The sequence below is a fragment of the Pantherophis guttatus genome, chromosome 3 (assembly GCF_059756535.1).
Source record: "Pantherophis guttatus breed Tessera chromosome 3, ASM5975653v1, whole genome shotgun sequence".
In the NCBI taxonomy this organism is placed as follows: domain Eukaryota; kingdom Metazoa; phylum Chordata; class Lepidosauria; order Squamata; family Colubridae; genus Pantherophis; species Pantherophis guttatus.
Genome location: NC_142065.1, coordinates 50,252,655 through 50,504,226, shown reverse-complemented (window position 1 = coordinate 50,504,226; position 251,572 = coordinate 50,252,655). Strand labels below are relative to the sequence as shown.

At 38.9% G+C, this 251,572-nt stretch overlaps 6 protein-coding genes and 2 long non-coding RNA genes across 17 annotated transcripts; 3 read left to right on the top strand and 5 right to left on the bottom strand.

The window, feature by feature from the left end:
* Positions 1–11,643: 11,643 nt before the first annotated feature.
* HMGA1 (high mobility group AT-hook 1) lies at positions 11,644–45,586 on the top strand. Its single transcript, XM_034414636.3, has 5 exons — positions 11,644–12,273; positions 25,162–25,270; positions 32,971–33,054; positions 38,864–38,917; positions 44,228–45,586. The coding sequence occupies exons 2-5, from the start codon at positions 25,169–25,171 to the stop codon at positions 44,282–44,284; spliced, it is 297 nt and encodes a 98-aa protein (XP_034270527.1). The 5' UTR covers positions 11,644–12,273; positions 25,162–25,168; the 3' UTR covers positions 44,285–45,586.
* Positions 45,587–48,072: 2,486 nt separating this feature from the next.
* SMIM29 (small integral membrane protein 29) lies at positions 48,073–62,853 on the bottom strand. 5 transcript variants are annotated; one of them, XM_034414633.3, is made up of 6 exons: positions 62,561–62,853; positions 62,073–62,163; positions 55,564–55,736; positions 54,024–54,049; positions 52,716–52,821; positions 48,073–50,224 (listed from the first exon to the last, which is right to left on the bottom strand). In XM_034414633.3, the coding sequence occupies exons 3-6, from the start codon at positions 55,672–55,674 to the stop codon at positions 50,162–50,164; spliced, it is 306 nt and encodes a 101-aa protein (XP_034270524.1). In that variant the 5' UTR covers positions 55,675–55,736; positions 62,073–62,163; positions 62,561–62,853; the 3' UTR covers positions 48,073–50,161. The 5 variants fall into 5 exon arrangements, with proteins under 5 accessions (XP_034270524.1, XP_034270525.1, XP_087745670.1 ...); XM_034414634.3 differs by having other exon boundaries at positions 62,014–62,163; positions 62,561–62,830; XM_087889544.1 differs by having other exon boundaries at positions 55,624–55,736; positions 62,561–62,830.
* A 1,780-nt stretch (positions 62,854–64,633) lies between these two features.
* LOC148114576 (uncharacterized) lies at positions 64,634–73,303 on the top strand. The gene is made up of 2 exons (XR_015733053.1): positions 64,634–64,718; positions 71,899–73,303. It is a non-coding gene; the product is annotated as an uncharacterized LOC148114576 (long non-coding RNA).
* A 6,590-nt stretch (positions 73,304–79,893) lies between these two features.
* Positions 79,894–115,953, bottom strand: NUDT3 (nudix hydrolase 3). Its single transcript, XM_034414629.3, has 5 exons — positions 115,178–115,953; positions 88,833–88,943; positions 86,102–86,146; positions 85,688–85,772; positions 79,894–84,641 (listed from the first exon to the last, which is right to left on the bottom strand). Exons 1-5 carry the CDS (start codon positions 115,274–115,276, stop codon positions 84,469–84,471), a joined length of 513 nt encoding a protein of 170 aa, XP_034270520.1. The 5' UTR covers positions 115,277–115,953; the 3' UTR covers positions 79,894–84,468.
* Positions 115,954–125,368: 9,415 nt separating this feature from the next.
* On the bottom strand, positions 125,369–132,239 carry RPS10 (ribosomal protein S10). The gene is made up of 6 exons (XM_034414630.3): positions 132,157–132,239; positions 131,101–131,250; positions 129,660–129,831; positions 127,019–127,096; positions 126,584–126,639; positions 125,369–125,513 (listed from the first exon to the last, which is right to left on the bottom strand). The coding sequence occupies exons 2-6, from the start codon at positions 131,248–131,250 to the stop codon at positions 125,472–125,474; spliced, it is 498 nt and encodes a 165-aa protein (XP_034270521.1). The 5' UTR covers positions 132,157–132,239; the 3' UTR covers positions 125,369–125,471.
* A 6,601-nt stretch (positions 132,240–138,840) lies between these two features.
* PACSIN1 (protein kinase C and casein kinase substrate in neurons 1) lies at positions 138,841–214,581 on the top strand. 5 transcript variants are annotated; one of them, XM_034414625.3, is made up of 10 exons: positions 138,841–139,024; positions 190,501–190,631; positions 192,293–192,449; positions 194,325–194,560; positions 197,272–197,427; positions 198,196–198,371; positions 203,140–203,260; positions 203,645–203,769; positions 204,252–204,445; positions 205,242–214,581. In XM_034414625.3, the coding sequence occupies exons 2-10, from the start codon at positions 190,569–190,571 to the stop codon at positions 205,349–205,351; spliced, it is 1,338 nt and encodes a 445-aa protein (XP_034270516.1). In that variant the 5' UTR covers positions 138,841–139,024; positions 190,501–190,568; the 3' UTR covers positions 205,352–214,581. The 5 variants fall into 5 exon arrangements, with proteins under 5 accessions (XP_034270516.1, XP_060545820.1, XP_034270518.1 ...); XM_060689837.2 differs by lacking the exon at positions 138,841–139,024 and adding an exon at positions 157,725–157,953; XM_034414627.3 differs by lacking the exon at positions 138,841–139,024 and adding an exon at positions 158,152–158,413.
* LOC148114575 (uncharacterized) lies at positions 150,554–157,910 on the bottom strand. The gene is made up of 3 exons (XR_015733484.1): positions 157,792–157,910; positions 150,768–150,838; positions 150,554–150,661 (listed from the first exon to the last, which is right to left on the bottom strand). It is a non-coding gene; the product is annotated as an uncharacterized LOC148114575 (long non-coding RNA).
* A 3,732-nt stretch (positions 214,582–218,313) lies between the features above and the next one.
* Positions 218,314–245,578, bottom strand: SPDEF (SAM pointed domain containing ETS transcription factor). Of its 2 annotated transcripts, XM_034414623.3 has the most exons (6): positions 245,206–245,578; positions 226,316–226,807; positions 223,701–223,898; positions 223,212–223,259; positions 221,746–221,886; positions 218,314–220,808 (listed from the first exon to the last, which is right to left on the bottom strand). In XM_034414623.3, exons 2-6 carry the CDS (start codon positions 226,779–226,781, stop codon positions 220,630–220,632), a joined length of 1,032 nt encoding a protein of 343 aa, XP_034270514.1. In that variant the 5' UTR covers positions 226,782–226,807; positions 245,206–245,578; the 3' UTR covers positions 218,314–220,629. The 2 variants fall into 2 exon arrangements, with proteins under 2 accessions (XP_034270514.1, XP_087747179.1); XM_087891053.1 differs by lacking the exon at positions 245,206–245,578 and having other exon boundaries at positions 226,316–226,814.
* Positions 245,579–251,572: the final 5,994 nt, after the last annotated feature.

The window sequence follows — 251,572 nt, the reverse complement described above, 5'->3', positions numbered from 1 at the left end:
GGGACACCAGATCATTTTAAGCTATTATTTACAAATGAAATATTTGATATAATAAAATGATGCCAACCAAATGGTGAAGCAAGGAGGTGGGAGCAAAAGAGAAATTTTATAAAGCATTTTTCCTAATCCAGATATTCATAAGGAACTATCATATGCTTAAAATTTGCTGATTTACTACACTGGAGATGAGGCATTTGCAAGCAGGTATTATTTTGATGCATTATATTAAGCCAGGTGACAAATAAAATCAGAGGAGAATTGGATGAGTTGCATGATATCTTAGAACCAAAGGATGATCTAAATTCAAACATATTCATGAGTCTGAAACAATTAATCTACTGTTTAATAAATATCTAAAAGACCTGTTTTGTTTTTGTAAAAATGGAGTAAGAAATTCTTATCAATTGTCAAAGACTTGCATGTTAAAAAAAAGTGGCATAATGAGTAGAGCAATTAAAAAACATGCCAAAACATGAAAGCAGACAATGACAAAATCTGATAACCTATCAGTGTTAAACAATGCCTATCCCAATAACACCTTTAGAAACATGACGTTCTTTCCCAGGAGAAATTCCTACCAGGGAGCACACAGGTGTTAAATGGCAAAGCACAGCTCCTGAGTAAACAAGCATCTGTGCCAGCAGCATTTGATCTCCACAAGATCCACATGAGACTGGGGATTTATTTAGCATGTTTGTGCATGAGAGACTGGCAAGGAAACAAAAGAAATAAACATGTTTTAAGGCGTGGCTTGCTGTTTTTTTTTTTTTTAAACAAAGATTTTCTCTACAAATTACCATTGCCCTAGTAATGGAAAACAACCCAGCTAGTCAATGACATTTTATTTTTATCCCTTCTCACAATCTCCATGCCTTGCTTAAATCAATTGATTGCCTTTTGATTTATGGGAATATGAGAGAATTATTGGTACTCAGCTGTGCTTGGCAGAAGGTCTACTAAAGTGCTGAACAGCAATTTTATGTAGTTATAGGACAAATCTGCAAACCAGTAAACCCAACAGGACAAACTTATTCTAAGTCCAGCATGAATGTATGTATGGTGAATGTGCTACAATGATAAAAGCCAGATATTTTATAAAGATACAGCTATTCAAATCTTCCATGCCTTCTTACTATATAATACCATGGACATGATTGATGGGGGCTTTATGCTCCATGGCCATAAGGCTACCCACTTACTTGCTATTTATGCATCAACCAAGATTGAATTAAGTCCATGGGGAAGTAGTTATGTGAATGATTTTGAATAAATATGATATCAAAATAATACCAGAAAAATCGGAGAGTCTTTTATTAAAAAAAAAAGAAAAACATAAATTATCCTTATATATGTTTATTTTTGTATGTTGCTAGAAAAAAATCCTGAACATCAGTAACTTTTGAGCTGTATGAATTAATAAGAAAAAATAACATCATTCCCCACGAGTCATACCAAATTCATGGACCAAATAATTAGAAATTATTCTGTCTTCTGCTAAGAGGGAACTGAAAACAACTCAGTACCACTGCTATCCTGCTATACAGTTGTTAGCAGGTAAAACTTTCTCAGTTAAGAATGCAGGCTGATTATCTAGGTTTGAGACAAAGTAGAAATCACAATGAAACTGAAACAATTATTTAATGTGGGTTCTTTCTCTTGTACAGTAAGTCTATGTTTATACTTTAACGATGTACTCATGTGAGGCTGATTTGATAAATGACAAACATTTTGGTGGACCAATTTCTGTTTTGGTACATACTTTTTCAAAGTTTACTGAGATAACTAATGCAATCTATTTCACAGTATTAACATATAAAATTCCTGAAACAAAATAATGACTATAAATTAGCCTACAAGAGGTGCTATTATCATCATAAGCAATAACTTGAGAAGCAATTCTCCAATTCTGCATTTCACAAACTTTAATTCTGAAATCTCATAGAGGAAGACTAAAATGATCCATATGACCTAATGAAAGAAGATCCTTAAGATATACAGAGGCAAATTTACCTATACAGCTGTTTCATTTGGTATCTCTTATCTGTTATTCAAAGTAGAGAAACCAAACAGTTCTGGTGGCTGCATTGCAACAGTACAACAGTGCAGACAATAACACTATAATTGAGTCATCTGATTCTACTGATATTATTACTGGACAAATGCTCCCAAACCCTAATTATAAATTAAGTATCACTGTTCTCCAGGAAAAAGAAAATACAACATAGTTGCTCAAAAATACTCCTTTAGCTGTTATGGTTGTAAAAATCCTGTATTTCAGTGTGTGCAACCAGATGCATTGCACACACTGAAATACTGAGGGCTCAGGGCAGGGGCAGGGGCGGGGGGGTGGCGGTTATTATAAAGGAAGGTCTGGATCCAAGGGAGACCACTGTTCCACAGATAGCCGGATGTGAGTCCCTCTTTGTAAAGTGGGGTTGTGGAGTACAGATGGGCTTGTTGGTCACGTACCTGGCTCCCTGCCACGTGGCAACGGCCCTGCCCGAGCTGCTTAACATTATAGCCGAGGTGGCGGTGGACACCCCCAGACTTGTTATTATGGGGGATTTCAACCTGCCATCTATCGGTGAAACGTCTGAGGTGGCTCGAGAGTTCATGGCTTCCATGACGGCCATGGACCTTACTCAGTTAATTCATGACCCCACTCACACAGGGGGACACACTCTGGACTTAGTTTTTGTCTCTGGTCAGTGGTTGAGTGGCCTTGATATAGGGGATATAGCCATCGAACCCTTGTCATGGTCTGACCACTCGCTCCTTCGACGGGACTTTCTAACCGCTGCACCCCGCCGCAGGGAGGCGGAACCGACCAGATGGTTCCGCCCCAAGCGCCTGATGGACCCTGATAGGTTCCAGATGGAGCTTGGGCCATTTCCTGAGACTCTGGCTCATGACTCGGCTGAAGACCTGGTGGCCGCCTGGGATAGTGCGGCTGCCGGGGCCTTGGACCGTGTCGTGCCTTTGCGGCCTCTGACCCGGCACCGAACTCACCTAGCTCCTTGGTTCTCCGAGGAGCTTAGGAAGATGAAGCGCCGGAAAAGACGCCTGGAGAGTAGTTGGAGGACCAGCCGCTCCGAATCCGACCGAACACTGGTGAGGTCTCATATTAAGACCTACCTAGTGGCGATAAAAGCGGCGAAATCTAGCTATTTTGCCGCTCTTATCGCGTCATCAGATAATCGCCCGGCCGCCCTGTTTAGGGTGACCCGCTCCCTCCTCCATCTGGAAGTGCGGGATGACCCCTTGCAGGGCCGAGCTGAGGACTTTGTGCAGTATCTGTATGACAAAATCGCTCAGATTCGGGAAGGGCTGGCCTCTGACTGGGTATGTCCGGACGGGATGACTGAGACAGGTCTTGAGAGTGTTATCTGGGGGGAGTTCGATCCTGTGGCTCCCGAGGACATGGACAGGGTCCTGGGACAGCTGAACGCAACCACATGTTTATTGGACCCGTGCCCCTCCTGGTTGGTACTGGCTTCCCGGGAGGTGACACGAGGCTGGCTCCAGAAGATTGTTAACGCTTCTTTGAGTGAGGGGGTCCTGCCGGCCGCTTTGAAAGAAGCGGTTGTGAGGCACCTCCTCAAGAAGCCCTCTCTGGATCCGGCTGTTTTGGCTAACTATCGTCCAGTCTCCAACCTTCGCTTTGTTGCGAAGGTTGTTGCGAGTGTGGTGGCACAACAGCTTCCCCGGTACCTGGATGAAGCTGTCTATCTAGACCCGCTCCAGTCCGGCTTCCGGCCTGGGCACAGCACGGAAACGGCATTGGTCGCGTTGGTGGATGATCTCTGGAGGGCTCGTGATAGGGGTTGCTCCTCTATCCTGGTCCTGTTAGACCTCTCAGCGGCTTTTGATACCATCGACCATGGTATCATGTTGCACCGGTTGACGGGGTTGGGGGTGGGGGGCACCGTTCTGCGGTGGTTCTCCTCCTACCTCTCTGACTGGTCGCAATCTGTGTTGACAGGGGGGCAGCGGTCGACCCCGAGGCACCTTGCTTGTGGGGTGCCACAAGGGTCGGTCCTCTCACCCCTTCTGTTCAACATTTATGTAAAGCCGCTGGGTGAGATCATCCGTGGCTTCCGGGTGGAGTTCCATCAGTACGCTGATGACACCCAGCTGTACATCTCCACCCCAGGCCACCCCAACGATGCCCTTGAAGTGATGTCCCAGTGCCTGGAGGCCGTGCGGGCCTGGATGGGGAGAAACAGGCTCCGACTCAACCCCTCCAAGACCGAGTGGCTGTGGCTTCCGGCGTCCCGATATAGCCAGCTGACGCCATCGCTGGCTATTGGGGGCGAATCACTTGCCCCCACGGAGAGGGCTCGTAACTTGGGCGTCCTCCTGGATGCACGGCTGTCGTTAGAAGATCATTTGACGGCCGTGGCCAGGGGAGCTTTTTATCAGGTCCGCCTGATACGCCAGTTGCGCCCCTTTCTAGATCAGGACTCCCTACGCACAGTCACTCAGGCACTCGTCACTTCCCGCCTGGACTACTGCAACGCTCTCTACATGGGGCTCCCCCTGGGGTGCACCCGGAGGCTCCAGCTGGTCCAGAACGCGGCCACGTGGGGGATTATGGGGGCGACGAGGCGCTCCCACGTAACACCTCTCCTGCGCGAGCTGCACTGGCTCCCGGTGGTCTTCCGGGTGCGCTTCAAGGTGTTGGTGACCACCTTTAAAGCGCTCCATGGCTTAGGGCCGGGGTACTTACGAGACCGCCTTCTGCCACCAATAGCCTCCCACCGGCCAGTACGCTCGCACAGAGTGGGCCTCCTCAGGGTGCCGTCCGCCAGACAATGTCGGCTGACGACCCCCAGGGGGAGAGCCTTCTCTGTGGCGGTGCCCACCCTCTGGAACAACCTCCCCCCAGAGATACGTACAATAACAGACCTCCGGATTTTTCGTCGGGCCCTGAAAACCCATTTATTTCAATTAGCAGGGCTGGCTTGAGTTAATTTTAAATTGATTTTAAATTGGGTTATTTTAATTTACGGCCAATAATATTTAATTATTTTAAATTGTTTTTAAATTTTGTATGTATTGTTTTTTATTCTGGCTGTTCACCACCCTGAGTCCTATTCTGGAGAAGGGCGGTATAGAAATTTAAATAATAATAATAATAATAATAATAATAATAATAATAATAATAATAATAACAACAACAACAACAACAACAACAACAACATTAGAAACATATGCTCCTCCTCTTACCATCAGGTTCTACCACTTTGTATTCACTCTGTTGTCCCAGATTTCACACATAGCATGAAAACAGTCACACAGTTCTAGATAAAAACCACTGAAGACAATACAATAGTTAAGTTCCAGTCTAGTTTTCAAGTCAGGAAGATCAGTATCAAAGAACCTTTCAATCCTGTCAAATTATAGAATTTCTTTTTAAAAAAATGCTAAGTTTGGAATTGTGAAGTTAAAATAGCCTAACATAAACATTGTTTTAGTATTTATTCTCAGTCAGATAATTAATACTGGAAGCTTCTGTTAGCCACAATTGTGTAATTGATGCTGACCATGGTTAGCAAAAGCACTTAGACTAATATACCACTCCATAAGGCTGTACAGCACCATCTGAGCAGTTAACAAATGTCATCATATTTCCCTCAACAATCTGGACCCTCATTTTACCAACCTCAGGAGAATGTAAGGTTGAGTATATCCTGAGCCCATTGGGATCAAACTCTTGGCTGTGGGTAGAGTTAGCTTGCAATACTGCATTCTAACCACTGTGCCACTATGGATCCTAGTTAACTGCAGAAATGGGCTACTAGGTGTCTGGAATAGGCCTCAATCCACAAGTAGACTCTCACTCCCAAAATGCTCTTCCAAACAGTCTTGCACAGCCCTTTTTTCTTTCTCAGGTGTTTTGCTCTCGATGTAGAGCTTGGAGACCCTGTCTCTGTATCAGAATCAAATTCTAGATTTGAATTGTCAGTATAAGTAGAGCATGGTTCTACTAAAAATTTAATACCAAGCTCCAGCATTTTGGAACAAACTTGCCAGGTCCTTTACCTAGCTTCTATTCTTTCGTCTCCTTTTCTCAAGCCCACTTTAAAACACAAATGTGACATTTCAGAACTAAGAATGAGAAGTGGTATTCAGGACTTTCTGACCAGTTCTGGAGAACCGGTACTGGAAATTTTGAGTAGTTTGAAGAACAGGTAAATACCACCTCTGACTGGCCCCGCCCCATCTATTCTCTGCCTTTGGAGTCCCAGGTGATTGGGAGGAAATGGGGATTTTGTAATAACCTTCCCCTGGAGTGGGGTGGGAATGGAGATTTTACAGTATCCTTCCCATGCCACGCCCACCAAGCCACACCCACCAAGCCATGCCACACCCACAAACCGGTAGTAAAAAAATTGAATCGCACCACTGCTAAGAATACCTAGAAACCCGTGAAGTTCCCTCTCTACATTCTCCCAAATCAGTCTCTTTATTTATAACACACACTTTGTGGTTTCCAGAACAATGAGTGAAACATTGGTCAAAATGATTTTTACTCTCTTTGATATACTTTACACAATTTGCACAGCCTGGATTAAAATAGCAATTGCTATGCAAGGCTTACTTTTTTTCATTTCGACTTCCCAATATATCCACATTGAGATTTTGTTGAAAGACAAGCATCTATTTATATATCTCCAAGGCCAATATCTATCTCTGATGCCAATAGAAGCACTTGGCAAAAGCCTGCATGCCTTCTGGCCAGTATCTTTTTCCTTCTTACCCTCTCATGCTACTTATGTCTTCTATCTTATATACAGCTATATTACACACCCTCTGGCATAACAGCTGTTGGTTTGAATCATAGTTTTATTTTACCTTGCACAGAAGGACTCTAAGAGATAATAGGATGCTACTGTATTGTTAAAGATGAACTGAGTAAGCTATTAATTGCTGTGGCTAGGTACATCTGGGCAGTTGGGATAAGCCCAACAGCAGTTGCATTGTTTCCAAAAAACTACTTATCAGTAACACTCCAGGGAACTTTAGAAGTTTTTTCTAGTCAGCGTTACATGCAAGAAAAAAACTCAAAGCTTAGTAGGTCTTTCCTTTGTTACCTAATAGTCAGGGTGGAGAAAGAAAAAACTCATGCCAGTAAAGAAAACATAAACCTATTCTATAACATTTTTTTAATGTAAGCTTTATCTCAGATATATATTAAGTCTAAAGAAAATCCTCAGCACTCTAATAATAATAACATAGTTGTTTAAAGGGAAAATAAGAAATCTGAACAGTTGCTTTTCTTATCCAAGAATCACCTATACAGGACAAAGGGAGAGCCCTACCCATCGATACAGAAGGTTCTGCCTTCAAATATGTTATCTGGCTGATGAGCTTCAGGTCTTCAACAACCCTGCTGCAGGATTGCCTCTTCCCATCTAGCCACAGGTCTCCATACTCTATGGCCATTTCTGTTTTAACTGCCAGAGAGAACAGATTCTCACTCGATAGCCAAAGTGTTTTCTCTTTTTTTAGGGGTGGTAGAAATAGCAATGAAGCATGTCCTCGATTTATGACCAGTCACTTGGCGAACGTTCAAAGTTATGACAGACCTCCCTGCAGTCATACAACCGCATTTTACACAGGAAGTAAATGCCAGTCTTCAGCAAAACCAGCCCACAGCATGATTCCATTAATGACCATGGCATTTGCTTAATGACCATCACAGAAAAGGTTGTAAAATCAGGTCAGGCACTGGTGACCCAATTTACAACTGTCACAAGTTACAACTGCAGGCTGCATTAGGATAGTAACTCAATAACTTTCTGTGTATCAGTCAGCAACATTCCAGGTTGCTCTCCCACTCCCTCTGCCATTAAGGAGTTTTGGGTGTTTTTTTCCCCAGCAGCACTCAGAAACATCGAGGCCATTTTCAAACTCAGTCTTTCTTTCACCAGCTTCTTTGACCATGCCAAACATAATTCCAGTGTGTTTAGATTTTGGAAAATAACCTTGCTCAATGACAGATGGATGGATAGGGCCCTATCAAGTAAACTTTTCTTAAAACTCCATTGGGTTAAAAGTATAAAAATATAATTTGCTTACAAAAGCCCTCCTGCGCAACACAGCGTATTGCTCTATGTACAAATTACTGGCCATATTAACTTTTCTTCAGTTGTCAACACCCCATTAAAAGAATCAAATGATACAGTACTTTCACCTTGTTGTTTTTCCATGGAAACAAGTGCCTCTGTAACTACCAGGATGCTAAAAATATTAAAGATAAAGGAGAGGCAGGGCCCTAAACTCAATCAAAAGACTAGGTGGATTCCATTAAAGCATTCCAAGTCTAGAATGGGTTATAGACCCCTTGCAGAGACTGTTTGTGAGAATTCTGTTGTTTTCAGATGCTTACTTTTTGTATTGTTTGTATTCTATTGTTTTAGATTATAAAGTCATAATGGAATGGAGGGACCTAACATTTTTATAAACAAATAAATTAATGGATATTTCGTATGTTTATGAAAGCTGTGGGCTTAAATATACTTACTTTCATGTTAGACATATTGGATTGGATGAAGATCGTTCAGGAGTGTATATCTATAGACTTGTGACTTAGAAACAGTAATTTAGTCACATTTACTCAAAAGCAAGACTATTAATATCACTCATTTTAATAAAAAAGGTGGACTTGGCATATATACTCTTTTCTCAGAATAAGTATACTGAAGGATTTGTTTTCAATTATACAGTATATTACCATCCAGCTGCATTCATTAAATCACAAGCCAGTTCAAGTTTATTCAGAATTAATTCCATTGGGTTAAATGGAATTCACTTCCTACTATGCTTGAGATTAGAATTGGTCAGGGAAATGTTCAATCTTTCTTTAAGCATGGATGGATCACCTCAAAAATGTATTTCTGAAGATGTTTTCCTACAAAAATGGGGAAGTTATTTTAATTAGCTTCAATCAGCACTTATTTTGCATTTATTGAGTTCTTTGACCCTATTTGATTCAAATCTTCTGCCTGTATGCTTTATTTTGCCAATCAATTTAGATTGTTCCTTAATCTTATTAGTACATATGAAGTCCCTGAAAGCTTTTGATGGGGCTTTGAAAGCTAATTCAAAGTGTTCAAATGGCCTGTAAATCTGAATTATGACAGAATGAGAAAATTATTAAATATATCATCATCATCCTAGTGTTACTTCCACAGGTGCAGAGTCCTCTTTTTGGATCAAAAAATGTCATCTTGCACAGCATCCAGGCAATCTCTGCATTTTGAGAGAGATGGCTGTAGATCCATTGGTTGCAACAAAAAATTGATTGGCCAGCTTGTTGCATAGGCCTGGCATTGGTTTGGTCTATATTTAGCTCAGCACTGTCCTGGCAGGTGGGCAGTATCCAGCGGCAGCACTAGGAGGAGCAAACCCAGGGGTGAAATGCTCCCGGTTCAGACCAGATTGCCCGATACCAATAGCAATGGCTGTGGGTGGTTCGGAGAACCGGTAGCAAACATCCCTGCCCCCCACTTCCACCGAAAAAATGCTTTTAAAAGTTTTTTTAAAAAAGCCTCTGATGATCGCGCAGCTCAGCTGGGATGTCAGAGGCTTTTAAAAGCATTTTTTCTACAACCTCTTTGGCCAAAGAGGTTGTAGGAAAAATGTTTTTAAAAGAAAAAAAAGCCTCTGCCGATCAGACAACTCAGCTGGGATTGTCAGAGGCTTTTAAAAGCTTTTTTTTACAACCTCTTCGGCCAAAGAGGTTGTAGAAAAAATGGTTTTAAAAGTTAAAAAAAAAAGTTGGCCACGCCCACCCAGTCACATTGCCCCCCCCACCAAGCCACACCCACAGAACCGGTAGTAATAAATTTTACATTTCACCACTGAGCAAACCTCACCACCAAAATTATGATCTGGAGTAATAAAGTTATGATCTGGAGTAATAATCATGTTAACTATCATTTAAAAACTAAAACCCCTGGCCAATGCACATTTTTGTAGTGCAACCTTCAGTGTTCAAATCTACTAGTCATTAGCATAGGGAAATGTGTACACACTTCTAATAAAACTGTTATCTTTTATTTGTAAGAAAACCGGGGGGGGGGGTCATGGTTCTTGTCATCTTTTCAGTGGATTAATAAAGTTATTGCTTTCCTTTACTCCAGATATTTTCATAAAACCTGATGGGTGTCACCTTATTTACATTTCCTTGTAAATTAACCCCATTATATTTAATGTAGATTCCAATATATAGCGTTTGAAGATTATGAAAACATGTTACGTCCTCAAGGATTCTATTTATGATGATGTAAAGGAGCAGCAAGAATATAATTCTTTCTCCCATGTATTGGCCTTCCTCAATTGATCTGCACTTGTAAAATATGAAAGTATGATAAAAAACATGGCCTTTATTTTTGTTAGAAAAATGGAATATAAAATCTTGATAAAGGAACCTCTGAGTAGCTCTACATAAAGTACATTATCTAGGAAAAGTTTCTTAATACTTCATAATAACAAAGCAGTGTGCACTTTATGCAATGAATTGGTAGGCACATTTGGACTTTTCCAAGCTTGTGGTAGAGCTCTCTCAAAATGGCTGACATCAGGGCCAGTTCATTACAAGACATTCATTCAATAGGCAGCAGCCTTATTGCTCCCCCCATACTCCCTACCAATAAATACCCTGGGTGCAGTTAGGCATCCATCATTTTATCTTCTAAGAAAGCTTATGAGGCCCAAAGTTATTCCTGGAAATAAAAGGTCAGAATGGCATTTTGCTCTGCTCTGCTGCAGGCCAATTTTTTCCTTTCTCTCCCTTTCTCTATAGGGAAACCAATCCCCCTCCCAAAAATTAGCAGCACAAGCACCAAAGGAGGCAGTCCATATAGGCACAGAATTTAATCATGCACATTTGTGTGATACATATGCAAGGAAAAGTATTCTTGCATATGTATCACACAAGGGTGATGTGCTCTTCTCTTTACAAGGATAGGTTTTAGATAATTTGCAAGTTAAAATACATTCAGAAATATGTGGCAAGCAGGAATGGTATTGTTTATACTAATACCTCATTATGCCTGAGACTGGTGGCACTAAGTGGATACTCAGGACCCTGAAATGTTAAAATCAAATACAAAAAGTATTTTTAAAGCCAGTAAACTGAAAGATATGACTCCTGGAAATCTGTAATTTTCGTCTTAGGGAGCCTGCAATGAACACACACCTCCAACCTAGAGTAGTTACTACCTCTCAATTTCTTATTTGAAAGAAAAGATGCATCAGAAATGGGGGGGGCGATTATATCTTAACCACGTTTACATCCCAAACTAAACGTGGAGTTCCCCACGTTATACATTCCCACGGTCAATTATCCCAGGCCAGATTTACAAACAAGAAACCCAGGACTTTTGACCCCCAAAATAAACCTTTACACACCAATCGCCAACACATACATTGTGTGGCAGAGTCTCGGCTAGATTTGGGCCGGCCTTAAATTATATTCCAAAAAAAATTCCTGTTAAATCAGCTTCAACCCTATTTAGGGTCATTGAGCTTCTCAAATCACGAAACGTATTCGCCCCTCACCCCTTCAAACGAAGAAACAAAGCAAGGGAGCAGTGATGTTTTTTTAAAGTTTTGCACAGCGTTCCCTCCCATGCCTTCCTCATCTTTTGAAGCGAGGGGAAAGGCAGCAGCTACGGTAGCGCTCCCGCCGTTGTTTTCCTTTTGTTCTTCGCAGTTCAGCGCAGCCGCTGCTTTTTTTTTTCCCCGAGCCCTCTAAGCAGCCTTTTAAAATCACCCTTGCTGCTTTCTTTTATATTTCCTCCACCCACAGGTGATGATGCAGACGCCGAATGGCTCCTCCTCCTTCCCCTTTACCCTCCCTCCCCCTCTTTCTCTCTTCCACTGGAAGAGCTAAGCTCCCCTTAGCCAGTCAGCCTGCCCTTATTTAATTTGGAGTGTGATTTTGCTATTTTTAGCTTCTGGATTCTCTCCAGTAAGATTTAGAGGAGGCTTTTTTTCCCTCTTACTTTTTTAATTCTGCAAATGATTTTGACCCAGCTTCCTTCCTCCTGGAACATTTTTTAAAAATTTTATATAAATAAGAGGGGGGCTGTCTGCTTATACGCTGTTTCTCTCTCTCTCTTTTTTTTTTCCACTGCAAGTCTCCCTGCCTTCTGCTTCAGATCTGCAATTGCAACCATCAGCAACCAGAAGGGGGGATTATTTTCATTTCACCACAACACACAAGGAAAAACGTATACAGATTCGCGAATAAGAGTAATTGTAAGTTGGTGATTTCAAAAAAAAAAAAGTTGCGTTAATCTTATTTTACATTTGCAGAATTTAGAACCGGATTTTGCAAAGTCATTTCAGTTTGCAAAAAAATGTATCTCTGCTCGGAATTTACAATAGGAAGCAAGTAAGGCATGCGGAATAAAATACTCTCCAGCCTTTTATTCTCAGCGTGCATGCAAGTAAGAAAAGAAGGGTTATATGTGCGGGAAGGGAGGTCTTAGCAGAGCTCATTGGATTGGGGAAGGCGGAATGGCCTTGTAATTTGTGGCTAAGTGGGTATGGTTTTTCTCAAGCACTTCGCCTTTAATGTTAAATTCTAATGCACTTGATCCGGATTTTATTCAGGGTGGAAAACTGATGGATGTTTTTCTACAGATCACGGGTCCGATGGTTAGAATTCCTTTTCTTGTCTCTTTTTTTATTTTTTATTTTATTTTTTAACGCCGGAAGAGAGTAGGTACCGGTTAGAACTGCTTTGCTTATTGCAACTTGCTCCTATCTACGAGACTCCCATAACATTGGAGCTCTGGCGGCTGGTGTTTCGGGTTTCTCTGCTTTCCCCCACCCCCCCTTCTCGAGATCCTAGATCCTTACAAATACATGCACGCTGGGGCTGTGTTCATTTTCAAATCGCGCGACACTACTTTCGTCCACTTATTAATTTTTTCAGTGGGTTTCTTCCAATAGACATGCAGATCTGGAAAAAAATTTGTGTGTGTGTGTGTGCAAATAGCAGGTGCATTGGGCTTTCTAGAAACACCCCCTTCCGCTCTTTTAAAGGGGAAGATGCCAGAGCTTTCGTTTTCTTTTAAAGGAAATTGGTATAATCTGAGCTATAGCTTTTCAGATGTTGAAATGATTGGTAAATTTAACTAGATTTTCTGTTAGAGGAATTTACTTTATTCATTTCTTTGTAAAGCCTGTGTATCGTTTTTGGCTTACATTTTTGAGCAACACTTGTGGCTGTTGTTGGGAGGGGGGGTCCCACACTACTGTCCAAAATATGTATATTTAGTTTCAGTGAGCTGCAGCTACTGATTTTGAATGTTTGTTTTTTCATTAAAGGCTCTGATTAGGCAGATTCAGATTCCAGTCTTGATGTAATGAATTGCTCAATTTGAAAATATTGGAGAACTTAAATCAAAAATATGTTCAGACATGAAAGTAATGCACCTAGCCAGCATATTATTAGTGCTTAGCTAACTGATGTTGGCAGAATTGGGGAAGTGTCTTGAAGAGGCACCTCAACCTAATTAAGGAGTGGTTGGAAGAGAGTGTGTGGGTGTTTCCTCTTTCTACTGATCAGGAGGGTTAGTTTTAGTGGAAAAGGAGAAGATGGAGTGTGTAACTTTCCCTATCAGTGTTCTCTTATATAAAGCTGGTTGCTAACTTTAAAAAAATGTCATTTACCATTTTTCCTCTTCACAAAGAGGATCATACTCTCCCTCCCCCACAAATCAAGGCCTTGTGGGACTGAACATTTGTGTCCTGAACGACAGCTCTTCAAAAGTTTCCAGTTTTGTTAACCTTCCTGTGTGGCCCTCCAGCCTTCCTTATCACTTCCTTTTGTTATGTGCACTTCAAGTGGGGCTGGCTGTTTTTAATGGCCCATCTTCTGGGGCTTCAAAAGAATTCCCCTGGAATGCTCCATTAAGGGATCTCCCAAGCCAGCTCTATTTTCAAACAGGCTCTTCAAATTTGTGATTTGGTGTTTATGTGTTTTCCTCCAGCATATTGTAAGCAAACCCAAGCCTTTGCCCAGAAGGTGCCCCAGCTCCTGGGAGGACACTGTGCTGCTTGGATTTAGACCAGCCATTTTGGATTGAGCAACCTGTTGTCTTTCAAAATTTAATTTGTTATTAATCAGATAGAAGCAAACAGTTGTGGCGCAAGCAGGGTGTGGGATGGGAACATGGAAGGAGAATTGGCAGATTTCTGAGGAGAAAAATAACCCCAGAGGATTGCTGTTTCTAAGGGTGATAGGTTGCGACTGCTGGCATTCAATTTCATTTTGAGGAATGGGTGATCTCTTTGGCCCTAATAGCTGTCTAGAATAATATGTAGTGATGGAGGGAAGCTGCATAAGCATTTTCATTTTTTTCCATCCAGATAAATATATCCATGGATTCTCAGTCTTCCTGGCAGTCACTATTTTAGGATGTAGACACAGGATGATTTACATTTTCCTGCATTCATTTAAAACGAGATTAACGTTCATTGTTGTAGCATAGTGTTGGTTTTCTTGGTTTCTTCATGTTGGAATAAGACTTTCCAAAATCTGAATCAATTGTTTGTCAATTTGGACAGTACAGGTAATCCTTGACTTACAACGGTTCATTTAGTGACCATTTGAAGTTACAGTGGCACTGAAAAAAGTGACATGGCCATTTTTCACAATTATGACCATTGCAGCATCCCCATGGTCTCATGATTTACATTCAAATGCTTGACAACTGGTTCATATTTATGACACTGTGTCCCAAGATCATGTGATCACCGTTTGCGACCTTCTGACAAGCAAAGTCAATGGGGAAACCAGATTCACTTAACAGCTGTATTACTAATTTAACAACTGCAATGATTCACTTAACAAATGTGGCAAGAAAAGTCATAAAATGTGGCAAAATTCACTTAACAAATTTTTCACTTAGCAACATAAATTTTGGGCTCAATTGTGGTCGTAAGTCAAGGGCTACCTATGCAAAGAAAGTGAGTGGGGATGATTCTTGCCCTTCACTGCTTTCTCCATCAGCAGATGCAAAAGGGCATTCAGTCATAGCAAGTACCTGCAAAGGATGTAAATTGCCTTTAAGTATAGCCTCATCAAAATTCATCATCTCCAGAAATCCTGAAATTTGTGGAAGTATATATTATTTCCATAATAATATATTAATTTATACATTATTACCATAATGTTTATTTTGGCGTTTTGTCACAAATCATTTACCATTATTTAACATAAATAATATAAATTTATGTATAATTTGTATAATTATGTATAAATCAGATGACGATGAACAGATCTAGCCTGTTCTACAAATCATGTTTAAAACAAGCCATAGCTTGATGCACTGTGTAGACAATCATTGAATTAGACAAATAAGCTAGCAAGCAGTTCATGGAAAATGGCAAATTCCTAAGAGAAATGGAAAACATCCTTGTAATAATGGTCTGTGTAAAATACAGAAGTTTGATTGGTTGTGTTTTCCATGTGATTCTAATGATAACTGTTAGAAGATACCCTTCCCAAATTGGGAATTGCTATTGTAAATCTAAGAATTATCTATTAGGTTTGCAACAATTCATGTTCATCCAGCTGACTTTCATTGATCAAAGTGCTGTGATAATAAGTTACATAGTCTCTCTCTGGTGTAAAAGTTTTAGTCCAATTTTAGATAATAACTTTATTGTCATTGTACGTGTATAGACAGTATACCCATACAATGAAATTCACTTAACACCCAAAGACCAGGTCCAACACACATAACAATCCCCAAACACACTCTCCCCACCACAAATTCCCCACCCCTAAAACCACCCAAGCATCCACACAACAGACCAAGTAATGCTGTCCAACAGCTCACTGATGGTGGCCCTTTAGTTCATTGTTGAGTGCAATTATAGCTCTGGGAGTAAAAACTATTCAGAAAACGTGTGGTTTGAATTTTAATTGTTCTGTATCTTCTGCCAGAAGGCAACAAGATTGTAAGCAGGATGGGAAGAGTCTCTGAGAATGTTATGCAACTTCATCAAACAGTGAGATTCAAAGATGTCGTCCAGGGCTGGTAGCTGGAACCCAATGATATTCTGGGCAGTTTTAATTATTCTCTCTAGAGCTTTTCTGTCCGCTGTCCGATGGATCACTGCCTAAATGAAATTCTTAGACATTAATTAGAGCTAGTTTGCTGTAGTGATTAAGGTGCTCATTTTGAAACCAGGAAACTCTGAGTTCTGGTCCAGTCTTAGCATGAAAGCCTGTTGAGTGGCTTTGGGCCAATCACTGTCCCTCAGTCCAACCAACTCACAGGGCTGTTGTTATGTGGAAAATAGAAGGAAGAAGGAGTATTATGTATATTTCCTGCCTTGAGTTACTTATAAAGTAATAAAGGCAGGATAGAAAAACTAATAAAATAAATCTTTATTTTTTAATTTATCTGAATTTAAATTTATCTGAAAATTTATTTGAAAAAATTGTCTGTTTAACAGACAATTGAGGAGGATCGAGTATGTGTATATCCAGATGTCTGTTAAATACAAATTTACATCATCTGTTTCAAATGATGAAAATGTGTATTAATCACACAGACTACTTTGAATGCTAAAGACTTATCTGTTATTTGGAGTGCTGCAAATCTGGTATGTTGCAGTGAAAGTCTAATAAAACAGGATTCATTAAATCATGGGTTCACTATGATCTGACAGGTGCAATATGAATACTATTCTTGCTGCAAGTAGTTTTTATTCAATTTATTTGATTTGATAATTATTTACATATGTATCCTTGTTATTGTTTTGGAACCTGGTATAGTTCTGATATTATATGTAGTCCTCGACTTACAACCATTCGTTTAGTGACCATTTGAAGTTATAACCACTGGAAAAAAGTGACTTAAAATTGGTTTTTACAACTATTGCAGCACCCCTGTGGTCATGTGATCAGAATTTGTGCACTTGGCATCTAGCATATATTTATGACGGTTGCACTGTCCCAGGGTCATGTGATCACTATTTACAACTTTCCCAGCCAGCTTCCAATAAGCAAAGTCAATGGGAGAAGCCAGATTTGCTTAATTATGTGATTCACTTAACAATTGCAGCGATTCTCTTAACGACTATAGCAAAATGCTTATAAAATGGGGCATAACTTACTTAACAACTACCTTGCTTAGCAACAGACCACAAGGAGATTTTGGCTCCTTGTGGTCATAAACTGTATAAAGCATTAATCCCTAAAAGTAAAAGAGCTATAGGCCAAACTATTTCTGAGTTTGAATTGTATAAGTAAAGCTGCAATGCATATACATTGCAATGTATAAAATTGCACTATAATTTTCTCAGAACAAGCATAATGTTCAATTCATGTCAATCTTCCTCAAGCTAGTGTCTTCTACAGATATTAGACTGCAATTTCTGTCACTCCTAGGCAAGCTGTCTGAAGTCACACATCTGGATGGCACCAGATGGGGAAGAAGCCTAGTTTATAATCATAACTCCAAAAAGAGGTTCACAACATAATAAAGCTATTACCTTTATCTTCTTGGGTGTTTTCACCAATGAATTGCTTTTGCATCCTTTTTATGAGATCTCACAATTCGTGTTATTTTAAATTATTTTCCTGTTTCCCTCTTCACATTTATTTTTCTGGGTGTTTGTGTGTATGTACACATTCCTATTTATTTATTTGTTTGTTTATTTATTTACAGAATTGATAAGGCTTCCCAACTCAAACAATAGGATATTCTGATGTACAGTTTTTCCTTCTACGGTCTATTTTTGGTCTGATGAAAATTTGAATTAAAACTTGGATTGATAAAAATATTGTCTCAATGTGGATTTCACATTTTCTTAATAACTTGGTGAGGATGATTGCTTTTACATCTTCAATCACTAGAGAGCTTTCCAGTATTCAGAACTCAGTACCAGCTGAAGCAGTCGGTGTAAGGTTAAATGGACTCCGGGGGGATGGTAGAGGACAGGAAGACCTTGAGGAATGTTGTCCATGGAGTTGGGATGGGTTGGACATGACTTCACGACTAACAACAACAACAACAAAGACCAGCTCGATGGAATTCACAACCTTCTGCATTTTCCTCAGTCCAGGTTTTTAGAAGGGGATCAATAAGTTGATCCGGTATTGATTATATTGTTATATCCTGAGTGGTTATTGGTACATTAATATACTTTCTAGTTTGTGAGGTGAAAGCAGTCCATACAAGATAGTTTCTGGAATTGAGATCCTAGCTTGCCTGGAGTAGCATTTCTTCCTCTTTCTTTTCTCATGAAGGGTAAGACTGGTTTTGCCCGAAGTCTTGCTGCAGCCAGGAATGCTACATGTGAGCGAGAATGGAAAAACTAGAGGTAAATTTGGGGAAATGTAACACGCTGAATAAAATACAATCTTAGTGGAATAAATTGTTCTGTTAGAATAGATGATATGAATGAGTGGGAATGAGATGACAGAGTATAGGAAAAGTGATTAGGCCATTCAGAGATTCAAGAATAATTGAAAACAATGTTGTATACTCAGTATTTGTTTAGAAAGGGATCTGCTTTGAATTACAAAGGAATACAAATCTAAAAATATGACTAGCTTGATTGTTTATAAAAAATTGAGCAAAATATACAAAGCCTTGATCTTATGAATGTTGGGCGACCATTTCTTAATAATGTCAAAGATTCATGGGGGAAATAGATACAACAGAAAAAGAAGTGAAAGAGGCCACTGAAACAGAATGACTGCTGGGATGAAACTCAAGTGATGGTATGTTAGAAAGAATATTTGAGAGGTATATATGGATAAAAGTGATATGTCAAAGACTGGAGTTGAAATGTTTTTAGTGTCCAAGAAAACACTAATGAAATGGAAATAAATGCTGTGAGAATCTTAGACTGAGAAGACTGCAGTAATAGCTGGTATCACTAAAGAAACATTAAAATACGGATGTGGTTCACATGTGTGAAGCTAGCTCCTGTGCCTGATATCTGGAAGAATGCTGTAATATTCTCCCACAGAAAAAGAAAGATAGCAAATTGAATGCTAAAACTACAAGGAAGATTAGAAGTGGGCCTAGGAACAAGTTTGACAGAATTCTGATTCAAGGAAGAGGAGAATATAGTGCAGTTCCATGCTGGACAAAGGAGGAGGCAGCCCATCTTTATTCTTCAACATATTTATTTTATTTTATTTATTTTATTTATTTATTTTCAGATTTCTATACCGCCCTTCTCCTTCTGGACTCAGGGCGGTGAACAGCCAAATATAAAACATTCATACACAAAAGTTAAAATAGATTTAAAATAATTAAATAAAAATTTGGCCCATAATTTAAAACATTATTATTGAAAAAGAAAAAGTATATATATAAAGTATAGTTTATTTGGAGAAAACCTATGATTAAGTAAATAAGTTTGAATTATGGGATATTTTGCAAGAGCGTGTTGAAAGTTGGTTTGCCAAATGCAGTGAGCATTATATAGCTGAAGTAAAATATGTGTGAAAATAAATAAAATGCCCAATCAGCATTTCAGCATTAGGTAAGTGGTAAGGATGTCTCTTTATTATTTATTATGTTTGTGGTGATGTTAAAGATATGTTGATTGTGCATGTGAATTTGTATACGTTGTATGTATGTAGACAATGCCTTGTTGGCTGAGAAACTGATTTGTATCAAGTGCTAAATTGTACAGTGCAAATGCAATAAGGCGTTTTGATCTGAAAATTAATAATTTCCAAAATAAAAGTTGCTTTTTACAGAGAAAATCGGATGCATGGTTGTAAGTTATATGGCAAAAAAAAAATAGAAAATTGATGTTGTAAATGATGTTAAAACATTTATTGAAAATGGGGCTATGGAGAAATTTTAAAACATGTAAATAGAAAGATAGGTTGCATTTGATCTATGGTGAAGAATGAATGTTTGCCAAAATAAGCAAAAATGGCTGTGAATAACAGCCTGCTTTTTTTGCCCATTTAGTTGTATGGAAGTGAGAGCTGTATATGTGAAGAGGAACATAACAATCACTTGAATGTAGTGGGAACAGGATACTTAAGTGTGTGGTTACATCAAAAAGAGATGGGGTCAAGAATGAATGAGTGATGGATGACTATTGAATTCAAAAGTGAGTGACCAATATGAAAAAAAAATACATTGGAAGTATTTTTCCATGCAGAGAGTAAATAAGGATTGAATTACAAAACAAATATACAAAGTACAAACAAATGACTTGAAAGGAAGGGGAAGACCAAGAAAGTTATGGTTGGGTGGAGCTGATGAGGTCTGAAGAACAAAAAGCAATATATGAATCAGTGTATGGGAGAGGCAGGGGTGGTTCTTCAAGGATAGGAAAGTATGTTGAGTATAGTGAATAGTGTTAGTGTAACATAATTTTAGCTATGCTTTTTTCTGTTTCATGTTAATTTAATTTCTTCAGTTTGCTTTTTCTTCTTTGGCCCAATTTTATTCTACCACAAAAGGGAATAATGTAATAGATATATATTTACCTGAAGATGTATTAATGGCTTTAGAGTGTGGTTTGTGATGGTAACTTTTTAATCTTAGGTGAGTAGATCTATTTATGTCACATATAAGGAATTTATTGGCTGCATGCATTTTTCTCAGCACCTCTTTTCAACTCCAAATTGAATGGGACCATTTTTTCACTTTTTTTCATTTTGATTGATATAAGGGGTGAAACACTTATTTTTCTTTTTTTGACCCCACTAAACCCTCAAATATGGGCTTGAAAATTCTGGCTCTGCACTTTCCAGTGGTATTACAACATTACTGAACATGCTTCATGTAGCCTCAGTGTAGCAGAAAGAGCAGGGTTGAAACCAAGATTGAAAAAGGTTGGCAACCTTTAACACTCACTGAAACCTATGGCATAGGGATCATAATTTCATAACAGTTCCTTAAAGACTACTACTCAGTCCTTAATAAGTTTATTCCAAAGTAAATCCACACTAAATTCAGTAAGTTCAACTCTACAGCAAGCATTTCTAAATATTATTTATAGGTGTCTGGCTCTTTTTAAAAAGGGTATGAGTCACTTCCAAAACTGAGTATGAGTCAAATTTTGTAAAAAAGACTAGTACTTCTCTGTGTTCAAAGTTCATAAATCTGTCTGGAGTATATATTTTTAAACAATGTTCCTAGAAATATCTACATCCTGCAGGCAGCTAATTCCAAGTCCAAAAAAAATCTCCTTTGGTCATCTCCTAGAAACTCTCATAATTTGTTTTCTTGGCTGAGTTTGTTTTATTAGAAAAAGTGATCCTTTCTCAACTCTTTGAATTTATAAGCTTTGAAGAAAAAATATTTAGATAATATTGTAGTCTAAAAAATGTGGACCTTTTAAACTCTATGCTTTTGCATTTAGAAATAAGGATAAAAAGGAGCTTTTGCTACTGGCAATATTTATAAATAATAAAGCTTTATCAAGCATTGTGAGTATCTTAAAAATGCCTAATCCTATGAACTGTATTCTTCAGATCTTTGCTTATGGGAAGCTTCAAGATGTCTATTTCTAATTGTCAATGCCACAGACTAAACTTCTAATGGTGTACATAAAAGAAGGGGAAGGCACATTTTTGGATCTCTGACCACATATGGAAATTAAGTGCAAATTGGGACAATGCTAAGAAAATGCCTGTCATGGGATGGGAAGGCTGTCATGTACAAAGGCAATCCATGTACATGGTGGGATTAGCTGGTCACCAAAACACCCATTGCCAGAAGGACAATTAGTGAAGTTGCTGCTCTCTAATCCCCATAATACACTGTCTACCACTTCAGTTTATTTTTTTATAGCAGGTAAGATACACATCCACCCCTCTTTTTTATTTTTGTATAAATATATAATCTATATGGGCCCCCAAAATATTATTGTAATTGAAGTAAGTATAAGTAAGTATAATTTTATTTCTATACCGCCCTTCTCCCGAAGGACTCAGGGCGGTGTACTATTTAAAAACAAAAGACAAACATCAATTAAAAATTTAAAATTATTAAATAAATTCGGCTCAATTTAAAACCCCAGAAATTTAAAATACCCCAATTTAAAATTATTATGTTGATAGCCCAGCCTGGCGGAACAACAGGGTCTTCAGTGCACAGCGAAATACCCGGAGGTTGGAGATCTTACATATTTCCGGGGGCAGTTCATTCCACAGGGCTGGGGCTCCCTCAGAGAAGGCCCTCCCCCTGGGTGTCGCCAGCCGACATAACTTGGCCGATGGCACCCTGAGGAGACCCTCTCTGTGGGAGCGAACTGGCCGGTGGGAGGCTATTGGTGGCAGAAGTCGGTCTCGAAGGTACCCGGGTCCTATGCCATGGAGCGCTTTAAAGGTGGTGACCTGGTGAAGAGGAAGAGGTTTTTAGAATATCCATATTTTTTCCTGTATTTTTATTTAAGGGTGTCTAAGCAAAGTTTAAAGGCAGGAAGATAGTCTGGGAGACACCAAGGAATGTGTTTGCAGTGGCATGGATGCAAACAAAATTCTAAACGCGAGGAGAAAAGTTTCTGACATCCAAAAGCATTAACACATTGATTTGTTGTTGTTGTTTTTAATATGTTATATTAGACATTCAAATGGGGGAGAGAAAGAGAGAGGTCCATTCATTCTTTGAGACAGTTACATACTACTTTCAGTTTGGGGCTGACCTCAACCGCATCTTGAGCCTTGATAAATCTTCAGATTATCATATATAAACAGCTCTGGCTCTTTTTTGTCAAAATCCTTTGTGGGTTTTCTGATAAGATGCTGTCAGTTCCTGCCAATAACTAGGAGAAAGAATCTACAAGCCAGCATTTCAGTGAACCTCTCTGTGTTTAGAATGCACAGAAAAGTTGAGGACTTCTCTTTTCTATTCAGGGGCCAACAAAGAGAATGTATGGTTGGATGATATGCTGTGGTTGCCCAAAGGCATCTAATTTTAGGGAAATGGTTTGGTCAAACATGGTCAATGTGAATCTTTTAGAACTGGGGACAAGGTGGTGCCCTGCAATTCAAGCTGATACATTGGTATTTATTGTGGGGGAGTCGCTGTCTATTGACTCACCCTGGTCACAGGGGTCACCATGGAAACAGCTCAGCAGGTAGTCTACCCTTTTATGGCCTTGTTTCTGATAGATTCTGACAGTTGTCAAGTTGCAGACAAACAGATTCAAGAAGTAAGATATTGCTGTGTATGATTGGAAAAGTAGCTAAGGGCAGAACAATACAAAATTACATGAGGTGGCACATTGACATTCTCATTTTTATCTTAAAGCAGTAGTGCTATATGAATAAGATTTAACGTCCCTCCCATATGGCATTTCATATATTCCTCTTGTAGGGCAGTGCTACCATCATTCTGGTCCCACTCAGAGACAGTATTATTGTCATAGTGATAGCACAATAGATATGAGTTTGGCCTTTAAGAGAAAAAAGTATATAGGTCCTTTTTTTCTCAACCTAATGGGCCATGCTAGAGGAGGATTTGAGATATATATATATATTTTAATTTGATTTATATGCTGCCCTTCTCCGGAGACTCAGGGCGGCTTACAATGTGCTAAGCAATAGCCTTCATCCTTTTGTATATTTATACAAAGTCAGCTTATTGCCCCCACAACTGGGTCCTCAATTTACCTATCTTAGAAAGGATGGAAGGCTGAGTCAACCGTGGGCCTGGCGAGATTCGAACCTGCAGTAATTGCAGGCAGCTGGTCTTAATAACAGGGTGCTTTAGACCACTATACTACCAAGGCTCTGAGATATATAGATCTAAGGCCATTTGATGCCTTTAAATTGGGAATGATTGGCTTAGATTTAATTTAAATGGGATATCTTAGTCAGTGTAATGCACTTTTCCTGTCGATTGCCCTTAGTAACTTCTGTAAAATTCTATTTAGATTTTGTCTTGCAGAAGACCTTACAGTTTCTAAAATATATTTACTACATTGGTTTTGGCTTTAAATAACTTTGACCTATGTTTTCTGTTTTTCAAATTCTTTGTGGAATAGCTATCTTCCTAAATTCTTATTCTTGCACAATTTAGATCTTTGGATTGGACGTGTAAGACTGGGCTGGCTGACCCTCTCCTTTATGCTTCCATCCCCAATGCCTTTTTTTCAGAAATCTATTACAATTTTTTTCTGTATTATGTGAGGAAAACATCTTCCTTATTGCTTACCATCAATATACAGTTGGTTATGAGTATATAAGGAACAAAATGCTAGGATATTAATTTCTCTTCATTGTAATTTTGTCATTGGAAGTGCTATGATAGTTATAAGGCTTAGACTCAAAATTATCTTCAGAGATAATACAAGGGCTTAAAATACAAGGGCTTACTAAACAAACAAACAAACAAAATGCCTGTGAGCACAGCCCGCTTTTCCATAGCAAAGAATGCTTTTTGCTCTGAGGCTTTATTTAAAATGAACCGTATTCTTTTTCCATTCAGAATAACCTAAGGTTATTCTTCTATCGTTCAATGATAAATTAATGAATTCATGGAATAAAACTAATAACTAATTGCAGATTTAATCGGGTATCAATTGTAAAAGAAATTATTCTAATTATTCTAATCTGTTGGTACCACAATAAATGTGAAGTGAGTCTGATTAACTTCTAAGAAGCACTGATATTCTTAGTCCAGTAAAACATGTAGCCTTTAATAAAAATCGGAAATGTTCTAGTTTCAGGCTTGGCAGGATGACAGAGTAGTGCAGCCAACTCTTCCAATAATGGTAATTCATGATATTCGTGTTAGCCTGTATGTTGTACTGCAGTGAAGCAGACAAACAGACACACACACGCGCACACACACACACACACACACACACATTTAAAACGGGGCCCTTTGGATGCCTTTGGAGTATGCTGATCTGAATAGATCCATTTTTCAAAGCAATCAGCTTTCCCTACGGAGGCAAATAGAGGGCATTTCCTCTTTGCTTGGTTAAGAGCACCTCTTGAAAGTGTAGACTGGGCTTTTCTTTTGCTTTCTGGGCAAGGAGAGGACAGAGCCTTAAACACACTTTGCATTGTTCATACCCTTTCATAAGATTTGATATTCTAATAGGATAAAATCTACTTTTAAATCTACATATGTTGCCATTTGAGAGAAAAGAATTAACACAATCATTTTATATCTGTCCTTTTAAAAGAGAGAAGATGAGTGAATCCAGTGCAAAATCAAGTCAGCCCCTGTCTGCTAAACAAGACAAGGATGTTTCAGAGAAGAGAGGACGAGGTCGGCCCAGGAAGCAACCCCAGGTTTGTACAGTGTTCAGCTTCCCTCGTGTTATATTAGGGGAAGCTTTTGCAAGATGTACTATGAATCTTGCCTCTGACTGGTTATTGTTTAAAGCGACTGAGTCATAGTAAAAGGGAAATACAAAGCAGTATTACTATGGTGCAACCAAAGCTATTGATGATACATAACGAAAGTTAAACATTAGTAGGTCATTTACTTTGCATACTTAATGAAAGCAACTCCTCTGGGAATCAGGGCATCTTGCTTTATGACGCTAGCAGTAATTGTGACAGTCTAACTCCTTTGTTTCTGGAACAAACACAGTTCTGTAGAGGAGTACTGAAGCAAATTCTGAATCTTTGCCCATTTTCATAATTCACAAGTATCAAAATATTTTCCTTCCTAAACTATCTAGAAAGTACTTCAGTAGCATCCAAAAAAGTTCAGTGAATGCAGTAGCCTGGTATACTAGGAGCAATATAGCCTTAGAGTGGCTTATTTTGATCCCAGAAAGAATGCAGTTTCCCTCTAGAGATTATTTCAGCTAAAAGTGTTGTAAATTTGGGAACTCTGTAGAATTGTCTGCAACTCTGCAATATTGTCATCTGTAATATGATCAGAGCTTCAATTGAGTCCTATTAATAAGTACCATATTTTCCAGCGTATAAGATGACTTTTTAACACATGAAAATCTTCTCAAAAGTCGGGGGTCGTCTTATACGCCGGGTGTCGTTCTCCTGTAACCAGGCAGACCAGCCCGAAAGGCTCTGACGAGCCTTAAATGGCTCTGGCGATCCAAGCTCTGATGATCCCAGCTTTGCCTGCTAATCAGGCAACTCAGCTGGGATCGCCAGAGCCATGTAAAAGGAAAAAACTTTTTTTCTTTTACATGGCTCTGGCGATCCAAGCTCTGATGATCCCAGCTGAGTTGCCTGCTAATCAGGCAATGCAGCTGGGATTGCCAGAGCCATGTAAAAGGAAAAAAGTTTTCCCCCTCCAGCTTGCTTACCTTAGCTGCTAGTCGCAAAGTTTGCCTTGCTTCGCTTGCCTCAATCTATTCCATCAGCAAGCCACTCCCTGCCTGCAATCAAGCAGGCAGGGAGTTGTGGACTTCAACTCCCAGAATTCCTCAGCCAGCAAAACAAAGGTGGCTAAGGAATTCTGGGAGTTGAAGTCTACAAGTCTTAAAGTTGCCAAGGTTGGAGACCCTGTTCTATTGGGTAAATTTTTTTCCCCTTTGGGATCTTTAAAAAAAATAGTTAATTGGGGTTTTTTTTAGTTGTTCTTTTTTAGACCTAGCCATTTAAAGTTTAGGAAGTTTTAAATTTAGCTTTCATATAAAAATAAAATAAAATAAAATAATATTTGTACAGCTTTCTGAGATTTAGTGTGTTTCTGTAGTGTTTCATTCTAACTACACAAACACACAAAATCTCACAAAGCTGTATGTGGAATTTTGTGTGTGTAAAGTGTGAAAGTTGTTTTGGGGGGCTGTGGCTGTGTGAGGTTCCTGCTTCTTGTAGGGGCCATTTTGGGTCTAGCACAGCTGCTTTTACGTTGTGGGCGAGCCAGTTGTGTTGTGTGTGTGTAAAGTGTGAAAGTTGTTTTTTTGGACTTTTTGTGGCTATGTGAGTTTCCTGCTTGTTGCAGGGGCCATTTTGGGTCTAGCACAGCTGCTTTTACATTGTGGGTGAGCCAGTTGATGTTTTTTAATTTTTATTTGGTGTGCGTTGAAAGAGAGGTAGTCTTATATGGCAAGTATAGCCCAAACCCTATATTTTAACAGGAAAAGTCGGGGGTCGTCTTATTCGCCCAGTCATCTTATACGCTGGAAAATACAGTAGAGGTTCTAAAGCAGTTAATATAGCAATTAATACAGTATATTGTGTCATTGAACACATTGAGCAAACATTATTGGGTTTCTAAAGAGTTTACATATTTTGTCTCACTACTATTGATCTTCAAAGGACTTGAATCACATTATCCTTTATAATATGATCCAACAGAAGATTTTGATAGGGAATCACTTCACAATTACTGGAACTTCACTCTCTATCCTGATCTCTTTGCTCTGAGTTTCCTCTTGAGTTTTCCTTTACAGTGAAAACTCATTTCAATGAACTAATTACGGGAAGAACATATCTGTTTTTGAAGGAAGTACATTCAGTTGGAAAGTAGGGTATCATGGACATTTATGTTATTTACATTTTGTCATTACGCAGATGTCATCATTTACATCACTTATGTAATGACATAATTTTTAAAAAACATAAATCCATCGCATTGTGGTTTATAGCAGTAGCACTTAGACTTAGGTTTAAGAAAATGAGGCTTCTCTGCCTTACAGTAGTTCTATTGTTCATATGTTTAATGTCTATAAGCAACTAAGAAACCATATTCCATACATCCTGTTGTACAAATGTGTTGGCCATGATCCTTTCTTATACTTCAAAGTATATTTGTCTTTAGTGATATAGGCTCACTAAATAAGAGAGAAAATGCAGCTGTGCATTTGCAGTAACATTCTCACTATAGTACATTTGAAAAACTGGTTTTCAGTAGGTTTTCCAATAGTACACTATTAATAGTTGAGTCAGTTAACACTTCTTTCCATGTGTATAACTTAAAAGCATATAATCTGGGTAAATATAGGCCTGGATTCTAGACATAACTATTTAACCAAGATACTGAAGTATAATTTTGATTTTGGATGACAGCTTCATGGTATATTTTCTATTTTACCAGAAGCAAATATATGTGCCATTATTTTTCATCCTTTCTATCTAAACTGGAATGATCTTTGAACCACAAGTCCACCTCCCAATGTTATGGAGCAGGGGTGTCAAAATGGTGGCCTGTGGGCCGACTGCATCACACACAGGCCACACCCAAACCAGCTCCACAAAGGGAAAAATAGTTTTGATACATCATGTGATGGTAATGTGACACCGCGAGTTTGACACCCATGTTATGAAGCATCACATGAGGCTCTCTAGTGACAGTAATGTCATTGAACAAGACTAGCTAATTTGAAGGAGCTCTTTCTAGCATTTTAGGGACTTAAGGGTAAAACTAAAACTGGGAAGCCTTTCTTGCAAACTGTTTTCATTCCCATCCTTAAACCCACCAACCCAAATAAAAATGGTTCAAACTTGAACAAGCAAAATTTGGTAATTTTTCTGCTGGTTTTTGTTACATTTGGTCAAAATGCTAAGGGGCTGCAAATGGGAGGCTGGGCTGTGGATTTATAGTCACTGATCAAAGTCTTGGGAACCCTGATCCTTTCTACGTGTATAAAATTACTCTTACTTCTACATGAAAGAGATCGAGATCAGACCAATCTAGGGTTTTTTGCTGATGTGAAGTATCAACTGACATCACCTCCTCTTCCATCTACCTGAAGTAGTACAGTGTGATAATCTTTTTGGAGAAAGGCTAATGGTGTTAGATCATTGGCTTCTACATACTACTAAAATGTTTGTGTCTGTAATCTAACTGGTTGAAACGGTGCATTATAGGGTAAAATTTCAGTCAAGAGTCAAGTTGACTAATTTGCAAAATGCTGGGACCCATTTCTCCTGAGGCAATGAAATTTGGGGAAGTTGTGGGTTCTTCAATACTGCTGCTTCAGTGTTGTCACAGTCACGGTTATGTGATCCTCATTTTCAACAAGTCTATAGGAGCACACCACGCTCCCTTGTTCCATCCTCCACCCAGCCTGGTGGAGAAGGGAAGGGAAAGGAAAGGAAAGGAAAGGAAAGGAAAAAAGGAAAGGAAAGGAAAGGAAAGGAAAGGAAAGGATGGAGAGAAGGAGAAAAGGAAGTGAAGAAGGAAGGAGGAAGGGAGGGAAGATAAAAGGAACAGGAAGGAAGGAAAAAAAGGAAGAAGAAGGGAGATAGGAACAGAAAGAAAGATAAGAGGAGGGAGAGGAAAAAGAAGGAGGGAAGAAAGGTAAAGGAACCAGCAGGAAGGGAGGAAGAGAAGAGAAGAAAAGAAATGAATGGGGGAGGAAAAGAAAGAAGGAGGGAGAAAAAGAAGCAAGGTAAGAGGAATGAACAGAAGGAAAGGAATAGGAAAGCGGGAGGGAGAGAGTAATGAAAGAATAGGGAGTAAGGAAGATTGTCAAGGTTCACTGGCAGCTTCCCATAAAGAAACCCAGTGGCGGACTTCCTGTTTGCTGCTGGCCGCCGCCAGACGTTCCTTTGGGATCGTCAGCTTCCACTGCCTGTCAGAGCCGCCTTCACAACGGAACGGCGGCTCGAAAAAACTCCGTTCCCATGAGGAAACGGAGATAGAGCCGGCAGGGGTGGGTAGAACTCTCTGCAGAGTCCCAAAAGTTTTTCTTTTACTTTTGGGAGGGAGCGGATGAGATGCCCCATATCCCCAGCCGCTGCTCCGGGCTTTGGGAGACCTCTGCTAATGCAGAGCCAGGCGTCAAAAGCAAGCCTGCGAATTTGACAGATTACTCAAAGAAAATGTGAGCTGGACCTGTAATACTGAAGCGCAAGTATTTTACTTATCTTTTAAAAATTACTTAAGAGAATAGAGGAAGAGAAAGAGGAAAAAGGTTTCTTTTTAAAATGGCGTCTGCCGCGGCTGGAGAAGAGTTTGAGAGGGAAAGTTCTTCCGTTTTTTATTATTACAATGTAGCGGAATAAATACCACTGGCTACATTTGTAGACAAAACTCCGCTCCTGTTTTTGTTTTTCTCTTTTTCCCCTGGAGGCCTGAGTGTTGCTGGCTGGAAGTCTTTTGTCTTGTTTTTTTTTTTTTCTTCTAACAAAGCCTGCTTAGGCGGAAACATGGCACTGAGGCTTGTGAAGTCAGACAAACAAATAGGTGGGGGGGATTCCCCCACTAAGAATTTAAAGGAACAAGTTTTAACTCTTCAGTCCCAGAAACCTGATTTTAATATAATAGAATTTCTCTTAGAGGAGATTGAAAGAAGGGATGAGATTGTGAATCAGCAACTTGAAAAATTTAAGCAGGAAACTAAGGAATTGGTGAAATCCAAGTTTGACTTTTTGCAGCAAAAAATTTTAAAAGTGTCAGAATTCATGATTCGGTTGGATACAAATACTAATTTACTAGAGTCAAAAATGGATGAAATTCAAGATAAATTGGACAATAGAATTCAAAAAATTGAAAATGATTTGTTAAATATTCAGGATTATAGTTCAGAAGAAAAATTTAAAATGGATGCTGACCAAAAGTCTGGTAATGTAGAAAATCTGCAACAGAGGATTCAAAAAGAGGTTCTAAAGATACAATATAATTTCACAGAATATGCAATAAGACTTAGAGGTTTGCAGGAAAATAACAGAGATGACTTAAGGAAAATATCTTCTGAATTTCTAGCTGGGATTTTAAAGATTCAACCTGAGGAAGTGTTTTGTAGGATTGACAGAGCTTATCGAATAAACTCCTGGACTGCCAAGCAAAGGCAATTGCCTAGAGATGTGGTAATCTATTTTTCAGATAAAGAAATTAGGAATAAAATTGTGCAAAATTCCTTCAATTCTAATTTGCAATTGTATGGAAGAAAGATTTGGATTTACAAGGAACTCCCACCTAAGATATTAATGGAAAGGAAGAAATTTGGCTTTCTGGTGTCTGAGTTAAAAAGGAGAAATATTCAATTCCGGTGGGACGTCCCAGTTGGTATTATATTGAGATATCAAGGAGAAAGATACCAGTTAAATACTGTTGAAAGAGCGGAAGAATTTTATCAAAATAGGTTGAAAATGAATTTAACGTCTTCAGATATAATACAGGATAAGCAGAAGGAGCTGGAACTAAAGACAGAGACTGTACCAGATAAATTGCCTTTGGATTTATCGGATACCCCAGCTGGATTATCTACAAATTTGAGAGAAGTGCCATCTGATTTTAATGTGATGACTTATCAAGGCAAGGACAAGCATGGAAACCAATTAGAGGATATACAAGGGATAAAAAAGAAATGCGAGACACAAAAAATTAGGATGGAAGTCAAACCCACAAAAAGAAAACAAAAAAAGAAATAGGTTGTACAAAAATAGAAATTTCTAACCCAAGCAACAGTGAAGCCAGTGATTTTAAAATATGAATGATTATGTGAAAACATAGAGGAGGCGACATATTGGTCAATATCATCCTGAGGATAGTGGCAGATCTCTGCATTGCCGTAATTTTGGGACATGGAAAGAGCCTCAAATTGATGGTTTTGAATTATCTACTTTGAAACTTCTTTTTGTGTTGATAAATATATTATAATTATCTTGAATTATAAGGCAAGAGAATCACATTGGGACATGCAGAAGATCGGGTTGTTACCCAATACGATGATGGAAATTAATAATCCTGATGAAACCCACAATTATTATTATATGGAATACAATTATAATGTCACTCGGGTGGTTGTTTTTACTTTTATATATATAAGAAGATGTTTACTACTGATGGGGGCAGATATGATTGGAGATCTTGAATAAACTGTTGCATCCGCAAGCTATGTCACCCTATTATGGATGTTGGTTTTAACAATCCAGTGGAAAGACTTCAAGAAGATATTATATGGACTATAAATTTAAAGTTATTGTCTTTTCTTTTTTTATTTAGATATAATGGAATATATATATATATATATTTTTAAGTAGTGTGGGCAGTGAATTAAAGATATCAAGAATTGTTGTGTATGGTAAATTTGTAAGACAGTGGGTGAATAAGCTAGCTACAGACTGATTAGTTTAAGAAAAGGGATTTTTAAGTGATACATTTAGGGGAGTGGAGGAAATGGATAGAGTGGAATAAATGTTAAATTAGATTTTATGGGGAGCCCGCTTTGAAATGTTATTAAAGTAGGACTTATCGTATAGTTTTAAAGTGGAAGGTGGTTTTGAATTGTTGCAATAATGCATAGATATAAAACACTATTATGCTAAATTAGAAGTTATTTTATAATAGTTATAGTATAATGTGTTTGTTTTTTTTTGTTTTTTTTTCTCTTCTTCTTTTCTGAAATGTATGGATAAAGGGGGATTTATAATACTTTTAGTAAGTAAAGGTCAGTATTTTGAGGAGGGAGTAAGTAATCTGTTATGAATTAGGGTTTTTTTTGTTACGAAGAAGTCACAGGGGGGGAAGGGTGGGGAGGGGGGGTTAGGGAGGGGGGAGGGGGGGGAAAAAGGGGGAAAAAATTGTATTTGAAAACCTTTTCAATAAAAAAAAAAAAAAAAAGAAACCCAGTGGCGAAGCCAGCACCAAGCCAGAAGTCGCTCCCACTCCCACTTTTTTGCCCACCTGTCATCATTCTGTTTCTGTGTTTGAGTAAGGAAATATCTATGAAATGATGATCTAATGGGTCACGGGGTCGTCTAGTTTACAGCTATAAGTGGAATGTTACAGGAAATGTGAAACACTGGCTACAGTATATAACACTTGAACAGTGTCCATTATATGATAAAATGCGTATAAGGAAAATATGTATATTGTACTACTAAACATATGTCATGGTGTTACATCTTTGAAACTTGTATTTTAATCACTATAGTCTGTATTATGAACCTCTATCAGAAATTAATGTGTCTGCATATCAAATTTTTAAATTGGCTGTATTGGTGGTATTCTTTTATTTCTTTCATTGTAGCTTCTGGGTACAGAGCAAAATGCCCTGAGAGAATGTGCAAGCATTAACTACATTTATTTCTCTGTCATTCATTGTAATACTCTTTGTTTATAGCAAGAACCCAGTGAGGCACCAATACCCAAGAGACCACGTGGTAGACCAAAGGGGAGCAAAAACAAGGCCACTTCAAAGGGAAGGGTAGGTATTCTGGCTGCTGGATAATGAATTGGAAATCCTAGTCAATCACGTAAACTCTTTCCTGTTGTTTTTATGCACATGTACCAATTGACAGTGATTGTTAAGACTGATCCGGAGATTGCTTCAACAGAAATAGCCATCCATGGAAGAATATCTGCAGTAAAGAACTGTAATAGCATGGGGGCTGCAGCCAGGTCAATGGTTGGTTAAGAGACAGCTTAGTCTCACAACAAAAATGTAGGTGTAACAAACTTCTCAGAAGTGATCCTTCCTAGTTTTTTAGGCTGTGAAGCAGGGGTGAAATGCTCCCGGTTCGGACCAGCTCACCCGATCTGGTAGCGATGGCGGCAGGTGGTTCGGAGAACCGGTAGCAAAAATCCCTGCGCCCTCCACCCCTTCCCCCCCCCCCACCACCATGCCCAGCTGAGCCGCACGATCATCAGAGGCTTTTTTTTTTTTTACTTTTAAAAGCATTTTTTCTACAACTTCTTCTGCCGAAAAAATGCTTTTAAAAGTAAAAAAAAAGCCTCTGATGATTGCACGGCTCAGCTGGGATCGTCAGAGGCTTTTCAAAAGCATTTTTTTCTGCAACCTCTTCCGGAGAAGAGATGGTTTAAAAAATGCTTTAAAAAGGCTGTGACGATCCCAGCTGTGTTGCCTGATCGGCAGAGCCTTTTCAAAGCATTTTTTTGCACTTGCCGAAAAAATGCTTTGAAAAGTTAAAAAAAAAAAAAAAAGTTGGCCACGCCCACTCAGTCACATTGCCCACCAGCACCAAGCCGCGCCCATAGAACCTGTAGTAATAAATTTTACATTTCACCCCTGCTGTGAAGGCAATGGGGGGATGTACTTTCAGACTAGCAAGATTAAAATCAGCCTTGCAAAGTAATCCAAACAGGAATAAAAGAATTGGAAGAGACCTTGGAGGTCTTCTAGTCCAACCCCTGGTTCAAATTGAAAACCCTATAGCATGTCAGACAAATGGTTGTCCAATCTCTTCTTTAAAACTTCCATCAACACATCCAAAAATATTTGGTCTGCCATTTGTAAGTTACATCAACAGAATCTTGCAAGTATGAAAGTACATTCTCCCCTGTCACCTTTACAGCCCAAAAATCTAGGGAGAATCGCTTCTGAGAATTTTGCTATACTCAAATGTTCTTCTGCTGGCTAAGATGCCTTTATCCAACTGCAGCTTTTTCCTCTCTCCCAAGGTCATTTCTACATATCATTATAAGAGATGAGTTTTGACTCTATAAAGTTATACCTTTTCTCTTATTTGTTTCTCAAATGGACTATTGTATCTTCCATTTTGTTTTGTTTTTCTTTTAAATATAACATTTTCCAATTCTTTATCTGTTTATGCATATCAGTTTGATATTTTTGAAGATTCTAGGATAAAACTGGATAGCACAAGAAGAATATAAGAATTCTAGGTCTGGTTTTTCCATCTGGTAATAAAATAGGACCTATGGGTCCTATTCTCCTAATATTGTCTAGTCTAGTCTCCTAGTATTTGGAAAAAATTTTGAAAGGTAGAATTTGTAAATATGGATGGGAAGGAGCACCCTCCTATTGATATTGAATTCTGCCTTATATATGTTTTCCTCATCAATTTTACTAGTATCCTGTGAAATATTCAGAAGTCAGATACACCATTTTCTGAAATAAGATCTGCTTTAAACCTATATGAATACATATGTTAAGAAACAACAGTATTGAGGATCTCCAAATTTCCTCATCGCTCTTGTTAACCGTTAACTGAGAATGATCCAATAGCATGAGAAATCTGCGAAAAAAGCAGTTGTCTCAATGCTACATCAATCTGGTAATCCTCACTTAACAACAATAGTTGAGGCCAGAATTTGGTTGTTGAGCAAAGTGGTTATTAAGCAAGATGCCCACATGACTACTTTGAACAACAATTGCATTACTGTTGGTGGCCATCAAACAAGACCCCTGAGTCATGGAGCAGACAGGAAAAAAGAGTTGCCTGCTGAAGTTTGAACAGTCACTGAACAAATGATTATTGAATGAGGACCTCCTGAATAACCATCAAAGATGCAGTGCTAGACCACTCTCATCCATGGAAGTTTACTGAATGACTTGTCATGCATTCTCAGTCCATCATATCTCACAGGATTGTTATTGGGGAAAAAAATAAGAAGAAGCATTATGTGTGTCCTTTGAGCTCCTGGAGGAAAAGCAAAATATAAATCTACAGCTGTCACTGAAAAAAAAAATTGGGTAGGCTTATTAAGTGTTGAACTAGAAGATAATAGAAAAAGTGATTTTTAGATTACAAGGAAGCAGATTTAATGCAGATATCACAAAAAGTTTCTTAATGGTAAGAACATAAACAGAGGGATGCCATAGTAGTGGATTCCTGCATTAAGCAAGGGCTTCACTAAGTGATCTTTATAATCTGTATAACATGTTTTATGATTGTATGAATATTGAAAAACTATTTCAAAAGTAAAGCTATGCTTGTAAATATGCATATGTTTATTTATTTGCTTATGGGGAAAGAAGAACAAATAATGGATGTCTATTGACATCCAAATCTAGGATTTTGAGTAAAAGATACTTGAATTAGCTGGACAGCTGGTGACATTTGCTTGTGAGTGTATGTGTGTGTGCAAGTCTGTCTCCGAGCAGCTGGAGTTTGTAAATCTGTAAAGAATAGAAAGGGATATGTTCCACTCACTCACACAGAAGGAAGATTATAGTTCACTGGATTGGGTAGCTTCTCTCTCTCCCATCCCTCTGAATATGGAGGCCTCTTAGCTTCCTCTGTTCTTAACTGCCAATCCTTAATGGCACATTGACTGTGCCATTCACATGCTGGTGAGGAATGAAGGCTTGATGTATCTATCAGGTGCTGCATGGCTGAAACTGAATGAAGGTTGGGAATAAAGCAAGGAAATGAATAAATGATCCCAGAGCTGATGACTTGGCAGCTGTTTACATATGCAGTATGTAATCAGAAATACTAGGCCCGAGCCATATAGGGCATGGTCTTTCTTCACCCGCTCTCTCTCCAAGTCTTTCAACTAGATACCAAAAAGAATCTTCATTGTTCCAGATGCTTTGGAGCAACAGATGCTTGATCCTGATTTGGCAGCCAAGCTGCCAAGGTTATTTCAGTGGACACCTCAGCTTAGCCCAAGCCTCTCACCATCTGTTCAAATTATAAAATGTAGTAAGAAAAGAACATGTACCAAGTTCTGGAGACATTTGCTTCTGTTTGTTATGCATCTGGCTCCCTGCAGCTATTGTGTTTTATTTTTCAAGAGTAAGAGCAAGACCTTATTAAAAAGGTGCTTCCAGTTCCTACCAATAAATGAATTACAAATGTTCTGTTCTTAGTTCTGAAGTGACCATACAGAGCCTATTCTGTAATTTGGAGAAAACATTAGATATAATCACATACAACAACAGTGTACAACAACTCAGCATCATGTGGGAATATTTTTTAGCCTTTGCTAATGGGCAACCTCCTCCTAGCAGTCAGCTCTTTAACACTTGCTGTTACTATACAGACCAAGTATGATCCTGGGGCCTTTTGAATCCAAAATAGCCATTACAGAGGTTAAGGCAAATTTACACTAACCATGCTCTGCAGTAAATACAGGTTATTGTGATGACCAAGCTTTTGCTCTTGGTCTGACAGTTTCTCCTATAGCTGCCTCTGTATAGTTAAATGGGATTGCAACGAGGTGCCATGGAAATAATGGATCTACTTCCCAAAGCACTTTTCTACTTCAGTATCCAAGTGATCCTGCTAGTTCCTCATCTGATGTTGGAAACTGTTTCAAACGAGATGTTTGGCATGTGAGATAATTTGACACTTGAATAACTTTCTGCTTTGAACTACACATCCAGAGTTTGCCTTACTGCAATTAAAGCAGAAAAATGGGACTGGGCTGTATACAGGGTAAGAATGTTTTGGGATGCTGTAACTAAAAGCAAAGACGTGGCAGATTACTAACTATCTAAAAGGCCAGTCAGATGATGGTAAGAGGGCAGATGTTGGTCCTCTTCCTGACCCCTGCCTAGCATATAAAAATGCTAGGGAAGAATTTTAGTACCGTGTTTCCCCAAAAATAAGACCCTCTCTTATATTTTTTGAACCCTGAAATAAGCTTTTTTTTTTTTTAATTTGATTTATATGCCGCCCTTCTCCAGAGACTCAAGGCGGCTTACAATGCATTAAGCAATAGCCTTCATACTTTTGTATATTTATACAAAGTCAGCTTATTGCCCCCACAAACTGGGTCCTCATTTAACCTACCTTAGAAAGGATGGAAGGCTGAGTCAACCTTGAGCCTGGTAAGATTCAAACCTGCAGTAATTTCAGGCAGCTGTGTTAATAACAGGGTGCATTAAACCACTGTACTACCAAGGCTCATAATACTAACAAGGCTTGGCCTTATTGCCATGTGCTCAAAAGCCTGATTGGGCTTATTATCAGGGGATGTCTTATTTTGGGGGAAACAGGGTAGGAAAAAGATTTGTAGAAGGTTTCATGAACACTCTGTATTTGTATTTGGTTTGAAACCTCTTGAAAATACACGACTCATATCCTGCATACTCTGAGTCATGGTACTAGAACCCAGATGGCTCCTGTTGAATGTGGCAGTGATGGTGAAGAATAACAAGGGAGGGATTAGTGGCTCTGATGCCAAAAGACAAAACCAAGGCCAACTGAAAAAGGTTTTTGCCAACCCAAGTATTCAAGTGTATGAGTCACATCCTCAGATTATAAGGTTAATTTAGAATTTTTGAGATCATCTTGGGTATTTGGGTACCCACATTTCAGGTTTTGTTTATTTAGTTTAGCAGCTGTAGAAATTAAATTATTATGTGTGTTCAGATGAAGAAAAAACATTTCACATCATAGTTAGGAACTATCTTGAGCAACACTATTCTGTTTCACTTTCATTATTGGCTGCTTTGTGTTAATGGCAAGTTGTTTCTAATATAATCAAAAGCAGAAATATTTTAAGGATTGTTTTCCAGTTTATTTGTAGCATTAGAGTGCCTTTACATAAGTAACTTTGATTTCATACATTGAATATGTTTTTTGTAATGTGCATCCAGATAATCAAGAATAACATACAGGAATGCTGATATTTTCATAACATCTATTAAGTCATTCTTTGTTCATTATAAATTGTAGTTTATTAGCTAATACAGTAAAATATGTTTGATGTTGAATTAGACGGTAGTTCTTGAGGTTTGCTAGTGTAATTTCCAAAGTTGAACATCTCACTTTGTAAGGGGAAAAACGCAAAATGGAGTGCCTGAACTCAAGCAGAAATACAGATTGCTTGCTTTGATCTACTATAGCCTTCCCCAACCAGTATCTTCCAGATATATGTTATCTATTTATTTATTTAAAGTCTTATATTGCTTAATAGCCGAAGCTCTAGTATTTATATAGTATAGTACCATATATAAAATTGTACCAAATGGTCACCGGTTCTATAATTTTGTCCTGGTATTCTCACACACCCAAATTGTGGTAATGGAGTTCATCCTACACATCTGGAAAATGCTAAGTTGAGACAGTCTATTTTAAAATGAATGGTTTCCTTTAAAATGTATTATTTTAAAAGAAATGTTGACTGCTACTGGTATTGGTTTTCAGGGACTCCTGAACAAAAGTACCCCAATATCACAACAACCATTTATTTAATAAAGGAATACAAACCAGTCTTAAAACCAATCTGAGTTTCTTGTGGATGGCAATAGCTTGTAATTTTGGTCTTCATTTAAAGATCATCTTTATGCCTTCCTTCTCCAGAAAGCTGCTGTAACAACACCTGGAAGGAAGCCTCGAGGTCGACCGAAAAAAACAGTAAGTTGATTTTGAAAAGAGGTATCTATATAAAGGGGGGAGGAAGAGGTTATTTTAGTCTCTTATCCTCTTGAATCTCAATCTGTTTGCAACCAGTGGGTTACACTGAATGGGGGAAATTATTGGATTAAGAGAGATGAATATGGTGAATGTAATTAATTTTGTCATATTCAGGTTTATGTATTGTTTATAAAGCTGTTGTTCACAAATCTGGAATTTTGCTAATGGAATTTTCTGACCCAAGCCTTTTATAAACTGTGTCTTAGCTTTTCCACTAGTAAAATGTAATATAACCATAGATTTTTTTTCACCATTACTAGGCAGAAAAGATGTAACACTTTTTGGCCTACTCTGGTAGGGCTTGCACCTGGTGATAGAGATGGTGCATGTAGGAATAGGGACCAGGTCTGAAGAACAAATCGGTGGTATCATTCCCTAACACCAACTTTTAGTACCAACATCTCAGAATATGAGTTGACAGTGTTTTTGACTCTTCTCCAATAGCCACTTTACCAAGATGTTCAACAGGAGGCAGGTTTACCATATCAGGTAAAAAATGCTATGATATAAAGACAGATAAGAGGTCTGAAACATTTTGTTGGTTTTATTCTAATTTTTGAATCTTTTTATAATAATATCCATTGAGATGCAATTCTCTTATGGATCTGATAAGTTTTTGAAACTGTCTTCTGGAAATGATTGATGCAGCATAAAGAAACTTAATGCTTCTTTATTGGAAATTTCAAGAGTATGTTGCTTATCAAAGCTAAATCTGATTGCTTAGATTTTCTGAGGTTTATTTTTTTTATCCTATCTTTTCAACATTTTATACATGTTGTGTTTCAGTTTATAATTATTCCTTCTTGCCCTGAAGTGAGTAACAGGAAGTGGCTTGTTCTGTTAACTAGCACAGATTTGGTGTTGCCACTATGGCATTCTTGCAGAGTGAGTTTCAGTCTGTTTCATCTGCCCTTGATTGCTTAAAGCAATTGTTCTTTTTAATAATCCCTGAAGAAATTCTGGTCTACATTCAAGAATTTACCCCTCAAAATAAGGTTTTCCAGTTGATTCTAATAAAATCATGTGTTCCATCTTTAGCATTACTTTTATACACCACAAGGCAAGATTGTCTGACTTTGCTATAATTGCTGATTATTTTGTCTTTTTGATAATTATTATGTTCCATTATACCTCTTCATGCAGATAGAAGTATATCTCGCTTCTTAACATTTATCTCTATACATCTTATAATAAACGTTACAACAACACAAAAGGCTAGATGTTCTTTGGAGAAACATTTGGCAAGTCCCTTTAAATCAGTGACTCACCTAGGTTGGGATTTACCTTATAGGTGGCCATTTTAAATTTCCTATAGGGGCCCAGATAAAATTCTACATTGAAATGAGGACATCGTGTTAAATTAAAATGGGGAACCCAAATATACTTTGTATCAGATTAATTATCAAATCAGTTTGTCAAATATCACAAATTCGTGCTCAGGAATAATTGTAAATCAATCATTTCCAAAAGAATGGACATTTTTGATATTCTGTTTGGGGGGGTGGGATTCACAAAATGGCTGTCAAGGAAGAGGTTTGTCCAATCACAAAGAGCACTTCATTGCATATGGCTTGTCACAAAACAGTCATTTATCACAAGACAAACTGAGACAAAAGCTTTTTATCACACTTTTAAGCCCATAGGATGTGGTCTATCAGTTTATTATTACGTTATTTCTAGGCAGGATTTCGTGTTTCCAGGCACAGGTCTGAGCTGCAGATTCCAACTATTCTGGTTTCTCTTCAGTTCAGATACAGTATTCATATTTTTCTATTTTATTTTTGGGAATGTCCAGTTAAGCTATTCATAGAAATAAACATAATAATGGAAGCTGATAATCTGCTTTATACGATGCTTGCCATATATTTTGATGGGGATTTCCCTCCTCAATTTTAACGACATGTAGGTCAGAGAAATCCACAGGTGCATTCAGAATGACATTGCCAATACTAGCCTTCCATTCTTGAGGTCTCTGTAGGAAATTTATCTGGGACCTCATGGATGAGGTGAGTTGTGGAGAAAACATAGGCAGATATCAGTGTTACTGGGTCTTGCCCAGGAATGTTGGATGTTGGCATTACATTTGTAGCCCAGCTATAAAGAGAATAGATTCCCTTTAAAATAAGCTAAACTATATCTGCAGAAGATTCCAGGCTGGGTAGAGCCCTTGAAAGGAGCATTTATTGAAGGAGTTAGTGACATAACAGATGTTTTTGTTACAATCCCATTTATTTTTACAAACAAATTGAAAATATTCAAAACAGGTTGTGCCATTAATTTAGAATGTGGCACATGCTGCTGACTCCATATTGGTCTGAATATCAGAAGTGGCTGATGGCTTTGCAGTTCACATCTGTCACCAGCTGTCAAAGTATAAGGAGCAGTCTTTGCCAGAAACAGCTAATTGCAAGCTTTCTTAATAAGCAGACAGGCAGCCTTCCAAAATGGGGAATCAGATTTGCAATGACCACTTTAAAAATCCATTTCTTTTAAATCATGACATAGACAATTTTAAAAAATTGTAATAAATTGCATATTTTGTTCTTAATTTCTTAAAACTTGGGTGTTTGGCAATAAGAAACCTTATGTTATCTGCAGCAATTACTATTGCTAAAATGTCACACTTGCTAATTATGCTTGCCTTTCTGCTAACGTTGATATTCAGCCAGAATACACATGAGTTCAAATATACAGATTATGCTGTTATTTTTCAAGCCCCTTCCTTAGAAGCAGGGTATGTGGGAAAGGACAATAATAAAGTATTCTTTGAAGATCACTGCAGCAGGGCAATTCATGAAAATTAAAATAGTAAACCAAAGAATATGGTCATTTCCTCTAACGCTGACATTGGGTTACTTCCAAGAACGGTTAACTAATTTAGGCTTTAATCTGCTCTGCCTCTATCTGTAATATCACCTGGATGTATTAAATGTCACTGAAATAATATTTCCATTTAAATTGCCAATTTTCAAATGTTTCGTGATCCATTCCACTCGTCGTCTTTTGAGCTTGTTAAATCTTTTTCCGACTTGAGTGGAACTGAAGCCTTTACTGTGTGTCTTCTTTTAGCAAAGAGAGGTTAAGTAGAGTTGATTATTTCCTTCCTTTGCTAAATGATCTCTCTTGTCCTACAACTTGCTGAACAGACTTGGCAGGCACATTCCACAGTGGTTTAAATGTGTGTTTTTATGAATGAAACGCAAGGAAGTCAAGGTTGCTGAGTCACACATGCACTCAAGCATGACTCATCTCATTCCAATAGCATTTGTTTTATTTTTAAAAGAGCAGGCCAGAGAGACCTCCAGGAAGAAATGTTTCCCCTCATATACAAACAGTTGTTTATTTAGGCCTAGAAGAGTGTGGATATTAGGAATTTACTTGCTGGGTAGGATAAACTTTTAAGGAGACCGCAGAGGGAGCTTAAACATTGGACCCATTTTTTGTTTCGTTTTTAATGCGGCTCTGTCCCTCTTGTGGCAGCTTGAATATATGACAGCTCAAAAGTCCAAGATGAATTCTGTGTTTGAAGCAGTTCCCTTTGTTAGGTGTTTGAAGGGAACATTATTTTATGCCGACCTCCTAGCCATATGCTCATTAGGTTTGTTTCATTAGTTCCATTGTGTGTTAAGCTGGTTAGGTCTTTCTTGAATAACTTTTGTCCAGTTCTAAGCCCTGCACTTAGGCAGAGACACAAAAAAGCTAGAGTAGTTTCAGAAAAGACCTATCAGAATAAAAGAGTCTGAAAACAAGCTCTATGAGGAAAGGCATACAGGTAATCCTCAACTTATCACACAATTGAGCCCAAAATTTACATTGCCAAGCAAGATAGTTGTTAAATTAGTTTTTGCTCCATTTTACCACTTTTTTTGCCACCGTTGTTAAATGAACCTGCAGTTAAGTTGTTGTTGTTGCTATATGAATCTGGCTTCTCCATTGTTTTTGTTTGTCAAAAGGTTATTACATGACCCTGGGACACTGCAAGTGTCATAAATCTATGCCAGTTGTTATGAATTTGATCATATGATCGTGGGGCTTCTGCAACAGTTGTAAGTGTGAAACAGTCATAAGTAACTTTTCACTTCGAACAGTCACTAAATGAATGGCTGTAAGTTGAGGACTACCATACTTCAGAACTCATATATCAAACACCTACTTCAGATATCCTAGTAAAATGAGAATCAGTGGGTTGAAATTAAATGAAAGGATATTCACTCTGAACATTAGGAGGAATTTCCAAAGGGAACAAATTATATGCAGTCGAACTGTTTGTCTAGAACAGTGATGTTCTCCCCCTTGCTGGAGGTTTTCAAATGTAGACTGGATGGTCACTTAAGATAGTTTAGGGAAATCCGGCACTGAATAAAGGGTTAAACTTAATGATCTTTAAGATGACTTCAGAGTCCTACATTCTGTGAAATTGAATGGTTTCAGTGTATGATCCCAATCAGTTACAAAATAAATTGCCTGTGTTCTGGAGTACAGCTTTCCTCGACTTAACAACTGGTCATTTAACAATCATTCAAAGTTATAGCAAACTCTTAAAAAGCTCATTATGACCCATCCTCAGAATTAAAATTGCATGTCCCTCCAGGCACATGATAGCATTTTGGATGCATAGCGATTTGCTCACATTTCCAATCAGTTGCAGTGTCCCATGGTCAGGTGACCACAGATGCAATATGTTTTGCCAGTTTTGAGCAAAAAAACACCCATTTGGAAGAATGGATTTGTTTAATGACCACATGATTCATTTAACAATGTGGTTCGCTTAATCACATTGTTTTATGCCACCATGCTTTAAGACTGAAGTTGAAATGGTCATCAAATTGATTCCAGTCATGTGATGCCTTGACTTACAACTGCAACAACTTACAATTGAAATTCTAGGCTCCATTGTGACCGTAAATCAAGGATTACCTGTAATAGGAATACACTTCAAAAGCAAACACTCTAGAACTTGGATGTTTCTCATTTTGTAAGTGCTTCGATGATGACATTATACAACAAATGAATGCTAACAAAGGAATAGGTTTTTGCTACGGCATACTGGTCTGCATTACAACGGGAAGAGCAAAGCCATTCCTTGAAGTTGTTCTTTTGATTTCCACCCTCTATAAGGAAGGAGGATCAGTTGCCTCTGTGCAGCAATGAGGAATGGTGTTCCTCACTCCTACTACAGTATAAGGATTAGTCTTAAAACAAGAACAATATAGCAGCAGATCTTGCCAATGCTATTTTCTTCCTGTGTAGGAGAAAGATGAAGAAGAGGTCAACATCTCCCAAGAATCTTCAGAAGAGGAACAATGAGAATAGCCAACTGATTCTACCTCACAGCTCAGTTTTCCTATTTCTTGTCAAGTTTTGGGACTGAGGAAAGAGCGAAGAATCCTCACCCTTTTCCTGACCTGATCTCTCCAACGTTCACACAGTCAAAACAGCAACACTAGGGTACAGTGTAAAACAGATCAACCATCATATTTGATGTGTAATGTTTAATGGGAGAACTTTATATTTTGTTTTCCCCTCTCATTTGACAGGGTTAAGAGTTTAGCCTACCAATTCATGTAGTTCTGTATTATATCTGTTTTTTGATCTATTTCTCCAGAACACTCCTTATCGAGAAAGGGGTTTATAAATCTTTATAGTGACCACTTACTTATTCATGTTGAAAAGAGTGGACAGCCTAGTTCTTCCTTATCAATCCTAATTTCCACTTCAGAGAGACCATAATACTCTCCAAAAGGATAACTTGGCACTGGCAGAAAGTTTGCCAAGGAGGATGATTTGAGAGCATTGGGATGATTTTATTTTTTTCTGGGAAATGAGTATAATGGGATAAAGGCCACAACATTAAAAGGATGGATACATTATTTTTTCCTACTGTAAGGTATTTGCAAGAATAATTGAGAGGAAGTTATTCTGCCCTTTTTGCCCAATTTCCAGTAGTTCAAGAATAATCTAGTGCTTTGCAATGGTCTGTGTATTCTTGTTGACAACATGCTGCCCTGCCCCAATCAGCTGCCTTAAGGCCAGAGCAGTTACAAATGCATAGGCTAAGGTGTTTGGGGTGAATCTGACCTAAATTCTCATCTTTTCCCCAATAACCAGAGATCCTTTTCTCTCCCCCCCCCCTTTTCCCCCCATTTTTCCATCTCAATCTGTCCCCAGCTGCCAGTGCACAAATGGAGCTTACAACTGAAATGTTTTTCACTTGGTGCTCAGTCATTCTGCACAGAAATTATATTGAACAAGACTTTGCCATGACCAAGGAAAGCAGGATGGCAAAATTCTCTCCCTTTGTGGTCTCTCTTTGGGTTTTTGTGATTTTTCTCCTTTGGAAATAGCACAGTTAGCAGTTGACAGTTGTTTTTGCAATATATATTGTCTGTCAAGGTTTTCCTTCTTCATTCACAACTACCTCTGGATACGTTTTGAGTTTCATTCTCTTAAAACATAGATTGCTGCTGTTTGTTGCTGCTGTACTGATTACAAAGTTTTATTTCAACAGGTTCTGTCTGGTTTTTCTCTGGAACTGACATGTTACACTATAGATAATTTCATTTCAGTTGACTTTTAAAACTATTGTGCTATTAAAAAGGGATAAAAGCTCTTATTTGTCAGACTGATGAATGATTGGGGAGAGGGAGGTTCTGTGAAAGTGGGCACTATTTTAAGAGTCAGCTATAAATACTAAGCTCTACTGTGGAAACCCCAAATGATGAATAATTTCTGAAAGTATAAATATGATTTTCTTTATGCTTTTTTAAAAAACATACCCATGTTTCTATTGGGCATTTTTTTTAAAGCTGTATATTAGCTATACTAAGAATTTTGAGACCTCATGGTAAGTACTCCCTAGTTACAATTTAGCAGAAAGCAAAATGGTCAGAATGCTTCTCACCAACTCCTTTTATACCATTTTAGCTTAGATGTTCTCTCTTCTCTGAAAAGTGAAAACTTCCAAATCAAATGCTGATATGGGATCAACAAACATTTATAGAAATATTTCTGAATTTTTTAAAATGTGAGGTGCTTGCAGAAGGCATCAAAGGAGACATTTACATACACACTGTGCTCATGGAAACTATATAGCCTACCCTTCTGCCCACTCACATTCTTCTTCTGCATCTGTATGGATTTCATAAAACACACTCTTAAAAGGGAACAAAACTGAGCTGGTTCATTGAATATCCAATATATTATGTAGAAGGTAATTGTTTTTCATTCAGTAAAAGACACAAACATTTTTAAGTAATGATTGCAATAATTCCTGAACTGGTCACTAAATTAAAATCATCAGTCAGTCTTCAGCAACTGCCCAACGGATTGACATCTGTTCATCTTCCAAGATCATTACCACTTTGTGGTATACTCTGTGGTAAAAATATTGTATATTTTTACAAATATAGAATAATGATCCCTCTTGTTTTGAAACACTCAACTTTCTAGCCTGGATAGCAAAATTTGCACAATGCCTGAATAAATTAGTTTCTAATTTAAGGGTTATTTTTGGCAGTGATTAATAACACCATAGGAATCTGTATTAATATTGATCCATCTAACCCAATATTGCCAAAGGATGACTGGAAATAAGATTTCAGCCCATTTTTCCTGCATCATTTGGATATGCCAAACACTGAAACTGGGATTTTTTTGGTATGCATTGCATGTCATATACTCAGAGGCAAAAGGATTTAACTTTGTTTGCCTGCAAATAAAACAAACCTTGTTTATTAAAATAGGCACATTTTTTTAGTCTTTATCAGGACAATAGCAGAGAAGAATATGAACTTTTCCTTCTCAAAGGATTAGAAGAAATGTCCTTTCCTTAACATTGCTTGATAATTTTAATTATCAATAGCATAGCTCTTTAAAAGTGATCTATGACTTTAATTTGCAATGCAAAAGAATAGTATGATCAGTAGCTTATAGTATATAGATTTATTACTAAAGATTGTGGTTTACTTGAATAAAACAAGTGATGTTTTAAACTTCCTTTCATAGCAGTAGGCCAAAAAAAAATTAAACATGAACTCATAGGGACCTCATAAGGCACAGAGGATTCTTGTCATCAAACTTGCCACATCTGCCCTTGCTCCATTTTTAATGCAGCAGGCAATATTTAACTTATAACATACTGTATGCTTAAACCTAAATGACATTTAGCATATATTTGAATGTTGTACTTTGATGGCATCTTTTTCCTCTTCACTTCATCACTTTGGGTGTCGGGGGAGATACAAAATTCTGATTCTTGCACTTATGTCGGCTTCAGTCATTATTTGATGCTATTGTGTGTATTTGATGTCTCTCCTTCTGGGTCTGCCGCTTTGGCCTTCTCTTTTTGTACATGCCTTGTATGGTACAAAATCTCAAGACATTTGGTGGTATAACTGGAATTAAAATTCTAAATACTGAACCAAGGGCTAGTCAGTCTTGCCGTTTTCTAAATCAGTTCTCCCCCCCCCCCCCGCCATGCTTTTGCTTCAAACATGGGAAGAAAAAAAAATCAAATTTGTTTATTCATTCCAATAGCCACAAACTGCACAAGTATTTGGGCCACAATATTTAATCAAAGAGCTTTACAATCCCTGCTTTCCACTGTGTTTAGAATTTTTAGATATATCACCAGAAAAACACCATTAAAAAAATTGAAATTGCCAAACCTGTCTGAATACCTTCAATTCCTACTGTGTGAGGAAAGTTCATTAGCATAAAGTTCATGAGTCTTGGATAGAGAAATGTAGATACTGGGAAGGCTGCATTGTATGTAAGTTTCAATAGTTGCATAGAGAAGTACAGCTGGTGCAGTTTATCATGACATGATAGTATATTAACATAGAAAAGTCTAACTTTATTAGGTCAGGTGTCATGACTTTTATATCCTAATCTGAACAGAAACAAAAAAATGATCTACATTTTAAAGAATTTAGTGGATTCATAACCCCTAATAATTGTAAGAATCATCAAATTTAAGGTACTTCTTTTAAGAGATGTAGCCTTTATTCAACAGAGACCTCTTCCCAAGAAATAGTACCTGAATCCCCAGATGTTTTTTGTTTCTGAATTCCTGTTATCAAATAATGAACCACTAGTACAGCCGATTCTAGAATTTTAATTTTTGCATTCAATGGATGTTTGTTTCCAAAAATAAAACAATTTGCCTCTCAAATGCTGCTCTGGAGGGACCTCAACTGTCTAGAACAGGCTTGCTTGAGCAAAAACATCCTGACCTGATGCTCCTGGCGCTAGCTGATATCAGCCAATTATATATCTAAATCCAACTAGTGTACTGCATTTGACTTATTTTTTTAGAAAGATCAAAACAGGAACTTTCATTTTGCCCAGCAGAAAATTAACTCCAGCCAAAGGACAAATGAAAGTAGCAATCTAACACTCAGAATGCCTCAAGCTGAAGGTTATTCTTAAATCTATTCTTCAGCTGCTATGGGGATGGAAATACATAATTAATCTGTATTTGGGAAATTTATTTCTATTTTGAGACAACAACTAGCAGTGTGGAACTAAATGCAGTACATAAAGGAAAGAACAAGCATTCAGTACATTTAGGAACCAAAATTCATGACTGGATGTAAATCATGACATTGCAGGTTTTTTGCCTGCAGACCCATAACAAAGCAAGGAGTTAATCGAGATATAAATCAAAGGCATACAGATGGGGACAAATTACAGTGCACATTACATATTGATTTCATTGGAAGATGATGCAGGAAATGGCAGAAGAATGCTTTTCTTCATGGTGGCTTCAAACCACTATTAATTCAGCCCATGTAGTTGTACCACCAGTTTATTAACCTTGTGTGTTTAGGAAGAGAAGCAATGGTCAATGTGCATTGCCATGTGCATTCAGTCTTGTCATGGAAAATTTAACTTTATTTCCAGAATCACAATCATCACATTTTTCTCATTGCATTAGGAATACATTGTCAACCTCAAAAGGCATCAGATGTATGCAATATAAGTTGCATCCCAATGTTCTTAAAATGTGTGGAAGACCCCCAACTTTGCTAAAAATCAGAACTTTGGGGGAGGGGGGATACATAAAGGCATTAAGACACTTTCTCAAAGTTACCAGTGCAGCTTTCTACATTAGGTGCATAATTTGTGTCCATTAGCGGAGTTCAGCAAGCAATGAGTAGCACAATTTTTTCAGCAAAGCAGCAATGACATTGCTGCACCAAGACATCAGTCCATCACAGGTATATCAATGGTAACAAGCTGTGTTCACAAAGACAGGCATATAACAGATTATAGTACTGTAAAAGCTTGATGTTTTGCAACAGGTACTCCTGGTCGGGTTCAGTTTTATTTACAAAACAGATGATTTCCCAAATACCAAATAACACTGTCTGTCCCTGTTGAGCTCAAACAGGTCACCAAAGAAAATAGTTGTCAGAAATAACGATGGTCCTTTCTGATAGACATGCTAAGCATCTATACGAACTTCCTAGCTAAACCACATCCTCCCAGCATGTAGCACACAAAACAATTCCAAAGCTGATATCATGTACCCATTATCCCTATTTGAAGAAGTATACCATCACCCCTCAAGCACCAAGTTATGCATTTGGCAATTTTATTCACTTTGCTTGCATCCGTTCAGCAATACATTACAGGAATCCAACAACTTTAAATAATACACCCTTTTACATACTTAGGCAAATAAGGAGAGAAGGCAGCTAGCAATGTGCTGGGATATCATAGCAGCTGCATTCTGATGCTCTTTGTTCACAAAAGGAAATGGAGGTTGACTGCGTTGCTTTTTTTTAAACGAAGCCGAGCTTTTGAAGACTGATGCCTGTAATGCAAGAGCTATTCAGTAATATTTTACTTGAAATTTCATAAACTCCTGTATCTCATCATCCACATAAAATGCAAATCAGGAGACGGTTGATACGAAGAATGATGCCACATAGCAAGCTGTCCTAGTTCCAAACACAATTCTCCAACCCCCTAGGCTACTCTTTGTACCAGGTGCTCAGTGCCAATCTCCTTGACACGGCTGGCATCCATTACACCTTCTGTTACTGGAAGTCACGGCAAGAGGCTGTAGTACTGAAGTGTAAAGAAAGGCAGCAACGTTAATGGCATTCAAGTTGGCACACATGCCAAGTAGAAGAGGTCATCCATTTACACTCTGTGATCAGTCCGAGCTGAGTACCATCAAGCTTTCACATCCATAAATGAATTACGATAGGGCTGGTATCCTCCCCAACCTCGCATCACCTGTAATGCATAGCACACATATTTAATATTTAGTTTAGTTTAGTTTAATGCGATTTATATGCCGCCCTATCTCCAATGGACTCAGGGCGGTTCACAACAATAAAATGCACAATATCACCCTCAGACTTTCAACAATAGCATCTTTTCAAAGAATGGACATTTTCCACAGCTTATTATTATGACTGAGAATAATGACCTGGCAGTTCTCCCGCAGCGCACTGAGAAGAGACGTGTCAGGTAAGCCCAACGTCCTTTTTCATTATAATTAAAGAGTACAGGTAATCCTCAACTTACAGCAGTTCATTTAGTGACTGTTCAAAGTTACAACAGCACTGAAAAAAATGACCATTTTTCACACTTATGATCTTTGCAGCATCCCCATGGTCAATGTGATTTACATTTGGATGATTGACAACTGACTCACATTTATGATGACTGCAGTGTCCCAGACTCATGTGATTCCCTTTTGCGACCTTCCAACAAGCAAAGTCAAGCAATGGGGAAATGGATTCACTTAACAACCATGTTACTAATTGAAGAACTCTGGTGATTCACTTAACAACTATAGGAAGAAAAGTCGTAAAATGGAGCAAACTCACTTAACAAACATCTCACTTAACAACATAAATTTTGGGCTTAATTGTGGTCGTAAATTGAGGACTACCTGTGTTGCTTCCCAAACAAAGCTGCTTGAATGGAAATCCACCAGTAAAGTTTTAATGGGAAGGAGATGGGTGCTCCCCCTGCTGTGCCAATACTGCATTGTTTTGGAAGCCACTTCAGAAAGCAAAAATGGAGACAACATTCTTTGTGAAAATCATCTATGAAACAGAAAGGAGAAAAACCAGCTCCCATGCACTGGCTGTATGAAACAGCTAGGCTTAAGCATGTTTATGCTTCTGTGAGCAATTCACTTCCTCTTTTATGCAGCCATTAAAATGGACAGCCAAGGATCATTTCTTACATTTGTCATTTCAACACTGTTAACAAATACAGCAGAAATATTGGTTACACATACAGTAATATAAAAATAACTCCTTATACATCACTTAATTTTCTAGCATATAAATATTCTATTTGTGATAGTCTTCGGTCAAATGTCCTAATATTTGGCTTTTTTAACTATGCTGACATCTTTCTGTAATCTCTGTAATCAAGCAAGATCTGTCATTTCAACTTTCTAATGTTGTTTGTCAGACTTAGCTCTTCATCCTTCCCTCATTCAGACAACAACAAAAAACATATTTTTCTTGAGAGTACCCTCCCTATTTTGTCTGTAAAAGGCTGGATCTTGAAAAACACAAGGGTACTTTTGGGTAGAAAGCTTTGTGATGTACGCCAAAATTGCTGCATTACATTATAATGAACCATTTATCCCAGAGATGCACACTGCTGTTAGCTTAGCTCTTTTTTATGGGGAAAAATAAGTGTAACAAGAAAAATAAAATGTATACAAAAGGGCTCCAGCTAACTAAATGATGTTCTTAGAGGCAGTATATCTGAACCATGCAGCTCAAGAAAAAAAACATAGCCTACAGGTAACTACAGGTAGTATTCAACTTACAACCACAATTGGGACCAGAACTTGTGGTCATTGAGATCTAAAGTTGCTTTCTTGCTGGAAATTCATAAAAAGGATAGTAGTTGTGACCGCAGGATGCTGCAACTGTAAATGCAAGGTGGATGTCAAGTGCCCAAATTGTGATCAAATGACCATGACGGTAGTGCGATGCTCATATGTACAAATACAGGTCATTTTCTGAAGCGATCATAACTTTGAATATCATTTAACAAATGGTCTTAAATTAAGGACTGCCTGTATGAACGTATGAAATTATTTTATTTTCTCTCTTTTCTGAATAGATAAAAATATTCAGAACTCACTGCTCACATCTATAGGACAATTCATGGTGTCTTGACACAACGATATTCAGGGATTATGTTTTGAGAACATGTGAGTGTGCTTGCAAAATGACTTAAGGAGGGATCTGTCTATTCAAAAAATGTGCGTCAAAGCAATGTAATAATTGGCAAATCACCAGAATATTGTCACTCCTAGCCTTCAATACCCACTTGATACACCCACTTTTTGGAAGAGTACCCTTCACAACAAAGGATTAGACTATAATTCTCACCATTTTGTTCTCTAAGTAAGTAAATGGGGCTATGTGGGCTATTATTAAAAAGAATAATAGTAAATTATTTTTAAGTAAGACATTTTCTCTTTTAATGATTTTTAAGTGTAACAGGTCAAGCAGTGCATGGTGAGTTAAAAAATGAGGTGCTTCTGATTATACTGCACTTCTAGGTACCGTATTCAGTCAAACTGAATCACAGATAATTTGAAAATATGATGGGCAACTGCTTCCTTCCCTCTAAGTGATAGTTTCATAGGCAAATCACATCTGAACGTGCAACTGTCCATAAATATCCTGAAACATGGCTCTGCAATAGGTATGTAATGTGTAAAATATACCCCACGTAAGCTTACTTTAGCGTCCTCTGGCTCCACTAGAAGTTCTTGTTCAGCCTCATGTAGCTCCTCCGCAGGATCATAACTGTACATTGGCAACAGGTGGTGGCGTAGTCGATCATATCTAGGAGGCAGATTTGTCAGAGTATAACCTAAAATTGTCCTCAAGCAATTAAAAGCTGCTACAATTTTTTTCTCATGACCCTGGCACTGGCTCAGGCAAGACAGAGCTACATCATAAAGCAATGTCAGGGATGAACAACAATCATAATTTCAGTAGAATAAACATTTTGAAATTTTAAGTAATTTAGTGTTCAAATGTGCTAGATCAATGTTTCTATTAGTCTCATGCATTAATAATTAATTCCAAGTAACTACGAACCAAATTTAAAATTAAAAAAAAGCTAAAATCAGTGATAGTACCATGTAAAACTGGAAGGAAAAGCAGTAAGCAATCTCCTTCACCTTCTAATAAATTAATTTTTGTAGCTAGCCCATGGCTGCTATTCAATGCAACTTAGGCAGACCTTGCTTAATGAATATTCTATTTAGCGATCATTTGAAATTACAGTAGTGCTGACAAAGCAACTTTACTTTATGGAGATGGTAGCATCCTTGTGGTCAACTATTTACAACTATTGCAGTGTGCCAGTGATGTGATCACTACTTGTGCACTTCACAGCTAGCTTCCAACTAATAGACTCAATGGAGAAGCCAGCAGTATAATTGAAAGTTGTGGTCTTGTGATGTTTCACTTAACAATCATGTCACTTAGCACCAGAGTTCCTGATCCCATTTGTGGTCATTAAGCCAGGATTACGTGATTTTCCAAAATTTCAAATCTTCCCAGAAAGCTGAACTCCCCATTTCCCACCATAACTCAATACATAAGATTGGATGCTACCTAGTATGCTTAAAACAGGTATCATTATTCACTATATCAAAAAACAATACTCTCCAAAGTGATAATTTATAAGTATCTAAAATGGATCCTACAATACAACAGATATTGAAAGAATATTATTTTTAATACAAGATTTAAAAAAGAGTTACTATATCAAAATGCATCTTATTAATTTTAACTGTAATTCCAGAAGCCATTTTCCAGGACCATTTAATGAAAGAAAAAAGTGGAACATGTCATAATTCAACCAACATACGAAGAGCAATGTGCATTATTCTACTTTACATTATTTAGTGAATTGATCTGTCTCTTTTTACAGTAGAATAAGTATGCAATTGACTGCAGTATTAAAAAAAAGAGTCCCTTCTAGCAAGAAGATCTAAAAAGACAAAAAGCCCCAATCTCCTACTAGAATTTCTTACCTCCTTTTTTTCTGGATATACAACATCTACAATGACAAAGAGGAAGGAGAAACAATGATGAGAGGAATGTGAATATACGTCAGACATTATTTCTTCTAATTGGGAATAAAAATAAAACAAAAAAGAAAAAGAATACAAGGAATGTGAACATCAGAGTCAGCATTTGTGTCATTACTGCAATTCTCACAAGCCACATAATGGTAACATGTGGAACACCCAATTCATTTGACAGTGTCAAATGATAAAGATACTGAAAGATGGTAGATAAAATCTCACCAAAGTCCAGAGACCAATCTGGTACCTTCCAGGAATATCAGATCACAGCTACTTTACTTTCCACAACTAGTCTAGCCTTTGCTAATGACCAAGGACAATGAGAGCTGTAAGATACCACAGTAGGGATAACTGTATCTTTTCAGTAGAACAGTCCTATTTTGGCATCCCCTTTATGAAAGCTGTGACCCTTTAAGAAGCTACTTTCAGTTGCTGAGTATCTTGAGGTAATTGCAAGTTGCAGGGGCAACTTGCTCCTTGGTTTTATGCAATAAAATGTTTGTTTGAGCTGTGGCTTTCAGATACACTGAACATAAAAGTCAAAAGCAGAGCAGCTTTCATATAATCTACTTACATACCTACACCAAGCTACAAAATTTGTTTTAGGCATACAACTAAACAAAAACATTCAGGTTTTTTCAAACTTGATAATTTAAGGTTTTCTTAGTGTGTCCAAGAACTCCAGACTATGCATCGTTGAAGGCTATTGGAATGGTAAAGAAGAAACATTTTTGCTCAGCCTGAAGGGGAAAATATAATACTTATAGATAAGGAAAGCCAAATTATTTTTATTTGTGTAATCTATTACTGACTAATGATAGCAAACTTCAGTCTATCAAACAAGAATATCATCCTATTGCATTCCTACATCCAATAAAGTATTACTACTTTGACAAAAACAAGGCACAAACAGCAACAAACCAGCTGTACTCCCAGATATCCCATGTGCTAGGATATAGTCCCAACACACCTGGAAAGAACAATATTAGAGAATATTTTGTTAATCTGTATAGGATTCAGTCTGTAGATGATCTGAAAATGCTATTGGTGAAAAGCAGAAACATTTGTCGAGCTAAGTAAAGGACAACGGTTTCCCCCAAAAACCTTGATGCAGAGGGTGACTGCATAACATACACAAGTGACACAGACAGAACTCTCACATTACTTTTAAAAGGCTTAATTATATATTTTTGTGACTTAGATCACTGGGATTTCCTGAGATGCAGTGTTCACAAGTGAGTATTTTTAAAATAATGGTGCTCACTAACTGAAAAGACTGCAACTGTTGCAACAGAAACTGTTGACTAAGAACTGATATTTTTTTTTCCCAAAGAAAAACTTTCCAGCATATTCCATTGTTGACATAAAAACTAGAGCAGCCTTTCTCTACCTCAGCAACTTTAAGATGTGTAATTTTCAACTCCCAGAATTCCCCACCCAGCATGCTGGTCTAGAAACCAAGTGCTTCTGTCTTGAGTCCACTCACCACTGCCATGACGATTCCAACAATGGTGATAAGGAAAAACGGCACTAGAATATAACCCACCAGGGAGTCATTGGTTGGCCCAGCAGAAGTGGGCATGGTGGTGTTATTCATGGCATAGAAAACTTGCTTGACAGGATCGGAGAAGCAGCTCCTGTCATCATTGGAAAGTCCACCTCACAACGATAAAAAAAAAAGTTTAGGATTAAAACACATTCTTAATGTTGCCATAAGCCACATTCTCCTCCTCCTCCTCCTCCTCCTCCTCCCAAACCCACTGCCATTCAAACAACTGCACATAAGACAGTCACAAGCATATCACATGCTACTCCTCACACTAGAATCAATGAATGAAATCCTTTAAAATATTTAGCCCTGAGACATGAATTACAGCTACATGAAACTGAGAAAGGGGGTGAATGGGAAAGAAAAATAAGCCATTTCAAGACAAAAGGAGAGTGACAAGACAGAAAGTTAGAGTAATGGAAATAATGCTGGCATCTTGGTCTAAGCTAGTATAGCTGATCTCTAATATCTCGCTTTCTAAATATTTCCCATAATAGAGAAAAGCAAAACTGTGCAACCCCACCCAACCCCCAGCACAGTCTATTAGTAATATTTAATATAATAGCAAAATCTGTTCCATGCTAGGCTTGCCTACAAAATCAAGTACAAAAACTTGTTTTGGTCTAAGGTTAATAAACCTGTGGCCCTCCAGATGTTGATGATAGACTTCTCAACAGACGGCCAATGGAACAATACTGGAGAATACTGGAGAAAATATCCCAGAGACAATCCCCATTATCTACACTGGCAGTGTTTCCCAAACTTGACCCTTTGAAGATGTATGGACTTCAACTCCCAGAATTCCTCAACCAGGCATACTGGCTGGGGAATTCTGGGAGTTGAAGTCCATGCATCTTAAAATAGCCAAGTTTGGGAAACACTGATCTACAGGTACAGATTTGTTTGGTAATCAGGTCCAACAATGCTGAATTAGTCTATGGTTCATATCTTCATATTTCACAAGTATCTTCATATCAAGATACTTGTAAACAAAGAAATAATCTTATAAGAATATTGGATAACATTTTTTTTCAAATTCTGAACTGGGAGTACAGGTTTTCATTGTAAATGGAACTGAATACCATTTGTAAATGCAACTGAGATACAGGATACAGATATAATCTAAATTTATATTACTATGAGATGTAAGAAGCCAGACTGGACAAGTTCCTTATGGTCCCTTGCAATGATATGTGGGAATGACCTTGAGGGAAGAGGAGAAGAGATGCAGCCTAGGAAACTATCACATAAAAGAGAGAGGAGCCTGCAAATGGACAAAGAAATTTAAGAAGGAGCCGTCCTAACACACTGTTAAAGGTTACAGCAGGAGAGTTATGGCTTCTGTTCAGACTTGCAAGATTCTGTTAATGTAGTCTGACAATTAACATAGTACTGGCTCATCTGGTCATGTTTTCGGTCTGGTTACTTGGGAGGGCTGATACCAATCTTGCAAGTCTCAAAATACAAATCTCTCCTAGTCATCAACTTGTTATAGTCTAATACATTAGGGTGGATCCTTCGTAAATGTCTTTCTTTGCTTATTAAGCATTTAAGGTCCTTCAAATCTCAGATGGGAGGCCAATCCAAAGAACTGGGGCAGCTACAGAGGAAAGAGATGGTCTCACAAATCTGACACTGTGTCATATAGAGCTTTAAAGATGATAACCAGCATCTATAACCACACCTAGAAAACAACTAGGGCAGTGATAGCTAACCTTTTTGCTGTCACGTGCCAAAAGTGGGGATCATGCGGGGGGGGGGGGGTCACGCATGCATGTGCCCATACCCATAATTCAATGTGCCCCACCCCCGCACATGCACGCATGACCCCTCCCCGCGCTACCCCATTTTTGGTATGTGATGGCCCGGTGGGCCCCGTAGGCCTGTTTTCTGCCCTCCCCAAGCTCCAGAGGCTTTCTTGGAGCCTGGGGAGGGCAAAAACGGCCTTCCCTCCCCCACCCAGGAGGCCCTCCAGAGGTCAGAAACAGCCCATTTCCCAACTTCAGGTGGGCCCGGAAGGCCCAAAAATTAACTGGCTGGCACACATATGCGCACTGGAGCTGAGTAGGGCAACGCTCGCGTGCCCACAGATGCAGCTCCATGTGCCACCTGTGGCACCTGTGCCATAGGCTCGCCATCACGGAACTAGGGCCTAGGGCAACTGATGCAACAGTAATGTAACTTGATGAATCATGGAGCACCCAGAATTAATATGCCACAGTAGTCTCAGCCAATTGCAGCTTCTGGATGTTCTTCAAGGTGCAGTAATCTAATCAGGAAGTGATTAAGGCATGACTGTGAGCAAGGCCTCCCAGGCCAGAAATGGCACACCAGCAAAGGGCCTATGGCTGCCACCTGCTCTCCCAACAGGAGCTTCAAATATAGGACGACCACCAAATTGCATACCAGTTCTGTCCAGGGGAGTCTTACCCCATTCAGAGTCAAAGATGTCAGCTCTCTTGACCCCAGGAAGCCAAGACCCCACAACCACTCCATCTTGCTAAGGCTGAGCTGCAGCCTGTTTCTCTCCATCTAGGCCCTTATAGCCTCCAGGCTCTGAGAAGGAAGTTAAACAGCTTCACTTGCTCAGCATGGGTAGATATGCATAATTTGGTATTGTCAGCACACTGATAATACTGAACTCCAGATAAGGCTGAATTTACCTTGAGCTAACAATGTGAAGAACTACAGAAACAAATGAACTCAATGCCTACGAGACATTGTTTTACAGCTATAATTCAATACTGGAGAATCATTTACATATTTAAAAAAGAAGCTGGGAATTAAATGGAAGGATGCCATCTATGATAAACACTTGTGGAAGAGAATCAACCTAATGAACAGAAGACATTTCTTTACTTTCTGTGTCAATTCTTAAAAACCCAAACACATAGCAAATGCCACATCCTGAGCGCTTATAGATTTACACATTCCTTCTTATTCTGAAAGCCACAATTCAGATTTGCTGGCAGAGTGGAAATTTGAATTGGGGCCTTTTGTCCCGTTCATAGTTTGCAACCTGGCCCTTCCCAGATTTTCTGTGATCACAAGAAACAAATTTCCAGCAACCACATTCATTGATTAAACAACAGCTAGCAGGGCTCAGCTGCAAACATCCAGAGTATCATTAGATGAAAGCAAAGAGATACATAAGATTCTATCTTTTTACTGCCTTCTAGTTACTGCCTCAACCTTTGCTGTCTGGATGTAGCAGTCCTATTAAATGATAGCTGTATTATACATTTGGCAATCTACCTAGTCAGCAAAAGCCATAGTCAGCCTAATAATTTCTTAGGTAAGGCTACAATTGGCTTGGAGAGTTCCATGGTGCCCCATTAGTTCCATGGCACCCTCGACTTACGACCACAATTGAGCCCAAAATTTCTGTTACTAAATAGGACAGTTAAGTGAGTATTGCCCCATTTTATGAACTTTCTTACCACCCAGTTGTTAAGTGAATCACTGCAGTTAAGTTAGTAACACAGTTAAATGAGTCTGGCTTTCCCATTGACTTTGCTTGTCAGAAGGTCGCAAAACGGCATCACATGATCCCGGGACAATGTAAGAGTCATAAATACATGCCAATTGCCAAGATCATCTGACCATAGGGATGCTGCAACGGTTGTGTGAAAAATGGTCACAGGTCATTTTTTTCACAGCTGTTGTAACATTGAACAATTACTAAACAAGTGGTTGTAAGTCGAGGACTACCTGTACAGTAGACTCATGGTCATTACTTATGCATTAACTATAACTTCCATAATAATGTATTTCATGTATACATTCATGTACATTATGTAATGCCTAATGTATTTCATATAAATATGCAGAGAACTACTTTAATCCAGTGATTAAGGCACCAGGCTAGAAACAGGAGACTGTGAGTTCTATTCCCATCTTAGGCATGAAAGCTGGCTGGGTGATCTTGGGCCAATCATTTCACAGGACTGTTGTTGTGGGGAAAACAGGAGGGGGGAAAGAGTATCAGATAAATTCACAGGCTTGAGTTATTTATAAAATAATAAAGGCGGAATAATATGTATATAAAACCCTGCATGGGATGTAGCATTAACAGATAGATGAGGTGGCAGACATTGGCAAATCCTACCAGTGGCTGGACTAAAAAACAGCACAAAGGCATAGCAGCACAAGAACAAGCAGTAAGCACCAGTTCCATAGGAGCAAGAGTCTACCACAGTAGACAGAATCCGAGCTGCATGCTGTGCAGAGGCCTCAGAGACAATCCAATACATAGTGGCAGGGTGTAAGATGCAGACAGGAACAGTATGCACTGAGCGGCACAACCAAGAAGCTGGCATTGTGTACAGAAACATCTGCAGTGTATAGGCTAGACTCTCCTAAGTCCAGATGGAAGATTCTACAAAAGGTTGTGGAAAATAACAGGGCTAAGGTCATGTGGGACTTCCAGATCCAGACCGACAAGATGATACTGATCAATCAACAGACATCACGGTAATAGACAAGGAGCAGAAGGTATAAGATGATGATAGATGTAGTGATGGCAAGTAAAAGCAACATTAGGAAGGTGTATGAGAAGCTAGAGAAGTACCAGAGCCTGAAAGCCGGATTAGAGAGAATGTAGAAATTAAAGACCAAAGTGGCCCCAGCAGTGGTCCCAGCATCAGGGCTGTGACTCCGAAGCACCAACAAATCCTATGAACACCATTGAAGTGCTCTGTCCAGAAGAGCTACAAACAGCTAAAATACTGTGCAGAACTCACAAACTCCCAGGCCTCTGTAAAAGTCAACAGATTTGGGTTTTGGAAGATTTTGCACATATAGCTGCAGCTTGGTTACTGAATACAGCAATACATTATGATCAGTAGTGGGTTTAACTTAACTTCGCTACCAGTTCAAAACTGTGAGTGTGCACAGAGCGTTCGTGATGACGTCCAGGTGGATGGGCAGAGCCTCCCACCGCCACCACCACCAGTTCGCCCAAACTGGGGCGAACTGGTAGAAACCCACCACTGATTATGATGAAAATAAAGCATATATGAAAATAGATAGCTTATGGTGTGGTATTGATGAGGGTTAAGTAAGCAAGGTCGTGCGATGTTATGTTGGTTGTTTAACATATTTATGATGAATATATAAACAATACATGTGTTCACACAAATATATGTTTTTTATGGTTTCCCATACAGTATGGTTAGATCAGAACACAATGATCTCCAGTGAATGTTACTATATGATGCCATGAGGAGTGAAGAAAATTTTAAGACGGATGCTGACTGATAGATGGTATATGCTAAGTACAAACAATTGTTAATTTTGAAAGAAGTAAAACTAGAGGAGGACATGAAAACGCTTCATCAAATGGACATCAGCTTTGGGAAATTCAGTGAATGTTCAATATGTAAAATGTATGTTGAGGTGTTTTGGATATACAGAAAGAATGAACAACTGAGATAATAGGAGGAGAAAATTGAGAAAGTCATTTTTGGGTGGATTTGATGAGATCTTGAAAAAGAGGAAGGTGAGAAGTTTAGAGAACAAAGATAAATATATGAAACAGTACATAGACATTGTGGAGGCAAGAACAGGATAGAAAGTTTCCAAAAGGCATAATGCATGGCATTGGCATTAACAGACTTTTAACTATTTCACCTTCTCCTCACCTCAAATAACATAGTTTACCCAGAAAGAAAAGTTAAATAAACAAAACCAGTGTTTCGTTTTAACAGTCAAAAAATTCCTTTGACAATATTGATTTACTTGCCCCATCTACCCTTTACATTTACATAACCCTTTCAGATGTGATTATTTATTAAGAACCGGAGCCTATATTATACCCTATGATTCCACACGTTCCTCTGGTTTCTATTAAGTAAAATAAGAAAACCTAAAACCTTATGAAAGGAAATCATAAAATTATGCCAATGCAGATTATTTTTTAAAAAGTATGTATAATCAGAATTATGAAAATCAGAAAGAAGGCTACCTTATTTGCAATTATGTAGCCAAAAGGCTCCCAAAGAACTTTTTTTTAAAAAAAAAAAATCTAAGTTAACCACAGTGCTCAAGTTGGCTTAGAAAAGCCACAGAGCAGTGTTTCTCAGCCTTGGCAACTTTTAAGACGTGTGGACTTCAATTCCCAGAATTCCCCAGCCAGCATTCCCCAGGAATTCTGAGAGTTGAAGTCCACACCTTTTAAAGTTGCCAAGGCAGAGAACTCCACCAGATCCCGACAAACAGAAGCATCCTCCAGTGATCCAAAAGGCTTTCAAGGAGACGACAGATAATTGGGGGGAAAGGCCTATGTAATTCAGCAGAGTAAACACAACTCAAGCCCATAACCATCCAAACCACAGAGCAGCGTCCTCTGGCAAACTTAAGAATTCAGGGCCGGCCCGTTTTATTCACCTAATCTCCAAGCCTTTAATCTCTCTCCTCCTCCTGTTTCCAGCAACGGCAGCGCTTACCTCTTCGGCATTCCCAGGTTTACAACACCATCTCCGTATATAAAAGCACCTCCGCAACGCTCATCTTCTTCCCGGAAGTCTCGCCTTCGAACTGGGTGGGTGGAGAGAACACACGAGAAAAATCAATGCGTCTCCACCTCCCAGCCATTTCCCTCCTTCACTTCTCCATTTGCTTGCAGTGGGGCGGACCCAGCTCTTTACCTCCCTTCCTCATTTCCTGACCCCCTGCTCAGACCTTCCTACTCCTGGGTTACAGCTACTCCCATAGGTTATACCGAGTGCCAGTCATTTCCCTCTGTAACTGGAACAGTGTCCCTCTTCCGCTTTTCCAGCAGGCTTATTCACTCAGTCGAAGGTATCGTACTGAGTGCCTTCGCTGTGTTTAATTATCAATATTTTCCAATTTATTTTCTCCTTTTGGTGTGGGCTACGTGGTCTATTGTATTCTGGCTGTGAGTGAGTTTGCCGGGGCTCCGGCAGCTACTCACCTTTTTTTGTGTTTTTATTTCCAAGTGGGGGGGTGGGGGGAATGCTTCGAGCGTGTTCTCCCCTGCAGCCTCAAGCCGCGGGAGCAAAGCTGGTTCACTGGCGTGCAGGTTGAGCCTCCTTCTCCCTCGTAGTCCTCACTGTGGTTTTTTTGTTTTGTTTTGGTTTGGTTTTTTGCCTTTTTGAAGCGGCTTTGGAGTCCCTGCCGGCTGGCATACTCTCGGTGCTTGGAGGACGCTTCGTGGCAGTTTCTAAAAGCCCCTTGACTGTTTGCTGGCTTAAAGAGATATCGCCCCTTTTTTTGCCTGTTTGGAGTTCGTTGGGGCGTTGGTGCTTTGGAGCCTGCTGGCTGCTGCTGCTGCCTGCTTGATTGGCGTGAGGGGATCGTTCTCACGTCCACCATTTTGCCGCCCGCCATTTTTTTTGGCAATTTGGGCGCGCTTTTCTTCTACCCCCTGGGCTTTGGTTCTCAAGGGCGGTAGCGAAGCGTTTTGGCTTTGGACGCTGTCCATACTATCCTGCCTCCTGAACTCTTGATGTCTGCCTGCCATTAAGGGAAGTACTATACTTTATTCTGGTTGTCCTTGCAGGGGTGGCGTAAAAAAAAAAACAGGGAAAAAAAGTCTCTGTAATAGGATTCATTGATTGGTCTAGCCTTTCATCTTCATACCTCATTATGGAGGACATTGAACTATCTTCTGATTTAGAACTGGAGCCTTCCCCAACTAGAGGTCCTTCTCCAAAAACAACTAGGGGAAGAAAGGCTAAGGGGGGCCTTTTATCAGGTTCGCCTGATCCGCCAGTTGCGGCCCTTTCTGGACCGGGACGCCTTGGGCACGGTCACTCATGCCCTTGTCACCTCCTGGCTGGACTATTGTAATGCTCTCTACATGGGGCTCCCCTTGAAGAGCACTTGGAGGCTCCAGCTGGTCCAGAATGCGGCCGCGCGGGTGGTTATGGGCGCACCTCGTTGTGCCCGCGTGACACCCCTCCTGCACGAGCTGCACTGGCTCCCAGTGGTCTTCCGGGTGCGATTCAAGGTGTTGGTTACCACCTTTAAAGCGCTCCATGGCACAGGACCCGGTTACCTTCGAGACCGTCTTCTGCCACCAATAGCCTCCCACCGACCAGTCCGTTCCCACAGAGAGGGTCTCCTCAGGGTGCCATCAGCCAAGTTATGTCGGCTGGCGACACCCAGGGGGAGGGCCTTCTCTGTGGGAGCCCCAACCCTGTGGAATGAACTGCCCCTGGAAATACGTAAAATCTCCAACCTCCGGGTGTTCCGCTGCGCACTGAAGACCCTGTTGTTCCGCCAGGCAGGGCTGTCAATATAATAATTTTGAATTGGGGTATTTTAATTTTTGGGGTTTTAAATCGGCCAAATCTATTTAATTATTTTAATTTTTAATTATTGTTGTGTCTTGTGTTTTTAAATTGGCTGTACACCGCTCTGAGTCCTTCGGGAGAAGGGCGGTATAGAAATAAAATTATTATTATTATTATTATTATTATTATTATTATTAAGGCTTCTAAGGCCACCAAAACTCTGCCTGCAGTAGATAAGGAGGCCCAAAGAAGGCATAATGCCTTAGAAAAGCAATTTAATAAGGCACAACGCCAAGTGCAACAGTCCTCCTGCCCCTTAGAGCCTGTAGTGACTATTGTCCAGCCCTCAGCTAGTACCATTGTTTCCTCTCAGGAGATTGACCAGCCTGCCTGTTCCCAGTGTGCCATGGAGCCTGAATTACAGGCACAAGCCTTGCATACTGTTTCCACTGATTTGGCTCCTCCAAGACCTGTCTCTGCAGAAGTCACGAGCCAGTCTTTTCAGCTGCCCCATATTGTGCCTGAGGCCACTTTTCCCACCACTGCTGCTGGGTTTCTGTCAGGGGAGCGTCAGTTACAGTCCAGTTCTGGATTTCCAGCCCCTGATATCACAAACTCTAACTCGCATTTTCCAGGCAGGTTTGCAACAAACTGCCTGTTTATTGCCTCAAGAAGGGGTAGCTGCAGCTCCTTGCCAATTGCCTCCACCTGTAATGCAATCTTCTGTCTCCTCTTATGGACATTTGCCTGAGCAGGTCCGGGAGGAGGAATATTTAGAGGACTTTGACCTTTCAGAAGATGAGGAAGCTGTTTCAGAGAAGCCAGCATTTCCAGGTTTGTTTGTTTGTTTGTTTGTTTTATTCAATTTGTATACCGCCCTTCTCCTAGTGGACTGAGGGCGGTGCACAGCCAGAACTAAAACACATACCAATACAAAATTTAAAATTATTAAAAGAATTACATATTTAAAACAATTCGAATTAAAACCCATTGACAGATTAAAGAGCTAAAAAACTAAAAAGGGGGGGGGGGTTCACGCCAGCCCTGCTTGATGGAAAAGAAAAGTTTTCAGGGCACGGCGAAAAACCTGGAGATCCAATATCCTTCTTATCTCCGAAGCAAATCGTTCCAGAGGGCTGGAGCTGCCACAGAGAAGAAGGCCCTCCCCCTGGGGGTCGCCAGCCGACATTGCCTGGCTGACGGCACCCTGAGGAGTCCCTCTCTGTGGGAGCGTACTGGTCGGTGGGAGGCTATCGGCGGCAGAAGGCGGTCCCGCAAATACCGAGGTACTATGCCATGGAGTACTTTAAAGGTGGTAACCAACACCTTGAAGCGCACCCGGAAGACCACTGGAAGCCAATGCAGCTCACGCAGGAGAGGTGTCACATGGGAGCGCCCCCTCGCTCCCGTAATCCCCTGCGCGGCCGCATTCTGCACCAGTTGGAGCCTCCGGGTATTCCTCAAGGGGAGCCCCATGTAGAGAGCATTGCAGTAATCCAGGAGGGAAGTGACAAGTGCAACTGGCGAATCAGGCGGACCTGATAAAAAACCCCCCTGGCCACGGCAGTCATATGCTCTTCTAAAGACAGCAGTGCATCCAGGAGGACGCCCAAGTTGCGAGCCCTATCCGTGGGGGCCAATAACGCCCCCAATAGCCAGCGATGGCACCAGCTGGCTATATCGGAACGCCGGAAGCCACAGCCACTCGGTCTTGGAAGGGTTGAGTCGAAGCCTGTTACTCCCCATCCAGATCCGCACGGCCTCCAGGCACCAGGACATCACTTCAAGGGCAGCGTTGGGATGGCCTGGGGTGGAGATGTACAGCTGCGTATCATCAGCGTACTGATGGAACTCCACCCCAAAGCCACGGATGATCTCACCCAACAGCTTCACATAAATGTTGAACAGAAGGGGCGAGAGGACCGACCCCTTAGGCACCCCACAAACAAGGCGCCTCGGGGTCGACCTCTGCCCCCCTGCCAACACCGACTGCAATCGGTCGGAGAGATAGGAGGAGAACCACCGCAGAACGGTGCCCCCCACTCCCAACCCCTCCAACCGGCGCAACAGGATACCATGGTCGATGGTATCAAAAGCCGCTGAGAGATCTAACAGGACCAGGATAGAGGAACAACCCCTATCCCGAGCCCTCCAGAGATCATTATTTAAGCCTTCATTGTTCAAATCATTGTTGCACAAGGCCAAAATGGCCACTAACACGGACAGGGGGGTAGACCAACCTTCTACTTCTCACACTCCTCTGGAAATTTATTCCCTATACCTAAACCAGACTATGACTTTGTCCCTTGTCCAGACCTTTCTTCACAGGTCATACAAAAGCCATGGGAACACCCTGCTTCGTTATCAGGTCCCAATTCCTTTGACAGAAAACTGTATTGTTCAGCACCTGAACTGGATGCCTTGCTTCAATTACCGGATGTGGATGAACCTGTTGCCAGCCTTACATCATCCTCGGTCCTGGTTGGAGAGGTAGGAGACGGTCTCAAGATGGAGGACAAAAAGGCTGAAATGGGTTTCCGCAAGACACACCAGGCGGCTGCCTGGGCCATTCGAGCAGCTACTTCTGCCTTATTTTTCAATAGGGCGTCACTCGTCTGGCTTCGCCAGCTTCGGGATAGGTTGCCTCCAGAAGAAGCGCGTTTGCATCAGGATGTATCCAAGATTATCGCAGCAGCTGAGTATGCGGCGTACGCTTCCTTAGATGCAGCGAAATTCGCTTCATGGGCTTTGGCGTCTACGGTGTCGTCTCGTCGGCTTCTCTGGCTATGCCACTGGAGGGCTGACATGAAGTCCAAGTTGAGACTCACAGCTGCGCCCTATAAAGGTTCTTCCCTCTTTGGGGCATCTCTGGACTCTGTATTGGTGGAAGGAAGAGACAAAAAGAAGGTTTTGCCTTCTGCCTTTAGACGCTTGGATCGCAGGTACTCACCTTATTCCAGACAACCATTTCATTCTGACCTGGGCTCCAGTGGTTCCTCTTTTCAACGAGCAACACCCTTCACCTATTCTGCTTCAGACGGTTTTTCCTTTCGTGGCCGTGGCAGGCGTCCAGCCGGTTTCAAGCGTCCTTTCAGGGGTTCCTTCTCCCGTCAATCCCGTGGAGGCAAGTGACTCTCCGGCTCCAGTTCCCATTGGGGGCAAGCTCCAGTCATTCTACCACCAATGGGAACTCACCACATCGGATGCTTGGATTCTTCGCACTGTCACCACTGGTCTCACCTTGGAATTCATCTCTCCTCCACCAAGCCGTTACCTGCAGTGTCCTATGCCGGTTCAGCTGGCCAAACGGCATCTCATAAACCTCGAGATTCAGCATCTTTTACAGATCGAGGCTATAGAGCCGGTCCCGGAAGACCAGGTACGGACCGGGTATTATTCCATCTTGTTTCTTGTTCCAAAGAGTTCAGGGGCCTGGAGGGGTATTCTGAATTTAAAACAACTCAACCTCCACGTGCTGTATCGCCGTTTCAAGATGCACTCTCTCAAGTCTCTTCTCGGCTGCATCCTACAAGGGGATTTCATGCAATCCATAGACCTGAAGGAGGCTTATCTCCATGTGCCCATCCACCCGGCACACAGGCTATTCCTGCGGTTTGCCTTTGCAGGTCGTCATTTTCAATACAAAGCAATGCCCTTCGGCCTCTCGTCAGCACTGCGCACTTTCACAATGATCTTGGCGGAGTTGGAGGCGTCCCTCAGAGAATTGCCGGTTCGCCTAGTTATCTGGACGATATTTTGATCCTTTCATCTACGACCAGTCAGGCAGTCCAGGACAGGCATCTGGTGATCGAGGCCTTGCAGACCCACGGCTTCACACTCAATCTGGACAAGAGTCATCTTTGCCCAACGACCCGCATCTTACAACTGGGGGCAATAATAGATTCGATTCAAGGTCTAGTTTTCCTGTCTCCAGACCGTCAGTTCAGCATTCGAGATCTGGTGACTCAGGTTTTGGCTGAAAGGAAGGTTCCGCTCCTTCTGCTTTCTCAATTGCTCGGCAAGCTCATTTCTTGCATTGCCATTGTGCCGTGGGCATGCCTCCACTTGCGCCAACTACAATGGTTCCTCCTTCCATTTCAAAAGCAAGGCCGCGGAGAGTCCTCAACATGATAGTTTCAGCTCGGGTGCGTCTGTCTCTGCGTTGGTGGCTTTCCCCGGCTCTTCGGAGGGGCTCCCTCTTTTTGGAACCAGAACGGATAACTTTGACCACGGATGCCAGTCTCACCGGTTGGGGGGCCCATCTACAATCTCAGTTGGCGCAGGGCACCTGGACCCCTTTAGAGAAACTTCATCCATTCAACTGGCTGGAGTTGCAAGCAGTGTGTCTGGCATTGGCCCATTTCCACAGGCTAGTGTTCCAAAAGCACTTTCTGATATTGACAGACAACATGGCCACCAAGGCCCATATCAATCGTCAGGGGGGGACCCGCTCCTTCCCATTAATGGCAGAGACAGAGTGGCTAATGTTGTGGGCGGAGAGGCATGTGCTCTCACTGAAGGCGGAACACATTTCTGGGACCAGCAATCTGGAAGCGGACTGGCTCAGTCGGGGTCAATTGGACCAGTCAGAATGGAAGTTACACCCTCGCCTGTTTCAAGCCCTGTCTCTCCGGTTCGGGTCTCCAGTTCTGGACCTGTTTGCCACGCCTCAAAATGCTCAGGTAAAAAGGTTTTTTTCTCGCTTTCCAATGCAGGGCGCAGAAGGTTACGACGCTCTTCGGACTCCTTGGCCTCGGGGGGCTTCTTTACGCCTTTCCCCCGGTCCCGATCATTCCCAATGTGATTCGGAAGCTGATGGCGGAACAGGCTGATCTCATCCTGGTTGCTCATTGGCCTCATCGGGCATGGTTCGCCGATCTGATGTCCCTGTCAATCGCACCTCCATGGCAGATTTCTCCCAACCAGATATCTCTGAGTCAAGGCGCAGTGCGACATCTGGATCCAGAGCGACTCCGGTTGACCGTTTGGCGCTTGAAAGGATCCGCTTGGCCAAGGGTCACCTGTCCAGCGAAGTGATCTCCATCATTCAGGCGGCCAGACGTCCCTCAACTGTGCGTATTTACAATGCTTCTTGGAATGCATTTGCCAGGTGGTGTATTTCAACTCATGTTGACCCAACATCAGCAATGGTTCCCGATGTTCTTCAGTTTCTTCATTCGGGCTTCAGCAAAGGGCTTGCGCCTTCAACGCTTCGACAACAAGTGGCGGCTCTATCTACTGTTCTTCTAGGTGACAACCAACAGCCTTTGTCTCATGACCTCAGGATACGGGCCTTTCTTCAAGGTGTAACTAATTTATGTCCTCCAGTGATACACCATTATCCGACATGGGACCTTACTCTGGTACTTCAAGCATTGACTACATCTCCCTTTGAACCTCTGCATTCTGTCAGCCTGCGCTATCTTATCTTAAAAATTGCCTTCTTGCTGGTGATTACATCAGCCCACAGGGTGTCTGAGATTGCTGCCTTTTCCATTCGACAAGATTTGTGCATCTTTTATCCGGACTGGGTGGTACTCCGTTTGGATCCAGCCTGTCAGGGCATTTATTAATCCCATGTTTGGCTCTGGGACTAATTACCCTGGTTTAGAGGAGATGAATCGTGGCTTATTCCAAGTTGCAATAATCTGAAAAGAAACGCGAAGGAAGGTTTCTAATAAAACTCATTTATTTGTTATAAAGAAAATAAAACACCTCACTAACTAAGAAAAGTAAATTGTTACATTTTGGAAGTAATTTGGGCCAGCTGCCTTTCAGCAACCGGCACCCGTGGCAAGAGAACAAAGGAAAGAGTGTGAGAAGCAAGCAAGTGAAGGAATGTGGGTGGATGGACATGCGTAGTAGCTTACTGATAAGGATTCTTGGCAAGGTACGGAAAGTCTGATAGTCCAGAAATGATGAGCTCAGCTGGTAAATAAAATAACGCAGTGACACAGCCTTTGTACCTAAGATTAACTCACAATTTCATAGAGCTCAGGAGGTTGTCCTGCCAAATTTTTGCCCGGATCCGCATCATCCGTTAGAAGCCACATGACATAATTTGGACGTATGTCGGGCATTAAAGCGCTATATCAGCAGGACTGCTTCCTTTCGGAAAACTGAGGCCTTATTAGTTTCATTCATTCCATCGTCCATGGGACAGAAGGTTTCAGCTGCAACAGTGGGCCGTTGGCTTAAGGCCTGCATTTCTAAAGCATACAAATTGAGAGGTGGTCCAGTTCCTGCCAGGATTTTGCCCCATTCCACACGGAGTGCCGCTACATCTGCTGCCTGGGCTACTCAGGCTTCCATAGATGATGTTTGTAGGGCAGCAACTTGGTCTTCCCTTTCCTCTTTTGTTAGGCATTACTGCTTGGATGCTTATGCTTCGGCTGATGCTGCCTTCAGCCGACGTGTTTTACAATCAGTAATATCCTCCCGAGGCTGGGCGATGGCTGCGGTCCCGCCCTGAGGAGTTGAGCTTGGGTATGTCCCAGGAGTAGGAATGTCTGAGCAGGGGTCAGGAAATTTGACGTTGCTTACCTGAATGTCCTATTTATGACCCCTGCGAAGACATTCCAGCCTGCCCATGATCTTGCCATCTCCGGGCCTTGGGCGGGGCTTTTCTTTGTTCCCTCTGTAGCTGTTCTTCCTTTTATGTGAGGGGGTTGAGGCTGTCTCCGGTACCTTGGTCTGATGGTGGTTCGACTTTGTGAATGACTGCTAGAAAAGCGGAAGAGGGACACTGTTCCAGTTACAGAGGGAAATGATTGGCACTCAGTATAGCCTATGGGAGTAGCTGTAACCCAGGAGTAGGAATGTCTTCGCAGGGGTCATAAATAGGACGTTCAGGTAAGCAACGTCAATTCTCAGCTCCTCCTTTCTCCCCGTTTGGTTGCTGCAAACAAACACATGCACACATGTGCGCGCCCTCCCGGTCCCTGCGCACCTCTCGAGCTTCACGCCCTTTCAAACGCCGGCAGGAAAAGCCGAAAGGCGCATGACTGGGCCCGCCCATTAGAGGGGGAAGAGCAGCCAGCCAATCCGCAAACAAGGTTCTTCCAGGTAACGCGCGATTGGCCATCGGGGCAGCAGAGAGCAATCTCCGCCCGGTGAAAGAGAGTGATGAGGGAAAACAACCGTGTCCTCTTAAGGGGGTGTATATAGAAGTTTGCCTCTCTGCGTTGTACCCGGTTCTCATTTTGATGCTTCTGTCTGCGGGGAAGATGTTCTCTGAACTGCAATGCAAAAAGTTCCGGAAGTGTACTTTGAAACTGGGTTCTGGAAACGGTCGACAAGAAAACAAAATACAAGGTTCCAATATAAAGTGGGTGCGTATCGAACTCTGGCCTGGCTGTGACTCATCGGTGTAAATATTTTGCGGATTTGACAGTTGTGTAACACTGTCCACCGTCCGATGTGATGGTCAGAGGTAATTTATAGAAAATAAATCCTAGGAATTAGCTGAAAAGGGATTGGAAATAAGGCGACCTGTCTTATGATCCCTTTATATAACAGTGACTCAATCTCATATGAGCATTGCCTTCAGTTCTAGCCAATTTTTAAAGGAAAAAGTATCACAGAACTGGGGGAGGGGGCGTACAGAACTCTCAGAAAGTCAAAATACCTCCCCTAGAGGAAGGAATGTTATTTTTTCCAAAAAAATATAGTCCTCAGCATGGAGGCAGTTTTTGTTAAATAAGAGGAAAATATGATACTTTAAGAACCACTGGTATGAATCAATCCCATTTTACCCAATCAAGATTCTCAATGGAGAGTCTCTGCTATGGTAAAGTCAGCTCATTCATAGATAAAGTTCTGATGATCAGGTTGAGGATTATGTATTTATTTATTACTCCCGTGTAACCCCTCTTCTACGTGAGCTGCACTGACTACCAGTGGTCCTCCGCTTCAAGGTGCTGGTACTCCCCTTTAAAGCCCTATGTGGCTTAGGTCCGGGGTATTTGCAGGACCATCTCCTACCCGCCTCTCACCGTCCTGTTCGATCTCACAGGGCTGCCCTCCTCAGGGTACCGTCGGCCAGACAATGTCAGCTGTCGACGTCCAGGGGTAGAGCGTCCTCCGTGGGTGCCCCTGTCCTCTGGAACGAGTTACCCACCGAGCTTCGGACGGCGCCTGATCTCCGCTCCTTCCGTCGGGACTTAAAGACCTGGCTGTTTCAACAAATGGGTTGACCTTGATCCTTGGGTTTTTCTTATTTTGATTGTCGTTGTTTTAACTGGGTTTTAATCATTTTGATCTTTTATTATTGTATGTTTTTAACTTGTGTTTGCGGCCCTGAGTCCTTAGGGAAAAGGGCAGCATATAAATTTTTGGTAAATAAATAAATAAATATATTTAACTCCAACACTCCTTGTTTATGTACTCACATAACTTAGAATGAAATGTTGAAGGATTGAAAAATCTACCTAATAGCTTGAACTTGGTTCTAATAACCACACAATATAAAACAATTACTTTCAGAAAGTTCTGGAGAAGGCAATGTATTATTGCCTAAAACTATTTGTTTTATTTATGAATTATCATCAGCCTATATCAATCCACTACAGGATGAAGGTCTCTTCTAGTCCAATGTGGGTTGACAGGTAAGACATGTTTTGACTTTCTGGTCCAGGGCTGCAAAAGAAGTGGTCCCAAGTCACACAGCTAGTTCTGTACTTTGTGGCTTCCACAGCGTAGGCTAGCAGTGTAATAGGCACTTATCACCAGTAAACCTGGTATGGGTCAGTCCTCTTATGTGGAACAAAGCCAGATTGCCCCTGATATTGCCTATGAACCATGCTAGGCATAAAGGAACAGCAACAGCCAATTCAAACTGGAACAAAAGGATGTGAGCAGGCATGTGAATGTCCCAGTCAGTGCAGAACAGCCATTTGTTAGACTGGAAGCAAATAAAGGATCAGCTTTCCAGCATCTTCATGCGGATACGAGGTCTACAATTCATGGCATGAATTGTATTCTCAAGAGCAATGACTTATATTTTCCTATAAAAGTTAAGGATAAAAGCTGGATATTTAAAAACACCGTAAACAATAAGGACCAGATTTCATGAAGGGAAAGCATGCTAAAACTGATCTGAGTTCTACCATTTGGGAGATGGAGAATTTGAACATAAAACCATTTTGGTTCTCTCTATTTTAGTTTAACTTGCCATGCCCTCAAAACATTCCTTTTCCAGCAGGCTGGCCTGGCCTAACTTCTCTTTTAAATTGCTTTTAAATTTTAAATTTGTCTTATAAATTGGGGTGTTTTAAATTTGTTTTCTGGGCCAAAGTATTTAATATGTTTTAAATGGTTTTGTACTATGTGTATTCTATTTTTTGGCTGTTCACTGCCCTGAGTCCTTCGGGAGTAGGGCGGTATATAAATTTAATAAATGAAATGAATGATAACTTAAATGGAGCTTCTCTTTGGATTTCCTAATTGCTTTCTACGTTTTAATCTTCTACACTCTTTATTGTTTCTTCTTTGAAGTAGGAGCTTAAATCAGTGAGGAAAAATGAGTCTGTGCTAATGTAGTACAGGCTATTCAAATCTAGGATCCTTATAACAATAGTAATAAGAGAGATGAAAGAACTGCTCTTCTGACCATACTATTGCAAATAAGTGGCTGTTTTCATAAAACATGCCACCTATGACTGTCTGAAAAATTCAAAACAGGATGTGAGACAATAGTCTTCTGTGGCTGTTCCCCTGCAGTGAGTATTTAGAGCTAATTGCCTTCAGTTCCAAGGCTGATATACAAGTGTCCAGACTAGTACCCACCAAAAGCAACTTGTTCCATTATTTGGTGTAGCCCTCTTATAAAACCTTATAAACTGGTATCTGCAGACAATCAAGTTCCATAGTTTTATGTACACATTATATAAAGAAGTATTTCTTTTTAATTCTTTTATTCAGAAATCATCAAACTAATCAAAATTAATTCAGAACTTTCACTTGGCTGCTAGCCCAGTTGTAAAATCTAATCTTATCATTCAACCTCTTCAACCTATCATTCTCCAATTCTAAGATTACTGGTCTTTTCTGTAAGTTCATTCAGAAACCTGTGTCATTCTAGACTTGCTGAATATCGAAAATCAAAAGCTATTCAGTTAAACTTTGCATCTCTCAGCGTCTCAAGCCCACTAGACATCAGTAGGATGGAGGCAATATTATGATGTATAAGGATTTCTTAACAGGCAAACATTTCTTTCTTGCTTGAACTTGTACAATTTTTATTGTTATATTTTAGTTAAGACCCACAACAAAGCAGCGGCTGTTAGTCTACATAATTGAGAATCTTTTGAAGGCTACCATTCTGTTCCTAGAAATGTCATTATGACACCAATGATGTGTATGGAATATATTAGAAATTATAAAAAGCAAATATTAAAAATTAATTTAAATCATTGCTCAGTGTTCAAGACATTTTTGAACAAAAATCAAAACAGAATTTAAAAGGGCAATAAGAACACTTATGATCCTTTCTACTCACGGTTCAGTCTTTGCTGTCTTTTTTGCCTAGCTGTAGATCTACCTTGTCAGCACTGTCTTGAGAGAGCTCATGTCATTCTTCAGTTCAACCGATCATGACAAATATAAATGGAAAAATTAAATGAAGAGGGAGAAAACAATGGTAAATACTAATAGCGGGTAATGCTATCAATTATAGTCCTTCATACCCAAGCAGCCTTACAGGTAAATGGGAACTACCATTATAATCTTCCTAGTGATCTGTACCTTTGGAGAAAGGAGCTAACAATTGTTTCTGAGTGCATGAACCTCTAGAGTTAAATATGGTATTTCGGCAATGTATTAATGTCCCTTTCTTGAAATTACATTTCTAGTTCTAAGTTCTCCGTTTTTTTAGTTTAAGTTACAAATATTAGAAATACAAAACTGATCACATGCTGAGATAATCTCTCTAGAGCAGGAGTGTCAAACCCACGTCATCACGGTGTCATTATATGACGTATAGGGACTTTTTTCCCATTTCCTAAACCAGGCGGGGGCAGAGCCAGCATGTGACACGTCTGGCCCACAGGTCACAAATTTGACACCCTTACTCTAGAGGATCAGACATTGCAAACATGCTTACAGTATTTTCTAAAGAAATGTCTGAAGTATTTTTATGAAACTTACCGTATTTTTCGGAGTATAAAATGCACTGGAGTATAAGACGCACCTACCTTTTTTGGTGAGGAAAAGAAGAAAAAGAAATCTCCCTCTGCCTCTGAGCAATTTTGCCTCATTGCAGCAAACAGCAAACAGCCTGCTTTACTTCCATCTTCATTTTCAGCATAGCTTGATTAGCACAAAGAAAAAAAAATCTGCTCCAGCAATTTACCTCTTTGCAGCAAGCAGCAGAGCCCTGCACAAATCAGCTGAGAGTCAGGAGGCCGATCCAATCAACTTGTGCTAATTAGGCTGTGCTGAAAGGAGCTGTTTTTTCTTGCTGTTTGCTTGCAAGGAGTAACTGCTGCAAGGCAGAGGCCAAAGGGTGGGGGCCAGTGGGTGGGCAGGGCTACATTCAGTGTATAAGATGCACCTAAATTTTCACCCCCTTTTGGGGGGGGAAGGTGCGTCTTATACTTCAAAAAATACGGTATATTAATTTTTCACTCCCAGCAGTACTAATAGTCCATTTTGCATAATATAAAGGATAACATATAGTCACTGCTTTTTATTGTAATCTCTCTAATTACCATAACCTCCCTGCATTATTTTAACTATATTTGCCTTTAAATTAGTATTTAAAAATCAATTAATATGCTTTCATTATTAATTGTAATTAAATTCTTACCATTTGCTTAGGAATCCAAACAGAAAAAGATGGGTAAGTTTAATAGTAACTTTAGACTAAATCTAAGTGTGCTGTTTCTGAAGTAATTATTTTGAATTCTGTATAACAGACATTATCTCTCTTTTTATGGTAGTCTAGGCTAGTGGTTCAGGCATAGCTGCTCTTTGAAAAAACAACAGCTGGATGAATATACAAAGGCTAGTACTGTACCTTCCTTGCCATCCCCCTTCTATCTCTCCCAAAGCAACAATAAATGTGATTCACCTAAGTAGTAGCTATTTTGTAAAAAGGAAAACTACATTGTGATAATTGGTGTTCACTTGTTAATAACAGATAGTTTTGTGTAATATTATACAAAACTTCCTTCTACTATGTTTTAATATTTTGCTCCCATCTGTGAATATAGACATTACATTAAAATATGAACTCATAGTGATTGAAACAAATTTAGTTGCCAACTGTCATGCTACTGACAAGATAGGGACAGAATTTTTTAAAAAATCACTATAGTTCAAAACGTTTAACACTGATGGCTTGCTACTATTCTATAACAAAACGTATTTAGGAATCAGAAGACTACACTAGGCCTGCAATGTTATGCACTTACCTGAGAATAAATTTAATCCAGTTCAATAAGGCCTATTTCTGAAGTGTATTGAATTGTCTTACAAAGTGTTAAAGACTAATATATATTTCTTCTATTCAAATAGAACATCAATAGTGGGGTTTGAATAGTTTCCAGTTTCTTTCCAACCACAGTTTGTGCATTAGGGAGTTGATGCCAAGCAAGATCTCCACATTTTGTCTTTCAGTTCTCTGCATGGAGAACTGATTTGAAGTATGTTGGAAAGGATGTCAGAAATTAAACTGCATATAAATCATAATAAAATAGCGGGTATGTCAATTTGCAATCCTATCTTAAAATATGGCAGTGAGTTTATAATGCATGGAAAAGAAATGTATCAATTTTTTTCTTCCTGGCTGTTATAGATTTCATGTAGCTCAAAACATGTAACCCAGAACATTCAACCTTAGAAGTATCACAATGTTTTAAAACACATTTTTATTTATTTATTAAATTTCTACACTGCCTAACTCACCTAGGTAACTGGGTGATTTACATTACTACCTGACACTTCTACTAAAAAACAATCATCTGAAGCAGACACATTCCTCAGTAAAGGTACTATACTTCCAACACCGAGATAGTACTGTATATTAATTTTCACATGTAAAATTGTAGTTTTTGCCAGGCAGGGACCACAAAAACACAATTATCTGTATTTAGTCTCACACTATTGGAATGAATCATAGAAGAATGTTCCCATTCTATAAGTAAATAATCAACCCTAAGCCCCAATAGTGGTGACTCCTTCACCCCTCTCTGTTCATTTATTTAAATATGGAAATTGTGCTGTTTGAAAAGCTGCTTGAACAGTGTGTTTTAAAAGTTGCAGTACTGTCATATATATAGCCATCAGAGCAATATGTGCAGATTCCATTGTGTGCATTAACAATAATGTAGATGCATAGAATTCAAAATCAAGTGTTAGGGTGTGCATGCGCAACGCCTGATTTTAAGGAAATCTGTTTGGAAATTATCTTCTATTATCTCATCGAGTTGCAGCTGTTGTTACATGTAAGGTGCCTTTACAAAGCAAAAGACCTCAGTTTTATCAGTATATTATTGCAAAAAATGAATTAGTAGGCAGTGCAATTACGGTATAACAAACCACCATTTTCTTATAGATCTATATAACATATCAGTAGCTTGATTCCTTTAGCACAGTAATCAGAGTGCTGGACTATGATTGGCAAGATAAGTCAGCATGGTTTAATTTAGCTAAAATTAAATTTGAAAGAACTGAATGGAGAACTGTTTATGCAGAAATAATTTTTAAAAAAAACATTGCTCATGATAGCACAGACAATTGCTAACTACAGATTATGGACAGAATGTGGACTAAGTGGCCTCATGACTGCCAATCATGGAGGCAGTGGATTTACTGAGTTTTCAAAAAACACTTGCAGTCTACCCAAGATTGCTTGGCAGACCACATGTACCCCTGGTTCATATGTTATACAGGGCTGCCATAGTCTCAAAAGTCTGATTCAGTTCCAAGCATTCTACCTTTTTTGTGATAGTTAAAGTGCATGGGTAAGTGGTGATAAAATAGCTTTTTTAGCATTAGTTCCTGTAGTGAGTATAGCGCAAGGCCTTGGAGGGCAAAGGGAAGGTCTGTTACCTAGGCAACAATTGAAGATAAAAAGTAATTTATGAAAATGCCTCAAACAAGTTAAAAGTTAAGTCTTATTTTGCTCTAGGCTATTCTTAACAATATTTATTCTGTACTCTCATCTTGTTACCTGAAACATTCTGGTCAAAGATTGTTTGCTTCATTTACAATTTGCATCTTCTACCTGAAGCAGCTGCATTTTCTTTGGGAATTCTTTGTTTAGTTGTATGAGCTGTGTGTTTCATCCAAATTAACCACCATGTTATATATATTTTACAAAACTGAACGTGTGAATATTTATCTTGAAATCAAAATGGGATTTTAGATCTTAATAGTAGGTTTATTTCTTTTAATATTTGACTATTTCCCAAGGAGGGGAGACTGGGTAGAATCCTCTATCGACATACCTCTATTTTATATAGCCAGGTACAGTAGTAGCATTTTAGAATTTATTGCAACCTTTCAATTTTAATCACCAACTAAAAAACAGAAGTTTAAGAGCTTTGCCCCTTTCACATACCAGATAGGAGAAAGATGTTAGGTAAAGCACATCCTACAGGAGGAAACAGGAACAAGCACACTTGTAAACAACCAGAATGATTCTGGGAGATGATGTCTGAAATTTCTTGTGTTCTATCCTATGAGCTCACCTGTTAGCTATACTCAATTTTGAATATATTTTCATCAAGGTACTGATAGTGGTAATAAAATACATGGTCTATAATTTAGAAAGTTTGAGAAATATATACAAATAATTCTATTCTTTGCAGCAGTACAATTCTTGGACATTCAATTTAGTACTGCATTCAGGTTTAAGAATAGCCAAACAAATGTGCCAAGCTTCTAGGATAAAATGTTCAAGTAAGGTCAGTTTAGTATCCATTATAAATCCTGCTTTATCCGAAATAATTTTAATTGAATGTATTTATAAAGATGCCTCCCTCCATTCATATTTCCTTTTCATTAAATTGAGGAAAGAGAGAAGGAATACTTAGATAACAGCAATTTAAAAGAAAGGATGTGCATTCAACATCCCGGCGAAATATTTGACGTTTTCAGCATGAACAGACATCAGCGACAAGAATGCTGATAACAGTAACTATATTATTTACTTTTTGAGGTAAATGTATATAAGACTGCATTACAACAAACAAAACAAAATGTTAAAAAGTTGTGATATTTATATAGTTACTTACCAAGCACATCTAAATTATATTAAAGTAACCAAAATATCTTTACAATCCCCAAGGCATGGCACAACTTTTGAGCACCCCTAATGTTTACAAATTGAAACGAAAAATTTGACATGCCCTATAAAAACTGAGCCATACCATACCATTGGAATATGTAATCCAGTATTTTAAAGTAAATTTAAATAATTGTCTTTCAAACACACCTTTTTGATTTTGTATCACTAGGATGCCTAGTGCCTACATAGAATCTGGGGGTTGAGGGGGTTATCTTGGGGTCAATTTCTGTAATTGCTACTGTATATTTTACTGAAGACAAAAGGCAATTCAAGAGAGTAAATAAAAACTGTTAAGATTTTGAAATCAATGTTCTTTCATCAACCCTAGGCATTTTCAGAAACATAGGACTAACTCAAAGTTACAAATGTGATCAGTAATGCAATACTTCAGCTGAAAAGCAGCCTTTGTAATTTTGTACATTCAGACATAGATAAGCAATAAGTAGAAGCAAATGTCTCCAGAATTTTGATAGGGAGAAACTATTTTGATGATAATGTTCATAAGTCATATCAAATATTTCAGATACATGTCCAGTGACTAACTGCTTTTATAAGAGATTGTGAAATTAGAGAAGATTTCAGATAACCATTAGCCTATTTTTCAAATGTTTGTGTGAAATACTAAATGTCATCATTTTACAAGAACTCAACATTCATGCCAAGCAATCACATTGAAAATAGCTTCTAATAAAATCTGTTATCACAAGAGGTGCAAAATGTACTCAAAAGCAGCTTCTTTATTACAGGGTTTGAAGTATACATACATACCCCTCCAGTGCAAAATAGTCCCACAGCACTACTGACTCTCAGTTCCCCACCCTTTCCAAAACAATACCCACTACCTGGGGACAGCTATAATGACAAACAAAATCAAGCAAGCATTAAGAAATATGCACAATGTTTGATATTATCTCTATTCAGGAGCAGTTGTACTTTTAACATTAGGAAACAAGCAAATCAAGAATCACCATCACATAAACACTCCCAGAATTTTCACTAACACATGCTCTAATTCGAATTTCACTGCTTACGAGCAATTGCATGTAGTTGCTGGGCTTGTATTTTTAAGCTTACAAGTATGAATTTCAAGAGGTTCAAAATATTAATTTCAATTATAAGAATGATCCTCCCTCCTTAAAATTGGATTTTAAGTCCAATTCTCTCTAAACACTTCCTCAATGTTCTTCTAAATATAGGCATACCCCAGACCACTTTTCTTCAATACTTTTTATGTTGTATATTGAGAGGTAGCAAGCTACACAAAGGAAGCAGGCATGGAAGGTCTCACTCCCCATCATCTGAGCTAATGTCTAAGAATCTAGCACAAACCTGAATGGGGGAAAAAAGAGATCCATCCATTTATCCATTTCACAGCATACTGTTGCTGCCTATCATATCAGCAAAACACAGAGGTGTAGAGAAAAAGAAATATTGGCATTTGTGGGAATCATGTAAATTCAAGTGCCAAAACAATTTCACAAATGCAAATTAGATAGCTAACATATCTAATCGCATATTCCTATATATGCACTAGCTAGGATAATACGGCACTTTATTTTTTATTGGCAGATTTAAAAACAAATAAAATAAGCTTATTGAAAAAAAGGAGGCAGCTGGAGAGTGAGGAACAAAATTAAGAATACTGTTAACAAATATATTTTGAGTGGAAGAAAAACTGCTATTAAAATCATTGCAATACTTTTAGGCTAAACTCTTCAAAGTTGATCTACCACTCCATTTTCAGACATTCTAACTGATTCAAGGTTAAACTCAAAGGATAATTCATATTAAAATAGTCCTGCATATTCTACCACTACATCCCATACACTTTCTAATCTAAACAGACATCAAAACAGAGAAGAATGTATTAGGTAATTACTAATGTATTTTAGGGCATGGGATATTAGATATGATGACTGCAGAGAGCCTGAACCTTTGTCTTCCTAATAAAGAAAATCCATACTGGAAATTGTAACAGAAGTTGTACATTTTCACTCACAATGCTACTGTTTCCAACTAATTATGCTTCACTAGATACTATGTTCCAATTAACTCACAAATTTTAAGTAGCACTGTCACCTGACTTAGAAAGTAAGGCTATACAATGCTTTAGATTTGACTCTAAAGAGCGCTTCAGAACACACAGGGGCAGGAACATGGCAGCTGTCTGCAGCTCTAAAGTAGCCCCATCTTTCCCCAGGATCCTGGTAGAGGACAGCCATGTGATCCCATGAAAAAATGCAACTATTTTAAAGAATTGCAGATAGATGCTACATTCATGCTCCAAAGTTCCTTTTCCAAATGATGTCTACACCAGTGAACCACTCTATTAAGGACTGGCATATAGCACACGTAATGCAAAAGCCCATCTAGTATTCATCTAATGAGAGTATTAGTATCTCATTTGAACTTCTAGCTAACTATTGGTCATATATAACTACAAATCCAGAATACTGCTTGCACTGTTCCAGCAAATGTTTAAATCAAAAAGTGTGCAAGTTCAACAAATTCTTGCAAATGTTGAGCGTCTTCTAAAAGGGCCAGAAATGTATATATAAAAATAAAATCCATGGCTAAGTAATACTTTTTTGGGGGGGAGAAAATACCTGATCTCCTGAATATCTGATGGCCAAACATAATTACTAAACCATTTTATAGGGAAAGAATGATTTTCACATGATTTTATTGTCCCTGCCAGCAATTCTTAATTTCAGTATGTAAAGTTAAGAGTTTTGTAAATAAAGACCAAAACAATCTGCATTTTAATGGACAAATCCAGCAATCACTAAGGATTAAGATGATTAAAATCCAATATGGTGACCAACTTGCCTACTTCGAATGAAGTGTATTTGAACATTCTCTTTCTTGATGCATGTTCTGACAATGTGGGAACTTCTAGTGTAATTAGAAATGTGAAAAGGTGAGTTGATATAATGCATTTTCATTGTATTACTACAGTTTCTTGGCTTGTTTATTACAGAGTACCCTGAGATGCTGGGAAAGCTATGAATATAGTGCATTAAAAGGAGGTGTGATAGTGAGTTTTAGTAAACAGGAGGAAGTTTACCAATAATCCAGACAGTTTATACCCCAGGAGACACATCTTCCATTTCCAGTTCAGAAGGCAAACATCAGCAACTCAGTGCAGTTGTATAAACAGCATCAATTCATCCCACATTAAACTACTTTCTTGGCACAATTTATTTTTCTTGACCCAAACAAACAAGAAATCACTATTAGAATATCATTAACAATATTCTATTCTAAAGTGTCAATTTAACAGCCCTATAAAAACATTTTAGAGTTTTAAAAAAGTGTGCATGCTATAGATATTAAAACTGCAGTCACTCCATCAGGAGGAGTTCTCTTTCAAACAGTTGTCTGTGTCCTAATCAGTTCAATGAGACACAACTTTTAGTTAAAGGCAATAGTTTGCTATCCTGGATAGTGTCACACATATACTTAAGTAAAATAAATTATTATATTGTACGCTTCAAGACATTAGTCAAGCTCATTCAGCTAAATTTTATTATTTGTTAACATGAAGGGCAATAAAGTGGCATAACATAATTTTTCATTTGTTCAAGATCAAGTTTAAGCCACTTTTTTCAACTGCACCTTTCAGCATGTACTGTGTATTGGTTTTGGTTTCAGTGATGCCATTTTAAGAAATGCTATCCTATTAACAGAAAGTAGGGAATTAAAAAATAAGAAATATTATTGGTTCTATAGCAACTGTCCATTGAAGAAACTATACTAATTTATTTTTCATCAGGCTGCATGACTATTTCAGAATATTTTTAATGTATTTTAAGCATATAAGGGGAAGGGAGAATTATCTACTAAATTGGAGTACTGCAGGTTTAATTTCACATCTTGGCTATACTGTGACAAAGAAGTAGTCACCAAATATAGCAACTAGGTCCTGTCTCAAGCCAGGGATGAACTAATGCCCCTCCCCAAATCTACCCAGATCCACCCCCTCCCACAGCCCTTTCCAAAAACAAGACAACACTATTGGCAAATCAAGACAGTATGAAACATCAACAGAAACAAAAATGTGATGTGTGCCAATGCATCAGGTTAACTATCCTATTAAATGACACAGATCCCCATATAAACAATTCTACTTGGGAACTAGCTGTACCTTTGCTGCTTAAGAAATTAAGTCTACAATTCTGAGTGTGCTCCATGATACAATATTACAGATAAAGGAGACCGGACACTTGAATTTTTCCCTGGGAATTATTTTCAGGGACATAAAGTGACTGTCCCACCATGAAGTGACACTCAAAGTACAATCCAATGCTTTAGCACAAATTACAATATCCAGTTCAGTAAGATGTAAGGCATATGGACCAAAAAAGACACCAGCAGTATGCAACAGGAAGATAAATCATTTTACACTATTAAAAGCGTTAGTGTTTGATGTTCCAGTTCACATTTTTAAACTCATTTCGAATCCCTGATTCCTATTTACTGAAGTTGGAATTCTTTAGGCTTCTGAACCCATATGCTTTTGAATGAATGGTGACCAATTATTTGTGATTCTGTCCATTGTTACATGACATACTGGTTGAAACTATAGAAAGAATTGAGCACCAGGGATGCTTTGCAAGTCTCCTTCAAGTCTCATTGTATTAAGTTTGGGTCAGGGAATAGGATGCAGGGAATGAAACTGGCCCAGCCACTAGCACTGTCGTAAAGAATTTTTTTTAAAGAACAAGGCAGACAAGTTTATGAAGCCCTCTTTATAGAAGCAGCTTGTGTTTTTTTAAAAAAAATCTTGCAAAATCAGTGTTAGATTTCTCCCTCTAAAAAATGTTACGTGCAGATGTGGAGCAAGTGGCCACCACACAGATCTCAACAGTACCTTACAGTACAAAATCTAAGACATAAAGAATTGATCTCACATTTGTAGCCTTCTTTACTGAAAAGATAAGAGATTTGGCTATGGTTGGAATAGTATATACAAGAACATTTCAGAAGACAAGGCATAGATGAAAGTAATAGCCTTGCTGTTCACATTGTCAAAATTTTTGTTAATAGGGAAGGGGCACTTCATGCACAAAATGTGTATTACAAAATACATATCCAAGAAAAAGCAAAAACAAAAAACCCCAAACCACCCACTTTGCACTATAATGCAACACTCAAACATCTGCTCTGCCAAAGGCTGCTGCACATGTCTTGTTTACCAAAGAACACATGTGAAAGCGGCAAGAAGAGGGGAAGAAAGGAAATCCACGTTTCAGTCTATGTTTCAAACTTTTCTGATAGGGTTATCTTCAGTCATCTGATGTCAGATAGTGTGCTCTCCTTCGAGAATGATGTGGTCACAACAGGAGTGCCGTTATTAGCCAAATAGCCTTGCCTTAAGGTTTCAAAGTATGAAGCCTGTACAGGTTTGTGATACTGCAGAACTTTTATGGCATCATCTATCTTAAACCATTCCCTTTTCCTTCCTGCAGATAGAGAAAGAGGGGGAAAGGTTAGATCACAACAACTGAAGTATTTACAATCCTCTCCATGCGCAATTGTTTCACAACAGCAAACTATGTCAATTGTTACTACGAAATAATGAACTAATTAAGTAGGTTTTTCTTTTCAAAATGCAAAAAAAACCTATTCAGTTTTTCACAATAAAGGTATACTACTGTATAGAGCAAAATATTTTCAGGGTACTAAGCACCTCTAAGTTCTTAAACATTTATGAACTTCATTCTAAATGAGATTAAGGATATAGGACATAACATACTTTCAAAGTAGACTTTGGCACCAGCAACCTAACTAATCAATCTCCTTAAAAATCAATTACAGGAAAAAACTGAGTGTTAGTGTATCACCTGTAATTTACTATGTACATTGAAGTAATTTACTATAATTAGTAGCTAAAAAAGAAATAATTTGGTTGACGAGTTTTCAGTCAAGTAAAAAAAACAGTGTTTATTCTCTAATGAATTTTTTTCAGGCGTAAAAAATTAAATTACTATATATTAAAAGGATGTGTGGAATAGAATGGAAAATAAAAACCTGAATCACACTGAGGACCTATTATATTCCTGCAAATTGTAGATTGTGTGGTTGTTATTCAAGGATATAAAACACTGTAAAGCGGTATATAAGTCTAAGTGCTATTGCTATTGCTATATAAACATGGAAAATGTCTATGTATTAGGAAGTAGCCATTTCATGCATATTGCTCAGCATACTGCAAGAGTGTTTGGTTAACTCTAGATTAGAAATGCACAACTGATTCTGAAAAAAGGATCTGATTATATACTATCAAGCTTTGAAAATACATATTTTCAAGATGTGAATATTTATGTGCTATTTTTATGAAAATATAAGCAACAAAAATATAATAAACTTTGTAACAATGCAAAAAATCTTCCAAATAAGATTTTTATTTTTTTTAACTCACATTTTATAAACCTTAATCTAAATAGGGGGAATTCAACTATTATCCTCCTAAAGAGAATCAGGGACACAAATGAATTTGTTTGCTTACCGATATTCACAGAATCCTCCCAATCTTCCAATACTTCTGTGACAATAAGTACGTAAACATATGTTCTGTGTTTCCTGTCCTGGTTCTGAAAGGATGATAAAAAAATTAATTTGAAGAAATATAACAACTACAACAATGCTAATCTTAGCACTGAGTTGAAACAATACTTACAACATGTCTCATCAACAGCAATGCTCAATTATGACTTGATTTCTTAATAAAGGAGATTCAGATACTATTAGTAAATTAAAACATAAATAAAACTTCTTCAAGAATTTTTGTCCTACATTTGCACTTTTTGAAGAGTTCAAATCAGAAAAAATTATCTTCTAACCTACTGTAACAGAACCTCTGTCTCCAAACTTTAATCACATATAAAAATGTTTTATCAATTCTGTTGATATTTGTACTTACCTCAAAAATTCCTACTAATCTTCCTAATGTCCCTTTCACTCCAGCCTATGATATATTCAAAGAAAAGAAAAAGGCATTTAATATAAGTCATAGCTCAAATTATTTTAAAAGTCAGTTATAATTTAAATTATATATTTTACAAACTTTTAAAAATTATATATAATTCTGTGATATGATTTACACTGTACAATGGCGAAAGTTTGTGAACTTTTAGAAATTTTCTTTATCAATATTGTGACCTACAATATGATTTCCTGAGACGAAAAACAGCTCTAATATGCATGTGAATCACTGTGATCACTTTGAACAAGCTCGTAACAGTCATGGTGGCCATGAACTCACAAGCTGTTTCTTCCCTCTCCAGGGATTTAAGTTGAAATGTTGCTTGAACTGAAAACCTAAAGAAATCTAATATCAACTTGTGAAAAGATTGAGCAGGCAGGGGTGAAACTGTAGAGTTTGAGAGGTCAGTAAAGCAGCACCATCTACATCTTAATTTGTTTTTCAAGTGCAAGCTCACAAAACACCTCTTATCCAGTTATTGGTGAAACAATGCCCGAGAATAAACTGGTTGGCACACATATGCGCACTGGAGCTGAGTAGGGCAACGCTCGCGTGCCCACAGATACAGCTCCACGTGCCACCTATGGCACCTGTGCCATAGGTTCGCCATCATGGGTATAGGGATTGCCAACCTTATTTTATGGTTTTAGTGGTTGGAGGCTTTACTGTTGTTCTGAGCTTCTCCAGGTGTGTTTAAAGATGGGCTTACAATCGAATGTATGCCAGGTTCCATGATCTGACATCAAAAATTTATATGAAAACTCTTTTATTTGCCAGATGCTGTATAGTGCAGAATGGGACAATTCACTGGAGCCAGGTCGCCTCTGCCAACTCATCTCTGTCATTGCAGGACAACTCCAAACAGCCAACTCTCCACAGGGAGAACTCGCCACAGGTGGACAGAGAGCCGGGAACGCAAGCAAGCGAGCGGGTGAGTGGGCAGAGTACAGAGCAGCAGGGAGGCAATAGTGGCTGGGGACATCCCATTTTCACACCAGGCTCAAGCAGAAGAGGCTGGGAACTGCAGTAGCAGCAGTCGGAATGGGCAGCAGGGAGGTGGCAGCAGCCAGAGGCTTCCCATTTTCACACATACCCTGCTGATGCGCCAGGCTCTGAGCTTGATGCTGCAGCAGCTCTCAGCCTGGTGCACCATCACTGATGCTGTGACTGTGCCAAGCTTGGCACAGCCATTGATGTTGCTGCCACCATGCTGGGCACAAAGCCTCTGTTGCTAATGTTGCCACCTTCGTGCTGGGTGTGGAGCCGCTGCTGCCAATGTTGCCATTGCCATGCCAGGGCGGAAACACTGTTGCTGATGTTGCTGCCATCACATTAGGCATGGAGCCTCCGCCATCAATGCTGCCACTGCTAGTGTGGCAATGGCCATGCAGGCAGCTCCAAGACCATTGCAGTGGCAGCATTGTCAGTGGCTCTGTGCCCACAGCAGCAGTGGTGGGGGTTGTGAAACTGGGAAGCCCCCAGCTGCTGCCACCTTTTTGCCACCCACTCTGATGCACTCAGTACTCTGCCCACCTGCTTGCTTGCCCAACGGCTTTGCCTCCGACTATGTGTGGCAATGTCCCTGTGGTGAGTTGGCCATATGTTTTTCTGCAGCAACTTGGCAGAGGTGATTAGCAGTGGTCAGCTGTCTATGGCAAGTAATCTTAAGACTCATATAGTGAGTGACATGCCAGCAGTGGTGGCAAAAGCAGTTTCCAGATAAGCTCACTAAGCAGTCTAAACTGCCTGTCTACTAACAATATTAGTCTTCTTTTCTTTTTAGCATAAAGCACATGTAACATGCCCATCCTGCTGGACCAGATGGAATAAGCAGATGTAATAGGAGAGATGCAATTTTTTAAAGAACCTGGTCCCATGCCCTATGGTCTAATTCTCATCAGATATAAAATTGCTGGCAATTTTTATTTCTTAAAAGGACTGGATGACAATTTGAGATAAATTTGAAAAGGATCACATTGGTAAAGTATCACAAAAGTACATAAAAGCAAACTATTTTGAGATTTTTCAACATAAATGGATTTTTCTCTTCCTCTATAGGCAATTGTCATGAAAACTATATACTAGGCAACAGTTTCTCAATGGGAAAGTTTTATAATTTTTGCCACAATTCTTAACTACTATTGCAAACAGGAAAACTAGGCAAATTTTGTTGCTCATTAACAAGGATATAAAGAATATAAGTAGTCCTCGATATCTGATAATTGAGTCCACAATTTCTGTTGCTAAACAAGACAGTTGTTATGACCTTTCTTGCTACTATTAAGTGAATCGCTGCAGTGATTAACTTAGGAACATGGTTGTTAAGTGAATCTGGCTTTCCTATTGACTTTGCAATATTGACTTTTGCAACCTTCTCAGAAGGTTGCAAAAGGTGACCACATAACCCCAGGACACTGCAACTATCATAAATCTTAACCAATGCCAAACAACTGAATTTTAATCATGTGATCAAGGGGATGCTGCAACAGTCATAAGTATGAAAAATGGTCATAAGTCACTTTTTTCAAGTGCTATTATAAATTTTTGACCAATTATATGAACTTGTAACTTGAGCACTATCTGTACTATACAATTAATATTTGGATAATTTTGAAAGTGAAAGGAATGAATAGACAATTTTGGATCCAAGCAGAATTTGAAAACGTACCTCTTCACAAACTTCCCGCACAGCAGCCACACTAGGCTCCTCTTCAGGTTCCATTCCACCTCCAGGGACAATCCATCTGTCAGGATGACGACTACTGCTAACTAACAGCACCTATAGATAACAACAGAGCTTTTGTACATGTTTACACCTTACACAATTCTACAATTAGAAGATGGTATCCTGCTATGTAAAATTACTAGAATTTTTTCAATTCCAGAGAATATGCTAAGTCCACCTGTACTTAAATAAAGACAGAGAGTGGAACATATATTTACTTACTTATATCCACCTTTATTATATTTATAAATAATTCAAGATGGCCAACATACCTAATACTCCTTCCTCCTCCTATATTCCTCACAAAACCCTGTGAGGTAAGTAGGTTGGGAGAGAGAAACTGGCCCCAAATCACCAGATTTTTTTTATCCCGCCTTCATTACTTTATAAGTAACTCAAAGTGGCAAACATACCCAGTACTCTTTCCTCCTCTTTTCTCCACAATAATAATTTATGAAATAAGATTAAAGTGGATTGATAGAAATATACAACCAAAAAGTCAGGAACAGAAGAAGCAGGCAAGCTACTCTGTTAATTAAATATGTTAAAATACCAAAATTATTTGAAAACAGAAATAAGCAAACATTCCCTTTAAGAACTAGCTTTGAGGCATGAGACAAAACAGTTTTTAACAAAAAGATTATTAAAATGTTTTAGACGTCTGCCAACTATGACAAATATCTTCCATTTCTCTCTGCATATATGCATACCCTGCTTCTCCCAAATGACTCAATGTAAAATGGAGCACAGAATCTACCAATCATCAAAAGGCACATATACTACGGACAATAGCAAAGGATGGAGTTTTAAAACAAGTAGCATTTGTAAATATTTTGTAGCCAACCATGGTTACATTAATCCAAGAATATTCTTAAATTGAACAAAAACCAATCTGAATGCATACATATGCCACTGTTCTAAAGAGCCCAGCAGAAAGCATTAAAACTATTGAAATTCATTCATTCATTTTCTATAGCCATACATCTCAGTGACTCTGAGTGTTTAATTAAATTAAAAATACTAAAAACATTTAAAAAACTAAAACTTGGGTTTTTTTTCTATTAATGAGAAAATAAATAGCTGTATTGTGAAAGAGATAAAAAGGAGCTTAATTATAGCATCAAGGGCATAGGCAATGTTGACTGTGGAAAAGATGCCAAAAATGAAGGAAGTGCCAAAAGTGCCAAAAATGAAGGACATAAGAATGGAAACTAGATGCAGAACAAACTGTGGAAATTGCCAAGAAGAGAGACAAAAATCTCAGAAAAGAACTTAACAATAGGTTTTAGAGAGCTGTTAAAAGAGACAAGTAGTATTTCAACATCTGTAAAAATATATTGTACAAGATGGAAACAGACAAGGAAAAACAAGGAAAAGATCTCGGAGTCCAAGAGGAAGATCTAACCTCAAACTGGTATGCCAGAGACCAAGGACAGATAGGAACTAGTTCAAAGATGATCAAACAACAATGGAAAGAGTATACTGAAATACGTTAGAACAGAAAAGTCAACATGTAAGATATCCTAGAAAATGATAGTGTTCAACAGTTTGGAAGAGATCAATCTACATTTCAATATTAAAAAATAAGATGTAATGGAATGTGCAAACTATTGTGCAATATCTTTAATTTACTAGAAAAATAATGCTTAGGATTATCCAATGCAGATTAGAGCTTTACATGGGAAAACTGTCAGATGTTCTGGCTTTAGAAAAGACAAAGGAACACAAGACATTACTGCTACTGCAAGCTAAATAATTAAGAAAGCCAAAGAATACCAAAAATAACTCACTACCCTGTTTCCCCTAAAATAAGACATCCCCTGATAATAAGCCCAATCGGGCTTTTGAGCGCATGCATTAAAATACACCCCCCCAAAAAAATAAGCCCTCCCCAAAAATATTTAAACGCATTGGCAGCTGGTCCTCGCCATTTCCTCTGGTTTCCTCCACACGCCCCAAAATAATAAGACCATCCCGAAAATAAAGCCAAGCGCTTATTTCGGGGTTCAAAAATATATGACAGGGTCTTATTTTTAGGGAAACATGGTATGTGTTTCATTTATTATAGAAAGACCTTTGATTGTGTCAATCACATCAAGATATGGAATGTGCTTAGAAAGAAGGGGAATCCTGAACGTCTCATTGTCCTCATGAGAAACTTAGGCAGCCACAGAATATGGTTAAGCATTCCAGATTGACAAAGGAGCACAACAAATATATATATACCCATACCCTTATTTATTCAGCTCCTAAACTCGATATATAATTAAGAGAAACTTGCAAAAAGATGAACAGTCTTAAAACTGTAGGAAAAAACATCAATAACCTGTGTTATGCTGATAGCTCTATCCTGAAAACTGAAACTATCTGCAATCTGCAATCAGTCAATAGCTCAAATTGTGGCCCACCAGCGGCCTGCACGGATTGTTACTGATCCCGAGGAGGCTGGTGTGGTGCTGCGCCAGCAGCTTGTGCAGCCGGCCTCGAGTTCGACAGCGAGGAGGCTGAAGAAGATGTGGTGCCAGAGGCAGGGATTCAGCCAGGGCCTTCAGAACCTCCAGAGGCTCCTTTAAGTGAAGAGGAGGAAGAGAAGGAGCCTCTTCTCAATGCACGGGCACGCAGAGCTGCCAAAAGGCAGGAGTGGTTCCTTAGGAGGAGGTCTCCTCGAGAGTAAGGCTTGGGGCTAATTGACCACTCCCTTAGCCTATTTAAGAAAGAACGCAGCTTGCAACAAGCTGCAGGAAACAACTTTAGTTCGCAAATCATCGAGTTTGGATTTTCTCTGCAACCTTGCTCTAGGCTTTCTGCCAACTCTAGTAAGACTCTGACTATCTTACCTGTGGAATTCTGGCGGGCTGTTAAGAATGCTTATTAACAGCCGGCATTTGCTAAAACTGCGTTATTTGAGTAAACTAAGTTTTGTTCAGAGTTTGTGTGTGCTGTGTACTTTGGGATCCGTAGCTGGGGCAGAACAGCTCAACTCCAACTTTATTCTGTTCCAGCAGATCGGGCATTTACTGTGATCTGTCGTGTAGCTTTAATTAAACTGGGTTTGATGCACGACTCTCGTGTGTGTGTGTCTGATTTGCCTCGAACCAGCACAGGCAGTCAAGAAGTGCCGAGAGAAAGTCGGAGCTCCTTGTTTCGCAATTTCATTACAGTCAACAGTGAGTGGAGGAACGCAGAGGATGAGGGAGGGTAGAGCGGATGGGGCGTTATTGCCAGAGCCTGCAGAGACTGACGGGTGTGGTGGAAGATGAGGCGAAGGTGGAATGTGAACAGCCGGTGGTCCGCCCTAAGCAATGGGAAACACAGGCAGAGGAGAAACCGGACAGCCAAGAGGCCCAGGGAGTTGGGAGTACACACCTCCTCTGGACATTGGTGGCACAGTTCGGCTTTGTTAGGAAAACCGGGACCCTGGGTGCCGACGCGTCTCCCTTCAGGCACTCAGTTTCAAGGTTGGAGAGAGGCAATGGGCTGAAGATGAGGAGAGAGAATGGAGTTTCTCCACTGGCCCTGGAGTGACTTCGTTGGATATATTACAGGAGGATTTGGGGAAGCAAGTTTCAGAGATGCTTCCTCTTGGCAGCCATGGGCACCTGGACTGGATCCTTCAGGCAATTGGCAAGGTGGGGTGGGGTCAACGTCAGGAGGAACTTCTGAAAGTAGGTTTCGATTAGCCAGCCCCAAATTGAGGACAGAACAGGCTCAGCCTAGGCCCAGAGCAGAGGAACACAATATTTCCGAAGCATCCTCATCATTGGGAGAAGCGATGCGTGGAGTGGCCCAAACCCATATAAGAGTACCAAGAGAACATGAGGCAAGTCCATCAACTAGACAACAACCTGGAACCCATAGGGGGGATCGGGATGGTGGGGCCCCTCCTCAGGCCAGGGACCAACTACCCAGTGGCCTGTTGTGGCCCAGGCACGTGGCCACAACAGGTACCATGGGGGCCATCTCCATTACAGGCGGCATTCAACGGAAATCCAGAACATGTGGCTCTATTTTTGAGCCAAGTCCTTAGCCATATGGACTTATACAGTCAATTCTATCCCTCCCAATGGGCAATGGTAGTTGCCCTCACAACGGTTTTGACAGGTGAGGGTGCCAATTGGGAACTGGCTGATCCAGGACTTTTCCTGGAGGCCCTTCGCATTTGTTTTGAGGATGAGGCAAGCATCCAAGTGGCTGAGGGAGACCTGGTAGGGAGTATGTGCAGGAGTTCCGCAAAATAGCAGGAAGACTGAGAGGGTGGCCCAATAGACTGCCTGTACATCAGTTCCATATGGGGCTAGTCTGGGAATTGAGGCAGGCATGTGTGTATAGAGGACTCAGATCCCATATAACTGACTGGTACAAAGCAGCAGTGGAATTGGATATTGGACTGAGGGAATTCCGTACTAGAAATGAAGGACTGGGCCAACCCCGTAGAACCATGGATAAGCAGTCAATAAACAGGAGCAGGGAAACCCTTCATCCCTACCACCCTTCATCCCTACCGGAGTCCAACCTGTTGTTCCACCCAGATGACCTTTTAGGTGTTACCGCTGTAACCAAGAGGGTCACCAAGCAGTGGATTGTCCAATACCACCACCCCATGTTTCAACTCCACAAGCACCCTTGAGTAGACCCAAGGCTCGTTCCCAGATGACACCTGAACGACCCCGAATAGCGGCCCAGTTGCCCGGTAGTGACACGAGCCTACATTTCATTTTCATTTTATTTTTCATTTTATTTAATTTGTATACCGCCCTATTCCCGAAGGACTCAGGGCGGTGAACAGGCACAGAATAAAACACATAGAATACAAAAATTAAGAGCAGAAGTAAAATCAAGTTAAATCAATTTAGCCCAAGACAAATTTAAAACCCCAGGTTAAGAACAAATTAAAATTTACATTAAAATTTACTTTAAAAAAGAATGGGAAAGGTTAGGCCAGACCAGCCTGGTGAAATAAAAAGGTCTTAAGAGCGCGGCGGAAGGTGCGTAGATCCGGGATCCTCCGTATCTCCAGGGGAGCTCGTTCCAGATAGTAGGTGCCTCCACAGAGAAGGCTCTCCCCCTGGGGGCCGCCAGCCGACATTGTTTGGCCGACGGCACCCAGAGGAGTCCCTCTCTGTGCGAGTGTAGCGGCCGGTGGGAGGCCGTTTGCGGCAGCAGGCGGTCCCGTAAATAACAGGTATAGGCTTCAACCGTGTGCATATACGTCACGGAAATTCACCCCCACAGAAAGGAACTGAACTGTATGGGAGAAGGAGGCCTATGCAGTAAAATGGGCTCTCCAGATCTGGCGGCATCTATTGGAAGGCACTAAAATAAACTTCGAGGTATGGACTGACCATAAAAACCTGGAATTTATGAGGTGTCCTCCAGACACCTTGTAAGTTGTCCCCAAAACAGGTCAGGTGGGCACTGTATTTTCGTCAGTTCACCTTCAGCCTGAAATATGTGCCAGGGGGAAAAAACTTTTTGGCCGACGCTTTATCGTGTGTGCCCCAATACGAGAGTAAAAGGGATGAAACAGTGCAAGCGTTAATATCCCTCCAACAAACCGGAACTCGAGTAATGGATAGGAACCCGGTGGATCCTAACTGGGTATATAGCTTACCGAAGGCATTAAAAGATGATCCATTATGGGTTAGCAACCCATAAATTGTTAGTCACACACCAGGATGACCTAGCCTGGAAGGGTGACAAACTATATAACCCCACAACCCTGAGGAATATAGTATTAAGGCAGTGTCATGACATAAAGACAGCAGGACACTTTGAGTTTATAAAAACGTAACAGTTGGTCAAGAGGCAGTTCTGGTGGCCTAAAATGCGGACTGACATTGAAGAATATGTAAAAGGATGTCCGGTCTGTGCAACATCCAAACCACGTCCTGGCAAATCACTTGGCCTCTTACAGTCAGTGGCTGAACCTAGTAGACCATGGGATGAAATTGCCATGGACTTTATAGTCGAATTACCAAATAGCAAGGGACATACAATAATATGGACCGTAATTGATTTATTTTCGAAGCAGGCACATTTCACCCCATGTAAAGGATTGCCATTAGCACAACGTCTAGCCAAATTGTTTGTACAGCATATATACTGTCTACACGGAGTACCTAAAAGAACCATATCAGATAGGTGGATACAATTCACTGCCCGGTTTTGGAGCAATTTTATACATCGTATTGGATCCGAACAGAGTCTCAGATCTGCCTTCCATCCGAATACCAATGGGGCAGCTGAATGAGCCAACGCTATGGTAGGACGGTATTTATGTTCCTATCAACAAAATGATTGGTACGAACTATTACCGTTCGCAGAAACGGCCTATAATAATGTTATACACCGCAGTACCAGCTATACACTTTCAGGGTGGTATCAGGAAAAGAGTTTACTGCAATCCCGGAATTGGATATACAAGCCCGAGAACCAAAAACACCAAGTGAATAGACGGAGAAAATGAATAGAGTCTGGCCACATGTCAAAGAAGCATTAAATAAGGCATCCGTTGAATACAAACAAGCAAACAAAAGACAGACTGATCACCCACCATTTCGAGTAGGGAACAGAGTATATCTCTTCACAAAATATTTGAAGGAACATTGGAACTTACCTGAATGTTCGTTCTCTGTGCACTGCAGGAGAATCCAAGCTCTGGGATTTCCTCAGGCTGGTTGGCCAGTGACTGGGTTGAATTTGCATAGCCATGCCTCTTCCTCCCATGATCCTTCAGTGTTTCGACAAAGAGGTCTGGAGATGATGTAGCCCCAATGATGGATAAGGACCCCAAGGTTGGGGGTTGGACCACTAAAGGAGACTACTAGGGAGAGGTTGGACTCTCCTGCAGCGCACAGAGAACGAACGTTCAGGTAAGTTCCAATGTTCCTTCTCCTGTGCGCTGCTTGGAGAGTCCAAGCTCTGGGATATACCCAAGCTAAATATCCCTAGGGTGGGAGTCCGAGAGGTCCAGGGGCCTTTTGTCGGGTAGGACCAGCTGAAGGACTCTTCTCCCGAAGGAAGCTTTGGCGGAGGCAAATGTGTCCAGTTTGTAGTTCCTGATGAAAGTGGTAGGGGAGACCCAAGTGGCCGCCCTGCAAATTTCTAGAATGGAAGCCTGTGTGGCCCAAGCTGCCGTGGTAGCGGCGCTGCAGGTGGAATGCGCTGTAATGTGCCTTGGAAGTGGTCTAGCCTGGTGCTCGTAGGCCATTGTGATGCAAGCCTTGAGCTACCTTGCAATTGTGGATGGAGTTACTTTCTTTCCCAAGGAACTGGGCTGAAATGATACAAAAAGAGATTCAGTTTTTCTGAAAGATGCGGTTCTGTCAATGTACTTGCGAAGTGCCCAGCAGACGTCTAGAGTGTGCCAACGTCGTTCCCTGGGATGTGTAGGATCGGGGCAAAAGTTCGGTAGAACGACCTCCTGTGCTCTGTAAAACCATGAATTGATTTTGGGCATGAAGGTCGGGTCCAGTCGGAGAATTACTCTGTTGGGGTAGAAAATACATAAGTCCTTGCGCACCGATAGAGCAGCCATCTCAGAGATCCTTCTTGCTGATGTAATTGCTATTAAAAATGAGACTTTGAAGGTAAGAATCTTGAGACTGGTGGACCCCAACGGCTCAAATGGAGAGGATGTGAGCGCTTGTAGAACAAGATACAGATCCCAGGAGGGATACCTATGTATGGTAGGAGGTCGTAAATTGGAGGCGCCTTTCAGGAAACTCCTCACCTTTGGATGTTGAGAGAGGGTGGTGGAGCCCTCAGAATGCACTATGGTCACCAAAGCAGCCACCTGCCAGCAGAGTGTGTTGGTAAAAAGCCCCTGCTTAAAGCCTGAATGGACGAAGCTCAGAATATCCGGAATAGAGGCTAGGGTAGGCGTTATGTGCGAACTGTGAAACCAGCAAGAAAATGCTGACCACGTGGCTTCGTAGACCCTGGTAGTAGATGGGCGGCGAGAAGCCTGGATGATGGAAATGACTTCACTTGAGAATCTGGAACCTTTCAGGATTTTCCTCTCAAGTGCCAGATGGCTAGTTGAAGCCATTGTGGCTCGGGATAAAGTATGGCCCCCTGGCTGAGGGAAATCCTGTCTGGCGGGATCCACCAAGGATGCGATACCGACAGTGCCACTAGGTCTGCAAACCACGGCCTCCTGGGCCAGTGTGGTGCAACCAGGAGAATCTCCGCCTCCTCGTCCAGAAGTTTCCGGATGACCCTCGGAAGGAGTGGGGTTGGAGGAAAAGCATAGAGGAGCCCTTGAGGCCAGGGCGCTCTGAGGGCATCGGTTGCTTCGGCCCCTGGTGTCGGAAAACGGGAAAAGAATCGTGGTAATTGATGTTCCTGGGAATGGCAAACAGATCCACGCATGGTAGGCCGAATCTGGTTGTCAGTTGGTGGAAAAGGTCTGAGTGGAGACGCCATTCTGATTGGTCGATGGTTGATCTGCTCAGCCAGTCCGCTTGTTCGTTGTTCGCTCCTGAGATATGCTCCGCCTGAAGGGAAAGGAGATGAGATTCTGCCCAGAGGCCCAGACTCGCCGCTTCGGACATCAGAACCTTGGATCGGGAGCCCCCTTGTCCATGTGTGCCTTGGCGGTGATGTTGTCAGTCAACAGCAACACATGATGGTTCCTTAGCGATTGGTGGAAGCGGCGCAGAGCTAGATGGGCAGCTCTCAACTCCAGCCAGTTGATGTCATGTAACAGATCTTGTGGAGACCATCTGCCCTGGACCATCTGGGAGTCCAAGTAAGCTCCCCAACCGAATAGGCTGGCATCTGAGGTCAGCGTTAATTGAGGAAGATCCTTGAAGAGACAGCCTTTCTCTAGGGAAGGCGACATACACCAGTCCAATGATCGTAGGACGTTGCGTGGCACTCGTACCCTGGTCGTGGAATGGCTGTTGCCTGCTCGTTGGCTCGGTAATAGGAACCATTGCAGGGTCCAAGAATGTAGCCTTGCCCAAGGGACTATGGCAAGACAGGAAATCATCTTTCCTAACAGGTGGGACAATACTGCTAGAGAGATTGATCGGGATGACCTGACCTGCCGTATCATGGCTCGTAAGCTGGCCTGACATTCTGGTGACAGGAATACCTGACAGCTGAGTGAGTCTATGCGTGCCCCTAAGTGTAGAATACTGTGAGAGGGAGTCAATTGGCTCTTTTCCAGATTTACTGAAAACCCATGGATCTGAAGTGTGTGTATCGTCTCTGAGAGATCCTGCCTTGCCTGTCTGAGGGATGACGATTGAATCAAAATATCATCTAGGTAACATTGGAGCCTGATGGGGCAGGTTCAAAGATGGGCCGCCACAACATCTAGGAGCTTGGTAAAGGTTCTGGGGGCAGAGGAGAGACCGAAGGGGAGGGCTCTGTATTGAAAGTGTTGTCCTGCATAGCAGAATCTGAGATATTTCCTGTGTGAGATCTGAATTGGTATATGCAAGTAGGCTTCTTTGAGATCTATGGATGTCAGCAGATCCCCTTGTCTGATGCAATTTGTGCATATTGAGTCTTTTAAGATCTAAGATTCCCGTTGCCCCCAGATTTTTTCTGGACCAGAAAGAGAATCGAATAGAAGCTGAGAACCTGCTGTTGTACAGGTACTGGTTCTATGGCCTGTATGGAGAGCAGGTGGTGGATCTCGGCCTCCATCAGAGAACTCTTGGTGGCGTCTCTGGGTAGAGTGCAGGAGATGAATCTCCTTGGTGGGATGGAAGAGAATTCTAGGGTGAGACCAAGCTTGACTGTTTGCAGAGCCCAGGCATCGGCTGTGGTTAGTTCCCATTGGGCGGCGAACAACGAGAGACGGCCTCCAATGGGAACCCCCGACTGAGAGTCACTTGGATCTGCGGTAGGATCTACCACTAGCTCCTCGAAAGGGTCTCCGTGACTGAGATTCTCAGGGCCTGTCCCTGAGCAAGGCTCTATCCTGGGAACGATCGGTGGGGGGAAGGTAGGTCCTCTGGTAGGAGGAGGAGGAGGTAGAGGAGGAGGAGGAGGAGGAGTAACCGCCCTCAGGCCCACGAAAGGACTGCTTGTGATAAAAGGGGGAGTATCTCCTGTCAGCTCTTCTATGTGAAAACGGAAGCACCTTCCGTTTGTCCTTGGTCTCCACTAAAATGGGGTCTAGCACCTGGCCGAAAAGGTTGCCGCCTTGGAAGGTAGCTGACGCCAGCTTCCATTTGGATTTCATGTCGGCTTGCCAATGGCTAAGCCATAGCAGGCATCTGGATGTAACATTAGAGGCCAACGCTCTGGAAGCAAATTTGGCAGCGTTAAGGGTAGCGTCTGCAGAATATTCTGCAGCCACTATCAATTTGTTGATGTCCTGATGTAATCTGACATCCCCTGGTGGTGCACGTGCTTGCATCTGGCATAGCCACAGAAGAGATGTTCTATTAAAAAAGGATGCTGCTGTGGCTGATCTAATTGCCCAGGCAGCTGCTTGATGTGTTTTACAAAGTGACATCTCTGCTTTCCTATCCTCGATTTTTAACCCCTCAGCTGAGTCTGATGGAAGAATATTTGAGGAGGCCAGATTGGCAAAGGGAGCATCTGTAGCCGGTATTTTAAGCAAATCCTCCACTTCTTGCTCTATGGTATACAACTTCTTGTCCAATCCACTGGGATTGGACAAGGATCCAGGTTGGTTCCATTGCTTTCGAATAATGTCTACAAACAATTTGGGAGAAGGAACAACCTCTTGAGTTTACTAGTTCAGTGAAAAGACGGGCGCTGGATCCTCCTCAGTAGAACGCCCCAGTGCCCCAGATGCCATCCCTAAGTTTGCAGTAGTTTTGGCCTTGTATGGTAAGGTCTTGCTGGGATTAAAACTTGCTGGTAACATGCTGGGATTAAAAAGACCAGTGAATGCCGGTTTGTCAGGTGATCTACCTTCATCCTCAGATAGCTCAAGCTCTGCAAGGTCTTCCTCCTCGCTAGTGTAGGAAATGAACATTGGAGCTTACCTGAATGTTCGATCTATGTGCGCTGCAGGAGAGTCCAAGCAATGGGTTCAAGTTTAGCCTGGTTGGCCAGAGACTGAGTTGAATTTGCCTAGCCACGCCTCCTTCTCCCATGAGCCTTCAGTGTTTCGACGAAGAGGTCTGCAGAAGACGTAGTAAGATGATAGAAGAATGTCCACTATAAGTAAGTGTTGGATGCTGGACCGCTACAGTAGGGCGGGATTGGACTCTCCTGCAGCGCACATAGATCGAACATTCAGGTAAGCTCCAACATTCAATCTCCTGTGCGCTGCTTGGAGAGTCCAAGCAATGGGATATACCCAAGCTAAGTATCCCTAGGGCGGGAGTCCGAGCGGTCCAGGTGTCGTTCTCCTGGTAGAACCTGCTGCAGGACTCTTCTGCCAAACGAAGCCTCGGCTGAGGCAAAAATGTCCAACTTGTAAATAAAGGTAGTGGGAGAAGCCCAAGTTGCAGCCCTGCAGATCTCCAATATGGAAGCCTGAGTAACCCAGGCTGCCGTGGTGGCAGCACTACGAGTTGAATGTGCAGTGATGTTTCTAGGCACTGGAGTAGATTGGTGTTCGTAAGCCATTGCAATGCAAGCTTTGAACCATCTCGCAATTGTAGATGGGGTAACTTTCTTCCCCATGGCAGTAGGCTGGAATGATACAAATAGTGATTCAGACTGCCTGAATGATGCGGTCCTGTCAATATATTTGTGGAGTGCCCTATGAACGTCGAGCGTGTGCCAACGTCGTTCTCTAGGATGTGCTGAGTCAGGGCAAAAGTTAGGTAAAACCACCTCCTGTGCCCTGTGAAACCAAGAGTTGACTTTTGGTATGAAAGTCGGGTCCAACCTGAGGACCACCCTGTCGGAGTAAAAGATACATAGATCTCCATGTACCGACAGTGCCGCCAGTTTGGAGATCTTTCTCGCAGATGTGATTGCTATCAAGAAGGCGACCTTGAAGGTAAGTATTCTGAGGCTGGCGGATCCTAAGGGCTCGAATGGAGCAGACGTAAGTGCTTGCAGAACAAGAGGCAAGTCCCAGGAAGGATACCTATGGACTGGAGGAGGCCGTAAGTTAGCAACTCCCCGAAGAAAACTCCTCACCTTGGGGTGTTGAAAGAGAGAGATAGGACCCTCTCCCTGTAGAATAGTCGCTAAGGCGGCCACCTGTCTGCGGAGCATGTTGGCAGTAAGTCCCCATTTGAATCCTGAGTGTAGGAAATTCAAGACGTCCGGAAGAGAAGCTGCCCTGGGAGGAATGTGCGATTTTCGGCACCAGCTAGAGAAGGTTGACCAAATGGTGTCGTAAATCCTGGTGGTAGACGGATGACAAGACGCCTGGATGACGGAAACGACCTCGCTTGAGAATCTGGAGTCCCTCAGGATTTCCCGCTCAATCGCCAGACGGCCAGTTGGAGCCACTGGGGCTCGGGATGTTGAACTGCTCCCTGGCTTAGGACAATCCTGTCTGGCGGAATCCTCCACGGGCGGGACACTGACAGTGACACCAGGTCCGCAAACCAAACCCTTCTGGGCCAGTGCGGAGCCATCAACAGAATTTCTGCCTGCTCGTCCAGAAGCTTCCGGATGACCCTTGGTAGTAGAGGTGTCGGAGGAAATGTATATAGAAGGCCTCGAGGCCAGGGCGCCTGAAGGGCATCTGTCGCTTCTGCCCCCGGCGTCGGAAATCTGGAAAAGAACCGTGGTAGGTGAGTGTTCTTTGGTGTTGCAAACAGATCCACGCATGGTTGGCCAAACCTGGTCAGTTGGTGAAACAGGTCTGGATGGAGACGCCATTCGGAGTGGTCGACGGTAGTTCGACTCAACCAGTCCGCCTGTTCATTGTGTGCGCTGAAATATGTTCCGCTTGGAGGGAGAGCAAGTGTGATTCCGCCCAGAGGCCGAGGCTCTCTGCTTCGGACATCAGGTCCTTGGACCGGGTGCCTCCCTGCCTGTTCACGTGTGCCTTGGCGGTCACATTGTCGGTTAACAGCAACACGTGATGGTTGGTTAGCGAGAGGTGGAAATGACGGAGAACTAGGTGGGCAGCTCTGAGTTCCAACCAATTTATGTCATGTAACAGATCCTGTGGAGACCATCTGCCCTGTGCCATCTGGGAACCCAGGTGAGCCCCCCAGCCGAATAGACTGGTATCTGAAGTTAATGTTAGATGTGGCAGTTCCTTGAAGAGACAGCCTTTCTCTAGGGAAGGTGATGTCCACCAGTTCAGGGAGTGGAGAACTTTTGGAGGCATTCTGACTCTTGTTGTGGAGTGACTGATGCCTGCTCGTTGGCTCGGTAGGAGGAACCATTGTAAGGTTCGGGAATGTAACCTCGCCCAAGGAACGATGGCCAGACATGAAATCATTTTCCCTAGTAACTGGGACGATACTGCGAGGGAGACAGACCTGGCTGACCTGACCCGATGTATCAAGGCCTGTATGCTGACTAGACGTTCTGGTGATAGAAAAACCTGGCAACTGACTGTGTCTATCCGGGCACCTAAATGATGGATAGAATGGGATGGAATTAACTGGCTCTTTTCTAGATTTATTGAAAACCCGTGAAGTTGCAGAGCCTGAATAGTCTCTGACATCAGGATCCAAAATATATTGGCCCTTTCACTATAGAGAAACTAATAAACCCTGTAACAGTAGCATTGAAACTACCACTTTTATTGAGAAAGGTAGACCTGATATTTCATTGCAGCCTATTAAAACCGGTGACCATCTTGAGGGATTCCGATAAGCGTCCGGGACCTATATCAGGTGAATTCTACAAAATCAAAAAAATACTCGATTCAAAATTGTACCATGGGCAGTTTAGATACTTAGTATGCTGGAAAGGATACCCTGATACAGATGCTTCGTGGGTAAGGGCGGAAGATCTAAATGCCCCGAAACTACTAAGGCAATTTCACAAGTTATATCCACACAAGCTGTATGGACGGCTAATATACACATGTTAACTTCTTCCTTCTTGTCCTTCCTAGGAGGATACCTGGTAGGGGATGTGTCAAGAACTTCTCGACACATCACCAAACATGGGGGAAACACCAGGGAATAGTGCCGGCCAGAAAACCAGAAAAGGGCCACATTGCTAATGATAATAATAGGCACGGGAGATGGTGATGGTGGCAGGCTGGGGTGATATGATTAGGACAATGATGCACAGTGGTGGTGATGGGAGTAGCGGGGCTCGGTAAGACGAAAAGTGGGTGGACAGAACATTGCACAGCCAAAACCTCAGCGGCAACAGGAACACTCCTGAATCAAGTGGCGCAGACCAATGACATCATGGAACCACGTCCGCTGGGATCAGCAGGTGGTTAATTCAAACTAACCACACAGCAGCTGAACACAATAAGAATCAGAAGACCTATAAAGCGGAGCGGAGTGGTCGATAGCTCAGCTCCAACTTTATTCTGTTCCAGCAGATCCGGCATTTACTGTGATCTGTTGTTTAAACTGGGTTTGATGCATGACTTGTGTGTGTGTGTGTCTGATTCGCCCAGAGCCAGCACAGGCAGTCAAGAAGTGCTGAGAAGCAGGGTAAAAAAAATAATAGCAGCAGAATTAAATATGAAGACTGAACTAATGACAACAGATAAAATAACCACCCTTAGAATTGACAATGAAGATACTGAAGTGGTGAACAGCTTCTGCCTTTTAGGATCAATCAACAATAAAGGAACAAGCAGTCAAGAAATACAGACAGTCCTCAATTTACAACAACAGTTGAGCTCAAAATTTCTGTTGTTAAGGGAGACATTTGTTTAGTGAGTTTTGCCCCATTTTATGACCTTTCTTGCCACAGTTGTTAAGTGAATCACTGCAGTTGACAAGTTAGTAACTTGGTTTTTAAAAAAATCTGGCCTTCCCATTGATTTTGTTTATCAGAAGATCATAAAAGGGGAATGTTTATGGGAGTCTGAGTCATCCAGGTCATGGTTGTCCCAAAAGTACAGAAAGTCCAGTTGCCTCTTGAAAAAGCACTTTTGGGTCATAAAAGGATATCACATGATCTTGGGACACAGCCAACAGTCATAAACATAAGTCAGTTACCAAGTGTCCGAATTTTGATCACATGATTCTGGGGATGTTGCAAAGGTCGTAACTGTGAAAAAAGGTCACAAGTCACATTTTTCAGTGTCATTGTAACTTTCAACTGTCACTAGACAAACTAGAGGACTACCTGTATGTCACCGACAAGCACTTAGTAGAGCAATCACAAGTCTTGGAAAAGACATTCAAATGCCATACTATTAAAAAACTTGAAAGACCAGGTTAGGGACAGATTGTAATTTTTTTAAAAAAACCTACATGGTCATTAGGAGTTGGCAGTCTCCTAATGTCATATAATAATCAATCTGAAAATGAAGCAGTATTTTTCTTTGGTAAAGATTTCATGAAATTTTACAACGAAATGATGTTATATTATTTTTATATTAATAAATACAATAAGGTAATTTTTATGAGTGATTTCTATACATCTAAAGAATCTTCATGTACTTGCTCTGTCATTTAATCTTCATTCTCTCTCTCTACATAACCAAACTAGCTCAACCTACTTCTTTCATATTGGCCATTCACTTTTGTATTCAGTACATAGTAATTCAGCAACCATTCATTGTCAGCTCTGTTTTTCTTATTTTACCCAAACACCTAAATATTCTATTCTTTAATGGATTCAGTTTATTTTTATATTTCTCCTGAATACCCGGCTCTCACTTCCATACATAAAATGATGCAGAAGCATGATCTCATGTACAACAATTTTTAACTTTTTAAAAAGCAAACATTCCTCTTTTTTGCAACAAACTACATGTTAACCACCACCTTTCTACACTTTATGTCTTAAAATTTCTCCATTCATTTTCCTACCTCCTGTAAAGTATCTAAATTCATTTACATGTTCCAGTTTTTCATCATTTGTAAAAAAAGGTTTCCATTGTGCACTTCATTTACTTGAGAAACACAATTATCTTGACCAATGACACATTAATTTTCAGATTAATCTTTGCTGTAAATATTCAGGTTCTCAAACAACACAGCACCATCTACAAACAAAACTGTATGAATGTTCACATTCCCAAACAGCATACCGCTAACAAGTATGTCTTATGAAATGTATCATTAATACAAAACAACCAAGGGATCATTACACATTTATGTCTTACTCTCTGCTCAGTGCTAAACCATTTGCTAAGTGTTTCACTTATTCAAATGTGCTCTTATCATATTAGCAATCAATCTTCAATTTCATATTCACACAAAATATTTCATAATTCGAATTCATTCACTTTATCGTAAGCTTTAAGTAAACAGATATACAATAAATATTTTCAGTAAAATGCTGAAGAGCAAAAAGATGGCCTGGACAGATCTTCTGCCACCGTAAGTCCCCACTATAGTGCTCGCCTCTTCCGATTTTTCATTTAGAATAGTTTCAAATTCCTTCCCCTTGTAATTTTTGCATTCACTATCTTTCCCTTTGTGAAGGTAAACAATAACAGTATTCCTCCAGACATATATCCTTAAAATGTTATACAACCACTTCATCAGCATCTGTATTTTAACATTTCTCCAGGTGCAATATTACCATTTTAAACATATTCAGCATTTACCTTTCCATCAATTTTTCTTGGGTATTAACATAGCATTCATTTTAATTTCACTTTTCAATATTTCAGTATCATTCCCATTCAATCTCTAAAATACTGCCTTCTATATGCCTTCAGTTCAATACCATCCTACATCATTTCATATCTTTTATTTTTAATTCAATTGACTTTGTGGTACATTTTTTAAACCCGTTACTTCATATTTAACACTATCATACTTTGCAAACCACAATAGTGGATTTCACAGAACATGCTAAATCAAATTACCTACCTAAAAGCTTGGAATATTCCTCTTTCTTCCTGTCCCCTTCCCATATCAACTCTCACATTCTAAGTGGCCATAGACTCACATATTTATCTTTACATCTCTTTTTATCCTTTTGTACATTTATTCTTTTTTACAAAAAAAAAAAAAAAGGAGAGGAAGATAGGCTTTAAAAAGGCTGGATTTCTCAGGAAAAAAAGAATGAGATAAAGAGAAAGAAATCAGTGATGAAGCAACTAATTAAAAGATTTTCCTAATAAAAGCTGAAGTTAGATGACATAATACTTTAAAATACAAAAATGTGCAATAGTGTACAATGTTCAGTTATGCAAGGCTTCCCTCATCTGATCAGCTATTAAGTGACATTAAAACTAAGCTTTCTGAAACTGTTTCATTTTTTCCCTCCAGTATTGTAACTTACATTTTTAATCTTTAAAGAACAGAAAAGAAACAAGATTTTTTGAGAAAAATCAGTTTTTCATAGTTTTTCCAATATTTAGAAATGCATTGGATTCTGCTCTGGACAGATGAAATCAATGCAACTTTTTTCAAAGTTTTTCAAAGACACTATTCAACAATTAAATACTGAAGTCACTATTCTAATTAAGTATGGTAGTTATTCAGGAAAAGTCAAGTAAAAAAATCCAGAATTATATCCCACTGATTTGAACTAGAAAGATTTAAATGGATCTGTCAAGTGCACATTGAAGTTAAAGCTAAATGTTTAAACTAAATTAAACATAATTTCAGAGAAATAATGTTCTGGGTGATTGAACTATACTGAAAAATTCCATTGAGGAACATTGAGGCAGTGTTTTTTCAAATTTTCAGGTAGAAGAGACAGTTTTCTCCTATTATTTATATAACCTGATTAAACTGCTCAAATGACTTTTGGAGAGCACAGTCAGGATTTATATCCTAAGACTAAGTGCATTTTCATGATCTGTCAACAAACGGATCAAATGTCAGAGTGAAAATATGGATTAAAACCTCTATAAAAGCCCAGCAGCAAATGGCATAGTATAACAGGGGAAAAAAAGTTCATAGCTCTAAGGTTCTTCTATTTACTAAAATAATAAAGAAGCCTTTCTTGGCTAAAGGTGAAAATCTGCTGCATTCTTCCAAACAGTTTTATCTATCATCATGAGAGAAAATAATGAATTCAATTTATTCATGAAGCTTTTCGCTACACACTTTAACTCTTTAACTACTCCTTTTGCTTCCTTTCTGTGAAATCTGCTGGGAAGTTCAAATTCAGATACTATGAAATACAATTGTCAGCAACAGAATTAAAAAGGGAAAATGACTTATTCCCGTTAAGATTGGGTGGTTTCCGAGAAGAAGGCAACAATGGGAACATCTTGCTTTGCAGTGAATTCTGTTGCTTAACTATCACCTGATGGTGAGCACTGACATCCCAACTGCTCCCCCCTCCCTTTTGTAAAATAGACTCCCTTTCTTACTTCGCCTACAAAGAACTATTTGCAAACTAGTTTTAAACTTTCTCATTCTATGGGAAAGTCTCTCAAACTCCTAAAATTCTTCAACACTTGATAATGAAATTAAATATTTCCATAAAATGCTTTATGTAATGTAATGTTCTTCTAATGCTACCCAGGGTCAACATCTAAAATTTAAGGTATTACTTTAAAAATCAAGCATACCTATGTGACACATATACAGTTACATGACAAATTGAGGCATCCTGGTCAAATGTTTCAATGAATTATTGACAGCAACTCTCACCTAGCAGATTTTCAATAATATTCAAGTCTGGGAAATGTGAAATCCATTCTAAAACCTTTATCTTTCTTTCCAATAAATATTTCAAGGTTGATTTGGAGATGTGTTTTAGATCATTATGTCTTCACTCGCCTCACATTAACGATAGATCGATAGATCGATAGATCGATAGATAGATGATAGAGATATTTAGCCAAATTCATTACACGCAGTATTTCTTATTCCAGCAGCTGCCACACAAACAACCCCATAATAAAGCTGTTGGCAAGTTTTAAATGCTTCACTTTTCCTTTCCAAATCTATTCTTTGTGGCTGTTGCCAAACAACTGAACTTTAGTTTCATCAATCCACTTCATTCCAGAATGTTTCAGGCTTATCAAGGGTTTGTTTTGCATAGTTTAGACAATGACTTCTGTGATGAGATTGGAGAAAAGCTTTCTTTCTGGCAATTCTCTCATGCACACACCACTGCTACATAAGCAAAGCTGTACTGTGACCTGGAGATAGTCCAGCATCAACTAAACCTTTTGGCACATCCTTTGCATTGATTTGGGTTTTATGTTTTGCAGATCTGATCAGTATGTGGCCAGTTCTAACAGAATTTTTTTAAATCTTTCAGATCTTGTCTTGATTTCAACTGTTCAGGTAATTTCCATTTCTTAACAATAAAAATTGCTAACTGGAAATGTAAGATTTTTAATACCATTCCTGGGCTATTTAACAGTGAATTAATTGTATTTTGATATGCTCAAACAGCCACTTAGGTTGGAGATGGTTATGGGCTCTTCTAAGACTAAGAGTTTAAAAGAGTCAGAACACTTTTTACCTGTAGAATTGTTTTTTCCTGGCCAAATAAAGCCTAACAAATCAATAATACTTCAAGCATTATCATCATTTTGCTTTCCTTTCAATTTTTTTCATATGCTGCAACAGTTACTCTATATATGTAGTTTAGTAAGGATAGTAATATTTATTGAATTAATTTGTAAATTCACTGGCAAGGGCCAAAAATAGAATTAAAATCTTAGTTTTCCTATTTTATGAAACTACAGTATGATACCAAAATTACCAAAATTAACATTAACTGTTTTTAATGTGGAAGAGTGACATATTTAATGTGGAAAAGTGTGAGCACAACTATCTGATTTTTGCAACTGAACAATTACTGAAGACTGCAGAAGAACTCTGATGATTCAGAAGTATCCTGATACACTTGTACCATAAGAGCAACTGTTTGCTCCCAAATCCTCCCAATCCTCAGCATTCATTTTTAATATTTGAAACAAACTATTAAAGGCAAGCTTCTAAGACACACACAGAAATTTTATTCTCTTGCATGACTAAGTTTCTCATTATATGAATGGGAAACATTGCTCAATAGAAGAAACCCTTTGAAAAAAGTATGTGCTGCTAAGATAGTGTCTTAAAAGGAAATGAAAAAAGAGTCATTCTGCATGTGTTTGAGGTTTCCTAGCATACAATCTAGGCCTAGAAACTTTTCCAAAGCATTAACATTCCTGAAATGCTACCTTATGCAGCTTTATCCAAGTGCAAAATACAAAGAGCACATCTCTGTAAATGGTGAACATTTATTAACTTCACAAAGCTAATATGTAGAGCCTGATAAACGCTAAAGTTTATATTTAAATGCATAATACTATGGTAACACAAATGTTAAGTGCCATAATGTTAGCATCTACTCATCCCAAAGTAGATGAATATCACTTCTGGTATTTCTGTACTACTATGTACTTCTGTACTTGTGTGCTACATATAATACTTAGATTTTCTAACAAAACTACATCTTTCTAATTTAAAATGTTAAAAACATTAAGGAAAGAGGCTCAAGTCCTTGTCCATTTTTCTGTTAACAGATTAATCTCCAAAATTGAAGAAATAGGACCAAATTTAGTGAATGAAAAAAAGCCAGCAAAAGATAGGTTGAATCCGAAAATATCCAGCTGGGGACCTGGGAAGAAATGATTCTAGAAAAAACAATCTTTCAATCTGCCAATGCTATGGGACAGCTATTTGGGCATTAGTTTGAAAGATTATCAACTCCTCTATTCTGACCCATCTCTGTCCTTCCAGAGAGGTATTATTAAGAAGTCTGAAAGATTCCCAGAACCTATGGTATTATCTTCATGATTTCACTACCATGTTTTAAAACAATGAAATAAATCCAACACCTTCAATGTTCCAGAAGATCATCTGTAGAATTTCATTACTAACAACTGAAAGTATTACTTTGAACAAAATCAGATGTTACATGTGCTGCAAAATATAAATTTGCAATATATAAAATATATTTTATATCATTTTCAACACAGTAATTATTTTATAATACGGTATAAATACATGCATGTACTCAGAGAGAGTAGAAATGAGGGGGAGAAACAAACCAAAACCATGCAGTATTCATACAAAGATGGTCTAGATCAGTGGTGTGAATCCCACGTCATCACAGCAGCGTCACGTGATGTATCGGGACTTTTTTCCCCTTCGCTAAACCGGGCAGGGGCGGGACAGCACGTAACGCATCCGGCCCATTGGCCGTGAGTTTGACACCCCTGGCCTAGATAGAGATATAGATTTTTAACAGGTACCTAAAAGATATAATAATTGGCACATTAGTTCAGCAATTTCAGGGGAGAGAGCATATTAAACCTAATGTGCCACCTGAGAAAGCTTACCTATTAGTAAGCAAAAGATATTTTCCATTTAAAGTACACACAATAAGTTTTCCACCAACAAGCTCAATGATCAATTCATACTGCAAAGCAGACCATTAAGCATCTGTTGTTCAGATAAATTATTAGGAAAACCTTGAACTTGCATAAGGATTATATTGCACTGTACATTTTCTGTTGCTCAAATAAGCTGCTAATTATTACAAGATAGAAGACCTCTTCCCTACAGAGGTTCTACTTCTAGAAAAAGTGTTCATTAAAAAATTAGCACTATAAATCCTGGAGACCAATATGTTCTCTCTGATCCTTTGTTAAATGATTTTAGTAATGGTTTTTTAAAATAATGCTGGTTGGTTTTTTTATTCTGGAGGCAGGTCATTTATTATGCTAAATCTATGATGGCGAACCTGTGGCATGCAGTGCCCTCTCTGATGGCACATGAACCGTCATCCCAATTCAGTTCTGCTGCGTATGCGTGCACACCTCCCGCCGGCCAGATGGTCTTCAGATGTCTGCCGCGCAAGCGTGGGGGGCGGACACACATGGGGGGGCCGTGTACACATGCGTGATAGGCGTGCGCATGAAGGGGTGCACACACATGCGCAGAGGGTGCAGGCAGGGCCCCGTGCTTGCATGCACAGGGGAGGTATGTGCGCATGCACAGGGGGCCCATGCGGGGGCAGGGACCCACACGCGCATACATGGGGCGAGGCACATGCGTGGGGGACGCGTGCACATGTGTATGCACATGCTTTGGGCACTCGGTCCGGAAAAGGTTAGCCATCACTGTGCTAAATTGTACGTGACTTATCATCACTTACTAGGCATTATTACTAGTTTATTAATTAAACAAACATATATGGTCTCTCAATCCACACACTGTGACTCCAGGTGGCTTAAAATATTAAAAATCCACAGTATAAAATATCTAAATGCCCCCCAACAAATGCACCCCACTTGAGAAAAACTCAAATTTATTATCGTGTTCATCTTTCTTTAAACAGATTTGTAGCTAAAAAGACTTTCAATTAAAATTAATTGATACACTGACCCTTATTTTTAAAATGCCAAATGTGTTCAGTCACATGTTTCTCTGCAGAGTTATAAATTATCACATAACACTTAAGATCATTTCTTTCTGTAAATGCCTGCCTGTGCACAACATTCAGTATTCACTACCTACTCATGCCAACTGAAGTGTAACAGATGCCTGGTAGGAGTAAGGCTTTTTTTTTTCTAGAAATAGCAATATTAAACATGTCCTTCCCACAAACTATGGGATTAAAAGTTTTTGGAATTACTGATTTATTTATTTTTTTTATGAAATCAGAGTTATTTCTTTTCTACCAATCACAATACTATTTTATTTATCTGATAGTATCAGAGCTATATTTTCCTATTATAGATTTACTTTTATAGATCTTCTGGTGTTTGTCAATCATTATCCCAGTTTTGTAGTTTAGTAATTATGGTGAAGAAATAATACATTCCTAGTTAATTGATAAGTGGTATTTAAAAAGTTATATTAAAACATTTCAAAGTAATGCTGGAATTTTTAGTTTATGTACATCTAAAAAGCTGTTCTGGATCATATCACATGATTATAATAAATTCTTGTCAGTGACATAAATCGAACATTAAAATTAAGTCCTATTAAGTTCTATTTATTACTTGAAATAAATAATAAGACAATAAATAACATTGATTCTTCATGTCCTCAAACACTATTTTCCACTTCATTCTCTAGCTATTAATTTATTCTCTTTCCTTTTCAGTTGTAAATATAAAATAATGAACTTAAACAATAGTAATTTTTACAACAAAAAGAAGAACACTTGCAACCTGTAATCTATTAAGAGCCCATGCACCATATTGCACGTGCTATATGCAGGAACAGAAAGCTGCTTTGTTCTCCACTATTCTGCAGTGCTATCCTGCAGATAACCTCCAAGTGGACAATCAACTTCAAGCTTCCAAGTTCAACCTGTTGACACAAGCAAAGTTGCTACAGATTGCCTACAAACCTTCAAGAGACTACAGGTAATCCTGGACCTACAACAGTTCATATTTAGTGACCATTCAAAGTTATGTCATTGAAAAATGTGACTTATGGCCATTTTTCACATTTATAATTGTTGCAGGATCTCCATGGTTATGTGATCAAAATTCAGATGCTTGGAAACTGACTTAAACATTTTGGGCTCAATTGTGGTCGTAAATTGAGGACTACCTGTACTGTACTTTCTGCTCCATTTTTCAACACAACATATATTTACTTCTGCAAATGATACAGTAGATGAATGAGAAGCTATAGAGCTGTGATGGCGAACCTATGGCACATGTCCCAGAGGTGGCATGTAGAGCCCTCTCTGTGGGCACACACGCCATCACAAGCTGCTCTTCTGGTTTTTGGCGCGCGCACATGTTCCGGTTTGGACACTCGGTGCCAAAAAGGTTCTCCATCACTGCTATAGAGCCTACACACAGAACTTTCAGGTAGAGGCAAGTTTTATTCTCCCCTCTACTATATGATAAAGTCATTATATGATCAATGCCAAGGTGCTCTCTCATTCTCATATCCCAAAGTACAATGTGGACATAACAGTACTTGACCTACTTTATAAAGTTATTCTATAGAGCAGGGGTGTCAAACTAGCGGCCTGTGGGCCGCATGCTTCTCACGCAAGCCACGCCCACTCCAGCTCCGTGAATGGAAAAAACATTGCGAAACATTATGTGATGGCAACATGACGCGGCAAGTTTGATACCCATGGCTATAGATTAATAAGACACAGTGCTTTACAAACACACTAGTTGGATTATATTATATAAACCCCAGAGTACTTTATAATTAAATAGTATCACTTTTCCAAACATATTCTTATCAGAAACAGGGTTTTTTTAGTGAAATATTGTATGGTGCAACTGCAACATGTTGAATTCAAGTACTAATCAAATGTATGGATGTATTCCTTTCAACGATCATAAAGAAAATTCGTCAAGATCATGTTCCTTTCAAATCTTTCTATTGGCAATTTCTGACCAGTCTTTTTTGATCTATTAAATCCAGAAATAAGTTTCTTTCTTGCCATCTTAAGTAATATGCTTAAATGACCATGGAAGCAGGAGAGCTGTGCTAAATTTCAGATACTGTACCATATACATCTGTTTATATCAGCCTCCATTGCTTTATAAGTAGTCCTCAGCTTACAACCCCAATTGAGCCCAAACTTTGTGCTGTTAAGCGAGACAAGCGAGTTAAGCTGTTAACTTTTGACTGATTTTATGAGTTTTCTTGCAGTTAAGTTAGTAAGACGGTTGTTACGTGAATCTGGGTTCCCCATTGATTCTGCTTGTTAAAAAGTTGCAAAAGGTGATCAGACAACCCCAGGATACTGCAACTGTCATGAATCATCTAAAGCATCTGAGTTTTGATCAGATGACCATGGGGATGCTGCAATGGTCGTTAAGTGTGAAAAACCATCATAAGTCACTTTTTTCAGTGCCGTTGTAACTTCAAACAGTCACTAAACAAACTGTACTATAAAATATTGTGCATCTGATGGAATCAATTCCTTTGATTGTTTTATATAATTTTAAAAGAAGTATTCCTACTCCCCATTTAAGCAGTCTTCACCATCCTGCAATTTACCTATGACATGTGTGTAACAACCAGTAATATTTAACAATTACAGTAACAAATTAAAACATTTTCCTCTTCAGCAACTTCTATTGCTAGTTTTTTCTATGCATCACCCTCTTTCAGACTAGAACCAATTATGCAAGTATTTGGTAGAAAGCCCAGCTGAAACATATGGCTTACTGCAATCAACCTATAAAGAATCACACCACATATCAAGAATCCAACCGCCTATTTCTTACTGGTGTTAAAGAATCAGGGCCGGATTTTCCTATAGGCTAACTAGGCTTCAGCCTAGGGCCTCAAGATCAAGAGGGGCCTACATTCAAATTGTTAGCAAAATTAAAATTACACTTTCACTATAGGTGAAAGGGCCTCATAAGTGGAATACCCTAGGGCCTCTTTTCATCTAAATCCGGCCCTGTAAAGAATATAATTAAATGTTAAAGAATATAAAGAATATAATATAATTCCCTGATCAATGCACCTCCGCCTTTATTTATCCTGGGCAGACCTGTGACATTTCTAAAGAAGGGCGTGCACTTACTTATAAAGAAATCCTGCTTCCAGAAGAAAGGCTCTCAAAGCCATTACAGCGTTTTAGCATTAATCTTACTGTACTATAAGGGAGATCAATACCGTCTACAATGCACGCATTCCCGCGATGAGGGGGAAAAAAAGGGAGGGGGAGAGAGGGCTCAAACGGAATATACACCGTCTTTTTTACACAGAGCGTCGTTTAGCCCAAAAAAAGTATTTTGCACCTCCCACAAGCGATTCACAAAGGGGAGAGAGCGCCAAAGGACTGTTGTGAGTCACTTCTCGCCTAGTAACAGCCGCGTGTTCTCGTACTATTAGCCACTCGGGAACTCCGTCCGTCACGCTCGCTCACTAACCGCAAGGCGTGCATCTGCAAAGAGCCGGACGGGGAGATAGGAGCTGTTATAGTGAGCTCGGGCCGAAGGGGCACCGGGGGACCATTCTCAGCCTCGCTTCCCGTTCGGGCCGACTAATTCTTCGGGAGCAACCACCTCCCAAGCTCCGCCCCTCTCCCCATCCTCCGTCCTTCGGCGAGTACCACCCAGCGTCTCCGCCCCCCATTTCTCCCCCTTCAGCGCCCTCCAATTCGTCACACCTCCCCTCTCCCTCTCTCTCTCCCTCCCTCCCTTCTCTCTCTCTCTCTTTCATGTCGGGCGTCCTGTTCCTGCCCGAAACCAGCGCTCCCCGCCTCTTCTCCGCCCCCCCACCTCCACCCCAGCCCGGTTTGGCAGCACCCTGGCCGTTTCTTTGCTCCGGCTCTGCTGCCCTTTTTCCAACCTAGCCTACAGCGCGCGGCTCACCGACCTCCTCCTCGCTCTCGTTGCGGAAGCAGAGGCAAGCCGCCCGTTTCTTGTATCCGTCCCCGTCGTAGGTTCGAGTCTGGTTGGACTTGAGCTTCATCATCTCCGGTCGGGGAAAGGGGTGGGAAGGCCCACCAGGGAGGCAGCAGCGAGATGAGCTGAGAAAAGGGTGTCGGCTCCGCACGCGGGTAGGTTGGGGTCTCCCTGCCTGAAGGGGGCGGGGGACCCGCTATCCCAGAGAGTCTCTGCCTCCTCACACAACAGCCGAAAAGGAGGGGAAGCCCCCTCTGCACCGCTACTTGCTACAAATACTGTCGCCGTCCACCCGCCGCCTTGTTCCCTCTCTCTGCTGCTCCAGGACTAGGACCGCAGCTTCTGCCAGCGTTTCGGCCACCGCCGCCAACGACGACGACCGCGGCGCCATCTTGGGGCATACTACGTCAACGGCGCAGAGGCAGCGGGTGGAGAAAAGCGCTGCCCGGGATTTCTTCTTCGGCGCATACTACGCAAGCAGCGTAACCGAGGATTGGGAATCACTCGCCCCTTTCCGCTTCGGACACCCGTTGCAGAAAGCGTCTCCCAACGCGAGGCTTGAGCCCAGCCGCACTACTGTAAGTCAAAGAGTGTCGAGAACACGGGGAGGGGTACCGTATGTGCTCCGCTGCCGGCGCACTCTTACGCTATCGCCGTACACGAAAGCCACAGTACTGTAAACGAGACGTCTGGTGTAGCGTTTTGCTCACGGCCTCGGGCTTAATCGCGGGGCTGCGCAAATCGCGTACAGTGAGAGGAAACAATGCCCATCTTGTGAGAGCAGCGGCACGCCAAAAGCGTAGAAAGAAAGAAGTCTTGTTGCAAGCTTCGATAAAGACAAGGGAGGGGTAAGACGGCTTCAGATGGCCAGAATAAAGGGTGTCTCCCCTGGGATGGCAGGAAAAAAACTAGAATGTCGCATTTGCAGTTACTCTCAAAGAAATGGACATTTCGTATTTCGGCGAGAGACTTAATCCGTTAGCTTTCGTGGAAAATCATATTTTCCGAACATTAAAGCTGTGAAATTTTGTCGCTCACAATGTACAATGCCCCACCGTGTTCGGCTTTCGTATCTTTTACCGTAAGGATATCCTGAAGCAGGTGGATCGATCGTGATGAATGTCACTGATAGGGTGGCATGTCTGCATAAGAGGAATTAGTTCCTTTATTTAAAAAGTTGCCTCGACTGGCCCCAACTACCCCCACCCCCAGCCATATCGTCTTTCTCCTTCCTTGACATAAGCTGGCTTTTCTTTCTCAGATGAATGACAATAAGAGAAAGCAAACTTCCTTCAGAGTTGACAGGAATGGGCTCTAAATACAAGATGTCTGCCGAAAGAAAAAGAAAAAAAAAGACTGTTTCCTCAGAAGCAAAGTTAACCTCTGCCCTGTAAAGGAGTGGGGTGACAGCAGTGCAACTTGCCTCCTGACTAGCACTATGAATAACATCCATAGCTGTTTTTTTATTAACCTATAACTTGTGATAGTTTATTGTCTCAAAATTTAATGAGAGAGCCAGTATTTTGCTTAGTGAGAAAGGAGTCTTATCTGACCAAAAGACAACTAGACTTGTCTTTTGGTCAGATAAAGCTCCTTTCTCACTAAGTAAAATACTGGCTCTCTCATTAAATGTTGAGACAATAAACTATCTAGACTTTGAAATTGTTTGGCTTCTCATCCAAGAAGCTTCTTCAGTTCTGATTGGTCTGACTGGTCATTTAGACCAATCCCCTATATACAGTATAACCGTTTGTAAGCTCCCTCTTTTCATGGGATTTCCAAGGCTGCTGGAAAAACCATGTTTTAAGAGACTCATAGAAGGCCAATAGGGTTGGAGCTAATCTTACCTCAAAAATGTTCCAGAGGATAGATGCCATGGCAGGAAAGATCATATTCTGGGTCCTGTCAGATGGAACCCATAACATGCTTCTCCTGCTGGATAGGGTAGATGTAACTAGGAAGAGGTAGTCCCTCACTTAACCTGTACCATAACATGTAAGGTTTTAAAGGTGGAATCCTGCATTCTTGAATTTAACCTGGAAGCAAACTCATAACCAATGCAATTCATGGAGCAGATATATAATGTGTGCAGTCGTAGGGGCATGCATAATTGTCCATGCCACCACATTTTGCACCAGTTAAGCTTCTAGATACTCAAATGTCTGGAAGCTTAACTGGCGAGTTCCATGTAGATCATATTACAATAGTCCATTCAGGAGGTGACCAAGGCATAAATAAATGTGAGTAGAGCATCATGATCCAAGAATGGGTGCAGTTGGAGCACAACACAGAGCTGAACATAGGCCTTTCTAGCAACGACTGCCACCTGTTCACCCAACAGCTTTATATAGATGTTAAACAGGAGTGGAGACAGTACCAAACCCTACAGAACTCCACATAATAGGGATCAAGAGTGAGAACTCTCACACTCAATTAACACTGACTAGTATTGGTCCCATAGAAAGGAAGAGAACGAGAACATTAATACTGCTCACTCCTCCTCCCCATGCAGCTAATCTAGAAAGATACCATGGTTGATGGTATTGAATGCCAGTGAGACATCAAGAAGAACCTGAATGGCTACACTATCCCTATCATGCTCATGCCAGAAATCATCCAAATGTCCAACCAATGTCATTTCCATCTAATGCCCAGGCTTGAATCCTGACCTAAAAGAGTCCAGTTAATCCAATTTACCTACCGAAGGTGTTGTTTGACCACCTTATTCACAACTTCCAAAAGAGAGATTGGATATTGGATGAAAACTATCCAATATGTTGGGGTTCAGCAATGGCTTCTTGAAGAGGGGGCAAACCAATGCCTCCTTAAGGGGCAGAACAATTCCCTCTCAAGGAAGAGTTCACCAGTGCTAGAATCTAACTCCATGTCATCCGCAGGCAGCCTTAGCTAGCCAGGAAGAACATGGATTTAATGAGCAGATGGTTGAATTCACATTCAGGAGGACTCTATTCAAACCATTCCCAGATAATAGGGAAAGATTCTGCCCTGTGCATCTCAACTGGACCTGTATCAAGACCGGTGAATACATTCAAGCAATTTTATCCAATAGATGCTCTGCAAATTCAGCTGCATGACCTTGTATATGAACTTCCAAGTCTTTTTCTAAAAGGGCTCGGGTCACACTAAACAGGGCTGCCAGGTGGTTATCTGCAGACATAAGAGTGAAGAAGTATTGCCATAGTTATATGTTTTTTAAAGTATATGGTGGGTATGCTGTGAAACAGTTGCATGAAGACTTGTTGGTATTTAATTTTTAAAAATTGTCAAATACAATACATTGTCAGCTGAGCTGAATTCAAGAACCAAGGTCTAGGGTTAGGGTTAGTATCTGAGTTTCAATTTCAAACATGAAATGTATTGGCTTCAAACATGTATGACATGACATGACAAATTGCTGAATTGGCATTTAATTTTAATTGCCTGCATACCTCTATTTATTTGAAAATAAATGTGAGTGAACTACAGAACAGTTTTGAGTAATTGCTTTTGTAGTAACAATAGAATCACATTAGAATTCTACAGGTTTATGCTGTTGCCATGTGCACAATGCTGACTACATGTACAAACACAGATGCTCAATGGAGGAGGTTTAATGGGAGAAGATAGAAAAAGAATCTCCAAAACTTTTTAAATGCAGTGTTGTACTTAATTATTTTTTTCCTCAAAATACACATCCACTTTCTCTTTTTTGTTCTGTATAAGAAAATATATCCAAAATACAGTCCTATCACAGAGGAATTTCCATATTATAAAGTTGTTTCCCATTATGGGCCTACATTGTACTAGACCAGGCCTGTTAAACTGGAGGCCCGCAGGCCGGATAGGTCACATGCAGACTATGCCCACCCCAGCTCCACAAAGGCAAAAAACATGATACATCACGATCCGGCCCATGACGGGATCAAATTTGACACCCGTGTACTAAACTATTACAAAATATCAGCAATGAATCACTATTAAGGGTCCTGAACTAACCATGCTGTATTTATTGTTTTTAAACAAACCCTGTCTCTGAAGAGACCTTCAAGATTAGTCCTTACATCTGTTCATGGCAGGAATCCTCATACCATCCCATATAAATGGTTGTCACACATTTGAAAATCTAAGTTATGGAGCATCCAGAACTCAGGAGGCAGGCTATTCTGCTCTTGACTAGCTTTCTCAAAGATGGAAAAATTTCAAGTTTGGATCTCCCTCTGAAAAGTCTCCACTCAACGGCTGCTGTCTCATCCAGGGACACTACAGAGGATAAATCCACAACCAGTATACAACTGTTACTGTGTCTCCATTTAGCTTTTTATCTTTAGCATAAATGTACCCAGTTCTTAAACCATTCTTCACATAATTTAGCTTCCAAGTTCCTCATCATCTTTATTGTGCTTCCGTGGACCAAATTTTATTTTCTATCAAAAAAAATCAATGCTGCCAAGAACCATGGGACAAATTAGGAAAATTATAAAGGGGGAAAAAACAAGAGATGTGTGCTTGAAATTCATGAAAAAAAATTAAAAGATTGAAAGGATTCTGCTTGCTGGGGGTGAAGAAAGTGCGAAGAATTTAGGGAGAGAATTCCAACTAAGCTAAGTATGGATTCATAAATCTGGTATTTATTTTGAATCCAATTGTTTTCATAGTTTGCCTTTTAAATATTTTTTAACAGCCCTAACATCGAAGAAATAACACTAAAATATCCCTTGTTTGGATAAGTAAAAATATACTCAGGTTATATTTCATTAATATAGGGGTAAGTAATTCGCCCCCTTTCTTTGATTACAAGTAATATGGGAAGTTATCTCTCTCAAGGTTTTAAAGTGGGATAGGAATAGGAAATTTCTGAGATTTAAAACTTCCATTTTCATTCTTGAAAATACCATAATCTATCCAAAATGCAAAAATTCAACCTCAAAAGTGTATAAATTATTTAAAATGGGGCATGGAAGGGTAAAAATTCAGTTTCTCTCTCGGTGGCCTCTGACTTCCAATTACATCTTCAATTGAGAAAAATGTGCTGCTGGAAATGAATTATTCTGGGAACTGCTAGCAATATGATCAGGATATTGCTTGTTACCCATGATTGCTAGCTGTGAATTGCATCTCTAGCTGATTTCTACCTAGATGTCCAGACAAGACTGAAGGATCATCATTTTCTAAATGGATTGTACAGATTGAGATTCTCTTTCAAAATTAACAGGATATTTCCAGTGCTGTATATTATTTAGGAGGAAACAGAGATAACCACATACGGGCAAAACTATAATAATGGAGCTTTACTTGAAGATACAGAACTGATAGCTAATTCCTTGTGACTAAGCGTATTCCATTTGAATAGGAAAAAAAAACACTAAATAAATGAATAAAAACATTCACTAATACTATTAAAAATAGAGCTGTTGTTTTAACATTAGAAAGATTCATTAATATACTTAAATAGCCCAATGAAATCAATGTATCATCGAAGGATAACTCCATCTGTCCAAAACTTACCTGTTAGCAATTATATTAGAAAACAGATAAATGCTGATACTGTATCTGAATACAGGTAGTATTCAGGTAGTTAATATATACAGGTAGCTCTCCTTTAGCACTGCATTTAGCCACCATTCAGTCATGTAAATGATGAAAAAGTCACTTAAGAACCAATCCTTGCATTTACTATTTTTGCAGGTCTGTAAAGCAAAAGAAAGCTGAAATAAGAACATAATAGTCATGGCTGCTTCCTCTAACAACTATGTTGAAGATCTCAATTGTAGTCATTAAATTAGGACTAGCTGTAATTGAATAATTGTCTAAAACTTGCTATCACGGTCATAGTTTTTGATTTACAACTGTTTGTTTAGTGGCTGTTCAAAGTTACAATGGCACTGAAAAAAGTGACTTACTATCAATAATCACATGACCATAGCAGCATCCCCATGGCCACATGGCCAAAATTGGGGCCCTTGGAGACAGGAATGTATTTACAATGGTTGCAGCTTCCCGGTTGTTCTACAGTTGTTAAGTGAATCACTGTTCTTAAATTAGTAACACAATTGTTAAGTGAATCTGGCTCTCCTGTTGACTTTGTCAGAAGGTTGCAAAAGGAGATCACATGACCCCAGGGCACTGCAATTGTCATACGAGTCAATTGTTAAGTATCCAGTGTAAATCACATGACCATGGGGATGCTGCTATGGCCATTAAGTATGAAAAATTACCATAAGTCATTTTTTTCAGTGCTGTTGTAACTTCGAACTGTCACTAAATGAACTGTTGTAAGTTGAGGACTACCTGTATTTCTTTACCTAGACACACAACCAGAATGGGAGGGAGGACAAAGGAGTGGGAGCAAGAGCAATTTTTGACTTCCTGCTAGCTTCCTCATCTTGTTTCCTTGTGGGAATCTGGCAGGGAGCATCAGAAATATCCCTTCCCAGCAAACAGGTTAAGTGGTTGCTGCTGGATGGGGGAAGGAACGATGGATTGCAAGACTGGCTGGAAAATTGAAAATGAAGATCATGTGACTGCAGTAGCAGCCAGTAGTACTGAAGCAGTCACAACTTCCCCAAATTTCATTCTCTTGGGAATCATAGGTCCCAGATTTGGAGGCATACTATACTGTAATTTATCCTATTTGGGGTACCTTGGTTCAAAAGTTCTTGCCCTATGATGCACTGTTTCACTCAAAGGTCATAATGAGTTTTAGTAGCATATAGATTATAAGCATTCAGCAGTTATTTTTAGGTTAAGATCAATTCCAGGAACTTATTCAGCATCCAGCTTTTTGGTGTGTATGCTCATGACATGACATTTCTCCAGAAGCCAAAGAAATCCTATAATGATCTCTCCAGTGACTCAAATTTATAAAATAACTTGTAAACTAAAAGCCGATGCAGTGCTGCTTAAAAGTAAAGGTACAGCAATGAGGAGATTCAAGTTTAAGCTTCCTCGTCAACCACTGAAATTCATTGGATGACTCTGAGTTGCACTCAGCTCAGCTTTTTTTTTGCTGTGCCATCGGTCAGCATTGATTCTTGGCAACTGCCTACGTAGCTAGTCCCTGCAGTGTGTCCCAAGGTCACCCAACTGGCTTCATGTCCAAGACAGAACTAGAAGTTTCCCAGTTTTTAGCCTAACATCTTAAGCACACCAAACTGGCTCACTCAGCTCAGCCTATCTCACATGAATAATTAATTAATGTACTGACTGATAAAATTATGAAGCTGAGATTGGATTTGCTAATTGTTTGGAATATCTGGGAATTCCTTCAGTCAGAAATAGTAACTAATAGAAACCAAATGGAGTGTATTACTATTTTTTGGTAACAACAATTGCTTTTGACTGAATGATTTTGAAGAAATTGGGGGAAAAAATACCCACAAATATTTCACAAAGGAACTTTAGGTTGGTTCCCATCTCTATTTCCCAGTAATACAGGTAGTCTTCAATTTACGACCACAATTAGACCCAAAATTTCTGTTGCTAAGTGAAGCATTTGTTAAGTGTGTTTTGCCCCATTGTACGACTTTTCTCGACACAGTTGTTAAGTCACTCACTGCAATTGGTAAGTTAATAACACAGTTGTTAAGTGAATCTAGTTTCCCCATTGATTTTGCTTGTAAGGTTGCAAAAGGTGATCACATGACCCCTGGACACTGCAACCATCATAAATAGGAGTCAATTGCCAAGCATCTGAATTTTGATCATGTGACCCTGGGGATGCTACAATGGTCGTGTGAAGAACGGTCATGTCACTTTTTTCAGTAATGTTGTAACTGAACGGTTACTAAATGAACTGTTGTAAATCGAGGACTACCTATATATAGAAAAGTAAAAATTATTAGGCCAAATAATTAACACCAAGCTCTGAAAAACTCTGCAAGACAAATTCAAATTTGCTTCAATACACACACAAACCCATTTAATATATATTTCTGATTGTGTCCCATTTAGTTTTATTGTTCATTTTGTATCAAGCCTGGAACCTTTATTTTCATTTTTCAAATAAAAATAAATAAATGCCATTTATCTTATTCTAGTGTTGACTAAAATGTATAACATGAATAAGTGCATTAATTAGCAAAGGACATCACAACTATTCTTCTGTAAAAAAAATAATGAATAATCTACATGGGATATTTCTAAAACTGTTGATGCTTTATCAATCTTCACCTGAACTCCAATAATGTATTTAATAGGCTGTATCTTTATTTAAAATTATACAAGAATGTCCCTTAAATACCAGCAAATTATTAACTCTATTATGGATCTATTTTTATATAGGATACAATTTTTAAAGTCAAAATAAGACTGGTGAAATTGAATTCAAAATTGACTGCATTTGAATGTTGTCATTTGAAATTATTGCTGGTGAGCAAGAGATTACTGAGTATTTCAGGACCTTTTTAGTATCAGCAGTATTTTGCATATAGTGGTATTTGGTTCTCCACAATAAGTCACCTGATAGCTAGCAAATAAATTTTTGGTTTTCAACCTACACATTCCACAAGCTAAGGCCAAATCACCATATGTAACACAATAATGTTGAGAGTGGGATTTTCGTTAAGATCCTATCAAGTTATTAAAAATAAATTCAAGATTAGGGTTTCCTAAATCTCCAGATCACTTCCAAGAGACTAAATCCAGCCACATGCTTCATCTGGACATAAGAAGCCATTAAGCACAACATATATATAAATTCCAATATTAACATTATTATTGAACACTAGGCAGAAATTTTTCAAGTCTACTGGTAAAACGAATAGTGAGCTATGATTCGGCTCGACAAAATCGAGATGGCACAGTGGTTAGAGCGCAGTACTGCAGCTACTTCAGCTGACTGCTAGTTCAGATCAGCAGATCAAATCTCACCGGTTCAAGGTTGATTCAGCCTTCCATCCTTCCGAGGTGGGTAAAATGAGGACCCAGATTGTTGGGGGCAATATGCTATTTAGTATACTGTCTTTGGTGTAAGCTGCCCAGAGTCCTTGGAGTGGGGGGCATAGAAATATGAATGAATAAATAAATAAATAAATAAATGACAGCTATAATGATTAATGGCTAGAACTGCATGTCAGAGATAGTTCCGCAATGTTCCATGCTAGAACCAGGAAAATGTGTAGTTATTCAATTTTGGGACTGGGATCAGGTTTAAACCCTCTCTTAAAGGTCCTATACCAGTATTAACACGCCACTCACTTGGAGGCTAACTAGCTTTATTTAGCTGGACTCTGGCACACAATAAGTTCTAGCAGCAGCAAAACAGCAAAATGCAAAGATGCAAAGTCAGGACTATGAGCTTCTGCCTCCCAGTGTTTTATTTAGGCGAGCCATGCCCTTCCGCCAGCACTGGCCTCACCCCGTTGTCAGCTATACATTGGCCTGGCCGGGGGGATGCTCCCCAGATGTTCCTTGACCCGGAACAGCTGGTCATCGCCAGGAGCTCCGAATCCTGGCAGGCTGCTTGCCTCGCGTCACCATGCCTACCAGCCACACAGCTGATCCCCGGCTCGCCCTCCATCAACCAGCTGGTCCCCAGCAGTCGTTTGCAGGCCACCACCATAGCCTCTCCTGCACCCATCACCAGTGCTCCATCACTGCAGTTTCCAGCTCTCCAACACCCCCATCACCAGTGCTCTGTCCCGCCCCGGTATGGCAAACCCCAGGCTTCAGGATTTGACACCCTCACTTAACTATAGAGCTAACTGGATACTTTAGACTAATCACACATTTTCTTAAGCCCATCTCACTTCACCCTGGTTGCTGTTCTGAGAATAAACCTAGGTGAGACCAACCTTTATGTAAGCCATCTTGGGCTCACGGGATGAAAGATTCTGCAACATACTGTAACAATAACATAAACCAATACCCCAATGATATGAGCCAAGGAAACCCACATTCAGGATCAGAATAACCTATACACAGAATTTGTTAATTTGTACACCATATATTTCAACAAAGAGAATAACAATATCAGGACATGAGACTGGTGCTATATGGCTAGGCTAGGAAGATCGAGAAATAGTGGCTCCTACAAAGTCTTCAATCAAATTGGAGATCTTTGAACCCATGAAAATTTGGAATGTACCTTTAAAACAGCCAAGATTCCCTGTAAATCCACTTTTGGGATATAACTTCCACATATGAAAACCCTTGCAGCTTACAAACGCATCACCATTTCAGCATGTTCATGAAATGATTCAAGTATACAGTGATTTTTTTTTTCACCTTTTTATTATACACAAGATGCAAATAACAGCAACAGTTTTCTACTGAGGGGGCTGGCCACGACCACGTCCAAATCCACCTCTCTGTAAATTAAAAAGAAAACATTACAAGTTTGTTCCACAATTACCTCATGAGTCAAAGAAAAAGACATAACTTAAAAATAAATAAAGTAGGAACATTAAAGTACGGTAGTGATGCCATCATTCAAGCTATAGGGCAGTGATGGTGAATCTATGGCATGCATGCTGGAAGTGGCATGCAGAGCCATCTTTCTGGGCATGCCAGCTGTCACCCGTTGCTCTTCCGGGTTCTGGTGCACACATGCAAGCCAGCCAGCTGGTCTTTGCGCATGCAGGAGTGCCGGAAACCGGAATAGTTCCCTGGCATGCATGCGTGCACCAGGAAGCTGAGCTTCCTGTTCCCAGCATACACGTGTGCGCCAGGGAGCTGCTCTTTCGGTTTCCAGCGCACGCATGCTCCCATTTCGGCACTCAGTGCCAAAAAGGTTCCCCATATAGGGCATTTGGACAAAAAGATTCTTAAGTTAATACCCCAAGTAGAAAAACTAAAGGACAGGAGCAAAAGATAAGGTCATGGTGCAACCTGGTCAATAACTGGCTAAATCAGGGGTGGGCAACTGTGGCCCTTTTACAACCTGTGGACTTCAACTCCCAGAATTCCTGAGACAGCCAAGCTGTGTAGCCCTCATATTATGCTTGGGAAAAGAAGGCAATTAAAGAGAACCAAAGCTCAAAAATAAAAAAGAAGCAATTCTTTATTAGTAAATATTTTCTCTATTTAGTTGCCATTATTTGTATGATGAATGAAGCTTCCTAGGTGTACCACATTATTACTGCTGAAACAAGCAAGACACTCATAAACAGTATTTTACACTTACTGGCAATTAATATTTGGATCTATACATTTCTACTTGTACAGATGATAATCTAAATTCTATTAAATCAAACAGTAACATTTTTCATATTATGAGATGTTTCCTCTACGAAGGTGAACACAACTACATTCTCATGATTAATACTTGATGGGATTTTGCATTACCTAGTCATCGTGGCATGCTGTTCTTTCACTTTTATATTTAAACTGCAGCATATTTTTAGCATGCATTAAACACAGTAAAATACGTCATACTTACAAATTGAAATTCAGTAGCTGACCCGGCACCAGCTTCTGCCTTTTTGTCTGCACCAGCTGATAGCAAAAAAAAATTAAGGTAAGAATCCCATATATGAAGACTTCTATTGCATGTAGATATGCCTAAAATTTATTAGGATACTAGAAGTCCAGGTACAACTTATAGTAGTCAGTTATGCAATTTTATTGCTGAAGTCAGTGCATGTTCTTACCCTAGCAAGCATTCCTTTCCCTGTTTGTTAAGAACAACAAAGCCTGGATGAAAACTGTTTTCCACAATAACACTGTCCTTCTAAGCTCAAAGTATTTCCAAAGCACAACAGAACTGAAAGGACAATTCTTCCTTTTGCAAAAGTTCATGGCCAGTGCTACAGAACATGAGAACAATGGCAAAAGCTAGTTAACTCTTCAGTTCAGCAATAAAGTTAATACTTACGAGGAGCTGCGCTTCTTCTATAGGTATCCCTATCAGCTTCTCCTCGTGTAAGACGAGCAGGACGTTCACCCTCTAAACCTAAAAAAATAAAAATGAAACCTCTCAGTTTAGTCTGAAGGTGCAAAATTATCAGAATCAGATTAACAGAGTTGGAAGGGACCTTGTAGGTCATCTAGTCCAACCCCCTGCCCAAGCAAATGGCAGTACCAGAAATGGTGTAGGGTCTTCCTGCTTTGGTGGCGGGTTGGCTGAATAAGATTCAGCTAGTATTTACAATGACACCAGATTCATTACTTTTGAAAATAAATAGATTTTAAAAGATTTGATAATATCAATTGTTTGGTAAAAGCCAAATTAATCAGAGTTAGATGCAAATATTTTATCTACATCTTCCATAGAAAAGATACATTTATGATTCACTGGAACCAAGTGCAAATATAATTATTCTAGGCAGTTTTTTTCTCCTCACATCAACCTTGTTGATTATTATTTTAAGTTGCCAAAACCTATTCATTTCAGCTTTCTCCTATACTGCCCCATCCACTGTGATTCAGCATTCTAAAAGCCAATCCTGTCAATCTAATTGGATAAATTATCCATCATAATGCCACCTATAGTAATAAATTCAAACTGTATCTATAGTTCACTCTGAATTAAATGAGAAATACATCCAAATCTAATTAATACAATCATATGCCGGTACCTAAACATTGCAAACAGGATTAACTGAATTAGTCACCATGTCCCATCAGGACCAAAATTCTATCTTCAATAGGGAAGTGCTGTACAGGCAGACCTCGACTTACAACAGTTCATTTAGTGTCCACTGAAAGTTACAACGGCACCAAAAAGAGGTGACATGCCCATTTTTCACACTTTATCGACTATTGCAGCAATCCCATGGCCACATGACGGAGTGACTCATATTTATAATGGTTGTAGTGTCCCAGGGTCATGTGATCACCTTTTGCAACCTTCTGACAAGCGAAGTTACTGGGGAAGATTCACTTAACAACTGTATTACTAACTTAACAACTACAGTGATTCACTTAACAATGGTGGCAAGAAAGGTTGTAAAAAGGGGCAAAATTCACTTAACAAATGTCTTACTTAGCAACAGAAATGTTGGGGTCGTAAGTCGAGGACTACCTATACTTCAAATACAAAGTCCAAAAGTGCTTCAGGGTGGGAATAGGCATGCACGCCACCCAGCAATACTTCCTTAAAAAAGTGGTATCATTCCTGGGTTAACACAGTAGGAAAATACATATTCAATTAAGGTACATTCATATGAATTCTGAAACAGCTTGTGGCACACTATCAGTATCTTCTTAATTCAATAGTGTATCTTCCTGGGATAGGCTAATCATAAACCTTGGAAGATACAGCTTCCTTCCAAGAGGTGCCATAGATGCACAGGGCAAATGTCATTCCAAGACATTTTTTGGGGCTTCAAATCTGAAGTAAAGCATATCTCGTTTCTAATTGAAAAGTGAATGATTTCAAATTTGTCACTTTTTATAACTATTAACTTTTAACAAGTCAATGAAAACTACTGCCCATTTCATAATCATGTATTTTTACTGTCACAGACACAATAACAAAATCTCCTTTTCAATTTAAATTATTTCTTTACAACAAGAGATAGAACTACTTTCATTTCACCTGGCAACCTAACCCATTTTAGAGCTACAATTCAGTTGAAAGCAAGATTACTTAAAACAAGTGGCTATAATACAAAAACCTGGAAAAAAATTATAGGCACTGTGCTCTGTTCACAATTGTTAATAGTTCATGAGTCTTTTGAAACTGAAGCAGTACACAACTGAAATAGGATAGACAAACACTTAGCTACCTGCCCTAAAACTTTAATTGAATACTAAGTATCACTGATATAAACATATTTTACATTTTAAAAAATACTGTTCATGTATGCTGCTAGAATTAATGATCATGGACAGTTCTCTGAGAAAGTGAATTTTAGTATATTTCCCTAATGAACTAATTTCAAAAAAATTAAGAGCCACCGAATACAAGCCACCGGTTGTCAATGTATGTGAACATAATCAAAACTAGAAACAATCTTGACAAGAGAGCATTATACTAGTGCAATAAACATGTACTACTTTCTTTCTAAAGCAAAGATTAGCACTATGATCAACATCAACAAGTTTGAGACTACAGGTAGTCCTCATGTAGCAACTGCAATTGGTTCCTGCAAAAGGTTCATTAAAAAAATTGTGTGTGGGGGGGGGTAAAATGGGGGGACAACATTGCATGAAATTGTACAGAAATGCATAAATCCAATACACTTATAACCTCCCTGCTTTCTTATGGTATCATACTCTCTTTACTGAATGTGTAGTGAAAGCACTTAGTATTTTGTTTTAGAAATAGATCTCAAGGATCATTTAAATTTTTGTCAACTATTTTACAACTTAAACAATGCATTAAATAATATTTTAAATTAATGATTTGTTATTATATGCTTTGAACATGCATAGTTAAGTAAAATTAAAGAACCCTTCCAAAATATTTCTTTTCATGTCAATAAATACCAAATCCAGAAAAGCAATCAAAATTTCACTAATAAATCAAAACTTATCAAAGTGAAATTCTAAATTTCCAAAGCAAAACTCACCTTTGGGCCTGGGCCTGCCTGTTTCAGGACGGCTACGGCGCAAAGTGGCAGGCACAATTTCAGGTGGAAGGTGGAGATAATCCCGCAGGTACTGGATGCCCTCATTGGTCAAATACCAATAAAAATGCCTCCAGGCAAACTGTTCCTTCACATAGCCACGAGATTTCAGGGACTAGGGAGACACACCAATTATTTGTTACAGAAAAGAATGATGTTTTAAAGACATAATTAAAGCCAACAAGATTTCTGTCCTGAACTGTTCAATCATGCTTCTATACATCCTGTAAATTATAAACAGGTAATACTGTTCTTTCTTCTCTCTATATTTAACAATTAGAAAAATACTGCTACTTCACGAAGTGCAACTTTTTCAAACCTAAGGTCTGCTCTTAATCCCAACCAGAGCTAACAACAGAAAAGAGTATAATGTTTGCATTTTTAAAATCCCACTTCAAAAGTTTTCTCATGATCAGCTTGCCATGGAAGATTAAGACAGCATTGTACTTCCTGGAATTATTTCTACAAGGCTACTTAAATATAAAAGCAATGCCCGATTATTAACTTTTCTTTCTTAAAATGAAAGATTTAGACTAAATGCCTGTGGCAATGATAGGTATCCACGGGTATTTATTGGAGAATGGTTGAGGATATGAACTTATGCATACCTTTGTACACAAACAATGCTATACTGGTGGCTGAGAACCCAGCCAAGGTAGACTATACAATGCAAGAAGGCCTAAATATATTGAAGAACACAATAGATGTGTCTGACCTGGAAAATTAAACAAGTTCAAATTATACATAAATGGCAATATGTAGAGCAAAAAGATAAATCTGTATACTTAGTAGAATGTTTTAAGCAGGAAAATAGGAGAAATTTCAAGGAACTAGCATTGGCAGAAAAATGGTTGGCAATAATCTGCAGCAAGGAATGTTTGTCCAAAAAAGTGAAAATGGCTACATGTAAGAGTATAATTGTGCCCACTTTGCTATATAGAAGGAAGAACTAGGTAAATACGTCAGAAAAAATATAAATAAATTGAATTAAAATGTATGTGTGGTAAAACAAGACAAGATAGGATCAAGAATGAATGAGTGCTGAATGAATGATCAATACAAAAGTGAATTAGCAGTGCAAAATAAATATATTGCATTGGTTTGGCCATAAAGAGAATGAAAACAGCAAAACAAATATTAAGACAGAGTGATTATAACTGATAGCAATGCAAAGGCTATCATTATGAAACTTATGAGCTACTCCAAAACAGTTTAAAGAGCAAAAGAGAATATATGTAGCACTGTATGGCCATGGTGGAAACGAGGGGTATGCAAGGACAGAAAGGTTTGGAGAAGTATATTGAAAAGTGTTAATGAAAACTAACCAATTGTGCCACCAAGGCAATTCAAAGATCAGTTTAATTTACTAGGTATAAGCATTTACCTGCATTGCTTTCATGACATGGAGGTTGGGCACATTTTTGTCTGCAAGTTCTGGATGCTTAGGCATGTGGACATCCTTCTTGGCTACCATTACACCCTCCTTAAAAAGGAGTTCATAGATTGCAATGCGATTTTTTTTAGGCATCAACATCTGTGGGAAATATAGATTTTGTTGTCAACTGCAGTCTCTCTTCCAGTTCAAAGTAGCACTAGTTGTCAAGAAACACTACACAGGTTAATACATTAGTTTATTGCTGTGCCAAAAACCTAAAAGGTAAACTATACACTTGTGTATCCCAACCACTACAAAGTTAAAGAAACTTCAAAAGACCCCTCAGGTTAGCTCATGATTGTTTGTCCACTGGCCAGTATAATCTGCTGTGACTGGAGTGGTCTCAGGAAGACCCCCACACACACACTTATCATGTCCCATGTTTTAACCGGAAGCAGATATAATTAATCTCAAATCACCAACACTGAGACATAATATTTATTTCTCAAAAATAGCAGTAACTAGAGAATGGGACGTGGATGAAAGTTTCAATGAAACTAGAAATGCTTGGCAGTTTCTATTCACATGCATCTTTTATAAATTCTAGCATACACTTGCATAGGGATCAATTCTCTTTATAGCTGGCCTCTAGTGAAGGCTTCATCTTTATTCATAACTTTTAACCATTCTGGGGGGTGGGGGGGGGGGGAACCCTCCATGCAAACAGGACTACACAAACTGCAGATAGGCCTACAGTACTGAAGTTATGTTCAAAAAAAAAAAAAAAAGTTGCGATGCACGCAACGAAATGTATTGCTACAGCCCCACAAACGTTCCCACGTTCTCTCTTTAGAAGACACGGCCTGGATTACTAAACTGCCCGCCTTCCAAACGGCGCATCCCAATTCCACCTTCCTTTCTCGAGCCTCGATTCTCCCCGGCCAAATCGAGTTCAATGAACATAAACAACAGAGTGCCCAAGGGCGCCAAGGAGGGGTACCGGGCAGTGCAAACGTAGGATGCGGACGATGCCCGGAGGATAGACTAATAAGAGCCAGGCCTTACCGTGGCGGCACTCTCAGGACGAAAGCTGGAAAGGAAAGAGCATGCGCAATGCGATCTCTTCCTGCCTCGGAAGGACCCTTGGAGTTAAGGAGTTGGCTACTTTACTGCCTTTCAGGCAAAGCCTCTAGTACTGTAATGGTCTATCTAACAAGAGCGTCGAAATTAGCTATCCTTCAGAATCTTTTCTTTCATTTTGATTAATTGTTTAAACTCATTTTATTTTACTTTGTTTTGTTACTTAAATACTTGTAATTTATACAATGAGGGATGAATTTGCTACAGATGCTGTGCATAGCCAGCTTTACATAAATGGTACATTTTGCTACATTACATGTTTCTCTTTCTTTGTACACTGTTGCTTTGTGCAGGACTACCCATATTTCTTACCCAATGGTAGTGAGACACATATTGTTTCTGACAATTGGAGGAAATATATAGCCATAATTGATAAATTGAGTTAACACAGTTTGATTTCCTGGGCTTAACTCAAAACATGACGGGTTTGAGAAGACCATAAACAATTTTAATAGTATTGGCTTTGGGCCTTTTCCAATGGATGAGCTCTGTGTCATGGCCCTCATCAACTGTTCTATTTAGAATAAAACCATATTATCTGCATCTGCATAATATTTCAGGTTAAAATAAGGTTGGCTAGTTTGTATTTGAGCATGTATAATAGATAACCAAGAAAAACAAAGGGTCATAGAATAAATTGTTTCAGAGTTCTCCCTTGAGACATAAATGACCAGACTCAAATAATCAAATTTTGGATACATTATGCAAAAACCTGATCCCTTGTGAAATCCATAATGCTGGGAAAGAAGAAAGGAAAGAGAAGAAGTGAACAATTTGATTGTACATAATTAATGTCATACCCATGTCCAACATGAATTTTTATCTAATACTATAAATCAGGGGTGTCAAACTCGCGGCGTCACGTGACGTATCAGGAGTTTTTTTCCCTTCGCTAAACTGGTTGGGCAGGGCCACCACATGACACATCTGGCCCGCGGGCTGCGAATTTTAATATCTTATAGCAATATCCACAGTGGGAGAAATGGGAGGTCAGGAAATCAAGATGACAATTGTATTAACAATAGCACTTAGACTTCTATACCATTTTACAGCCCTCTCTAAGTGGTTTACAGAATTAGCATATTGCCCCCAACAATCTGGGTCCTCATTTTACCGATCTCAAAAGGATGGAAGACTGAACTGGTGAATTCTCACCGGTTCAACCTTGAACCGGTGAGAATCGAACTGCCAAACTGCTGACAGCTGGCAGTCAGCAGAATTAGCCTACAATACTGCATTCCAACCACTATGCCACCATGGCTAATGGTGCAATTAAAGCACCACCCAGCATATCTGTATATGCTAGACAAAAGGATGGGGCTTTGATTTAATCTTTGCATTCATTGTCTTGACTTTTTTGACACACATGCGCGTGCGCACACGCACACACACTGAAAGAGGGAGAGGAAATTCCCCTCGTCTTATACAAGGTTACCAGGTTCGGGCTGCAAAACCCAAGATTATATAAATTATAATCCTCACTTCTATCTATTCATATTTTGGCAACCCAGATCCAATATACCTAGCCTATCCCATAATAGAATCAGTATACAGTACAGCTGTGTACAAATCCTTTGTCATCAGAAATAGTGAAAAATCTGTTCTCCGCTCATTAGGAGCAGAGCTAGCAACAGAAGCCATCTCATTCCCAATTTAACACCAGGCCTTTTCTGTAAATCAAGACTAGCACCCTTTTCAAAAGATTACTAAACCCAAATATATAAGAATCCTGCGTAATGCCTGGTCAAGTATTATGTGAGTAGTTATGGAAACCAGATGTTTGATCTTAGCAGCAGTCCAAGCCAACATGATCATGGAGGACAGTACCCAGTGATTGGATGTGAGGGGTTTGCCTGCAACAGCCTAAAAACCCAGTAGCATAAGAGATCCCCAGTCCTTAATCATGTTGCCACTGACTTCCTAAATGAGGCATCATCACAGATTGTTCAGAAAGCATGGTTTATTTCAGAAAAAGATGGAAACCCAAACTTTAAAACTAGATAGCTACAACAGTACAACAGTAGAGTGGGTATGTGTGGAAGCCAATATCATGAAGATGCATCATGTAAAAACTGTGAATAATCTTCATGCCATGGTTAATTAAATTTGAAGAGGAGCCCAATGGTTGGATGAATCTACAGAAGTTAAAACCCTAAGGAGACAACCTGCACCAATAATAAGACAGTTCTCTCTGGCTTGAAGACCCAACACAAAACAGAAATAGGTAACTTAATTTGGAGAAGGAAAACGCAGAACAAACGTTCCTGAAAAAACAAGTTATGCTATTATACTAAAAGTGGAAACCCTTCCTGAAGAGAATTGATTTGGTGATTTTACAACCTTTTTTTTTGTAAAGTTGTAAAGCAAATGCTGTGATTGTTAAGCATTTGGATGAATCCATTTCCCAATAGGGAATTTTTTTTTGCTGGAAATTGGAAATGCATGTCAGAAACTGGCAAAAATGCCAAAAATCAGAATTATGTGACTGTGGAATGCTGTAAATAGCTGTAAATGCAAGCCAGCTGCCAAGTGCTCAAAATGCAGTCACTGATCGTGGATTTGTGAGGCCATTAGAACTTTGAAAACAGGTCATAAGTAGCTCTGGGGAGGTCCATTGTAACTTTCACAGGACACTAAGCAACCAGTCATTAAGCAAGGTCTACCCATATTTTTCTTTCTTCCTTCTGCAGCAAGTTTTTATAAAATATCATACATTAAGAAGACCACTGGAGGGCAGCATGCTTCCTAAAATAATATTTTAGATGCTAGCGCTTCTCACTAGGAATGGCCTGAAAATTCTTGAAAGGCAATTCTGAAACAAAATATATGATCTCTTTCAGTTACCCTACACAGTTTTGTGTCTTGCTAGTTTCACTGGGCAAAGGTGGTTGGAAGGACGGTGTGTTCTTTGAAAATGATTTGGTGGCTCCCATCTCTGATAACAACTCTAGCTTACTTTCCTGATTGACTAGGCATTCTGCCTTTTGTGGGAGAGTCGTTCTGCAATATTAGATCTACTGCCTATTAGGAGCCTCAGCTCCCACATTTCCTTGCTTTCATTGCTGAAACATATGACATCTTGTGGATACCGATCACTGTATAGAGTCCTAATTAAGAACATTCTTGTTTTTTAGAAAACAAACATTCTGGATCTTTAGATTTTGATTTCAGAGTTAATAGTGAGTATTTCTGCTTACTCAAGCAGAAGTATTTCTGCTTACTCAATAGTGAGTATTGTTAATTGGCCTTCTTGCTATCTCAAGAACTACAACATAAATATTACATTGTATACTATTATTTATCACATTTCTATACTGCCTATCTCACCTAAGTGACCCTGGGTGGTTTAGAATAAAGACATCAAAAGTGGTATAAAAGCATAAATAAAAACAAAGATAAAACGGAGTTAAGAACAAGATAAAATTAAAACTAAAGTGTTGTGGGAAGCTCCACCTCCTAGAAGAATGAAATATTTTGAGGAATATTAAAAAGGTAGAATATTATATTTTCCTAAATGAGAAATGGAGAAACATGTTTTTTAGAGGCAGGAAGCAGTCCCCAAGTCTTTCTTAATAGCCCACAGCATATGCTAGCACTTAAGAGATAAAGAAGAAACCAACTATCTAGATGGCTCTATTCATAAGCAAAGCAAATACTGCAGGCAGAAATCCATTCAAGACTGGATATTTCGAAACTGCTTGCAGCAAAGTTTGACAGCTAACAAAAGCAGAATGATAGGATTAGAAGCAGCCTCTCACCCAAGATCCAACCCAAGGATGAAAGTCATTAGCCACAATAGGAATTGTCCGACAGCCTTTCAGAACACAAGCCCCTTCATTGCACCATCTCAGAGCAGTCCAAACTTCAAAGTCACAGAAAACTTGCAACTGGTAAAGCAATAAGCCAGGGGTTGATCAGATTAGCTCAGACAAACACCTAGGATTTGCATTTCTTCTTTTGCCTATAGAGCCAGCTATAACCCCTATATGACCCTCATAGGAATCTGGCAACAGCTAATAGAATATTAAAGGACATGTTCTTGCATAGGAACAGGAAGCTCAAATACAAAGCCCAAAGAAGGTATAACCTCCCCCCACACACACACACACTCAACTCCAATTTGTCAGCTGCACCAGAACTATAAATGCTTCTGTTCATTATTAAACGATCTTCCCAATCAGCCTCCATGTTTCCAATGCCTTTCTCCCAGCTTGGAACTGAACCAGATGGATATTTCTTCCAACAGTATTACAAATTTTAAAAGGCTAACTTTTAAACTAATTTTTAACTAAAAATTCTTAGTCCAGTTTCTCTTGTATTCTTTAACCTGTTCTTCCTCTGTTTTAAATTTCAACAAAATTTATACATTTTGGCAATTACATGTTCATCATCAGTACACACAATTATAATTCACATATTATCTTACTTTGCTCCATACCATAAGTCTGTGTCCATTTTGAACCTTTTTAATAACTGTAAATGAGAAAACCACTGAAAACAATGTCCTTCTGCTATTAATTGCTCTTTTGATTTAATTTTAAATTCCCCTTGCTAGTTTTCCAATAATCCCAAAACCTCAGCCACATTGTCTTTGTCTGCTATTCTCTCTTCTATTAAATTTTTCTTGAGCTGATATCCATAAAGCTGTTTTGGGGCACAATTTGGTTTTACATCTGTCATACAGATATGACATGTCTAATGAAAATATTTTTTGAAATTCAAATTAATTTTAACTTTCTCATACCATAAATATTCATGCCAACCAAACCTCAGGTTGTGACCTCTATTTCTAAAAATTTCTTATTTCTCAGCAACATTCTTGCATCCAAGTCAAACCACAAGCAGCAAAATACAATTTCAAATCTAGTAAACTGACAGAAGGTACCTCATCCAGCATCCTTCTCATAAATCTGATCAGTGAGAGAAATAGAGCTCCTATAACTTATACTGTAATTCTGGCATATAAAATGTTTTTTTAAGCCAAAATTTTTGCTATAGCCCCATAGTTTAATGTCATATTATTAGAGATCTCAGCCCTTCCTTTCTTTTTTGGGAAATAAGTCTTGCAAAAAACAAACAAAATAAAACTTCTTGTTATGTTTTCCTGGAGTTCTACCATTAGTTTTTAAAAGGACAAGACTTTTTCCTATCCAGGACAAAGAAGGGGGAAGATATCTAACTGTGGCTATAGGCTATAGGCTATAGGCCAAAGATGTCTCTTCTTCCTATCTTTTTTTGCATTTTTGCAATGATGTCCATCTTCTTAAATGAGCATTAAAATTCAAACACCAGCTGGCTATAATGAATGTGGGTAAGGAATTTGCAGCCTGTGCATTCTTTTCCTACCTTTCATTAAATAGAAACCTACCTTTCTTCTTCTCCAGTCTCATCCCTGCCCAACAAATCCTTTGGCTTAACTCAAGAAATATTCAGTCAATTTGCCCTGGTTTCAAAAAAATTTCTCCCCGTAATTTTAAACAGTAGAATTTATATTTTAGCTACATTTCCTAGCAATAGAATACAACAGTTCTATTCTTACAGCACTGAAAACAAGATGAAAAAGTTGACCAGTGTACATTTAAAATTTAAAGCAAGCAATAAAATCCTTCCTCAGTGGTATCATTGTGTCTGGCTGCCCTTCACTGCTTACCAAGGCCCACTCCTTTAAACACCAAGATAAACATGATACTTCTAGGAATGAGGAAAGATAGTAAATGTCCAAGTTGCCATTAGGAATCTATTGAGCCAAATTTATCCCATTGAGCTCCTAATTATCCTTTTACAGAGAAATTCAAGCATTGATTTGTTTTGTTTAGCTTGTCAGGTAAGGTAAAAATGTAATAGTTAGGGTAAGATCTAATGGTTTTAATTTAATTTTAATCATTTGTTTGTTTAATAAAATATATATAGTAATAATATATAATAACAATATGTATATAAAACAATGATAACCTTCCTATTATTATTAGATCTCAGGATGCCACATCAACAAGAATGAACCAGAAACAGCAATAAATCAGGGAATATTGAGCAAGATGAACACAAACAAATAATCTAAACTAGTGACAGATTTAACCTTTGCCTGGTAGATTTAAATAATGATAATAAGGCTAGGACATAGAAGATAAGGAAAATTGGGATCAAGGTGTGCAGATGGAGAACCTTCCGTTCTCTGCCTGGGATCCCAGTATGATCTGGAACTCACAATATTAATATGAAGCAGCCTGCCATAGGCAAAAACTGAAGTGAAAGTCATGATTTCCAGTTTGTCTTAAAGATTTAGGATTAGGAAAAGATAATGGTGGGTCAGACTGATATAGGAAAGTAAAAATAGTTGAGAAAAGGAGAGAGCAAGCTAGAAGATGTGAGGAGGCCATGTCCAAGATCAGAGAAAAGGTCAGGGTAGCAATGGAAAAGGAATGAAACATGAAGGAAATCCCAAGAAAAGGAGAACACCCCTGATGCTTTAGTTTATTTTCTGCTTTCCCTGCAGTAATATGTTCACCTTGTGCTGTCAGCAAGTCATTACTCAGAGCATGGCCAGGGATTGGTTGGCTAAAAATGCCTCCCTAATCTCTGGGTTGATCTTTATCCCCACCTCCACCCCCACCCCATCTGCTGTGACCTTCCTTTCAACGTTTACAGGCTGAGAAAGAAAAGGAAGAATCTTGCCAGGCAACTGGCATCCTAGATTACAAGTGAGCCAGGCAAGGTAAATTGCTGCCAACTTGACCAGCTGTGGGATACTGCTTTTCTGCCAACATCCAATGGTCACTGCAGCCCCTCTAGAGAGGTATGTTTTGAGCAATCCTCTTTATCCTTTTAGGGACATCTCCATTTTATGTCGTCTTGGAATTGTTCTCGTGCTTTGCTAGGTGGTCCAGAGGACATTTGTATGTAGTTTATGCTTTGTATGCTTTAAGTCAATCTGCTATGCTTTTTTAGGAGCATTAGGCCTGTCATCATCTATCAGGGTAATTGCTAAACATCATTACACTTTTAAGATTCTGTTTCTTATTACTATGCTGCATTACTCTATTTTATTCATGCTTCATGGAAAATATATTGTATGGAGGCAGCACCACTTCACACAAGGATCTCACTTTGGTTTCCGTAGCATAAAGTAGTCTTTTGTTTTTGAACGGTTCCACTCTCAGCAGTTCAGATTACTTGAAATGGCTCTAATTTCACTATTTCAGTTTCTGTGCTCCCCTCCTAGCACGATCAAAGTGCAGGTAATTCATTAGGTGCTATCAGGTGAACAGAGCAGCATCAAGTATATTGAGACTTGTGGACTAAGAATAATGTTAATGGATGAATTACGTTTTGTAGCATGTTGGGAAGTAATCATCAGCCAAAGTTGTTATAATATGCTGTGTGTGGACTGCAAAGTGGCAATAGTCCATTGATGGCACTATAGATGAATATGTATGTATGTGAATATATACAGTGGTGGGATTCAAGTAATTTAACAACCGGTTCCTGCCCTAATAATTTCTTCCAAAAACCAGTTTGCCAAACTGCTCAGAAAGTTAACAACTGGTTCTCCCGAACTGATGCGAACTGGCTGAATCCCACCACTGGATATATAGCATATATATTTCATGTTTTATAGAAATCCATTATAATTATTGAGTTGCAGCTCCATCGGTATAATACTTGGATACAATCTTTAGATAACTATTTTGACTGTCACTCTGGTTTGCTCACGATCTCTCTGGAAATAGACTACTGGCACTATCCTAAGATCAGCTGTTCCATAGCTTTAAAGCTCTGGCCCATTTATAGTACTTCAACACTATCAGTCTGAATCCTCTTGGATTTAGCTTTATACCGTTTTATATGGCCAACTATTTCTGAAGTGGAAGCCCAAAGGATTGAAAACAGATTACTGTAGAAAGAAATGGTCAGCTGCTAGATTGTTTGCCCCCATCTCCCTCAGGACAATCTTCCCAGGAGTTCTTTACATAATAAGGCTGCTCAGTCTTGCTACAGTATAATAACAGCTCTTCCATCCTGAATATCAGTTTTTTGAAAACATACAGAGAACCTTTAACTATAATATGCTGTAATCCAGAAAGGTAAAGAAAAGTAAAATCGTTTTAGTGTTCAACAGAACTATTCCTTAAATGTTAAATTCTACAATGTTATTGAATTTGTTTTCATTCAGTTTGCTTCACCTGCTAGTATTCTATGAAACATATTTTATATTATTAAAACAAATTAAAGAAGAAAAACTCTACGCGTATGACAAAGTATTAACAACCTAATTATCCTTGAAGTTCATAATCATAAAAAAGCGGGGAGATCAAAACATTATGTTATTAAACAGTACAACTCCAAAAGTGCATTACTGTATATTGCTTGGAAGTCTTCTTCCTTGCTTCTTCATCAAAAAATGTACACATAATTCAAATGTTCACAGACAACAAGTAACAAAAATCTATTATTACAAATCAGAGACTTCTCTTCCAATATTATATTTTTTTAATTAATCCCATGTCTGAAATAGAGCTCTTGATTTCTTGATAGACTCCAAATATATAGAAAATAGCCAAGAGTAACGTATACATGCTTAACATATAGTGACTGAATCTTAATAACTATCCTACTGATTTCAATCCAAAGTGTGGCAATTATAGGACAGGTCTAGAGAAAATGAATTAATGTTCATGGTATAAAGTTTATCCTTATTTTAATCCAGGCAGCCATCTTCAATCTTCTTTCCTAGATGGTTTGTGGATGCATCTGGCTGTAAATTCTGGAAACTGCAATCTTATCTCATCTGCAAAGCACCATGCTAATCTGTGACAATTATACACCTTTTTTTTTTCATTAGTAAATCAAATCCAAATAAAGTTGCCTGGCACATGCCTAGAATACATTTCACTCTGTTCTCTTCTATTTATGCTTTCCTTCATATCTAAACCCTAACTTTTCTACGAACTGCTACAACCACATGGAGTTCTAATTTTTATTATAGTGCCTAGCCTATGTATCTCATAATATGTTGCTTTTCTTCTGGTATCAAAAGACATATAGAGGAAATCATCTTTCCAGACAAGGCAAACATTTTGATCAACCATACCTTAAAGTTGTCCATCTCTCTTCATGAAGACAGCTAGACAAATCCTGATGCTCCAGCTAAAAGCACAAATGTGTGAATTGGTGTCTGTGCAACTGATAGCTTTGTTTTCTCTATTTTCTCATGGATTAGCTTGGCATTAATTCTGTAGTCCCATATGGTGATTGCCAATCTAATTTAATGGATGAAAATGTGCACACATATCCAGGCATAAAAGAATAGATAAAACCATTGACGTTTAATGCATTCTCTGAAAATATTTTAGAAGTCAGTGAACAATGGTAAAAAAGAAAAAAAGGAATGTCTACTATCTCCTTAAAACCACCATATTTTGGTGAGGGATTGCAAGCATTTTTCAGAGAAGTAGCCAGCTGTGTATGTGAGGGGGGGGGGAGACAGAGTGTGAGTCAATGAGTTCCAACATCTTAAAGACTATCAGATTTCTTGGGATATCAACCTGCATGAAATACAGTCCAACACATTTTAAGGAATTAGGGATTACTTTTTTCAAATAAGTATGTTAAGGTGCCATAAAAATATTTTCTTCTTTTTACTCCATCTAGCACTTAATAACGGCTCTGCCTCCCATTTTAATTAGACCCTTAATTCTGCTTTTATTTTTCAAGCAACAGACATTCACATTGTGTGCTTTGTTTCAATTAGCTAATACCAATCTTTTAAAATTAAAATGAGTAGCTGAAGCCACATGAAAACTTAGTGGAGTAAAATGATCATCCATATTAAGTGTCTTATTAATCACCTTTTTATAATTTTGGATGTTGTTATACTTTATATAATTTTAATGTCTACTTCATAATTTATATTTAGACTACACCCTGGATCTCACTCAGATGCTAGTTAGGTTGTTTTATAAATGTATTTTAACTTTATCTTAAATTTTATTTTGTTTATTATCTATTAAGATAAGTATGGATGTTATGTATGAGTATGAAAGGAGAAGTACCAGGGCCTGAGGGAGATGTGGAAAGTAGAAGCCAAAATTGTCTCAGTGGAGATAGGAACTCGGGACTGTGACTCCTAAACTGGCAGAGTAGCTGCAACACATCCCAGGAGCAATGTCAGAGCTCCAGGTCCATAAATGTACAAGTAGTCCTCAATTTACAACAGTTCATTTAGTGACCTGTTCAAAGTTACAATGACACTGAAAAAAGTGACTTATGACCATTTTTCACACTTATTTTTTTAAAAACATTTTTAATTTTTTTTTCAGACATACAAACATAAAATACATAATTTCTGAACAGAGTATTGACCGAGTCAAACTTCATACAACTTATTTTCTCCATATTTACTATATACTATATATACTCCAATTTCTGCCAATTATATATAATTGATAATCAATATTACCATCCGCCCTCACCTCATCTTCACCTATCACAATTTTTTAATCTGTTGAAACCCTTTACTTTAAGCACAGTCATTCAAACATTTAATTTTTTACAATTATTTCTTTAGTGTCAATTTTTCCCAAAGATGGACCAAATTTTATCTTATCTTACTACTTTATTCATTATTTTATATTTCATTATATTAGTTTTACATTAAAACATTTTCACACTTGTGACTGTTGTAGCATCCCCATAGTCATGTGATTTACATTTGGATGCTTGGCAACTGGCTCATATTTATGACGGTTGCAGTGTCCTGGGGTCATCGATCCCCTTTTGCAACCTTCTGAGAAGCAAAGTCAATGGGGGAGCCAGATTCACTTTGCAACCAGGTTACTAATTTAACAACTGCAGTGATTCACTTAAGAAATGTGGCAAGAAAAGTCATAAAATGGAGCAAAACTTGCTTAATGAATTTCTCACTTAGCAACAGAAATTTTGGCCTAATTGTAGTTGTAAGTGGAGGGCTACCTGTACAGTGTTAGAAACAGCTAAGATACTGTGCAGAACCCTCAAACACCCAGGCCTCAAGTAGAGGACTGGAAATACATAGGAAGAAAATAGAAGTGTGATTATTCTTATCTTTTAAAAAAAAATGTTTTAGGATTTGGGTTTTGTTTTTTTTTAACAATGTCAAGCAATTTTGCCTGTGATTAAGGCTTCAGTTAAAACTTCCTTCTTTAAAAAACAAAGTTAAAAATTCAGAGATACAAAGGTTATTTGTGGAAAGGGGAAATTTCATTATTTGGGGAAAGGAGAAAACCAAAATAAGCAACAATCACACATGGAGAATTCTAAATTACAATCAATAAAGTCAATTTAACTTATTTAGTTACATATTTCCTCTTATACTGTAATACATACAGTAATGGGGAAAAGTCTGTGAGAATGCAAGTTAGTCTATTGTTAGGAAAGCATAGACTGAGAATAATCTGGGAATCTGGAATTAATCAAAGGCAGGTCTTTATTTGATTATTATATCAACAAAGAATGCCAAACCAATGCAAATAGACATGGAAGATGGTAGAGTAGTAACAACCTTTATTTTCCAAGATTCAAACATCCAGAGGGATAGGGACTGTAATCATGAAGTGAAGAAACATCTGCTACTTGGAGAAAGACAAGGACAAGTCTAGACAAATATGAAGTCTCATCACACTGACAAGAAAGGCATATACTGTAAACACTATGATTTATTTTTTGCTTGTAAGAGAAAAAAATTAGAACTACGATGCTGAAAAAAAATGATTGAGGATATATTGAAGACATATCATTCAATAGTACAGGAGTTGAAGTAAAACCAGAATTCTCCAATTAAACTAAAGGTTAAGAATTCTGGATGCATAATGAGAAGGCAAGAATCATCGGAGACAACTCTGGTACTTTGAAAAATCAAAGGCAACAGAAAAAGAGGTCAACAGAAGATAGGGCGATTAATTTTTTCATGAATTACTCAAGAACTTTGAGAATCAGCTACTGGCAGATAATCCCAGTAAGATCATCCCACTTCTGGATGATCTTAAATTTATACTGTCAATTATTGTAGCAGTTATAGTTATTGTTAATATCTGTTATAATCCTGGTCTTTCAAGGATGCCACATTTTAAATGGATATTACTTCATTTATTTCAAAATGTTGTACATCAATCCTGTTATATTTGAGAAATCTACTTATTCTGATGAATGACCAGAATTTCTGTTGCTCCCACTGCAGCATTCTATGCTCCATCCAACTGAATATTTGTTTTACTTTTCTGTGGTCTGTAGAGACCACACACACACAAAGGTTGAGGATGTATGTGGTGATTTTATTGTCTTACATAGTGACATTATATAGTTTGTTACTTTCAAGTTACAGTGTACTTGGCAGCATCTCATTGGCTCACAGAATCTTCCAGGTAACTTAAATCATAGGTTAATCATTACTGCTGGCTTAAGCACTTCTAATATTTGGCTATAATTAAAATCTAACACACATCCCACTTCCTCTCCTCCTGTTCCTCTTGTTTACAGAATTAGGGTCTTATCTTCTAATGTAATTTCCTGGCGCTTACGTGCAAGTAACCTTCCTTATCTGAGGTTGGCCATCCAAGATAGGAAAATCCCTGCACATATGCAGATTGCAGACCCCTACAGTGGTCATCTTTCATATATACATGAAACTATTAAAGTACTACCCAACTCTGTAGATTGGACTCATCTCCCATGTTGCTTACTTGATCCCATCAGACAGAATGGCAAAGATTTCCCAAATTATGCTTTTATTCTGCACCAGCATAGATTAATTATTTTACTCTGATTATATTTTCCTTATGAAGTATTGCAAATAAATTAATAGCCACATTAAGCTTTTACCTTCATATATTGAGACTTCTTATTCCTCTTCTTTGAGCTGTTTTTCTGCTTCTGCAAACAATGCTAACTATTGCCCTTTGAGAAAAATGCTAAGTATAGCCAGCATTCTGAAATCTGACAGAAAACAGATAGCAAGGTTATCTTGCCCTTTTTCACTCTTTCTTCTTCTCCTCTTCAAAAATAGAAGAATGATATTTTAAAATACCACGTTATAAAATACTATGATACATCCATATTCCTCTCTTGTATCTTCAGAAATAGAGAGGAAATTTAGGAGGTCAGTGGACTGACATTGCCCACTGAAGTTGGCTGGAACGATGTTTGCAACACCTAAGTAGGGAGTGATCCAAACGATCTTATTGGCATTATTCTGTGACCGCTGATACGATCTTAATCTATCAGTCTCATATGATCACAGTTGGGATCAGAATTTCCGTTGTTAAGTAAGGCAGTTGTTCAGTGAGAGTAGGAGAAGGAGTGACAAAACCTAGGGAGGAATTAAAAGAGGATCATCCTAGAGTACCACAAGTGGACCATATCCAACTCACTTGAATTCCATGGACCCTTATCCAAGCATATCCTAACTGTAGTTGAGAAGATTCCTGTGCATTGGCTATTTAGCAATAAATCAGTTTAATCTGATCGCCCTAGTTGGTCTTTTGCTCCTGACAGTGAGTTGCCGAAAAGGTTTTACCTTTTTGCTATGGTTAAGTGAATTACTATAGTTGTTAAGTGAATCATATGGCCATTATGGGAATCCATCTTACCCCATTGACTTTGTTTGTTGGAAGTAAGTCGGCTGGGAAAGTCACACATGACAATCACATGACCTCTAGATTCAGGTGCTTAGCAACATGCCAGTTGCCAAGCACCTGAATTTTGGGAATGCTGCGATGATTATGTGAGGATTGGTTGTACAGTAAGTCACTTTTTTCAGTGCCATTGTAACTGTACCTTTGCCCAAGTAGTTCTTAGCCGCTATAAAGGCTAGGGCACACTTATTGATGACCATTATTTAAAGGCTGTTCCCGCCAGGGTAGATCCCACTCACCCAGCTTTCAAATGCCTTGCTCCTACTTCTCCTCCTGCACTTCGCTTGTCCCGGATGCCGCAGCCTCGAGGCAGCCGCCATGGCTGCCACTCCCACCGCTGCCGGCGCAAAGGACAATCCTCCAGCCCCAAGGAACCTGCCCATTCCTCTCGGCCGTCCGAGGGGTCCCTCTCTAACCCCCTGTCCCTACAGGACAGGGTAGGTCCACAGACGGCGGCGACTTGACAGATGGGGTTTTCGCGGGGCTCCTAGGAGCCCCGCTATTTCCCCGTCTGAATCACCGCGGCACCAACTGGAAGTCCCAAGTGTCTGAATTTTGATCACATGACCATGGGGATGCTGCAAATGTGTGAAAAACAGTCTTAAATCATTTTTTTCACTGCCATTGTAACTTTAAACGGTCACTAAACTAATTGTTATAAGTTGAGCAGTACCTGTACAGTATTTGAATAGGATGTTATCATTTATACAGAAAGATACAGAAATGGTATTATGTTGTAGCAAGAATTCTGTCAAAGCTTGCCTGGAATAAATAAGGAAATGATTTTCCTTATTTTATAAATATAAATATAGGTAGTCCTCAACTTACGACCACAATTGAGATATTAATGATGCTGCTATTCTCACAATTACTGAGAATAGCCATTCATATATCAACCTTTTATGTCAATGTGGCCATGTGCCAAACATCTTGTAGCCATATCTTTGAAGAAAAGGTACCAATATAAATACTTCAGCCACTTCTACATAAATATTTGACTAATCTGTTGCTATAAATCTTTGACAACACTTCTGCAACTAAGCTCAATAACCTGAGTCTTGACCATTTCTGCTGGTCTAGAGGAAATGTTGAAAATATAATATGGAGAAAGGAATGGCTGTGTCAGACTCCACAAACCTATGTGCACAGCAACCACTTTTTAAATATCTATGAGACAAGATGAGCAAAATAAAGAGTTTGGGATGGGGTGGGGATGATTCTAGTTTAACACTAAGTTTTAGAGGAAGCTCTGATCGATCTTGTGCAAAATTTGCAGCACAAGATTTCACATGCAAAAAGTCTTCCATTCAGATTTTAGACCTAGCATGAGACATACCAAACCAAGATTTATTTATCCCCTCCCCCAAGAAAAACAAGATTTATTTCAAAGGGGGCCAAGGGATGTTGTACATTTTATTAGTTGTCTTGGAAAGTAGAGAGTAATCTCCTCTGCCAAATACTCACTCATTCCCACTGGTTATGATGACATAGGTGCCAACAGGACAATTCCAGAGCACTGCTCTTCCAGTCTTGGGCATAGCCCACCTCTCCCACTCTTGTATATGCGATTTTATAACCTGCCCTCCAATAAAGCTAACCACTACATACACAATCCTAAAACAGCATTGCTAGCAAGCTAAAATATAAAGTTTTCATTAAAATACCAAATTGCTAGAATAAAACAAAGATTACATCCTAGTTATTTATGTAATACATATAAATCGTTCAAAGTTCAGTTTCAGATAAATGATAAGGTCATCATTTTCATTCTTACTGTCCTAATTCTTAAGTCAGAGTGTGTTAGGTTTCTCATGTACTTGTGTTTACAAAGCAAAAACTGGCAATGAATGCAGGGAGAAGGGACAAGGACAAAGAAGGTGGGAAGGGTCTCAATTAAATATTTTGTCTTTGGACCTCTTAGCCTTTCTGTGGATGATATCATACAGCCCCAATAAGAGGAAATGATTCGTTATATTTCTGAGAAATTACTTGCTTCCTATATTGTTTTTCTTCTTGAATTTTAAAATGATAACACTCAGGCTTGTGGTATTACTGGTTCAATAATGCCAAACTAAAATAATCATTCCCAAGAACAAAGAGAGATTCCTAACTAAAGGCAATCAAAGAAAGCATTTGGGACAGAAACATCTAATCTACAGTTTTCATGAATTGTAATAGATTGTCAGAAAGCTGTAATTTTGCTCTTAAGAACAAAGTTGGAAATAATTCTAATTAATTGAATAATCTGTGGAGAATATTGTATGGTGAAAACAGGGTTGAATCTCTGTGACATTATAGATTGTGCTCAGGATGAAAAGAGCATAGGAAACAACACTGATGTTTTTTAAATTGTTAAATGCTTGTTTCAAGCATTTCTATCTTGAAATGAACATCTATCTTCAGATGAGAGGTTCCCTGAGCAGCTTATATGAGGTCAATAAATACAAGGTTTATTACCCCCACTAGCAGGGTTACAATCTGAAAGGTGTAACTGCAAAGGGAAAAGGGCTAAAGAAGGAACAGAAAAAATAAACTCAGGCAGTTAAGAGTTTCAAAGTTACACAAAGAAAATTTGAATGTATAAAAATAAGTGGAATTAAGAAAGTACATTTCCTCATCTCTGCTTGGCAAAGAAGACCAACAAAAGCATCTTCCAGAATGCTTTCTATTACAAAGCATTCAAAGGAAAGACTGCCTATCTTTTTTTGATCTTTTTCAGTCTAATGCTGAATTATATGCCTGTCATATTTTTCTGATACATAAATGTACGTCCAGACTGTTTCCATTTAAGAATTACAGCACTTTAAAGAATGAACAATTAAAATTACAAACATACAGTAATTATGAATTATGTATACAATATGTGACCATAGCTTAGCAATTATACCAGTTAAATGAGGAGATGGTTTTTATTTTTACTAGACAGACATAATGTGTGCGGGGGGAAGAGAAATGCTTATCAGCACATCAAAGTCCACCCTAAGGAATTTTTAAACTGAAGATTTGCAGAATAGAGGCTTTCCCAATACTGTCTGGACTTTCTCTTCCCTTTCTCACAAATGCCAAACAGATGCAAAATGCAAGCGTGATCTCTTCAGCAGAGAGTTATGCACCATGACATAAATGATTCTATGTACCATACTGGGAGGTCTCTTGAATTGGACCCCCACAAAATTAACAAGGATGAGATCTTGGGAAAATAACAAGACCCTTTTCCTGGCCTCACAAACAGTATCTTCTCACAAAGTCTCATGCAGCTTCCCAGCAAACTGAACCCTTCATGTCAGGGTCCATGCCCCTACCCAGTAAAGGGTTCCGGAAGAAGCCTGAAGGGTTGGAAATTAGCAAACAAAAGGCAGATTGTTTTTTGTGGAACTGAACTGGGGTTTTGTCGGCACCTGCACAATGCCATAGCCTTTCACAATTATTCCCTTTCTGAGCAAGCAACTGCAGAGGGTCCAATTATTCTGTGCTTCTAATTCAGGGCACAGATAGCCAAGTATTTATATTCTCCAGGAAGTGGAAAAGGGGTTTGGGATCAGCAGCTTCTTGAGTCACATCCTTATTCAAGTGAAAGTAGCAATTGGATGTCTAGAATCAGCAGTTAAGATCTGCTAGCATTAAAGATGAAGCAAGGTTGTAGGTAACTCAGGGAGCAAATAGGTGAAGAAGTGCCTTATGTGACACAGCCAAGCTAAAGTGAATGCTTCGGGCCAAGGGAGACCAGAAGAAATAGTAGTAGGCAGGAAGCATCAAGGGAATAATGCATTTTAATATACTGTAGTTATAAAAGTGCATCATACCAATACTATTTGGGAGAACGAGGCATCTGTGTAGAACGAGGATTTTTATGGAAAGAAACCATGGTTCCCAATTATACAAACATACAAGTTTGTATAATGGATACATGTATGTGTGAGATTTTACATACACACACACAAACAAAATGTGCAGTGGTGAAATTCAAATTTTACTACCGGCTCTGTGGGCGAGGTGTGGCTTGGTGGGCGTGGCTTGGGTGTGGCAGGGGAAGGATACTGCAGAATCTCAATTCCCACCCGACTCTGGGGCCAGCCAGAGGTGGTATTTGCTGGTTCTCTGAACTACTCAAAATTTCCGCTACTGGTTCTCCAGAACCTGTCAGAACCTGCTAGATTTCACCCCTGAAAATGTGCCATCGATTGTTTTCTACTTCAAGTGACCACATAGAAATATTTTCTCCATGATGATCTATCCCTGTAATAGTATCTGAGAAAGGTTTTCAGAAATGGGGTAAAGAGCTACTTCTACTGTATTGTAAGGCTACATTAACCTTCTTGCAAATCTAAAAGTACAAATCTCCCGCTGTTTCCTTTACAGCCTGAGAAACTAGAGAGGATCTCTTCTCAGCCTCTTTCACTGCCCATTATGTCGCTGTGCCTGTGAGCTGTACTCTCTTATCTAATTGTTCCCCAGGAAGCTTCTCATCTGGTCAGTTTCTTACCTGGTATACTTGGGAAGGCAGACAATCCTAACTTGGTTTTTCAGGTTTTCCAATGGTCTACTCATCACCACTGTCACTGAGAACATCAACCTTGCTGTTGATCATCTTCTTTGTTACAATTGAAAATACCTAATCTGTTTTCTGTATATATGTATATTTGTATATGAGTTAAATGTATGATGTCACTATGCTCCTTCCCATTGGTCCCTACTTACCTTTTGCCCCGCCTCCTCTGTATATAAGTTGATGCTCCTGTCAGAGCAGTGGCAGTCCAAATGTAATTCTGAGGAAGATAAGAAACAAATAAATATCTTTGTTATAAGGAAGTCTCAAGTCTGTTAATTGGGCCTAACCAGAATAAACAAATAAATAAGATTCTTTCCTCCCACCTTTCCCGGGATTAGACCCTTTCTTCAGAGAAAATTTCCCTTTTCACATAATGTATCCAAAGTAGGGTAATCTGAAACACAAAGAAAAATAATAGCAGTCTAGAAAGGCCGTGAATCCAAATGTAAGAATGGCAGAGAAAGTCTTTTCCTCTGTAACAATTTTTCCATTCAGAAGAATCCCTTTAATATGTTTTTCCATGAAGAGAAACAAGGCTTGGTTAGTGATTCTGGTCAGAAAACAAACTGGCTCAGAGAACTTGATAGTCATGTGGATACTTTTTGGCTTAAATTCAGAGTCCTTGGGCTGATTTTTATTTAAAAAATATTTCCGAGAGAGACCTTTCTTAATCTGTGGGATTTCCCTTGTTTGCTTGTGTCTGAGTTTGGTCAGCAAGTATGGCTTATCCAAGTAAGGTGAATAAGGCCATGTCTTGCAATTCATCTTGGGATACTTGTGGAACTTGAGAGGTAATTTGAGTTTTCCACATGATGGATAGACCCACCCCTTCCTGGTTTCTTCCACAGTTGAATGGGGCATGGTATGGCCCACTCAATTGAGGAAGAATTTATTTAGGAAGTAATAAATGCCTCTGATGCTTCCTTCCTTGAAGGAAATTGTAATATGCTCTCTCTTGAAGAAACTATTTCAGTTCTGGTATTTTTGATAACATTTGCTTTTTGGGGAAATCTGTTGAGAAAAGGGAAGGAGATTCAATTAAAAACAAGTTTGAAGGGAACAAATTATATAGATTTCTTTCAAATAGGATTCAGCTCCAATCATAGGACATTGAACTTTGGCCACTCTAGTCAATAATCTTTGTCTCAATTTGGATGGGGCAGTCCATTAATCTCTTGGCAGCTTTTGTTAATGCTGGTCATGATACTCCTTGATTACCAGCAAGGTCTGGGAGTAAAGGGCACCATATTATGTCAATGATCATGGGGGAATAGTGGTCAAATCCTTGGGTGCTCCAAAATGGGATATCACAAGACTCAGTCCTTTCCCTCTTGTTATTCAGCACCTAGATGGAGCTTCTAGGAAAAGTCATCAATTAGTTAGGGATGAGAGGTCATCAATATGCTGATGACACTCTTAGGGTCTGAATAGGGAGAAATAAGATGACTTTTTTTTTTTTTGCTTTTAATTGTTGAGATATTCTGTATTCATTTGGTCATCTGCACTATCCAGAATCAGCCCAAATGGGTGATCAATAAATTTTGTCCTTAAATAAATATATCTGACAGATACAAGTAAGGCTCATAAGTAAGTCATGTTAATGTGGCTTGTAGTTTATATCTGAAACTGTAATTCTAGGTGTCCTACCTTAGAAGAAAATTCCATTAATTTTACTGGGAATATCTTTAAACTGACAAACTGAAAGTATGGATCTTTTCAGAGCTAAGAAAAGGTTCATATATAATTTTATAAATCATATACATGACTAAAAATATGGATCCTTCTCCCATTCTTGTTGTAACCTAAGGCCTTCTACTTACATTCAAGGCATACAAAACTGGATGGAAATGGGTGGAAATAATACAAATGGGCAGAAATATTACAATTGCAAAGTCAATGTGTTGATACAGAAGAATTATCTGTGGTGCACAACAAAGCTATTTTTTGCATTTTCATATGCAACAGCATTTTGACTTGGACCTGAGAATGCTAAGTGTAAATGAGAATGAAACCACATGCTGTTAAATTTAAAGAACTTTCTCTCAGTTATGACTTTTAACAGGAAAGACTGTTTTCATTAACACATCTATATGACACCTAAATAATGGGGCACTTATCCACTAGGTATTTACAGATGTTCTGTTCCCCAGGATTTTAATATCAAAACCTCCACTCAAATCTGCTTCAAAATTACTAATTTTATAGACCTAGAAAAATAGTCCACATTGGAAACCAAAACCAACACATTCAAATGAACAGTTTATCTAAGAAATTCAGCAATTGCAATCACAACAGAAGCCCCTCATTATTTATGACCTTTGAGCATAAGAAAGCATCACTTACTTATATCTATTAATTCATCAATAAATTAAACTGGCACAAGGGACTGTGTAGCAAATGCACACACAGCACTTATGCAGTGCCTGTATTATACAATTACATGACCAAAGCAGTTCTTTTCCTCTTTCCCAGTTACCTGAGAAATAGAACATTCTGTTAACGTCCCTTCTCCTCCCCTCCATGCTTTTTTTAAAACTTCCTGCTTAAAGGCAATAGCACAGTGGCTTCTCTGAAATGAAAAATCCAAGGAAAACCTCTGAGATTTTTTAGAAAGGTTTTTGATTAAAATAATAGGTAAGCAAGATGTGCCACAAGAATAAAGGAAGAGGACACCAGATGTAAGAAATTACAGTAGTAGTTTTTAATTAGCAAAGGTACAAAGCAATGGAAGGCAGATGGTGACAAATTTCTCAAATTCCTGTGTGTGGGTGTATGTATGTATGTATGTATGTATGTATGTATGTATGTATGTGTATGTGTATATATATATATATATATATATACATATATGTATATATATGTAGGTCTTTGCTTATTTGGGTTTTGTCCCGCATAAAATTGGAAGTATTTCAATTTCAACAAAACGCGGGAGAAAACCTGAATAACCAAAGACCTACATACAAATACACGTGAAAACCTCAGAATATATGTGTGTATGTGTGTGTGTGTGTGTGTGTGTATGTATGTATATGTATATATATGTATATATGTCTTTGGTTATTCGGGTTTTCTCCCGCGTAAAATTGGAAGTGTCTTGGCGATGTTTCAACGAAGTCTCATTCATCATCTTCAGGCTGGTGTTTTCGGCTTTGTGCTTCTAGAAGCAATGTGTGATCACAGCTGTTTCTTCCTTTTAACTGCCAGTGGGGGTGTGAACTGATTGGGTGGGAGCTTGGCTGTGTTCTGATTGGGTGGAGGTGTGTTCTGATTGGGTGGAGGCTTGGCTGTGCTCTGATTGGATGGGGGGTTGGCTGTGCTCGGGTTAGTCTGAGTTGCAGGGGGATTTGAGCTGGTGAGCTATGTTGCTGTTGTTTGGCTTCGTGTTCGTGGTCGTGCCACATCTTCATGGTGGGTGTCAGTTTGCTTCATGTGTGGATTGGAGGAGTTTAAAGTGGCTAATGTTGCAGCTGTGGTCTGGCTTCTGGTTTGTGATCGTGCCTCATCATCGGTGTGGGTTTTGGTTTGCTTTTTGCATGGATGTGTGGTGGTGACATCCTGTGTGGTTTTTGTGAGTGTGGGTCTGGTGTCATTCTTTGTGTTAGGGACTCGTTTGTCAATAAGGGTGGGTTTCCAAATGGCTGGTAGGCGGGAGGTATCATCTCGTTTATTCATGCTGTGTGGGCGTTTTTCTATCTCGATGGCTTCTCTGATTATTCTGTTGTTAAAGTGTTCAGTTTTGGCAATAGTTCTGGTCTTTTTAAAGTCAATTTCATGTCCTGTGGCTTTAAAGTGTTGGACCAGGGAAGAAGTTGGTTCCTCTTTTCTGACTGAGTTCTTGTGTTCTTCAATGCGTGCACTTATTCTTCTGTTGGTTTGTAGTGGTGGGCAGGTGGTGCATGGGATTTCATGCACGCAGGAGAAAACCCAAATAACCAAAGACCTACATACAAACACCCGCGAAAACCTCAGAAAACAAATATATATATATATATATATATATATATATATATATATATATATATATATATGTATGTATGTATGTATGTATGTATGTATGTATATATGTATGTATAGATGTGTGTGTGTGTGTGTGTATTTCACAGCCTCTCTTGCTAAACTAGGAATCTGGAAAACAAGGACACAGAGAAAGACTGAATACCCCATTGTGTTTCATTAGGAAGACAAATGAACTCTTTAGAAGAAAGACGAGACTTTACCTGAGAGAGAGAGAGAGAGAGAGAGAGAAAGAAAGCCACAAGGGATATGGTGTATGTTCTTAAAGCAACTTGATCTTAGTGCTTGTGAAAATAACCCTCCTTAAGAGAACTGCATCATTACTGCAGCTGATTCTAAGGGCAAGTTTTATTGCTCCGCCTGATAATGACATTAGATCTGTAATCTCCACTTAGCTAACTGAAAGAAAAGGGTGAGAATATTTGTCAGATGTCCCCTTAGAACAAAAAATGCTTTTGCTCGCTTTCTAATTTGTAGAAAAGCTGTAACCTTTAGAGAAGATTCCATCATAGTTGTCAAATTCTAGGCTGACCTTCCCATTTGTGTGCCTTCATAGTGCAATGGAGAAGGGATAGCTAGCTCAGGGATTATAGAATGCATTGAAACAGCTTTTATAGCACAGAGTTTTTAAAGCTTGAATAAATTGTTTCCAAGATGTCTTCTTGTTATCTTAAATAATTTTTAACTTATTGTATTTGCCCTTTTATACAAAGAGAAGAGAATGTGATCAGTGAACAGATTCAAGTAACAATTGATGATAACTTTGGCTTGGATGCAGGAACTCAAATTCAAATCTTCATTTATGTATTATTGGCGGAATTCCATGCCAGCACTTCATATAATGCTTTGTGGTTTGTTTCAAAGGGAGAACAATGATAGGCAAATTGTGTGATAAGGTAAGTAAAAACACAATGGACAGGAATAGATAGCCATAGTTAGCACTGGAAATAAAGGAATACAAAGAAGGGCAGTTCCACAACTGGTGGCAATAATTATTATAAAATAAACTTGATGATTAGTCTGTACCACCACAATCACTCCAGAATAAAGAAAATATAAGCTGTTGTGATGCAAAGCACACTGACAGCTGAAAGTGATGAAAGGGAGAAAAGTAGTAAATAAATTAATAAAATAATCAAATTCAAAGCAGGATTTCAAAAAACTAGATAAAGTAGTTCTTCACAATATTATCTATGTAACTGGTACAAAGGAACATCTTTGTACCTGTTACAAAACACTAACTCAAATCAAACACCTGATGATGTCCAAGAGCAGGGTTGTCAAACTTGCAGGCCGGATGTGTCATTCGCTGGTCACCCCCACCCGCATTTTAGCGAAGGAGGGGAAAGTTCCAATACATAACGTGACAACAACATGATGACACAAGTTTGACACCCCTGTCCTAAAACATCCTTGTTGGGAAAGGGACTAGGCAGATAGTTTTATCATATTTTATTTCTGCTGGTTCCTTTAAATAAATGAGTTCATTTGTACAGCTGAAGAGTACTTAGCCTTTAATAATCCTATACAGATAGTCCTTGACTTATGACCAGAGTTGGGACAGGAATTTTGGTCTCTAAAGAATGCAGTCATGACCAAACCCAATTTCAAACTATTTTTACTCCAGTTGTTAAGCAAATCCAGCTTCTCCAATTGACTTTGCCTGTCAGACTCACCTGCAAATCACAACTAAAAATGCTGCAACCGTCATATATATGGGCCAGTTGCAAGGTGCCTAAATTGCAATCACATGATGATAGGGGTGATAAGATAGTTGTAATTTAGAAAATGGGTTGTAAATAACTTTTTCTAAGGCCATCATAACTTTGAAATGAATGGTCATAAGTCAAGATTTACCTGTACTATATTTTTAAGAAAAAGTCTCTATTGAGTGCAATTAAATGTACTTTTAAGTACGCACATATAGCTTTGTAGCAACTTAATTTAAGAACAAAAGCATAAGTATCTTATAAAACTAATGATTAAGTGGACCTGTGAAAACAAGTATAGTTTTAAAGGCCAAGGCCTGAATCCCACATCTTGATTCATATCTGTAATTGGAAGAAAATAATTCCATGAAGTTTCCTAATATCTCCAAGAACATTTGCTTAAATCCCACTGGATACTTCTTTTGGGGTTAGGTTACATCAAATAATACAAATTCACCACAAAGATCGCGTAGCTATATCACCATTATCTGGTTACTGATTCCTGTAACTGAAAAGGCAGAGGCTATATCTTCATTAATCTACTGTATTAGCACCCATTCCACACATCATTCTCCAAGGTCAGCAGCTATTATCCTCCCACATACAGAATTCTGCTCCAGAAAAGAAATTGAAATAGTTAGCATACTGTACAGAAATAGCAACAAGTTGACACAAACCTATAGTACATCCATCAGGCAAATTGTTTTATCTGTTTTCCCTTCAGAAACAACTTTCAGAGGAATTTTTGCACATATTCTGCATTTGCAGAAGATATTTGGAAGGTTCTGTGGTCCAGCTTCCAATTCTACCTCAATCAGGCAATCCTTCTGACTGGTTTCACGAATGAAAGCAAATATATGTGTCCCAGGATCCAATCTGTGTTGGTCACCGGAACCAGAGGTTTAATCTTCTGAGCTTTCAGATGTGTGCTGGTGATGGGCTCCAGCATGAGTCTGAAAGCTTGGAAGACTAAACTTCTGACTGGTTTATCCAAAAGATCTTGGATTGTGAGTTTCTGCAGGAGTATCTGAGAAAAGGCAACAGTTCTATAGAAAAGTAAAAAAAAAAAAATCTTAAGGAGCAGTGTTGGAAATGCTTTAGGGTACAATTTTGGGTCTCTGAGTCTCATGGTTCTGATCCATAACATGTTCCCTGCCTGTCACACTCTTCCCAATTCCAATTGCACAAGTATCTCCATCTCTTCTGCTGTGTTCCACATTCCTTTTTTTCAGGGCTGTCAACCAGACTCTTATTTAATGACTTCTTATTTTGCCAGAAATTATTTTTGCGGCCTAGAATCTTGTAGGTGCCTTAAGCGTGGCTGGACCACTACTAAGAGACCCCAGGATCTTCACTTTTCTTAAGCTATCCGCAAAGAGTATCCTTAGCCTCGCCTAGGAACCAACCTGCTTGTGGGGCTGGGTTGGGGGGGGGGAGAGGGAGGTCGACCTCCTTTTACAGTCTTGCGGAGGAAGCGTCGCCGGCAATTTGGAGCTTGGACGCGTTGGTACCAATCTGAAACGGAAACGTGGGGAAAGGGGTAGGCGGGGATAGGTAAGACGCTTAGTCCCCGTGGAATAAAAGCAGGTGCTCTAGGTTGGCGGAACCGGGCCGGTGTCCTTACAGGTCATTCGGAGGAAGCATCGTACACGTGTCCCAGGCCTCTCTGTAGTCACGCGCCCACGCGCGTGTCACGAGATCGCGAGGTGGGGGGAGGAGGGGAAAATCTGGAGAGGATTCGAACGGGCTGCTGCCTGCTGCCGCCGCCGCCACCACCCGCGAGCCGGTAAGCCTTCGCTTAGGCGAGCCCCCTCCCGGGCCTAGACGGGGGCTCGGGCGTCCGCGTGCACGCGCGCTGGGCTAGCGGGCGGGGGCGACGGTCCCCGCAGGCAGGATGCGCTGAGCATTATCCAGTTGCCATAGAAACCAGCCAAAAAAAAAAAAAAGAGGTTGGCGGCCGGCCGGTGGCGAGAAGGAGGGTGGGAGAGGGGAGCGATTCGCCCGCAGTCTTTGCGAAGCAGCAGCTTTCGCCGCAGCTTCGCCGGAAGAAACCGACGGGCCCGCTAGAGCGCTTGGCTGGCTTTGAAAGTGGGGAGTGGAAAGAGGGGGGGGAGGGAGGCGGGAAAGAAACCAACACCGCCTCAGGTCTGGCTTCTCGGGCTCTCTCTCTCTCTCTCTCGAGGAGGGGGGGGGGACGGTCTCCCTGTGCCTCCCACTCTAAGGACCGGCCGGGCAGAGCCACGCAGGTAAGCCCTCCTCCCTCCTTCCCTCCCTCCCTCCCCGGCGGAAAAAAAAAAAAGAAACGCAGCAAAGGACGTGCCTGGGGCGGACCTTCGGCATCTTCCCTCGCGTCCCCCCGCTTCCTCCCACCGTCCCCGCTCCCGGTGGATTGAGGCTGGAAAAGAGGGAGCCAAAGTCTGGCTGTTTCTGGATGCCGTGTAGGTATTACGGGCACGTCTGAGAGGCTGTCGGGGGCTCCTGGAGCTGGCACGAGTGGGGAACTTGTTGTGCTTCACAAGTGCTTGTGCCCTTCTTTCTTTCCGACCGTCGCATCGTTATTACTGTTCATGCTACTAGTAGTACTGCTAATATGATTATTACCCCGTTCCTCCCGGCATTGCACTTGGCCTGGGCTGCATCCCGCAATGGGCAGGTGCGTTGCCCTGCCTGGGCACTGAAATGAGTTCGGGCTACACCGCTGTCAGCTGATGAGGAAGGGGGAGGCGAGTGTGTGGCCGAAGGGTTGTTTCTTTCCACCCCACATGTAGACTTTGATGGATTGATTCGATTGCTGCAGGATTGACCGGCCTGTGGGGCAAACAGGCAAACAATATCACCTCCTCCCCACCCCCCCACCCCCTTGGGTGTTTTGCAACTGTGGTGACGCAGTGAGACTGACCTTTCAGGCTTTTGGTATCTGCACCATTCTCTCTTGAGGAGAAATTGCATTGCTTTTTTAGGGTGGAAGTGGTGGTGCTTTGGTTTTTTTGTTTTTAAAAAAATGGTTGGTTGGTTTTCTTTTAAGTGAGGTTGGGCTGTTTGATGCGCCTCATCACCATGATGCCCAAAGAGTCTCCAGAAAGGGAGGGCATTCTGTTTAGTGCTGCTGCTTCTTTTTTGTTCTTCAAAGAAGAATAGTATAACTATTTGAGAGGGGGCAGAACAGTCATCTTGCCTCTTTTCATCCGCCTTTCAACCTCCCTTTTGAAATTGCTGTTACCCGAGCAGTCAATTAAAATTAGCAGCAGGGGAAATCAAGGCTTCTATCTATCACTTGAGTGTTATTTTAGGGATCTGCAATTCTTCCATTATTAATCTAGGAATTTGGAAGTCAGTGTGGACATAGAACCAAGCAAGATCGGTGGAGGCCTAGGACACAGGGTTATGCCACATTCTTTTCAGCTAAGCTATGTTTCTTGCTTCACAGAGTACTGAACCTTATCCGGCAAGATGCCCTCCAGGTGTTTTAGAATTGCAGCTCCTAAAATTTCCATGCTGGCTAGGAATTTTTCCCACTGCAATCCTATCACATCTGGTGGGCACCAGGTTGGGAATGTCTAGTTTAAAATGAATGGTTCTGTTAGAGAAAAACCTATGGGTAAACATCAGAGCTGTCCTTTTTCTCATAAACAACAATCTGGGATTGTGATTAAATGTGCTCTGTGATTAAAAAGAGGCTTTAAAATATACGTTTGATTTAAAGGAACAAGCCAAAGTAAAAAGATGAACTGTGTCTCCGATTATATAGCATTCTTAGATACATAACCTGAAACCAAGATCACTTGTCTTTCCTTATGCTTTCTTGGAGTTTGATTCAACCAGGGCTATTAGGAATGTCTTGAAATCATATTGTCATCGTGTTTCTAAAATTATAACATTATATAAGTTTTATAATAATGATAATCAGAATGTGACCATTATTTACTTGGGTGGATTAGGGCTTGACATGACAACCATAAGCAGAGAGCTCATACAAGCAGCAATATGTTGATATGACTGTGTGCCCAAATGGCTATATAAATGGACCTTATTGAACCCCAGTGTTTTTTTCAGTTGCATCATTTTTCTGGATTTGTGAGCTATAATCTTAAAACACTGTTTTCTAGACATAACTGATGCACCTATTGCAGTCAGAGAATCTTATTCCTTTGCTCCTTTATAAAAACTTTAAAAAAATTAGAAATCAGGATTATTTGAACTGATGTCTTGTCCTTAATACATTGCACACACTCCATTTTGAACTTAATGTTGTCTGACTTTGCCTGCAGCCCTGACTACATTCTATCCAGTAACCAGTTCTCTTCTTGGGCTTCTTGTCTTCATACTCTCGTAAATACATTTATTTAATATTAACTTGCTTCCTTCCCCCGCCCTCCCCATGACAATTGTCTTCCTTCCTTCCATCATTTTACAAGTCCTTACACAACAGAGAAAACTAAGTGACGTCGGTACAAATTAGGACTTGTCAATAGGATTTCTTTGGCACAAGTGGCACCCTGAAACAGCTCTTTTCAGTGATCCTGTATATGAATAAATGCCAACAGATGCAGCATTCTGCTTCATCAGTTGTAAATGAGATCAGCTGGAGATATTAAGATATTTCTGAAATTCAACTCTGCCATTACTGTAAGCACCCCCAGGCAGGGATTTGCTATATATAAAATAGAATGAAGTTCAGTAATGAAAATATTTTAGGGATCTATGTGGAGAGATGATAAATATTTAGAATGTCATTCTAGTTTTCTCATTTTTAGTTATTACTCTCCCAATCCTCAAAGTGGAGAGAAATAATACTGTATATGCCATAATGCAAATAATGAGGAAAATGCAGGTGTTTTCCTTTCCAAATGCTGCATTAGGGCATGTCCAAATGCAGGTCCTAGGGCGATTGCAATATTTTATCTCTGCCATAATGTGGCTAAAGGGGGATTGATAGTAAGTTATGTGTTGTGAGGATAAGTGTGTGCCTGAGGTCTTGTCATGGAAGAACACAAATGTAATAGCTACAGTACATATGCTTCTTAAATCATTACATTTTCCTATATCCATCCGGTTTCACTGACTGAGAAAATCTCTCAATCTGGCAATTGTTTTGTTGTTTACTTTAGGCAATATAATCATCTACAGTCTGTGACTCAAAATTGGTAAACAGTACTGGTTTTTGCAAGTTTTCATCTTTGCTGCATACCCCTGAAGGAATGAGAATGCATCGATAAAGGAAATAGAAGATAGCAGGAAATATATGGAGATTTTATTGGAGTTATTTTGCATCCAGAATGCTGAAAAGAAAAAGAAAAAAAAAGATTAACTTAAAGCAATCAGCATTTTCCCCAAATTCTCTCTTTTCCTCTATATGGAAGGAAAAATAAAAATGATGGTCAAGAAATAAGAAATCACAGAAAGTTAGATCATCTGAAAAGCAGAAATTATTATTATATAATACTGTGTAATGCATAGTATTGCCCAGAATTATAAAATATTGGGGTGGCCTATACATCTCATAAATAAATATCCTTATCAAAAATAATATGGTATTGGTAATAACATTTTCATGTTGCTTATATTTTCTCTTTTATGATGTACATGGCAAAGGTCCAATGACTGCCAAGTAATACAAGAGAACTTAAGATATTAAATTATGATCAGCCATTTTGAATGGATAACTTCCTTAACCTATGGTGATTTTAGTGGCCAGTTGCACAATGAAATATAAACTTCAAACAATCAACAGTTTTTTCTACTGTGATGACTGGTTAACCCATCTTTATGAATATATATATTTGAATAAGGGTATTTAATTTATTGTACTGTTATAATTAATTACAAATTAAACTTCCATTGCATATATCAACTGAAATCATTCACACACATAGTTTGGTTGTAATCCTTTCAACAATTCTATTAAGGAGGTCGGGAATAGGTTCACACATTGTGTTATGCTAGATTTGTTTTAACTATAGTTTGTTGACTAAGCTACAAATTCTATGTTTATTCAAAGCATAAACCATGGCTGTTATTATAGAAATCAGGTTATGATTTCATGACAATTATTTTCCTACATAATGAAGATCTTAAGACCAAGGCTGAAAAAGAGCAATCTGCTTTAAGATTACAGAAATCAACCATGAACTACCTGAATCATTCCACAATCTTTAACTATGGTGGTGTGTCTTCTCCTAAGGAGAATCATAACTGATTCGAGGACAAAACATTTTGGTGTGTGAGGTAAAAGAGCAAATAATACCCTCCCCAAATGTCAGTGAGAGTGCATAGTAGACAAAATAAACCTTCACTAATAAAGTTAGGTTCAAGAGAATTTGAATAATAATGACTAAGCAGGTTGTGTGAATTCTCAAACTCTCCATTTCAGTATCTCATATAACTTTTAAAAAATACATTTTGATACAAAAGCTTACAGAAGTTCAGTAGGACATTTGGTCATCTATAGGACTTTGCTGTTTGTATCTATGTAACATTTTTGCTCATGAATTATTGAGGCAAAGATGTGCCGTATGTAGAAATATGCGTTATGCTTGCTGCTTATTACAAATAGTGGTAATAGCATTAGACTTTTCTTGGCACAGGATTTGAATTACCTTCATTCAGAACTGTAGTACACAGAAATACATATACAGGACCAAGCATAGCAGTTGCTGATGCTTAAAAGCAAATTGGCTCCAATATCTTATTTCACTCATTAGCTGAATGGGGGCTGAAACAGGAAATTTGGTGTTGCATGGCACCGTAAATACAAGCATAGGGGCTTATGCACACTGCCTGGTTGTCCTCTTGTCAGAAAAGGTTGGACACCATTTCTAAAGTGAATTAGGTGGCACCATCCTTTATTAATCCCCCACATGTCAATGTTTTGTATTTGTGGCACACCTTTCTATTATCTCAAGTACTCCTGTCTGCTTTGGATGCCTTACCTCATTTTGTTGCAGGCTAAACAGTTCACTGGTGACTTCTCAGAGGCAAAGGCAAGAAGTCCCTTCAATTAAGTCACTGCTTACAATAGACTCTACTACCTTTTGGATCTACTCTTACCAGGAAGAGTTACCAAGCTCTAATAGCACAATGGTTATAACACTTACTGTACTACAAGTAGTCCTCGACTTACAACCGCAATTGAGCCCAAAATTTCTGTTCTTAAGTGAGACATTTGTTAAGTGAGTTTTGCCTCATTTTACGACCTTTCTTGCCACAGTTGTTAACTGAATTACTGCAGTTGATAAGTTAATAACATGGTTGTTAAATGAATCTGGCTTCCCCATTGATTTTGCTTGTCAAAAGGTTACAAAATCTTGGGACACAGCAATGGTCATAAGTATGAACCAGTTGCCAGCCATCTGAATTTTGATCACATGATCATAGGGGAGTGCTACAAAGCTCGTAAACGTGAAAAATTGTCATGTCACTTTTTTTCAGTGCCATTGTAACTTTGAATGGTCACTAAATAAATTGTTGTAAGGTGAGGACTACCTGTATAACACTTTGAAAAAGAAGGTTGTATATCTGAAACCTGGCAGAAATATTATTTCCCAGTCTATGGCTGGAAAAAGAATAAACCAATATACCACTTAACTTACAATAAGCAAACAAACACAGGAAAAAGTAGGAAATTCAGGGAAAGAAATCTAGGAATTTTTTTTAAAAATCTGCCAGTTTTTAAACCAACAGGATATCATTTACAAGGCAGATACAAATCATTTATTCTGTTATTTAGTATTTATAATAAAGCTCTAAAATACATTAGAAACTATAAGGGTAGTAGTAAGGTGTTTTTAAAGTGCTTGCTATGTCTGCATGAAGGTGTATTTAATAGGTTAATGTTGTGTACATAAATCTAATTAAAATGTTGTTATGTTACATTATGTTCTTGTGTTATATTGCTATGTTTAGTGTGCCAATTAATATATTGGCAATTGCTTTCCTGGAAAGAGAGATGGGAGGACACATCAGGTGAATTGTCCAATGGGAGGGCATAGTGGCCTGCAACAGCAATAGCATTTAGACTTACATACTGCTCCATAGTGCCTTACAGCACTCTCTGGATAGTTTACAAGTGTCAGCATATTGCCCCTAACAATCTGGGTCCCCATTTTACCGACCTCGGAAGGATGGAAGGCTGAGTCAACCTGCTATCTGGGCTGATACCTGCAAATTGTTGACACAGCATTTCAGCCTGGACAGTTTAAGCCATAAGTGCAGATATGTTCTTAGAATGTTTCAGAATGATTTCTGAAAAATGCACTTCCAGAATGTGATTCCTGATATGAGGATGATGTTTAAACTTAAACATGTAATACGTGTTGTAAATATTTTGATCAAAAAGAATTTGGCTCCACTTTTTGCTCAAAATGGATCAAAATTAGTTGATTTTGAGTTGATCACTATGTCTCAGCCTAATTTATCTCAAAGGATTGTAGTCAAACTAAAAAAATGGAGCATTGCTTTTGAGTAGAGATTGCATGATTTTAAAAAGTGACATCAATTTAAGATCATCTAGTGCATATGAATCATGAGCAACAAATGTAACCTATATCTTACATACCTCCACATACCCATGATCCACGGGGCAAAACACCACAGAAGGCAGCTTTTGGCTTCAGACTTCATGCTAACACATGCAAAGTTAAAAAAAAATGTTGATTAGATCGGTTCCATGTCAAATTCTGCAGGACTTCATATAAATAAGGTCTAATGCAATGAAGGGAAAGAAATTATCTCAAGAAATTCAGATGCAGAAGAGTTAATCAAATCTAACCCTGTCAATCTAGATAGTGGGCAGAACCAGCAAAGTCTAGTGAGACTCAGATTCAGCAGGAAGGTTTCCATTTTTCTCTGATGAATTTTAAAAAGGGATGGGGCCAGCTCTATTTTGCCTTTTCTTCTTGTTGTTTCCTTTCTATCATGGAAATACAGCATCTCAGTTTGACTCCCAGCCAGGTAAGAATAATTTATTACCCTAGAAGAAGGCGGGAGAATCAAAAGAAGTTAACTATCTAAAGAAATATGGAGCTAGATGTGAATGAAGTTCTTTATAAAAGTCAGCATTGTGGATTGATCCAAGATGGGGTTTTTTTTATCTGTGTTGATCTATTTTGTTCTGCGGGGAAGAGGGGAGATAGAGAAATAGAGAGAAAGAATCTCTGTGTGTTAGTAGTTGGAAGGTTAGCCACAAAATGAAGGATTCATATTTTTCTCTTTTCTCCCACTGCTTTGAATTTTCAGTTAGGTCATTAATCTTAATCTATATAATAAACCACTGGAATCTACTTCTGAAATCAGCAATCTTATTCTGACACGGGTGACAGAATATAATGTATCCTGGCCATTTCGTTCGTTGTAGTAAGGCTAGTAGGCTGAATAAAAGTACCGAGAGGGATACATAATTCAGATGAACACAGATTGGTCTTATTTGCAGATGACATTCTTCTGTTTATTTTTAAGCCTCATACTACCGTCCAATGTTGATCAAAAGATAAATACCTTTAGCAATATAACAGGTTACTGTATTAACTGATCCAAATCAGAACTGATGCCTATAGGGGAAATTTTTGTTACTCATCCATTTAAGGAATATCAATTCTGATTTCTAATGAATCCATTAAATATCTAAGTATATGTATACTAAATGATCTAACTCAGTTAGTAATATGTAATGTATAGTGAGATTTCTTCAGATATTGATAAGATGGGAGTTATTAAACCTTATCCTTTGGGGAAAGATGAATGCTTGCAAAATGAATATTATTCCCAGTTTAATTAATATTCCATGAGGAATTCCAGTTTATATGTCTGGCAAAGATTTTCAAAACATACATGTTCTGAATGTTTAAAAAATTTCTATGGGATTCTTTAATTCCAAGAATTTCTTTACAGAAAATACAATTACCAGTTAATGAAGGAAGATTCAGCTTTCCAAATCTGGACTTATAACATCATGTTTACCTATTGTCAATTTTTAAATATTGGTATCCAACAATTGGTATTAATGTTCTGATTTGGGCAACTTTGGGATGGATGCAGAGCAGTAAGATCTAAATATACTACAACTCTATATGTTTGGAAACAATAACTTCAGTTAGGCAACTATGGAATGGAATTTCTAATGAAAAAAGTTTTCCCATGCTAAACTGACTTTATAGAATGGAGGATATGTTTGATATGTTTGCCACCTTGAGTTATTTGTTAAATTAATAAAGGTGGGATGCAAATACATAAACAAATAAGGAACCCCAACTTTTTAACAATTGAGAAAAAGATGATGTTATGGGGGGGAAAAAGGAGGAAATGGGGATATTGACCTTAAATCAACTGTTAAATGAGGATGGATTTTTATCACATTCTATGCTAAGAGACAAATACCATCTACTAGATATAACCCAATGGCAGCATTTACAATTACAACATTTGCTAACTGCATTGCTTGGACCAGTAGTATTTTCAAAGTAAATTGAATTCTACAAACGTAAAGGATTCTTAGCAGAATTTAAAACTATTTTTCCATCCTATCAGAAAATGCTATTTATACCGGTAATAAAATCTGCACCCCATGTCTCACTGGTGTGGCCATAATTCATTTTCCAGATTTCTCTGCTAACTAAATACTTGTTTATCACTTTTTGTACATTTTTAAATAATATATATGCTTTGGCTTTTGCTATTTAAACAAAAAATATAAAATGTCGTCTTATAAATATAAAAGCTATGGCACAGAACAAGGAAGCCATACAGAAAGAGGCTACAGCTTAAAAGCATTTGCATGAAGATATGGTCTAAGCAATTAACAAAACAGAGCTCATCAGCAAGAGTTATTTTATTTTAAAATGAATCCTTAGAAGCCCTGGTGTGCAATGTAATATTAAAATACATTAATAAGTACTAACTTAAAGTGCTTGTGCTAAAGTCAAAGAAGAAAAATACTTCAATTTTCCAGACAGTAGAGAAGAATCAAATAGCGATTGAAGGTAGATATAAATAGGTAGATATTCAAAGAATCAAGATGAAAATGTAAACCAATGAACAAGCCCTTCTTCAGATCCAAGCATCAGAATCAGAATATTTTTATTACAAAAAAAAAAAGTGAATTCCTCGGTCCCTAGATATTTTGAAGAATCCCCAGCTTCTTTCTTGTTGGATCAGCCCTGTTATAATATTAAAGTTCTATGACAATAACTATAATTTTATTCTGAATTTGGCAACAAGCTTTTTCCAGATTATACTGAAATCTGAATTTAGTCATGATTGAAAGACAATTGCTTCTGCAGAATAAATGTACCCACTCCTTTCCTCATTAATATTCTGTCGGTTCAAGTTGGGCATTTGTAACGCAACCAAACTCCATCAAGCAGGTATGCACAATAATAATTTAGAACTCTTTTGAGTGATTTCTTTTTCTGTTAGCAAATTTATGTTTAGTGTAGCTGATGTACTTTGGAAGATACGATCGATATAATCTAATTAACAAATCTTGAAATCAGTGGATAGTGAGGAATCTCTTGGATGTTATTTCTAGGATTAAAGGCTGTTAGAGCCCTCAACACCAGTGGATGAAAAATATTTGGGGATGACTTATTTATTTTTATCCTTTTATCCCTTTTATAAATAGCTCAATGCAGCAAACATATGTAATACTCCTTCCTCTTTCTAATTTTTGCACAACAATTCTGTGAGGTGGGTTGGGCTGAGAGAGAGGGACTGACCCAAAGTCACCCAACCAGCTTGGGTGTGTATAGTTTCATACTATATACAGTAAGTGGTCTTCCCATTGCTACATATGATACATCTTTAATTTGACTCAGAATGGCTTTTCCTATAATCTGCAACTGCTTGATTGCAGTTTCCTGACCATATAATAATTTCAATGACTGTATTATTCAGTGGTTTAGAGACGATCCGGTGTATTTTCTTTGCTTTACTTTGCAGTTTATTTATTTATTTATTTATTTTATTTTATTTGTATACCGTCCTTCTCCAACAGGACTCAGGGCGGTGAACAGCCAAGATAAAACATTACATATAAAATTTAAAAGCAGTTTAAAAGACATTAAATAATTTTGGCCCTCAATTTAAAACAACCCAGTTAAAACCAATTACAAATTAAAACCGAAAGGATGGGATCAAGCCAGCCCAGCTAGATAAAATAGATGTGTTTTCAGGGCCCGACGAAAAGTCCGGGTATCGTGCGTATCTCTGGGGGTAGATCATTCCAGAGGGCAGGTGCCGCCACAGAGAAGGTTCTCCCCCTGGGGGTCGCCAGCTGACGTCTGGCCGACGGCACCCTGAGGAGACCCTCTGTGCGAGCGAACTGGTCGGTGGGAAGCTATTGGCGGCAGAAGGCGGTCTTGTAGATATCCCGGCCCTAAGCCATGGAACGCTTTAAAGGTGGTCATTGTTGAAGTTCAGGATAAAGTAGGATGAACATCTTCATGTATCTGTTAAGGTAAATTAGTTTCTTTGTGCTGTCATTTCAATAACAATTCAGCTATTTAGATAGATATCCACTACTTCAGAATTGTGGGAGTCAACAAAACCGTATGGCTGTAAAATCTGTTCATATCAATGCCAAAGCCACATTTTGTTCAAATCCAGGCTCACTCCTGGATTAATAGTCTGGCAATCTCACCCTAACTTTCCTTGAAACTTCCTATGTTTTGGAAAAACATATTGATGATACCTCACTTCAAATTGATGGATAACCTTTCCCTGTGGCTTTATATAGATATTAAAGAGGGGCAGGGAGACAAACCTTGTGACACACCACAGGGGTGTGACCTTTTAGTTGTCTTCTCCTCCATCCTTGTTAGCTTCCCAGGTAAACCAAACAGGAAATATGACCACATGAGCTAATTCTACTTTATTGTCAGGCTAGATTGGCAGAATCTTGCAAGTCTGGACAGAAACCACAAATCTTCCACTGTCACTTTTAACAGTCTTATACATAGGATGTGTCTTTTTAAAAGTTTCTTCACCCGCTAAGCAGTTACAGGCTCCTCTTCCTTTTATCGTTTTCTAGGCAGCAACTCTTCCCCTCTTCCCTTAAGGTCATTTCCACATGGCATTACACTCTTCCAACTGGAACTTCCCATTCAGGAAAGAGCAGAATAACTGTAAAACAGTATCTTCCACTCTTAATTCTTCTAAGCAGCCCAGAAGAATGGTATTGAAGACTCATTATGTCTTACATTTTGATCTCATTCTCAGAGCTAAACCCCAAAATTATCCAGATAATCTACTTCATTAAGGATGCTCTGTAGTTTCAGATATCACTTTTTCCCTAAAAAGAAATGCTGCCTTTGAGGACCACTCAGAAGCTTTAGGTGATCAAGAGTGCAGCAAAATGAGCAAAGATAAGCATGCCTCAGTGTGTCTATGTGACACCACTGTTTTGCACATTCCATTAGTTATCCTTAAGCTTCCAGTTGTGATTCAAGGTGCTGGCTATGACCTATAAAGCCATCCATGGCATGGGAATCGGTTATCCAAGGGATTGCCTGTCTCCTGTGGTGTCTGCCTGGTAGGTATCATCTGCCAAGGTTTGCTTGTTCCCAGTTCATTTGACTAAACAATGACATCTATCAGAACCCACACAGTGCCTTCACTGTAGCTTCTGGAATGAGGTTCTCTTGAGATCTACGTGCTCTCATCCTGATGTTGTTCCAGACAGCTTTCAAAACCTGGCTGTTCTCCCAGACCCTGAGCTATGATGATTAGGGTTTCTTGTTGGATGTGTTGCATGTATTGATGTTATCAGCCAGATTGTCATCTTGTTCTCCATCTTTTTCTGTTTTGCATTGCATTTTATCTTGATCATTTAATGAGCCACTCAGAATCAATCTGAAGCCAGCCAGCACCTAAAGTGAATCAAATCAATCAATCAAAGAAAGAGAAGATTGAAGGCTACGGTAGACATTTATTGTGTCTTAATTATTTCAACAAGAAGGGACTCTTCTGGAGGGGGACTGCCCATCCTCTTTAAAGATGTTCCCCTGGAGAGGCACTTGTAGGAGTTAAGGAACCAGGTGGGACCTGAATCAAGCCTGCATGTGGTGGAGCTCCTACCACTGATCACTCAGTCCACTTCCTCAGAACTAAGAATGTTTATAAGCTATACTAATTCTGTGTAAAAAGTCATACAATTAACATAGCTCATAAACATCTCTCAGTTTAAACATTGTATCCTGCTATAAGCTTAACAATGATCTGGTATATCTGGTATATCTCAGACAGCACACTTTGGTTTGTAGTTGCTCATAAAATCAAAATAGCAATTTGCAGGTTAGATGACCAACAATGACTTTTAACAAAGTATTCTGTAATCGTTTCCTCATCCAGGGAGCACTATATCAAGTGACTTAAATGTAAAGGTAACTAAAGATGAAAGGCAAAGTCTAAATCATAGTTTTCCTACATGTATTTGAAAATTCAGACAATGTTTTAATGTAATGCCTGAACAGTCACTAATGAGAACAGAGCTGGCTTTAAAAAGTGCATTTGATTTTCTTGCTATTTGGTCAACTGAGCACCTGATTATTTCTACTATTCTATGTTCATGGCAATTTTCCAAGACCCCAGGAGTTTACAGTATAGAGAATATTAATTTGAAATCAATGACCATATGCAAATATAGAGTTTTTTATTCAATAGAAATGATTAACTGAAGATTAGTTTCTAAACTCCCTACAAAATTCACATGGAATGTTGATGCATATTACTTGCCAAAGAATAAAAGGTTTAAAAATTTTGGGCATTTTGGCAAACGTTAAATACAAAGTTTTCAGTTTAAAAACAATTAAAGCTAACAAATTTCCATAGAACAGAGATCCCTTACTGCATTCTTTTGAGCCATGTTGTAATACAGTACAGGTAGTTCTCAAGGTACGACAGTTCACTTAGCAACAGTTCAAAGTTATGACATCCCTACCAAAAGTACTTACAACCGGTCCCAAAGTTACCTATGTTGCCACACCACAGCAATCGTTCACCCTTACGACTGACCACACAAAGATGCTACAACATGTTCCCTGCCTATTTTCCCCTCATCCTGCCCTGCTGGGTCTCTGCAGGCACTGGGTCTGCTTTGGTAGCCTACCACATTCCCCATTCTCCTCCTCACCGATCACTCACTTACTATTGGAAGATTTCCAGAGCTCAAGATGTCAGTGCAAAGCTGCTTTCCTTAGATCTCATGTTCTTACATACACTTCTGTCTGCTTTGGAAAAGTGTTTTTGCAGGAAGGATGGAAGCGTATGGTAGAATGCGAGATCTATCGTGTTCCTGCAGGCGTTGTTTCTTCCCAGTCTGGCCCCACGTGTGCCATCTGCAGATTTTTAGCAAAAGTTCCCAAACAGCCAAAGCAGTAGCGCTGTTGCCGGGGACACCTGAGCCCTCAGAGTGGGCCAGATCAGTGCAGCTGCCGGGCACCACAGCTACAAGCCCCACATTTGCCTCCTGCGCTGCTTTGGGTGCCAGAACCCTTGTCCAGCTAGGCAGAGAAGCACTAGCCCGGCCTCTTCTCTTCCCCGCCAAGCCCCAGCCTCTCTCACAAATGGGCATGGCTCTGCCCGCCACTTGTTGGAGTGCCAAACCCATTGAAGTACACCTGGCAAGTGAGGGGCACAAGGCAGCCAGCACACCAAGTTCTCCAGCTCCACAGTGGTGAGATCCTGGTGAGTTCAATGCTCCAGTAGGTGGGTGGGCAGAGATCAATGGCCACTGAATTCCACTGAAATGAAAGAATAAAACTCTTTGTAGAATTTACTAGCAATTACGGGAGCTGTCAGTGCATGCTACAGTTACATCAGTTATTAGCTACAAAAAACTGGAAAACGGCATCTGAAGAAGCTGCCACTGTGTTCTCAACCAAGTGGAATATTGTAGATTCTGATCTCGGACAAATCAGATCTTGAAAAATTCTATATAATGAACGGTACTCAACATTCCATATTTTTCTATTTTAGAAAAATAGACCCTATAGACTCTGACCCTAGCTCTGAAATACTATTTGACATTGAGACATATTGAGCATTCCTTTGTTCATTTCCCACAAGTGACATAATTTGAAGCAAAACCATCGCCATGATGCTGTCCCCCACTGTACGTAAAATAGCTACTTTATGTCAATGTGTACCTTTAACCTAAGTAAAATGCAAATAATTCCAGCCAACTTCAAAGAATCCAGAAGTACTCATCCCTTAATCAAAGCACTAGATTTTTAAAAAGGACATGGTTATTATGTGCCTTTAAGGCAGAATTATCTTGTTTCTGAAACATTTTTGTTCATGTTTAAGCAATTTTAAAAGATACAACTTTTCCAAATTTTAATTTTCATCAAAAAATGGTTCCCTTTTTCCATTCAACGATTTCTTAAATCCAGTTTGGGAATATGTTTTCTTTCCAACCAGCAGAATGATTTCTTACTGTTCCTTAAATCAAGAAACTGGTTCTCCGTTTGTTTTGCTGCAGCAATCTGCACTTTGCCCTTAGCAAAGCCCCAAGTCTACTAGAATGTCAGTAACTGTTAAATTCAGCTCATTTGAGATCAGAGCTTAGATGAATGAAAACAAACATTTCATTCCAAAATGAAATGCCAAAATGGTGCAACTCTTGCAACTGCCTTAAGGATCTCAAGCACAGAACTGGAATGACTAAGTGCTAGAATTTTCATCCTCCATTGCTTTTCGCTTGCAAAGCATCTCTTGTCTGTCTCTCTTATACACCCTGACACCCCCAGAATGGATGACTCATACTATATGCAAAAAACGGCAAATTAAAGGTTTTATTGTGATGGAGATTTTGCTTTCTTTCTGTTGAAACTGAACTTAGAGACACAATCATATCTTTGGGCAAGAATGTAAAATGGGCTTTTAAATCATGGGGAGCTAAAAGAGCAGCATCCCCAAGCAGGCACTTCTTAATCCTCAACCACAATTCCTTTAAGAAGCATTTCCTGTTGATAAATCAGATTTAATTTGCTGAAAGAGAGCTGGTTTTCAATTTTCTTTCAAGGAGGAAGAAAAATGCAGTGACATTTTCTGGGATGAAATGTGTCACTTTTGCATTTTATTCAAAAGGTGATCAGGGTGTGCCAATACCCCTTGGTTATGTATTAACCAGTCCTTTCCTGTTCCTGTATTTCAAATTGCTGGTGCAGCCATTTAGGGAAGCAGAGTCCTTCTCTTTCCCTCTCCTTTATTGCATTTTATTTATTTTATTTTATTTTATTTGTCAAACATGTATGAGATAACAGGTATAAGTATAAACATGGACATGAGCACATGAAATGAGTACAAATAAATGGCATTGGTATGACATGAGCTCTGCCTTCATTCAGGATTCTTCATATCGGTTACCTACTTCACTTTTGAATGGTGTTGATATTTTAAGACAATTTGTTCTAATAGCAAGAATAGGATTTTTTTTTTCAGAACTCCTCAGTCCATACAGTCATTACAGAAAGCCAAGAGATTACAACTTTAGTCGGGACCGTTTGACTTTGTGTCAAATGGGACTTGGAACCAGGCTTAAGATCAGTGTGGTGAGTGCATCCATGTACTAAGCTTCCATTGTATGTGTGAGGTACGTTTGGCTGTACCATTAGGAAAATGGAGCAGATATCACAAACAGGAGAAAAAAAATAACCGTTAGAAGGTTTTTTTCTGTCACAAAATAATGGCTGGTTTTGGGTGCTTTCAACTGTGAATTATGGAAAATAGATATTCTTTCCCTATTTTAGTCTATATATTAAGTATGGGTTCCACATGTTAAAAAAACTATGGATGATAGGAATGTTGGTTCTAGATTAAATAAATTATATTGATAAGAAAGTTGAATAGAAAACTAATGAGAAAATGGCACTTTTTATACTTCAGTTAAACACAATTACAGTACAATCATTCTAAATATAAAAGATGCCATTTATGTTCAAATTAGCTCAACCTAAATACTTACACGAAGATTACACTGATATCATTGTGTTTCCTAAATAGTTTTTTTTCTTGATGCTGGAGGTCCTTTAGTAGCTAACAAGAAAAGGTCCTGTGACTTTAGTGCAGCTGAGCTTGCCTATACTTCAACATCTCTGGTTTCATCAACCCCCTCAGGATATTGAGTGGTAAGGGAATCCTACCCTATATGGGAAGCCTACCCTATATTTAACTAAAGCCCTGGGGGTCATAAATATTTTTGACCTGCGAGAGAAGGCAAGGCAGGGGGAAAGGTTGCATCATTCCAACACAGCTGCATAATCATTCCTCCCAGCTGCCTTTCCATCATTTGAGAGTGAAGAAGGAATTCATAGAGAGAGCATGGAGCCTTCTGTCTCCCCTCTGAGCTTTCTTGAAGAGATGCCGTCTAGCATCCTACTCAAAGCTGTACAGTCAAAGCATTTGAAGAATGCAAAGTTCAGTTTAAGACTGCATATAGGTGAAGGTGGAAACAACAAGGTGCAAGTTGCATTTTTGTTGAGAGAAGGGAAAGTCTGCCACCCCAAGTCATAAAATTCATGACTCTATTAAGTTCAAAATGAAAGCTAAGATTTTTGTCTGTTGCTGCTGTGCTTTGGGGTTTAGTTGCTTTTTGTCAGGGGTTTGCAGGGCTTTCTGATTATGCTTCATCCCTGCTTCCAGAAAGGAAGACACTAGTCTTGAAATTTTTAGTACATGATAATAGTTGAACCATTGCAGGTTACTACTAAACCAACACTTCACCTTCATTCTGTGAACTGACTTTGGATTTTCCAAAGTCCTCAGTTATGATTCTAGAGATAGAAGAGGTTTTCTGATAAAAAACAACAATAACATATTCCATATATGAAGGAGGATGGAAGATGTGAAGCCATACCGGCTAGCAATTCTAAGCATTTTAAATACAACACACTGGAGGGTGCCTAATATAGAAAACAAATCAAATATATCTCTTCATGCCCCCAGTGAGCACGCTAGGAACTTCTGGATGTGATTCTGGTGTTTCTTTTACAATATTTCCTGCAATAGGACAGACTTCTCCTTTCAGTTCATGCCTGCTCTGTCAGCTCTATATCCAAACAGAGCAATTCTGAAGTTCTCAGTCAGCAATGGACACTTCGTATCAATAGCCTTTTCCTGTCACGGCTTAATGGACTTGATTATCAAACTGTTATATTATGCATAGCAAAAAGGAGAAAGTGAAATGTAACCCATTTTGGAAAGAATGAGTCAGTATGGGAGCAGACTTTCATCCCTTATAATATCTCTCGAGAAGCTAAGGATTTTCCATATCTACCACTATTTCCAAGTTAGAGTTTAAAATCTTATGGAATCTACCACCATATCCTTCACAGCAATGCAAGAACCTTTTTCAATCTCTGTTGTCCATCTTCAGACTGCTGTTTCATATCAGGCCAATTAACTTTATTTAGGTTGATTGATTTGAGAGCACTAAGCATTTCTTTTTCTGTTAGAGAGATATGAACAATGCTGGGCATATTCTGACACAGAGTTCTACACATCAGATAATAAAATGAGGGACCTGTATTCCTCTATATGCATCTATTGCAGAATATATATCAGGAAAAAAACAAGATTGCTAGTAACAGCTAGTTATTGAGGAAAGATGGGCGGCCTATAAAATTTATAATTAAATGAACAGTTTGGACATGTGTTTTCAAAGATACTTTTGAAAATATTACTATAGAGTGATTTACACATGCATGTAGCTATATGACATGATAACTGAAGAGGACTAAGTATATGCAGTTGTACAAAGGATAGCCCATGTCATTGGTATGCTAAATTTTAAAAGATCTTCAAAGGAAGAATAATGCTGCCTCAGAGAGAGAGGGGGAGTTGGCAATATTGTAATTTCCCTAAAAGGCTACATTTATGAATATATTACCATCCTTCCATATTCTTAAAAGTAGTTTTGCATACTCTCATATCTTTACTGTATGTCTATTATTTAAGTTCAAATAGAGTAATTTAATCCATCTTCTTATGTATAGTTTGAAGTGCTAAATAAATATGTGGGCATTTATAAGTTCTACAATATTGCTTCCAGTTTTATAAAACATCCCTTGCTTCTAAACAGCCTTTGACTTTTTACTTGATGACTCAGATGAATGTGTGAACATTCAGTTGCAAATTAGTGCACTTATGTTGATCCCAGGTAGTACAAAATAATAAATACTAGTTTCCAATTTGTGATGCAATTTTCTTGCCATTGTATCACCTGATAATGTAGCCACTGAGATAGAAATCTAGAAGGTCACATTTGCTGTTGATCTATACTTTACAAGATTAAAAACAAGGAGCGTTTTGTTACAAATATTAAATGCAACTTTTCAAGTGGTGAAGATTCTGCGTAAAGCAAAATTAATCCTGATAGGAACCCATTTGGTATTTAAAAAGAGAAGAGTCACTTAGCTATATGCTTGGGGCCATTTCCACATGGAACTTGTGGAACTACTTACATTGGTATCTTGTCCCTTTGATTCCCCATTATTGTTCTTGGGCAGCAAAGATTTCCAGCTTTGCTGTGACCCAACATAAATTGGAAATGTTTCATTTCCCAGCTTGAGCTCTGTAGAGTGGTCAGATGACCCATTTTCCTATTGGCAGGAATATCCCAGTCCTACTTCCTGGGTTGTCTCTCTCCCCCCTACACGCACGCACGCGCGCGGGCACACACACACACACACACACACACACACACACTAACTTTTAGCATTATTGTTCTATTGTGAGGACTGGCATCTTTCATTGAGCAGGGGGATGGTGATGCAGAAGATTGTCAGCTTTTATCATCACAGCAACTGCATTGATTCTCATATGGGCAACAACAGTGTTGACTTGTCTGCTTCAGTGCCATTTTTTCTAATTGGTCAGCTGGAGAGAGCCCTGAGGCTTCTTAATGCTTCAAGGTCAGCTGCAATGAGAATAAATGCAAGTCACTTTCAGAGGGTTTCTGTAGATTTAGTGAATGAAACGATTGATGATATAGAGTTCCTGAGCTTAACTAGCTCTTTAGAATTGCTCCAGCATTATTGTACATGGATTAGACCCTATGTATATATCGGTATCTATACTGGGAATGGCTTGTCCATATGTACAATAGCAAGTTGATGGAAGCTGTAATCCAATGTTGGCACTACTATTGTCTACCTTGTATCTTCTACATACCTTGTATCTTTCTATAAAGAAAGGATAACTTGTCCTAGTTGATGCCTACATTGAAATGATCCATCTATATAGGCAAAGACAAACACTTCTTGCAAATATGCAGATAAAAAGAAAATCACATTCCACCCACAATCATTTCATTCTAATTCTCTTCTTTGATATTCTTCTGATAAAAGAACACAAGTTGAAGCTGAGGATCAATATGTTCTGTGCAAACTCTTATATGCCTATTTAGATGGTTATTTTGCTACTGTTTCTTTTTTTTTGCTTTGTATCTAAACAGGCAACATTGTAAGATGACAGATTTTTGGAAGGGGGGAAAAAAGGCTTGTAAAGTTTAAACAAAGCCAGTACACAATTTGTTCATAAAAAACAAACGCACAGGTTTTCTGGAAGAACATTGAACATTTTCTGTATTAAGATGAACTGTGCAGGGGCATACATAGGTGTGCCTCCTAAAATGGCTACCTAAACATTCATAGGTCTACATATATAGCTCAGTCCCCTGTGCTTAAAGTCATCCTATTTTTTTTGGGTACAAATTCTCTCTTTCCCATTCCTCTGTACCATTTATGCACAGATGGTTAAAAGCACATATGCAGCTGATTTTTATTTGAATTGATGACCTATGTTTCTGAGGCGGATGAGACATTGTAGGCAGTGTTCCTTGCCAGCTTATCCTTGAGGGGAACATGGCCCAAGCTCTATCAAATCACAGCAGGACAGCAGTTACCGCTGGAGGAGAACTGCTGGGTTCCTCTGCAGGGAGGCAGTAGCAGCAATTGTTTCAAAAGAACCTTGACAAAGCAAATAGGCTGCTGAGGTCAGGAACTGGATCCAGAAGCATAAACAAAATTGTAGAAGGTCATCACTTGAGAGGCCAATCTGGCCTGGATTGCATTGCTTTTCTCATGTAACACTACTCGGGAGATGTCACTGTCATAAAGCATGTTTCACAACCTATTTTTTTAGACTGTAAACTAGAGAGAACAAGGTAGCTGTTGGTGTATATCAACCATTCTGCAAAACTCAGTGGGCAATTGCAACTGGTTTAAATTTGGTGGATAGATAGATTGGCCCTCAAACAGATGTTTAAGTAAGTGTAGGTTGACATTATCTACATTCCATCCTGTACAGAGATGGATAATGGGATAGGTAATCTGGTGATGTCCAAACATTTTGACTAATACTGTATAATTAACTCTGCAGGAGTGTGAAGCTTATAGAAGATGATATTTGTAGGTCAGGGTTGAACTGTGGGGTCCTTGGTGCTCTCTGAACTTGGTGGTTTTCTGGCAGATGTTGCATTACCAAACTTGGTAACATCCTCAGTACTAGAAGGGAGTGAGGTTTGCTTTTCTTTTCTTTTTCTTTTTTAAATTTTCTTGTGGCTTGCCCTGTCAGCGTTAGTGGGAATAGTCTTGGTGATTCCTTGATTAGGCTGTTGTTTACTGTTAACTTGTTTGTCGGCATTGGTTGTTTCTTGATTGGGGTACTGTTTTACTTCTTGATTGTTGGTTTAGTATTAATTGGTGTTAATCTCTGCTCCTTTTGATGTTGATTGCTGGTGGGGACATGTTTTGTACTGTTTGTTGCCCTTTCCGCTTTTTGTCTTTTCTGAGTGGTATGCAGATGTTGTTTATCTGTATATGCCTATTGATACTGGTTTGTCTGAGTGCCAGGCTCCCAGGAATTATCTGGTGTTTTTTGAACTTGGCTTCACATAGGATGTTCACAATTTCTCAGTTGAAACTATGGTTGACGCTATCCATGTGAAATCAAGGCGTTTTCATCAAAAGAAAGCTTAAGAGAGCACCATGTTTAAAGTTTTCCTGGCTTTTCGTGTGTAAGAGAACTCCCCATTGACCTTTTCTGCTATCATTGCTAAAAAAAAAAAAAAAGCACTGATCTTGAAAACTTGTTGGAAAGTAAATTTCTCCTTCTCCTTGAAAAATTGGGGGAAATCCTCTACCATCTCTCTATTTAAAAAAAAATGTTAGAGAATATTGAATATCTCTTGTGCCTCACAGGTCAGAAGTGACTTTGGTCTCCCAAGTCTAAATAGGATGGAAGATCCCAGGAAATCTCAGGATTATAATTAGGCTGGGAAGTTGAAAGATCCACAAAAGAAAGTAATAGAAAATCACTTCTATAGTGCAAAGAAGATTATATGGACATGATTCAGGAGTTTAGCAGGAGTTAAGGGAGACCTTAACATAGTGTTTTTCAAACTTGGCAACTTTTAAGATATGCGATGTTCAGCTCCTAGAAAAGGTTTACAGCTGTATTTATATATTTATAACATGCCCTTCCACATTAGGACATTATTTATTGATTATTGATTAACACAGCGGTCAATGAATATAACCTTGTACAGCAGGACAAATCCTGCAGTGGGGTTACATCAGGGCAGGAAAAGGAGCATAGGTCTCTGTAAATGCAATAGGGCTGGTTGGTTGGAAGGAAGTAAAGTAAAGGCTTTCTAAAAAAGAGATTACAACTCATGTCCAAGATTAAAATTTTCCATCTGCACCATTTCTATATATGCGCATAGGGTTTTCTATTTAAATATGGAGATAGGAAGGACAAGAAAGGAAGAGAATGGAGGCAGAGGCAAAAATGTGTTGGTATTTCAATAGCATGTACTTGTAGTTGGATTAGGCTTCACTGAGTGAAACCAGGAACTCAGGTTTTGGCCAAAGATTTCTTGAAATGTGGTTTTGAGGAGAGACAGCTATGTTACAATTATTCTGAGAGCCAGTTCCAAGCATTTCAGGCAGTAAGGGAACAGTGATTCAGTCTTAGCTTTCTGTGCAAGGAAGTATGTGGCATTTTCCCTGGTGTTAAGCCAAGGGATTTCTGGTAAAGTAAAATATGCTGGGCATATTTTATTCCATGGGGGTGAGTGAGAAAGAAAGAAAATTTGTGTTGAAGCATACAGTACTGGGTACATGGTACAGTACATGGGTGTTTTAAATTTTTGGGTTTTAATTTGGGCCGAAATTATTTAATAATTTTAATTATTTTTTAATTGATGTCTGTATATTTTTGTGTTTTTAATAGGCTGTACACCGCCCTGAGTCCTTCGGGAGAAGGGCGGTATAGAAATATTATTATTATTATTATTATTATTATTATTATTATTATTATTATTATTATTATTATTATTATTATTATTATTATTGTCACTTGTAGGTATTATTAGTATTCATGAAATAGAATTCTTTCTGCTTCCTATAACACTACTTTTCTAGCAGCCATTTCTACAAGATAAGGAGAGCATAGTAATAAATAATTTATTACTCTTTAAATATTTTTGTTCAAACAGTTGATTTCATTATTTTGTTGTGTCTTTTGCTATGTGTTTTTGATCAAAAACAGACAAAAGATATATAAGATGCAAATGTATTGAACAAGATCAGTGTTGTTCTATGACCATGCTAGCTGGGGATGCAAAGTGAGGACAGCTCCACTTTTCCTCTTTGGAAAGGTCTTATTGTTCTTTTCTGTCCTGCAGTAATGTCATTTTTTTGGCAACATAGCTTTTCTTCCTTTCTTCTGTCCTGCTGATGATAAAGGCACGTATTCCATGACTTTCTAAAATGCCACCTATTCTCTGCAAGCAGTTGACACTTTCAGCAAATGTTTATTGATTAGAAAAGTGCTTTAGCACATCTTTGCCAGAACTGGCTTCCCTTGTCTGCCTGCCAGGTAAGATTAGTTCCATTTGCTACTGTCCAGCAAAAGTACTGTTTTTAATGCATGCTTTATTACAGCAAAAGCAAAAAAAAATGTAATTGTTGTTTTGCATCATGAACTAAAGCTCCAGTGTCTATAAACCATGCCAGCCTAACCCTTGCTGCAGCATTTTTATAGGTGTTACACAAGGAAAAAAGCTATCTGTGGTTGCCAAATGCATATTAATTTATACCAGCAATTAAAGTACTGACTTTATACACTTTGTGTATACATGCATATCTTTCTCACACATTTTGTGAATCAAAACTGATAATCAGTTGAATATTAAGATTCAGCAAGAATGACAACACTAATTCCAGTGACTGGCAATAAAGGTTTTGTGTGTGTGTGTGAGAGAGAGAGAGAGAGAGAAAGAGAGAGAGGGAGAGGGAGAGGGAGAGGGAGGGAGGAACAGTATGTAGCTAATAATACTGTCTTCCTTGTTGAAAAAAGAGAAAGAAATAAAGAGCTAGGAATGTGAATTCAGTTTTATGATTTTAAACATATAATAAGTGTTATATTTTTAAAAATATACTATTTCCTGATTTTTTAAATAATTCCAGGATCAGCTTGACCTTGAAAAGCAGGTGCCAAGCAAGAATTCTAACAATTTTAACATTCTAGGCAAGACTCATTCATTTGCAGCTATAGGACAAAAAACGTATGATTTGGAATCTGAACCAGGATAAAGGCAGAGTTCAATGACCACCATCACTTATGGCATAAATCAGTGTTTCTCAACCTTGGCAAGTTGAAGATATGTGGACTTCAACTCCCAGAATTCCCCAGCCAGCTGCTGACTGGGAAATTCTGGGGCTTGAAATCCACACATCTTCAACATGCCAAAGTTGAGAAAAACTGGCATAAATGACACTTCTCCAACATGGAATTTTTAGGTGTTTAGGGATTCCAACATATTTGAAGAGCATCAGTTATAATAAAGCTGTTGTTAAAAATATTTTTTCTGCACCAGCAACCTATATTTCTTCGTCAAATTTTATAATCAATATTGGTCAGAAAGCTGAAATCATAATTTTTCATTTTAAGCCTTTGGTTAGAACATCTCATTCTCTGTTTGACTCCATTAATAAAAGAGACTTTAGGAAACAAGTATATGAAAACTGAAATTAAAATATAAAACAAACATTCAGATTTAATGGCAAATAACAAACTATGGTTTGCCAGAAAGAAGAACTAATTATATAGTAATTGGGAGAGGGAATGGGCAGAACAGAACCCAGACTTAGTTTCTGTAGTTTCCTAACCACAAATTGCATAAGTTGATTCAAAACATTTAGCCTGGGAAGCACCTTCAGAAAGAACCTTCTATAAACCTTCTATAATAGCTGATACAATAGCAACAGCATAGCTTTTAGGAAAACATGACTAGACGTGACAATAGATAAGATTTTATCGTACCCTGGGGTCTGATACACACCCCTTCAGAAGAACTGATGAGATTTTCCATTAACTAGATACACTTAGTGCAAAGTAAGGACATGGATGGAGATAGGGAATGCTAAGTAGTTTATTTTATTTTTCTCTAGTGTGGATTGGATTTACAGTTTTTAATTTGTTTTTATTACTGCAAGACCTGGGGTAGCTCAATGTTTTTATCCTCAATGTTTCTGAATTGCCAGAAATAAAGTTATTTTTTTCAAACTGCTTGATAGACATCAGAGAATAAAAACAATGATAATGCGGAAATGCCAATAAACTGGGCCCTGGAATGCAAGAATCAGGCTTAAACTCTTTGACCTATGGTGAGAGAGAGGGAGAGAGAGAGAGGGAGAGGGAGAGAGAGATATTAATGTCTATGGAGATTCTAAGTCACCCAGGTCATGGTTGTCCTAAAGCTTGTACCTTTGAGACATGTATAGATTAAGATGAAGTATCTGTTATCCTTCAGATTTGGATAGACTATAACAACCAACATCTTTGACAATTACAGTTGTTTCATATTAATGAAAAATATTGCTTAACAGTGTTGAAGGATAACAGAGATCCACCTCCTAATAAAATATACCAAAGAAAGTTTATATTTTTCTCTGTTTAGAGTGTCCAGAATTGGTATATTTGCTGCAATCATGTTTTGAACAGTGAATATTGGCTCTGAGAGCTACTAATGGAATAGATAAGGAAAGTACATACAGTATGCCCAAGACACATAATTCTTGGTTTCATAATTGGAAGGGGGTGGGGGGGCAATGGAAAGAAACTTTATATGCTTTCAGAAGATTTAAACAAAACAGCATTCATACATTAGGTGAGATTGTTTCTTTTATAAAATATAATTGATTTGATCGGCAAATGCACTAAACTATAAATCTTGGTTTACAAATGAAGTGAAATGAATCAATACAATAGACTGAACCAAACACAAATTAGCCACATTTTATTTTAGTGTGTTGTATGAAGGAAGGAAGTACGACAATTCAACAACAAAAAAGAGAGCGGGACAGAAGCCCCAACCATCTAAAATACCAGTTCTTGGAGATTACATGAGCCAATAGCACTTAGCACTTAGAATTATATATCGCTTTACAGTGCTTTACAGCAGTCTCTAAACTGTTTACAGAGTCAGCATATTGCCCCCAACAATTTGGGTCCTCATTTTACCCACCTCGGAAGAATGGAAGGCTGAGTCAACCTTGAGCCTGGTGAGATTTGAACTGCCAAATTGCAGGCAGTCAGCAGAAATAGTCTGCACTCTAACCATTGCACCACCATGGCTCAATGCTGATGAGATGATTTACAATTCCCAGTAAAGCATCAGTGGTCATTGAATCTGAATTTGTTTTCTCAGCCCATGTCTAAAGGCTCTTATCATTTGTGCATATTTTAAAAATACACATGCTACACTGCCACATAGTTTAAACGCAAATCGGGCAGCTAAAAAATAATGAAATAAAATAATATAGTCAAGAACAGCTGCTGCAGCTCCTCAGCAAGGGCCACCTCTAATGCCCCTATTAAACATTTCCTGCTACTCTAATTAATGTCAAACACTTGGGTCTTCCTGACATTTTCATTTCAGATTATGATGTCTCTGAGTTGCATTCTGTGTGTAGTTAAACAATGGCCACTAGAATCAAAAAATTGGTGCTGTCGAGGACATTGTTGCTAATCAGCAAATACACCTGCCAGGCACTGGCCCCCTCCATTACGCCCAGTGGTGAAATTCAATTTTTTTTACTACCGGTTTTATGGGCGTGGCTTGATGGGCGTGGCAGGGGAAGGATACGGCAAAATCCCCATTCCCACTCCACTCCAGGGGAAGGATACTGCAAAATCTCCATTCCCACCCTGCTCCAGGGGAAGGATCCAGCAAAATCTCCATTCCCACTCCACTCCAGGGGAAGGATATTGCAAAATCTCCATTCCCACCCCACACTGGGGCCAGCCAGAGGTGGTATTTGCTGGTTCTCCAAACTGCTCAAAATTTCTGCTAACAGTTGTCCAGAACCTGTCAGAACCTGCTCGATTTCACCCCTGATTACACCGTTGGTGGAGGGACCCCATCAGATAGCACTGTGCTTAATTCTCCCTGGAACTTGGTTGGAACTTGGGATTCTTTCTCTAGTTTGGCTCAGGCACAGCACTAATTAAAGAACTGAAGGAAGGAACGCGGCAACCTGTGATAGTGTCTATTTTTAATGTGCCAGAATTAAAATAGAAAACATGATTTCATGATTCACAGCACTCTACATTTCTAATAAGTTCATGGCCAGCCCTATTCTGGGTTCAGATTAATTATGTTTTGGCAAGTGAGTGAAGGTGCATTATTGTTTCCTTTTATTCTTATCCTAATGCTCATTTATTCCGTCTCATACATACTTTTACATATTTGCAGGTGCATTCATCCTGTGATGTGTATAATCTGAGGCACTGGATTGCACATGGTATCAACTTTGTTTTTTTACTGCTAAAATAAAACCTCTGATTAAAATGGTGAAAAGTTGGTGTTGCGATTTCCTGCCATTTTGAGAGTAAACACATGAAAATGGTTGAATAAATACAGTAAATCAAATATATTTTACAGATGAAAGGAAAAGACCTAGAAATCAGCTCCCAAGCCAAGAGAAGCACACAATTTTGGCTTACCTAGATGAAGGACATGACCTCATCCAATCTTCATTATAACCCACTGAAATTACAGGCCCTAACCACTAACAGGCTGCTCAGCTGTCCTGTATGTGGTTGCCAGTATTAATAGTTGTGATTACAGCAGATTCTACCCATTCCCTCTCCAGCTGCTATGTACCAATCTATAGCCCAATAGTTTCCAATTTGTGGTCCACAGTCTCCTGGGGCCACATGATGTCATCACAGGGGGTCCATGAAGTCTTGAAGAAACGTTATGATTTAAATATTGCGTCAAGTCTTGGGGGACCATGGCCACAAAAGGTATTTAAAGGGGTCCATCCTGAAGAAAAGGTAGAGAGCCACCGCTGTAGCCCATCACCTAGACAGTGGAGAAAGTCTTTGGTGTCTTTAGTTTGATCACATTGTTCCAATAGGAATCTTTATTTCAGTTTTATATCTATTTTATCTCCAACCTTTCCATTGCTCTATTCTCCTCCTTCAGCTCTGGTTTCTCCTGTGTTCTTACTTCCACAGATTTCTTTTGTTCAATATGGTAGCTCATCATCATCATTCTAGTGCAGATGTCATTCTACATTCTGTTGTTTCAATAGGAAGAATAATCTAGTGCTGTATTTCTAGTAGATATGCCTTGTTTTCTTAGTTTGGATAATTAGTTTACTCAGTAATTAGGAGCTAGCTTACTTGGTGACATAAACAGACACAAACACATTGTGGTCTTATTGCTTTACTGTGTCTGTTCACAGCTCTGATATTGCTGTCATTTCATACCTACCTAGGCAATCAGAGATTGATAGGAACAATTATGGAGGATAGAGTTTATATGAAAAGTGACAGTGTATTTTCTCTATTGAGAATTCCTTACTGAGGCAGGCTATAGCAGGTGTTCCTCATATGGGAGAATGATACTTGAATTAAGTCTCATCTTCCACCGTTAGATGACAATTGTAATAGATGGATAATAACATTTAAGAACTGGTAATAAATCAGTTCATTCATTCTAGTTGAAGAGTATGAGAAATTCCTCATGCCCTCTAGATATTTTTACCATGATCTATTATTATCCACAGTGAATATGATCAAAGGCCAAGAACAGTGGGCCTATAATTAAAAATCAAGCCATTTACTTTTGCTCTGTTGCCAAAACCATAGCAAGGTAATATTGCAGCTTTAATGCCTGTCATAATATCTGGATTTTGCTTTTGGTGGTACTAATAAGGAAGTGCATAGATTCAGGAAGGCTGGTATATTGCTATTTAGGCAAGCAGCTTCTTGACCTCTTTTTCACAGGAATATCACTATCAAGCCTTCACTGTTTTATTAGCCAGTGGGTGTATTTTTCTGCATGGTTAATGCATAATTGTGGACATGGATTATACTGTAAGTGAGCTGCTACCCTTGCCATCATGATTAAGTATATATTTTAGGCATGCATGTTTCTTCATTTATATTCCTGAGAGCTACATGTTTTCTGCTCTGTAGCTACCTATAATGTCTATTGCTATGTCTGAGTATGCACATGTGTACTGCCAGATGTGTTGCTTTCTCAATCCATTTATGTATCTGCACATGGCTGTGACAACATATGAGGAATGCAGTCAGACATTTATTTTCAAGGGTGGCCTGGACTGTAGGTTTCTGATAACAGCAAATCCCCTGGAGGTGCAATTAGTTCCTCTGCAGTGAGCTTTTGTGACGATGTCAGAAGCTCTTGTAACCATTTCAACACAGAATCCTGTATCAGTTGAGCCTACCAAAGAAAAATATCCATTCCCCTTCTGCCCATGATTAAACTCATGGAACTCCTGTTCCAAAGCAAGGAGAGCAGAAGTATTTGGGTTAATCAGTAATCTCTTTCTTAAAGCAGCAATTCTTGGCTGACCAAGATATATTCTGTCTAGTCTTCATTTCTAAATGGTTAGGTCAGTATAAATGGATTCTTGTCAACTCCAAGCTAAATTGCATAATAACCTTAAGGGTCTTCTAACACTGCAGATAGCAATCAGTGCCATAGGCACATTGCCAAGGCTCTAGGATTTGGATGTGTCAGTGTCACTTTCCAAGGGCTGCAGGTAAGCAATTCATCCCATCTCTGTTCACTTCCTAGGATTTGTGCTTGTGTCATTTTGCATTCTGACAAACGGCTGATTTTGGGATCAAGAACATTTTGTAACATGGATCATACAACAATATAAAACTGAATCAGATTTCACATGATGTTGATACAATATCTTTCACCAGTGAGGAAATGAAAAGGCATGAGGCATGAAATTGATTCATACATGCAAAATTCATGTTGCCACCAATAGATCATACGTCATTTCTTAACATGAAATATTTTCCCAGCTGAGGGTTTTTATATTGATACAATGTACTGATCTGGCATCAGTGGCATTTATTATATCCAGTCCATTCCAATTGCAAATTGAGATTCTCTTTATATTTCCTCACATAATATTGTGGTTATGGTAGAAGTCATCTGATTTGACATTTGTATACAAATAGAAACTAAGATTCAGTAGAGGCAAGAAATCCTGTGTAGCTGGTGTTCAGAGGAAGAACAAATACACTTTCCCACAGTTTTCTTCTGCCACAGTTTCTTCTCTTAATCAGCCTTTCCTTTCATTGCCTTATCCTATGCATGGATGGGAGCATAGTCTTCCCATAAGATCAGTTACTACCCATACAAAAATGTCAAACCTAGGGCACTCAACATATTGAGATGAATTATGCAGAGCCTAGAGCCAGGTTAAGTCCACCTTTCTTTGAGGATGACAGGAAATATATGTGTTGATCTAAATAAATATTGATCAAGCACGATGTTTGCCCAGCTCAGCGTCATCTGGGAAAGCTGTTTATACAGTAACAGGGCTGGATTCTAGATGAATTGTTAGCATAATGTTCCATATCTGAACACCCATATATAAATCAGAACAGGTTTTAAAGGATTAAGAGCATGGTGAAAAGAAATGCATATTGTTTATGTAAAGATGGGAGGATGAAGAGGGTTAAATCTACCATTGTCTCTTTTTATTATTATTGAGAGCATTTTTTTAAATTCCAAATTGATTTGCTGCCTGAGTTTAATTTGCTGCAGATAGAGATTGGACAAGCATTCTGGGACTGCAGAGAAAAAGGCAGATAGTTCAGGCACAACAGAAAAGAGGGCAGGATTTGGTTATCTAAAAGAGAGATAGTAATGTTGCTTTTCCCTATCTGGTTCTCTTCATTTTTCTCCTCTTCCATCTATCATCTACAACTATAAACTTCTCAAGCTTTGTCATTCAGTTGCAACCCTTATTCTCAGCTAAAACATCTGTTAAATATGCTGGATAGGGATGATGTTAAGGGAAGGCTGGCTTCTGCTATGATTATCATCCAAGTGAGGATGATTTGGAAGTGGCAGTGTTATATGACAGCTACTTCAAAAAAGCTTGTTTTTACAGAATCTCTGATCTCACCTGAATAATAAGGGTTTAACTGAACATATGTTGGCCTTTACTCATGTAAATTCAAGGTTAAAAACAAACAATGTAAAAAATAAACTTGGTCTGTTTCTTTGCTTCTCTGCTATGTGTGATTTTTATCTTGGAGAAGGTGCTAAAGCAACTGATGCTTCCTGAAAGAAAATAAATTCTCTCTTTTTCCTCCATGTGGTTCAATAATCTATTAGGTTAGCCAACTGAAATATATTCTCCTGCACACCATCATTGGCTGAGGTTGCATATGGCATATTTAGCAACTTAGACATTATGTGATGCAGATCATATTTATGAGAATGGGCCATTTGCATCTCCAGAGTCAAACATGCCTCTGGAAACTAATCAAGAAGAGAAGCAATCTGGAATCGAGGAGAAATTTCCTAACAGTGAACACCATTAACCACTGGAACAGCTTGCCTTCAGAAGTTGTGGGTGCTTCATCACTGGAAGTTTTTGAGAAGAGACTGGACAGTCACTTGTCTAAAATAGTATAGGATCTCCTGCTTGAGCAGGGGGCTGGACTAGAAGACCTCCAAGGTCTCTTCCAGCTCTATTCTGATTCTAATCTTGGAGCTCTCATTATTCAGAGTTCCTCAAAGTGGTCAGGATCAAAGTTTCAACAAATTTGACACTGATAGTTTGCCTTAAGAGACTGAAAGTAACAATATCAATCCAACAAAATAAACAAAAAAACAAAGGAATTGCTCAAGTTGGGTCTATTCTTCTTAGAAGCAAAATAAATCCACTTAAATCCTCCCTAAACTCCCAAAATACAACCAAACATTTTGGACATGTCATTCTAATGACATGATATAATCAGCCTTAGTCTCTGGCTGCAAAATGAATTAATGCAAATTAATTATGAATTAATGCAATGGGAGAATTCAGCTACACACACACACACACACACACACACACACACACACACACACACACACTATACTGCAGGCAAAATCTTCTTTCAATACCAGCCTAATCAAATCTGTTGCATTCAGTTGAGTTTAAAATTGTTCATACTGTGCTGAAAATGTGGAATGATTTGTTTGCATCCCAATGTTTGCATCCCAAATCCAGCATTCCTATTTGTCTTGAACTATAAGAAATATTCTCATCTTCTCCAATTAGCAAACTCTAATTATAGTTTGATTTTATCATTTTGGATTTAAGACAATTTCAGAACATTCTGTAGGAATTTTAATGTTAAGGAAATGATTTCCCTGAAGAATAATTTGCAATTAAATTAAAATAGCTCAAAAGCCTGATAAAGGGCCAATTCTAGTAAGTTTTCCCAGCAATTTTTTTGTTTGTGTCATGTGACCTGCTACTGAAGATATCACAAAATATTTATGGAGTATTGAAAGCCAATAAAAGTGCACAACAGTTCTATTTGAGAACCTTATTTACACTGTGTATATTTCTGTCATGTACAATTATTTTTTGTAACTGCTGAAATATTTCTACATTCTCTTTATGAAGTGCTTCTTATTTAGCAGATGTTTTCGGAAAATCAGAACAAGTTCTTCGAGTTTTACTTTTAAGCTTTACAATCTGACATGGTGGCATTTAATTAATTATGCCTAGAAACTGTAAAAATGCAGAAAGACCTTATGTCCCTAGATTTGTTTCCTGCTGAGAGAGAATGTTTGAAAAGAGGGTGTGTTGGATAAATAATAATAATAAAAAAAAATCAGAACATGGTTGTTTACCGTCAGACAAAAGGTGGAAGGTTCACATAAATGGGAAGATAACAGAAAACCATGCATTTTGTCTCCCAGAAGGCCTCTCTTTGTTTCCAGGTAATGTTCAGGTGATTGTTTCCCCTACATATTTGTGTTGTTTCCTTGCAGCGTATGAGGTCTGGTCCTGTTGGCAGAGCGGCTGACCCCTTGGCGATAAATAACCAGGGCCGCAAACAATGTCAACTTCCTGTGATGAGTCTGTGGCATCTGTTGAAGAAGTAACTGACAGCTTCTGGGAGGTAACGACTTCCCCTTGGCATGACAGAAATGTTTATGATTGGCTAACTAAGGAGTGATTTAACTTAGTAAGAGCCAGCCAAATGTAAAACAGCTTTTCTTCCCGAGGATGCTGAAATCCCATGGAACTAGGGAACACAGTCACTTTAAAAAGTAAATATGTTTAGAAAGCTTCCATGAGAAAGTTCTAAGGTTCTATGAGATTTTTCAATTTCTTCCCATGATATTAGAGAGGTGTAACCTCCACACACACAAAATTTAACAAAAATTAAAGTCCTTGCCTGTTTCCTCCAGAAGCTTTCTAGAGAAATCCTTGCTGATATCAGAACTAGTGGAGATGCAAAGAAAAAAGCTGTGTTCTATCAGATTTTTCAGGAGGCCTTTCTGACCTCCTGAACAGTCCCCCTTAGATATGGTGTTCGTGAAGCTGGCATGAATAAATTCCTTTTCTTTGCAGTGAGAAAGAGATCTCATAAACAGATATTTTTAAATGATTCAGAAAGAAAGGATGGGCCACAAACATTTTTCTGCCCTGATGGGGTTTAAAGTGCTTTAGATATACCAAAGCCTTTGATAACAGAGTATTTCTCAAATGAAAGTTGGCTTGCACCATCAGCGTCCAGGTGTTGGCATACAATTGTTTCTTTTTAAAACAGATTTTCCAAAACTACACATTCAGTCCACTGAAATACATGTCAAAATGACAAACATTATTATTGAGCAGGATTTTAGAAATTGTATTATGACAACAATAACATTTTTTATTTATGACGATTAATTTATGAAATACTTTGGTAGGATTTCTATCTTAAAAGATATAATATACTTAAATAATTATAATAAATTAATGATAAATATTTTTGCTGGTCAAAAAGGAGACCATATTCACCATTTAGAGAGAGGGGGATGTTGTAAATTTAGGCTTAGTAATGTTGTAGTTGCTAAAAAATAAGTGTATTGGTTTTGCTCTCATTCTTAGTCATCCTAATTTGCCAGGTAGCCAAACCTATTTGGCTGGTTTAAAATACAACAATGGAATGATTTCTGATAAAGTGGAATCATTGTGATGAAAGACCAAAAAGTTCAGGCTAATTAGATGAGAATGGGACAGTGACAGATTGCACAATCATTGTAAGCACATACATTCCCCCCCCCCAATTTTGCAGGAGAGGAATCAGGAAATGTACTCTTTATCCTCAAAATATACCTTTCACGCTGAAAAGGGAATGGTTAAATTTTAGCACCGCACTATGGCAGAGCTCTAAGACATTACAATAATTGCAAAATGTCCCAGAGCTATGTCAGCTGGCAAATTCTGAGGCTCTTCCTTACTAAGCAGCCTGATTCCTTCCCAGTATTTGTGCAAATGCAGCAAATTTAATCTATCAAGTATCTGTTGTTTGAAAGGAAGAGTCACTCAGAATTTTCTGTAAAGAGGCAGAAATATATCCATGGCAATCAGATTTTCAAGAGTTTTTCCTCTTTTGAAATCAAATGCCCCCTCTTCTCCCCCACCTTTCCTGTTCCCCACCCTCTGGTGCATATGCTTCCTGCAGGGTGCGTTTCCCCCTCCCCTGATGTCCTGAGCCAACCTGGCCTCCAGGATGATTCCTGGAACTACAGTCAGTCACTTATTCTAGGCAACTATTCATGTGTCTGGCAGGTGGGGAATTATAAGCGGACAGTGAAGCGGATTGATGATGGATATCGGCTTTGCAATGATCTGATGAACTGTGTCCATGAACGGGCCAAGATTGAGAAGGCGTATGCTCAGCAGCTGGTTGATTGGGCCAAGAGGTGGAGGCAACTGATAGAAAAAGGTATTTCTAAGTCTTTCCTTATAATAGCGTAGAAGAGTAGGCTGGGAGGGAGCTTTTTCCAAGGCAAAAGGGGGAGAGAATTGCAATCTGCACAACTAGTTTTTTCCCCTTTTGGTTCAATCTGGACAATATGGGGGAGAGAGACCCCAAGAAGTTTTTTCTTCAGTTGTTTTCATTTACTTTAAAAGGAAAACGTGGCTGTTCATAAACTGCTGTTATCCTATATTTGAAGTTTCCTTAAAGGCAGTTTTGTGGGCCTTTCTAGACCATTACTTCTTAATTTTGACAGGTATTACTTCCAGATAAAAGTATATCCAGGATTATTGCAGTAAAAACCATTTAAATTTAAGAATAGTATGTAATGTATTTATTAAGCCATTCAATCAGAATGAGCCAGAGCACCACTAAAAGTTCACAAGTTTTATAAATATTGCCGTTCAATGAAATGCATGCTTATTAAGAAGCTAATCCAGTTCAGTGGAACTTCCTTGCACTAAATTGTATATATAATTATAATCTTCTTGTAAATATATTGTAGTACATATCCAATACCAGTGTGGTATCCTGTTCTACATGATGGAGGCATAACGAAAGGGAGCAGGGTTATAGGCATTTATTTTGTTCGGGCAGTTGTATGAGCAAACTGGTGTCTTCCAAGCTTTTGCACCTTGAACACCGATCAGATTTGACAGCATGATCGATGGCAAGGGGCTATGTATTTGTAATCCAAAACATCTGGAGGGCAGCAGGTTGCCAATGTTTAGCTTCATAAACAACAGGCTCTTGCAATTGCTTTGAGGACTGAGGAACTGAGTCTTGGGAGGAGTGAGTATTTAACCATCTGCCATTACCACTGCTTCAGTTTTCAAAGCAGCCATGATGTCGTTCATTAAAAAAAAAAACAACTCCCTGAAGATTTGATCTTCCACTTCATGACTTTTAGAGTGGCTCCCATGATTACTGATTTAAATATCAGTATGAGTAGATAGGAGTCATGTAAAGTCATGTAAAGTCAAGGATAATTAGAACTATAGAAAAAACAATTACTACCAACCTGCCTTCCATTGAGGACCTGTATACTGCACGAGTCAAAAAGAGGGCTGTGAAAATATTTACAGACCCCTCGCATCCTGGACATAAACTGTTTCAACTCCTACCCTCAAAACGACGCTATAGAGCACTGCACACCAGAACAACTAGACACAAGAACATTTTTTTCTGGAACGTCATCACTCTGCTAAAAAAATAATTCCCTTAACACTGTCAAAATAGTTACTAAGTCTGCATTACTATTAATTTTCTCATCATTCCTATCACCCATCTCCTCCCACGTATGACTCTAATCTTGTTGCTGGTATCCTTAAGATTTATATTGACTGTTTCCCTATGACTATCATTAAGTGTTGTACCTTATGATTCTTGACAAATGTATCTTTTCTTTTATGTACACTGAGAGCGTATGCACCAAGACAAATTCCTTGTGTGTCCAATCACACTTGGCCAATAAAGAATTCTATTCTATTCTATTCTATTCTATTCTATTCTATTCTATTCTATTCTATTCTATTCTATTCTATTCTATTCTATTCTATTCTATTCTATTCTATTCTATTCTATTCTGACTGGATCTTTTACGATCACAAACAATAATCACAAAGTCTGCAGCTAGGGTGTCTGAGAGGCTCTGAGAGTCTCCCTGAGGCCTCATCACTGTGGGCTTCTCAGGTCTCTGAACAATTCATTTGCTAATAAAATAGAACCGTCTCTCAACTTTTGAGTACATTATAGGAGCATTCAGTCTGTACAGAAAAAATGGGCTGTTATTTCAGGATGCTGAGCCAATATCCCATCCTTACTGATGATATTTTTGCACAGGTCCCCAGTATGGCAGTTTGGAAAAAGCATGGATGGCTATAATGACAGAGGCAGACAAAGTCAGTGAGCTACACCAAGAAGTTAAGAATAGCCTACTGAATGATGATTTTGAAAAGGTGAAGAACTGGCAGAAGGATGCTTTCCACAAACAGATCATAGGAGGCTTCAAGGAGGTCAAGGAAGCAGAAGATGGTTTTCGGAAAGCACAGAAACCCTGGGCCAAGAAGATGAAGGAGGTAGGAAGGAGTGGACAACTTTCCCAACCTGATATTTTCCAGTTATATTGAGACGAAAACTTCCCATTGCCAGACTGACTGGGATTTTGGGAGCTGCAATGCCAGTTTGTTTGCAGAACCCTATGCATTTGGGCAGGGGCCAAATTAGCACAGGACCAAAACATGTCTGTTGATTTTTAAGATAACCAAGGCAGGATAATATGACAACACTAGATGCCACATGGAAAGGAAACATCAGTGTTGGGCCATGATCTATAGAACCCTTTCTTTGTGGTTTAGATTAGCTTTCAATTTTTTTCAGTTTGCAGAACCTAACAGTAAAGAAAAAACAGGATTTCCTGGAATTTCTGGCCAAAAGGCAAAGTTCTAGTTTAGTGTTTCGTATCCTTGATCATTGAAGTCCATGCAGTTTATAGTTTATAGAAAATTGGCTGCATTCAATTGAACCTTATTCCCTACCCTCCAGTCTTTCATAGAGCCCCATCAACCTCTTGAACAACCATAGGACCTCATGGAACACATCCATGAAAACTGTGCGTTAGATTACACCCTTAGATACTATATGAAGTAATACCAGTGCTCTATATGCAAATGAAAACTGATAAAAGCTCTCTCAAGTTGAGCTCAGTACTTTAAAAGTAAAGTAAAAGGTGTTTTTTTAAAAACTAATCTATAGCTCTGGAATTCTTAGTGATTCCCCCATCCAAGTATAAATTAAGGCCAAACTTAATTAGCTTCTGAGATCAGCCAGTGGTGACTGGCTGCTGTCTCTTGCTGAGGTGATATCCCTACAGAAGTAATATTTATCACTATCTATGAACTGCATGGTTCAGTTCATGGTTATAAACTACAAGTTTTAACTTCTCAACTTCTACAAATTTTTAAATCCAGAACTTTCATAGTTGCTAAGAAAACTTTGAAATATAGTATGTCAATAAATTAAAGCAGGCAAACTAGGTCATGTACTTTATTCAGTTTATGGTGATAGCAAGTTAGGATTCCTCATTTCATAATACAGTTATTCTTAAAATATTTTATTTATTTGGTACCCTCCAAATGATTTGGTCTGCAATTCCCATAATCTCCAGCGAAGATCACCTCAGGTCATAGATTTAATTAAGGAAACTTTTTTTTATTTTTTTTATTTTTTATTTTTTAAATTTATATACCGCCCTTCTCCCTGAGGACTCAGGGCGGTGTACAGCCAGAATTAAAAAATATGAAATACAAATAATAAAAGCAATTAAAATATATATAAATTTGGCCCAAAATTAAAAATACAAACCAATTAAAACATTTAAAATTTCTTCTTAAGCCAGCCCGGCTTGCTGGAAAAAGTGGGTTTTAAGGGCACGGCGGAAGGCGCTAAGGTCTTGGATTCTCCTTATCTCTGGGGGCAACTGATTCCAGAGGGTAGGTGCCCCCACAGAGAAGGCCCTCCCCCTGGGGGTCACCAGCCTGCATTGATTGGCTGATGGCAGCCTGAGGAGGCCCTCTCTGTGGGAGCGCACGGGACGATGGGAGGTCGTTGGTAGCAGCAGGCGGTCTCGAAGATAGCTAGGCCCGATGCCATGGAGTGCTTTAAAGATGATAACCAGCACCTTGAAGTGCACCCGGAAGACCACTGGGAGCCAGTGCAGCTCACGCAGGAGCGGTGTTACATGGGAGCGCCATGCTGCTCCCATCACTACCCGCACTGCTGCATTCTGGACCAGTTGGAGCCTCCGGGTGCTCTTCAAGGGGAGCCCCATGTAGAGAGCGTTGCAGTAGTCAAGGCGAGAGGTGACGAAGGCATGAGTGACTGTGCACAGGGAATCCCGATCAAGAAAGGGCCGCAACTGGCGAATCAGGCAAACCTGACAAAAGGTCCCCCTGGTTACAGCTGTCAGATGTTCCTCCAAGGACAGCTGTCTATCCAGGAGGACTCCCAGATTGCGAGCCCCTTCTGTGGGGGACAAAGACTCTCCCCCAATAGTCAGTGATGGAGTCAACTGACTATATCGGGATGCCGGGAGCCACAGCCACTCAGTCTTGGAAGGGTTGAGCTTGAGCCTGTTCCTCCCCATCCAGATCTGCACAGCCTCCAGGCACTGGGACATCACTTCAAGGGCATCATTGGGGTGGCCTGGGGTGGAGATGTACAGCTGGGTGTCATCAGCGTACTGGTGGTATCTCACCCCAAAGCCACGGATGATCTCGCCCAGCGGCTTTACATAAATGTTGAACAGAAGGGGCGAGAGGACCGATCCCTGCGGCACTCCACAGATAAGAGGCCTCGAGGTCGACCTCTGCCCCCCTGCCAACACAAACTGCGACCAGTCGGAGAGAAAGGAGGAGAACCACCGCAACACGGTGCCTCCCACCCCCAACTCTTCCAGCCGGTGCAGCATGATACCATTTTCGATGGTATCAAAAGCCGCTGAGAGATCTAACAGGACCAGAACAGAGGAGCAACCCCTGTCCCGAGCCCTCCAGAGATCATCAACCAACGCGACCAATGCCGTTTCCGTGCTGTGCCCAGACCTGAAACCCGACTGGAACGGATCTAGATAAGAATTTGAGACTTTCTATTGGGAAGGGGTTGCCTGTTGGATGCCAGAACATTAATTATTATCTCTATGCAGAAGATTCATGAGTGGCAAGGATTTGATAACTTAAGATGACCCTCTGAAATAATTTGTTTGGGTTCTTTCTCTTGTCTCTCAAACCAGCTGGAAACAGCCAAGAAAGTATATCACTTGGCATGCAAAGAGGAAAAACTCGCTATGACCCGGGAAGCTAATAGCAAAGCTGAGCAATCTATTACTCCAGACCAGCAGAAGAAGCTTCAAGACAAAGTGGAAAAATGCAAGCAAGATGTACAAAAGGTAGGAAGGACGTCTACCGAAATAACTCTGAAAGTGAATGCACATCCTTTTATATGAACAAGCAGCAGTCCAGCCCAGTCTTCTATTTATACAATCATTGTCACATGAAGAAATATATAATTGCACAGAGGAAAAAGAATCATCTTCGTGTTTAGATATAGATGGAGATGTAAGCATACATATCAAATGTATATATTTCTGTCGGCAGACAAGACATATTGATCACCTCAGAAAGTACAATTCATACTTTAAAATTGTTGCAATTGTTTATTTTTGTGTATTATGTAAGGTCCAATAATTACTTTCCGTATCCGCTGCTATTCCTTCATTTTTGAATCTGAAGCAGAAAACCTATCCAAAGTCTATTCAGTGACACTGTCACAAGTTCACACATGGTGACTGTATTTTCTAAATTCAGAATTAACTTGGAACTTTGTTTCTTATTTGTATAACAAGTTCCAGGAACAATATTAAAACATGCTTCCAATAGAGGTGGCTGCAGCTGACATTAATTGCATCTGAGATTAATCTTATTTCAGTGCTGATATGGAATAAACTCAGAATTGAAATCCTTATGCAAGTTTATTTGGGATTATGCCCTATTTTATTTATTGCTTCTATGGATAATCTATAAATAATGTCAATCAATGTTATATTTAAAAGAGCAAAATTATACATGCCTACCTACCCAGAAAATCTTACATGGCTAGGATTGAGCAATGGCCTTAATCAGGAAAACCTAACTGTATCCCTTTGTTTCCTAAACAGGCTCTGGAGAAATATGAGAAGATTGTGGAGGAGGTGAATAAGGGCACTCCACAGTACATGGAGAGCATGGAGCAGGTCTTTGACCAATGCCAGCAGTTTGAAGAGAAGAGGCTTAATTTCCTGAAAGAGGTGCTGTTAGATATCAAGCGACACCTGAACCTGGCAGAGAACAGCAGGTAGATTGATGATGATGATGATGATGATGATGATGATGATGATGATGATGATGATGATGATGATTATTATTATTATTATTATTATTATTATTATTGTTATTATTATTATTATTATTATGGTTTGTCGCACAGTTAGCCAGATTTCCAGACTGGATTTGGAATTTTTATCCACCTCTCGAGTCCTTCCTAAGGAGCTTGGATAGGGAGATGTGGATGTTTCATGGTGTTAAAAGTCTTGTCGCAGGATGGAATCTGTTCCAAGCAAAGCTGCTTTTTGCAATTGACTGATGGTGAATTTGTCAATGCTGATGATGTTCAAATGGTGCTCCAGTTGTTTTGGGATTGCACCCAAGGTGCCTATTACTATTGGTACTACCTTTGCTTCCTTTTGCCATAGTCATTCTATTTCTATTTGCAAGTCTTTGTATTATTATTGTTGTTGTTGTTATTGTTATTCTGCTTTTTATAAAAACATAAAAACTGAAGCAGCCAAGTAAGAAATCTCTCTGGTGATTTGTGTAATACAGATGTTCCTTTTCTGGGCACTTGGTGCCATTCTGAAGTTCTGTTTGCTTTCCCTTCAATTTAGTAATGTCTATATGAGAGCTGTTTGTATGCACTTTAACATCACTTGCTAAATATGGGGGAAATTGTCCTCAAAGTGATGCAAGACAATCCCATTTATCTTGGCTCCTCTAAATAAGATAGTGTGCATAGGTTTGGCTTCCATCTCAGTTTACGATATAATTTGATAAAGAAATCAAGGTTTTCTTGTGTTGGAGGATTTCAAGAAGGAGATAGAATGCCAACCATTAGAAATATTTTAGCTCTGGATTTTCTGCATTGGCAGAAAATTAGATTAAGATTCCACTCCAACTAGAATTCTGTGATAGACACAGGTAGGAAAAATGACTAGTGTTATAAACTAGATTATCTTTACTTTGCATCTTTCTGCTAAAAATGAAGTGGCCCATGAAAATATCTCTCTCAGTTTAGATTAACCATATTCTGGAATACTAGGACCCAGCAAATGAAACCTAGATTACAATATTGGTCTTAAGCAGTCCCAAAAGTTGCAAAAGAATTAAAAAATGAAGATTATATCAATTCAGATTGGATGTGGAATATGTAAAGCTTCGTACTGAGAAGAAAATACCACTTCTAGTAGAAATCTAGCATAGTCATTTTTTACATGAAGAGGCTTAACATAAACCACTTTTTTGTTTGTTTTTTATAGTAATTTGTAAAAGATTATAATTATAATAGTAGCAACTAAAAAAAATAAAAACATTAAAAGGTGCAAAAAAAGAAAAATAGAAAATGAAAAAGTAATATAGAAAAGAAAAAAAGAAATATATACAGAAGTGACTTTCCACCTTCATCACAAGTATAAGCGATTTTAGTAATTTATCACTTCCACTTAAAATACAACAAATATATTTTCTTCCCATATCCCATATCTATAAACAAATCCATAAAGCATTATAATTTCAGTCCTGGTGTCAGCAAATATTTATTAAAGGCCAGAAATAATAACATATCTATTTTAACCTTAATCAATAGATTAACTTTATAGTCCACCCTTTTACTTCTAACAATCTTAATCTTTATTGCATTCAAATAGTTTTGTAAACCTTGATTTTATTTAAACCTTGTCCTTTCTCATAAGATCCTTCAAAACTTTAATAATCTTCTTTTGTAAATACAGGATAGGAAAATTATTCAGGTCACTCTCTTGGTTTATTGTTTGCCTTTGAGTTATTAAAACTGGTTTCTTTTGTATATCTAGTGTAAGATCTTTTTCCTTGTTTCTTGTAGCCTGTTATTCTTTCAACTCAGTCTCAGTCTTGTCAGGTAAAACTTGACCATGACATCTGTCATACAGAGTCTATCCATAGAGGCAGATATCTTTGTTGACACTATTAATATTAACTTCGGAGTCCATTTTACAGAAATATCCTTCAGTATGTCCAATGTTAGAATATTTTGCTCCGTTCTGTAATTATTATTATAAATTATTACTTTAACTGTAATTTTTAATTTATTTATTTATTTATTTATTTATTTATTTATTTATTTATTCATTCATTCGATTTATATGACGCCCTTGTCCGGAGACTCAAGACGTCTTACAATGTGTTAAGCAATAGCCTTCATACTTTTGTATATACCTGCTTAGTAGGGCTTTCGCCCCCCCACCCCCCAAGCAGTATTCTTTTTTTTTATACAAAGTCAGCTTATTGCCCCCACAATCCGGGTCCTCATTTTACTTACCTCGAAAGGATGGAAGGCTGAGTCAACCTTGACTCAACTAGTTTGCTCTAGTGTCTAATTTTTAAAAACTTTCCTTAATATGTCCTTTAATTCAAAACAAAAACATTTTCCCATGGGAAGGGTTCTTTATCATTAATTCCAAAATTTAATTTAAAATTTATCTGGACCCTTAATCCATTTGTAACTTTCTAAAATCAAAACCTTAATAACCTTTTTGATGTTTTTTCACTTCCCCAATTAAGTTAATAACAGAATAACAGAGTTGGAAGGAAACTTTGAGATCTTCTAGCCCATGGGTGGCAAACTCAATTGCGTCATGGGCCGGATTGTGATGTATCCAGCCCAGGGGTGAATTGCTCCCGGTTTGGACTGGATTGCCCGATCTGGTAGCGATGGCAGCGGGTAGTTCAGAGAACCTGTAGCAAAAATCTCTGCCCCCCCCATGCCCAGTTGAGCCGCACGATCATCAGAGGCTTTTTTTTTACTTTTAAAAGCATTTTTTCTACAACCTCTTCGGCCGAAAAAATGCTTTTAAAAGTAAAAAAAAAAAGCCTTTGATAATCATGCGGCTCAATTGGGATCATCAGAGGCTTTTAAAAGCATTTTTTCTGCAACCTCTTCGGCCGAAGAGGTTGTAGAAAAAAAATGCTTTTAAAAGCCTCTGACCATCCCAGCTGAGTTGCCTGATCATCAGAGGCTTTTAAAAGCATTTTTTTCTGCAACCTCTTCGGCCAGAGATTGTAGAAAAAAAATGCTTTTAAAAGTAAAAAAAAAAAAAGTTGGCCACGCCCACCCAGTCACATTTCCCTCCCCCCCAAGCCACACTCACAGAACTGGTAGTAACAAATTTTAGATTTCACCCCTGATCCAGCCCGCAGGCCGCCAATTTGACAGGCCTGTTCTAGTCCAACCTGCTGCTCAAGCAGGAAGCCCTGTACCATTTTAGACAAATGGTTGTCCAAACCCTTCTTAAAAATCTCCAGTGTTGGAGCACCCCTAATGTCTAAGGCAACTCATTCCATTGATTAATTGTTCTAACTGTCAGGAAATTTCTCCTTAATAATTCTTTTTAAACTTGTAGTTAATTTTTTCTTTCACTAAGGATTGAAAGAAACTCACCTAGTGCTGTCAAACTTGTCAATTCAAAGATTTCTAATAGCTGAAAAGTAGTTAACAAGCAATTTTTGTAAGTGTTTAGAAAAGGAAGTGTGCTAAATTAGTATCCTTTTAAAGATGCCAACTATGAGCAAGTTTTGAGCAAGGTTTATTTATTAATCAAATTTACGTGGCTGCTCACTTCATGGAAAATGACTTAAGAGCTGATGGATATTCCCCGACCTCTACACCTATCAGACACCACCACTATTTTACGGTCTCCTCCTGAGGAGCAACCGTCTGGAATATTTGTGGGTGATCTCAAATCCTTTCCTCTTCTGGAGAGGTTTAAAGAGCTGGTCTGCTCACCAGCTATTCATTCTTTACTGAATGCAGTTTTGCTGAATTTTGCAACACCCCACTCCAAACCTTTTTTCCTAATCAAAATCCCACCCACCCCATTCGGGAAGAAACTGAGTCATCTAATTCAGGGACTTTTAACAAAGGTCTTTTCCTGAACTACTTTTGTTTGGATTGTGGCTGATACAACCAAGCCAGCTTTGAACAGTTACTCCATCTTCTCTATAATCTAATGTCTATGTGAGGTGGAAGGGAATAATAGTCTCCCATAATAAAATATGGGAGCCACAGAAGTGGAAGTTGATTTTGTTAGCAGCTCTGTAAAACTTCATGAATGAAACAAAGTTATTCCCATTCAAAGTCTGGTCTCGAAGCATCTTTAAAATAAGAAACTGCAATGTTGGGCACATTCAGTGTGTTGCTAGCACCCCCTTGAGCTTTATTAGAACAAGTTGAGTGATCAGTTTTCCTTTTTTTTAATGAAGATTCTACAGATATTTTTGGACTCTGTCTTCTATCATCTGAGATGCTTTTGTGATACACTCTGGAATCAAACAAAATGTAAGGGGTACTGTCATAAATTAGATACATACAGACTATTTGTCTCACAATCTCGTTATTGTCTGCCGTGCGGGATAAAGCTTTTAAATATTCCAGAAATATTTTCTAATCTTAAGTAGAACTTTTTCCATGCCAAACCATTTGCAGAACCATCAACATTTTCTGCCCTTTCCTCATTTCTCTTGGAAAAAAGTGCTGGGAGAAATAATGGAAGAAGATAGAAGGGTGATATCTTCTGGAACCCATATAAAATTTGTTCATAGAAAGTAAATGGGATTTAAATGTGGTAGAATGAATGGCAAAAAATAAAAATATAATTCACTAAAATCCTATGAATATGGCAAGGTGATTATGCCATAATATTCTCATTTAAAGGTTGTCTACTTGCTCTGCCCTCAAGCTTCTTTGTCTAATGTGTCGAATGATGGTTTCTTACTTCAATCCTGTATTTATTACTTTATCTATTTGTAATATGCAGCTATTCTAAAGTCTACCGTGAGCTGGAGCAGACCATTCGTATGGCCGATGCACAAGAAGACCTTCGGTGGTTCCGCAACACCTGTGGCCCCGGGATGCCTATGAACTGGCCTCAATTAGAAGTAAGAAGCTGTTGCAGGATGATGCCTCCAAGGATGGCTGCACTGCCAAGCTGTAGGTTATAGATCCATGGCTATTAATCATGATGGCTATATGGAGCTTCATAGGTTGAGGGAGCCATGGTCCATGTGCCTAGAAAAACTAGGACATAAAGACCTTAGCCTCTCCTGATGCTGCTCCCTGCAATGGAATTGTGCCTCTCTGAACACTGAAGAGACTTCAGAATAGCTTCTATGTCCTACTTTTGGTTTTACCAGAACCACATGGTAAACCACTGCAAGAAGTAGAATGTCTTTATTGTGTTCTTAAGACTGGAGCTGAGTCATGGTACAGTTGAAGCATTGGAAACAGAGGCTTTGAGATTAGGTTTTTTTTTTCATCTGCAGGAATGGAATCCAGATGCAACACAAACAATAAACCGAAGAGAGAAACCAAAAAAGAATGAGGGAGGTAACACACCCAATGCCAGTGGAGGTGGGGAAGCAACAGCACAGGGAGGAGATCGTGGCAGGTAAACGTATGAGATGTTTCCAGTATGAGCCTGTCAAAATATCCTGTTTCCCGCAAAATAAGACCTCCCTGGATAATAAGCCAAATCGGGCTTTTGAATGCATGCACTAAAATAACACCCCCCCAAAAAAGCCCTCCCCGAAAATATTAAAACGTGTGGGCAGCCGGTCACTGCCATTTCCTCTGTTAGGTTAGGGTTAGGGAGAGAGAGCTGGAAATCAGGTAAGACAGCAAGAGGAGCCCCGTCTTGCTCCACATGCCCCAAAATAATAAGACCTCCCCAAAAATAAGGCTGAGTGCTTATTTTGGGATTCAAAAAAAATTAGCCAGGGTCTTATTTTCAGGGAAACACAGTAGAATGTTTAGAATAGTCTTGGGTATCATGCACCATGGTCTCACTATCTCCAGTTGTCCCACAGAGTTAGATGTATCAGATATTTATGCAGTAATATCATTTCTTATGATGCTCTGTTCCATTACCAGTGTCAGCAGTTATGAACGTGGCCAAGCCTACACCACAGAGTGGTCAGATGATGAGGGTGGCAACACTTACAGCTCCAATGAAGCCAATGGCGGTGCCAATTCCTTTGAAGAAGAAACAACTGGGAAAAGTGTCCGTGTACGAGCTCTGTATGATTATGATGGACAAGAGCAGGATGAGCTGAGTTTCAAAGCAGGTATGCATTTGCAACTTTTTGAAATAGCCATGTCATTTGGGGGGATCATCTGACCTCTGCAAAATGCAGCAGCAGAAGAGGAGGGGAAGAGAAAGTAAGAAGGAAAGAAAAGAGAGAGGTGGTAGGGATGAGGAGAAAGATTGCTGTACAATAAAAAAGATGAAATGAAAGAAAGGCAACCCCGAACAAATATAAAGATATTAAGATAAAGAATGAATTGTTTAAAGAATAAAAAAGAACAAATATGAATAAATAGCAATAATTAGAATTTAAGGGCAAATGAAGATGTTGTTTATGTAAGTAAGCATAGAAATATTGAGACATGATAAAAAAGGGGGGAGGAGATTTTGGCAAAAACTGTAATTGAGTAAAATGTATTTGATTCATTGTATAAGATAAGATATGGTCAATTCTCTGTTCAAAAAAGATGTGGGTGAATGTGGGGGGGGGAGGGGACCAATAAAACTTGTTTTAAAAAAAACAAAACAAAATGCAGCAGTATAATCCAGAGCACTTTGCAGCCCTAAGAAAACTTTATATTTTGTTTTTATAAAAGTCTTTTGAAGTCACAGTATGAAGGTACACTATATTCTTTTCCCACTGATCATTTTCTGATACAAAATCACACACCCTCTTGTTTTTTCCCACATAGGTTTTACGTATATGTGACTCAACATCAAATACACAACAGAACAGTATAGGGAAACTCTGTTGGGAGATAGGATGAAATCAGTTAGAGAGGGGGTATCAGTTTGATAGTGTGCTCCCAATTTGTAATTTATCATTATTTTCCTAGGTGATGAATTAACCAAATTAGGTGAAGAAGACGAACAAGGGTGGTGCAAAGGACGTCTGGACAACGGGCAACTTGGTCTTTATCCAGCTAACTACGTGGAGTTTATCTAATTCTGTCAAGTTCTCCTTGTGCTGCCAGAATTCAACCCTCTCCAGTTCACCATCTGTCTATACCAGCCAAGTAGCCATCTTGCTCTACAGTCATTCACTCAGCACAGTTAGAGTTCCAAACATATTTTCCAATCAATCTTTTATTTTTTTAATTACATCTCTAAAAAGTATTTTGTGGTAGCTTTACTATTTTAGTTTCTTAAAGAAATGAGATATGAAAAGTCAACACTGTCACTGGAGGGCTTGTCTTGTAAGTGAAAGCCAATACTTCAAGGCTTTAAAGCAGGGGTGTCAAACTCGCGGCCCACAGGCTGGATGTGTCACATGCTGGTCCTGCCCCTGCCCAGTTTAGCAAAGGGGGTGGAAAGTCCTGATACATCACGTGACGCCGTTGTGACGCCACAAGTTTGACACCCCTGCTTTAAAGCCTAATCAATAAGGCTTCTGATTGGTTGGATTTTAATTATAAAATGTAGCTAAGAAACATTCCAAATGGCTTATTCTGTCTAACATTTAAGCTCTGGGGAAAATACAATTCACTCTCATTGAAAAAACCGAAACAAACAAAAATAAGGAGACAGAAAATATAGTTTCTTGTTTCTTATTTTTTCTCACCCCTCGATAGTATATTTCTTACCTATTTCTATTCTAAGAACAAAAGACAAGATATATTTGTTCTTTCCAAGAAGTCCTGATCAGCATCTTTTGCTGTAATAGTCTACATTGATCATCCAGCAATCATCCAAAACAACTGCAGTAACTGAAAGATATGGCATGTCTGGTATGTTATGAATTAAAAGATTTGTTCCATACCAATTTCCTCAATGCCACTAAAATATGTGGCTTGTTCTTCTTCTGAGTTTAGACGGGGTTGTTGAACCTGAGGAACACCCAGTAAAACTCAAGAGAACTGGCTTCTTTCTCTCACCTTCTTTTGAGGAATTGAACTGCATATCTAGGGACATGAGTGGATGTATCTCTTTTGAAATGCAAAGATTAATCAGAAAATTCTGTTATTTCCAGCCTGAGAACAGGACTTAAAAGGAGATGCAAAATTATGAAAACTAATTGCCATTTTTACACTTAAACAAATATTGCACCAGGAAAAGAAATGCACTGATTGTGAATTGGTATTTTTTTAAAAAAAAAAAACTGTTGAAGGAAACACCTATATGTTTTTGAGCAGTGGAAAATGAGTCTAATTAGGCACCTTTTTAATTTAAACACAAAGAGGCTTTATTAGAGAAATATGCAAGTGATATCAAGGTAACATCCTATCAAATGAGAATCAAGAGAACAGATGTGCGCGAGGACAAAAGCAGGCAAAAAGCAATTTGAGATTAGCAGTTTCGCAAACTAAGAGTTGAAGGAATAAACAGAGAGCACACAGAAAATTCCTACCTATTTTATTGCCCCTTGCAATTGTAGGTCATGAGATTTACAGAGCCAGTGCAGTTGAAGTCACTGTTCCAACACCCTTTTCACCAACTCATTCACCAAGCCACAACTTCCATCTACCTGTATCAATCTTTGGGCAAGGCTTTGTAGGTCATCTGCCACATCTCTTTTAATGGGCAGTATTTCAATTAGTCCCTTTTACTGTGTATCTTGTATATATTATACTCTATGTTTATGTGCTTCATTCTAATGCAGTCTTCCCCATTAGGAAGAACTGACAGTACCTATAGTTGTTATTATTGTCTTTGACTCATAATCTAAAGTCCTTTAATAGTTCAGTCTCTTGGCATGATTGTGCTTCTGATACATATCTGCTTATGGGGACAACAGAATAACAACTGCCCATCACATTTGAAGAACAGCTGCCCATTTAAGGATTTACAACCTGTTTTATGTTCTGCCAAGTCTTCCTTTCCTGGTCCCTCAAAACCAGATGACTGCTCAACATAGATGTCTTCCTTGATTTCTCCATGCAGAAGTGCAAACTTTACATCAAGGTGATGCATCTGCATATTCCCAGCTGTTGCTATACTGAGCAGTGTTTATATTGCAGTGTTATAGCAAAAGTCTTATCATAGTCTTCATCTGTTAGTCTTTTGAAATGACCAAAGTCAAGAAACAGAAGCAGCTGAGATTTGTTTATTGCAGTAAAGTAAAATAGCAGTATCTTGCAATCCTGTCAAAATCTCTCTCTACCATATTTTATGCCAGACAAAATCAAGATGAGGTTATTTTGAGTTATTTTCTCAGAATTGAGTAAACCTTTCTCCCCCTGCAGCAGTTCCCTGCTCTCTTCCCAACAGCAGATCTACATTTTTTTCACACCATATTTTTAAATATATCCCTTTGCCTTCTGGCTTTATAGCACTGGGCATCCATTTCTGCATTGCATTGGATCTTGAAAACCCATTTTCATCCCATTATTTTCTTTCCTTGCAGATCATTCAATGAGTTCCCAAGTATTCTTTTGAAATATTTTCATTTCCTTTTTTTGCAGGGTTTTTTCATTGTTTAGATTTGTTAGCAAACACTTACTCAATGTCTTTACAAGAACAAGACTCTTATATCTGTTCCTTTTTGGTTATGTAGGAAAATCTTCAGGGTGGAACTTTTTTGCTGGATCTCTCTGAACATCGCAGCTGCAAAGATTCAGTTTATGTTTCTGGATCTGATGTGCCATTGAATAATTAGCACATGGTGAAGACTTCCATTGAAACAAATGGATTAAGGTTGATTATCCTACTGTAAGGAGTATTCTTCAAGGTGTATTCTGAAAAATAAAATAAGTCATGCTGTATGTTTGTGTGGAGAGATCCAGGATTCTCTATCCCTGCAGTATTGCTAGTATCCAAGCAACATGCCTTCACCATATCTATTACCGAGTTTGGCCCTTTTTATTTTTGATTCATTGGTTTAGACTTTAAAAACCAAATACTCTAATATTATAATAGGCTGGCAAATATACCCTAGTTTGGGCTTCTTTCCATGCTACAGTTCATGGGGCATATCTATGGCCTTATTAGTAATGTGTTTTTGAGAGGAGGCAGTGGTAACTTCTTCCACTGCTTCCTGTCAAGACACACTCTGATAGAGAGATATTCTTTGAAGATGGGCTCCAGCACAAGTCTGAAAGCTCTGAAGACAAAATCCTTGGTCCCAGTGACTGACCCAGATTGGAACATTATCCTGGGACACATTATCTTTCATTCGTAACTTCTTCCATGCAGAAATTATTTGCCAGTCCGGGATCTTGCAGTATGAACTTCATTTCTCTTAGAGAGAAGTTTCCTCTTAGCCATGCCATGTGTTCTGGCATATAAAACATAATAATCTCATGTAATTCCTTGTTTCTTCAAGTACTTTTTTATGTTACCCACCATGTATTCACTCACATTATCTGTGTGTAGAACAAACAGCTTTTTGTCAAATTTGTTGCTTTCTAAAGAGACATAAACGTACCTTAAATTCTTTTCATAAACTGAGCAAGTAGCTAGTTATAAAGCTAAAGTAAATTGTTTATAAACATGAATAGGTATTTGTTTCTGCCTATTATCATTACTTTATTGACCTACAAATATTGTCTGGGCCAGTTCCAGCAACTGCCTCATCAATTTTACTTTCAGGGGCATTTCAACTGAGCTACATGTGGTTGCATTTTCAATCCTTTTGCTAAATACTGAAATTTCTGAAAAGCATCTGGATTCTTATATCTCTTTCTTCTGTGCCATAGGTTTAAACACTGCATCATTTGGCTGCTTTTGCCTATTTATTTCAAACAATGCATTTTCTGGGAGGGTGCCTTTCATCATTCTCCATTTTGAGACACACACACATGCACAAAAGTTGCCTTTAAATTTTACTTCACACTGTTCCTGTGTCATAGACTTTAATGAGAGCAGACTGGACTCCAAAACCAGTTGTACAGAAAAGCATGCAAATCTTATAATTAACTAAATAAATAAATGCAGGCCATACAACACACTTTGAATTGTAACACTAGTTTATTTTCCTTTACTTCTTACACTCAGAGTCTTGCAGGTGATAAATTATAGTTAAAATTTGCCCTGTCTGTCCTCTCATCAGCCATGACTCTCACACAGACTATAGTCTCCCACTTCCTGGAAGAAAGATTAAGATCAGAATAATTGACATTTCCAGCTTGCTACACATTTTTTGCCTCTAAACTTGTCTGGTCATTTCTGACATCTCATCCACATGCATATTTATAGCTCACCCTTCTCTGAGCTGCTTATTGCAGAGTCTTGCAAAAAGATCTTCATTTGAAATTACAGATCTTTTATCATTTATGAATAAAACTCAATATTTGAATCAGTTTTCTAGCTAAATCTTGTAGATAAACAACAGTAGGATCACTCATTGACAACTGAATCATTCCAGCTGCTCTTCCATTTTACAGCTTCCTGCAGTCTTTGATTGTACTCTGCATTCATGGGTTAGGATCCAGGATAAAGGCAGTCACTTGCTACTAGAGAAGTATTTTCATCAGGTTTTTTCATAGCTTGAAACATCCGTATCCTTACTCTGGAAGTCATCTGCTTTTCTTTCTAGTCTTTGTTATGGGTGCTCACAATGACTCACACTTCTATGACTTTCATTATATTTTTTGCTCACTGCTCTGGGCCCATAACCCTGATAGACAGAAGTGATTTGTTTAATCCTGGAGAATGGGGTGAATAAGTCTAGAGAAGCAGCTACTTTTAGTCAAGAATCAAAAGAATTGTGTAAAATAAAGGCAGGAAGGAAGGAACCTGAGATAAGCAACCTCACAGGTAAAGAATAGAGTTAAGAGGATAAACTGGGAACAGGGGGGGGGAAATCCCTAATTATCTACTAGGCAGGTTGTAACATAGTGAGAATCAGTGCAACTGAAATTGGCTAAGCATATGATATAGTACAGTGGAGAAAGAAGCAGTGCTGAGTGCCCTAAACTGAGATGGGAGAATGTATATCTTACATCATCTGGAGCAGGAGAACCCCTGTCTTATATAAGGCATGATAGAAGAAGAGTATAGCTGATAATGAGGTATGAAAGCATTGAAGATATTCATAAGCTGGCATGGGCTACTAATAGCAGTATTAGTATCAGACAAAGGTGCCTGAAAAGTAATGGGAAGAAGCCAGTTAGATTTTGGTGCACATATGCTATAAGCTAAAAATGTACATAACTTTTGAACAAAGTTCTAGAACAAGGAATGCTACCCCAAAACTAAGAAATAGCAGAAAAGTGTAGAATTTAGTAAAAAAATGTTTTTAAAATGAGGTTCTACATCCCCGTTCCCAGCAATATTGGCAAGCTCGCTTGGAAGAATTTTCCAATGGGGTCTTAAACAATATCCTATTTTAAAAATATAATTTAGAATGTTACCTAGCATCACTCAGTAATTCAGAAAATATGCTTGAGAATAGCAGATACCTGCTAAATTATCCTATTCCTAAATTTTAGATTGTAGAGATATCAGTGCATAGCTATCGATTATATAATTAAATGCAAAAACTCAGCCGTAAACAATCTGTGATAAAGGTGGAAGTGCTTAAATTTCTCTAAATTCAAAATTATTCCTTATATGAAGAGAGAGAAAGAGAGACTGAGACTGAGACAGACTGAGACTGAGACTTCCTTTCCAATACCTCAAATTTCAATCACAGGACAATCTATAACTGTACAGTAAAGAGTAAATAAAATTTGTATAGAACACAAAGCAAACTTCATCCTTCTGTTGAGCAACATACAATTACCAAAACATTGTGATGAGGAATTCTAACACTACTGCAATAATATTTGTAAATGGATTTTCTATTGCAGAAGGACCAATGCCTTGCTAAAAAAAAAATTGTTCTCAATTCCAAGTCAGCTACTAAGGGAAGTTATGGACTAAGGCAATAAGGAATATTCTAGATGACTCTAATTTGAAGTAATTAATTTCATCATATTCTATATCATGATGATAAATTCTTCTTCTTAAAGACAACATTACATAATGAATGCTAGTCTAAATTAACTAGTCCCACAAAATGGGGAACCAAAACTTACTGAATATGCATCTACCGTTAGCAGTATCAATCTAAGAATGGGAAAATTTCTGTTCAAAGAAAATACATACAAAAAGGATTTTGCCGTGAATTAAATCCTTTTGTTCACATAGTGATAAACAGAATATCAATTCTATTAAAAATCATTTCATCCAAATAGAAACAAAAGAGTTGTTGAGTGGTGCTATTTGTGGATTAAGAAACAGTTATTTAAAACCCAGGTGGCTCTTTTAATATTGAGTTAAAACTTATTTCAGTTTTGACCATTTGATCTCCTGGTTAGGTCTAATAAGATTCCAAATCTTGACTTTGATGAAGTAAGCTTTGAAAATATTTATGTATCCTAGAAAATCATATGTGAAAGCATTCCTTAAAAGCTATTTATTCTGAACTGCATTTATGCATCTAATCTTGTCAGGTTTTAGTGTTTTTTATTTACATGATTGGAGAAATAGACATTCTTTTTCTCCAGCCCCTTATATAAATGGTGCATATCACCTGTGTCCTGCACTGGATGGGTTTATCCAATCATTGGTTAATGAAATTTATATATTTTTTAATTATTACATTAATTGCTTTGTATAATCTTTCCTTTCACTTATCTACATCCTCACTCCATATTTCTATTTTCCAGGAAAACTTTTCAATGACTGGTTACAGGCTATAATACTTTTAGATTAGATTCATCCTTGTTAGAATACACAAGACTATGATTAATGTATGTTACAGTATTTAGTTTATGTTCCCTTTTTCATGTATCCCATCCCTAGGCCTTTCCTTGGATACTATTCGTCAGCCTCTGCTTCTTTATAAACATCTATTGTCCTGCTTCCTCTTGGTTTATTTTCTGAATTACTGGACCCAATGACCAGTGTTGCTCCTGAATAAGCCATGTGGCATACTGGATAATGTAAACAAGATATTAATGACCTCCAACTGTTTTGTTTTATTTTGTTAGATTAAGGTATTTTTGATGAATGCTGTTCTTTCAGCAGTACACCTGCTTTGCGTACATTGATAGTGTAATTTGAAAAAAGAGTTATATAGATATATATACATATATGTACGTATGCATACACACAGTAAAGAAGTATCTGTGTAAATGTGCATGTGTGTGTATATATATATATGCATACATATATGTATATATAATTATTGTGTATACAAAAATGACTGATCTATGTAAATGTATGAATTTTGATTCTTGTTTGAGTTTGTCTTCTTACCATCTCCTGATGTAGCTGTACGTTTACAAGCTGAGCTTTATCATTTGGTATGATCAGGCCACTGGAATCAATTGGGGGAAGGAGAACATGAGGATAAACCTACTATCTAGACCAGTGATGGCAAACCTTTTCAGCACTGAGTGCTGAAAAGGGAGCACACATGCACTCGTCTGGGTCGAAACCCAGAAGAGGAGCTGACCAGGGTGCGTGCGCGCCCCCGAAAGGGAACTTCTGGTTTTCAGCACGCACGCACACGCCAGCTAGTTTTCCAGGTTTCTGCCGCATATGCGTGCACAACAATCAGCTGGCCAGCGCACATGATCACACAGGAAAATGGAAGACCAGCTCTTCCAGTTTCTGGCACTGCCACACGCACAAAGGCTAGCTGATCATCGCATGCGCATGCACGCCAGAAACCCAGAAGAGGAACGGGCAATGCCACGCATGCCAGGCAACATGGCACCAAATGCCACTTTGGGCACACATGCCATAGGTTCGCCATCACGGATCTAGACTGTATCCAAGTAATGCGGAATTTTCTTCTTATAATTATTTTTGCTCAATCTTGAAATTCGAAAATCCAGTCCAGACTTGATACTCAGATGTGTCGAACAGTTGGTTTACATGGTTCACATTGTGACCAATTCAATTGTTGTTTTCCTCAGGGTATTTTCAGTGGACTCCAGTCTGGTATTAGGCATCATATCGTGTTATTGTGTATAGATGCACTGGATTGGGGGTCAGATGCTTGGTAGGATAAAAAAGAGAAAAGGTGCAGGTTGAAGAGAATTAAAATGAGAGGAAGCAGAATTTACCATAAGCCTTGCAACACAAAGGAAAAAATATCCCAGTGAAAGAATGCCATTGCCAATGCCATTGTACCACCAAAGTATCAAAGATGCCCCAAGAAAATCTACCTTCCTCGGCCAGAAAATAAACTGGAGAGTGTTGATATTCTTATGCTGCTCCTGGAATGGTACTTTTCTTCATTTTTAGACTGTCCATGGTAGGTAGATGGGAAGGTACAGGACCACAAGCATGTATGTATGTACATTATGTGGATGTGTGTATATGGAGGCAGGCTTCTGAAGACACTTCTGTGATATGCTGCTTGCTCAATGATTGATTGAGAGCTTCTAGTAAACTTGTAACAAGTCAATCCAGGTCCTTTGCAGGGTTGTTGTTATGTTGGGGTGAAGACCCTAACCCTTAGAGCACATGTAGCTTTTGCCACCAGCCCCCATACCATTATGCAATTTCTTAATAGAAACACAGTTTCCATCACTTAACATTTGTGGCTTAAACTGTGGATTTTTGGTGATGTGATTCCCCTTTTTTGTCCCAATAAGGGACAAAATGCACTAAGATTTGTTTCCATCCCCCCCCCCCCGAATTTTTCAACTCTACCCAAGTCTGCATTTATTTGTCCCATCCATTTCAGTGACCTCAACATGTTACTGGCCATAGTCTTAAATGTTCTTGCAGGTCAGAGGTTATATGAAAAAAAATCAAATTATCCCCCAGAAAAGTTTGTTTTACCCCTTCATAAAACAAGTGTCTTGTATTATGCATAATGGCTACCATAATGGAAATGTTTACAGGAATCTGTGGTATGTATTCACTATGTGACTCCAGGTCTATGAGATAAATGCCAGGCCCAAGAAGAGATTGTGGGTTTTGGTTGATTAAAGCCTACTAGATTTAGAGAGGAGCACTTCAAGTTAGAAGAACGTGTTACTGTCAACAAAGCTACATATTAGGACAGTGTTTCTCAATTTCAGCAACTTTAAGTATTTGCATTTCAACTCCCCAAATTTTGCAGCCAAAATGCTGGGGAGTTGAAATCCACACATCTTAAAAGTTGTTGAGATTGAGAATACTGTATTAGGAGATGGAGAGTAACATTCTGTGTCATGCCAGTCTGCCTCTTCTTCCATAAAGAGCAAAAACTATACTTAAAAAAAAAACGACAATAAAAGGATTATTTTATTCATGCATAGTGTGTCTTGCCTTGTTACTTTTTTGGGAAAGGATCAACTTTCATTATGTCATTGTCAAGAGACAACAGAGAATTGTGCTCCTATACTTGTTCCACTGTGTAGAAGTGGGAATTTTTACATATATAGATGGATACTCCACATTTAATATACAGGAAAATGTTTGCCCAAATTCCCAATTTCATGTAGCTATTAAAAATTACAGGAAACTTCAACTGCCTCTTGTTATTCTACTTTGAGAAAGCAGGCAAAATGTATGCTAACTCATTTTTACTTGGGGGGGGAAGGGAGGAAAGAGTTTATATTTATGGTTGCTATTGTTATTTGAAAACATCTGAAGAAATTGGATGCAAATCAATGATTTGGTGCATGTCTCAGTGCCTTTGGTGCCAATCACATAGACTTATATATCGCTTCACAGAGCTTTACAGTCCTCTCTAAGCAATTTACCAAGTCAGCATATTGCCCCCAACATTCTGGCTCCTCATTTTACCTATCTCGAAAGGATGGAAGGCTGAGTCAACCTTGAGCCGGTCAGAATCTAACTGCTGGCAGTCGGCAGAGTTAGCCTGCAATACTGCATTCTAACCACTGTGTCACCATGACTCATCATTTCATTTACCCAAGTCTAAATCATTATTAACAAATATTCTATAGTTACATTTATGCATGCACACCCATTTCAAGAGATGGCATTATTTTCTTACAATGAAGCAATTTCAAGAGTTGTACTCCATTAACAAGCCCAGTAATAACTCTTAGTCCTCTATATATTCAACCAAAGCTTTATAAATGTCAAAGTCCTTATTGTTAAAGAAAATCTAGACAAAGGATACACATGTATTCTGGAAACATCTGCAATTTAGAAACAAGTATTCTGGCTGCCTCAGCCCCTATGAATTAAAAAAAAACCCTGGAAAATATAGTGCAAGTTGACTAGTAGTTTGAAAGACATCCATAGGTTTTCCTGCTAGGTTAACTCAAGCATAATAAAGTACCTGAATGTCTTTTGGCCATTATGTCTGAACTAATCTTCCAGAATGGCAATTATTCCCTACAAGTGTTTTCTTCTGTTGCATTATTGCCAGATAAGTAACTTCCAACTATGCAGTGCATCCCAAAGGTGCTTTTCTACCTTTGGAAGTTGAAGAAGTTTCTTGGATGAGAAGCAAAATGTCTTCAAGGAAAAACAAAGAATGTCCATTTTCCTTTCAAAAAAGCACCTTTGGGACAACCTTGACCTGAATGATTAAGAATCTCCATAGACATACAGTGCATCCATGGTCTCTATAGATCACACATGCATCCATGAAAACCTTACTAATATCAATCATTTTTCATCATCAAACTTTGGACCAGTCACTCTCGCTCACTCTACAGCGTTTTTGTGGGGTGGAAAGGAAGAAGAAGAAATATAGTGTGAGTTTGCCACCTTGAGTTATTTATAAAAATGATAAAGACAGAATATAAATGAATAAAATATTAATTACTTCAGCAGAAGAAAAGCCAAAAGATTAAGTTAGTTTTGATGTTTATTTCACTCTCTAGCAGCTAATTTGTTTGTCAGATATTTGTCTCCTATTATTCACAAACTGCTGCATGATTGATCTTGGGTTGTATGTTGCAGTTTATAAGGGGATTTGTGTATTTTTATTTTGCTTCCAAAGAGAAGTCTAAACAATCCTCCAAATATGTATTTATCATTAAAAAGAAAGAAAAAGTCTAAAATTGAGACCCGATTTAAGATAGACTAATAACTTTACAACAATCCTTCACTCTAAGCCAAGTATGAATACGTCCAAGAGCCAAGGTCAATGGAAGTTGCCCAGCATTTAGAGTGCCTTGTCTTCCCCACCTGCCCTCTCTATGGGAAGACAGAGATCAAAAATAGTTGCATAAATGCAACTGACTATTTCAGGTATAGGAGGCATAAACTAGCTTTAGATCTACTTGATCTTGAATAAGTGTAGGACAAACCAGATATGGATTTTTGTGTAAGCTCATACTGAAAAGAAAGATTATCAAAGAGGCATGGTGGCACAATGGTAAAAAAACACAATATTGCAGCTAACTCTATCCACAGTCTAGAATTCAATTCTGACTGGCTCAAAGTTGATTCAGACTTGCATCCTTCTGAAGTCTGTAAAATGAGGACTCGGGTTGTTGGGGTGAATATACTGACTGTAAATCACCTAGAAAGGGCTGCAAAGCACTATGAAGCGGTATGTAAATCTAAATGCTATTGCTAAATTCCTGAACTGTTTCTGCAACTTATGTTTATGATCGCCCCTTTTTCTAATCACAGTTTATATACATGGTGCTGAATCCTGATCTTGTAGGAAAAATTAAAGAGAATATTGCAAACTTGATGTACATTCTCACAGTTACAATCTTAGTCAGCATTCCTTTTATTAAAAACTAGTCCAGTGCTGAAAGAGGCAGATCAAGAATTATCTGAAAAAAAATAGGATGTGTAAAATTCTATTCACCCTCCAGGGATTCACATGCCATAATTCATCCCTACCTGCTTTGGGCTTCAGAATCAGCACTTGGAGAAAATGGCATTATTGTGGGACAATCATAGCCTGCCTCTATCTACAGTTACACTAAAAAATTGCAATTACATAAGCATAAGTATCTTTAAATTTTAATACCTTTTTCTGATTTAATAAAGAACCTGAATAGGTAGGGTATTCCAGTAAATAGCAGGGGGGGAGGAAGGGAAATTAAGACAAGATCATATCCAAGTGACAACTTCCAAAGTATTTCCACTAATGAAAGAGTTAAGCAACCTGGTATAGAAACATAATCCAATAATCTCTTTATCTTGGAGGGTTTTTTAAAAACCAAATCTACTCAGGCTTATTTTTCAGTAGACCTACATAGTTACATCTCAGTACTGAATCATGGCCTGAAACTAGACTTGAATGGGTCTAGATCAAGGGTCCCCAACCCCTGGGCTGCAGCCCACTACCCTTCAGAATTAAGCCGTAGGAGTGGGTGAGTACATATGCGCAGATCCATTTATGCAAGCAGTGGACCCAGGTGCCTTCCGCTTGTGTAAATGGAGCTGTGTGCATGTGTGTGCTCACCCACCACTTCCACGGCTCTGTTCCCAAGGGTTCAAGGCCGGTAGTGAGCTGCAGGCTGGGAGTTGGGGACCCCTGCTCTACAAGCTACCCTTTACTATCACCTGAAAGCTATAGCTGGTCCAGAATGCAGTGATATAGAAGGGGGTGCCTTGTAACACCTTAGCTTTGCAACATACAGTGATTGGCAGTTTGCTTTCTGGGTTCAGTTTAAAATGTTGGTCATTACCTATAAAGGCAAAAGACCTGGTAACTTGAGGGGCTGCCTATCTCCCATAGTATCTACCCAACAAATTCAATCTGGCAGGGTTGGCACCCTCCAGGTTCCATCAATTAAACAATGCCATCTGTCTGAGGAAATCCAGATGGCTCTCACCCTGCTGATGTCTCAAAAGGGGTTGGAGACTTGCCTCTTCACTCAGGCCTTTGGCAAGCGTAAGTAAAGTTCCCCTTTGGAGTGTGTGTGTGTGTGTGTGTGTGTGTGCATCTTTTCAATTCAGTCCATCTTTTTGTCAGCCTTGCTACCTTTACTCTTCATTTTTGCCCTTTGTTGCTTTTTCTCTTTTTTTTAATGCTTTTATTTGTAATTACCTAGAGTCACTGGAGGTCATATAACATTAAATAATGTCTGATCTGACAACTTAAGAAAGGACTTATTTTAATTCCAAAGAATATTCACTTCAATTTAATAATGTTAAAAATATTGCTCATTCTACATACTTATACCCTGCAACAACATGCTCAACAAATCTAAAATTTTATATGCTGTGCATGAAGTGGATATTCCTCTTGGTGGCAGCACCTAGCCAATATTGGCTAATTTTGAAAATGTAAGAAAGGTTACAAGATACTTAGTAAGTAAGACCTGATTAATACTTGCATAAGAGATCACCAGGAAACGCTGGAGCTGTAAGCTAGATTGTCTTTTTCCATTCCATTGTTGTTGTTGTCGTCGTCATCACCATCTAAGGCAAATCTCTTCTAAATTGTTTCCAATAAAAATGTACAGACATGTCCATGAAGTTGGCAGGAATTAAATTCAGCATGGAGAATTGATCTTACCTTAAGTCAAATACTGAAGTCTTAAGGAGCTTCAATGTTTAATAACTTTATGTATGCCATAATCAATGTGCTAGTATTATGGGAGCATGAGATTCTTAGGTGAAGTGACATTTTTTAAAAAAGAAAATAGTATGTCAACTTTTTCTGAAAGCAGATATGAGTAAAGGTAGAAGTTTCCTTGAAGTTTTGATCATAATTCCTTTATCTCTATATCAGTAGTGGGTTTCAATTTAGTTTGCTACCGGTTCACTCATGCGTCTGTGTGTGCTTGGGCGTGTCCGTGGCGTTTCTGTGCTTGTGCAGAAGCGCACAGGCAGGTGGGCGGAGCCTCCCACCGCCGCTGCTACCGGTTTGCCCAATCCGGGTCAAACCGGTAGCAACCCACCACTGCTCTAAATATTGTGTCAGTTTCACATGATTTAGCACCCAGTCTCTTAATTTTGGTAGCCCAGACAACTTCTACTTGTATACATTTCTCTCTTAATTTTCAATGGCATTGTAAGACTTACCATATAAAATGAGTCACAATGACTTTACTTTTGATCATCAGCCAAAATTTGTCTTCGCTGATTTCATAAAGGCACATGGTTGGGCCATAATTAGTAATTCTCAATGTATCTGCTGTACTATCAGCATAATTTCAGGAAGTGTCTCCAATAGAATTTATCTGATTTGGGATTATTATCATACTCTGGCACAGGCATCCAGGTGCAGTCCATACACCAGAACAAGCTGTATCATTGCCAGGACCGTGTTCAGGCAGCCTTGGGGGGTGGGGGACCGTGTGCTTTCTTCAGTGTTTCCCAGATGCTCAGCTAGTTGGCCTCCTCAGGCAGGCAGGTGGCAAATTGTTCTTGTTTTGGGTCAGCCTGAGCTCCGGCAAGGAGCTGCTTTGCACAGTCCTATTGTCTTTCCCCTCAAGAAAGGTTTGTTCACACACTGAGAATGGGTGACTCTGTCCTTCTGTTAACAATACCTGAAACAGTAACTACTTTCATTCACTGCATATATGGAAAACTAATCAAGTTCTTTAATATCAAACCTGGACAGACTTTCTGGCCTACTCCTTTGAATTAAACTACAATTTTGCATTCCCCTAACAAACATAAATGCAATACACTGGGCCAGCCTGATTCTAAACTATTGACACACCATTATTCTGAATTCCAAATCGTGATTCTTAGGTTTTCTCCAACATCAATCTTGAAATATCAAAAGTCTGGTTGTTGTGCTAAGAACAGGAGGAAAAAAGCAGACTAGAAAATCATTGGAAGGATAGCCCCCAAGCTTGTTGTTGTCAGAGAAACGGACTGTTGAGATTTCTGCTTGTTACACAGAAAGAAAAGGAAAATTAGAGAGCATAGGAATTTTAAGCTAGGTCAGAAGATTGCTACACAATAATTGCCCACTGTTAATTTACAAAGTTGCACACAATGTTACATTGCTCCTTTGATCTCAAATAGTCTTATAATTATTAGAATGGAAAAGAGGTAACAGACTCTATAGCATCAGTATTCTCTTTCCTTTTCCATCAAATTCCTACCTTCTTTGAATTCCCATACCATGCAGCTGGAAATATTTAGATTATTTTCTTTTCTTTTCAAGTGAAAAAAAAACCCTACAAAACCGCAAAGCCTAGAATGAAATCTGAATGGCCTAGTTCATTTCCTTTTTGCCATTTTACTTAAACAGTAAACCTTTATTTGTTTCCTGTTTCCCAGACACAATTAGGGTACACAGGAATCTCTACAGTTCACCAGCCAAATCCAATGGTCTTCGTCAATAGTTGCTTTTAGCTCCATCAACATTGCAGAGGATAAAGGATGTTGTTTCCAGAAGTCCTCCATCCCAGAAAGAAGTCAGTTATTCTGAATTTGTTCTCTTTGCTCTGCTTTTCAGACAGGGTGTACAAATTGGTAGACCAGCCTTTGTGAGATATCTGGTTTCCTTATGATCCCTTTCTTATAATACTGCCGAATTGAGCGGCTCAGCTTGTCGTAGTTCATGGCAGGCCGGTTCTTCCGGATTCCCCATAGCCGAGCCACCTGGGCAGAATCTTCAATCTTAAATATACCTAGACAGTAAATATGAGAAACAAGAAATCCATTTATGTTGGCCACACCCTCTCTACCATCTTAGCGCTATTATACTTTGAATCAGAGGAATTATTAACAGAAATGATAATAAAAAGGGGAAGAAATGTTTGCAAGGAACCACAAAAAAGCAAACAAAAAATATATTTGGAGAAGCAAAATCAAAAGCACTATATTTTTAATGTTATTTATTATTGGATGTATAGCTTTGCTTATTATTTATTCCAATGCTCAAATCAGCTAACACATTAGAAAATGCAGTGTATAAATCATAGCAAAGTTCATATAATTCCAATCAAAATCTAAATTAAAACTGATCAGTAAAACACATATGAATCCTGACAAGCATCAGACCCATCCCATTGCTATTATACATATTGAGAGTAGCACTGGTCCTTCACAATTGAGAGCAGCCTGAATAAATTGTCTATTTGGGAGCTCTGATGCACACTTCTGAGCACTCTATTTCTCTCCTTCTAGTTTTTCCCTTAAGTTTGCCCTTGGTGTTCTATGTTTTTCTCTCCCTCTTTTCCACTTTTGGTAAGATGTACTGCAAACTAACCAGAGCTCTTAATATCTCAAAAAGAGAGCTGGAACAAGTACAGCCTAAGCCCATAAAGAGGTTTTTTTCCCCCCAGAATTCCCTGAGTGGGAGAGGCTAACAATGTCAAGCTTTTGGGGGCCTTTTGGAAGTGTGGAGGTGGCCGAAAGGGTAAAATGGATTTTCTGACACACTGAAGACACCAATCTCACACATGAAATTCCTCCCACCCCCAATTTTGTTTTGCCCCTGGGGAATGCATGAAGTTTCTGTATTTCAGAAGGCCTTTAGAAAAGGACTTTCCAAGCTGTGGAGTCTTAGACTATCCAAATAAAGAATTTGCCTCCCATTTTCAGTATTAAATCAATATCACTGACCTTTTTCCTTATTGAGCCAACGAATGAAGCGGCCATAGTTATGAGGCTTCAGCAGAAGCTCTTTCAAAAACTGCCATAGGTGAATGGGCTGGCCTGAGCAGGATGAATCTACCTCACTGTCTGTCCAGTTCTCTTCATTGCCTATAGTAAGGAAACATCCATCCAAACAACGTAATTTTTAGAAAGCTATGTACTTTTTATTAGAAAAAGCAAGTTACTTTAGACAGGAACAATGGCAGCGTCACCTAGCTTAACCTCTGCTATTGCTAGAGAAAGTAGACTCGAGTAGTGTAATGCATATTGCATAGAGCTATTCTTGAAAAATTCTGGAATCCTCAGTTGCTCGTATGAACCAAGCAGCTACCGTTCCAAGAGAAATCAGTTATCAGGAACATGTTTAACCTTCAGATTACAATATATTTATATAAGCATTTGCAACATTAGTATTAATGCCCTACTTATTTCTAAGCCAATCAACAACTGTAATATTCTAGTTGGTCTAGAATGAAACCACCTAAAAGTCTTCCTTTTCATCATATGATCATCACACTAATTGAACCACATTGGAAATATTCTTCTTTGTGTCCCACCTAAAAATATCAGATTTTTCTATGTCCAAGATTCAAATCTCCTTATTCTTATATCTGGACTACAGTAAGCCTTCATGTGGTAGGTACACCATCATGCTTTTTTTTTTTTTTTTTTTGGACAGTTTTCCACCAGTCCCCATAAATTTCCTTTTTTCAGCAAGCATTTAGCCTTGCAAATTTCTAATTTTATTTTTGTGACATTTGTTTAAGTGATTGTTGTTGAATTATTTAATTGCTCTGTTATCTTGTTCTTTCATTCTATAAATTCCAAAGGAATGCTAGCTCTGATTGAGGAGAAAATTACATTTCCCCATTCATTCAGAACATGGTACATGTTCCCTTTCTCTCCCTCCCTCCCTCTTTCTCTCTCTCTCTCTCATTTCTCTCTCTCTTTATCTCTCTATCTCTCTTTCTGCTATACTGTAAAATAATATATATAATAATGTAAAACCCATATATTAAAGGTACATATTTTAGTCAATAACTATCTTGTCTTAAAAGGACTGTACATTTTCATCTTTTGATCTAACAGTAGCCAGACAATAAGCAGAACTAGAAGGCAGCTGCTTCTACTGCAGGGATTGAAATCATATAGAATAGAATTCTTTATTGGCCAAGTGTGATTGGACACCACAAGGAATTAGTCTCTAGTACATAAGCTCTCAGTGTACATACGAGCAACAAATGATAAATCATTATCATAATCAATATTATAACATGTGCTTGTAATAAAGCAACTTTTGGATTCTTGAATACCTTTTTTCTGCATCCCTATAGCTTCTTAGCTTTTTGACATTTCTCTATCTCTAAAGTATTTTTATTATTAGAATAATAGATAATCTATTTTATTTTTATTGTTAGCAACAGTTAGCTCACCACAGTAATGCAGCTCCCCGGGAGCAGTTTTTTCTTTCATCCAGGCAGCTGGAAAGCAAGCATAACATGAAAAGTTAATCTAATGGATTCTGACAGGCTGAATTTCCCCACTTTTTCCCATTCTTGAGGTCCCTTCAACAGTGCTTAAAGAAAGCCAATAGCTCATATAACTGGAAGGGATGCAAAGGCCAAAACCTTGCTCTCTAGCACACTCACCATTCTACCTCAAACTGATTAGCACCAGACTGTTCCAATCCAAAGATCTGCTAAAGCATGAGGCTGTACACTGGGACAATATCCCAAAAAAACAGCACGAAGCCAAAAGCACAAGCAAAATCATTAGCATGGATTATTTAGAGAGCCTTGTTTTCCAGCAGTAGTTTGGAAGTACCAACAGTATAGGAGAAAAATGCCTCTATTGAGTCTACTACCGAAATAGCTTTTGATGAATTTGTTCATCATTTGTTTCTCAATTCTCTTACTAAGTACCTGACTTCCAAATGTCCAGATGAGCATGTAAAACATCACCACATGATGGAGAACGTTGACGGAATCCTTCTTCAGTCATGTCACACAGCTCCTTCCCAGACAAGTCTTGGAATGATTTTCCAATCTGGGGCAATCGGTATTGATGTTCTGTCCATAAGATCCACTTCTGGACATTTCCTGGACTCCAGTCTGCAGGGTCTACAAAAATACGCCAAAAATATATATTCTAGAGAGTGTGCACATTACTTCATTCATAATTCATCTTCAGAGCAAATGTTCTAAGAAAATATTCCAGTTGACTAGCATTGTAAACATCTCCACTTTTTGATATTTTCATAGTTCTGATACATCAGCCAACATACAGTTATCATATCAATGTTTTCTGCTAAGGTTTTAAAGCAGTATTTATCTCTGAAATATTAGGCAGTAATAAAGCTATCTTTGGAACTGCCAAACAACAACGGTCAATGACATCCAAACAATCTCCTATAGAATATGACACATTGGATATGGCAGTAGGTCTGATATCAGTATCCTACATTGACATGGACAGACTGTGGCTGATAAAGACTGATGATAGGTACCATATTAGTTTTTTTTTTTTTTTCTTGTTTTCAGAAATGTTCTAGTAATTGAAGAGGTAAAACAAGCAGGTTGGCTTTTGTATCGATAGTTTGCTTTTATATTTGTGTTGGCAGCATTTAGATCCTGCCTACAGTGTACTGGGAACATTTGCCTAGCCAAAAAAAAAACCCCACTGCAGCTAGAAGAACTAGAAGAGAAGCCTGATATGCTATGCTATCCATCTTTATTGCAACTGAAGTTCATGATCTGTAATTTCCTCTATATTGATTGAATTAAAAAGGGCACAGGCCTCCTTTAGTATGCAAAATTTGGAAACCTCAACCTAAATGAAAACCTTCCTGTCACTATCTCAGATGACCAACTCTTGAGAGTTCCTCAAGTTTGGATACGGTACCATTAAATTGATCAATCTAAAATCTAGGCAGAAACCTACTTCGCTTTCAAAATGAAATCTTTAATTCAGAGTAGATCATTAGATCAAAGCACCACCCAGCACTCTTGCCGATGCTATTTCTTCTTTGTTTATACTAACTTTACCCCTCCATTGTGACCTTTATGAAGACTGCAACATACTGCATGATCCAAAAGCTGATCAGTATCAGACTGGTCAGTAATCAATTTAGGCAATCATCAGGTAAAATGTTCCTTGTCCCCTTTATCCTGAAATAGAGAGGCGTCCCAATCTGCAATGGTCCCTCATCCTCATATTCCAGTATTGAAGGTTTGGTGTACTATTTTATTTGGTAATGATGTGTTCTAAAATAAGACATTTCACTAGCCATGCCTAATCTCAGTCAGTGAGCCTAGCACAGTAGTTGGATCCTCATTAAGTACACATGGATGCATCCAAATGCATATATGTGAATGGAGCATTTGGTATCTGGAAATGATGAACAAAGTAAACAAAGCTGAAGCATTGTTTTATAAATTCATGGCATGGTTTATGACAGGGCTGTATTCTCCTCTAGATAGTTCTGGCCTTCAATTTCTATTATTCACAGCCATCATGATTTAGGGTCAAGACATTGGGTCCAGCGCTATCTAGACAGTTCCAAAGCTGGTTTATTGCAGCCTTCCATAATTTGACTCAGTTCATCCAAATGTTAACTGCTTTTGCTGTAGCTCCTGGCAGCAGGGCTAATGATGAATTATAAAGGGATGATGCCTGAAAAAAGCCTCAACCGAGGAAGGCTGGTTTAAAATTTCTAAGACTTATCCAAATAAAGAATGCAAACCCCATGTTGCATTTTAATATTTTTCCACTTCCTGGTCCTAACACCCAGCCAGGTTTTGCCTTTTCTAATCAGAGCTCTGCCATTTCTCCTAAAACAGTATTGATACTGTTTGAGAAGTCTAACAGTGATTTCTGCTATATGCAAATCATACCTAAATGAAAAACCCAGTGTCTTTTTATAATGCAACAGCCAATATATATATATATACCAGGGGAAAGCCATTCTCTCTCCATTTCCCCGCTTGTTTCTTTGCTCCAACTATGTCAAATCTTTTTATTTCCACTGTCATGAAAGAATACTTGAGCTTTGATAACCTGCCTACAATGATGTTATACATTATTGTATCACAAGTAAATAAATAAGGTTGAAAGTTTATTTGATCCTTACACACATCAACTCCACTTAAACTGGGGCTTATATTCCTAATGTCAGGATATAAGGCACGTTAATAAAGACTCTTCTAATAGCCTAATGAATTTATTACCATATGTTAACTTGTTCACTCCCTCAGAGGTGTTTTGTGAGTCATAGTATCTTATACAATAACGAAATGGTTAGTCTTTAAGGTGCCACAAAACGTTTGATTGTTTTTGCTGGAAAGCAAACAACATGGTAGTCTGAAAGGAGTTTGAAACCCACCAGCGATAGGCAAAGAATATTGCCAGTTGTTGGCAAATGACCACAACAGCCTTACTAATTTTGCAATGCATGATTATGCCTCTACATACACATTTTTTTTTTATTTTGGGGGCTAAACTGTGCAAAATAAAAGAAGAACAGGCCTGTGGTACTCACCTGCGGCAATGTTGAGCAGCTTACAAGCTGTTTCAATGTCCTTGAGCACTTCACCCACCACCATTGTCTGCACCTGTTCCAAGGAGTGCTCCTCAAGGTGAAGACTGGCCTGATAATCCATCTCAGAGGTAAGGCTCAATCCTTGACTGTCAATGATAGGACACTGCTCAGGTTCCTTATGCACTTCCGTCCTGCTCCCTTGATTGTTGTGTTGTTGAGTTTCACCCAAACTCTTTGGGACCCAATTGCTGTCATCTGGGTAGAGCATATTAAAGTACTGCAGGCAGTAGGTGGGAAGGGTTTGCTCAGGTGTAGCAGGGGGGCTTGGGCTGTCAAGGGACCGCCAGCTTGGGCTGTCAGGAGCTTGAACAAGAGGTAGCTTCTCCAGGCCAGAAAAGAGTACAGGATCCTGAAGGGTGACTCGACTATGAGGCAAAGCAGCCACACCTTGGCCAGCACTCCCCATCACTCTGTGCAAGTTTTCCTCCAGATCTACCATCAAAGGAGAGAGAAGAAAAGAAGGGGGGGTGGAAACATATGCCTCAGTCAGAAGGGATGGTTTGATAATAATTTCTGCATTTCTGCCCAGTGATCAGGCACAATGGAGGAAAGCTAAGCCTGTTAAAGGAAAAGAAACCACCGAAGAGTCATTCTATGGCCAAAGAGACCCCTTGATGAAAACAGGTTAAATAGCTCTTCAAGGGCCCAGGCAACTCTTCCCTTCTGGGTCACTGGGCAATAAGAGGGCAAGGGAAGGAATCATGATAGGAAGGGGAAAAGCAAATGCAGGAAAGAACGTTACTGGGGATAAATTTCTAGAGAATAAAGTAAGTCTCTCTCTCTCGTTTCCAAAGGGCAAAGGCTAAGAAAGGAAGACGGCAGCAATATGATGAATTTATCTAACAGTCCTTGTGGGGAATAGAAAATCAAAGATGAGTAGAAATGAAATTGGGCTCCATGTAAACATTCAGAGATGCAATAAATAAGCACTGTCTGCATATCGTTATTCATTAATAACCTTTACCTTCATTATTCCCAGGTTTAACCCTTGTAAAGTGATAGCTTCAAAGAAAGGCCAAATTGTTTTTAAAGAACAATATTTCACATCTGCAAAAATACTAATAGCCCATTCCAAAAGTGCATTTCCTGTTATTATCTCCCCCCCCCATATGATTGTATAAAATATCATTAGTCTCTGGATTTGTTTCTTTAAACCATACATAACCCAACATTTTACAAAGCACCATAGACAATGCGAGAGGAAATGCCACTGCACTGTCACTCTGAGACTCTTCAGAATGACAGATTTGAAAGGGACTTTGAAGGTCTTCTAGTCTAACCCACTACTTAAGCAGAAGATCCTATACCTTTTCAGACAAATAGCTTGTCCAATCTCTTCTTAAAACCCTCCAGTGATGGAGGCAAACTGTTCCACTAACTCTTCACCTTTTCTGCATCCAAAGCAACAGAGAAAGCTTTCTGCTTTACTCAGATGAAAAGCAATTCCCACTTACGTGAATGCAGTATTTGCAGAAGTTAAATTGACCAACATCTAAAACTATGGCTAAAATGTTGAGGGTGGCACACAAATTTAAGGCAAGGCAATTGTTGATCTCTCAGATGTTATACATAATTTCTCACTTCTTTTGGCTAGGTGATTTTTCTCCCAGTTTGTTTGATGGGAAAAACTGGAGATAAAATATCAATGAGTATCATTTACTAAAGATTAAGTTATATTAGCTATGGATTTGTCCTACCACAAACTACAAACTACCCCACCCAGCTACTTGTTTTTGGTGACATTCTCATGGACATTAGTTGAGCCTAAGCTACAGAATATTTACATTTACCATCCCCATTGAGTCAGAATAATTCCAGTTCAGTATGTGTGTTATGCATTAGAGGCAGGCAGAGTTTCACACAATTAGTTGGATGCACACGGGACACCAATGTCAGCTTTAATATTCAACACCCCTCCACCCCACCAGCACCGAAACTAACACATATAACTTGGATTCATCTTTAAATGAAATTAACTAAGATTAGAATACCAACATTCTGTTGAAATAGCAGGTTGGGCATCACCACCATGAGTCCATTATCCTGAAAATATTTTCACAAACATTTGTGGGTGGGCAATGAACTGTCTTTCAATATTCTAGGTACACAACTGAGTCAATGCAAAGGCAAAGAGATGTGGTGCATCCAATTTGATCTTCGATCTGTTACACTCTGAAATCATATCATTTCAACTTGTCTTTATTTTAATCTTTCATCCTTTCCATCTGTCTTTGGTGCTGGAAAGTGGCCAGGGTCAGCAGAGTGGTAGATGAACTTGCTGGCTTTCTGTGACAACCTTTGCAGCTGTCATGAACCAAACAGAAAGCCTGAGGGCTTAAAGTGTGTTGGGTGGGAATGACAGGAGAGGGGAGGCAGTCCCTCTGAAATGAGAGTGCAGTTAAAAAGCTGCTGTTGGGCATATCATGCTGGAATGTAGAAGCTCGAGTAGATGGCTCACAAACACCTTCTTTCCACAGGTATTTTTCTAATGCTACACAGAAGCTCAAATCAAACAAATAATTCTCTTCCCACCACTCACCCACCCAATATTTTGGAACACCACATATTCCAGAAATACCTCGCTGATCTCAAAACTAAACTGGGTTAACATTTGGGTAGGAGACCATGAATAAAATGCAGAATTATAACCTAGTCTGGGAAGTCAAGAGCAAATTCCTTCCACATGTTTACTTTAAAAACTTTGGGGATGAATCCATGTGGTCATCAAGAATTGAGCTCGAACTGGAATATATTTACTGTTATGTAGTCATTCTAGTTCATTAACATAGCAGTAAGCAAAGCAGAAGTAATCTACATAGTGGTGTGTGGGAGTCAAAAAAGTCAAGACGGTAGTTGTGACAATATTATTAAAACCTTGCATTTTTGGTGCATGTGCCAATGCTGAACAGGGTAAGGCTTTGATGCAGTGGCCATAGCCCCTTTCTTGACCTTTCTGATGCCTTTCATATATGCCACTGAAAGAATATGTACATTTCAAATGCTATGCTTCTGGTCTGCAGTAGTCCAGGCCCTTGGCAACAATCCAATACAAACAGATCAGTGTGCATAAGAAACCTTGTCTCATTCTCTCTACACGAATGCAAGTACTTAACATTTAGTTGTGAGTAAGCCAGTTAATTCAATAAGAAATAGTTCTAGATAGACCTGTATAGGATTACCCTGATATTATACCAGCTAAAGTTAGCACATTTCAGACATCTGAGGGCCAAGATCTGGCAGGTTGGATACATCCATTATCCAGAAAAGCAGCAGCTGCTCTTCTCTTCATTCAACAAATGATTGAGTCACAAGATAGTTGCTTTGTATGGAAGCAGAGTCTATGTAAGTGTAGGAATTTAATACTGAGTGGGAGGGTCAAATGAGAAGCCCTCCCTCCTTTCCCAAAACCTACTGAAGATTCTGCATGATCAGGCAGGAAAGAATGGGTAATAGTGAGGACTTGTGCCTTTTCCTGTTCAGAAATAGATTATTTGCTTATCAAAAAAATCAGCTCTATTAAAATTCTAAAAGTAGATTAAGTATGTTCAAAGGTAAGGAATCATCTTTGTATAGTGCTTGGGGGAAAAAACCCAGTTTATTGCCCTACCCAAAAATGCTTGTGAAAATATTTCCAGGATACTCTTGATGCTCAACCTGCTATTTCATCAGAATGTTGGTATCCTAATCTTAGTTAAGATTAGTTACAGTAGTACATTGTAAATGCCTAACATAACAATGCAGAATTCCCCCCTCCCCAGTAGCAAAACAATTTTCAAAATAGTTGCAGACATACAGTAACCTCTTTCCTGCGTTCGTTGAGTTTACAAAACTTCTCCTACCTCATTTTAGCAATGAAATTATAATAAATGGTCCTGTGTCAGAGAATGTGCAGTGATTTTTTTTCTCCCTATCATACCATAATTTACAACATCTACCTTTTAGGATCTGGCCATCTTCTAGTTTTATGAGAATTATAACTTTCTGAAGCACAGCAATGATCTTTAGTGGCTGCCAAAATAATGCATACTTAGTATAGTTGAATAATTTTATTGAAGATGTTCCTGCAAACTGGTTCAGTTCAAACTGCCCCCTGCAAAAAAATATTTGCTTCCGTCCAGGAGATGGAATTCATATCTGCTCCCCAAAAGGAATCATATACAGTAAATAGGAAATAATTAAATATCACTGTTTGCCACAGGCCACAGATCTATGATACTGATGAGTTAATCAAATGCAACAGCTAAAGGCCAGTTTTACAGTCTGAATTGTTCTTAAATCAAACTGGGTATACCTGTTCTCACTCCTTCTGTTCATGATTTAGCTCACAGCATTATGGGGTTAGAAATTGGGGCACTGAAGAAGTGAAAATATTTGCTTAGGGAATTCTAACATGATGAAGTCATTAAAAATTACAGACAGGTTCTATAATTCAGTCAATACTTGGAACACAATGTAGTTTTACTTTCTACGGTTGCATATTATCTGACTATGATAATTAACCCATGAAATCAATATTCACAGCCTACCTAAAATGAAATTGTTTTAATGAAATCTGATTAAACTTTAAAATCAGAATTATGTTGATGAACCTAAAAAGTAATAGTAGACTACAATGAAGAAGCTACTGTTTTAAAAATTATCACAGGTGTAGATCTTTAGATGTCTGGATCTTCTTGAGAACATTGTACTGAATAATAAGAACAGCCTAACCTCTGCAAAGCACATTCTCTGTTTCTTCTCTGCACAAGAAGTGCAAGTTAGTTACAACATAGACAAAGATTTTTAATTACCAGATTCTTCAAACACATCACCTGAAAATCAAGAACAGATGCTCAAAGAGGGGTACAGTTCAGTGCATAGGCTGAGAATATTGACCTCTGGAGAATTCTCAGTGAAAATACAGGCTGCTAATTCAGGCAGTCCTCAACTTACGACCACAATGGAGCCCAGAATTTATGTAGCTAAGTGAGAAATTTGTTAAGTGAGTTTTGCCCCATTTTACAACTTTTCTTGTCACATTTATTAAGTGAACCACTCCAGTTGTTAAATTAATAACATGGTTGTTAAATGAATCTGGCTTCCCCACTGACTTTGCTTGTCAGAAGGTCACAAAATATGATCACAGAACCCCAGAACATTGCAACGGTCATAAATATAAACCAGTTATCAAGCATCCAAATTTTGTTCATGTGGCCATGGGGATGCTGCAATGGCCATAAGTGTGAAAAATGGTCAGAAGTCACTTATTTCAGTGTCATTATAATGTCAAACAATCACTAAATGAGCTGTTGTAAGTCAAGAATCCTTCCAATCACCTGCTATAAAGTTGTTTAGCTCAGGAGTACAAAACTTTGGAGTGGGGAAGTGTTTCAAGATCTATGTTTAACCTTCAGGGCCTGCTGGAGTTGGTACTTTCACAGGAGTCAAGATGTAACAATGAAGGTAATAATGACTTTGATTATATATATATGCGAGCTCCGGAACTTAAAATTTTAAAATAATTAAAATTTTATTTTACTAAGCTTTCGTCAGCCATCTGCTGATATCGTCAGAGTATTGAACTACCATTTCAGAGATCTCTGCCTTTATATAATGGTGGTTATACCATTATAAGTTATGCCTCTCTGTAATGGTAGTTTAAAATTTTAAAATTTTAAGTTCCGGAGCTCACAGGATGTCTGCTTCTTTCTTTACTAATATACCTGGAACTCGTATTTTTAGAATAGTTTGTTGTATATGTATATGTATATGTATGTATGTATATATATATTTGTTTTTGTAGATTTTCACGGGTACAGGTATGCAAGTCTTGGCGTAATCAAGATGTAACAACACAGCCAACCAACCTGCTTACAACAAGCCAGCACTCCCCACCTCCCCACCAGTATTTATAGAGAGACGACATCTCCGATCACGCTTTCCTCACACAAGCACGAAGCCGAAGACACCAGCCTGAAGATGACGAGTGGGACCTCGTCAAAACGTCGCCAAGATACTCTCAATCTTACACAGGATAAGACCCGAATACACCAAAACATGCAGATAGATAGATAGATAGATAGATAGATAGATAGATAGATAGATAGATAGATAGATAGAGATAGATAGATAGATAGATAGATAGATAGATAGATAGATAGATAGATAGATAGATAGATGATAGATAGATAGATGATTTCTAATCCATTAGAAGTAGTAATTTTTTATTATAGGCTAAAGAGTTCTCTCCTCAGAATTCATTGGTATATTGCTATGGGTTTACCATTATGTTACTGTGTGTACAGACCATGGATTGAGAATGGAGTATGAAGCAGAAAAATGTCTCCTACTCTTACCCAGAAATATCTCTCAGTCCATATATGCCTGGTCAGTTCAATCTAGCAGAGTTAGTGCCCTCTCGATTCTATTGATTGAACCATGCCATCTGTCTGGATTCCAGAAGTGCACCTCCTCTGTAACAGCACCTGCCCTCTGAAATAAAGTTTTTCCTGGAATTTAAAAGTTCCCACCTACTGGTATTTTTAAGACCTCTAAAGATGCCCATGCTTTTGGCGAGGATGATCAATACCTCTTTTTATCTATGTGTTTTTCTGCAGGTTTATTTTCTTTGCCATCATTGTTCTTTACTCTTATGCTGGTTTTTGTGTGTCCTTTATTGTTTTTATTCTTAAGTGTCTTGATAATTATAACTGTCACAAAGAGGCTAGGAGTTGGTGGCATATAAATTTAATATGAGGAGGGGAGGGGGGGGAGGAGGAGGAGGAGGAGGAGATGAGTGGTTCTCAATTCAACAAAAAAAAACAACTCAATTATCAGAAACATCCCATAAATATTATCCTTTCTCTTTTCTCCACAACTGTTTAATAGTATAGTAAGGGATAGGTAACTTCATAAGTAAGGCAACTGGAGTAGCCTTCACCACACTTGCATTCTAGTTCTCAAAAGTGTGCAGAATAAAGTGTGCTGCTAGAGGGGTCAAACTTGTGTCGTCACAGCGGCATCATGTGATGTATCACAACTTCTTTCCCCTTCGTTAAACTGGGTGTGAGCATGGCCAGCACATGATGCATCCGGCCCGCGGGCTGTGAGTTTGACACCGCCGTGCTAGAGAAATAGTTCTGCTCCATCTGATCAAAAGCCTTTGTGCTCCTCATGAATAGAATGCTCTAAATCTCAGGTCTGTATCAGCATGCATTGTTTGAAAGGCTGATGTGCAGGTGGCATTTTGAGTTTTCCTGAACAGGATGTGGACAGACTGAGCATGGTAAGTGACAGAGAGGGGCCAACTGGCAGCTGCATCCCTGTGAATGTCAAGTCCTTGAAACATTTCACATCATATTTCTTTGTTACCTCTTTTGCTTGTGCTCAAGGCAGGAGCATGATCTAATCCCACTTCCAAGCAAACCCCCACTGTCATAATTTGGCAAATGTCTTTCTTAGGATTCAGGACTTGCAAGCTGTTACCAAATTCCCTTTTGTTCTGGAAGCCATATGGGGGCTGGATTTGCACAAGATTTATTGAAGCCTTAATTTAATCCAGAACAAATAACTAGAGATTTGGAATTGGGCAATATCTCTCTGGGAAACATAGAGACACAAACCCCTTCCCACTGGGTATCCCTAGCATTTAAATTTATATAAAAAAAGCAGAATGTTCACAGTTGCCATTGCCACTGCATATTCTTTAGTCTACAAAAAGCTACCTAAATTTATGTCTTACTAGAAAATATGCATAGTTATAGCAGTATCAAAAAGGACATTTTTGGATAAACTGATCATCAAATCCAAATCCATATTGCAAAATATACAGTGTCTCAACTGGTATCTATTTGCCCCCAACATCCCCATAATCAATCAATAGATCAGTGCATCCTTCATTATAACATTGGTACTGCATCAATAACTCAGAATACACCAAGTGACACTTAATTTCACTGACTATGCACTGCAATGGCCTCCATTCATTTCATTTATTTTTCATTTTTTCTCCTGTCTTTATTAATTCATTTTGTACTATTTGTATTGCAGTTTAATATGTCTAATTGATTTGAGGAAGATTACCTTAGACATTGCTGAAGTACAATTTGCAGCATTTTTCAACTTTGGCCACATTGGCTAGGGAAGTACTGAAAGTTTATTTTAGCCATCTAGACTTACGGCAAACTATTTATAGCAATGTTGCTGCTATAAAGCCGGAGTAAAAAAAATGATTTGGTTAGTACTTAGTGTTATATAAAGTCAAATCTCCTTAATCCATTGTATTATATTGTATTCTATTGTATTTTACTTGAATTTATTTTATCTTTTTTAAATTTAATTTTTATAATGCCAGAAGCCAGCAATTTTCAGAGGCATTTCAGTTAATATGTTTGCATCAAACATGAAATATGAGCTAACAGAGTTCTTGCAGAACAACAAGCAGTAAGTTCAACAAAGAATATATTCTTCTTACAAACCAAATACTTGAGAAAAATCTATTTGCTGCCCTGTTTAGTGGTCCTCCAGTTTTTTTGCAGACATTTTAGCCAAGGCACACAAGTCCAACCCAGGCAGGTAGGCAGGTAGGCAGGCAGATCCACTGTAATCCAGTTCCCAAGTCAGCTATTTATTTTATTTATTTGTTCAACTTGTATGCCACCTTTCTCCGAAGACTCAAGGTGGCTATTACTACCTAGATGGCAAAACTATCAAATGGAAGAGGGAGGAAAGATGCTTTGGGTGATTAAAGGGTCAAACAGACTTCTTTGGCACTACATGTCAGGGAACATATGCATCTGTCATTCATGGATGGTTGCACAGATGTTCCATTTATACTTCTGCAAATATAAATGATCTTGCTAGGGGGTACTCAAATAGCAAAGTTCAGAACAGGAAGTTGGATCAACCAATCAGCATGCAGGGTATGCACCTTTGTGCAGTTGGGATCTGCAGCCATCTGCAACCTATGCTTACCCATCAACCCCTTCACAGTATAGCTATCCAGTGATGCCTATGTGCAGTTACAGGCAATTCTAAATCGGTTTAAGGGGATAAGATTAAAGCTTTGAGGGTCTGAGTCTTGGCATCACAAATCTCTTGTTTTATGAGTGAGCGGGAAGGAGGCTGCATCTGATTCTGAAAAACCAAGTGCTTGAGGCCTGGGAAAAAAAACCAAGCCAGGAGGAACGATATCTCTAGGTTATGGGAGTGAAAAGCCTAAATAAGCTCAGAATAAAATATACTGTATTCTAAGGGTGGAGATCTTTGTTTGGTTTTCTCTGGGTTTGGCATATATTCTTTGCTGCCAGTGTTTATGGGATAGGTGGAGATCTGGTTACCTGCTCCAAGCAAGTTGGTTTACTGAAACAGTAAACTAAAGTGAGAGTCTAAAGCAATAAATTCCCTTTCAAGGCCAATTCAACAGCTGTTTTAAGATATCAAACACCCAGAAAACACATTGGCAGCAAAACTCAGAGCCTATATGTATAGATCATGAATCACCCAAATCAACGAGACACATAATTCACACATTCTTCCTTTCCGTGATTTCCCTTCTTTGTTTCCATATAACTTTTCTCCTTTTTGAATCATTATTTTCTCTCAAAACCTCATTAAAAGTTAATAACACGATCATGCTAATTATATTCTCTCTGAATCCCCAAACAGTTCAAAATAGTACAACATGCAATGTTGATTGAAATAAAATAAAACATTAATTACAATTTATCGATTTCCAGGAACAGAACAAATGGGAACAATCTGTCTTTGACGTCCATCCAGAAAAAAAATGATTTTCACAAATTATTTCACCAAGGGAGCAATCTAGGTTTCAGGATGAGGCTCTTGTATGATGAAAAAACAGAGCTCTCTGTTCTCAGCCCATTTTCCTCATAACACTGAGGCAAAATTTACCTCATGAGAAATATAGCTTGCTTAATTCTAGTTTAAGCAGCCACCATGTATTAAACCATAATTTGCAAAATACAATGAACCAAATTCATTATGATTTAAAATGATAAATCATAAGCAAGCCATGTTTTGGCTCAGCATGACATGTAAACAGAACCTTATTCTTTTTTCCTCTCTGACCCTTTTATTAGGTCTGACTGATTTGAAACACTGAGTTGAGTTAGTTCAATGTGATTTTTAAAAGGGCAGCTGCACATGTGCAAAGCCCTCCTGAACTATTGAACCAATTTAGAAGTATTTAATTCAGTCTAATAATTCAAATTTAACTTTCTGGTTCAATTCAATGTTTGATTCAATTTCTAGATGTAATAAAGTTGCTACTGAATCTCTATATTAAAGTTTACACAACTCCACTTTTTATCTATATCACCTCTCTTTTTTGATCTGCTTGGAATCATAGTAGCACATATATAATTACTAGTACTTTAGTTATATCAGGAACATCAGATGTGTTGATTTTGAATTTTATCAGTGCATGCTACAGATGAGATCTCATTGCTAACCTTTCAGATGCAATCTGATTCCTTGGGGTTTAACCAAACACTGATTAATCATGAAATCATTTTTCCTTGTACTTCCTCATTGTCAGTCCCCACCACTTTGGACAGAGTTTGAGACTAAAGTCAAGTCATTTTATATGTAAATTAACTACTTTGAGATTTGATCCAGTCTTGTGTAACAAGGAAATGCAATGGCAATGACGTTGGGAGACCATCATGTTGCACCAAAATGGACAGAATTTGGAAACAGACACAAAGATCAGTATCCTGAACATCTCAGGTTTTACTTTGTAAAAAAGCAAGGGCTGGTGGAAAATTCAACATCAGAATGGAGAACTTATTAAACTTCCAAAAGTAAATTTTGTTTAGATATTGTAATTGACCAAATAGTTCAAATCTATCTAGAATCTTACATAAATGCTTTTCATATTGTATAATAACACTTTCTGTGTTCTAACAGTTATTAATATTAGACCTGATGAACTGATTATTTACTTAATTTCTGCATGTATCTCTCACCTTTTTTTTATAAGAGCCCCCCATAAAAAGAGTATTTCTTTTCCGAAGTCTGTCATGCATGGGAGTTTCTCCTAATACAGTATTATTCCTTTGTGTCTTCCAGTTGTTAAATGATCCGCCTTTCATATTATTTTTTTAATTTATAGGCCAACCATCTACCCGTCTTGTTTGCGTTCTCAAAATAATATTGTTTGGATTGTCTAAGTTTATTTGCCATTTCCTCCTGGTCTAATATATTCATTTTATGCCTCAGTACTGTCAATTTCTCTTTAACCATTTTGTCTCCTGAGCTTAGTTGGAATTTCTTTTCCATGTTTCCAATTTTTTCTTGGAGAGTATTATGTGCCTTCCATTTTTCTTTGTTTTTATGTGCATTATATGTTATTGTTATCCCCCTTAAGTAAGCTTTCATCGTATCCCATAGATTAGTTAGGGAGGTATGTTGCTTTTCGTTTTCTTTAAAAAATAATCTCAGTTCTCCCGTTATCTTTTCTATATATTCTTGTATATAGGAATACAGTATTATTCCTATTATAGTTTAATAGAGGAAGGAGAAAATGAACTTTGAAAAATACCCAGAGAGCTTCATGAATGAATGGTGTAGGACCATGGTATTAAACACTTGATCTTCATAATTCCTATGCTTTTCAATCACCAATTAAGGCAAGCTAAGCTGGAGACAAGGGACAGCCACAGAACATGCCTTTTACGAAGCAGTCTCCAGTTGTGAGCTTCCTTCCCTAAGGACTTCTGACAGGGATCTGCTTCCAATGTCTTTCCAGACAAAATACTTTATTCTCATTGGTGTTCTAAATCTATTATAAGCAAACCTGTGTTTTAATGTGGCTGATAGGAATGGCTTGCTTGATTCTAATTTCCAATGCTTATTTCTACATTATAATCTTTCTAACATTCTTTATACAAAACTATTCATTTAAATTCAGAAATACAGGTAAAGTAATACCACTATATATGAATTCATGTTTTCTATGCTGTGACCTGCTCCAAAATGTTGCTGCTCACATTCTTTATTTCTGTCCTGACCTTCCAATGAAGAAAAAAAATCTAAAAATCTAAGTCCACCTTGTGTAAATACTGTTAGATTGCAGTAAAGAGAGCTAGAAAAACATGTTTAAGGGGCTCTGGGGCCCTAAACAAATTTCTCCGAATGTAATTCTTTTGTAGGCTGAATCCTATGAGTAACTTCCAGTAAACATTTTTTCAAACTGTGTCCCTGATTTAACATGCATGTAAAAAAACTCACTTTAGGTACAGTTATGACGTATCATTTGGACGAAGATATTTCAGACATAACTTTAGATGAGGTACGGAGGAACAGTTATCTCTGAGCCAAACCTATAATCTATCTATGACTCTTATTTAAAACAACAGTAAAGAGGGATATAATTCAAATATTATATTTAACCTGGACGAAATGCAAACTGTCTGTTGACTCACCAATTTGTAATTTTATTTACATAGTTAGACACATATTGTTCTTACATAAAGGTCAAACAGGAAAAAAAACTTTCAGAAGAGAGGGAGGGAGGGAGGAAGGAAGGAAGGAAAAAGGAAGGAAGGAAGGAAGGAAGGAAGGAAGGAAGGAAGGAAGGAAGGAAGGAAGGAAGGAAGGAAGGAAGGATGGTTTCTACACAGAATTATTTTTTTAAATTCTGTGCACTCAATCATATGCAAAATCTGAAGACAAGGAATCTTCAATCTTGAAATGTTACCTCCAAGTAAAATTATAAATTATCTCTTATCAACTCATCCTTTCCCTTTCTGCTATGAAGAATCTTTTTGCTTAATATTTTCCTCAGTTGAGATCTGTAAAGTTTTTTAAAAGAAAGATTAAAAACTAAGACAAGCTAATGTAAAGTAAGAAAGAAAAAAAAGAAGAAATCAAAGAGAAAACTAAAAATGCAAGAGGGGGGTGGAGCTATAGAGAAGTGGCTTCTGATATTCTTCACAGCAATTATAAGTACAATTATATTTTAACCTCTCTATGTAAAGTTATAAATTTAGGAAATAGGTGAACCTCTAGAAATTATTGGACTCCACTAAATCCTAGCCAATACCATTAAAGGTCTGGAGTGATGGGATTATAGTCTAATGATTAAGAGGGCACCCAAACTCTGGTCTAACATTACAATAATTATCTACACAACCTGAGTAACGATAGGACTAGAAGAAAGTAGCAATATGATTAAAGCATGGGTAAAATTTGCTGATAATATTGTCTTGTTGCTCTTTGGTTACCCACAAAATTTACTGTTTAATAGTGTTCCCAACCACAGTAACTTTAAGATGAGTGGACTACAGCTCCTAGAATTCCCTAGCCAGTGATGCTGGCTTGGGAATTCTGGGAGTTGAAGTCTACTCATCTTAAAGATGCTGAGGTTGAGAAACACTGCTGTACTGTGTTACAAATAAACAAGCAAAACAAAAATGAGGCAAGGAAGTAGTACAAAATAGCAAAACCCACTAGTAAGCAGATAAAGGTCTACTTCAAGCTATCATATTGATGTACTGGACATGCTACATTTGCCTCCTCAACCCCAGAATAATGTAAGCTAAAAATGAAATGCCTTTGGTTCCATCATCTGAAGTCAATACCTCATGAATGCCACTCAAGGATTTCTCTATCCATTTAACAGTTAATTAACTCTGATTCTACTGTATGATTCTTGCTGTTGGGCATCATCCCACTATTTGCACAATCCACTTAGCCATGACTAACTTTTAAGTTTTAACTTTATTTTCTGGCTTCACATAACACTCTAAAAAGAAGTTGGCTAGCCTTGAGTCCAGTGTGTCATGAGATCAGAACCCAATATCTTTAACAATCTATAGGGAAAAATGACCCTCAACTACCCCCTTTTGGACATCCTGCCAAACAGTTTTCCAACGCAGAGCATACTTTTAAAGTGTCACCTTGGCAATGTGATCTGCTTGTTCTACTTCACTGCTCTGGCCTAAAATCCCATTCAGTTGATCCCCAGTGAACTGAAAATGTGTCAAATATCTGACATGGACAGGTTCCAAGAGAAGCTTTCTTTTCATACCTTTATATTATTCAGCTCTGATAGATCCTTTTATGTATAGTCAATATAAACAAATATCTTAAAGGTTTTAAATTCCACAAAAAAGCACCATTTTTTGGTGGTGTGGAGCTGTTAAGATTTTAAGTCCAGTCACCATATTGTCATCTTCTGTCCTTGGCTTAGACAATTTGTAATTTTCTTTTACTGTTTCCCACAAAGCCGATTGATTTTTTAAAAAACAGAGTCCAAACAATGGGACTATTAATTAAACTTGATTCCATTAGCAAATAGTTTGGTTTAGGATGAATTGCATAGTGAAGCTCCGTAAGTAAGCATATGCAGATTGGCAGCACTGCTGGAAACCCAGGAGAAGGAAGCACAGGAAGTCTGTGACTTAAAATCTGGCACGTCTTCTAGGCTTTTTAAACTTTAAACGAAAACCAGGCACAAAAACTAATGCAGCATAAATACAGATAATTCTAAATCCAAATTGCTAGGTTGCTTTTGGCACAACAGGAAACAAATTGAGAAGGAAGTTTTTTAAAAGATACCAAATTGAAGAAATGTATGCCTAACCAGTTGTGTTCAGTTCTTTTTAAAATGCGTAGATGATTTGTCAGCCATGAAAGGCAATTAAGTGCAATTAGGACAAGAATAAGACTGAATAATGCAAGTACCTCAAATCAAAATACAAATCCCAAATATTGGCAGGAAATGTAGTGGAACCAAAAAAAGAAAAAAAAACAACAATTTGGATTTCTGATTGCTTCTTGGTCCCTTTCTTGTGCTGAGAATAGCTGGCATGGATATAAAATATAAAACAGGGTCTTATTTTGGGGAAAATATTCCCCAAAAATAAGACCCTGTCCTATATTTTTATGAACCCTGAAATAAGCACTTGGCCATGTAACACCTTTCCTGTGCGAGCTGCACTGGCTCCCAGTGGTCTTCCAGGTGCGATTCAAGGTGTTGGTTACCACCTTTAAAGCGCTCCATGGCTCAGGACCTGGGTACCTACGAGACCGCCTTCTGCCACCAATAGCCTCCCACCGTCCAGTTCGCTCCCACAGAGAGGGATTCCTCAGGGTGCCGTCGGCCAAATTATGTCGGCTGGCGACACCCAGGGGGAGAGCCTTCTCTGTGGGAGCCCCTGCCCTTTGGAATGAACTGCCCCCGGACATACGCAAGATTTCTGACCTCCGAGTTTTCCGCTGTGCTCTTAAGACCCTGCTTTTCCAACAGGCAGGGCTAGCTTCATAAATTGAGTTTTAAATTTGGAATTCTTAAATTTTTGGGTTTTTTAGTTAATTGGCCTTAAATGTAATACTTTTAATAATTTTTTAAATTTAAATTGTGACATTTGTATTGTGTTTTTACCTGGCTGTACACCGCCCCAAGTCCTTCGGGAGAGGGGCGGTATAGAAATAAAATTATCCTTATCCTTATCCTTATTGCCATGCACTCAAAAGACCGATTGGGCTTATTTATCTATTGTTCATATAGCAAAAATTTTCATTTAAATTTTTTACCCATCCACCTCAAATCTAGGAGCTTTATTCTTTCTGTAGAACACATCTAAAGATCCTAATACGTCATATTGGACTTAAAAATAGTGTCTGCCCGCCTTGTTTTACCTGGCAAAGTGGGAATGCTTTGTGTTCCAAAGATTGCAACTTATGCTTATGGATGGTATCGCACCTTGGTTCAAAATGGAACATTATTTCAGTTTTCAAACATTCCAAATACCAAATTTTATATGAGGTTTGAGGTAAAAAGAAAGAGTTTTGCATATATACTTGTATTGCTCTATAGTAGAAGTTCAACACCTACTATATATGTACCAATGTACCTATTTCCATCACAGATTAAACATTACATTGTGATTTGACTTCATTGTCATTGTGAATTCACATATTTTGAATAGCCCAACTACCATATGAATCTCTCTAAGATCAGAATGTTCCTTTTGTTGACATAATGTGGGATGCAAGATCTCCTTCATAAGGTGTCAAAGGCAAAAAGACATGTTAAGTGTTTGAGAACTGTCCCTGGTTCTGATCCACACCTATTCAAAGCAAACTTGGTCAACCACATTTATAACTGGAAGTCTAGAAATATAATTACTCACGGCTGTGTTAATTTACATTATTTTTAAGAAAATACTGATAAGAAAAGTAAGATGTGAACTTTTGAAATGGAACTAAGCTAAAATATTTTTTTAAATAGTCACATCCTATTGCTTCTCTTCAGAAGTGAGATGCACTTTACTTCAGACTCATTAACCCATCAGACTGGGAAGTCATAATTCAAGACATTAATAGATATAATATTGTTGGTACTGTAGCCTCTTCATCATTATTTCATTTGTAAATTGTTTGCAATTTCCCACAAAATATTTAAGAAACAACTCTTAACAACCTGTAGCATCTCCTCAAAGCAGGAAGTCCAGCTATCTCAGAAAGGTGGCAGTATTGTCCCCACTTGTAGGAGGAAAACTGAGGAAAGGATTTTTGTATAAGGATATAATTGATTCCAAATTCTTAGATACTCACAAGCCCCAAGTATTAAATAATTTTGCTTTTTAAAAAACCCAGCTAAAATATCTGCAACCCAGTGGGCGAAAAATCATTTCATCATATTGCTAAAGTTTCTTACTCTGCATGAACAAGTCACATTGTAACTACAGAACCTTTTCATAGCAATATTAATAATACTAAATCACTCACTCTTATATTGATTCCACACTATATTATTCACAATCTAGCTTATTATTATTAAATACATTATGCCCCGAATTACATGAAAAAAACAAAAGGAATCCTTAAAACAATATATTAATAAATTAATTAATTAATAAAAGGAAGATTCATCCTACAATATTTACAATAACATGAATAGATTGATTCACTGATTCACTTTTATATTCCCCTTGTCCCAGCTATACTATTATTTATTGGTATTGCTTATTTTTGTCATTACTAGGATGCAAGGATGAATAGCTTTGGGCAGAATACTTGACTGATACCCTCCATATGCCATATGCCATATGCCCATTTTACTGGTGGAGTATTGAGACTTGCTCAATATTATCCAATAAGCTCACTCTGAAAACTGATTCAAGCTTTGATCTTCAAAATTTTTACATAATCAAACAACAAAATATTTTGCTAGGACAGTATTTTTAATGGCAATGATTACATTTTATATCCAATATAAAGTCTAAGATGTAGACCTAACAAATAACCAAAATTAAGTCGAGAAAAAAAGCAAACATACTTTTCTTAATTATATCCTTAGAGGTATATGCCAGGGAATCATTCCTGGGACCATTCCTTTGCATATTCTCACCTTTATGTCTCCCCAGGATTTCATTCTCAATTCTCAGTTGATCGCCCAATGTCCCACCAAAGAAGTTCCCTATGTTCATTTTCCAGAAATTATCACCCTGTGTTTGGAGAAATGTTCATGTTGCCTTAGATCTTCAGTCCTATCTCTAGATCAGAGAAGGTGGCAACCAACATTCAGAAATTCACCTGGATTGTTGCTGAGATGGCATCCCCTATTTTGAGTTGGCTTTGATGTTCATATGCTTTTGCATACATAAGTCTCCATGTCCCAAGGTCAGATTGCCCTCTCTCCACCTGCACTCTATTGATTACCTCTGAGACAAAAACAGTATGGGGAGTGGTTGAACTGTCAACTGAATATAAACCTGTGCATGCCCCAGATGGGCAGCAGAGCTTGATGTTCTCCTCAAAATGCTGAGAAGCCCCTATTTAAAAACCCTTTTCCCTCCTGGGAAGACTCTTGCCCCACAAGGATCCTGGACCCATGAGAAATGGTTGAGAAGGATTTGGCAGGTTAGCTGTCATTTGTATTTCACTAACCAAGCATAACCACAGAAAGGAAAAAAAATCAAGCATCATGCCAATTTGCCTTGTGGTTTGAGGGTGGGAAATGAGAAGTAAATCACACGAGGAGTGGGGAACAAAATATATTGCAAAGTGCAATTTTAGTGGGTATCTTCCACCTCCTAACACTCCCTATTTATGTGCTTAGTTATTACAGGTAGATATCCATTAAGCGGGGAAGCATTTTTTTTAATGTGCTAATATAACATATCTATTCCTCTCAAGCTACATGGCACCACAGCTGAGTCTCATCATAGTAGACGGATGACATACTGAGATCAGCATAATTAGTACAATCTAGAGGGAGATATTGTACCCCAGCCTCTGAATTTGAATCTCAGCTATCATTCTCTAGACGTCTAACAGGGAAAGATGCAAAAGAAATAACAAAACTATTCCTGGATAAGAAGAAACAATGGACAAAAGAGGTGTCTGTTTCAATATAACTTCTGTAATAAAGAAAGGCATTTACCTCAAACTGTATATTATTGGAGCAGGGTATTAATGCAACAAACATGATCTCACAATGTAATGGCATGTCAGTACTGAATTAGCACTAGCTGAATATGCACTACTGAACTACAGATTTGTGCCTAGCTATACCACGTCAGCAAAGCAGTAAGAAAGGGATTATTCATTCAACTTGAAAAGGTTGTTGAATATTCCAGGATTACTTCAGTGAATTGTTCTCTAATTGCAAAGAATAAAAAAAACAAAAAACAAAAAAACCCACTCCACTAGCTGGTGCTCAATGTGAGTGAAGATTTTGAACTCATAAAGACTGGCCAACAAATCTTAAAATATTTACCATTCTCCTTGAAGACTTTGCAGGGAAAAGACACTGGCATTTTTGGAATAATAAAGAGGTCTGCTTCTTAAATCTATCAATTAGAAACTTCCACACTTACCCTTTAGCTGTCCAGAGAAGTATCAATGACCACCAGCAGCATCAATCCAATAGTGAGGCAAATGCTCCAGCCAATCTTAAGTGCCTTCACTGAGCATGCAGTGGTCAAAGGACAGAGAATGGAATAGCCAAGGGAGTTGATCAAGGTGCTTAAAAGAGCTAAAGCTATGCTTTATTTCTGCACCTGAACCCAAGTATTGCATGCAAGAAGTGAAATGCTCAAAGACGTATCAAACCTGCAAAGGAAAGATACCCTCATAAGTACCTGCTGCACACTAAGGAATGCAGGCAGGCCAAGAAACTGCAATGGAGAACGAATATAAGAAAAAATGCATTCATCTAATCAGCATCTTTAAAAAGCTATGCACCAAGCTGTAGCTGAATACAAGCAATGCAGTGTTCAGGAAAAGTCTTCTTTCCCCATTATATCTAATTCCTTCCTTATTTATTTACCTAAACAAACAAGCTTGTGCGTACCTAGTAAGAAGTGTTTAAATATCCCAGCCTACAGTTAACCCTTTAATATGTGACAATCTTATTATATGAGCCAAATACGTTTTCATGCCCCGACAACTGACCCCCTTCTCTCCAGCACCCCCCACCCAATTCTTTATCTCTTGCATGCTTAAAAGTACAGTTAGAGTAATACTACTTTGTGTTCAAGGCTGCCACAAAGGGAGAAAAAGGTTAATAATGTTTTTCTGGATCAGCATGGGAATCCCTTCCTTTTAAATCAAACTGACAATGTGTAAAAGAGCCTCCAGTTGTGGAATGCCAACGCTGATCAGCCCTAACTAGAACTGCAAGGCTGAGGTTCCTTCCTACAAGATTGGAGGGTCTATGCATTACTTTTCCTTGCTCTGTATGTGCCACAAGACAATGACAAATCAACAGGATGCAGAAAGACTATTACTGAATAAAGAATATTACTGAAATCTGTAGCTATTCATTAATAAACACCTTTTTACTTGCCGTGCTGGGTGGCTCCACTGTTTTATCAATTTGCTGTTTATAGTATCCTCAGTAGTAAAAATAATAGCAATAGCACTTAGACTTACTATATATATATACTGCTTCACAGTGCTTTACAGCCCTCTCTAAGCAGTTTACAGAGTCAGCATATTGCCCCCAACAATCTGGGTACTCATTTTACCCACCTCGGAAGGAGGGAAGGCTGAGTCAACCTTGAACTGCTGAGACTCGAACTACCAAACTGCAGGCAGCCGGCAGTCAGCAGAAGGAGCCTGCAGTACTGCATTCTAACCACTGCATGTACTAACCCATATTATTGCATATGAATACACACACACACACACACACAGAGGTTTTCAAAAGAGCAATGGCAGCCATAAGATTGAGCATGAAAGGAATAGAAAAAAGAGAACATGAGCCAGTCATGAAGTGTATGGATGGATTATGTAACACCCATTGAGCAACAGAGAATTCAATGGCCATTAGGTACTGATTGGTCAACTCTATGTAAGGAACATGTAGTATTTCCCAATTGGGGAGGAAGGAGATCTTTACCTTTTATTGCACTAAGTCTCATTATATAGCCTTAAAAGTTTTAATAAACTATTTGCATGAGAAACCTGTACAAAGACATGTGAACAGTAGTCAGGACTGTTGCTACAATAAGCCACGAAACATATCAGACAATTTTAGTTGAATTTATGTTCTATTAAACTCAATCACAAGTCAACTTAGTCATGACAAAGCTTGTTGTTGTTAGTTGCAAAGTCCTGTACGACCCATCGCGACCCCATGGACAATTTTCCTCCAAGCCTTCCTGTCCTGTACCATCCCCCGGAGACCATTTAAACTCACGCCAACTGCTTCAGTGACTCCATGCAGCCACCTCATTCTCTGCCGTCCCCTTCTTCTTTTGCCCTCAATCATTCCCAGCATTAGGCTCTTCTCCAGTGAGTCCTTCCTTCTCATTAAGTGGCCAAAGTATTTCAGTTTCAGGACCTGGCCTTCTAAAGAGCAGTCAGGGTTGATCTCCTCTAGGACTGACTGGTTTGATTGCCTTGAAGTCCAAGGGACTCACAGGAGTCTTCTACAGCACCATAGTTCAAAGACCTCAATTCTTTGACACTCAGCTTTCCTTATGGTCCAACTTTTACAATCATACATTGCAACTGGGAAAACCATAGCCTCGACTATACCCACTTTTGTTGGCAGGGTGATGTCTCTGCTTTTTAGTATGCTGTCTAACTTTGCTATAGCTTTCCTCCCCAGGAACAAGTGTCTTTTAATTTTTGGCTGTAGTCCCCATGTGCAGTGAACTTGGAGCCCAGGAAAATAAAATCTGTCACTACCTCCATTTCTTCCCCATCTATTTGCCAGGAATTGAGAGGGCCGGGAGCCATGATCTTAGTTTTCTTAATGTTGAGTTTCAAGCCAACTTTTGCACTCTCCTCCTTCACCCGCATAAGAAGGCTCTTTAGTTCCTCTTCACTTTCTGCTATTAGAATGGTGCCCTGTGCCCTGCTTCAGTTTGTACTCCAAGGCCAAACTTGCCTGTCATTCCAGTTATCTTTTAGCTTCCTACTTTAGCATTCCAATCGCCCATGATGATAAGAACATCAATTTTTGATGTTAATTCTATAACATCATGTTGTAGGGCTTCATACAACCGGTCAACTTCAGCCTCTTCAGCACCAGTGGTTGGGGCATAGATTTAGACTACTGTGATGTTGAATGGTTTGCTTTGGATTTGAACTGAGATCATTCTGTCATTTTGGGGATTGTATCTCAGTATTGCTTTTCCTATTCTTTTATTGATTATGAAGGCTGTTCCATTTCTTCTGAGGGATTCTTGCCCGCAGTAGTATACCTGATGGTCATCTGAATTAAATTCACCCATTCCTGTCCATTTTAGTTCGCTGATTCCTAAGATGTCGATGTTCAGTCTTGTCATCTTTTGTTTGACCACGTCCAACTTGCCTCGATTCATGGATCTTACATTCCAGGTTCCTATGGAGAAAAAATCTTTACAGCATCGGACTTTCCTTTCACCACCAGATGCATCCACAGCTGAGTGTCCTTTCAGCTTTGGCCCAATCGCTTCACTCTTTCTGGCACTACTAGTACTAGCCCTCTGCTCTTCCCCAGTAGCATATTGGACACCTTCCGACCTGAGGGACTCATCTTCCAGTGTCATATCTTTTTTCCTTTTGGTACTGCCCATAGGGTTTTCATGGCAAAGATACTGGAGTGGGTTGCCATTTCCTTCTCCAGTGGGTCACGTTTTGTCAGAGCTCTCTGCTATGACCTGTCGGTCTTGGGTGGCCCTGCACGGCATAGCTCATAGTTTCATTGAGCTACGCAAGCCCCTTCACCATGACAAGGCAGTGATCCATGAAAGGGATCTTTCTATACAATCTATACAATTGTATATACAGTACAAAATCTATAAAAATTTTATACAGCATATAACTACAGCATATTTTCTTTCTATTTATCTATCATCTATCTATCTATCTATCTATCTATCTATCTATCTATCTATCATAATTATATATAATTATATAATTATGAGGCCCAAACACCATAATTTGACTCTTTCAATCTGTATTGGTAGACCAATTAGCATTTTGCAGGACTGTCAAAAAATTGGAAGAATTGTCAAATAACTAGGAAGAATGTTTTAGTTATGAAAGAAAAAACAAAGGATTTGTCCAAACATAAACATTGAATGGTTTGCTTATACAAGTGACATGCAAGTTGCAGAAGTTTCTATTTCCTAAACGGAATACTGTATTCAGTATTTCCAGTTTAAGTAAGCTCACTGTCATTTTATTTCTTTTAGTGCAGAGAAAGACGGCATTTGAAAGGCCAAAGGCCACAATTCAGCCTCTGTACCACAGGAAGAACTTCTGGAAAACCACAAAGGCTCTCTCATAACAATACAATATTGCTGGAAAAGGTTGAATTAATTATAAAGGTCACTGAATTTGGGGGGAGCACGTATTTGGCACTGTCAGGTTAAGGGTGGCAATGAGTGTAGGGGGCTCCTATAAGAGAAACTTCTCCTATAAGAGAAGCCATTCTCAACCTTAACTCTCATCAGTCTTGGATAACTACCTGAAATTGTGCTGCTGAAAGTCCACTAACTTGACACAACATTTACACAGCCAACCTTCTATCCCATATTCATGCAATCACGTCTTATTCACTAAATCAAAAACTATGCAATATCTTTTCATGCATACATTTCTCAATGCTTGCTGAACAGCAGAAATCATGCTCCTGCCTCGTTAAAAGATGTCCTGCCCTTGCCAGCTTCTGCTCATTGTCAGTTTTTGTACCCTTTCACTTGGACACCTTCCCAGGCACCCAAGAAAAACTAATCCATAACTACATAAAGCACTTTTTGCATTTACACTTATTCTTCCAAACATCAAGCAGAGATGCATCTTTTACAACCATTTCCATGGAAAATGCCAATGTGTCACTAATTAAAGGCTGCTTGTTTATCATAGAGGAAATGGCCATTGTTTGTCTTGGAACATTAAAGCAGGACTTAGGAGACCAACATTCAGAACAGAAACACTCCTTTCCCATCAATAGGTCAGGTCATGGTTGATTTAAGGGAAAAGGTCCTCACTTTCTTCACTAGTAATCTGTGCAATGAAAACCCACCACATTGATAAGCACACAATCAAAAGACTGTTTTGCTACTAAACATAAAGGATGCCTACACATTAAAATTTCGCCACCACTGGCATAAGCACTGTATGTACATTCCCATGTTATCAATAACTTAAAGGAGCCTTTTAAAATTCATCAATGTTATCTTATCCAGTAGAACCATTTTTCTAATTTGCGGGTGGCTTTTTTCTTTTCTCATTTTGAGAAATGCTGTTTTAATCTTAGCCAGGCTTTTAAGACATATGGCAGGAGGTAAGAGACCAGCAGGTTTCTGCATGCCAACGTCAGGAAATTTTTCATTAGCTCAGTGTTTGAAAGAAGCAGTCTTCTTCCAGTTATATTTACCAGAAAACAACTTTTCTTCATGCATTGCAATTACTAATAGTCTACCTATTGATCATGTAAGTAGCTTCACAAATAGTAAAACATGATTTCTATCTACATGAATCTCCCCTGCCTGCTTACAAATCTAAGGTTATTAAATTCAATTAGCCCACTTCCATCTGCCCATTCATTCTGGGTTAACCTTTCTACCTGTAGGAAGTTAGTACCCACCCCTTTCCTAGAAGAATGAAATATTTTAGGAAATATTAAAAAGGCAGAATATATTTCTCTGGATGAGAAATGGAGAAACATGTTTTAAAGACAAAGCAGCTCCCACCTTCCTGCCTCCCCCACTTTTGTCAATGGGCCAGAGGCAGAAACCCAATCCTTTGTCAAAGGACCATCATCTGCAACACAATAGAACCCATCTAGCAACAGAAACTCACCACATGGCACCTGGGAAGATTACATCAGCCAGCAAGGCTAGGTAAGACCCCCACCCCCTGGGAGTCTGATAACCAATCGGGATACTCTTTCTGGGCCCCAGGAAGTTCAAAGCCCAGAGAGGGCATAAAACCCAGGGACTCGCAGCATCTCTGCCCTTTTCTGTTCAGGAACTCAAGCCATGTGATCCTGTCCACTATTAAACCATCTTTCCAAGCAGTCTCCATATTTCCAGTGTCTTTTTCCCCACTTGGAGCTGAACCCAGAAGGATATGTCTTCCTATACACCAAAAACAAAAAAAGTTAATTTGTGAACTTGTTAGTTTACTGTACAACAACAATTGTATAACAAAAATCAATCCAATATAATACTTTAGTCTTTGTAGCCGGATAAGAACCTAAATGTTATATTTTATTATTATTTTTCTCTTTCAGTTTACATTAGTGTGTCAGTTCGCTCATCCCTTTAATCAACTGGCTGTCTCGTTGAAGTTAATTGCATCTTATTTAGATTATTGACCTTCTTTGTTCCAGCAATTGTCCACACCAATGTAAACTTATCTCTGCCCTCAGTTCTTTTACTTTACTTTTATTTTCTTTCTTTGTCATTAAATATGGTCTCAATTCACACTGTACCAAACAGAGAGTGCAAGACACAAAGCTTTTATTCTTGAGTGTGCATGGTTAAATCATGATTATGGATCTAAATATAAGTAATATAGATTTAGTTCTATATTAGTTTCACCACATATATCTGGTCGTCCTCTGGAATTAGAGGAGACCAGGTGTCAATAAAATAGAATAACAGAGTTGGAAGGGACCTTGGAGGTCTTCTAGTCCAACCCCTTGCTTAGGCAGGAAACCCTACACCGCTTCAGACAAATGGTTATCCAATCTCCTCTTAAAAACTTCCAGTGTTGGAGCATTTACAACTTCTGGAGGCA

What these genes read in the sequence shown, in the direction of transcription:
- RPS10 (XM_034414630.3), bottom strand. Translation starts at nt 131,250, where the DNA reads ATGTTGATGCCTAAAAAAAATCGCATTGCAATCTATGAACTCCTTTTT. An exon ending in TAGAAGAAGCGCAGCTCCTC is followed by an intron (nt 126,640 to 127,018) that starts GTAAGTATTAAC and finishes TTTTGCTATCAG; the next exon opens with CTGGTGCAGACAAAAAGGCA. An exon ending in CAGCTACTGAATTTCAATTT is followed by an intron (nt 125,514 to 126,583) that starts GTAAGTATGACG and finishes TTTAATTTACAG; the next exon opens with AGAGGTGGATTTGGACGTGG.
- PACSIN1 (XM_034414625.3), top strand. Translation starts at nt 190,569, where the DNA reads ATGTCAACTTCCTGTGATGAGTCTGTGGCATCTGTTGAAGAAGTAACT. An exon ending in TGAACTGGCCTCAATTAGAA is followed by an intron (nt 203,261 to 203,644) that starts GTAAGAAGCTGT and finishes TTTCATCTGCAG; the next exon opens with GAATGGAATCCAGATGCAAC. An exon ending in CAGGGAGGAGATCGTGGCAG is followed by an intron (nt 203,770 to 204,251) that starts GTAAACGTATGA and finishes TTCCATTACCAG; the next exon opens with TGTCAGCAGTTATGAACGTG.
- SPDEF (XM_087891053.1), bottom strand. Translation starts at nt 226,814, where the DNA reads ATGGTAGATCTGGAGGAAAACTTGCACAGAGTGATGGGGAGTGCTGGC. An exon ending in CGGGGAGCTGCATTACTGTG is followed by an intron (nt 221,887 to 223,211) that starts GTGAGCTAACTG and finishes TCCTTACTATAG; the next exon opens with GCAATGAAGAGAACTGGACA. An exon ending in TTGGCTCAATAAGGAAAAAG is followed by an intron (nt 220,809 to 221,745) that starts GTCAGTGATATT and finishes TTTACTGTCTAG; the next exon opens with GTATATTTAAGATTGAAGAT.
- SMIM29 (XM_034414633.3), bottom strand. Translation starts at nt 55,674, where the DNA reads ATGAATAACACCACCATGCCCACTTCTGCTGGGCCAACCAATGACTCC. An exon ending in TTGGAATCGTCATGGCAGTG is followed by an intron (nt 54,050 to 55,563) that starts GTGAGTGGACTC and finishes TTGTCATTGTAG; the next exon opens with ATGTTGTATATCCAGAAAAA. An exon ending in TGGAGCCAGAGGACGCTAAA is followed by an intron (nt 50,225 to 52,715) that starts GTAAGCTTACGT and finishes TATGCATTACAG; the next exon opens with GTGATGCGAGGTTGGGGAGG.
- HMGA1 (XM_034414636.3), top strand. Translation starts at nt 25,169, where the DNA reads ATGAGTGAATCCAGTGCAAAATCAAGTCAGCCCCTGTCTGCTAAACAA. An exon ending in AGGCCACTTCAAAGGGAAGG is followed by an intron (nt 33,055 to 38,863) that starts GTAGGTATTCTG and finishes TTCCTTCTCCAG; the next exon opens with AAAGCTGCTGTAACAACACC. An exon ending in GAGGTCGACCGAAAAAAACA is followed by an intron (nt 38,918 to 44,227) that starts GTAAGTTGATTT and finishes CTTCCTGTGTAG; the next exon opens with GAGAAAGATGAAGAAGAGGT.
- NUDT3 (XM_034414629.3), bottom strand. Translation starts at nt 115,276, where the DNA reads ATGATGAAGCTCAAGTCCAACCAGACTCGAACCTACGACGGGGACGGA. An exon ending in GATTAGTAGGAATTTTTGAG is followed by an intron (nt 85,773 to 86,101) that starts GTAAGTACAAAT and finishes TCATCCTTTCAG; the next exon opens with AACCAGGACAGGAAACACAG. An exon ending in GGAGGATTCTGTGAATATCG is followed by an intron (nt 84,642 to 85,687) that starts GTAAGCAAACAA and finishes CTCTATCTGCAG; the next exon opens with GAAGGAAAAGGGAATGGTTT.